The sequence below is a fragment of the Leucopleurus acutus genome (assembly GCF_964270905.1).
Source record: "Leucopleurus acutus genome assembly, chromosome: 5".
Classification (NCBI taxonomy): Eukaryota; Metazoa; Chordata; class Mammalia; order Artiodactyla; family Delphinidae; genus Leucopleurus; species Leucopleurus acutus.
In genome coordinates, this window is record NC_139147.1 from 121,410,380 (window position 1) to 121,621,381 (window position 211,002).

At 35.9% G+C, this 211,002-nt stretch overlaps 2 protein-coding genes across 3 annotated transcripts; both read left to right on the plus strand.

Annotated features, from left to right (window-relative positions):
• The first annotated feature begins 3,642 nt into the window (after positions 1-3,642).
• ATR (ATR checkpoint kinase) lies at positions 3,643-108,118 on the plus strand. Its single transcript, XM_082840232.1, has 47 exons — positions 3,643-3,845; positions 13,823-13,914; positions 15,267-15,416; positions 16,860-17,737; positions 18,555-18,733; positions 19,348-19,539; positions 20,894-21,087; positions 21,792-21,944; positions 22,703-22,895; positions 23,128-23,390; positions 24,914-25,104; positions 25,261-25,361; positions 26,009-26,180; positions 26,805-26,975; positions 28,571-28,765; positions 30,333-30,518; positions 35,292-35,384; positions 36,885-37,015; positions 38,422-38,565; positions 40,637-40,730; positions 41,717-41,842; positions 49,156-49,362; positions 50,447-50,560; positions 54,715-54,830; positions 58,501-58,621; positions 59,972-60,109; positions 60,938-61,148; positions 63,186-63,364; positions 65,221-65,385; positions 66,449-66,540; positions 69,344-69,435; positions 69,672-69,849; positions 71,028-71,207; positions 71,651-71,810; positions 74,207-74,386; positions 78,650-78,792; positions 89,949-90,046; positions 90,639-90,871; positions 91,806-91,940; positions 93,460-93,660; positions 95,018-95,161; positions 97,413-97,563; positions 100,203-100,359; positions 100,474-100,627; positions 101,863-102,014; positions 106,439-106,544; positions 107,776-108,118. The coding sequence occupies exons 1-47, from the start codon at positions 3,787-3,789 to the stop codon at positions 107,947-107,949; spliced, it is 7,938 nt and encodes a 2,645-aa protein (XP_082696358.1). The 5' UTR covers positions 3,643-3,786; the 3' UTR covers positions 107,950-108,118.
• A 1,231-nt stretch (positions 108,119-109,349) lies between these two features.
• Positions 109,350-210,275, plus strand: XRN1 (5'-3' exoribonuclease 1). Of its 2 annotated transcripts, none has more exons than XM_082840277.1 (42): positions 109,350-109,459; positions 117,035-117,267; positions 120,755-120,852; positions 122,029-122,138; positions 122,229-122,339; positions 124,328-124,410; positions 126,629-126,716; positions 126,799-126,967; positions 127,869-127,936; positions 128,254-128,391; positions 130,089-130,155; positions 130,370-130,475; positions 133,794-133,883; positions 135,917-136,073; positions 137,876-137,995; positions 142,705-142,874; positions 144,073-144,193; positions 144,293-144,391; positions 148,537-148,640; positions 151,060-151,191; positions 153,886-154,048; positions 154,747-154,860; positions 157,171-157,269; positions 159,691-159,806; positions 160,320-160,466; positions 166,266-166,355; positions 166,744-166,879; positions 177,649-177,705; positions 177,845-177,977; positions 180,528-180,597; positions 183,157-183,364; positions 184,898-184,993; positions 191,543-191,645; positions 194,607-194,668; positions 196,534-196,656; positions 197,071-197,230; positions 199,587-199,768; positions 201,600-201,713; positions 201,809-201,911; positions 204,195-204,233; positions 204,595-204,755; positions 205,238-210,275. In XM_082840277.1, exons 1-42 carry the CDS (start codon positions 109,385-109,387, stop codon positions 205,535-205,537), a joined length of 5,115 nt encoding a protein of 1,704 aa, XP_082696403.1. In that variant the 5' UTR covers positions 109,350-109,384; the 3' UTR covers positions 205,538-210,275. The 2 variants fall into 2 exon arrangements, with proteins under 2 accessions (XP_082696403.1, XP_082696404.1); XM_082840278.1 differs by having other exon boundaries at positions 197,071-197,218.
• The last annotated feature ends 727 nt before the right edge of the window (positions 210,276-211,002 follow it).

The following is a 211,002-nucleotide window of genomic DNA, read 5'->3' on the forward strand; positions in this document are numbered from 1 at the left end:
CCCAGGTACCGCAACTAAGATCTGATGCAGCCAAATAAATAAAAATTATTAAAAATTAAAGTTATTAAACATTATTTAAAATGAAAATTTGTGTGTGTGCGCGTACCGAGGAGGTGTATATTGAAGTCCATTCAGTTGTAGAAAGGAACATGGAAAATTGTTTATATTTTTAAATCTCATTTCTTTAAGATTTCTATTTTAGTGTACACAGTAAAATCCTGACAAAATGGAGTTAAAAAAAAAAAATCCAGGGACTTCCCTGGTGGCGCAGTGGTTAAGAATCTGCCTGCCAATGCAGGGAACACGGGTACCAGCCCTGGTCTGGGAAGATCCCACATGCCGCGGAGCGAGTAAGCCCGTGCGCCACAACTACTGAAGCCCTTGCGCCTAAAGCCTGTGCTCCGTAACAAGAGAAGCCACCGCAATGAGAAGCCCGCGCACCGCAACGAAGAGTAGTCCTCGCTCGCCACAACTGGAGGAAGCCCCGCGCACAGCAACGAAGACGCAACGCAGCCAAAAAAAAAAAAAAAAAAAAAAAAAAAAAAAAAATCCAATGCATTACAATGGAACTTGCAGAGCTAGGCAGCCAGGGGTTTGGGCATCTGACTGAGAACGAAGTCCATCTTCGTCTCATTTGGGTTGTGGTGCCACCTGGTGGTCATCTTCCACTCTAGTTTAATCATCCTTGGGGACAATTCTATACACACAGGCCGGCTGAAACTTCCAGGACATTGGTTGGTGCCCTGTTGTCAACTTGATCTGAGATGCTGGGCTTAGGAAACCAAGGTCCCAAGGACATAGGAACCCACCCACCTCAGTCTCTCAGCTTCCTGCTTCACTCTCCCGACACACTCAACTTCCCAAATGATAAAACCGGGAGGGGGTGAGAGGAAGACAGGAAGCGATCAACAGCTGCATTATGTCCATGCATATTAGAATATATTATTAAATATATGTGGTTAGTAAATATGCACATATTAGGGTGCATATTTTAAAAATTTCAATAATACTGTTGAAGAGAAAAAAAAGTTGTAATACTTCAGTGTAGAAAATACATTGGAGGGGAAACAAGCCCAAAGGAAGAAAGGCAAGCTAGAATGTCATGTAAGTAATCTGGGCACAAGACAGCGATGGTCTGAAACTAGAATGGTGATAATGGGATTTGGAGGGAAGTGGGTGGGTTTGATATTTAGTAGGTAGAATTTAGTCCTTATCTTTAAGAGATACAAAATAAAGTGTTTACAGATAAATTGATGAGTTGTCTGAGATTTTCCTTAAAATAATCCAATTAGAGACAGGGGAACTGGGAGGGGTAGTTATAGATGAAACAAAGACTGGTCATAGGCTGATAGTTGTTGAAGTTGGATGATGGGCATAAGGAGGGGGTCCTTATTCTACTCTCTCTACTTTTGTATATATTTGAAACTTTCCATAATAAAAATTTAAACAAAAATAAAATGGCTGGGGGGACTTCCCTGGCGGTCCAGTGGTTAAGACTCTGCGCTTACAATGCAGGTGGTGCAAGTTCGATCCCTGATCGGGGAACTAAGACCCCACGTGCCACATGGCAGAAAATAAAATAAAATAAAATAAAATAAAATACCTGGGAAAAATTCAAGGGAAAATAATTCAGTAGAAAGGAAGACATAATGAAATATAAAGCTCAGAGAGAGATCTGAACAGAAGGAAGAATTTGGGAGAGATCAGCACGTCATCCAAATATAATAAATTGTAGATTTGTCATGGTTAATCCAATCCTATTAAAAGAAAGCTTTCACAGATACGTTGAAACCTTCTCATTTCATTCCCTTCTCTCCCTCTGCAGAGGTACAACTCTCCTGGAGTTGATGTATATCCTTCCCAACCATGTTTTTATACTTTTATCATATATGTATGTATACAAAATTCACTCAGTAAAAGTCTTATTTTGTGGTTTTAAAATGGTATGTGATTTAATATTGTTATGTATCCCTTTGCCATTTGCTTTCTTTTTCACTCAACATCGTTTTTAGAATTCATACTTCATTTTAACTAAGAAATGGTATTCCACTGTAGGGCACTACCACCTCTTTTTTAATCTTTTTTTTTTTTTGCGGTACGCGGGCCTCTCACTGTTGTGGCCTCTCCCGTTGCGGAGCACAGCCTCCGGACGCACAGGCTCAGCGGCCATGGCTCACGGGCCCAGCCGCTCCGCGGCATGTGGGATCTTCCCGGACCAGGGCACGAACCTGTGTCCCCTGAATCGGCAGGCGGACTCTCAACCACTGCGCCACCAGGGAAGCCCCTCTTATTTAATCTTTACTGTAATCTTACAAGATAGATATTACTAATCTCATTTTATAGATGAAAAACTGAAGCACAGAGAGGTTAAGTAACTTTACTGAGTAACTTTAGTAACTATAGTTGCTAGCAGGTGAAATGAGAACTTGCACAGGGCTTCAACTTCTAATCCCATGTTCTTCCCACTATAGCATTCCACAATTTTACAAATATTTACTACACACCAACTATGTACCAGGCACTGTTTTAGGTCCCGAGTATCTAAGCAGTGAATAAAACAGACAAAATCCTGCTCTCAGGATTTTAGCTTATATTCTAATTGGAGGAGACAGTCAATAAAATAGTATATAATTTGGTTCTACGTGTTGTGAAGAAAATAAAGCAGGACGGAGGGGAAAAGAATGTGAGTGTAAGTGTGCTAGTCTATGTGCTCTCTGGTGACATTTCAGCAAACATCTGAAGAGGGGTGATGAAAGAGGGGTGTTTAAGGTCAAGGCAAAGGGCACAGCAAATGCAAAATCCCTTAGGCGGAAGCGAATTTGGCTGTCTGTCACTCCATCACTTTGATTTTTTTTAGCATACTGTATAACGATTATTCTCATGTGTAAGGAACCAATGTAAGCACACTGCATGGCCTTGCCTGATTAAATACATAATTTTGACATGTTAACAGCTTCTTATGATGACCATTTTTCGTATAAACAAACTGGGTTGAGGTAGGAAATGTCTACAGCCAAAAGCCACTGATTTTACTTTAAAAATTAAATCATAGGTAATAGATGCCCGTAATGGTGACATAAAAATACATAGTACTGCTGCTGACTAAATGAGACACAAATAAATATAATTCAACCCTCTTTTTAAATATTAAACGTTGGGAGAATCCTCAAGGAAACCTAAGGGAGACTTCAAGTTGGGAAAAACAAAGAGAACCCCTGCTGAAACAAAAAGGACAAGGAGGAGCCCATCTTTTGCCCCGTATCTCTCAGAAAGGATGCCAAGAGAGTGGTAGAAAATGAGGGACCTGGAGGTGTGACTCCGCGGGGAGACCTGCGGTCTAATCCTGGGCCTTTAGTTGCTGAATTGTCTCAGTCTTCACATTTGTGATGCGAGGCGTTCTGCGCTGGTGCCCACCACGCCCCTTTCCTCCCCAGATCCAGGGGTCTGTCTTATCTGAGCCGCTCAGGCTGGGAGTGAGTGACAGAGCAGGACCGCAAAAAACCAAAACTCTCGCGAATCTCGCCTGCCGAGCTTTCCCGGCTCAGAACGCCCCCACGCTGGAAATTTGACCGGAGCGCACCCCGCCCTTGCTCCGCCCCTTGCCCCGCCCCCTCGAGTCCTACGCGGAAAAGAACTCTGGCCTGGAGAGCGGATCGGCCGCGGCTTCCGGGAGGAGTTTTGGGCCCTGCGAGCCCCCGTCGGGCGCCGCGCTTTTTCACCAGAGAGAGCTGAGGAGACGCCAGGAGCCCGCCTCGGCGTGGTTGAAGAGTGCCTCGCGTCCTCACCATGGGCGAGCATGGCCTGGAGCTGGCGTCTATGATCCCGGCCCTGCGGGAGCTGGGCAGGTAGGGCCGGGCCGGCGTCTCACGTGCTCTCCCTTCCCAGCCAGGCACGTCCCGGCTCCGATCCCCTAACCCAGGCCGCGGCCCTTGTGGAGATGCTTCTCCGCTGACTTGAGCGCTTCTCCCTCAGAGAGGCCGTTGAAAGGACGCGGGGCGTCGCCGCAAACCTGCGGGATGCGGATCCGAGGGGAGGGGTAGTCGGCTGGCCCCACTTTACCTCAGCGGCGCCGGGAGCTCGTCCCTCTCCCCCCCACCCCCAAACCCCAGGGGGATTGCCTCCGCAGCGGGAGGGAAAGGTCCCTTCCGAACACTTTCTGGTCACTTTCCTACATTCATTTGCTTCTTGAAAGCCTCTTTCCTTACATGGAGTACTTGACGCATGGACTTTCCCCAGTTTCTGTGCTTTATGATTGCTGGTGGAGGGATTGATTTTTACCTTTACGTTTTGACCCAAAACTACCCTCGGAAGAAAAATCACTAGTTCTGATTTCTGTCAAGGAAGGCCAGTTGCTAGGAAAAGTTCGTTTCTAAGTGAAACCATATGCCGTTCTGGAGATGGGACCCCTTTCATATCGATCATCCAGTCCTCAATCCGTTATTTTAGTCAGAAACCCCAGGGATCGGCCACAAAGTCCACAGAATATAAATGTGCACAGAGTATTGCCAACATTTGAAGATAATGTTCCATTTGCAAAAGCTCTTTTTTTTTTTTTTTTTCCTTTCTGTAAACCCAAGAGTAAAATCGTGTAAACCAGTATTCTGCCCGAAGAGAGTAGGTAGATGTTGATGGCTGCTGCCCCCATTCAGGACACACACAGCCTTTCCTAAACCTGACCTAAAGACGAGAAGGCAGGGTTTTTGTTCGTTTGCTTTTTTAAAAAAAAAAAATATTTGTAACCCACTGTGAACAGAAAATAAGTGAGCTTGTACCACTGCTGCAGTTGAACTATCAATTGGAATAGTTGCTTTCCGATTTCTTGAACTGGTTGGAAACTTAGCACACAGCCACAACTGACGTTAAGCCCATGGGATATTTAATTCCCTTTCTTTTTGCAGTGCAGCTGTGTCCATCTCCACTTGTTGACCGTACAGAGACACTGACATTTAGTCTTCCTCGATTACATACATAAGAGGATATAAATGAAGGGACCATACTTGTCTTAACTGAATCATCATATTGTTGTGTGTATGATTTTTTTTCCACTTTGTATGAATGTTGCAAGCATACTTGTGTTAACATTTTGTAAAGTAACATCTACCTTTCTAAAAGAAGATGAAGGCAAGTGTTCATATAGGAAGTTGATGTACAGATTTCATCTTTCAGGCTCGATGTGAAGCTCAGTGTACTTTTCCCACCTTGCTTTAATATAGAATTTGCTGATTAGTACTTCTCTTCCCTTTTCTTTCTTTCTCTGTGATACTTGTTAGTAAAAATAATAGGATCTTGGATTTATTTTTAGTCGCTTTCATCAACAGAGCTTATAGTTACCTTTCACTCATTTGTAGCCATTCTAAGAGATGGAATAGAAAAACTGACCCATAGTGAATTGTCTGATAATAGGTTTTAATTGTCATGACTTTTTCATTGCAACTGCTTCATTCAAGCTTATTCAGTCTCACAGTATCTCCATGATATAGAATGGAGCAAATATTATCACTATTTATTAAGAATCAGAGTCACAGAAATTGAAGTACCAAAGTCAGAGAGATAGCAGTTAGTATTAGAGCTGGGTTTCAGATTCAAGCCATCAAGACCTTGTCTCCTCAGTTGTTTTTTTTTTCTTCATTGACCATGGCAATTAGATATCTGAAAAAAGTAAGATGTTACTGTTTTAATGTGTGGGCTCTTCTTCCTCTGTCTCTCAGGGATAAATTTTGCTTCAGTGTTATTTTCTGTTAGCACTCTTTTCTCTGCCTAGTCTCTCTGGGTGATCTCATCCACTCTTCCTGCCTTCAACTACCACCTGCTATTTGATAACTCCAAATCTGTGTCTCCAAGCCATGTTTCTTTCATATAGAACCATATATGCAACTGTATACTGGCAGACTATGTTAGTATAACCCATTTGTTCCCTGGGTGTTGTATATGCAGTTAAGACTCAATATATCCAATTTAAATTCTCTGCATATCCCAAGCGGTTTTTCTTTTTGTTTTTTTTTTTTAATTCCTCTTATTCACTGAGGTAGGGATATCTACCGTGTTCACTTATTTTTCCAGACTGGAAATCTAGGAATCATTCTGGACTCCGTATGTGCTTTCGGGCTATATCATTAGTCCTCCTTCAATCTTCACTCTCTTCCTCAGTAACTTTGTCTAGTCCCATAACTTAAAATACCATCTATATGCTGATAACTCCCAAATTTATCACTCTAGCCCAGAGATATATATTAGGTTGCTTACTCAACATCTATACTCAGAAATGAAAATTAACATATCCAAAGCAGAACTGCTGATTTGTTGTCCTTAAACCTGTTCCTTCCCCAGCTTATTGTAAATGTAGGAACCAAAAGCCTAAGAATTATCCTTGATTTTTTTTTTCCCTTACCCCTTAATAATCCATCAGCAAGTCCTGTCAACTGTACCATTAAAAACACTTTTTGGGCTTCCCTGGTGGCGCAGTGGTTGAGAGTTTGCCTGCCCATGCAGGGGACACGGGTTCGTGACCCGGTCCGGGAAGATCCCACATGCCGCGGAGCGGCTGGGCCTGTGAGCCATGGCCGCTGAGCCTGCGCGTCTGGACCCTGTGCTCTGCAACGGGAGAGGCCACAACAGTGGGAGGCCCACGTACCGCAAAAAAAAAACAAAACACTTTTCACCATCTCCACTGCTATCACCAAAATTTCTTATCTGGACTATTACAGTAACCTCTCAGCTGATCTTTCCATTTCCACTTTTACCCACTTACAGTGGATTTCCCACTTAGCAACCAAAGTGATTTTTACAACTATAAATCATATTGTAGATTATATAACATTACTCCCCTGCTCAAAATCTTCCTTTGGTTTTCCAACATACTTAGAATAAAATCCAAATTCCTTCCCAGGGCCTCTAAGGTCTGCCATAATCTGGCCTCTGCCTCCTCTGACCTCATGGCCTTGCTCATCCTGCCTACCTCATCCCTCCCTTGCTCACTCTACTCCAATGACGTTCGCTTTATTTTTTTTTAATACACCAAGATCATTCCTGCCTTCATTCCTTTGCACTCGTTTCTTCTCTCTGAACACTGGCTAGTTCCATTCAGTTGTCATTTCCAAGAACCTTCTCTGACCTTCCTGTTTACAATTACTTTGTAATCACAAGATCTTTTCCAACAGTGATAGTTGCCATTAAAATGTTAAATGGGAAATGAGAGGGAGATGAGGGGCTGGGGAGCAGCAACATTAGCCACTAGAGGAGGTTTGGATGGTGAGAAGAAGCCAGTCATGTGAAACTGGGAGGAGAAGTGTCTGAGATGGAATAGAAAATGCAAAGATCTCTAGGTGGGAATGAGGCTACTTTTTAAAGAGGAGGAAGAAGCCTGGAACATAGGGAGCAAAGATGGGAGTAGTATTAAGGATGGAAGAGTAGGCAGAGGCCAGATCCTTTAGCACTTTATAGGGCAGAATGAGGAATTAGATTTTATTTTAAGTTCAGTGGGAAGCCATTGGGGTGTTTTAAACAGAGAAATAACGTAATTGAATTCATGTTTTAGAAACATGTTTAACCTTCACTCACCTGCTTAGAACCCTTCAGTGTCCCATTGCCTTCAGTACAAAATTCAAACTCGTTAGTCCTTTGCACTTTGACCTTATCTTCCCTCTTTAGCTTCATTTCCAGATACTACCTCCCTGTTCTTTGGCCATGTAGAACCTCTGACAGTTTCTAGAGCAGCTTATGTTCTTGTTCCTGACCCTTTGCACATGTTGTTTCCTCTGCTGGAATACTCACCTTCCTTCCCTTATTTTACCTGCCTAGCCCCCTAGGGACTCAGCTTTGTGTCACCTCCTCCAGGGAGCCTTGACTGATAGGTCCTGCTCAGGGCTGAGTGTCCCTCTTACGTTCTATCTTGGCTCTATTAACACTTAACCATGCTGTGTTAAAACTGCCTGCTTACTTTTTTGTCCTTTAAACTACGAATTCTTTTAGGGCAGATATATGGTACCTTGGTTTTCCTGGCGTTTGATACTTGCCCCGCGGGAGGTTTTCAAGTGTTTATTAAATGTATCCAAACTTTATGTGATAAATTACCACCCAAATGTTACTGTATACTTTTGAAAAAGTATACCCTCTTAGCTCAGTACCAAGGTAGAGGTTGCAAAATAAGAAATCCTTACTCTTCCATGAATTTCTTTATTCTGATAGTACATCTAATAAATGACAATCACTTCACCTTTATAAAAAAACTGATTTTTAAAAATTATGCAAATGAATGCATAACCTTTTTTACAGAGTTACTTTATAGGAAACTGACCACCAGCCACAATCCTGGTTCCTCTCCACCACAAACCTCCTCATTAACATTTTTAAATGACACTCGTCAAATTACACTTGGTTTATGACAAAATCTCCTGACTTTGTCTAAAACAATTCATGTTATCTTGTAATTTCAGACTTAAAATTTTTTTTGTTATATTTAAATCTGTGATGTCCTATAACCTACTATGGACACCAGCCAAATGTTGCCACTGAGCGTTTCACATGTGGCTAATCTAAACTGAGATGTGCTCTAAATGTAAGATACTGGGTTTCAAAAACTTAATTACCACCCCCCTCCAAAAGGAATGTAAACAATGTCATTAATAATTTTTATATTATTACATGTTCAGATAATATTTCAGATATATTATTGGGATTAAAATTGCCTGTTTCTTTTTACATTCTTAATGTGACTACTAGAAAATTTAAAACTACACATGTGGCTTGCATTGTATTTCTGTTGGTCAGTGCTGGTTTAAATAAGATAAGAAACACAAAACTTTTTCTCTTTCACGTATAAATACAACTACTTGTTCTTTGATCCTGTACACCTAAAGTTTATATTACTTGCAAATATTTATTAACTTCAGTAACTTAGTTGTTTTCTATCAAGCAAGACACAGTTCTAGGTGTGGTATAGGGGATGCAAAGGGAAGTGAAACACATTTTCTCTCCTGCAGGAGCTTATGGTCTAGTGGTGCTGCAGGAATTCATAGAGAAATAAAACATAGTCTCCACCTCTAGGAGCCTATGGTCTAGTGGCAGAGAACAGGTAGATAGATATTCCACAGATCCGAAAAAGTTTATACATTAAGGATGAAGGAGACACAAGATGCAGAAAGATTCTTATGAACCGTTCATTCATTCAGCAGAATGTTTTGGAGTGGTTACTATGTACCAGGACCATTTCCATCATGGCAGTTATTAGCTGTAGATGCCTTGGATCCTGTACGTAATCAATTAGGATTGGACTTTGTGATTGAATAATCAAGAAAATAATTAACCTTCTCATTTTTTCTTTTAGCATTGTTTAAGTGGGAAAACATGTACATTTATAGTACTATGTGGATGTTATAAGTTGTTATTTATATGAAATACATAATTTGTGTAAATAACCAGCTTACCTACTATATCCTCAGCTGTTTTGTCAGTGGAAGTGATGGAGTGAGCTAATCATTTATACACAACTTTCCATGAATCCTCTCTGCAGAGCTAGTTATTTCCTGCTTTGGGTGTATATGACACCTGATTAAAATTATTTGTGTGCTTTCTTACCCTCTCCCCAGTGACTTCCTTGAAGCAGGGCATCTGGTTTTATTTGTGTTTTGAATTTATTGTATTATTAAAGTCTGTACTCATCCTTTCCTCCTGTATTAATAAATATATATTAATGATTGTCATTAGGATTAATGATAATCATCCCGTCCAAGGATTATCTCTTTACTTATACATGGTCCCAGGAAGGAAAGCCAAATTTCAAGAATCAATTGTTCAAGTCTTTCCATCTTAAGGGAAACAAAACAAAACCCTCTTGACCTCATATATTCCTTTAGTTACCACTGACTCCCAATTCTTCTCTTCATTCCATGGTCAAGCTTTAGAGAGAGCATGCTATTCTCAATATTCACATTTCATCTGTTTTTCACCCTTTGCAATCTGGCTTCTGCCTTTATCTCTACACTAAAACTTTAAAATCCAAAGGACATAAAAAAATTAACTCAAAATGAATCAAAGACCTAAATGTAAAACTATAAAACTCTTAGAAGAGAACTCTTAGGGGAAAAGCTTCCCGACATTGGATTCGGCAGTAACTTCTTGGCTATGACACCAAAAGCATGACAGCGTATGAAAAAATAGATCAAATTTAAAATTAAAAATTATCAAAATTTAAAACTTTTGTGCAGCAAAGGACAGTATCAACAGAGTGAAAAGACAACCTATGGAATGAAAGTAAATGTTTGCAAGTCATATATCTGATAAGGAGTTAATATCCCCAAAATATTAAGAACTACAGCCCAGTATCAACAACAAAAAGCAACCTGATTTAAAAATGAGGAAAGGGTCAGTAGAGTATGAGACTCTCAAAAATGAGGAAAGGACTTAAATAGACTTTCTCCAAAGAAGAAAGACAAATGGGCAAAAAGCACATGAAAAAATGTTCAACATCCCGAATTATTAGGGGATTGTGAATCAAAAGTACAGTGAGATACCATTGCAGACCCATGAGGATGGCTGCTATTTTAAAACAACAACAACAACAAAACCAACAAGTGTTGGTGAGGATAAGGAAAAATTGGAACTTTGTAAGTTGTTGGTAGCAATGTAAAATGGTGCAGCTACCGTGGAAGCAGTATGGCAGTATCTCAAAAAACTAAACATGGAAGTACCATATGATCTTGCATTTCCACTTCTAGGTATACACCCAAAATAATTGAAAGGGACTGAAACAGATACTTATACACCCATGTTCATAGAGGCATTAGTTACAGTAGCCAAAAGGTGGAAGCAATCCAAGTGTCTATGGAAACATGGATAGATAAATAAAATGTGGTATAAACACAGTAGAATATTATCTAGCCTTAAAGAGGAAGGAAATCCTGACACGTTACAACATGGATGAACTGTGAAGATGTATGCTAAGTGAAATAAGTCAGTCACAAGAGGACAAATGTAGGATTCAACGTGTAGATGTAAGTAGTCAAATTCATAGAGACAGAATTGTCGGGGGGGGGGGAATGGGGAGGTATTGTTTAATGAGTACAGTTTCACTTTGGGAAGATGAAAAAGTTCTGGAGAGAGATGGTGGTGATGGTGTAGGATAATGTGAATGTACTTAATGCCACAGAACTGTACACTTAAAAATGGTTAAAATGGTAAATTTTATGTTAAGTATATTTTACCATAATAAAAAAATATATCCAAAGGACATTTTAACAAACTAGTTTTATTTGATTGTGTGGACAGCTCCCTCCTTAAAATTCTAACCTCCTTGGATTCTAGAACACATCTCTCATTGTTTTTCTTTCTGTTTCTCTGGCCCTTTCCTTTTCTCCTCGTGCCTCTACTAACCTTAACTTTGGGTTCTCTCTGGCTTTCTTATTACTTATTACATTTGCGTTCATATCCAAGGCTTCCACTACTACTAGCTCTAATAGTGGTAGATTATATAATCTCTGTAAGCACCAGTCTCCACATATGCAAATTAGGGTCTAATATCCCTATCTTATTTCTTGTGAAATATGAAATAATACAATGTGTTTAGCCTTGCTTGTTATGTACTATTATATATCGATAAGTTAATCTATATCTCTAGGCTAGGACTTGAGGTCTAGAACTGTAATTCCAAAAATCTTTTGGACATTCCACTTAGTTGTTCCCTTGAGACCTTAAACTCAGTATTTCTAAAACTGAATTTTTTTTCTTCCCGTATGTGTGCTTCCACCTGTGTTAACTGTTTGGGTGAATGGCCTCATAATCCAGCCTGGATAGAGGGCTAGATTGATTTATCAGTCTCCTCCATTAAACTGTCTTTCACCTTCCCAACAGTAGCTTCTGATGTGTTGTGTGGCGCATTATAGGTACTCAGTGAATGTTTGTTGATTACACGAATAACTGTATGATTCCTCATTATGTAGTGGAACACAGGCTTTCTATTATTATGTTCTATTCCTTGGTTATTTACACAAATCATGGAACTCGAGTTCATTCAGGATTCTAGGATACTCTTCCTCTGCTTAATTATTGTATCTCCTTTTAATAATTTTTTTTTTTTTTAACGGTATACCGGTCTCTCACTGCTGTGGCCTCTCCCGTTGCGGAGTACAGGCTCCGGACGCGCAGGCTCAGCGGCCATGGCTCACGGGCCCAGCCGCTCCGCGGCATGTGGGATCCTCCAGGACCGGGGCACAAACCCGCGTCCCCTGCATGGGCAGGCGGACTCTCAACCACTGCACCACCAGGGAGCCCCTATCGCCTTTTAATATTATTTTTTCATGATTGTTCTTGAGACTCAATATGTGTATTTTTCCCTAACATTTATTGAATTTTTATTGTGGAAAGTTTGAAACTTACAATAAAAGAGAAAATGGGGCTTCCCTAGTGGCGCAGTGGTTGAGAGTCCGCCTGCCGATTCAGGGGACACAGGTTCGTGCCCCAGTCCGGGAAGATCCCACGTGCCGTGGAGCGGCTGGGCCCGTGAGCCATGGCCGCTGAGCCTACATGTCCGGAGCCTGTGCTCTGCAACGGGAGAGGCCACAACAGTGAGAGGCCCGCGTACCGCAAAAAAGAAAAAAAAAAAAGAGAAAATGGTATAACTGATTTCCCATTTCACCTAATAATGATCAATTCATGGCTCGCTTCCTCTCCTCAGAGTACTTTGCAGCAAATTCCAGGCATCATTTTATCAATAAATACCAGTATTTATCTCTAAAGGATAAAGACTTTTTTGACATACCACATACCGTTATCACAACTAAAAATATAATTTCTTAATAGCATCAGATATCTAGTCTGTGTTCAGATATTCCCAATTGTCATATATAGTTTGCTATTTTTATTTTTGATTCAGAATCCAATGTAGAGTCATATATTATAATTGGTTGATATGGCCCTTAAGTTCATTATGGGTTTCTCCTCCTCTCTTTTTTCCCTTGGAATTTCTTTGTTGAAGAAACTGTTTCCTCTTGATTTTCTAAAGGTCTAGATCTGTTCAATAGAAATATAAAGGAAGCCATGTATGTAATTGAAATTTTCTAGTGGCTACATTACAAAAAGAAAGTAAGTGAAATTAATTTTAACAATATATATTATTACCATATTATATTACTTATATGTGGAATCTAAAATATGACACAAATGAATTTATTTATGAAACAGAAACAGACTCAGACATAGAGAACAGACTTGCAGTTGCCAAAGGTGGGGGAGGGGAGGATTTGATTGTGAGTTTGAGAATAGCAGGTGCAAGCTATTATATATAGACTAGATAAACAACAAGGTCCTATTGTATAGCACAGGGAACTATATTCAATATCCTGTAATAAACCATAATGGAAAAGAATATGAATCACTTTGCTGTACATGAGAAACTAGCACAACATTGTAAATCAACTATACTTCAGTAAAAAAAGAACAAGAAAAACTTTAAAACCTCACCAAAACCCCAATGTATATTATTTAACTCAGTATATCCAGGTATTATCATTTCAACATGTAATTAATATAAAATTATTAATGCGGTATTACACATTTTTGGTAATGAATATTCAAAATCCAATGAGTATTTTATACTTGTAGCACATCCCAGTTTGGACTAACTACATATCAGGTTCTCACTAGCATGTGATAAGGGCTACCATATTGCGCAGGGCAGGTCTAGACTTTGCAGATTGGATACTTTGCAGAAGAATACTATCAGTGTCAACATTAAAACTAAGCACATTTGATAAGGTCAACTTTAGAGAATTTTTTACAAATGACACTGTGAGTCCCTTTAAGGGTTAATAACATTTTATTTGTATTTTAGTTCCAGTCCAGAGGAATATAATACCGTTGTACAGAAGCCAAGACAAATTCTTTGTCAGTTCATTGACCGAATACTTACAGATGTAAATGTTGGTAAGAAACAATTATTTCTGATATAAATTTTATAACTTAAATTGTTTTCTTTTCCATGTATACACATTATACTAGCATTTTTCTCCATATAATTTTAGATATATAGTTAGTGTTTATGTTAGTTACTATTTTCAAGCAAGTTCTTTACAATATTACTTGTTACATAATGTGATTTAGGCTTAATGTGATTTAGGCTTTTAAAGTAATTCTGTTTTCCTCTTTGTTATCTAGATTTTCTGCTGCTTGCTATGAGTTCTTCTTTGATATATGATATTATTATAGGTAAAAATATTTGGCCAGTTCTGTTTTAGCTAGGTCTTGTGTCAGTGGTTGAGAAACAGCAAATGCCATTTAAAAAAAAACTCTTTAAATAAGGGTTGGCACCTTTGTCTATGGGAGGTAATAAGATTCTGTGAGTTGTCGAATCAACTATTTCCTGTTTGTGGCAATCTAAAAGACAAATATTACCAACTTGGCAAGATGGTGTCATATGTGTCATGTCTGTTAAAATTACGTGGAAGGGATAATACAGAGTGGCATTTGGCTCATGGTTTATAAATTTAATTCCAAATTTGACACAGATTTCATGACTTAACAATAGTCATTTAGCCTTTCTTTTTCAATCAGTAAAATTATACGTTCCTGAAAAATAACAAATGACTACTGAATACTTGCAGGATGTGTTTTCATATGGTACTCCATCTGTTTAGACCACTTGTCCTTACCCTGTCTGTTTGACCAACTCCTCATCATCTAGGAATCAACTCCTTCAGGCATATTCCCAGACACTTGTTTCCTCTTTTGTAGATTAGTACAGTTAAGATATAATGACTGCCTGGAGGGGTGGGATAGGGAGGGTGGGAGGGAGGGAGACGCAAGCGGGAAGAGATATGGGAATATATGTATATATGTAACTGATTCATTTTGTTGTGAAGCTGAAACTAACATACCATTGTAAGCAATTATACTCCAATAAAGATGTTAAAAAAAAAAATTCTCTCACTGCTCTAATAGGTTTTTAAAAAAAAAAAAAAAAAAGATATAATGACTAGTTTATTTGTCTGACTCCCTCACCTGATTTTGAGGGTTTTTTTAATCCTCAGATTTTCACACAGTGCCAGGCGTATTGTAGGCCTATAGCACATGTTTGGTGAATGGATATATAACAGATGAATACATGTGATTATTAAACATTTAAAATTAGAAAGATAGGATTGTAGTGTGTTTTTAGCCCCATCGGTTTATCATGAGCACTGTGTTGGACATAATTCTTGTCACCAAAGTTTAGTTTCTTAAAAGCACTGCCATTTAATTTGTCATGACTCTTTAAAATGAATCTTTTATTGTTTTAGTTGCTCTAGAACTTGTAAAGAAGACTGACTCTCAGCCAACCTCTGTGATGTTGCTTGATTTCATCCAGCATATCATGAAGTCCTCCCCACTTATGTTTGTAAATGTGAATGGAAGCCATGGACAAAATGAGGCCAAAGGCAGTTGTATTGGTAAGTCCTGCTGTTTGTGCATTCATTTTCAATTTCTTCTATGATTTCTACCCTCTTCTGCTCTTCTGAAATATAACATTATAAATATAACAATATACACATTGTTACACATATTTTTGTCAAATTTGGTATAAACTGAGGGAGCAAAATGGTAATGGTTAGTTTTATTTCATGCATCCTTATTGTTTTCTTTTATTATGAACTAGGTACCCAGAATGGAGTGGAAGTAATTGAATATGTTCATATGCCATTGTAAACTTCAGAAGTTTTCTTTTTTCTGATTTTGGTAATCTCTTTCTTCTAGATCAGGCGTTAGCAAACCATGGCCCACAGGCTGGCCGCCTGTTTCTGTGAACAAAGTTTTATTGGAACACAGCCATGATCATTCGTTTACTTATTGTCTGCAACTACTTCAAAGGCAACACTGAGTAGTGGACATGGAGATCATATGGCCCTCAAGCCTAAAATGCTACTTTTGTCTCTTTATTGGCTTCCTCATAAAGAGGTGTAAAGCACATAGCTTTTTCTTTTTCTGTACAATGCATAGAGTATTTAAAAATTTTTTTGCTTGAATTTAAGACTCAACTTTGATAGTATGTCCTCTAAAAAGTCTTTTCTGACCATTACTGACTGCCTACTCTAGGACTGGCTTAGTTGCTCTTTCTTTATGCTGTTAGTACAGGGTGTTCTATATTTCTTCTATCATAGTAGTTTTTAAACTATATTATAAATACCTGTTTGTCTAATATTCTTTGCTACACTGATTTTTAAAAAACAGGTTATAACCCATTTAGTGGGTATTGAAGATGAAATATAATTGACTAGAAAATATCATAGTACATTGCATGTAATAAGTACATACAATGTACATGTAATAAGTACATGAAACTTTTGTTTCACATATTTAAATTTTAAAAAGATGCATATGTATACTGGGTTGTGATATAAAATATATCTCTTAGTTGCAGTTAAGAAGTTCGAGAAACTATATTATAGGATTCAGGAGGACAGGACTATGACTGATTTGTTCTTATGCATCTGAGATAGAGTCACTACTCAATAATATTTGTTGAAGGAGTGATAATTACTATTTATTGAGCCTTTATTTAACTTGAGGCACTATGCTGAGAATTTCAAATATATTATATTACTTGATCAGGGTAGCATATAAAGTAGGTGTCATTATTCCCCTTTCATAGATGAAGTTACAGAAGTTTAGAGAAATGAAAAGTTCACACGACTGATAAGTGGAGAGCTAGGAACTTGTCTGACACCAAAATTGGTATTCTAAATTATTATAATATGTTTCCATTGTGTAGGGAATGTTTTAGACTATTTTGTTAGTGAAGTTTACACTTTAAAAATAAATCATCAAGCATTTAGCAAATTGATTGGCACTCTGATGTATTTATTTAATATCTTTTTTGTTTGTTTATTTCAAAGAATTCAGTAACTGGATCATAACAAGACTTCTACGGATTGCAGCAACTCCATCCTGTCATATGTTACACAAAAAAATCTGTGAAGTCATCTGCTCATTATTATTTCTTTTTAAAAGCAAGAGTCCTGCCATTTTTGGAGTACTGACGAAGGAATTATTATATCTTTTTGAAGATTTGATTTACCTCCACGAAAGAGATGCAACGGGACACTTTGTGGAATGGCCAGTGGTAGTTAGCCGATTTTTAAGTCAATTAGATGAACATGTAGGATATTTACAACCAGCTCCTTTGCAGTTCATGAACATGCAAAATTTAGAGTTTATCGAAGTCACTTTATTAACGGTTCTTATTCGTATTATTGCAATTGTGTTTTTTAGAAGGCAAGAACTCTTACTTTGGCGGATAGTTTGTGTTCTGCTAGAGTATGGTAGTCCAAAAGTTAAATCCTTAGCAATTAGCCTTTTAACTGAACTCTTTGAGCTTGGAGGACTACCAGCACAACCAGCCAGCACTTTTTTCAGCTCATTTTTGGAATTATTAAAACACCTTGTAGAAATGGATGCTGACCAATTGAAACTCTATGAAGAGCCATTGTCAAAGCTGATAAAGACACTATTCCCCTTTGAAGCAGAAGCTTATAGAAATGTTGAGCCTGTCTATTTAAATATGCTGCTAGAAAAACTCTGTGTCATGTTTGAAGATGGTGTGCTTATGCAGCTTAAGTCTGATTTGCTAAAAGCAGCTTTGTGCCATTTACTGCAGTATTTCCTTAGATATGTGCCAGCTGGGTATGAATCTGCTTTACAAGTCAGGAAGGTTCATGTGAGAAATATTTGTAGAGCTCTTGTGGATGTGCTTGGAGTTCAGGTAGATGCAGAGGTAAGTCATTTGTAAGGTTACTTGTTAAGCATGTAATTTGTTCTTAATTTAAGTGTATGCATATATGCAAGATTAATAATGAGAAAATAAAATATCTTTAATAATGTACATTCAGAATGGGATGATTTTCATAATCTATTTTGGCTTCCTATTATGGATTTTTAATTTGATTTTAGAAACATTTGTGCACTACATTGGTAATGAACTGCCAATGGAGTTTTAAAGTAGAGTTTGTGAAGTGTAAACATGTTCGTTGCATTATTAATTAAAAAGGAGCCAGTTATCAACTTCATTGCAAAAACTTTGAGCACTCACATAGATTTTTCTTTGACAGGTTATAATCAGTCACTTCTAGAAAACCTATGGGTATATAGTACTAGTCATGCCAAATTACGCCTTTTTTTTCTATTTGGACTGTGGGAGACACTACAATAAAATAGATATACAATAAATTGATTAAATATTTTAGTTTATTTTATCTGTAAGTCTTGCTAGATTTGTAGTATAAAAGAAGTTAGTAATTCCCTTGTAGAATTTTTCTTTGTGTCATTTTGGTTTAGGGAAAAACAGGTTATAGAGAGAAGAATTTGTCTTAGGCCTTCTAAGACTATAGACCATAGTTCTAGATATAGAACTATACATATGTCGATGTATAGACTGTGAAATAATATAGATTAACTTAGGTTTTTGTTTGTCTGATGAGACTCTGAAAATAATTTACCTTATTTGACATCTTAATACCTAATGCATTTTTGCTATGAATAATATAAACTTATTTTCTAAGGATTAGTTTTTTAAATTATTTTTGCTTTCTCAGTATTTGTTGGGCCCACTTTATGCAGCCTTAAAAATGGAAAGTATGGAAATCATTGAGGAGGTTCAGTGCCAAATTCAACAGGAAAACCTCAGCAGTAATAGCGATGGACTGTCACCCAAAAGGCGTCGACTCAGCTCATCTCTTAACTCTTCCAAAAGAGCACCAAGACAGACAGAGGAGTATGACCTTCATTCAGTTTGTATTTAGCCACTTAATAAAACTTTAGTCACTTAAAAATCATCTTTACGTAAGTGCTTTGACTTAAATACACAAAGAACATTTGTTCTTTCTATAGGTAGTCAAAGGAATGCTTAAAATATCTTAATAGTGCTTGTAGTCTATTCTAGTATAAGAGATTTCATGGCTAAATATGGTTACTTAAAAGACTTTTTAAGTCTTTACTTGCCTAATTTAACTTTTTAATACATGAAAAATCTCTGAGACTTTACATCTATAAGCAATTTAAAAAATGTTAACAAACTATTTTTTTGTAATGTAGCCAAAGAATTCCCATGCTTCAGCCAACTATAAAAGTTGTTTTAAATTTCAATAGTTGTAGGGTCCCTGGCAGTCCAGTGGTTAGGACTCGGCACTTTCACTGCCGTGGCCCAGGTTCAATCCCTGATTGGGGAACTAAGATCCCAGAAGCCGCACAGTGTGACCAAAAAAAAAAAATTTCAGTAGTTGCCATTACATGCTATCTTTTGTTTTAAATATTTTTCATATGTGAGCAAAATTATATAAGTTCATATGAATATGAATATCTTTATACTCTGGTTATAATTAATTACAGAACTAAACATGTGGATATGAACAAAAAGAGCATATTATGGAGTGCACTGATACAGAAGGCTGAGTCCCTTCAGGTTTTCCTTGAATTCAATAACCTGAAGAATCCTGTTATTGAGACTTTAGAAGGAATCGCTGTCATCCTACAACTGACTGCTCTGTGTACTGTTCATTGTTCTCATCAAAACATGGACTGGTAAAACAACTTGTATTTTCTGGGTGGGTTTTGTGTAATAAATTTGAATTTATTGTTTTAGAAGACCTCTTTATTCACTTGATTTTTGTGACCTTAGAACACAAACATTTCAGTGAAATAGAAATTTTTTTTTTGAGCACCTGCTAAATGCCAGATACTGTGTTAGGTACTGTACATATCTTATTTAATCTTTACAACAGTTCTGTGAATGAAGTAAATGCTATTATGTCCACTTTACACACTAGAAATTGAGGCTCAGAGAAATTGAGGCTCGTTTTTGTCTGAAGCCTAAACTAACTTTCCTGGGCAGAAAAGTAGAACACATTTTTATACAACTCAGAAGCCAGTGCTCTTCTAGCCAAACGTTTCGTCAAGAGAACTTTGCCCTTTGATCATAAAAGTAGGAATTTAAAACTCGTTAGAGCTATATTTTCAGTTTAGCATTCTTAATATAGGCTAATTATCAGAAGAAACAAAGTGTGAAACCCCTCTGAATATTTAGTCTTATTTTTACTGCCACATTATAGACCAACACTCCTGGTTAATTTTTTACATAATCATTTATTCTGTATTTTCTGACTCTTAACTAGCTAATACAAAGTTATGAAGGAGATTTTAAAGAAACTATATTAATTCAGATTGCATTAAATTTGGAATTTGAGATAACTCGAAGGAATAGCTAATTAGGTTGAAGTCTGCCTTTCTCATATAATTAAGAAACGGTTTACACAGGCATATCTTCTGTTATTTTAAAGCCTGGTGGTGTCACATTTAGGTATCATAGATTAGCTTTACCAAATCCTGAGTGATTTAGGCATAAAGGGATTAAACCTAAAATAATAATGATATATTCATTGATATGCACATTTACTTTGAATTAGTTTAAAGTTATAGGTTAGTTTCATACTCACAATTTTTTTTAATTAGTTTATTTATTTTTGGCTGTGTTGGGTCTTCTGCTGCGCACAGGCTTTCTCTAGTTGCAGCGAACCGGGGCTACTCTTCCTTGCGGTGCGCAGGCTTCTCATTGCAGTGGCTTCTCTTGTTGCGGAGCACAGGCTCTAGGCGCGTGGCCTTCAGTAGTTGTGGCATGTGGGCTCAATAGTTGTGGCTTGAGAGCTCTAGAGTGCAGGCTCAGTAGTTGTGGCGCACGGGCTTAGTTGCTCTGCACCATGTGGGATCTTCCCGGACCAGGGCTTGAACCCGTATCCCCTGCATTGGCAGGCGGATTCTTAACCACTGCACCACCAGGGAAGTCCCATACTCAAAGTTTCTTTTGGCTTACTACGGTACTAGTTTTGACTATAACAAAATTCATTTTAATTCTATGTCTTAAAAAATGTTTTAACTGCAGCTACTGTGATTTCAAGGACTGTCAACAGAAATGTAAGAAGAAACCTTCAGTAGTGATAACTTGGATGTCTTTGGATTTTTACACAAAAGTGCTTAAGAGCTGCAGGACTTTGTTAGAATCTGTTCAGAAACCTGACCTGGAGGCAATTATTGACAAAGTGGTAAAAATATATGATGCTTTGATGTATATTCAAGGTGAGTACAAAAACCCAATAGATCAAAATAACCTTTAAAGGTAATCAGTATAAAATAGGTTTTCTCTTTTGCCTAAGGCTTAAATATGCAATTGTTGGGACTACCCAAAAGTTTTTTCTTGACTTTAGTTCTATTAAGCTGAGTAATTTGTAAGTTCTAAATTTATTTGTCTAACATTTTGATTTATTCTTTTTCAGTCAATAGAAACTATAACTTTAAAATTTTTGATTTGAGAATCTGAAGAATGCTATGCTTCTTCTCCTAAAAAACATATAAATGCTTTTTTTTTTTTTTTTTGCGGTACGCGGGCCTCTCACTGTTGTGGCCTCTCCCACTGTGGAGCACAGGCTCCGGATGCACAGGCTCAGCAGCCATGGCTCACGGGCCCAGCCGCTCCACGGCACGTGGGATCCTCCTGGAACAGGGCATGAACCCGTGTCCCCTGCATCGGCAGGCAGACTCCCAACCACTGCGCCACCAGGGAAGCCCCCGTAAATGCATATTTTTATAAAGTCACATTTAATTCCTTTGAATTCACAGACCTCAGAACATCATCTCTGTGTTAAGAACCCCTGTTTATTGAATGTTTGCTGTAATTCCACTTGTAAAAGATGTTTAGAATGTCTTTTTTTTATTGAAAGAAGACACAGGTAAATATGATTAAAGAAAAGGTATAATTAATCACCTATTGTGTATTTCTGTAGTAAAAACTTCATTTGAAGATCATATCCTGGAAGACTTATGTGGAATGCTCTCACTTCCGTGGATTTGTTCCCATTCTGATCATGGCTCTTTAAAGTTGACCACATTTGCCACCAGCCTTCTAACAGTAAGCCAGAGGATTTCAGATAGCTACTGTAAGTGGTCACAAAATTCTTTATGTGTGATTTGTTTTCTTTTCATTTATCTCTATATAGGACTTCTAACACTTATCATTTCTATTTTTTCAATAATTAGAAGAGAAGGTACATTTTTTAATAATTTAAAAAGAAGGAGTTAGACATATAGAAAGGAGTAAATTGTAGGATTTGTACATCCTCAACTCTATTCTGCCAACATTGTTCTCCAAAGATGTCATTCCAGTTTATATTTCTGTTAGCAGAATATGTGAGTTCCTGTTGTTTCATATCCTCACCAGCACTTGGCATTGTCAAATTTTAAAATTTTGTTATCTTAAAAAAAAAAAAGAGGGAATTCCTTGGCCGTCCAGTGGTTAGGACTCTGTGCTCTCACTGCAGAAGGCCTAGGTTCGATCCCTGGTCAGGTAACTAAAATCCCACAAGCCACGCAGTGCGGCTAAAAAAAAAAAGAAAGAAAGAATGTCAGAGACGTAACTACCTAAACAAACATATGTTTTTTGCTATCTGATGGGTGTTTCAATTTGGATTTCCATGATTATCTAGTAAGATTGGGCATTGACCTTTTTCAGTGTACATGCTTTATTTTTGGAAAAGGAGCTTTTAATTAAATACTATATGTATTTTAAATGTTATTTGACTTTACAACAGAGAATAAATATGTGTGTGTGTGTGTGTGTGTGTGTGTGTGTGTGTGTGTGTGTATATATATAAAATTAACACTTAGAAATCTTGATTAATAGACTTAATTTTTTCAGCACCACAGGCACAGTCACGATGCATATTTCTTCTAACTCTTTTTCCAAGAAGAATATACCTTGAGTGGAGAACCGCAGTTTACAGCTGGGCCCTGCAGAGCTCCCATGAAGTAATCCGGACAAGTTGTATTAATGGATTTTTTATCTTATTACAGCAGCAGAATTCTTATAACAGAGTTCCCAAGATTCTTATGTATGTATTAATATTTTAACTTGAATATACAACTTGATTGGACAGATATCATATATGCAAATTTATGTTTATTGCTGGGTATATAGAACGAACATTGCTTTTAGTTTTAGAATTAAAAATTTTTTCTTTCTACCTTTTGTTTTACCAGTACTTTTGCCTCAAATTAAACAAGACTATTTAGACCACAAAATTAAGCAAGAAGTTTTAGTACTTTTTGTTTTTTTCCCCATAGAGATAAAGTCAAAGATGATTCTGACATTGTCAAGAAAGAATTTGCATCTATACTTGGTCAGCTTGTCTGTACACTTCATGGCATGTTTTATTTGACAAGTTCTTTATCAGAGCCTTTCTCTGAACATAGACGTATTGACCTCTTATGTAAGAGCCTAAAAGTCACTTCTCAACATGAATGTTCATCTTCTCGACTAAAAGTGTCTGTTTGCAAGCCATTCCTTTTCCTACTGAAAAAAAAATTACCTAGTCCTGTGAAACTTGGTGAGTGGTTTGTTATGATTTATTTAATATTTTAAAACCTATTTAAGGGCTTCCCTAGTGGTGCAGTGGTTGAGAGTCTGCCTGCCGATGCAGGGGACACGGGTTTGTGCCCCGGTCCGGGAAGATCCCACATGCCGTGGAGCGGCTGGGCCCGTGAGCCATGGCCGTTGAGCCTGCGCGTCCGGAGCCTGTGCTCCACAACGGGAGAGGCCACAACAGTGAGAGGCCCACATATCACAAAAAAACCCACAAAAACCTATTTAAGCTCTGTTTTTAAAATCAGTGGTGGAATTAGGCTAAAGCCTTAAAAAATTAGACTTGCTTGATAGAGTCAATGCTTATGTAATGATCATTCATAAAAGGGATGTCTGGTATTAGACTGTATCACAGAACTAACAATGGAAGTAATTTTTAGATTTTCTAAATGCTTTTGTGATTTGACAGTATAATGGGGCATACCTGATGTTTGTTTCAATATTGTGAGTTTCAGTATTCTGTATCCTCTTCAGTGATCCCAGGGACCTTGTTAATGTGTCCCCTGCCACTACTTTGGACCTTAAAACTTCAAATAGTTAGATACTTTGCCCAGCTGAGGAGTATGGATTGTATCTTTGCTGCTTTCCGATGGTAATGGTGTATGGATTTGTTGGGAGCATGAGATGTATACACATACTTAGAAGATTGCTTTGTTTGTGTAATAAATTACAACTTGCCCTCAAGTTTTCAAAACAATGTATGACAGGTGATTTCTAGGACTCCCTAAATCTAGTAATGTAATGTAATGTAATATAAGATTAACAGGGACTGCCCTGGTGATCCAGTGGTAGAAAACCCGCCTTACAGTGTAGGGCACGCAGGTTCAATCCCTGGTCAGGGAACTAAGATCCACCCGCGGGGCAACTAAGCCCCTGCGCCACAGCTACTGAGCTTGTGCTTCCTGGAGCCTGCGCGCAACAACTAGAGAGAGAAAACCCGTATGCCACAACTAGAGAGAAGCCTGTGCACCACAGCGAAGAGCCCGAGCACTGCAATGAAAGATCCCGCATGCCGCAACTAAGACCTGACGCAGCCAAAAATAAATAAAATAAATAAATAATAAATAAATCTGTAAAAACAAAGTAAGATTAACAGTAAGCCTAAGCTTGCCCTTAATTCACAGTTCTTTAGATTAGTGAAATGTGCTTGTAAATCTATCCCAGTAATATAATGATCTACAAAATCTAAGTGACTAGTCATTTTAAAACTTTAAAAAATTCTAGAATTTATTTTAGATTTAAATTATGTATAACTTTTATTAAGTAAAAGTAAATTTAAATTTATAAGTATTCAGTTTTATAAGTATTCAGTATTTATTTATTTTAATCCTCCACAATTCTGTGTGCTTTACAAATTTAAACACTAAATATTGACTTGATTAGACAACTTAGCATTCTTTGTAGTATATTATTTATTGACAGTATTTTTATAGTAAAACTTTTCTGTTTACTGTGTTAAATTAAGTATTTTATGCTTTTGCCCTTTAGCTTTCATAGATAATCTGTATCATCTTTGTAAGCACCTTGATTTTAGAGAAGATGAAACAGATGTAAAAATGGTTCTTGGAACTTTATTAAATTTAATGGAAGATCCAGACAAGGATGTTAGAGTGGCTTTTAGTGGAAATATCAAGCATATATTGGAATCCTTGGATGCTGAAGATGGATTTATAAAAGAGGTTGATGATTTTTATTGTAAATTTAAAATTTTATTTTACTTTATTTTCATTTTATTTATTTTATTTTATTAAATTTTTATTTTATTTAAATTTTATTTTTTTGTGTTTTCATAAACCTGACTTTAAAAATTTAACTAGTTAATTTTATTGGTCTAGCTTTTTGTCTTAAGAATGAAGGAAGCATATACACATGCTCAGATCTCAAGAAATAATGAGTTGAAGGATACCTTGATTCTTACAACAGGGGATATTGGAAGGTATGTTTGGCAGCTTTTGTATACTTCCTTATTTATTTTGGCCATTTCCCTTTATTGTTTGCCTGCTGTTAGAAATGGTGATAGGAACAGGAATAAAGACACAGACCTACTGGAGAACGGACTTGAGGATATGGGGAGGGGGAAGGGTGAGCTGTGACAAAGCGAGAGAGAGGCATGGACATATATACACTGACAAACGTAAGGTAGATAGCTAGTGGGAAGCAGCTGCATAGCACAGGAATATCAGCTCAGTGCTTTGTGACCGCCTGGAGGGGTGGGATAAGGAGGGTGGGAGGGAGGGAGATGCAACAGGGAAGAGATATGGGAACATATGTATATGTATAACTGATTCACTTTGTTATGTAGCAGAAACTAACACACCATTGTAAAGCAATTATACCCCAATAAAGATGTTTAAAAAAAAAAGAATCAAGAACATAAAACAGTTAAAATTCTAATTTGTGTACATTTTTGTTGCAGAGAAGCTTAAGAGGTGACTAATAAAAGATTTTCAAGTATAAAAAAGAAAGAAATGGTGTTAGGAGAGATGTTATAGGAAGAAGTGTGATATCAGTATGCATTTATTTGTGGATTTCCATTTATTTTCAAAACATTGATGGTAACTTTTTTTTTTTTAATAATTTTAGGGCAGCAAAAGGGGATTTGGTACCTTTTGCACTCTTGCACTTATTGCATTGTTTATTATCCAAGTCAGCATCTGTCTCTGGAGCAGCATACACAGAAATTAGAGCTCTGGTTGCAGCTAAAAGTGTTAAACTGCAAAACTTTTTCAGCCAGTATAAGAAACCCATCTGTCAGGTGAGAGTCAGCATTGGCCTTGACTATAGGAAATAGAATTACTTTGCAAAAGTAAAAAAAAGAACACATATATGTTTTACTTTTCTTGCTTTAAAAAAGAGGTATTTTTAAAAATGGTTTATTTAAAAGAATCTAAATCTCATCATTTTTATATTTTCGTATCTTGGTCTGAAGATATTGTTTATAAATGGGAGAGGGGAAAAATCTTATAATAATTATTACTCTCTATTGTTAATCTGTTAAGAGAAGCCTTTCTGTATTAGCCTTTCTTTTAGTGATAATAAACTTTTTTATGCCTTGATATTATGGATAAGGCACTTTGTTTTTAAAAAAAAAGGTTGATTCAAGGCTGAAAAGTAAGGATATGTTAAAATACAGGCTTTGCACTGTGTTAGTGTTGTAATCCTTAGCAAGATATTCAAGTTTCTTAACTAAGCCTGGTTACTTCATCTGTAAAAGGGAGTATATGCACAATCTACCTCATTAAGGTTGTTACAAAAATTAAATGAACTAATTTAGGTAATATGTTTAGAACACTGTCCAATACTGTCCTTTATGTTAACTTAAAACATATTAGTTAAATGTTCTTCCTTGTGTGAAAACTAATAAATCATTTTGCTTTAGTTTTTGGTAGAATCCCTCCACTCCAGTCAGATGACAGTGCTTCCTAGTACTCCATGCCAGAATGCTGAGATGCGGAAACAAGATGTGGCTCACCAGAGAGAAATGGCTTTAAATACCTTGTCTGAAATTGCCAATGTTTTTGACTTTCCTGATCTTAATCGTTTCCTTACTGTAAGTTGCAAAGTATAATTGACTTAATTGAGGTTTTCAATTTAATATTTTGTGTTCATTCCATTCTAGATTTTTTTTAAAGAAAATCTGGCAAGTACAATGTAGACCATAGATTTTCAAATTTGCTGTTTTCCTTTGACTTTGATATGATAATATTACTTATGTTATAAAAGTGAAATACGTGTTGATTTGAGTCATTGCTCTATAGAGTTAGCTATCTTGAAAGGTTCATACTATTTAATTAGTGCCAATTAGTTCAGTTTACTGAGCCCTTATGTCTTTAGTGCTATGATTGGTTCCATTGGTAATGGAAAGTCTAATATGATCTTATCTACCCCTAAGGAGTTGGAGTAATATAGTACAAACTAGTGCTGTAGATGACCTGTGAATTCAGATGATAGAGTTTGTAGTATGGAGTAGTTTGGGAAGCCTTTGAAAAGTCATTAGTGGGGCTGAGGTTTGAAAGATGGATGGTGTAGATTATCTTCTTATGTTTTCCTGAAGGCAAAGTTTATTTTTCTTAGTTAATATTATAATAGTGATCCATGCAGAATTTTTCTCTACAGTATTATCATATTTTAACAAAGTTAAATTGCATGTAAATTGGACAAATCCTAGAAGGAAATATGATACTATACACTAAGGACGACAAAGATATTTTTACTTTTTCCCTCAGTAGTTCCATCTGGGAGCCCCAAAGCACAGATGTTTATTGCAGCATTTTCCAAGTAGCAAATAGACAAAACCCAGAGAAGAAACTAGGTGTCTAATATTTAGGTCCTAGAATATTATGTACCTTAACATAATAATTATAAATACTTTAGAGAAACTACCTTATAATGTCATAACAGTCTTACAGGATTAATATTAAGTTGAAAGACATAACAGAAATAAGGTTTAAGTGTCTCTGAGGGCAGGGCCTGAGTGTTATTTGCTGTTACATCTTCGGTGCCTAGGATAGTGGCTGACATGTAGTAGTTGTTCATTAGATACATAATAAATGAAAGATCAACCATTTTATGCTTGGAATTTTGTGTATTATTTTATGAACGAGATCTTAAAGGAAACAGACCAAAATCAAAGTAGATTTGTTGCCATGTTGGAATGGTGGGTGTGTTAAAAGGTTTTCTTTAATATTGCAGCATCAACTTTTTAATTTAAAAAATTTAAAATATTGTATTTATGGCTATTCTTGCTTATTGTCTAAATACTATAGTTAGCTCAAATAGTAAATCAGGCTTGGAGCCACTGCCTTAAGAGCATGAGTACATTTTAACACATACTCATGAGAAATTATTTTCTTTGCTACTTGTACATTAGTTTATTTATAGTCTGTCTCTCCCCCTCTGTAGTGTAAATTCTGTGCCATCAGGGACCTTGTCTATTTTTTCACTGCTGTATCTGAAGTGCCTGAATCATAATAGATGCTCGTTAAATATGTGTTGAATGAATAAATGGTATATCTGAATTCAGATATGTTGTATGTGGACTCCAAATTTGTGTGGCATTTTAAATTATTTTTGAACATAGCTTATATGAATATTTTATCACCTGGACAAATGTACTTTTTAGTAATTGTAGTGTTTCTTTTTCAGAGGACGTTACAAGTTCTGCTACCTGACCTTGCTGCTAAAGCAAGCCCTGCAGCTTCTGCTCTCATTCGAACTTTAGGAAAACAATTAAATGTCAATCGTAGAGAGATTTTAATAAATAATTTCAAGTATATTTTTTCCCATTTGGTCTGTTCCTGTTCCAAGGATGAATTAGAACGTGCCCTTCATTATCTAAAGGTAATTGAATATTTGTTTATATTTTACTCTTTTGTTTAAATTAGCATTATAGGAAAGCTGTTGTGACATTCTTATAGGAAATTGAGTAGTTTATAGTCTATCTGTAGTTTATAGTCTATCCTAGGGTAATATAAGTTCAAATGGTACGTAAATAAGCTTTGCCCTGGGCCAAGAAGAGTATTAAATAGAATTATTCTTTTGTTATATTCTTTGATTGTTTTACCATAATGGTATATGATAGGTAGTCATCCATTCATGGATCAGATTCTCAGCTAATTTCATTTTTTTTTTTAATTTTATTTATTTATTTATTTTTATTTTGGCTGTGCCGGGTCTTAGTTGGGGCATGCGGGATCTTCACTGTGGCATGCAGACTTCCTAGTTGCAGCATGCAGACTTCTTAGTTGTGGCATGTGGGCTTCTTATTTACAGCACACGGACTCTTAGTTGTGGCATGCATGTCGGATCTAGTTCCCTGACCAGGGATCAAACCTGGGACCCCTGCATTGAGAGCATGGAGTCCTTCCCACTGGACCACCAGGGAAGTCCCAGCTAATTTCATTTTAGAATTTATTAATTGATTGGAGCTGTAAAATGACTAATGATATGCAAGTGATTACATCTATTGGAAGAGGCAGTATCCTTCAACTGTAGTACAGTGTCAGCCCTGAGTTTAGTTACTTAGTGCTCTGATTACAGTTTGGCCCAGTTTCTTGCTAGTTTTCAAATTTAAAATTATAGCTTGTGTTTCTTTTTTTGGTGTTATAGTAGCAACAGTATCTGAGCAATAAGAGGCTGTATGGGAACAAGAGAACCTATCAGATATGCATATGTAACTCTACTCTTTTTCTCTGATGTTACTTTATTTCACATATTTCATGATATGCCAGCTATGGATCTCTTTCCACATGAGACTTTTTGAATATTGAGTGTATTTATTCATTTTGAGAAAGAAAATCTTTATTGTAAAGGTGGAATGATATAACATTTCAGTGCTTCTTACTACATGCCAGAAATTTTACTAAACAATTTTTATGGATCATTTCACTTGGATAACTCCTCACAGTTACCCAGTGAGATAAAAGTACTATTTTTCCATTTGATAGATGAGAAAACTAAGGCAGAGAAAGGTCAGATTAGGTTACTTGTCTAAGTCACAGCACAACTAATAAATGATAAAGCTGGAATTTAGATATCAGCAGTCTGACCAGAAAGACTGTGCTCTGAGCCACTGATTTTCCTGTCAGGGTTACATTTCCATGAATAATGAGTGAATGACATTTTGAACCTTTATAGAAAACTAGACTCCGTTTTTAAAATTTTATTTCAAAATAAAGTCTGATCACTTATTTTCATTACCTGTAGCCCATGGCAGACCTACCAGGAGAAATCAAGGTCAGAATCCTTTTCCAATGACTTTTTTATATCATTAGTAATTCTTGTCACCTGATCTAGAGCTCCTGATTAACTAATAGTGTATTAAAATCAGTATACTTATTTCCAAGATACTAGTATGGAGAAAAAAAAAACTTGTTTCTTAAATTTCTGAAATGTGTCTTTGGGTTAGAATGAAACAGAAATTGAACTCGGGAGCCTGTTGAGACAAGATTTCCAAGGACTGCATAATGAATTATTGCTACGTATTGGAGAACACTATCAACAGGTTTTCAATGGTTTGTCAATACTTGCCTCATTTGCATCTAGTGATGATCCATATCAGGGCCCAAGAGATATCACGTCACCCGAACTAATGGTAAGGAATATGTTGTATGGGTTTTTTGCTTGGTTTTTCTCCTTTTTGTGGCTTAATTATGAAATTGGAGAAACAGGTGTTTTATATATTTTCCAAATGTTAGAGATTTATTTAAATTTTCAATTGGGATTTTTATTTTGAAAAGGCTGATGATTTAAATTACATGGTCACAGCATACATATTAGCATTGAAAAATATGCATTTTCATATGATCTTAGATTTTATTTTTTCATTGGGTAAAAATGTTCATTTTTCTTCACCACTTTTTCACTGTAGATTAGAGTGCGTTTGTAGCTCCCCACGCTACCCCTTCTGTGGCATGACATGCTAACTTTATCACTTCTAACTATATTTAAATCCATTGTTAGATTTAAGATAAGTTAGAAAATATGTTATTCCTTTTTCTTTCCTTGTCTTAAATTCGTATCTGAAATCATCTTACTATTTTATTTCTTCACCTGAAAAAACATAAATCCTGAGGCTTACTATTTTTTCTTTTGATTGCTTTCATTCTTTCAAGAGACTCAAATTTTGCTGATATTTTGCTGATATTTTGACTATCAGCAAAATATCTTGAGAGGTTTCTATCTCTGCTTTCTCATTTCCCATTCATTCTTTAGCTTATGCTAGCCTGACTCTGTTCTAAATATTCTACTGAAATTCTCATCTTAAGGTCAAAAGCAGTCTTCCTGCTATCACATCTAATGGTCACTTCTCTTTTCCTGTCTTATTCGGCTTCTAGTAGCATTCAGTACAACTGACCATCCTTTCTTATGTGGCATCTGTGACACTGCATTTTCTTGATTTTCTTTTTGCTTCACTGTCTACTCATTCTTTTTTTTAAAATTTATTTTATTGAAGTATAGTTGATTTACAATGTGTTAATTTCTGCTGTATAGCAAAGTGATTCAGTTAACATACATATATTCTTTTTCATAGTCCTTTCCATTATGGTTTATTACAGAATACTGAATATAGTTCCCTGTGCTATACAGTAGGACCTTGTTGTTTATCCATTCTATATATAATAGTTTATATCTGCTAATCCCAAACTCTCAATCTATCCCTCTCCCACCCCCTCCCCCTTGGCAACCACAGGTCTGTTCTCTATGTCTGTGAGTCTGTTTCTGTTTGGTCGATAAAGTTCATTTGTGTCGTATTTTAGATTCCACATGTAAGTGATAGCATATGGTATTTGTCTTTCTCTTTCTGACTTATTTCACATAGTATTCACATAGTATGATAATCCCTTGGTTCATCCATGTTGCTACAAATGGTATTATTTCATTCTTTTTTATGGCTGAGTAGGATTCCATTGTATATATGTACCACATCTTTATCCATTCATCTGTTGATTGTCCACTCATTCTTTTTTTGTCTTTTTTTGGTCCACTCTTTTTTTTTTTTTTTTTTTTAACGGTACACGGGCCTCTCACTGTTGTGGCCTCTCCCGTTGCAGAGCACAGGCTCCGGATGCACAGGCTCAGCGGCCATGGCTCACGGGCCCAGCCACTCCGCGGCACATGGGATCCTCCCGGACCGGGGCATGAACCCGTGTCCCCTGCACCGGCAGGCGGACTCTCAATCACTGCGCCACCAGAGAAGCCCTGTCCACTCATTCTTAATCTTTACTTTATCTACTTTATCCTCTAAATGTTAGATTGATTCAGTACTGTGTAATTGGGTCTTTTTCTCTATAAATATTCTCTCTTTAAATGAGAAAGAATCTGAATTCATCTGGTCCTGTAATGTGATTTACGTTTTGATGATTTCATAGTGGAAATTCTAGTCCAGACCTCTCTTGAGCTTTGGACTTTTGGGCTTATGCAAGTTAGGTCCTGGCAGGAAACAGATGGAATACACAAAAATGTTTCACTGAAAAGAATTTAATGAAGGGACTATTTTCATTGATATGGGCAAGGTTAAGAGAACCAGCATGGAATGTTAAGGAGCCCAGGGACTAGAAACGGCAGAAAACATATGCTCCCCTTAGTCCTGGGCAGGAAGAAATGGCATTACCAGAGCCTGGTTGAGAGCTAGAATCATGGTGCGGGCGAAGGGCTCTCATTGTATATAACCACTGCCAGGGCCACCTCACAACGCAGAGAGAACAGGAAGTATAAATAACACATGCTCTCCTCCTGCCCTTTGTTCCCTTGTTGGTGCCTCCTGTTGACTGAATTTAGTGGGAAGACAGAGGGAAAGATATCTTGAGTGATGAAATCTGGTTAGCCTCCTAGGCACATAGCAAGGCAGGAAAGAGCAGAGAATGGATCTGAGGATGAGGGAAGATGACAGATAGAGACTGTCCAGCTTTCTCTTTGTAATCTCTATTTGTCCGTCTTTTAAACATCTCAATTCCAAACATTACATGTCCGTTAAAAAAATCTTTATTTTCCCTTTAACCTGTTTCTCTCACAGTCTTCCCTTCTCAGGAGATGGTACCAGTGTCTACCTAGAAGCTCAGTTGCTTCAAAACCTGGAAGGTATTCATGAGCCCTTCATTTCTTATATCCTTTAAAATTGAGTATCAACAAGGCCTTCCAAGTCTAGCCCCAAAATATATCTTTCCATCTCTGCCGCCACCACCCTTATACAAGTGACCGTCATCTTTCTCCAGGAATACTGTAAAAACCTCCTAACAGTTCTCTCCTATTGCTCTTCCTTTCCTGCATCTTTAATCAGTTATTTACACAGCATTTGAAGTACTCTTCTTACAACTTATACTCACATTATCCCCTGCCTAAATTCCTTCTATTGTTTTCATTGCTCTTATAAGGCTGTACGTGGTCTGTATATCTTTCCACCCTCATATTGTGCAACTTTTTTTTTTTTGCGGTACACGGCCTCTCACTGCTGTGGCCTCTCCCGTTGCGGAGCACAGGCTCTGGATGCGCGGGCTCAGCGGCCATGGCGCACGGGCCCAGCCACTCCGCGGCATGTAGGATCTTCCCGGACCCAGGCACGAACCCGCGTCCCCTGCATCGGCAGGTGGACTCTCAACCACTGCGCCACCAGGGAGGCCCCATATTGTGCAACTTTTATCTTCCTTTCTCCCTGTATTTCAGCATTGTTTTGTTTGTGTTTCTTAAACATGTCAAGTTTTTTCCTGCTTTACAGCCTTTGCAATACATAGTTTCTTTACTTGGAATATTATCCTGGATCTTTTTCATTCTTTAGATCTCAGAGTTTCCTGATCACCCTATCTAAGTTCCTGATCACCTCATCCCAGTTCTCTCTCATGTGATCACGTTTATTTCTTTATAGCACTTATCACAACCTTATGTATGTACTTGTTTAATGTCTTCTTCTCATATCAGTGTCCCATGTAAGCAAGTAGGGAGAGCTTATCTCGTACACCTGGCACAGTATTCTAGGCATACATAATAAATATTTGGTGAGTGGCAGATGAACGAACTATTTGTCTAAATATAAGAGCTTTAAAATTAGAATGTTGACACAGACTATGTGAGTATCATCTATATCTGCTTTTCATTTAAGAATGGGCTAGAACCATGCGATTAGTGAATTATGGCTTATTAAACCTAAGCTGAGTCTTAATCCAAATCAGAAGTTCGTAAATTAAATGTAATTTTAGGCTTTGGTAAAACTGATGATTCTCTGTGCTTTGGAAGAGAAAAAAAGTTTATCCCAACATCTAACCTGGAGAACGTGTTGGATACCTAATTTCCTCTCTACTGTAAGGTAGTGTACACCCTTCTTACTGCCCCCCGACCCCAGCCTGGCAGTGTGTGTAACCTAGAGATACTTAAATTAGGTGCCTCAATGCCAAACAATGCAGCTTTCTCCTGGAGCTGGAAAATATTCTAATTGCTACTTCTCCCCAGCCACCCCCCCCTTTTTTTTTTTTGGTCCCTTTTCTTGCCTATACATAAAGATTTTTAAAGAGGGGAAAATTCTTCTTTGCAGAGTACTCACATTCCCAGTTTTTAATAATACTAACTTAAGTTTATTTAACACTTTACTATATTCTAAGGGCTTAACACGTGATATCTTATTTAATCTCTACAACAAACTCTATGCAGTTGGTGCTTTCATTGTCCCATCTTACAGACCCAGAGGAGCTAAGTAACTTACCCAGCATCAAATACTAGGAAGTGTCAAAACTGGGATTCAAACCCAGGTTTGGCTGAGTTAAAGCCCATACCCACTCCTCTAGGACCCTTTTTCAAGAAAGAATTAACCCTGTCCACTTCAGGAGACCCAAAGTGCCATGGACAGTGATACCTAACCTGTAATTGTTGATGCCCAAGGCTTGTACCCCTTTATTACTATTACATCAGTGGATATTGACCTCTATGTCAGACCTTCATTCTGGCAGGGTACCTGTTCCGTAATCAAGTACTTTTTTTTTTCCACCTTAGCTCTAAATGCTCTAGGTAAGGACATTCACTTGTCTTTCTCTATTCTTCTTCTCCTTAAGATAAATATCCTCTCCACTCTGGATGCTGACATGAGTCAGATCCTGAAAATCCCACCGTAGCTCAACTGTAATTAAAAAGCTTATGATCTTCTCACTGTACAGTACTGTTTAATCATATTTTGATTGTAAATCAGTTTCACTAATTTTTAAAGTATTACATGTGAAAATATATGCTTTGGGAAAAATTTAATTCACCAACTGTTTATTTCCAATATTCTAATGTAGTTAGATAAAATAGAAATAATATAAATAAATTGTTGATTTATGAAATTTGATCTGTATAAAACTTATGTAGTACCTTTTTTATGTGGGGTTTTTTTTTCCCTTAGGCTGATTATTTGCAACCCAAGTTGTTGGGCATCTTGGCCTTTTTTAACATGCAGTTACTGAGCTCCAGTGTTGGCATTGAAGATAAGAAAATGGTAGGTGGTGATAGTTGAGTTGCAAAGTGCCAGAACAGAATTCATATAGATGCAGGAGACATGACTTCTCCTTCTAGCTGCAAACATTCAAAGATGAAAAATAATCAAACACATGATATTCTGTGTTCCTGAATAACTCACATAAGCTTTCGGGGAATCTAAACAGAAAAATTATATCATTTACTGTTCTTTTGTTTATAAGGGACAGAAAACTCACCCAAACTGGCTTAAAGGAATTTGTTGGCTCTGTAACTAAAAGTGTGAGGATAATATAGCTTCGGGCATAGCTTGATTTTGGACACGGTGTTCTCAGAATTAATCAGTTAGCTCAAATTCCTTTGGATTGGCTCTAACTTAAGTGCTAGGTGATGGCCCTAACGGCTTCAGGCTCACGTCGTCACAACATCTAGCTCAGTGGGAAGAAAAGAGACCAGCAGTCCCTGATAGCTCAAACAGAAGTTGCATTATTGAATGCATTGGCCCAAATTGGTCTCATGTGAGTCATGGCCCGTGGTGCTTTTGAATACCGAAAATGTTAAGTTACAGAAAGTAAAGTAACTTCAGTATTTGTCAGTGTATGTTTAAATGCATTTGGCACAGTGAAATTTCCTTATGATTGCTGTCACAATTGGTCACCCCTGGAAATGTTTGTCTGTAGATGGGGATAGAATTTTAGGTATTGATTAAATTTCCCTTTTTATTTGTCTCCACTCTTCAGTCAGTAAAATTATAATGAAAGCCCATGAATGGAAGCTTTTATTTCAGTCTGTACTCCCCTTCTCTTAATTAATTAACCTCTAAAAATTTCAGCAACCAATACTTGTCCTTTTGGTGTCAACTGGTAAACTTAATCCCCCAAATAACTTCTATCTATGTGAAATCTTTCTTACTGTTATCCCAAGTGAGAGAATAACCTCAAATCTAAGAATACTAGAGTTTGTTTTAAACCATAAAGAGTTTGCATATTTTGGCACATAGTTAAGGTTGACTGGAGAGTTTCTTTACCCCTTCATTAGAATCTGGAGCTATTCATACAAGTCTGATTCTGTATTCCACACCAATACAAATGTGTGTATTATTTTCTGAGTATGTCATTAGTTACCTATTTGTTTTATTACTAAATTAGAGCATGTTGAATTTAGTACCATTAGGACAAAAATGCATGTGCTGCATAGCAGTTTGGGATGGATATGAAGACGATTAAACAATAGGTATTAGATTCTTAATAAATTTGAAAATTACTGCTTAAGGGGACCACCAGAACCAAAATAACAAATCACCTTCAAAGAGGGGGAAAAAAAAAAGAACTCAACTCGTGTTTTTCAAATTTATAACTCTTACATAAGCACTTGGACAGAATAAACTGCCAACATTTATTAGACCTTGTGTTGCCAGAGAATAGGTACTCTGAGATTAGTGTGGGAAGCACTTGTCCTTAGGCCTCATCTGCTCCTGCCAACTTCTTTATGGCTTTATTTTGAAGCCCTGCTTATTTTATAGGCCTTGAACAGTTTGATGTCTTTGATGAAATTAATGGGACCCAAACATGTCAGTTCTGTGAGGGTGAAGATGATGACCACACTGAGAACTGGCCTTCGATTCAAGGATGATTTTCCTGAATTGTGTTGCAGGTAAATGACTGCCTGAGTTCATTAGATTTTTTGCATTTCCCAATACTAACTTGATTTCTTAATCTCTTTGAGGGAATTTGGGTTCAAACCAGAAATAAGAAATAGTTAAGATAGAAAGGCTATTTGTTTTGAAAAGGGAATGTGTTTCCTTCTTTAAAAACATTTTTCTGTGAAGTATTTTAATATATTGGGAAATAGAATAATATAATGAACCCCTATAATACCCGTTTCCCAGCCTCAGTAGTTATCAATATTGTTAATCTTATTTAATCTTTCCACCTCTACCTTTTTTATTGTTACTTGGAATGTTTTAAAGAAAACCCAGTATCATATCATTGTACTTCTAAATATACCTCAGATGTATCTAGAGGATAAGGACATTTTAAAAAATATATAACCATCATAAATCATTATACTTAGCAGAACTAATAGGAATTCCTTAATATTATCTAAAATTCAGCTTTCCCCAATTGTCTCAAAGATGTTTTTTCCCAAAGATGTTGGTTTGCTTGAATTAGAATCCACATAAGATGCACATGTCACACATTTGGTTGTTTGACCCCCTAAGTAACTCTTACAAACAGATTCGTCCCGTAAGTCTCCTCTCCACATTTCTTTTAGGCCACTGAGATTTTGGCGTGTAGGATTTAGCTGATTGCTAATTTAATTTAATTTCAGTAATACTGCTAACAATAAAACTACTGAATGCAGTTTAAGCTTCTGAAAGTTTCTTTTTGTTCTTGACTATATTTTATTGGAGATGTACAGTCAGAATAATATATTTTACTATATTCAAAATCCTGTGATAAACCATAATGGAAAAGAATATTAGAATTTTTAAAAATAATATGTTTTAAAGTCATGTGAAAGAATTCTTTCCTATATAGCTGTGCCATCTACTTGGTATTATTAGGTTCAGTTTAAGTTTACTTAAAATTTTTAGAGGTTGCTTTTTCCTTCTATTTTATTTAATTTAAAAATCATATAAAGCATTTACTTTGTCCCAAATTCAAATTTGTGTAACAAGTTACACTCAGAGAATCTAGCCTTCATTCCTGAATTGCTAAAAATAGATGTGTCTATTTTTATTAATTTTTGTGTAATCCCCCCTTTCTAAAAGTATAAGCAAATGCACACTTACTAACAGATACTTTTTTTTTTCATGTTAACCCTGCACCAAAAGGTAGCATATTATAAGCATTGTTTTTCACCTTGCTTTTTTTGACTTAGTGTATTATAGAGATCATTCTATTTGAGTATACAGTACTGATCTTTATTCCATTTTTACAGCTGCCTTGTAATCTTTTTGCTTGTATGTATCATTGTTTGTTCATCTAATAATTAACTGATGGAGCTTTGCAAAGAATAAAAATGATGTGACTTTTAACTTTTGTTTTTTCACATAGGGCTTGGGACTGCTTTGTTCGTTGCCTGGATCACGCTTATCTAGGCTCCCTTCTCAGTCACGTAATAGTAGCTTTGTTACCTCTCATACACATCCAGCCTAAAGAAACTGCAGCTATATTTCACTACCTCATAATTGAAAACAGGTATTGTAAATGAAATTAATAAAGATAACAGCTTTCTATTACTGCATTTTTATGTCTAAATGAAATTAATAAAGATAACAGCTTTCTATTACTGCATTTTTGTGTCTCAGGGTATTAAGGTTACTGTTGGTAGTGTGGAACTGTTCACATTCTTTTTAATTTAGAGTCCGTTAATAAACAGAAGTAATTGACATGCTTTAAGTCAGTACATACCAAACTGATGCTCTTTCAGTTGTGACATGGCTTTTATTATTATTATATTTTAAGCTTAGTAGTTAGTACGTCAATAACTGAAAATTATTTTTCGTCAATTTTGAAAGGGGTGAGACTAATATTACCTTTCTTCTCACAGTTAAAAGGCAGACAATTGAATGCATGAGAAAGATTAGGAGAGCTAATAACTTTTTTTCTACAGCTTACCTTAGTTGAAACCCTTATTACTTCATTGCATTAACCAGCCTCCCTTCCTTTAAGCTTTTATTATGTTTCTTCATATCGTTCATATTTTAAAACATCTCTTTATCTGTATCATTTCAGCGTGCAGAGACACTCTGTGTTTCTCCATTTCCTAGCTGATAAATTCCAAATTGTTTATTTTGATATTCAAGGTTTTCTAAAATCTGGCTACATCTTATTTCTTAAAATCATTTCCCAAGATTTTTCAAAGCAGATATTAGACTGTAGCCAATCCAGACTGCTAATGCAAGAATATACATTACTCCTTCCCATTTTTATTTTTCACTCAGGCTGCTTTTTAGCCTGGAATGTCTTTCTATACACTGAAAGTTTTTTTGTCCATTTTTACACATAATGTTGTATGTCATAGTTACTTCTGAAAAATTAGGATTTAAGTACTATTTATTTACCTACTTATCCTTATTCTGTTGCAGTTCCATTAATCATTTTCTGTAACTGTTCAATCAGGGAGAAAATACAGAAGAAAAGGTTAATGGAGTTTTTTCCAATTAAAATACTCTTATTTTTGGTATTTTGTATATAATGGAACAATATAATCACTGATTTAGATCACTTTTTAAATACCTTTTGGATTATTAAGCAAATAGCATATCTTTGCTGTTTATTTTAGAGGAATTATTTCTCTGCCTTTTCATATAATAAAAAAATTCTCTTTCACTCTGCCAGATAGAAGACCTTAAGGTCTCTGAGTGAAGGAGTTACCGCAGCTTTCTTTATTTTTACATCCCCAGTTTCTAGCAAATAGCAGCACACAGTAGTTACTTAATACCTGTTTGTTGCATGAGTTAATGAAGACTAGAATTTAGAAACACTTTTATTTGGACCCAGAAATATTAGGGCTTTATATTTGAAGCAAGTTAAAAATTGCAGCCTCAGTAAGAATTACTTACATATTTTTCTCTAGTATATCTTTGTGAGAATTTGTGTTTTGGGGTTGGGTTTGTATTGCCGCATTATAAACCACTCCAAAACCTAGTGTCTTAAAACAACAAGCATTTTTATTTACTCATGATTTTGCAGTCTGGGCTGGGTTCAGCTGGTCAGTTCCTTGGCTGTTCTTACCAATGGTCATTGCAGTCAGCCAGCAGGTAGACTTGGCTGGGCTTCTCCCTCTTTCATTTAGTCTCAGAGCTTCTCTCTATCTCCATGTAACCTGTCTCTGATGGTAGGCAGACTTCTTACATGGTGACTCAGGACTCTCATGAGGACAAAACCAGAAGCTTCCAGACCTTTTTAACACTTAGGCCCCAAATAGGCCCAACATCTCTTCTGCCACATTCTGTTTTTTAAAGCAAGTCACACACGTAGCCCAAATTGAAGGTGAAGTGACTACACATAGGAGTATATACCAAGACATAGAGATTATTCAGGGCCACCAATGTAGCAGACTGACACAGGGTGATTTTGTTAGATTTGATTATTTGTCACTATTACCTGAGAATCCTAGACATGGTTAGGAAAAATAATTTGCATGTTAACAGTCAACTAGCACTTTCAAGTGTGAATTAAGTTGGCCTTAGTTTCAACCTCTGCTTTGTGTTTTTTTTTATTTCATATTTGGCAAGTAATTCTTTTTCTTCCAACTAACTATTAGGGATGCTGTGCAAGATTTTCTTCATGAAATATATTTTTTACCTGATCATCCAGAATTAAAAAAGATAAAAGCAGTTCTACAGGAATACAGAAAGGTATTTAATTTTTTATGTATGGTTTAGGAGATCATTGATACAAAATTATTCCTGAGTTCCAGAGCACTGAGTAGAGATTCTTTAGAATCATATCTAAGGATATTATAGTCATATTCTGATGACTAATTTCTGATGACTAGATAATCCTGTCTTGAGTCCATGATTTTTAGAAGGAAGTTTTCATCTAGATCAAAGATGTAATAGGATTAGATAGAACAGAGAGCAAAGGATACAGTTCTTATGCCTTTACTACCCAGATCACTATGTTCTTCCTTACAGTCCCTAAAAGAAGTGACTGTAGCTGCATACTCTGAGTAAAGAAAAAAAGCTGTGGGAGGATTCCAATTTTTTTGTGCTACAAACCATGTTATGGAAGTGTCAGATCTGATTCTGAGCTTTACAAGGGGAATCATATGTAGTTCCAGCATCCTGAAGTTCAGTGAACTCTCTGAAATTATAAAAATATTAGTGATGATTCCATAGAATTTTAGGGCAGGAAGTGGGATACCTGACCTTGGGTCAGAGTAGCAGATGTATTTACTACAGATCGCAAGATTGATTCTGAAGACTTTATATGCTTTTTTACTGGGTAAATCATCAGTCATAAGAAAGTAAGTAGTCAAAATAAGGGTGAATTATCTGCTTAATCTGTAGACCTCGTTCAAGGCTATTGTGTAGCCCTTTGTAAATTGAGGGAAACTTGCCTTTCTTACCAAGAAGGATTTATTTTGGATAAGTAAAGTCTTTAGTTGAAATAAAATTTTTCTCCAGATCTAAAGATTTTAGAATGAAATCCCTTTCCCTGAGAATTACTAGAAGTTCATATGCTATACAAAGGAAGAGATAGAAATTATTTTCTAAAACTGCTTTCAATTGGGGTACAGTTTAACTACTTTAATGGTAACTATGTAGGAAATACAGGCCTTCTGAAATGGTTCCTGAAGTGGTTAATTGATAAGGTGTATCTCTCTGTGCTCTTTATATAGGAGACCTCTGAGAGTACTGATCTTCAGACAACTCTTCAGCTATCAATGAAAGCAATTCAACATGAAAATGTAGATGTTCGTATTCATGCTCTTACAAGCTTGAAGGAAACCTTGTATAAAAATCAGGTATACCAAGATATAATTAAAGAGCTATAGAAAAGAAAGGTTGGAAGTTTAAAGAAAAGATGACCGATTGGTGTATTTGCTTGAGATTCAGTAGGTTCAATGAAAGAAGTGATTTTTATTTTACCAAGATTATCAGATATGACTTAGAATCAGTAATTCATGAGTTACCCTTTGAGGCTGAAGAGCTTTGCATATTTTTTTGTTGTTTTTGAAGTGTCATGATTTGGCGGTTATACTTTAGGTTTACTGCATCTTCCTGAGGAAGGGTTGTTTGTGTTTGTACAGCAGCAGTTTCTGTGAGTTTTCTCATATAACTTCCTGTAGCTATCTTTCATATACAATTTCGGTAATTATGCCATTTTACATTTTGATGGAATTAACTGTTTTAATGAAGGTAAATTTTTAAATTTCCTTTTTTATGGGACCATGAACTTTATTCTTTTCCTTGTCAGCATAATGTAGATTATCCCTAACTTTGGTAAGAGTGAGAATTGGTATTTAAAATACCAGATCACTATAGACTATAAATCATAAAGTGGAAAAATTTTAAATGAGGTATTCATTTTTGCATATCAAGAACCCATATGATGGGTCTTCCCTGGTGGGCCAGTGGTTAAGACTTCGCCTTCCAATGCATGGGGTGCGGGTTCAATCCCTGGTTGGGGAGCTAAAATCCCACATGCCTTGCGGCCAAAAAACCAAAACATAAAACAGAAGCAATATTGTAACAGATTCAATAAAGACTTTAAAAATGGTCTACATCAAAAAAATCTTAGGGCTTCCCTGGTGGCGCAGTGGTTGAGAGTCCGCCTGCTGATGCAGGGGACACGGGTTCGTGCCCCGGTCCCGGAGGATCCCACATGCCGCGGAGGCCGCTGAGCCTGCGCTCCACAATGGGAGAGGCCACAACAGTGAGAGGCCCGCGTACTGCAAAAAAAAAAAAAAAATCTTAAAAAAAAGAAAAAGAACCCATATGATAAGATATGAGAGCCTAAGACCCTCGGGAGTTAGTGAATTGCAAAACTGTGTTATATTTGTTTTCATGATAGAAGGAAGCATTTACTTAGGACAAAAGATATACATGATGGTAACAAGTACATGCTTCAGAGTCAGTGCACTTGTGTAACCAGTGTGGGAAACAGCTAACATGGAGATGATCCTACCACATGTGAGGAGCCTTGAATCTCCTTCACTGTAGGTTTCACACCCTCCTAACTGTAGATCTAGATTATCAGTAGATAATACAGTCAGTATACTGGCCCAGAACACCTAGGAAAAAAGAGAGAAGGAAATGGTTTCTTTTCCAACTATGGCAAGAAGGTAATCAAAGTTGAAAGCAGTTCAGTTAAGTTCTTGAATAGTGCTATCCAAAAGAATTTTCTGTGAGGATGGAAATGTTCTGCACCTACACTATATAAGCACTGCAGCCACTAGCCACATGTGGCTCTCTGGAGCACTTGAAATGTATGATTGAAGAACTGAATATTTTATTTAATTTTGCTTAATTTAAATTTAAACAGCTGCATATGGATAGTGGCTATCTTATTGGACTATCTTAGCGCAGCTCTAGAAGAACCTACAGCAATAACCAGAGTAGGAAAATGATGTAAGATAACAGGGTTAGAGATCAAGAGAGTCTTTGTAGCGATGCTGTGAGAGTCCATGAAAGAACAAACACAAAAGATATTCTTTTAAAAGTTCAAATCTTAGCCACAGAGAAAGGAAAAGATACTTTAGGAGTGCGTTGAAAGACAGTGTTTATCTAAAAATAGATCTAAAGTTGTATAACTGTATAAACAAATAATTTGGTATAATGTAGTAATAAAGCACACTTAAAGATGGTGTGACAGTTAATAAGGTGATGGCTAATGTAGCCTTGGATGCGTAACTACTTTGATGGACTGACCTTGCAAAAGTGCTGTACTCTAGGGTAGTCACCAGAGGATCATTGACATTAAAGAAATGACAGCTTCTACTCCTTACTTTTAAGGAGGAATATACATTTTTGAAGGAATAGAGGACAGCTAAGCTCAGTGGATAGCAGAAAAATTTAACTTCTGTGTCAAAAAAAATCAGGCTATAGATCAAACTAAGCAACCGTATAACCACTTTATGAAAATTGATGCTGTTCAGGTTGAAGTGAATCCCTATGGTAAAATCCCAGAAGGACAAGTTGTGTTGAGACCAAAATAAACTTGGATGACAATGCAGAATAAATAATAAAAAGATATATTTACTAATAATTACAAATCTGAGAATGAGCCCATTGAAAATAAAGCTGCTAGGGACTTCCAAGTTATCCTAGGATAATGGTAGATGTCTAAATGTGAATCTCTGTATACCCTGCAAAACGTCATAAATAGCAAAAAGGAGAGCAAATAAAGCCACACATAAGTCACCTTCAACATAACTGTGAGACTGAGAATACTATGAACTTCAAATTACATGTAATCAGCAGAGCTATCTCGAGCTCATGCCACAAGCTTGTGTTGAGAACAGTTAGATTCTGAGGAGACCCTATGAAAAAAAAGTGGACTGAAGGAAGTATGGATGATGATAAAGCAAAGACAAAAGCACCAACCGAGACGATCCCACTCTAGGTACAACGATACTGAAAGTTGGCCTAAGATGTGGTACATCAGAGAATTGGTTATGGGGAAGGTACTTGAAAGTGTGTAGATCCTAAGGTTGCAGTCTTTGGAAGCTATTATCTCTCGGGAGAAGTAAAAGAATAGGTAGGGGAAGGCACTTTTTGGAGAGAGTAGTAAACAGAAGGAAGAAAGTAAGAGAGAGAATTTTAAGGGTCCTGCAGAAATAAAAAGAAATCCACAAAATCAAAGATATACCTCCCCATACTACTCTCCTGCCAGTAAAAGCTACTTATGAAAAAAACTACACTGAGCTATGCTGACAGAAAAGAGTACTTACAAAATCAGAATCTTGTAAGCTACTACAAAATCCTTACTGTTAACTGCATACAGCTATTATGAAGAGCCCACAATATAAATAGAAAAAATATATATGTTCTATACATATACAAAGTTACTGTAAGACAAAAACAGAAAATGAAATCTTTGGTTGATGACAGTTTCTCCCCCAAAACCAATCATAAAGCATAAGTAAACTAGACTTAGCACTATAACCTGAATTAAATATTTCAAGCAAGCAGTTGCAGATATAAAAGAAGAATTAAGGGAATTTCCTGGCAGTCCAGTGGTTAGGACTCCACACTTTCACTGCTGAGGGCCCAGGTTGAATCCCTGGTCTGGGAACTAAGACCCTGCAAGCTGTGTGGCATGGCCAAAAAAAAAAAAAGAATTAAGTGAGAAATTTAAACAGAGAAATGGATAAAAAAACAAGATATGAAACAAGAGGTGACTGAACTGAAGAAATTGAAGAAATGAAGGTTAAATTATAAGGACTGTGGGGGGAGAAGATATATGACTAAAACTTTAGTAAGGAGCATTGACGAAAGGCAGAAGAATTATCAAGAGAACAAAAATGAGATTAGAGAAAGGAGTACAAAGGATCAAAGAAGTAGGTGAAATAGAAGCTCGGCAAAGATTTCACATACAAATAGAGTTTCTCAAAAAGAAAAATAAAACAATAGAACATAATTGATATTTAAAACTATAACCCAAGAAAATTTTCTGGAAATAAAAGACTTCCATTTCATAAAATGAAAGGATCCATTGTGTACCTGTGAACATTGACCCCAAAATAGTCAACCCTGAGACATATCTTAGACTTTAATAATAAGAAATCTTCAGGACCTACAGGTAAAATATTTTTAAAAAATCACTTAAAAGGGCAAGAAAAGTAAGTTAGTATCAGAATTCTCAACAGCAATATACAGAGTGAGCCTAGAGGATAGCAGCATTTTCAAAAACGTAAGGGACACAAAAATAAGCCAAGCTGTCCTTAGAATATCACAGATAAGAAACACAGTTTTAACATACAAGAATTGAAGAAATGGACTTTCCTGGCGCAGTGGTTGAGAGTCCGCCTGCCAATGCAGGGGACACGGGTTCGTGCCCTGGTCCGGGAAGATCCCACATGCCGTGGAGCGGCTGCGTGCGTGAGCCGTGGCCGCTGAGCCTGCGCTTCCGGAGCCTGTTCTCCGCAACGAAGAAAAATTGAAGAAATATGAGTTTCACAAGCAAGCCCCTCCTAAGAGGTATGCTACAGAATGGCTTCACTCAATCAAGAGATGACTGGGGAGACTTTGGCAAAAGAACTTATGGTTACTAGTTATATATTTAAAACAACGGTGGGGACAAATTTGGGAGAATTCTATGTAAATGCTATATATTTTAATAAAATAGAAATTATGCAAGTTTTTAAATGGGAGAAGAAGAGACTAAGATATAAATTAAATGAGCTTAGTTACTATTGCGTAGGCAACAACTAGGAATCAAAATATACTATTTAAAACTGGTAAACAGTTAAAGAAGCTTAAATAAAGAGACCAGAGACATTACAAAAGATATTTCTGTAAAGGGTACCTCTAGAACAAAAGTATAAATTTTCTATACCAAAAGAAATTAATTTTTAGGAGCTAATTATAATTTTAAAAAACTTACAGAATTGAGGCCCGGCATATCAGTCATATTAATAAATGTGAAAGACCTTAAAAGAAAAAATATTACAAATTGACTTACAAAGCAGGAAACAACTCTGTGCTGTTTGTAATACACACATATAAAATAAATTATTTAGAAAGGCTAAAAATAAAGGAGTGAGCAGATTTTTAAGTTGAAATAAGAAAGCAGGAATTCTGATTCTGCCCCTAGACAAAGGAGAATAGAAACCAAAAAGTATGAAATGTGACAAAAAAGGGTACTTTATAATACTAAAAGCTGTAATCCACAAAAATACAATAGAAGATATGGAACTTACAAGGGCGATACATTATGAATATATATACTCCTGAGCAAGCAAACCCATAGAGACAGAAGATAGATTAGTGGTTGCCTGGGGCTGGGAGGTTGGGAGGGAATGGTGAGTGAACTAATAATAGAATTAATGAAAAAAATCATACTGTTATTTTCATAAATGCTGAAACGGCCTTTGACAAACTGTACCATCCATTTCAGATAAAAACACTAAAGAAAATAGGAATCGATGGATAGTACTAATATATTATAAATGTATAGACATGCATATGTGTATTTATGTATACTGCATACACACGTGCCCACACATACACACATGCACGCATGCACACTTGATGGGAAAATAAGATGCATTCCCACTGAAAGCAAGTTTGCTCATTATCTCCACTACAATTTAACATTCAGTTGGAAATATTGGCCAATGAATTTAGATAAGAGAAAACAATCAGAGGCATAAGAGTTGGAAAAGACATGAAACTATCTCTATTTGCAGATGGCATGCTAATATACTTGGAAAACTCTAGAAAATATCAATAAACTAGCTCAGACAACAAACAAATTCAGTAAGATAGGAGAATATAAAAATCATAATCTTCATATAGCAACAATAAGCAGTTGGAAGACTTGTTGGAAAACCCAATTTACAGTAGTAACAGAAAAAGATAATATACTTAGGAGTAAGTGTAACAAGAAATGTATAAACCAATAAGAGGAAAACTGAAACACTCCTGAAAGACACAAAAATGTAATTGATTTAAACAAACGGAAACACCCCTTATTTATTGGGTAGGTTGACTCAATATTACAAAGATTTTAATTCTCCCTAGGATAGTTCATAAATTTAATGCCATCCCGAAGAAATGTCAAGTTGTTTGTTTTTTTAACTAGAGAAGTTCATACTAATGTTAAGATGGAAAAACAAACATGTAAAAAATAGCTAGGAAAAATCTTAAAAAAAAAGAAACTGTGGGAGTTCAGTAGCCCTCCCAGACATTAATATACTCTACAGCCTCTATAATTATAACAGTGTGATACTGGTACATGAGTAAACAGACCAGTGGGAAAAAAATAGAAAGTCTAGAAATAGACCCAAGTGTATATGGACATTTAGGACATGATAAAAACATGGATTTGTTCTTTTTTTCTTTTCTTTTCTTTCTTTCTTTCTTTCTTTTTTTTTTTTTCTTTCTTTCTTTATTGAACACACACTCATTTTATAAATTCTTTTGGAATTGAATATTTTTTGCTGAAAAATGAAACCCAGTTTATCTAACCTAGAAGTGAAGTAAAAACATTTTTAAGCACTTAAGAGAGAGGTATATTTTAAAATTACCTTTCATTTAGTGTTCATGTATTTATTGTCTTGAGTATGAACTGCATTTATCTTTGCCAACTAAAATGTTCTTTTCCTTATTGTTTTCTAGTTTTAGCAAGGTAATGTATGTCTATAATTATATTAGTTTTGCTGTTTATTGGTTACTAATTCATCTATTTTAAGTATTTATGCCTGAATAAACCTGTAATGTTATTTAAATGAGTTAATGTTGAAGTTTCTGGATGACATAAAATGTCTTTTTATTTTTCTTTTGAAACGTATTACTCTAATTTGAATCACAGTTTTAACATGGAGTTTGAGATGCTCATATATGCTTTACTTCTGCTAGAAGGAAAATTATGTAAACAAAGTAGTTCTAGAGTGGTCACACAGCTACAATATCTAAATCTAACTGGCTTGAGAATAGTCATTTCTTACGCCTAACAGTTTTTCTTACAGCATCCTCAGCAGATAGATGAAAAAAGATTACTTGAACCAACATATTTTTTCATAAAGCCTACCTCTTTCTTCCTACGTCTTTTTTTTTAAATCATCCCCACAGGACTCTTTTCCCATATCTTTTTCTGCTGTACAGCTTTTTATACACTCCTCAGTTTTCTTATTTTAATTAATAGCTCTTCCTTATTGACTTATTTACTAAAATATCTATTATCTCTGAAAAGATACTCTGAGCTCTTTTTCATCTTCTTCATTTCTTCTTTACCTTGTACACATATTTGTTATTGTACATATTGTATGATATTTTATCTGTTTGTTTGCATGTTTATTTTCCCTTTAGATTATAAACTCATTGGGATAAGACTATGTCTTATTTCTGTATACTGATGTAATAATACTCAGTAACTGTTTATTTAATGGATTAATGATTAAAACTTTTAAGTACACTTAATGGTTCTAATCCCACAGAACATATTGTGGACTATATTATGTGAACTCAGCAAAAACTAGGTGAAAAGACTAAAGATATAGTAATTTAATTTTGTCAATATTTGTCAGATATTCCTTAATATTTTTAAGCTTTCTGGTTAGGACAATATACTAGTTTGTAGAAGTTATATATAAACTTTCTACTTTTATTTTAGGAAAAACTGATCAGATATGCAACAGATAGTGAAACAGTGGAACCTGTTATTTCACAGTTGGTGACAGTGCTTTTGAAAGGTTGCCAAGATGCAAACTCTCAAGCTCGGTTGCTCTGTGGGGAATGCTTAGGGGAATTGGGAGCAATAGATCCAGGTCGGCTAGATTTCTCAACCACTGAAACCCAAGGAAAAGATTTTACATTTGTGGTAAGTTCTGGTAATTTGGAATGACCAGAAGAGTTCACTGTCCTAATGGGGTTTCTATATTGCATTTACAAGAAACTGTTCAGGTTATCCTTAGTGGCAGCTTGATCTAAACTAGACGATTTAGGTAATTTCTGAGTTTATTCCTTAATACTATTGCAGAGACCTTTAGCCAAAAACTATAAAGTTGGAGTCCAGTCTAGTGTGCTATGTTCTTTTAAATAAGCTTTCTAGGGACTTCCCTGGTGGCACAGTGGTTAAGCATCTGCCTGCCAATGCAGGGGGCACAGGTTCGATCCCTGGTCCGGGAAGATCCCACATGCTGTGGAGCAACTAAGCCCCTGTGCCACAACTACTGAGGCTGCGTGCCACAACTGAAGCCCCCGCGCCTAGAGCCCATGATCCGCAACAAGAGAAGCCACCGCAATGAGAAGCCCACGCACCACAGTGAAGACCCAACGCAGCCAAAAATAAATAAAAAACAAAACCAAAAAATAAATAAGCTTTCTAACCTAATCATGACAGATACTTAAAATCTAATTATTTAAATTTTACTATTTAAACACAATTGCTAAGTGTCTCCATGGGAAACTGATTCCCAGGGTGTTTTAATAGTGTGTATATAAAAATGTTTCCATAGTCGAATGAGTGTGGGAAATCTTGTAAAACAAAATTAAACAGAACTTTTAATATATTGGGGAATGTTATGAATCTCCTAGAGAAGAGTGTGTGAAAATTATTTTTTGGAGCTTCTTAGCTGACCGAGGTTCTACAGAATGCAAGTTAGGAAATTCTGTATGTACAATTTTCTTTCTAAGAGTTAAAAAACAAAAAATGCAACTTGCTGGATTTATGTAAAAGTTGAATGAGTCTAACACTTTATAAATGGTCTGAAAAGCCTTAGATTTGGCTTCTTAGCTACAGATTATATTTTAGTCTTGGTACCAAACTTTGTTTAAACCTTACTGAGCTTTCCTTTTCTAAGTTAAATTGACTTAGGTGACTAAGTTAAATTCACCATGGAATGAGGTACAGTTTAAGAAAATTTATACAAATTAGCCTGTAATTTTTTCTTGTTCTTATTGAGACTGGAGTAGAAGATGCAAACTTTGCCTATGGATTATTGATGGAACTAACAAGAGCTTACCTCGCATATGCAGATAACAGCCGAGCTCAAGATTCAGCTGCTTATGCCATTCAGGTAAGAGTGTATATAGACATTACTGGCTTTAAGTTATTAAATTCTAGTAAGAAAGTTGTAAATTCTGTGCTTTAGAAACTCTTATTTTTTTTTGACTGTCATTTTTATTATCAAAGTAATACAAGTTCTTAACAAAAATTTCAAAGAGTACAGAAAGGTACCCTCCTAACAGATTATTATATGTACTTTGAAGTTTTTTCTATGTATATACAAATATATATGTTTTCTCCACCAAACAAGCAGATCATAGTACTTTATTTTCTTCTGTGCTTAATAGTCTTATCTTGTGTAATTTTCCATGTCAGTACATATATCTCTAATTCATTCTTTTCAATGACTTAATATTCAGTATGAACGTGCCGTAATTTGTTTAAGAAATTTATTTAACACATTTATGCTGTGTTCAATGTTTTGTTTTTACAAAAAAATGATTTTGAAAACATGCATAATTTCTAAGTACTTGAGTGAATATATATCAATAATATAAATATCCAGAAATTAAAATGTCTCAGAGCAGATACAGAGTTTACATTTGATAGATTTCATCAAAAAAGTTTCACCAGTTTATATTCCCTTGACAAACCTGCCCTTAATTAAAATTTTAAGTCTTTGCCAGTGACAAATAAAAAATGATATTGTTTCATTTTAATTTACATTTAATTATGAGAGAGGTGTAACATCTTTTATATATTTATTGCTTTTTTGTGAATTTTCTCTACATGATCTTTTCCCATTTTTTCCTTGGTATTGGTCTTTTTTTTAACTGATATTTTTTTTTTTTTAAGATACTGGGGGTAGGAGTTTATTTATTTATTTATTATTTTTGCTGTGTTGGGTCTTCGTTTCTGTGCGAGGGCTTTCTCTAGTTGTGGCAAGCGGGAGCCACTCTTCATTGCGGTGCACAGGCCTCTCACTATCGCGGCCTCTCCTGTTGCGGAGCACAGGCTCCAGACGTGCAGGCTCAGTAGTTGTGGCTCACGAACCTAGTTGCTCCACGGCATGTGGAATCCTCCCAGACCAGGGCTTGAACCCGTGTCCCCTGCATTAGCAGGCAGATTCTCAACCACTGCGCCACCAGGGAAGCCCTTAACTGATTTTTTAAGACCTATTTGGATGTAGTGGAAATTAACCCTGTGTCTACCATACGTGTAATAAATATTTTTCCAGTTTGACTTTTTTTGCCCCTTTTCATGATATTTTTTTTAATTAAAAGATTTTTTTATTTTGTTCGATATTCAGGTCTGAAATTCATGGTTAGAGGTATGATTTAAACATATTTGGAAGTTTTCATAGTTCATAGTAGAGATGGCATTTACAACTGTGATTCTGGATGGGATGATCAAGAGAGGGAGTATGTATAGATTAAAAGGTTCTAATAATTGAGACCTGGAAAATGAGAGCTCAGTGAGAAGAGGGAAAAAGTAAGAAAACTGAGAAGGAGCTACCAACAAGGTAGGAGAATATGGTTTTCTGGAAGACAAAGTGTTTCAGGAAGTATGGAGTGATCCAAATGCTGATCATAGGTTTGATAATTTCAGGGTTGAGAATTGACCATTGGCTGTATTAACATAAAGGTCATTGGTGACCTTGACAAGAGCGGTTTCAGTGTAGTTTAGAAAGCCTCATTAGAGTATTTTTAAGAACATGTGGGAAGAGAGGAACTAGAGAAATTACAGAAACTCTTTTGAGGAGTGTTGCTATCAAGGAGAGCGGGAGAATGAGATACTAGCTGGGGAGGAAAGGGCGTAAAGATGGCAAAAAAACAACATGTTTATCTGTTGCTTGGAAACAGTTCAGTGGGAGTAGGATAGCGTTGTTGTATAAGAGAACTGGTATAATACTATTTTAAATAGGTAAAGAGATGTGGAATATAGTGTACCAGTGGAAAGAGTAGGCTTAATTAAAAACAAACACAATTTGGGACTTCCCTGGTGGTCCAGGGGTTAAGACTCCACACTCCCAATGCAGGGTGCCTGGGTTTGATCCCTGGCCAGGGAACTAGAGCCTGCATGCCGCAACTAAGACCTGGCGCAGCCAAAAAAAAAAATTTTAAAAGAAAAAGAAACAAACAAGGGACTTTCCTCATGGCGCGGTGTTTAAGAATCTGCCTGCCAGTGCAGGGGACACAGGTTTGAGCCCTGGTCCGGGAAGATCCCACATGCCACAGAGCAACTAAGCCCATGCGCCACAGCTACTGAGCCTGTGCTCTAGAGCCCGCGAACCACAACTACTGAGCCCATGCGCCACAACTACTGAAGCCCACGTGCCTAGAGCCCGTGCTCTGCAAAAAGAGAAGCCTCCGCAATGAGAAGCCCGTGCACCTTTGGTAGTGTATATATGTCCATGCCACTCTCTCACTTCGTCCCAGCTTACCCTTCCCCCTCCAGCCACATAGCACAGGGAGATCAGCTTGGTGCCTTGTGACCACCTAGAGGGGTGAGATAGGGAGGGTGGGAGGGAGATGCAAGAGAGAGGAGATGTGGGGATATATGTATATGTATAGCTGATTCACTTTGTTATAAAGCAGAAACTAACACACCATTGTAAAGCAATTATACTCCAATAAAGATGTTAAAAAAAGAAGCTCGCGCACTGCAGCGAAGAGTAGCCCCAGCTCGCCACTACTAGAGAAAGCCCACGCACAGCAACGAAGACCCAACGTGGCCATAAATTAACTAATTAATTAAAAAATAAAACATAAAATTGTCACTCATTAAATTAGAGTAAATTAAAAAGAAAAAACCAATTCATCTGTAGTAACAAAAGAGAAAGCAGAGCATATAAGCACTGATACTGATATTGCCAGGCTGGGGAGATATTAGCATGGAAGTTGTGGAGATCTCTTGTGATTGCTTGTTTTCTCAGTGAAATATGAAGCAAGATCTACAACTGTTAAGTGTATGTGTTTTTTGTTTTTTCTTCCAATTTTATTGAGATATAATTGACATACAGAGCTGTCTAAGTTTAAGACGTGTAGCATAATGATTTGACTTACATTGTGAAATGATTATCACAATAAGTTTAGTGAACATCGATTATCTCATATAGATACAAAATTAAATTTTAAAAAAGATATTCTTCCTTGTGATTAGAACTCTTGGGATTTATTCTCTTAACAACTTTCATATATAACATACAGCAGTGTTAATTAATATTTATCATGTTGTACAATACATCCCTAGTATTTATTTATAACTGGAAGTTTGTACCTTTTGACTGCCTTTATCTAATTCCCCTCCCCTAACACTAAAAGTATAAATGGTCCCAAGACCAAAAAGTTAGTCGATTGCTGATTTACTAAGTCTGTTATTGGAGGTTGATTATGAGGACTTCTGTAGCCAGAGTGACTTTGCAAACATCAGAAAAAGCTGGCTTCAAACAAAATTTTAATAACATTTTAAAGTTAAATGAAAATGTTTTGAATATTTCTGTATTTGAACTTTCATAAACTTCCTTTTATTAAAAAATGCTAAATATAAAGTACATATTCTATTAGACAGTATTTATACTTTATAATTATTAGGAATACATCTATTGCATGTGGTCCTTTTCAGTGAAATTAGAAAGAAAGAATAGTAGATGATGGGAGATATAATACCCTAACATATTTGTCTTGTTTTAAAGATTGATATTGGAGACAAAGATTTTTTTTTTCTTTATAAAATCCCACTTGTTTTATTTTCAGGAAAGTAAAATATAACCATTTCATTGATGGACTTGAATAGTAAATTGATCTTTAACATTTGCATCTTATTTTCAGAATTTTAAGCTCAGTACTTTATATATAGAATTTGAGATACCTTGAATTTTTGAACTATTTTGGATTTGTAGTTACATTCATTAAAATTCAGAAAAGGTTAAATTCTAAAAATTCTACAAATATAGAAAATTCCAATTTTTTCCTCCAAATAGCTTAGTCATTTGTTTCAATACATGTTATGTACAGCACAGAAATTGCATGTTCAAATATTACCACAGCTTTGTGACCTTGAGTAAGTCACCTAAATGGTTTTAAGCATTGAGACAACTCCAAAATTTTATCATTTTATGTATTTTTCTATGTATTTTTATGGCTGTAATGTGAAGAATGTTGATGGATGTAAAGGTTTATCTGTTTCATTGACGATTTACAACTGTAAAATATGTATTTGTAGGAGTTACTTTCTATTTATGACTGTAGAGAGATGCAGACCGATGGCCCAGGTCACCAATTGTGGAGGAGATTTCCCGAGCATGTTCGGGAAATACTAGAACCTCATCTAAATACTAGGTCTGTAGACTCATTAAAACTATTTTCATAAAATTGTTTTTAACTTTATAAACTAAATTTTATCTTTGATATAACTTTTTAGCATTAAAAGTATTTTTAGTATGTTGTAATATGTGTTTTGCACTAAGATTTATGCTTATAATATTGTCAAAATGAGAAGTATAGTCTGCTCATTGTTTAAATTCTGTAACTTTATTTAGTATTTAGACAAATTCAGTGAAGCTGAAAGGATTGATTTTTTTTTTAATTCAACTGTCAGTAGTACTTTGAAAAATCTACTTTAAATTGAATGTGAGTTGAAACTTTTGATGGGTCTAATCAACACAGAAATTTAAGAATTTAAAGCTAGTCCCAAAGCCTTTAGTAATCCCAGTTAGAGATTAGAGATTTTTAGCCCTACCAATTTCTCCTCATGAAAATATTTTCCCCTTCTACTTTTAAAAAAAGTATTTTCTACCTTTTTTCCTCCCCATTTTAATAACTTCGTTAGGACTGATTGAAGGCCATAAATAATTTTTAGTTAGAAACTTTAATTTTAGGTAGTCTAAGTCACAAACTTATTGGATATGTGACCTTGCATAAATGTAGTCTTTGAGCCTTAGTAGACATGTAGTAAAATTCTTTATAAAAGCCCTTAAGCATGCATACTTATTTGCTAGATACCCTTTAATATTTAGAAACCTTTTAAACATCATTTTATTTCTTAGGAAGAGCATTGTTTAAAGATGTAAAATAAATGTTTGTGTTTTCTTTTTTGAGGATTCCATACTTCTCCATTTATCTATATTTTATAGCACATATAGATGCTTAAGAGTTTCTGTGATCTCGTGGAAAGTTTATGGTTTTTAGAGTCATGTAGACCGAAATTTGAATCTTTTTTTTTTTTTTTTTTTTTTTGCTGTACGCGGGCCTCTCACTGTTGTGGCCTCTCCCGTTGTGGAGCACAGGCTCCGGATGTGCAGGCTCAGCGGCCATGGCTCACGGGCACAGCCACTCCGCGGCATGTGGGATCTTCCCAGACCAGGGCACGAACCCGTGTCCCCTGCATTGACAGGCAGACTCTCAACCAGTGCACCACCAGGGAAGCCCCGAAATTTGAATCTTGACTCTGCATTTGCTCACTCTAAAAATCTTGGGCAATTTAGTTAATATTTCCAAGTCTCAGTTTTTTTCATCTTGAAAATGTGAATAGCTTTACTTACGTTATATGATTGTTAGAAATAGAGAAGATAATGTTAAAAAGTACCTAGCAGAGTGCCTGACATTTGACTTAGACTCAATAATAAATGCTTATTCAATGTCAGCTTGTTGAATTTTGCTTTTTTCTGGAAGGGGTAGTGTGGCTATTCCCTACTTCATGTGAAGTAGAAGCCACGATTTCTGCCCACTTGTTATTCAATTTAGTATTTCTTAAGAAGCCAACATTTTCTGCCAACTTCTTATTCTTTCATAAGAAGAATATTTAAGTGGTCATTTATAAGAGTGATCTTAGCAAAGCAATGAGAATTCTTATGATCCTTCTACTTTTATATCTGGGAGTTTGAAGGAACCTCTCAGATGGTCCCTCAATGGTAGAAGTTCAATTTATCTAGCTGGAATCTGCTCATTGAAATCACCACCTCATAAATGTAAGAAGTCAATAGAGAGCAATATTAATGGAATTGACTCACTTTTGTATGAAACACCAAGATACCAGGTTAGCCTGTCGGGCAGTTTTATAGCTTGGACTGCTTGATATTTTCTCCACAGGGCCTAGGAGAAATAAAAGACTTCCTAAAACCATATCCTTGTTTTTGCTGCTTTAAAGTTACACTCCTATACTCTCCTTTAATTTATTTATTTTTCACTTGGGCTGTTTATATGCAGTCACTAAACCTAGATCAAAGGGATGGCTATGTTTGGGAGATTTGATTTTTAGAACTAGATAGATCAACTACAGTTCAAAATTGCCACAGAAATAATTTTAGGAGAAAATATCAGGATGTGTCTTGACAGAACCTGACTTGTACCCCAATATCAGTAGTTTTCTAACTAAGTTCACCATAAAACTTGGTGAAATCATCTAGAGAATTCATGAAGATTCAAAATAGTGATGGTTAACTGAGAGATCATTGGGTTTTTTTCAGTTTTTAGCAATTTGTGATACAGTGAAATATATAATGTTTGCCGAGAACCTTGAGTATAGGGCATTAATTATATTTGTCATTTCCTAACCTTGCATTGGTGATTAAAAAGGAACCCACTCACCTCAAAAAATTGCTGTACACATAGGTAAGATGAGACCTGTTTGAACATGTTTAAGTGTTAACACTGAGGAGCAAATAGAAAGGATCATGTTGAAGTTATGGAAGAGAGAAGTGGTAATTGATATAATAGGGACCCCGAGGGGCATCCAAAATGGTAGCCATATATCTAATGGGAGATTAGATTAGAGGAAGTGAAATCTCTTTCTCTGTAATAGGGGAAAATAAAATAATGGATGGAACTCAGCAAATTTTACAGATTTAGTTGTGGGATTGTGTTAATGGTTTCTTCTTTTTTTTTTTTCCATGAAGTAAGAAGTATAGGAGATGAGATTATTGGCTGAAAGTGGCAGTGGAGTTGGTATAGGTGATGTAAGGAGAGCGGTGATGATTTGAAATAGCCACTGTGGAAAGAGAAGAGAGAGCTGATAAGGAAAACTTAAAAGGATTTCTGGGCAGCGTAGAGGTCCATTGAGGTTGAAGACTAAGATATGTAGTAGTACTAATCTCATAAGCAATTTAGTGATTTTTCCTCTATCAATGCAGTGGCCTAGGTATCATTTCAGTGAAGGCAGGCATTTAGACTGATCCAAGGTTGGGAGCTTGGTGGATGGGTACAGGTGGTAAAGAAAATGTGGGAGTGGAGTGCATACAGGATATTACCAAGAGAGTACTTGAAGTGAAGCACCGTGGAGACCAAGCTGGCTAGGGAGAGAGGTAATGAAAGGAGGGTATTATAGATCAGGAGAGTTTAGCAGAGTCAAGGGACAGAAGGTCTCAGTGAGAGAACAGATGTGTCAGAGTAACTGAGCAAAAGAACTGGAACTTTGGGAAACTGGCCATAAAGTGAGGTCTAAATAGTACATTTTGGAAGTGAAGAACTTTCTCTGTATTGGCAAGGGAGTCCCGATAAAGAAGTAGAGGGGAAAGTCATTGAGAAGTTTTCATTTTGACTAGATGGTCCAGCCAGACATTGAAGTCACTCAGGATGATAAAACTTGGTGAAGAAAGAAAATGCAGAGCAATTTACTAAATTTATCAGTGAGTTTGGTAATCAGTGGGTTTGGTAGATGCCCATAATGAGGAGTAGAGAATAGTATATATACCTGGGTGGCTTGAACCTCAAAGGAACAGATCTTTCTTGTACAATGATGGGGTTAGAAGGATCTGAAAACAGCATTGAGGAAGGGAGGAAGCAGACTTAAATCCTTTGAAGTACTTGGGGTGTGCGTGAATGACCTACTGCCCTGCCATTAAGAAGGCTTTAGGGAAAGTAGTGTCTTTAGCCAGATTTCAGTAAAAGCAAGGCAGTAGTGGGGTAGTCAGTGAAAGAGTTGATGTAGTTTCTCATGCTTTCTTTACTAAAGTTCTAAACAGATGGATATAAAATATATATATATTTTTATAAACAATTTTTTAAATTACAGATATAAGAGTTCGCAGAAGTCAACAGATTGGTCTGGAGTAAAGAAGCCAATTTACTTAAGTAAATTAGGTAATAACTTTGCAGAATGGTCAGCATCTTGGGCAGGTTATCTTATAACGAAGGTAAGAACTCTGTTCAGAATTTTTAACTGAACAGAAATTGTAAAGGAAACGAGAACATCTATCTGAATGCGTAGTACACACAGTAGGAATTGTAATATTTGTGCTGATATAGAAGTTTTCATAGGAAATGTTTACTACTAGAGAGTAACAATTTCTCTGTTGTTACTAGTAACAGTTTCTGAGTAAGAAGGTAGTTGTTTTATCAAGCAAATTGCTATGTTCTTCATGTGTTTGTAAAATGTCTATTATGTCTGTTCATTTAAGGTTGTAAAATAATACTGTTTAAAAGGATATAAATGCTTTATCAGACTTTTTTACATAATAAAACGATTTCTTAGGTAATAAAAAGATAATATTATCCCTTAGTGGCTACTTCTAAAAGAGGATACATTATCTGAACTTCCTCCAAAATAAAAGTAGAGGTTTTTTTAAAAATGAAATTTCATGGAAAAATAGAGGTATATTTCTGACGTTTTCCTAATATGAAATTTTTACATACCTGACAAACAAAAAGGTACCCTGTGTTCACCCAAAATGTTTAAGGTGTATTTAAATTTCACAACTTTTGTTTTTAATTCATATTTCTATTAGTGTTTTAAAATATTACTATAATTTGTACCTGGTAATTTCAAGAAAGTGTCTCTTGTTTTTTAATGAACATACTGAAAATATAATATGTGAAATATTAAATTAATACTCTTTAATTACTTTCAGCTATGGAATATTTTATTTAGTTGTAGTTTAGTTTGTTTTTTTTTTAAGTGAAGGATTTGTATTTGAAGAAGAAAAAACCTTTAAATTTTTATAAGAGAACAGTAATGTTGGTAAATTGAAGGTTAGATTATACCAATAAAATTTGACTCTAACACCAAGTAATTTAATTTTTTTATTTCTTCCATTTTGTTTCCTATACTTAATCACTGTTTATTACTTAATAAAAATGTGATCTTGTACTTAATGTGCTGGCCCAGAGAATACCTTCTGGTTACTTTCGTCATCTATGTGCTCAAGGAATAAATATACTAAATTTAAAGTTAGCTAAGTAGAATATACTGTATTTAGGGAAGTTAACCTGTAACAAAACGTGATTCATTTTAAAATGAACTGTAAGGGGAAAAGACCATTTTTGCTGAGATAGTCGGCAGCCCAGGTAGGGGCTGTAGGGGTCTCAGCAGTTCAGGCACTTGACCAGAGGGATGGTGATCTGAAATCCTCCCTGCTTTTAGTGCATTTCTCCATAGAATACCCACTCTGCAATGTTAAATTAGCTCACATGTTGTTTTTTGGCATTAATCAAAAGAATAAAATGAATAAAACTACTTACTCTCTCTAAACCATTGGAGTTTATAGGTGCGGCATGATCTTGCCAGTAAAATCTTCACCTGCTGTAGCATTATGATGAAGCATGATTTCAAGGTGACCATCTATCTTCTTCCACATATTCTAGTGTATGTTTTGTTGGGTTGTAATCAAGAAGATCAGCAGGAGGTAAGAAATATCATTTTATTTGGTTTCTGTTTATCCAAACATTTATGCAATGTAATTAATATTAAAAAGGCTACATATTAGTAGGAAATGTAGATCAAGGTATGCTATAATATGTAAGTACATATGAAAATGCTTACAAAATCCTTTTTTATACTTTTATTTATCAAAGAGTTATATAATGCTTAGTTCATATCCTTTACCTATTTGTGGTGTGTATATGTGTCCTTTTTAAATAATTGGTAGTTTGATATGTATTCTGGATACCAGTTTGTGCCAGTCATATCTCACAGAAATTTTTTCCAGTAAGTGGTTTTCTTTTTAACCTTTGTTTATACCTTTTGCCATGCAGAAATTTTAAATATAAATGCCAAATTTATAAATCTTTTATAGCTTTTTAATTTAAACCTTTTATGTGATAACCTTCTCTTATCCAATGTCATGAACATATTTTCCTACATTTTTTTGGTCCTTTTGTTTTAACATGCCCTTCAGTTACTCTGAAATTGATTTTTACAGATACTGTGAGATATTGTTTAAAATTTTATTTTCTACTAGTTAACAAGTAGTTTCGTGATCATTTATTGAATAATCTAGAAGAATTTTAAAATATTTTTATATTTACTCTCGTGACTCTTTTACAGTATATTTTCTTTTCAGGGAAACATTTTATCGGCTTAATTATAGATGAGAAAAATGATTTATTATTAATGTATGATGGATTTTTTTCTTTTGAAAATTATTGCCTTAAAGTGGTTAGTCTTATATGTCAGGTAATTGTAAAATGATATTATGCAGACATATTATTCACCATAAAATGATTCTTCTTAGGTTTATGCAGAAATTATGGCAGTTCTAAAGCATGACGATCAGCATACCATAAGTACCCAAGACAGTGCATCTGATCTGTGTCAACTCAGTACACAGACTGTGTTCTCCATGCTTGACCATCTCACACAGTGGGCAAGGCACAAATTTCAGGCACTGAATGCTGAAAAATTTCCACAAGGCAAATCAAACAGAAATAAGGTGGACTCCATGAGTAAGTCATAACTTCTGTATACTTCCTTCTCTTAATTATTAACCAGTTAGCTCCTTTCTGTATCAGTTCTGTAATTTAAGCATTAGCTTTTAAAAGACCTATGTTTTCTTGCATGCCTTTTTTTTCCCTTTAAGATGGCCTTTTTACTGAGAAAGAGCAGTGAATTTATAGTTAGAAAACCTCTCTTTAAATTCTTACTGTCACTTCCTTAAGCAAAACACATACCTAATTTTTCTTTGCATAAAATAGGGTTGATTTTATCTCCCTTAGAAGATTGAAGATTAATTGGGATGGTGATGATATAAATTGTTAAGTGCGTATATATATGAATAGTGAAGTGTTCTTTATACTTTTTCACTTATAAGATACTCTTTGCAGTCTTTTTCACATCTAAGTTTTAAATTTCAAAGACTTTACTTTCATTCATTTCATGGCCTATTTTTTTTTCTTTTTTAAATTCATCTCATTCTTTTTATTCTTCTTTTCCCTTTCTCTGGTAGTGTTTGGTATCCAGCAGGCTCTCCAAATATGCTTAATATATGTTACTATACTATGCTCTGCTACACCTACTATCGTGCTATTTCTTTCCCTGTGATATTACAACTCCCACAAAGGTGTCTAAAAGAGGAATCTCATTAGAGTTTAAAATGACACTTGCCCCTATGATACAAGCATTTGGTGAGAAGAATTATATTCATCAGACATTAATAGATACTCTTAATGTCTTTGAACTTTTGTGTTTTTCATTCTTGCAGCAAGTGGGTAAAGTATATGATACTTCTGCTTCTTGTATACTTTAGCCATTTAGTGGGATCACATGATTTTCCCCCAAAGCTTCGAGGCTAATTGGAAAAACTGACTAAGACCCTTAAAGAGGCCTTCACTTACACGAAGTTCTCAGTTTGTGAGCATCTCCCTCTTGTTCCTATATCTGTGGAAGCACATATATTCCTGTTGTTAAGCACAACAGTTTATTTTTCTAAGATTTTTTGGACTTGCAAATAATTATGTTTAGGGGAATGTTTTTCTCTGCAGTAAGACTAATTATTGATATATTTTACATTATTTCAACAATTGAATGTTTGTTTCTGTTTCTGCATGTGAAAATGATAACAAAAAAACCAAACGCGAACTCCGTTATTACCATTTCTAACTAACATAGTAATGAAAATTCTAGCTTTTAAGAGTAACATTTGTAATGTTTCAAAAGTACAATACTTTAACATTTCTCATAATTTGAAATGATTTACAAATTTTGATGGAAGTAAAGAATTTATTTTAAATATAATGTCTTTTAAATTTACTATCTTGATTATGAAATTTATTTGTTTCCTGTTTTCTACATGCTGTTATGAGTCATTATTAAAATTTATAAGTTTTAAATAAGAATTCTTAAACTGGGTAGTCCAGAAGTTTCTCAGTTAGGTCTTTTCTTAGACTCTTTAAAAAAATTACCATTTTAAAGTACTTGTGATTTTACTTGAAAGGTACTTTTACTTTTTATTTCCATTGTATTAGTTAATATTGTATATATAGCAACACAGGAAAAAAATGGATTGTTAACAAATAATTTTAAAATTAAAAAGAAGGCTATTTCTACAATTCTGCTTTTTTCCTACTAATAGCTATACTTTATCAGTGTTTTTATAGTTATTAATAATAAATAACTCATCTTTGTATCTTTTGTATTATCTTTATATCTCCTCAACATTTAATATAAATTTACATTTAATTGTCACAACAAAATTGTAAGTAAGGCAAGACAGATACTAATATTTCCCTTTTATAAATGAGGAAACAGAAGCTCAAATAAGTTAAATGACTGTTCAAGGCAAGATAAGTCATAATGGTGCTGTTGGAGCAGGAATCTTCTGAGCAATCTTCTTGTTGGTAGTTACATTCTAAGTAAGATATCCTAATACATTTAGATTAATTTATTTCATGAAATAAATTAAAAATAAATTGAAATTTAAATGGATACTTTTAAAATTTCATCTTCTCAGTCTTTAATTACTCAATTATGTTTTTATAATCTAGTACCTACTGTGGATTATGAAGACTATCAGAGTGTAACTCGTTTTCTAGACCTCATACCTCAGGATACTCTGGCAGTAGCGTCCTTTCGCTCCAAAGCATACACACGAGCTGTAATGCACTTTGAATCATTTATTACAGAAAAGAAGCAAAATATTCAAGAGCATCTTGGATTTTTACAGGTTTGATATTAATATAGTGAACTTAATAATGACATTTAATATTGCCAGTCTTTTATGTTTAGAGTGTTCATTTTATTGGTTTAGACAATAATACTATGACTGTGTAGGGAAGAAAAGAAAGTAAGGGCCAGTGGGCCTAATACAATGGATGAAATAAGAGGTCAAGATTGTTGGGCTTCTTTTCAGGTCAAAAAGCAGAGTGTGGTGAGAGAACTGGAAAATGAGTAGCTTGTAGTCTTTGGATGATTAGTCCTCTCCTGTCTTTTTCTCCCTTGTCTAGCTCTGAGTCTCTTGTTCATTGTTAAAGTCATTCCTTTACAAGGATGTTCAGCTCCCTCATCTTTCTCCCTCTGTGTTGTATTCACTTTGTAAGACTCCAGTGCTGGATAAACTCACCCATCTGCTTTCCCAGTGTCTGCATGTAAGCAGCTGAACATCACTGGAGAAAAATCACACAATGGATTTTTAACTGGTTTTCCTTTCAACTCATAGTCTCAAACATCAGTGGGACTCTTTAACAGTGCCTTCAGTCATTCTATGTTTCTCTAGTAAAGACTACTTTCGCACTCTTCAAGATGACTATTTCTTACCTTCTCTTCATTTCTCTGCTTCCACCTTACTTACTCTGTTGAGATGATCTTGCTTCATTGTTCATTAGGAAAGTAGAAGCCAGATGTCTACCAAATCCGAAAATACATTGGCTACTGTACCATATTCTCTTTCTTCCCTTCTCTTGTTCCTAAGGAAGGATCCCTTCCTGCCAAAATTCAGTTCTTCTACTTTTGTTCTTGATTTCAATCCTTCAGATATTCCTGCTTTCTCCAACATCATTAATTTTTCTTTCTCAACCAGAGTACATAGAGCATATAGACATGCTCTGGTGTCGCCTGTAAAAAATCTTAATTTTTTATAATTCCCTTGATCTTACAGTATCTTCTTCAGATACTTCCCATCTTTCTGTTTCCTTTCACAGTCAGTTTTTAAAAGAATTGCCCATCTTCTCTGTATTCCTTCTTTACTTCCCATTTACTCTTTGCCCATTCCAACAAGAGTTCTTTCTCCATTGCACTGACTCTACTCTTGCTAAGAAAATTGGTGGCCTCCATGTTACCAAATCCAATAAATGCTTCCCAGTCCTCATTTTCTTAATCTCATGGCAGCATTTGACCACTTCTTTATTAAGGTATTTTCTTTTCTCTCACAGCTTCTGGGATACCACATTCTCCAGGTTTCTTCAAACTACTCTGGCTTCTCCTCTCAGTTTCATTTGTTAGTTCTTCCTTGTCTATAAATATACAGGTACTCTGATGTCCTTCCCCAGTCCTCTTTTCTTCTCTCCCTTTATTCATTTCCTAAATCATTTCATCCTTTCCCCTGCCATCTTTGTGCTAATTGCTCCCAAATTTTTATCTTCAGCCTGAACATCTCCTTTGAACCCAGATTTAGTCTCTTGTGTTTCATGAAAGCATCTCAATATGAATATATTAAAATGCTGTTTAAAATGTTTTTAAGTTTTAAAATGCAATAAAATACTTATAAACTATACTCAACAGAATTTATTATATATTCGATTTTTAAAAGAGTTCAGGACTTTGAGGTTCTTTACAGCTCTCATTATCAATAACAGTTACTAGTATAGATTTGTATTTAAATGGAATATGAGTATATTTAAGTGGAACAGAATGCCTGGAAATAAGTTTGCAGTTTCACTGTGAATCTATCTTGAAACAAATACATATTGTTGCTTTGAGAAAAAAATTCTTATATATTTTTTTTACATAAACTGGTGGCTTTATAGTTTTATTTCCAGTTGTGTTTTTTTCCTCCCTTGATTGTTTTTTAATGATTGAACAAAGAAATTGTATGCTGCTATGCATGAACCAGATGGAGTGGCTGGAGTAAGCGCAATTCGAAAGGCAGAACCATCTCTAAAAGAACAGATCCTTGAACATGAAAGCATCGGCTTACTGAGGGATGCCACTGCTTGTTATGACAGGGCTATTCAGTTAGAACCAGACCAGGTAAGAGATAAATGAAAGGCCTTGTAACAAAAAGAACTCTGAACTGGGAACTTTGGAAACCTTAATTTCAATACTGTCTCTACCAGGGTCACAGTGTGTCTGGAAAATATTTAACCGTCTCTGAACTTGAGTTTCCTGATTGATAAAATTAGAGACATGCTAGAGGATCTCCGAGATCCCTTCCAATACCAAATTTCTGTGACCTTACAAATCTCCCAAATAAATGAGATTTACTGTGAAGTATACTTACATTAAACTCTATGTTCCATTACTCTAAAATTGATATAATTTTAATTTGCTATTAAAAGTATAAGACTTGCATCAATTTTTAATAATAATAGTGATTCTCTACAGCCTAAGAAACTTTTTCAGATTACACATGCCCCCTATCACCATCTGGGAATCTCTGAAATGGTCCCTTAGAATCACTGGGCTACAGTTGCTAACGGGGGGGCGTTGCATATCTCATGTATGTTGGAACAGGAAAGGGGTTTAGAATCATTGATTTATAATCTTGACTTAGATCCTCTCTAATCTCGGGGTATTCCTTTTTGTCATAATTGACGTGTTCATTTTCTCAGAAGTTCAGTGTGTAGGGCCTTTATTTTTCACAGGCTTGTTTTCAATTTTAAAGAATATTCCACAATCCTATTTAACTTTTCAGTTACTGAAGCCCAAAATCGATATTAGTAATATTGTGACGTTTGAGTTTTAATTTTTACGTGAGAAATTATATGACAAATAATCTTTAAACAAAGTATTAAGGAGTACTTGTTACTTTTATATTTGATCTGAACCAAAAATCAGACCATATCTGGAAAAGATGATAAATGCAATCTGAGGTTTTTTATAGGTTATCTCCATTAAAAAAAAAAAATTCAGATGTGTTTAGGACATCGGTAGAGGGCTCTGCCATATAGCCAAGCAAGTCAGTTGTTAAACTAAGAAAGGTAGACTCAGTGAGGTAAATAGCATTTTTTAATGAATATCAGTTAAACACTTTTTGGTTCCTAAGATGTATTTGAAGTAACAGTTGCTATTTTAAATACTTTTAAATTTCCAGATCATTCACTATCATGGCGTGGTGAAGTCCATGTTAGGTCTTGGTCAGCTGTCTACTGTAATCACTCAGGTGAATGGAGTGCATGCTAACAGGTAATGTTTTTTAAAAGAATGATTTTCTTTTGTTGTTGGTTTGGAATGGGAAATTTTTAATTAATTAATTGGGTTGAAGTAATGTTTACTAAAGTAATGAAATCTTTTTTGTTTTCATGGTATTGGAGATAAACACCAAAAAATAATTTTTCCTGCTGTCTCTTAAGTCAATCTAGCACTTAACAGCTTATCTTCTATGCAAAGAGTCATCCTTGAATTAAATTTGCTTTATGACAGGAACCTGCAAGACTTCACCTACTATTGGTGAAGCTCATATTAGTATTCCCAGAAGATATCTAACCTCTGCCTACATTATCAGCACCAGTTATTTTCTGTGCTGGGGAGAGGGAAACTTTGTGACTGAACTAAGGAATACCACTCTAGAATGTGTGGGTTGATTTTCTCCTAAAAGACTAGTAAAAATGAAAGTAGCCTTCCTTTCCTAAAGAAAATGGGTTTCTTATATAGCAAACCAAACGATACCCCCCAAAAAAGTACTTACATGTGGCAGAGATTAAGACATGCATGGTTCTTCTAGTTTAGAGAATTACTAGGAAGGTTGGTTGTGCTCTTGAAAAAGCCTTACTCCTTAATGTATTTACCAGACCCCAGTTGACTTCTCTGGACAGTGAGATCTGGTCAAAAGTGATGGGATCTTAGTTTGCCAAACAGCACAGGCCACTGTTTTTAGTTAGTTCATGCTGAAAACAGCTGTATAATTTCTATAAATTCCAAACTGTGATTTTAAAGACCACTGTTCTACAGTGTCTGGCAGTAGAGAAGCTCAATGTTAGTTGGATGGTTAGTGGATTTGTGAAATGATGAAAGAAGCTTTACAGAAGCAAGGAAAGATTTGTTATATGTTTTAGATATGTTTCTCCAGATTAATTGAGAGACCTTGTGAATAAAGGGATTGCAGAAATTTGGGAAAGTTTGTTTTGGCTCAAGCTGAGGTGTCATGTTTCCTTATGATGCACACTGCACAGTCTTCTCTTTGGATCTGTGATACATAGAGCCTCCTGATCGTTCGATTTGTGGAAAGGCAAGTTTCAATATTCAGTGAAGGATACTGTATCCTTGAAGCAAATGGTCATTGAGGGGATGAGTTTTCTTTGGGGAGAATATTTGCATTTAAACAAATATTTCTCCAAAATTATTGACTGTGCTTAACCTACACAATCATTTTTTTAACACTTTTATGAAAGTAAGTTCTCACAGCCTGATCCTCATTGCCATTTGGTACTTCTTGGTGTGATATATCCCCTCTGGAGAGCAACTCCTGCTGATTCTACTCAGATTTTTTTTTTTAACATCTTTATTGGGGTATAATTGCTTTACAATGGTGTGTTAGTTTCTGCTTTATAACAAAGTGAATCAGTTATACATATACATATGTTCCCATACCTCTTCCCTCTTGTGTCTCCCTCCCTCCCACCCTCCCTATCCCACCCCTCCAGGCGGTCACAAAGCACCGAGCCGATATCCCTGTGCCTCTACTCAGATTTGTATCCTAAAATTTTGATACTTTGGCATCGAGTGATAAGCTAGTGAAGTTATCCAAAGTTGGACTTTTGAAAATTATATTTCTATTGTATTTCTTTTAGCTTTGTTCTAAATTGTTCTTGGTGGTACTTAGACATTAGAGAATATTCGATATTTATGCTACTACTTTAGTTTTTTTTAATAAAAATTAATTGACTCATTTGTTATGTTTTCTTTATGTGTTTTTACTACAGAAAGAACAAGGAGGGCTTTTAAGGGCATTGATCCCAGCCTCCCTGAGTCTGTTACCTTATTTATAGTATGTGTACCTTTGTTATTATTAGGTAATTAAATAGAAAAATGTACCTAGCTGAGGGTCTAGTATATAGCAGGTATTCAAATGATATGATTTAATAAAGAAGAAACATGGGGAACTATAGCTTCTTCTATACAGTCATGATCTAAACATCACTAGCCATCTTAGTGTCACATAAGTAGGATACTTAGAAAAAATAATTACCTATATAATGCTGCTTTTAAAAACCCCAATTTTAAAGTAACTGAAAATAATTTAAGAATAGTTATGTATTTTAGGTAGCTAATTTTGTATCCTTTGTCATACTATTGACACATAATTTGTAACATTGTTATGCCTTTATTATTGAGTGTCCTATGTACCCCAGTACTCAACCTACCCCACCAGCTTCTATGTTTTTTGTCTTAAATTTAATTCAAAATACCAAGTTATTAGAATTGCTTACCTCTGAATGCATGTATGTTCAGTTGGCTCTTTTTTCTCCCTGCTCTTTGTTCAAGTTAAGCATGCAACTCATTTTACAACTGCTCTTTGTAATTATCCAGGCCACCAGCTTCTATGTTTTTTGTCTTAAATTTAATTCAAAATACCAAGTTATTAGAGTTGCTTACCTCTGAATGCATGTATGTTCAGTTGGCTCTTTTTTCTCCCTGCTCTTTGTTCAAGTTAAGCATGCAACTCATTTTACAACTGCTCTTTGTAATTATCCAGGCATTAATTCTGCTCTAATATATGACAAATTTGTCCCAAAAAATGGCATTTTTAAATGGCTGTATCAGAAGCAATTATTGAAAAAAATGTTTTGGGGGACTGGAAACATTAAAATTTGGGGGATTGTTTTGGATAGAGATAATTATTTTGTACCTACATACAAAATACAATACCATACAAATACAATGAATAGAGCAACAAATAACTACAATAAATAGAGTATCTAAACCAATGAAAAAATCTCTAAATGCCACTTTAAATAAATGTTTAAGTGATACGTATTTCTTTTAACAGGTCTGAATGGACAGATGAATTAAACACATACAGAGTGGAAGCAGCTTGGAAATTGTCACAGTGGGATTTGGTAGAAAACTATTTGGCAGCAGGTAAAATTACTTCTTAAAATATAAGCAGTTTTAATATGCCATAAATATTTAGACTTAAGTAGCTAAGCAACATTCGTAATTAATCTCTCAGCTTGTTTTATGATTGCCTTGTTTAAGTTCAAAGTGGAATGAAACTATCTGTTCCGGATTTCTGTTGACCATTTTATCAAATGAAATAAAGCTTGTTCTGGAATCCAGCTATCATGGCATGCCTTGACTCTTCATTTGTTTTTCAGATGGGAAATCTACAACATGGAGTGTCAGACTGGGACAGTTATTATTATCAGCTAAAAAAAAAGATATCACAGCTTTTTATGACACATTGAAACTAGTGAGAGCAGAACAAATTGTGCCTCTTTCAGCTGCAAGCTTTGAAAGAGGCTCTTACCAACGAGGATATGAATATATTGTGAGGTATTTTGAGGTTTCCATTTTTATATTCCTGGTCTGTAGGTGTCATATGACAGGCTTGGAATTTTGTGCTCGCTAAATAAGTAATAGTGTGTTTGGTGTTACGCAGAGCTCACAAAATGGCTCTTTTCATTTTTTTACCTCACAATCACCCTATCTATAGTTTTTTAAAAATGTCCTAACATACATCCTTTTAATTAGAAAGGCAAATATGAGACTTCTAAAAAATAGCAAAAATATCTTACATTTGTCTTGTTGTGATGTCATAGTTTCTATATAACCTAAATAACTAGACGTCTACTCTGCCTGGCACATTGGTGCTCAGTACTTGTTGGTTCCCTTTCCTTTTTCTCTTTGAGAAATGCAGTTGACATTTCCCACTCCCCCCTCAAATGTAGGTACTACATTACTCACAAGTAATATTAATATTACTCACAAGTAATATTAATTTTTAGAGGTAAGGAAGAAAATGATGGAAAACATTTTAGGTCTGTTAATTTACCTGAAGAAAAGAATAAAACATATGCTGTAATTGAACAACAGTAAATTAAAAAGAAAAATACGCTATTTTTTAAATTATATTTTGTATCAGCCCCTTTGGTAACAGCTTAATGAAACCAGGGATTGGACCACTGGGATTAATTCAATTATGTAGCTACTCAACTGCATGCTTGAACACTGGGTTATAGACATGGGAAAAAGTTAATTTGAATGTATCACAAATGTTTCCATCAGCCTTAGGAAAAAAAAAATTAAAATTGCATTCATTTCACAATTTTTTACTGGCATCTACTATGCCAGGTCCTCTTACAATAGCACCAGCAATATATACAAATATTTACATTGATTTATATTTTCTTTTATCTTTATACAGGTGGTAAAGTCTGGCTTTCATACATTTGAATTTAGTTTTATATACCCTTCTCCAATTTAATTAGAGGGGTCTAGGGATCATAGCAAAGCACTAACTATTCAAATCAACATAAATTAGTGTTTATACCCAATTTGAAAAGTTTTAAATGTTACTGTTTATATACCAAGAGTATATATTGGTTAAAGTTCTTCCAAAGAAAACTGCACATTTCATATTCTTTATGGTTAATTTAAAGTACATGCTTTATATGTCAGATTAATATGGCTGACTATTATAACATATTAACATAGGCTCTATGTGTCTTCAGATTGCACATGTTGTGTGAGTTGGAGCATAGCGTCAAACCACTTTTTCACCAGTCTCCAGGTGACAGTACTCAAGAAGATTCACTAAATTGGGTGGCTCGACTAGAAATGACCCAGAATTCCTACAGAGCAAAGGAGCCCATACTGGCTCTCCGGAGAGCTTTATTAAGCCTCAACAAAAGGTTTTACACACTTTTTTTTTGCATGTCAGTTATTGTGAATTCAGTATTATATTTGCATATTACTTGGGAGTATTTATCTTTCCTAATTTTCTCTCTGAATCTGTATTTTTCTATTGTCAGTTGTCAAGTCTACACTATATAGTTAAAATGAGCCTAGAACTTAAAAATTACTTTTATGTGCAATATATCATTTTTTTAATGTTGAAAACGTATCTGGGGGAGGTACAGATATAAGTCAATAGTAAGGTCTTCATAGGCTTGTAATTGATAACAATGGAGAACTCTTAAGAAAATTAAAATTAGTTTTTTAACAAATAAATATTCTTTGATTCCTTTGAAAAGATATATTGAGAAGGTTCCATGTTAGGAAGAGATATTTTAATTAAGCTGTTGAATATACTTAAAAATGCTCTTTCCCCCCCCATTTTGTCACATTCCTTTAGACCAGATTACAAAGACATGGTTGGAGAATGCTGGCTACAGAGTGCCAGAGTAGCTCGAAAGGCTGGTCACCACCAGACAGCCTACAATGCTCTCCTTAATGCTGGAGAATCACGACTTGCTGAACTGTATGTGGAAAGGGCAAAGTGGCTGTGGTCCAAGGTAATGGCCAAGGGGACGTCATTGTACGTACTTCCATCATAGGTACTTCCTACAAAGGCATGACAGAGATTAGATCCCTAATCTAAATTCAGAACCTTCTATTTCTGTCACCTTTCTGCATCATTTATCTACTATCATCTGGAAGAAACTTCCTTCTATCCTGAAGTCCCCAAATATTTTCCCATTTCAAGACTGAAAGTGCAATTCTCTCTGTTTTCATCTGTCTTCCATTTTTTTCTTGAGGGAAATGACCAATTTTTACTTTGTTTTTACCATATATATATGTGTGTGTATATATATGTGTGTGTGTGTGTGTGTGTGTGTGTATATATATATATACACACATATGTATATATGTATATATATGTATATATATGTATATATATATGTGTGTATGTATGTATATATATGTATATATATGTATATATATGCATATGTATATATACATATGTATATACACATACATATATATATGTGTGTGTATATATATATATACACACACACACACACACACATATATATACATGAGTGCACTCAAGAAATGTTTAGGTGAACATAACACTGTCCTTATTACATTCTTGGCAGATAATTAGTTTTGTGTAGACTTGCCACTGTTGCTGTAAAGATCCACTTCTAATCTAGCCTGTCAGAAAGGGCTTAGCTTCAGAACAAACGTCCTCAGCAATCCTCAGATTAAAGCTACAGTTATAGAAGGGGGCTTTAAAATATACAAACTCCTTGAAAAGCTCATGCCGCAGATTTAAAGGACTCTTACTTTCATGTCTCCTCATGCTTGCCACCAGTCTAGAATTAGTAGTAGGCATAGAATGTTCTGAAATTGACGTTTAGCAACTATAGTTGGTGCCATCTGTGATTAAACCAACTTTTATGGTGGCTAAGAAAGGACAGGGGAGGAGATGTTTCCTGGATGGGAGGTGAAAGTAATAATTCAGCCTGCATTAGTCAGGTCATTTTCAGAACTAGTGCTAGAACATGTATGTATTGTAATACCTTAAATTCAATATGCTCAAAATGCAATTCATCATGTAAAATTCACTCCCTGTTTCTCCTCCCATATTCCTTATTTTTCTGAGTAGGACTCTGTCACATCCTCTCATTTATGACAGTAATCTGGGCATCATCTTGAACTTCTTCCTCTCCCTCACTTTCCACATCAAGTTGGAGACTAAACTGACCTTAGAAATATCTTTTGAATCCTCTCCCTCTTATTTATCTTTGCTGCTTTCCTTCATGCCCTTAGCATTTACACCCTCTGGCAATATTAAGTTTTTTTTGAGGTCTCACCATTTCTTGGTGTTCATTACTGCAGTCTGTCATCTTTCTAAAATGTACACTGAATCATGTCACTCCCCCAGTTAAAATCCTTCAAAGTATTCTTCATGGCTTTAGGATTAAGTCAGAACTTTAGAAAGTACACAAGGCCCTTTCTCATCGAGTCTCAGCCTACCTCTTCAGGTTCAGTTGTCACAAACCCTTTAGTATTCACAAACCCTTTAGTCTTCACAAACCCTTTATCTCACAAACCCTTTAATCTTCAGCTAAAACCAGACTACTTGCCTTTTTCTCAATTAAAATTGAGACACTCTTCTACCAAGAGTGTCCTTCACTGAATTCTTTGCCAGGAAAATTTCTACTCATTTTTTAAGACCTAATTTAGATTTTCCTTATGTGATTACTTTGCCTGACCACTGCTCAACTCCATTTTCCTATATCTTCAGGTAGATTTAGCAGACTGTCTTCTCTTTCCTACATAATATGCATGTATATTCTTCTGTTAATAACACTTAGCACATTGTGTTGTTGTTTTATAGTTTATTCCCTCACTTGACTATGAACTTTTTTTTTTTTTTTTTTTCGGTACGCGGGCCTCTCACTGTTGTGGCCTCTCCCATTGCGGAGCACAGGCTCCGGACGCACAGGCTCAGCGGCCATGGCTCACGGGCCCAGCCGCTCTGCGGCATGTGGGATCCTCCCGGACCGGGGCACGAACCTGCGTCCACTGCATCGGCAGATGGACTCTAACCACTGCACCACCAGGGAAGCCCATACTGTGAACTTTTTTAAGCTAGAGATTTTGACATATTTATGTTTGTTTATCCCTAATCATCTACATATATCTTCAGTTCCCTGCACTTTGACTGACTGTAAAAAACAAGTGAATGAATGAATACAGGAGTTCTATATGAAATGAAGCAATGATTCCTGTTTAGGATTTTACTTTCATAGGAGGAAAATGAGAGATGAACATGAAATTACGAATAGATTTATACATAAAATACCTTATGAACTTTAAATTCTAACAGTTTTATTTGCTTTTCAGAAAATGGAAATATGTTCTTAAATTAAAAGGCTTGTTGTTGCCTCTTTTCTTTCAGGGTGATGTTCACCAGGCACTAATTGTTCTTCAGAAGGGTGTTGAGTTATGTTTTCCTGAAAATAAAACCCCAACTGAAAGTAAGAACATGTTAATCCATGGACGAGCTATGCTACTAGTGGGCCGTTTTATGGAAGAAACAGCTAACTTTGAAAGTAATGCAGTTATGAAAAAATATAAGGTAAGTGAATGTATAATGCAATTTCAGTTAGAAACTCACTTTTTTTGTTGTTTTTGAGAATAGATAAAATTACTTTAAGGTCCATATGGGAAGAGCACATGTATAAAAATAGCCAGGAAGCTTTTTTGACTTTTTAGTGAATATATAACATAAGTATAGTTGGAGGAATTATCACAAAATAAATATAGTCATGAAACTGCCATCCATATCAAGAAGTAGAATGTTCTTAATGCTCTAGAACTCACCCTTTCATCCTCCTTCCCAAAGTTAACCACAGTCTGGCCTGAAAATTTTTGAACAAACACAGTATATACCTTCCTTACTACGTATTAAGCCTTACATAGATGGTGTTAGAAAAGAGATACTTCTCAGTAACCCATGGGGTCAAAGAAAAAATTGCAATGGAAATTGAAAAATACTTTGAACTGAATGATAATAAAAATATGACATGGCAAAACTTGGATTCAGCTAAAGCCATTCTTACAGGGAATTTGAAATATTATTTACATATGTTAGAAGAAAATAAAGGCTCAAAATTAATAAGCTAAGAATCCATCTCAAGAAGTTAGAAAAGGAACTGAAAAAAAATTAGAAACATGGAATATAGAAGATACAAAATAATAAAATAAGAGTGGATGGCTAGAATTGTGAAGCAGACTAACCTGGAAAAAGAAGTTAGACAAAAAGTTCTAGATCTGCATTAGAATCACCACTGAGTCTTTGACTGAATACCACAATACACATGCATAACTCAAAACTCTATGAGGCCCAGCTGGAAACAGCTGCTAAGGAAAGAACAATCATGGGGGAACTATAAGAAGAACAATTTCCAGAAGGCAAATAGGCCCACTGATAGAAATCAACAATGTCAATCTTTTGGATTATAGAGCAGAAAAGAGTGGAGTGACAAGTATATTTTAGAGGGGCAAACTGAGGATAACCAGGATGTGTTTCAAGACTTATTATAAAGGTATAGAAATTAAGATGATGTTGTGTTCATGTAAGGCTAGGCAAATAACCAATAGAACAGAAGAGAGAACCCAGAAACAGATTCTAGGTGGTATTGTAGAGTTGAGAGAATGATCTTTTCCGTAAACATTGTTGTGTTATTTGGATAGCTTATGGGAGGAGAAATCAAACTTGATCCCTTCTTTACAACATAAACAAAAATAAACTTCAGGTAGATTGTAGATCTAAATGTGAAAGGCAAAATAATAAAGGTCCCAAAATAGAATATAGGAGAGTACTTCAAACCTAGAGGTAGCTCAGGACATCTTAAACAGATCAAAAACAATAACTATAAAAGAAACGATTAATAAATTTGACTAACTTAAAATTATGAATTTCTGTTCATCAAAAGATACCATTGAGAATGTAAAGGCAAGAAGGACGGGAGGTGGGTAGGGGGGAATAGATGAAGAGGGTTAAGAGGTATAAACTTTCAATTATTTAATAAATAAGTCATGGAGACATACAGCATAAAGAATATGGTCAATAATATTGTAATAACTTAGTATGGGGACAGGTGGTTACTAGACTTATCATGGTGATCATTTTATAGTGTATGCAAATGTCAAATCATTATGTAGTACACCTGAAACTAACATGATATTGTACATCAGCTTTTATTTTTTACTTAAAAAATAAAAATATATATTTATTAATAAATATTTTTTAAAAGAATGTAAAGGTAAGCAATAGATTACAAGATATTTGCAATACATAAATGGTGAGGCTTATATCCAGAATATAATAAGAACTCTTAAAAGTCAATAAGAAAAATACAGACAACTCAATTTTAAAATTGAATAGAAGACTTAACAGAAGGATATATATAAATGACCCCAAAAAAGAAAATATCTTCACTGTAGTAGACAGGAATAGATGCAAATTTAAAAAGTATTATGATGAAACTAATACAATATTATAAATCAACTGCCGTTCAGTTTAAAGAAAAGTATTATGAGCTAACACTATATACCTACAAGAATGGTTAAAATTTAAAAGATTGATATTTTCAAGTGTTAGCAAGGCTATAGAGCATTTAGACGCTCATACGGTGCTGCTGGAAGTATAAGTTATTACAATCATTTTGGAAAACAGTTTGGTGTTTTCTCCTAAAGGTGATAATACTGTGACAGCCACTTTATCAATGCTGAACACGTCTCCATGGAACATGTACAAAAATGTTTATACCAACGTTATTTGTAGATTTTAAACTGGAAGTAGAAATGTCAATCAATTATAGAATGGATAAACGAATTATAACATATCCCTATAATGGAATACTGTATGTATACCAATGAAAACCAACAAACCAAAGTTACATCCAACAACTTGAATGGTTCTCCCAAACTTAATGCTGAAGGAAAAAAGTCATATGAAAAAATCATACATGTAGTATGATTCCATTTATATAAAGTTCAGAAATGAGCAAAACAAAATTCTTGTATCAGAAATGGAGATAGTGGTTGTTTTTAGTCCATATGCACTGCTATAACAAACATACCATATACTGGGTGGCTTAAGCAACATTTATTTCAAACAGTTCTGGAGGCTGAGAAGTCCAGAATTAAGGTGCTAGCAGATTCAGTCTGGTGAGGCCCTGCTTACATAGACAGCCATCTTCTCCTTATGACCTCACATGGCAGAAGAGGCAAGGGAGGGCCCTGGGGCCTCTTTTATAAGGGCACTAATCTTATTCATGAGGATTCCACACTTATGACCTAATCACCTCCCAAAGGCCCCACCTCCACATACCATCACATTGGGGATTAGGCTTCAACATATGAATTGGGTGAGGGGGGAGGGGGGACAACATACAAATATTTAATCTGTAGTAGTGGTTATTTGGGAGGAGAACAAAGGGAGTAGTGTTTGGGAGGGCCAAGGGGGAGGCTCGTGTTTCTGGAGTTCTTATATAAGTGTGATCACTTTGTGATAATTGAGCAAGCTTTGCATATAAGATTTATCTTTCTGTATGTAGATTTTATTTTCTAAAATAAAATTTTAACTTAAACCAGGAAGGAAGGAGAGAGGGAGGGAGGAAGAAAGCAAAGGAAGGGAGATAGAAAGATGATGAAACCAGATTGAAAATATCTTTTTAGAAGCAATCTTAATTAGCATTTTCCTTCATTCCGTTTGCTTCTCCTTTGACTAGATGGGAAAAGCACACTGGGAGCCTCGTCCCTGTGGCCCGTTTTAGGCACATGAATCCAGCATCTGTTCCATATATCTAATCATGTCATTCTGTCCTCTATCCACAAGCAGGTTTGTATCTGTAAGGTTTTAGGATTAGATTTGGAGGAAACTTACGATCTCATTTTAAGGTTCCTGGTCTAAACTGTGTTCTCAAATTTGCTTGAATTAAGAGTCGAGCTTTATTTAAAAATTTTTTTTTTTACTCAGCTGTTCTATGTATTTTCCATCACATTTCAAGTAATATAGTTAAAAATTAATAAACCACACACAATATACAAATATAAGGGAAAGGGAGAGGAAATGACAAAGGCGACTGAGTAGGAGTGGCCAGAAAGGTAGGAGAAAACTTGGAACATTGTGGCCTCACAAAAGCAAAAGGAAGAAAGTGATTCAAAGAAGAAATGGCATGGACAACAGAAACATGCTGAAGAGAGGTTACTCACGTGAGATCAGAATTGGAAAGTATGTCTGTTTAAGTTGCTACTTTAGTGGAGTGGTGTCTACTGAACCAAAAAGAAATAGTTTGAGGAATGACAGTGAGTTGGAGAATTCTTTTCAAAAGCCTGATTATGAAGGAGTTGAGAGAGAGGGCAATAACTTGTAGATCTTAGAGAAAAATGATATGTGATTTCTTTTTTAAACCATATTTGAATGCCTTTAAAGTCCTGTCCTCTTCAGAGATTTGGTATTCTTCTTTCTCTGAGGTTTTTTTTTAAAACAATAAAAATATACCTGTACACACATACATGAAATACCTTAATCCATCTGAAAATTATTTTGATGTATCATATAAAGTGGCAATGTAAGTGGAGTGTTTTTCCCTATATAGCAAATTAGCATGACATGTTGATCAGCGGGCAACCCACCAGAACCCACCAGCTATCCTGAGAAAACCTTTGTAAGAAAGTAGCTATTCCTTATTTACACCAGTCAGTCTGCCTTTGACTTTGCTCTGCCTAGATGTCGGTCTCATACTTTTGATCCCTAATTATCTATTTATACTTTACTTCCCAACATAGTGGGGGGTTTTATTAAGTGGATATTCTCTGTTATCTTTTACAGGATGTGACCTTGTTCCTGCCAGAGTGGGAGGATGGGCATTTCTACCTTGCCAAGTACTATGACAAATTGATGCCCATGGTCACAGACAACAAAATGGAAAAGCAGGGTGATCTCATTCGGTATATAGTCCTTCACTTTGGAAGGTGAGAGTGAGAACTGCATGTTTGCTGATTAAATATATCAAGGTGACTCTGTTGATGTTGAACTATTATCACAGATCTTAGCATATGTAGGATGTTTTCTGCTTTATGATTATCACCTTAGATAAGATATAAATTTTTTCTTTGTACAATTTTTTCCTTCCCTTTAAATAACAACTATTTTAATGGAATAAGTAATATATGCATGTTTTTTAAAATTCAGTAGTACCAAGAATATACAATGAAAATTAAGTGTCCTTCCCATTCTGGACCCTCATCCTCTGAGTCCCCTTCCCTAGAATTCCAGAAGGCCCTAAATCTAGTACATTTAATGGTTTTATTTAATTGCCTGTGGAATGTTTCCTTCCAGCCCATTCTCTAAGAAGTAGTATATATAAAAATGGTTTTGACATTAGACTTGTAGAAAGAGCTTATCGCTTAAACTAGGTAACAGGTGAAATGTAACTTAATTTCGTATATTAGTGTATTATAGTCAAATAGTGTATTGTCTCATGCCTACTGTTTATATTATCACAAATTATTAATTCCTAAGAAGTAATAATAACGTTCCACTCATTTTCTTGTCATACTCGTGGACCATTGCTTTACTGATGAATAACTTACTTCATACTAATAAATTTATTTAAAGTTGCCTATTATCAGGTATTTTGACTTCTCAGTTCAATATTTTCAGGAATCAAAGCAATGTATTTTTGTTCATCAGCAGTGTTAGGATTGCAAGATTTGGCCAAGCCTTTCTTCCCAAAATGGAATTCAATTTTTGTTTGCTTGTTTGTTTTTTTGTTGTTTGTTTGTTTGTTGGCCATGCCATATGGCTTGTGGGATCTCAATTCCCCAACCAGGGATTGAACTTGGGCCACGGCAGTGAAAGTCCGGAATCCTAACCTGTAGGCCACCAGGGAACCCCCTGGAATTCAAGTTTTATAAAATCCAAACCTAATTTAATTTTTTATTGATTATTAATGACTTGTTATTGAGGAAGAATTCCTGGCATATTGGCATTTTGAAATGGAAGCATAAGCAGAGGACAGTTATTAAATTCATTTTTCTTTTCTAAAATGAATAATACCTCTCATTTGCTCTTTAGTCTTGACATATATCATATGCATTGGTATACAGAATTTATTTAATACATTTCTTCTAAAACGAGTTATTTGGAGTCCTTGATATGCATAAAACTATTAGGTATAGTGTGAGATTTTTAAAAGTACAGTTTAAGAAAGTAAGACTATTTTAGAATATATTTTATCCATAGTAGTTAAAATAAAACATATGGATGCTTAAAGGAGTAAATAAGCTCAGCTATCAATGCTTTTCCTCTGAGTCATTGAATTACTGTGTTATTGCTAATTAAGCATTAGTGTTTGCCCTCAAGGAGCTACAGTCCAATTGGGTAGAGAAACCTTAGCACACAAAATATTTAAATAATGGTACATAGTAGAATGTGATCAAATATCAAAATAAGTGGTACAAATATTAGAAATATCTTTTTGATACTAGCAAGATACCAAAAATGAACCAAACAAGTCCAGGAGTCATGGATTTGGGGCAAATCTGAAGTCAAAACTCAAACCACTGGCTTCATGATATCAAAAGTATCTCTTTGCACTGCATTGCCAGAGAAGTTTGGTAGGCCTTGTGAAGAAGGTAGGATTTAAAAGGTAATTAAATTCAAGAAAGAGAGGACATTACAGGCATATCTCATTTTATTGAGCTCCACAGATACTGTGTTTTTTACAAATTGAAGTTTTGTGGCAACCCTGTGTTGAACAAGTCTATCAGTTCCATTTTTCCAACAGCATTTATTCACTTCAGGTCTCTGTATACTCACATTTTGGTAATTCTTGCAATATTTCAAACTTTTTCATTATTATTGTGTTTGTTATGGTGATCTGTGGTCAGTGATCTTTGATGTTAACTATTGTAATTGTTCTGGGGCACCATGAACTGCACCCATACAAGACAGCGAACTTATTCCATAAATGCTGTGTGTGTTCTGACTGCTCCACCAACTGGCCATTCCACCATCTCTTTTCTTCTCCTTGGGCCTCCCTATTCCCTGAGACAACAACATTGAAGTTAAGCCAATCAATAACCCTACAATGGTCTCTAAGTGTTCAAAGGAAGTGTTGAAAGGAAGAGTCACACATCTCTCACTTTAAATCAGAAGCTAGAGATGATTAAGCTTAGTGAGGAAGCCATGTCAAAAGCTGAGACAGGCAAAAAGCTAGGCCTCTTGTGCCAAAGAGTTAGCCAAGTTGTGAATGCAAAGGAAAAGTTCTTGAAGGAAATTAAAAGTGCTACTCCAGGGCTTCCCTGGTGGCGCAGTGGTTGAGAGTCTGCCTGCTGATGCAGGGGACGCGGGTTCGTGCCCCGGTCCAGGAGGATCCCACATGCCGCGGAGCAGCTGGGCCCGTGAGCCATGGCCACTGAGCCTGCGCATCCAGAGCCTGTGCTCCGCAACGGGAGAGACCACAGCAACGGGAGAGACCACAGCAGCGAGAGGCCCGCGTACCACAAAAAAAAAAAAAAAAAAAAAAGTGCTACTCCAGTTAACACATGAATAATAACAAAGTGAAACAGCTTTATTGCTGATATGGAGAAAATTTTAGTAGTTTACAGAGATCAAATTGGACACCATATTTCCAAAGCCTAATCCAGAGCAAGGCCCTAACTTGCCTCAATTCTAAGAAGGCTGAAAGAGGTGAGAAAGCTGCAGAAAAAAAGTCTGAAACTAGCAGACATTGGTTCATGAGGTTTAGGGAAAGAAACCGTCTCCATAACAGAAAAGTGCAAGGTGAAGCAACAAATGCTGATGTAGAAGCTGCAGCACATTATCCAGAAGATCTAGCTAAGATCATTAATGGTGGCTACACTAAACAACAGAATTTCGATGTAGACAAAACAGCCTTATATTGGAAGAAGATGCCATCTTTCATAGCTAGAGGAGAAGTCAATGCCTGGCTTCAAAGCTTCAAAGGACAGGCTGACTCTTATTAGGGCCTAATGCAGCTAGTGACTTACTACTCTGAAAATCCTAGAGCCCTAAGATTTATGCTAAGTCTATTTTGCCCGTGCTCTGTAAATGGAACCACAAAGCCTGGATGACACCACATCTGTTTACAACATGTTTTACTACATATTTTAAGCCCACGGTTGAGACCTACTGCTCAGAAACAAAGATTCCTTTCAAAATGTCAGTGCTCATTGACAATGCACTTGGTCACCCAAGAACTCTGATAGAGATGTATAGTGAGATTAATGTTGTTTTCATGCCTGCTAACACAGCATCCATTCTGCAGCCCATGAATCAAGGAGCAATTTCAACTTTCAAGTTTTATTGTTTAAGAAATACATTTTGTGATTGGAGTGATGTCAGCATTATGGCAGAGTGAAAAGCTACCTTTGTCTCACCCCATCAATCTACAACCAGTAAAACATCCACAGTACAACAAGGGTACTTCCACTCAACACACCAGCACACCGGAGAATCCACACATTGGTACATCTAAAGGTGGGTGTACTGAAACACATAGAGAAGTTGAAAGCAAGGGAACAGCAGGTGGTGCCTGCAAAACCCAGCCGTCCAGCCACAGCAACTGAGTCTGCAGCCCCAGAGAACCCAACAGTGGCAGAGGAGGGAGGTACACATGATTCTAGCCTCCTGGCCCCAGCAGCTCCTGTGGCCACGGGTAACTGGGAAACAGTGGCAGTGGGGCCTGAGACCCTGTCCCTCCAGCCACTGAGGCGCCAACAACTCCAGGTCCACTGTGGCAGAGCCCCACGAACCTTACAATACCAGACACAGCAGAGACGCCCATGCAACCTCAGCTCACCTCCCAACTCTCCTCATTCCCCTCGCCCCATGGCAGTGGAGCCTGCAATTCATGGGATCCCAGATGAGATGGCAGAGCCTACCATCTAGATGCACCAAGCAGCAACACCAGTGACAGTGGGAGAGGGAGCTACCATCGACTCCAGAGGCACAAGGTGCGATAATGAGGACAGGGAGTCACACCTCTAACAGAGGAGGTGGAAGGTGGAAAGGGCCGACTCAAATAGAGCCAGAGGTGCCTCAGGTAAAAGAAACCAAAAACCTATGCTATAGTGCCACCTACTGGAAAACAAAAGAAAGGCCTCTAATCTCAAACCTGCCCCTACTTCAGATGTACTGGCAGAGGAACAACTCATCTAGCACCATGAATAACCACAGTGACAGTACCACAAAAAGCAAATGATGATTTTCCAGAAACCAAACTTAAAGATGCAGAATATTGCAATTTGATAGAGAATTCAATATAGCTGTCATGAAGAAACCCAGTGAGCTGCAAGAAAACTTAGAAAGGCAGTTCAGTGAGCTCAGGAATAAAATTAATGAACAGAAGGAGTACTTAACTAAGAGAGTGAAACTCTAAAAAAGAACCAAACAGAAATTCTCGAGTTGAAGACCTCAATAAATGAGATGAAGAGTACATTTAAAAGCATTGGAAATAGAGCAGACCATATGGAAGAGAGAATTAGCAAACTTGAAATGGTACAAGTAGGACAGGAAAGAGAAGATATTTTAAAAATGAGGAAATTCTAGAGAGCTATTCAACTCTTTTAGGAAGGGCAACATTAGGGTAATGAGTATCCCCGAAGAGAAGAGAGGGAGAAGGGAGCAAAGCATTTATTTAAATAATAGCTGAGAACTTCCCAAACCTGGAGAAGAAACTGGGTATACAAGTTCATGAAGCTAAGAGAACACCTAATTACCTTCTCTAAGACAGATTGTATTAAAATTGTCAAAAGTCAATGATAAAGAAAGAATTTTAAAGGCAGCTAAGGAAAAAGGGATGGTAACCCACAAAGCTACCTCATTGGGCCATCAGATTTCTCAGCAGAAACTCTACAGACCAGGAGGAAGTGGAGTGACATTCTCAAAATACTGAAAGTCATCACTCAGGAATACTCTATCCAGCAAAGTTATCATTCAGATATGAAGGAGAAATAAAGACTTTCCCAGACAACCAAAAGCCAAGAGAGTTAATCAACATGAGACCTGCCTTACAAGAAATGTTGAAATGAGCTTTTCTACCAGAAACAAAATGGCAAAAAGTACACAAAACTTTGACTAAGGCGATAAGTAGACAGAATCAAAAGTTGCAAGTCTTTATCACAACAGGTTTTTAAACACTTTGTTATAGCATAAAGGTTAAAGAGGGAAAATGTTGAAAAAACAAATATAGCTGCTTCAATTCAGTAGCAAACTCACAACATAAAATGGGATAATTTGAGACAACAAAAATATAAAAGGGGAAGAGGAAAAGGATGGAACCTACATAGGTAAATGAAGGTAAGATCCTATCAGCAGAAAAAGGACTATTTTATCTATGAGAGATTTCATACAAACCCCATGGTAACCACAAAACATAAATATAGAGTAGAGACATGAAACATAAAAAAAGAGGAAACTACGAAAAACAGAAAACCTCCAAACCAAAATGGCAGACAGAAACACAAGGAAAAAACAAAACAAAACAATGGATATATAGAGCAACCAGAAAACAAAAGCTAAACTGGCAGTGCTAAGTCCTCATCTGTCACCTAAAATGTAAACGGATTGAATTCACCAACCAAAAGACACAAAGTGGTTGGATGGGTTAAAAAAAACAAGACCCAACTATATGCTGCCTCCAGGAGCTCAGCTCTAAAGACAAACATAGGCTGAAAGTGAAGGAATTACCAAGAAAATGGAAATTAACAGCAACACAGTAATGGTAGGGGACTTTAACATCCCACTTGTGTCAGTGAATAGATCATCTGGAGAGAAATTCAAGGAAACAGCAGAACCAGATGGATTTGATAGATCTGTACAGAACATTACATTCAAATGCAGCAGAATACATATTCTTCTCAAGTGCACGTGGAACTTTCTAAAGAACAAATCTCAGTAAATTTAAAAAGATTGAAATCATATCAAGCATCTTTCCCAATCACAGTGGTATGAAACTAGAAGTCAACTACAAGAAGAAAGGTAGAAAACTGACAAGTATATGGAGACTGAACAGCATGCTACTGAGAGCTATTGGGTCAACAAAGAAATCAAAGAAGAAATTAAAAATTACCTGAAGACAAATGAAAATGAAAATGACATACCAAAAAAATCTATGGGATTTAGCAAAAGCAGTACTAAGAGGGAACTTTATAGCAATACAGGCCTACCTCAAGAAACAAGAAAAATCTCAAACAATCTAACCTTACACCTAAAGGAAATAGAAAAAGAAGAACAAACGATGCCCAAAGTCCATAGAAGGAAGGAAATAATAACAATCAGAGTGGAAATAAATGAAATAGAGACTAGAAAGACAGTAGATAAGATCTGTGAAAATAAGAGCTGGATCTCTAAAAAGATAAACAAAATTTACAAACCTGTATCTAGACTCACCAAGAAAAAAAGAGAGAAGGGTCTGATAAATAAAATCAGAAATAAAAGAGGAGAAATAACAACGGATACCACAGAAAAACAAAGGATTGTAAGAGAATATTATGAACAAATTGGACAACCTAGAAGAAATGGACAAATTCTTAGAACCATACACCCTTCCAAGACTGAATCATGAAGAAATAGAAGGACCAGACAGCTTCACAGTGCATTCTACCAAACATTCAAAGAAGATTTAATGCTCAAAGTCTGCCAAAAAATTGAAGAGGAAGGAACGCTTCCTAACTCATTTTATGAGGCCAACATCACCCTGATACCAAAACCAAACAAAGACAACACACAAAAAAGAAAATTATAGGCCAATATCTCTGATGAACATAGATACCAAAATCCTCAATAAAATATTAGCAAACCAGCTGCTACATGCATTAAAAGGATCATACACCATGATCAGTGGGATTTATTCCAGGGATGTAAGGATGATTCAACATACACAAATCAACCAACATGGTACACCACATTAACAAAATGAAGGATAAAAACCATATGATCATCTCAATAGATGTAGAAAAAGCATTTGAGAAGATTCAATATCCATTTTTGATAAAAAGTGTCAATAAAGTGGGTATAGTAGAAACATACCACAAATTAGTAAAGGCCATGTATGTCAAACCCACAGCTAACATCATAGTCAACCATGAAAAACTGAAAGCTATCCCTTCAAAATCAGGAACAAGACAAAGATGCCCCCTCTCACCACTCTTATTCAACATAGTATTGGAAGCCGTAGTCAGAGCAAATAGGCAAGAAAAAGAAATAAAAGCCATCTAAATTGTAAAGGAAAAAGTAAAATTGTCACTATTTGTGGATGACATGATTTTTTATATAGAAAAGCCTGAAGAATACACGAAAAAACTATTAGAAATAATAAACAAATACAGTAAAGTTCCAGGATACAAAATCAGTATACAAAAATCTGTTGCATTTCTATTATACATGCTAGCAGTGAGCTAGCAGAAAGAGAAATTAATAAAACAATCCCATTTACAATTGCAGTAATAAGAATAAAATACATAGCAGTGAATTTAACCAAGGAGGTGAAAGACCTGTACACTGAAAACTATAAGACATTGCTGAAAGAAATTGAAAAAGACACAAATAAATGGAAAGATATTCCATGCTCATGGACTGAAAGAATTAACATTGTTAAAATGCCCATACCTAAAGCAACCTACAGATTCAGTGCAATTCCTATCAAAATCCCAAGGACATTTTTCACAGAAATCCAACAAAAAATTCTAAAACTTATATGGAACCACAAAGGACCCCAAATAGGCAAAGCAAACCTAAGAAAAAAGAACAGGGGGCTTCCCTGGTGACACAGTGGCTGAGAGTCCGCCTGCCGATGCATGGGACGCGGGTTCATGCCCTGGTCCGGGAAGATCCCACATACTGTGGAGCAGCTGGGCCCGTGAGCCATGGCTGCTGAGCCTGTGCATCTGGAGCCTGTGCTTCACAACGGGAGGGGCCACAACAGTGAGAGGCCCACGTACCGTAAAAAAAAGAAAAAAAAAAGAACAAAGTTGGAGGTATCACATGCCCTGATTTCAAACTATATTACCAAGCTGTGGTAATCAAAATAGCATGGTACTGGCAGAAAATAGATACATAGATCAGTGGAACATAACTGAGAGACCAGCAAAACACCCAGGCTTCTATGGACAACTAACATTCAACAAAGCAGCAAAGAATATACAATGGAGAAAGGGTAGTCTCTTCAATAAATGATGTTAGGAAACTGGACATCCATGTGCAAAAAAAAAAAAAATGAGACTAGACCACTATCTCATACCATACACAAAAATCAACTCAAAATGGATTAAAGACTTTAATGTAAGACCTGAAACCACAAACCTCCTAGAAGAAAACCTAGGCAGTACAGTCTTTGACATCCACCTCAGTAATATCCCTCTGGATATGACTCCTTAGGCAAGGGAAACCAAAGCAAAAATAAACAAATGGGACTACATCACACTAAAACATTTCTGCACAACAAATGAAACCATCAACAAAATGAAAAGACAGCCTACCAAAAAGGAGAAGATACTTGCAAATGGTATATCCAATAAGGGGTTAATATCCAAAATATATGAGAATTTACACAACAACAACAAAAACCAACCCAATTAAAAAGTGGGCAGAGGAGCTGAATAGACATTTTTCCAAAAAAGACATTCAGATGGCCAGCAGACACATGAAAAGATGTTCAACATCATTAATTATTAGGGAAATGTAAAACAAAACCACAATGAGATATCATCTCACTCCTGTTAGAATGACAGTTATCAAAAAGGCAAGAGAAATAACAAGTGTTAGAGGATCTAGAGAAAAGGGAACCCTCCTACAGTGTTGGTGGGAATGTAAATTGGTGCAGCCACTGTGGAAACAGTATGGAGATTCCTCAAAAATTTAAGAATAGAACTAGCATATGATCCAGCTATTCCACTTCTGGGTATTTATCCAAAGAATATGAAAACACTAATTTGAAAAGGTATGTGCACCCCTATGTCTATCGCAGCATTATTAAAATAGCCAGGATATGGAAACAACCAAGTGCCCATCAACAGAAGAGTGGGCAAAGAAGTTGTGTATACACGTATACAATAGAATACTACTCAGCCTTAAAAAAAGATGAAATCTTGCCATTGTGACAACATCGATGGACTTTGAGGGTATTATGCTAAGTGAGATAAATCAAACAGAGAAAGACAAACACCGTATGATTTCATTCATATGTGGAATATAAAAAAACAAAGACACACAAAAACAAAACAAATGAACAAAACAAACCAAATAAAAACAGGTAGATACAGAGTAGTGGTTACAGAGGGGAAGGGGAGAGTGAAATGGGTAAAGGGGATCAACTGTATGGTGATGGATGGGAACTAAATTTTTGGTGGTGAGCATGCTATAAGGTATATAGAAGTAGAAATGTAACGTACACATGAAACTTTTATAACGTTATAAACCAATGTTAACCTAAATATCATAAATAAATAATGAAAGTAAATTTTTTTTAAAAGAAATACATTTCGTATTGTAATAGCTGCCACAAGTAATAGCTGCCATAAATAGTGATTCCTCTGAAGGATCTGAGCAAAGTAAATTGAAAACCTTCTGGAAAGGGTTCACCATTCTAGATGCCATTAAGAACATTTGTGATTCATGGGAAGATGTGAAAATATCAACGTTAACAGGAATTTGCAAGAAGTTGATTACAGTCCTCATGTATGACTTTGAGAGGTTCAAGACCACTGTGGAGGAAGGAACTGCAGATGTGGTGAAAGTAGCCAAGAGAACTAGAATTAGGAGTGGAATCTGAAGATGTGACTAAATTGCTGTAATCTCACGATAAAAACACAATAAAACGAATGAGGAGCTGCTTCTTATGGATGAGCAAAGAAAGTGATTTCTTGAGATGGAATCTACTCTTGGTGAAGATGCTATGAACACTGTTGAAATGACAACAAAGGATTTAGAATCTCACCTAAACTTAGTTGATAAAGCAGTGGCAGGGTTTGAGAGGATTGACTGCAATTTTGAAAGAAGTTTTCCTATGGGTACAATGCTATGAAACAGCATTGCACGCAACAGAGAAATCGTTCATGAAAGGAAGAGTCAGTCAGCACAGCACACTTCATTGTTGTCTTATTTTAAGAAATCGCCACGGCCACCCAGCCTTTCAGCAGCCCCCACCCTGATCAGTCAGCAGCCATCAACATCGAGGCAAGAGCCTCCGCCAGCAACAAGATTACAACTCGCTGAAGGCTCAGGTGATGATAAGCATTTTTTAACAATAAAGTATTTTACAATTAAGGTGTGTATATTGCTTTTTTTAGACATATGCTATTGCACACTTATTAGACTACAGTATAGTGTAAACATGACTTTTATATGCATTGGGAAACCCAAAAATTCGTGTGACTCCCTTTATTGTGATATTCGCTTTATCGCAGTGGTCCAGTACCAAACCTGCAATATGTCCGAGGTATGCCTGTACTAACTTTTCACAGATTTGGCAGAGACACAGGGTTGAGTGGTTTGTTGAGAGGATGGTGAGGAAATTGAACTTGATGGAAGATGTATGTGGTGAATAGTGAGAGACTAAGATTGCAAAGTTATGAAGAAAAAGGGTTGTATATATTTGAATCCCGAGCAGAGTCATTCATATAGTCTTAATCTAAAGGTAAGTGATTGCTGTTTTTAAACGGAGGGAGTATGATAAAGCTAGAATTTCAGAAATGGTAGCCTGGAATTTATTGAAGGGAAGAAATGTGGAATTAGGGAGACCAAGTTACTGTAATTTCCCAGAAATTGAGTGATTGGGCCTGACCTAGGCTTATGACCATGGAATACAAATAAAGGCACAGATCCTAAGGACAATTTAAAAGAAGTACTGACAGGAGTTTGACCAGGTCAAAACTTGAATTATTTTTGGTCAGTGTATTGATACTATAGAGGTTAGTGAGGAGTGAAGAAAGAAAAAAATGGGGAGAGAGGAGTCAAAGATAATGTGTACTAGGAAGAAATACTGATGCTATAAAAATTTTTGTCAGAGGCCATATATTTCTCAAGTGGTAGTTTAAGTCTTTATATTTAATTCATATAATGTAAAAAAGAATACTATGTTAATATATTTTCTATGTAATTGCAGGTCTTTACAGTATGGAAATCAGTTCATATATCAATCAATGCCACGAATGTTATCACTATGGCTTGATTTTGGTGCTAAGGCATATGAATGGGAAAAAGGTATAATTTTTTGGTAAAATTTTTAAGGAACTGAGAAGAATTATGATTTATGTGAGAGCAAGAAACGAAATGTTAAAAAAGAGGAGAAAGACTAAGCATAGACTTTTTAAAGTAGTTGGAGTTGCAGGGCCTGGAAGTGTAAACCTGCTCGTTCCTTGGTAAACCTAACACATTTTGAAAAATATTAGTTTAAGCCAAATAATTTACGTTAAAAATTACAATGGATTGTGGCTTGTTCTGTTTGCTTCTAGTGAAAATATATGTATATGTATAGCCGATTCACTTTGTTATACAGCAGAAACTAACACACCGCTGTAAAGCAATTATACTCCAATAAAGATGTTAAATAAATAAATAAATAAAGTCTGTTTAAAAAATTTTAAAAAGAAACGGGCCTTGAGATTTTCAGTGGACTTAAATATTTTTTCCTACCTGGACAGAGAAAAGTATCTTTTCACAAATTGGCAAGTGATCTAGCTTTGGACATGGGAATAACATATATCTTAAAGCTGTTTTTAAAACAAAATTTTTTTTCTGTGAAATTGATATACTTTTTTACTGGTATTTTTAACTTTGATTTTTTTTTTTCCAGCTGGCCGCTCTGATCGTGTACAAATGAGAAATGATTTAGCTAAGATAAACAAAGTTATCACAGAGCACACAAATCACTTAGCTCCATATCAATTTTTGACTGCCTTTTCACAATTAATCTCCCGAATTTGTCATTCTCATGATGAAGTTTTTGTTGTCTTGATGGAAATTATAGCCAAAGTGTTTCTGGCCTATCCTCAACAAGCAATGTGGATGATGACAGCTGTGTCAAAGGTGATATATTAATCACAATAGTGTCTTTTTCCATCTTAATGCTAATATGTAGATACAAGTTCCAGGGTTTCTCTCTTATGTTAGATTTGTAGCAAGAAGATAAATTTTAAGTATTTTTAAAAAGAAACTATAGTACTATGTCTCATTATAAAATTTAGAAATATTTACTGTATCAAATGAAGTGACTAGTATGTTTAAGATTGAAGGATTTATCATGTGTTTTCTTTATGAAGTATAGTAAAGTGTTAGTGCTTGGTATAAAACGGTAACCTATTTTTTTTCCAAGTTTTTTAATCCAAAGTATCAGAACTATTAATACTAGAAAATTTTATTGCATTATTAATAGGAATGTACAAATTGGTAAATATATTGAATTAATAAATATTTTAGAGAATTTAGAAAATACAGAGAAATATAAAAAATTAAAATTCACTGTTTATATCATTAATATTTTGATGTATTTTTGTATGTTTATTATCTATGCATATTTTAACGCTAAATTTGGATTGCATAGATATGTAATTTCATATTTTTCACCTAAAATTGTTACCATAATCATGTTCCCATGTTAAATATTCATTGAAGAACCAATTTTTTAAATTTTATAAAATTCTATAATGGTTAGCCATCTATAATTTATTTAACTGCTGTTGATCATTAAGGTTGTTTACTTTCTTTGCTGTTGCAAAACATCTAGACACATCTATATTTATTCTCATTTCTGATTATTCCTTCAAGATAGATCCTAAGAAGGGAATTCATCAGGTCGCAGGATAGCAGCATTTTTATGGCTATTGATAGTATTGCCAAATTGATTTCCAGGAAATTTCTATCACTGTAAACTTTCATCATGCATACTGTTTAAGTTGATTTTTGTCAATCAGAAGTTTTGTTATCTTTTAACAATTGCATTTAACTTTTTTTTTTATGACAGTCTTCTTATCCCATGCGTGTAAACAGATGCAAGGAAATCCTAAATAAAGCTATTCATATGAAAAAATCCTTAGAAAAGTTTGTTGGAGATGCAACTCGCCTAACAGATAAGCTTCTAGAATTGTGCAATAAATCGGTACTATCATAAATCTTATTACTTATAGACCAAGTTGGATGAAACTTCTATATGATTTCAGCTGGTTGTATTTCATTTGATTAATTAAATTTAAATTCTCATATATGTTGGTATACACATATATCAAAAGTTATCAAATTGTATACTTTAAATACATGCAGTTTACCTTAATAAAGCTGTTTTTAAAATTTCTAACATATGTCCCTCTCTCAAATATCCTCTAAATTTCTAAAAGTTCTTCTTAATGTAAATGCTTCTGAGAGTAAATTATCCATATTTATTAGAAGTTTTTTTAAATAGAGGATATGAAATATAAGAATATAAAATACTCAGTTAAAGTTCTCTCTGTGATTGCTTTCTGTCATATCTTTGAACTTTCAAAACTCATATACATTAACCTACATACATGATAGGAAAGAAGACTGGAGTTTTGGGTTTCATCCTTTCAGTAACATTTCATTGTCTACCAGGGAACAAGCACTGTGCCTAAGGGAAACAAAGATGAGTAAGACATGTTCTCCTGCCTCGAAGTGCTCACAGTCTCATAGGAAGCCACTCAGATGGTTATCATATACTGTATAACTACTTTTTTCAGTAGGTTTATGACTAGAGTATAGACATGCTTATAGGAATGAACTAGTATTCTACCCAAGGAATTGGAGGGGAAAAAGTCCTGAAGAATGTGTAGGAAGGGTAAAAGTGGGGGTAGCGGTAATTATAAGGAGGGACAGACTCTATAAGGTAAATAACTAGACTTCCCCTTACAAATATTTACTCTATCATCTATTTACAGTTGAGAAGGTAGAGACTACCCTATTTCTCACCTTCCCTTCCAATAAACATCTTGAAAGAGTAATCTGTTTTTGCTCTCTGCATTAATCCTGTTTGTCCCCTGACACTCTTGACATTATGAAAGATAGTGTTATGATAATGGCCTACATTTATTAAACACTGGCACTTTTCTAAGTGCTTTACTTGTACAAACTTCCAGTTCTCTATGTGAAACCTTTGTGGCCAACTACATTTAGAAATTCAGGATTTTTAGATTTTTAAAGGTAATGCACTACATATACTTTTTATTAAGTATCATCACTAGGGGTAATCTGGTAGAGTATCCTGTAATCAGATACATAACTATTTCTTCAGTGAAACATATTAATCTTTGTACTAAGTGAGACGTTCAGATATCTTTTTGCTGCCAAATGAGATTTGGTACAAAAAAAAAAAGTTTGATTTACAGAGCTTTTTGGAATTTGTAATGTGTGATAACAAATTGTAGGCCGCTATTACCTACCTTAGTCATTTAACATCGTATAATGTAGGCACTATTTATTGATAAGTAAAAGAGTACAGAGAGGTTTAAATGAGGTGATGTATTTTTAAAAATTAGAAAAGTACAGACTGCTGAGCCATTGTAATTAAGCTATTATAGAAGTGAAATTTTTGTTTTGAGTAAAAGTAAGCATTCTATAATTCAAGGTAAACAGAGAAATTAAAATGTACTATTTTCCCCCCCCAGGTGGATGGAAGTAGTTCCACGCTGAGCATGAGCACTCATTTTAAAATGCTTAAAAAGCTGGTAGAAGAAGCAACATTTAGTGAAATCCTCATTCCTTTACAATCAGTCATGATACCCACTCTTCCATCAGTTCCGGGTGCCCATGCTAACCATGAGCCATTTCCTGGGCATTGGGCCTATATTGCAGGCTTTGATGATATGGTAAACTGCAATTTTATATAACTGTAACTATGCTTTTAAAATTAAGTTGAAATTTCAAATTAAGTTTAAAAGTGTTTTTCTCAGAGACTAAGTGGATTTTATTTGCAAAGAAAAAATGATTGGAAATACAGAAAAGTAAAACTATATAGTGATGGGACAAAATTAATAAAAATCTCATGTTCAACCTAGTATTTTGATTTTTTCAGATGTTCATATTGTTTTAATATGACTAAAATCTTTATTTTTTCCATAATTTGATTTTTCCATATTCATCTTTGTCCTAAAAATGGGGAACAGAAAGAGAACGAAATACAATTTTTGTCTGTAATTTGTATTTTGGGAGGAAGTGAATTTCAGCTAGGAAGAGCTTGATTCTTTTTTGTTGCTGTTGTTACTATCTTAAAGAAATGGTACCAGAGCACTTCTGAGTAAATACTTTTGAAAACTCTGTATTTATTCCAGTACTTCTGTGGCTCAAAACATTTGTTTAACTGCTTCAGACCAGTTAATAAGCCACATAATAAAATCATTCTCGTTACTTATAGTCATGCTTTGCTTTTAACTTAATATTATTCAACTTATTTACTTACATCTTTAGTTGGACATGATTTTGGAGGCATTTCTTTTGTCAAAAATAAAATTACTTTCCATTGATAAACATTTCTTACCATTAAAGAAATTTAAAAACCATCTTAGGTTCTGCAGAAAAGTCCTAAGAAAATGTTTCAAAAATCTTTTAAACATTATGGCTGCTTTAAGAGGCTGCCTAAATTTGAATGTGTATGTATTTACTTACACTGCTGACAGAGTAATCTGGGTTTTTTTTATAAATTTATTTATTTATTTGTTTGTTTTTATTTTTGGCTGTGTTGGGTCTTCGTTGAGGTGCGCGGGCTTCTCATTGTCGTGGCTTCTCTTGTTGCAGAGCACGGGCTCTTGGCGCGCGGGCTTCAATACTTGTGGCACATGGGCTGTAGAGCGCAGGCTCAGTAGTTGTGGCGCACGGGCTTAGTTGCTCCATGGCATGTGGGATTTTCCCAGGCCAGGGATCGAACCTGTGTCCCTTGCATTGGCAGGCGGATTCTAAACCACTGTGCCACCAGGGAAGCCCCAGATAGAGTAATCCTTTTACTTCAATAGCCATTTCTAATGGGTGAAAATGTGTCTCTATTTATGTCCAACCATTCTTTTCATAGATCATAATTAAGATAAATTATTAAAATAATAAATTTGCTACATAATATAGGTTATTATATTTTCCTTTTTATTGTGTTAGGTAACACAATATTTATAATACACATAGAAGTTTAAACAAAGAATTTTGACCTTTATTTATATATAACTCATCATCTTTTAGGTAGAAATTCTTGCTTCTCTTCAGAAACCAAAGAAGATCTCTTTAAAAGGATCTGATGGGAAGTTCTACATTATGATGTGTAAGCCAAAAGATGACTTGAGAAAGGATTGTAGACTAATGGAATTCAATTCCTTGATTAATAAGGTTTGGATATAGTTTGCTTTTATTTTAGAATTGCCATAATTACTATCAATGAGATATGGGCAAATAGATCTCTCTTAAAAAGAGGAAATGAAGTACACTGCCTTTTTCATTTTCACTTAATTTGTTTTATTGGGATAAAATATACATAACATAAAATTTACCATCTTAACCATTTTTAAGTGTTCAGTTCAATTCAGTGGCATTAAGTACATTCACACTGTTGTGCAACCATCCCTCTCCAGAACTTTTTCATCTTCTCAAACTGAAACTGTATATCTGTTAAACAGTAACTCCCTATTCCCCTTCCCCCCAGGCTCTGGTAACCACCATTCTACTTTCTGTCTCTATGAATTTGACTACTCTAGATACCTTGTATAAGTGGAGTCATACAGTATTTGTATTTTACTGGCTTTCTTCACTTAGCATTATGTCTTCAAGGTTCATCCATGTTATAGCACATCAGAATTTCTTTCCTTTACAAGGTTGGATAATATACAGTTGCATGTGTATACCAATTTTGTTTATCCATTCACCCATCAGTGGATATGTGGGTTGCTTCCACTTTTTGGCTATTGTGAATATTGCTGCTATGAAGATAAGTGTACAGATAACTGTTCAAGTCCCTGCTTTCAATCTTTTGGATATGTGCCCTGAAGTGGAATTGCTGGTTTCACTTAATTTTTTAAAAATAAGATACTTTTTGTTATATTGAGAAAAATGTATAAGACATATTAACAAAGGAAAATATTTTCTATTTAATGTTTAAATTATCTATAATATACTTTTTCTATCAGATTTATTTATGTTTTATATTTTGATGCCAGAAAAAAAAATGTTAGGTTCTGTTTTTACCAACACACTTTTTAGAGGTGATCATTAGTATTTTTTTCAGTTCTGTTGGTAAGTGCTTGATTTCTATCTCAGAGATGATATGAGAAATCTCACCAAAGGGTTATTATAAATGCATAGTCTTAGGGGTTTTGAATTATTCTCTAGCCAGGTATTTATAAGTGCATAGCATCTGTTTTTCCATTGGTAAAAAATTAAACCATACTGTGAAAACTTTATTGTTTTCCTATAAGCTCTTTGTTCTGCCTCTCTATCCCCTTCCTGCATTTTACTGGTACCTCTTTTATTAACAGGAAAAAGTTATGGACCTTTAACATAGAAAATAAATAGCAGCAGATGAGTTCATTTTTTAAAAAGGAGAATTATGGTTTGTGCTTAGTTTAACCAAAAGTAATTTAAAAATTAATACCACAATAAAAACCCATTTCATAGGTATTAAGGGAAAGAATATTTTTATTTAAAATGTTGTTTGGTAAATTGGTAACTTAATTCCCAAAGCTCCCAGAGTGTTTTTCTAGTTGGGAGTATCAGGTGGCCTGGATTTAATTTATAAATTTATCTTAATCAGCCTTGTTACCAATTAAGTTGTTTCATTACCTTTCCCCCACATTAACATGGTCAAATAAAATAGCCTGATTGTGAAAAACTCGTCTCATTACGTTGGTCTAGGAGGCCATATACTGATCTTTACATGTGATTCTCATACCATACTATTTGGCTGACATTTATGTAGCCTATCTATTCCTAAAGTTTAAAATGTATTTTTGGTCAGTGATTGTGCTTTAAAATTTGACAGGTTACAATTATAGATGTGTGCTTAGTTTGTTTATTTCATACAGTTCCAGAATTAAACAAAATACTGTTTATCCTTACCTAGTATATTTCAGGATTAATCAGATGAGATGTGTAAAGCTTTCTTCTGCTAGGAGATCATTTTTCAAATGAAGCTATGATATTAAACTGTAAGAATAAGATATATGTTTTGGGGATATCATAAGACTCATACTTTTCTGTTCATGCATTGTTTTAGATAAAATTAAACAGCATTCCCTGCGCCCAAGGACTTACTATTTCAGTAATATCTTAGAAGCAATTTTTAAAGAGTATTTTGTCATTGTTAAATATATAACTATAACATTTTTGAACCCAGTATTGTTGTCACATTAGTACTGAATAATTAAAAGAAGTACTTACCCAAGGCATTTTTAATGATTTGGAAATAAATTAAGGATATTGTCCCAGTAGTTTCCTGCTCTACCTTTCTGAAGAATTATTCATCTATACTACATAATAAGCTTTTATGGACATTATTTTGCTATGAAATGAGCAATCTTTAGATAGGTTTGATATAACATTTAGAAATTTTTAACTTTTAAGTTTATGTGTGTTTTTTTTTTTATAGTGCTTAAGAAAAGATGCTGAGTCTCGTAGAAGAGAACTTCATATTAGAACATATGCAGTTATTCCACTGAATGATGAATGTGGGATTATTGAATGGGTTAACAACACTGCTGGCTTGAGACCTATTCTGACCAAACTGTATAAGGAAAAGGGTACTAAAATTAATTCTTACTATATAAGTATGTAATATGGGTATAATAGCTGCTAACATATAATATAGGTATAATGGTTATTATCATTGTACATTTTGGGGGTATAAGCCATAGTAAAATTTCTTGGTACTATTGATACATACAGAAGTAGTTAAGTGATTTCTTCTTTCCTTCCTTGCGTTTTAATTCTTTCTCTATCTTTATCCCAAAAGAATTTGAGGTAGCTTACAAAAATGTATATGAAAATGTGTTTTTCTAGGAGTTACTGGTTAGCAATTCTGAAACTACTTTTGTGTAAACTAGACTTCAGCAAATAAATAAATACATTGTGGCTAATGAGAGCTAGTTTTTCATATAAGAGAAAGAAAAAGAAAGGGAAAGCTAGAATGAAACCAAAAGTGTTAGATTAGAGTTAGAGTCTCCCACTGGCCAAACCTGGGATAACTTGAGCACCAAAATAAATAATAATAGTATTAGATTATAACCCATGGAATAAAATAGACAGGAGTCTACACTTATGTAAACAAATACTTGAATTAATAAATAAATAAGTAGGAAGGTAGGAACAAGTTCTTCCTTAGAGTAGAATTACAATGAATTAATGTAGAAGAGATAATGAAAACAGAAAATTGCCAATTAGTAAATATCACAGTAATAATTGTTGCAGACAGTGATTAGCAATGACTGCTGAAATTCGTTGGCAAAAGTATGATGGAAAATAGGTTATTTGCAGAGTCTCAAAGTATCTCTCCACCAGATACTTATTAATTACAAAGGGGAAAAAGTAGTAACTTTACAATGAAGAAACAAAAATATAACAGGTCAGAACTCCTTAAAAATTTCATGGTAATGGAAGACAAAAACAGAAATTTCCCAGATTCGAGGACATTAAGGAGACATGACAACTGAATGCAGTCAGGGATCCTGAATTGGATCCTGACCCAGAAAAAGGATGATAGTGGGACAGTTGAATAAAGTCTGAAAGTTAGTTAATAATACTATGAAAAAATAATTTCTTGGTTTAGGTAATTGTATTCTGTTATGAAAGAGATGAACACTGACAAAATCTGGGTGATGAATATATGGGAAATCTGTATATTTTTTGCAATTTTTTGTAAGACTAAAATTATTTCAAAATAAAAAGTTTTAAAAATGTTTATGATAAAAAAATGTTTATGATGCAATACATTAAAAACAAATATATCAAGTTACTAGAGTAAAGTAAAAAATATTAGTTCCCTAGGACTGCCATAACACATTACCACAAACTGTTCACAAACAACAGAAATTTACTCTCTCACAGTTGTGGAGACAAGGAGTCTAAAATAACTGTGTCAGTAGGGCCACAATATCTCTCAAGGCCAAAGGGGAGAATCCTTTCTATGCCTTTCTGTAAGTTTCTGGTGTTGCCAGCAATCTTTGACATTCCTTGGCTGTAGATGCTTCACTCCATTCTCTGCCTCTGTCATCACACAGCATTCTCCCTAAGTCTGTATGTCCCTGTTTTCTCTTATAAAAATATCAGTCATACTATATTAAGGGCTCACCGTAATGATCTCGTCTTAACCTGATTACATGGGCAAAGACCTTATTTTCAAATAAGGTCACATTCACAGGTACAAGGGTTATTTTTTTGACGGATACAATCAACGCATAGCATTAAGTAATATTGATAAATTACTATATTATGGGTATTATGCTAAGTATTTTGTATATATCATTTTTTTATTATTGTTAACAAGCCTAATTATCACTATTTTTGGACAGTGAAGTAACTTAATGCAAGTTACTAATATGTTGTAGAGCTGAAGTTCAAGCACACTTGAATCTGATTTCAAGGAACTTGCTATTGACTATTTTATTTAAAGATGAAATATTATATAAGTGTTAGTTATTGCTATTGGATTTTTTTAAATATATATATATTTTCCATCCTATCATGAACATAGTTGAACTGTGCAACATTTGAGGCTAAAAATCTCTAATCTCAAAACTTGTCTATGGAAATTTTAGCTGAACCTTGGGTCCCAAAAGCACCAAACGAAGGTGGGCCTAAAAGGCACTTTATAGACTGGAGTCATGTCAACCATATAATATGAACTCACAAATACATCAGAAGGAAAATGTCTTCTGCTTCCATTTATGATTTGAATTGTACAAGATTAGTTTTAAAATCACATATCCTGTGAATCTTATAGGCTAGCCTTCACACAGAGTAAATTATTTCAGAGCACCATTGTAGGTTTCTTAGTAATGATTCAGTGTGGACCCATACTGCCTGCTGATTAACAGAGAGATCACTGTAAATTTAGTGAGGGCTGTAAGCATTTTTACATGCAGGGGCACTATTCACATTGGATTTATTCTGAGTGGTATCTTCTGGTATGTGTGGTCTTACTTGGCACTGATTATCATCAACAAGAGGCCTCACTCTAGATGAGTATTAAGTGAAGATAATGTGTTTATTATTTCCATATAGTATCAGAAGAAAGTTTACCTATGCATAATTGAAATGTTTCCATTTATTCTTGCTTTTGAATAAAAGTAGATATTTCCTGTCCTATTTTCACCAAAAAAAAATACATTGCCCCTTTTCTCATTTGGCTTGTGTGATTAATGGAAATCACTCTACCTTGCAGGAGTTTATATGACAGGGAAGGAACTTCGCCAGTGTATGCTACCAAAATCGGCAGCTTTGTCTGAAAAACTCAAAGTATTCCAAGAATTTCTCCTGCCCAGGCATCCTCCTGTTTTTCATGAGTGGTTTCTGAGAACATTCCCTGATCCTACATCATGGTAAGTTACCAAAAATATAATACATTGTTATGGTTAGATTTTTTAAAAAATATTTTAGATGTATGTGGCCCCATATGATACAAGGATACTTGATAGGCATTGTGTTTCCTTTAGGTACAGCAGCAGATCAGCATACTGCCGTTCCACTGCCGTTATGTCAATGGTTGGTTATATCCTGGGCCTTGGAGACCGTCATGGTGAAAACATTCTCTTTGATTCTTTGACTGGTGAATGTGTACATGTGGATTTCAACTGTCTCTTCAATAAGGTATATGATATGACTTACTGTAGTTAATTGTATGTTTTCTCCTAATTTCCTTTCCACAACAACTGTTTTTCCTAGACATACTTGTTAGTAGCAGCTGTAGTCACAGTTGAGTCACATTGAGAGTTTGTTGACTGGTTTTGATCAGTGGATCCCATAGACCTCAGTAAAGCAACTTAGGTTGGAGAGAACTCAGAAGAGTCATATAGGAAAACTAGCACTGAACTTGAAGTCCAAAAGCATAGATCCAAGTTCTGACTTATTGGTTCTTGGTTATATGAACATGGGGTGTTTATATAATATATGAACAGTTCATTTTACTGAGACTCAGTTTTAGAGAGACAGAGTAGTTTAATGTGATTGCTTCCAAACCTGGCAGCAGCATCTAAGAATTTTTTTTTTTTTTTTAATGCAGGTACCTAGGAAACATCACAGGAAATTCAGATTGTGTAGGTCCAGCTGGGGTCTGGAAGTAAATTGAGGTCATTTAGCTCTCCTTAAGGGCCCCCTCCAGTTTTCCAATGTCATGATCCTGAAAGGCAGACTAATTATTAAACCCATTTTTTCCTTCATCCTTAGTTCTCTATGGGTTGCCGTCTGCTATCACAGGAAACCAAGAAAGGTCACAGACCCAACTGAAAACAAATCAAAGATAAACCACTGGTATAGGGGATTCATACAAGAGAGGAATTTAGGGAAACTGATTGGAGGGATGAAAAAGCCCTAGGAAAGGCAGGTGTTAGAGAATGGAAGAAAATAAATGAACTGGACTTCATTATATTACATGTTACATTTCCTGTCTCAGGGATTGTGAGCATCTAACACTTGGCTATTTCTTTTCCTGTCCTGTTTTAAAGTGAAAGTCTTAAAGAAAAGAAGAAAATTGTGAGAGTATTTTGTTTGTACTTTATACTATTCAAGAAGGATATTAAGGGAGTTAATATAAGGCTAAATATTGAATGCATAAATATTGCTCTATAATTCTCTGTAATTACTTTAGTAATTCAGTGAAAGATGAATCCATCCATCCTCTAGATCTTACCCAAGGAGTTGTGTTTCAGCTCCTCAAAAGCAAAGGTAGAGTCATATGGCTCCTTCAGGATGTAGGCCTCTAACATAAGTTGCACATACGAATATTTTGAGGGTATGTTTGCTCTCTCCTAAAAGCTTTTAATTTTTTGCATAAAGATTTTTAAATTCCAGCATCTTTACTTTTTAATAAAATGCATTGTTTTAAGGGAGAAACCTTTGAGGTCCCAGAAATTGTTCCATTTCGCATGACTCATAATATGGTTAATGGAATGGGTCCTATGGGAACAGAAGGTCTTTTTCGAAGAGCTTGTGAAGTTACAATGAGGCTGATGCGAGATCAGAGAGAACCTTTAATGAGGTAATCATCTATATTTTGTAAACAGTAGTAACTTTGAATGTGATTATTGGTTTCTAAGTTGTTTTCTTTATATAGAGCTACTTTATACTGGTTGAAGTAGATGTTTTTTGGGGGGCTTTTTTGGGTCTTTTTTTTCTTTTTTTCGGTATGTGGGCCTCTCACTGTTGTGGCCTCTCCTGTTGCGGAGCACAGGCTGCGGACGCGCAGGCTCAGCTGCCATGGCTCACGGGCCCAGCCGCTCCGCGGCATGTGGTATCTTCCCGGACCGGGGCACGAACCCTTCCCCTGCATCGGCAGACGGACTCTCAACCACTGCGCCACCAGGGAAGCCCTGAAGTGGATGTTTTTTAATAATAGCTTTTATTAAGATATATTTTACATACCATAAAATTTAGTCTTTTTTTTTTCTTAATTTATTTTTGGCTGCATTGGGTTTTCATTGCTGCTTTCTCTAGTTACGGCAAGCGGGGGCTACTCTTCCTTGCAGTGCGTGGGCTTCTCATTGTAGTGGCTTCTCTTTGTTGTGGAGCACAGGCTCTAGGCACACGGGCTTCAGTAGTTGTAGCATGCAGGCTCAGTAGTTGTGGCTCGCAGGCTCTAGAGCACAGGCTCAGTAGTTGTGGTGCACGGGCTGAGTTGCTCCATGGCATGTGGGATCTTCCCAGACCAGGGCTCAAACCCGTGTTCCCTGCATTGGCAGGCGGATTCTTAACCACTACATTACCAGGGACGTCCAAAATCTGGTCTTTTAATATACATACTACGGTGGTTTTAGTATATTCACAAGATTGTGTGACCATCACTGCTATCTAATTATGAAACATTTTCATCACCTCCAAAAGAAATTAGCAGTCACTCCCTAACTCTACTCCCCACCATCTCCTAGCAACCACGAATCTTTCTGTCTCTATAGATTTGCCTATTCTGGATATTTCATATATAAGTAGAATTATACAACATTTGGCCTTTAGTGTCTGTTTTCTTTCAGTAGCATGATGTTTTTAAGGTTTATCTATGCTCTAGCATGTATCAGTACTTCATTCTTTTTTATTGTCAAATAATATTCTATTATATGGATATACCACCTTTCGTTTATCCATTCATCAATTAATGGACATTTGGGATTGTTTTGGCTGTTGTGAATAGTGTAGCTGTGAACATCTGTGTACAGGTTTTATGTGGATATATGTTTTCAGTTCTCTTGGTTATACCTATGAGTAGGATTCTGGATATGTTAACTCTAAGCTTAACATTTTGAGGAACTTTCAAACTGTTTTCCAAAGCAGATGTAATATGTTATAGTCCCACTAGCAATGTCTAAGTGTTCCAATTTCTTCACATCCTTACCAAAACTTGTTATTGTCTATCTATATTATTTTATCCATCTTGATGGGTATGAAATTGTATCTAATTGTGTTTTAATTTGCATTTCCCTAATGACCAGTTATGTTGAGCATCTTTACATGTTTATTGGTCACTCGCATAACTTCTTTGGACGAATGTCTATTTAAATCCTTTGCCCGTTTTTTTTAATTGGATTATTTGTTTTTTTTAACATCTTTATTGGAGTATAATTGCTTTACAATGGTGTGTTAGTTTCTGCTGTATAACAAAGTGAATCAGCTATACATATACATTTATCCCCATTTCTCCTTCCTCTGGCGTCTCCCTCCGACCCTCCCTATCCCACCCCTCTAGGTGGACACAAAGCACCAAGCTGATCTCCCTGTGCTATGCAGCTGCTTCCCACTAGCTATCTATTTTACATTTGGTAGTGCATATATGTCCATGCCATGCTCTCACTTCATCCCAGATTACCCTCCCCCCTCCCCATATCCTCAAGCCCATTCTCTACATCTGCATCTTTATTCCTGTCCTGTCCCTAGTTTCTTCAGAACATTTTTTTTTTAGATTCCATATATATGTGTTAGCATACGATATTTGTTTTTCCCTTTCTGACTTACTTCACTCTGTATGACAGTCTCTAGGTCCATCCACCTCACTGCAAATAACTCAATTTTGTTTCTTTTTTATGCCTGCATAATATTCCATTGTATATATGTGCCACATCTTCTTTATCCATTCATCTGTTGATGGACACTTAGGTTGCTTCCATGTCCTGGCTATTGTAAATACTGCTGCAATGAACATTATGGTACATGACTCTTTTTGAATTATGGTTTTCTCAGGGTATATGCCCAGTAGTGGTATTGCTGGGTTGTATGGTAGTTCTATTTTTAGTTTTATAAGGAACTTCCATACTGTTCTCCATAGTGGCTGTATCTGTTTACATTCCCACCAACAATGCAAGAGGGTTCCCTTTTCTCCACACCCTCTCCAGCATTTATCGTTTGTAGATTTTTTGATGATGGCCATTCTGACTGGTGTGAGATGATATCTCATTGTACTTTTGATTTGCATTTCTCTAACGATTAATGATGTTGAGCATTCTTTCACGTGTTTGTTGGCAATCTGTATATCTTCTTTGGAGAAATGTATATTTATATCTTCTGCCCATTTTTGGATTGGGTTGTTTGTTTTTTTGATATTGAGCTGCATGAGCTGCTTGTAAATTTTGGAGATTAATCCTTGGCCAGTTGCTTCGTTTGCAAATATTTTCTCCCATTCTGAGGGTTGTCTTTTTGTCTTGTTTATGGTTTCCTTTGCTGTGCAAAAGCTTTTAAGTTTCATTAGATCCCATTTGTTTATTTTTGTTTTTATTTCCATTTCTCTAGGAGGTGGGTCAGAAAGGATCTTGCTGTGATTTATGTCATAGAGTGTTCTGCCTATGTTTTCCTCTAAGAGTTTGATAGTGTCTGGCCTTACATTTAGGTCTTTAACCCATTTTGAGTTTATTTTTGTGTATGGTGTTAGGGACTGTTCTAATTTTGTTCTTTTACATGTAGCTGTCCAGTTTTCCCAGCACCACTTACTGAAGAGGCTGTCTTTTTTCCATTGTATATTCTTGCCTCCTTTATCAAAAATAAGGTGACCATATATGTGTGGGTTTATCTCTGGGCTTTCTACCCTGTTCCATTGATCTGTATTTCTGTTTTTGCCAGCACCATTTTTGAAGAGATTATTTTTCTTTTTTTTTTTCTTCTTTTTTTGGTACGCGGGCCTCTCACTGTCGTGGCCTCTCCCGTTGTGGAGCACAGGCTCCGGACGCGCAGGCTCAGCGGCCATGGCTTACGGGCCCAGCCGCTCTGCGGCATGTGGGATCTTCCTGGACTGGGGCATGAACCCGCATCTCCTGCATCGGCAGGCGGACTCCCAACCACTGTGCCACCAGGGAAGCCCTATTTTTCTCTATTTAATTGTCTTGACATTTCTGTTGAAAATCAATTGACCATACATGTAAGGGTGTATTTCTAGATACTCAGTTTTATTCCATTGATCTGTATGTCTAACCTTATGCCAATAGCACATTCTCCTGATTACTATAGCTTTGTAGTATGTTTTGAAGTCAGGAAGTGTGAATCCTCTGACTTTTTTTTCTTTTTCAAGACTATTTGACTGTTATGAGTCTCTTGCATTTCCATATGCATTTTAAGATCATCTTGCCAATTTCTGCAAAGGCCAGCCTGGATTTTGATAGGAATGGCATTGAATCTGTAAATCAATTTAGGGAGTATTGCCATCTTAAGTCTTTTGATCCATGAACATAGGATATCTTTCCATTTATTTAAGTCTTCTTCAATTTCTTTCAACGTTTTATAATTTTTCGTTTGTAAATCTTGTATTTAACTTTTTAAAAATGTGTTCCTAAGTATTTCTAAATGGAATTTTTTCCTTAATTTCATGTTTGGATTGTTCATTGCTAGTGTATAGAAATATAACTAAATTTTTATATTGATCTTGTATCCTGCAACCTTAATGAACTCATTTGTTAGTTGTCATAGTTATTTTTGCAGATACCTTAAGATTTTCTCTCTACAACAACAGGTCACCTGTAGATAGGGATAGTTTTACTTTTTCTAATCTAATCTCAGTGCCTTTTCTTTTTCTTGCCTAATTGCCCTAGCTAGATCAATGTCAAATAGCCATGGCGAGACATCTACATCCTTGTCTTGTTCCTAATCTTAGGGGTGAAGAAGCCAGTCTTTTACCATTAAATATGATGTTAGCTGTGGGAAGTAGTTTTTCGAAAGGACATTTAAAGCTCACTTATTCACTTTTTTATTTAAAACCTGTCTACCAGGCATTATGGTAGAATACATTGGATAGTTAGATGTAGGCAAAGCAAGTTCTCTGAAGGAGGAAGCATAGCATTTTCTGAAACGGTAGTAATGTGTTTTGTAAGAGTATTACCATTAGCTTCTCATCCTTCAGTAGTTATCCTTCACCTAAGTGTTGACTTTAATGAGAGTTCTTTTTACAAAGATAACATTGTATTATTACCATAATATTTGTTTCCATTTTAGTGTCTTAAAGACTTTTCTACATGATCCTCTTGTGGAATGGAGTAAACCAGTGAAAGGGCATTCCAAAGCACCACTGAATGAAACAGGGGAAGTTGTCAACGAAAAGGTTAGTAGAAGGTGTAGCTTGATATGAACCGATATTGTATATCTCTACAAATGGGAACTAATTCTAAATACTGTCAGTGACTGACCATTGAATACTCTGAAATTTAGTTCTCTATCTAGTATGACAAGGCCATAAGTTTTCTTTATTGTCATTACTAATGTTAACATTCTTATCATTAGTATAGTAAAAACAGAGTTCAACACATGCTTGTTTAACCATAAACAAATCACAGTTATGATATAGAGTGGGAAAAACTTGAACACAAATTGCCTGAATTTATAGAGCAGCAGGTCTCAGCTTCAATATGTAGAACTCTTTACTAACATAGTAGTCCCTTGCCCCTTGATTTCCATGGGGGATAGGTTCCAGGACCCCCCTGTGGATACGAAAATCCTGGAATGCTCAACTCCCGTATATAAGATGCTGTAGGATTTGTATATAACCTGTGTATATCGTCCCATATACTTCAAGTCATCTCTAGATTACTTATAATACCTAGTACAATGTAAATACCATGTAAATAGTTGCAAATACAGTGTAAATGCTATGTAAATAGTTGCTGGTGCATGGCAAGTTGAAGTTTTCCTTTTTGGAACTTTATGGAATTTTTTTCCCCTGAATATTTTCAGTCCGTGGTTGGTTGAATCATTGGCTGCAGAGAGCTGACTATATTAGCCGAATCCTCAAATTTTCCAGATAGTTATTTTAAATAAGTTAGAATAGATTTGAGGATTGTTTTTCTAATTACATCATTCTCACTTTTGCATTCTGATATGCTTTCTTGATTGAGAAAAATATGTAGAATTCCAAGTAGCTCACTTAGAACTCCCATTTGCATATAACATAATCTAAACATTAGGCATTAGAGTATTGTTGCTGTTATTAGAATACTAATATTCAAATGTTTAAGTCCTAAACACTTTTCAGAGTAGATTTTTTTATACTATTATTTTTCTAGACTCCTAACATGGAAGAGATTCCCTTGTATTTCAGAGTCCTGAAAAATGTCCAGTTGATGTTAGATCAACATTGCAAGCCTCGAGATCAGTATCTCAAGTTATTGTATTTGTTTCATTGCTTCTCTCCTTTGTCTGCATTTGCTCTTACAAAAGGGGTAATGATCAGTAAAATGGCATTAATATTTGTTAGATAAAAGAAAGGCAGTAATTCCAAATTATAAACATCTACATGTCATTGGGTCTAGTCCTTATGATTTTCAATTTCTTTTTAGGCCAAAACCCATGTTCTTGACATTGAGCAGAGACTACAAGGTGTAATCAAGACCCGAAATAGAGTGACAGGACTGCCGTTATCTATTGAAGGACATGTGCATTACCTTATACAAGAAGCAACTGATGAAAACTTGCTATGCCAGATGTACCTTGGTTGGACCCCATATATGTGAAATGGAGTTACTTCAAAGAATATGTTAATAATCTAAAATTAATGCACTTGGATCATTAATCTGTGGTTGTATCTATTCAGTTCCAAAGTACAACTTATGTTTATGTTCTCACAGTAACTGATATTTCTCCCTGATTGTTAACAATATTTAAAATAATATATGTTGTTAAATAAACTGCTTTCTTAACATATACTGTGTATAACTGGAGAAATGGAATATCATATGTTCTTATGCTCTTACAAAGATGTATTTGCGAGAAACAAGCCAGCCTAATTTCATTTTACAACTTTCGTTGATTTTAAGTACTAACATAAGGATTCATTTGAACAAAAAATCATATTGAATAAATACTGTAGACAAAGCACGGATCCCCTTCCCTCTGGGAACTTTCTAGTAAGAGAGATGTAAACATAAATAGCACATCATTAAGTTCACTTAGTAATACTCTTTTTGTATTTGTTGAAAATGTGATAGGGAAAAATAATTAGCCAATTAACATGAATATGAAAACTATATAAACATTCTGTAATTTTAAAGATGCTGCCATACTAAGTGTACCAGAATGCAGAATCCAGTGGTTGGGGGAAACAGCATTACTTAAAATTTCATGAGGTTTTATAATCTAAAAAATTTTAACGTTAAATTTGGGGGTACATTTTATTGCAGAAGATTTAAAATAATTCCAAAGCAAAGAGGTTATTACATACAAATAAATGAAAACATAATCTTTTTGTAACAGATAATTTCACTTAAGTTTACCTTACAAAATTCTGCCTTTTTGTACAGTTGAAGTGTGATGGGGGAAAATATAATAACCCAAGAGGTATAAATGTGAAAACTAAACGTATACTTTCCTATCGAAGGCCTAATGTTAAGAGTTAAAGAGGAAGCTGGGTGGAGGGGAGTTAGGAAATCATTTTACGCAAATAATTTGGAAAAGAACGTTTTTAAGAGAAATTTTTGTTGTATCCTGAAAGAAAAAATTTCCGCTCACAAAACAAACTAAACCAAATAAATCATCAGACCTTTCCAAATCTGTGTTGAAAAACAGAGATTAGTAATCCCATAAAACGGAAGCAGCCAGGACTCTTCCAGTCGTCTCGTGAGGTTTTCACCCCCTTCCAAATCCACTTAACAGCGCTCAGGTCTGTCAACTGACATTTTCAGAACTGAATTTCACACACGCGTTCAAAAACGCCTGGCGCTCTTAAATGTAACCAGGCAGCTCCGCGGCAGCGAGTTCGGGCCGGGGCTAGAGCCCCGCCCCGGAGATGCAGTCTCGAAGCCGGCCGCTCTAGGCCCGGCGGCCGCTCTCTATGGTTGGCCGGGCGGTGTGTTGTCATCTGCGGAGCGACGGCCCGAGGCGGCAGCGTAGGCCCCGGCGGGGCGTTTGGTTTCGATTTGGCCCTGACTTGAGTTAGTACTGACGGTCGAAATGGGAGTCCCTAAGTTTTATCGATGGATCTCGGAGCGGTATCCCTGCCTCAGCGAAGTGGTGAAGGAGCATCAGGTGGGTAAGCAAGGGGTCAGAGGCCCAGAAGGCGGAGGACCCGGGGCTCGGCGGCCCTTTCTCCACCCTGGGACCGGGGGTCTCCGCCGCCTCCTTCTTGCTCGTCGTCAGCTGGCTGAGTGGCGAAGGGAGGGGAGCAGAACGTTTGAGGACACCCTGGTGATCTGAGTGGGGGCGAAGACGCAAGTCGCTCTCCTGTGGGCAGAGCGGCGGGGATGCGGCTGTTCTGACAGCTTCTGCCCGGGCCGGGCCTGCCGCGACTTCGCAATCAAGTCCCGGGGGGGAGCGCTTTCGGGAGTGCTTCCCTTTCCTCCCCAGGGAGCTGCAGGTTTCGTTTTTCTTTTTGGAGGTGGGATGGTTGTCCTCCTAGGACCTTCCCCCAATCCCCAGCCAGAGCAACAGGCCTACGTACAAACAATAATATCGGCCAACGCAGTTGAATCCCCTTGTTTACTTTCGCGTATCTAGAGCTGCATCCCGCCCTACCCCCAACGCGTAGACTTTTTGACGTGGCTGATGGTTCATATTTATGATACAGTTCCTTACTCTTTTTCTGTTACCCCAAGGACCGTACCAATCCCCTGTTCCAAAAGAAATAAAAATACATTTGGACGGGGCCGGGGCAGTTATTTGGAAGCTTCATTGTGTGAATGTGTGTGTGTGTGAAAGAGAGAAGGGAGAGAGAGGGAGGAAGGAGATGAGGGAGGAAGGAGACGTGGGGTGAACGGAGAGAGAAACAGATTGTTAGAGCACTAATACTAGGAATAGTAATATTCGGTATATAATGACCCCAGGGCAACGTTTATGTGCAGACTTCAAAAATGTAGTTTAGGTATTAGAACTGCGGAAAAAAATAGTAAGCAGTCGTCTATTAGGTAAACTGGACTTTGGGTCTAGTATTTGTCACATTTAATGGTTTTGGTAGCTCTTTTGCCCATTTTATATTTTACAGGAAAAAGTCATTTTTGTCTCCGAATGGAGGCGTGGGTTCAAATCCCACTTCTGACACACACACACACACACATACACACACACACACACACACACACACAAAGTCATTTTTGAAATTCGTACAGCTAATTGAGTTAGTTGAGATGGATAGCATTGTATTAACATGGAGGGAAATAATACAGTGAACACCATCATGCTGTCTATTAAATTATGGTTTATTATTTTTAAAAAGTACTGTAAGCATGAAGATGGGGTTAAACTTCTGGAAAGGATTCTTTGTTGTTGGATTCCAGTCAGGTTTGGTATTGAGGAAAAAGCTTACCAAAAATTCCAGAATGGTGGTTTGTCTTTAATTTATTTGAAGCATGGGTTGAATTAGATTTAGGGAAACATTTCTTTCCAGAGAAGAGGATAAAAATGGTGACAACTAACTTAGGCGTTTCCTGGATCCTTCACTCAAATATTTGAGTACCTGCCATGCATCAGGCACTTTATCTCTAAATTGAAAAATTCAGACTAACTTGACAATGCACAATCTGTTCAGTAATCTTTTTACTCTCTACTCTTTGGCACAGAATTTGGTTTGGTGTAAGGATCTTGGATTTTCTCCATCTTGAGGAATTTTGTTACTGAACAAAAATAATGGCTTTAAGGCAATTTTATGACACGAACACTAACAATAGGTTTAAAACTTGGTTCATCAAAGTGATGTCTTTCAAAAAGAAATCACCAGCTACTCTCTCAAGCAGTACTTAAAATATGGTAGTTCCTAAGTCACAGCAGTTCAAAAGCTAGTCCTTGGGGAAAGGGACTGGATGGAGGGGTGGGTTCTGGGAAGATGGTGGCAGTGGTGACATAGCATAGTTTTTGGTTTCTCTGAATCCTCATTTGAAAACAGAAAGAGAAACTAGATAGCTAAATTTAAAATCCATAGAACAATTACAACAAAACCATGTGACAGGGTATCCCTATGAACCCCAAGATACAATTTGGTGGGGACAGACTACCGATAGCCTCTAGACCCAGTTGGTATTGGCATGTGTGCAAGAGGAAGAAGGAGAAATGGGGCAACATCTGATGAACCTGAGAGCAGAACTCCAGAATATTCACTAAGACTCTACAAGCCTATTAGATAGCAGTAGCTGTAACTGGGGGGTTTTAAAGGGCAGGAGCAGTCTAACTCCTGTGAACCCACAAAACTGACTTGGCAAGGTACCATTCTAAGGTAGAGCCCACCCTAAGGAGAAAGTGCTGGGAGTGAAATAAAATTTTATCAGGAAGGAGACAAGAGAGATAAGGTCAAGATAAAAGTGAGGGAGGGTTACAGAGTCAAGAAATCTTAGAAAACAAACCAGGCAAGCCACCATATTTTTTAATACTACCCCAAAATAGCAGAAGAGGGAGCTTTGTAAAGTTAAAGCTTTCCTGAACCCCTTCTCATTCCAAAAGTTCAGGAAAATTAAGTTTACATAAAAATGAATGATAGAAAAGTGTCAAGGTCAAATAGTATACAAAGTTATTATGGGGGAAAAGAGGAACAAAATAATATTCATACAGACAGTAAAAGCTTGCAATAAAAACATGCACACATAACAGACCAAAACTATAACCTACTATTTCAGAATGAGCTAAAGGCACTAAGAAAATAAGACATGAAAGAACAACATATATCAATTACAAAAACTCAGGAATAAGGTGACAGAACCTAAAGAAAATGAGACATAAATGGCAAAATCACGCCAGAAGTGAAGCCTAAAGTAGTAGCAAGGCAAAAACAAATGATGCCGCAAGAAGAAAATAGAAGGGGGAAATAAGAGAAAATTTTAGAAGATAAAAAGGTTCAAAGCAATATAACAGAACAAATACTAAAACTGTAATTAAAGAAACCTTTCCTGAAATTGAAAAGAAAAAATTGAAGCCATGTTGAAAGAATATACCATGTACCCAAGAATATTGACTCAGATGACCAGCATCAAGACATGTTCTAGTTAAATTCATGGACTTTAAAGAAAAAGAGAAAAAAGCTTTTGTCACCTACAAGAAAGGAACATATGACTTGTAAGGGAAAGAAAATCAGGTTCCCATCATAGTTTTTCACAGTAGTGCTTTATGCCAGAAAAAAATGGAGTAACATAAAGATACTCAACTGACTTTTTAAAAAAAATTTTATTTTTTTATTTATTTATTATTTTTGCCTGTGTTGGGTCTTCGTTTCTGTATGAGGGCTTTCTCTAGTTGTGGCGAGTGGGGGCCACTCTTCATCACGGTGCGCGGGCCTCTCACCATCGCGGCCTCTCTTGTTGCGGAGCACAGGCTCCAGACGCGCAGGCTCAGTAGTTGTGGCTCACGGTCCCAGTCGCTTCGTGGCATGTGGGATCTTCCCAGACCAGGACCGTGTCCCCTGCATTGGCAGGCAGATTCTCAACCACTGCACCACCAGGGAAGCCCTCGACTGACTCTTAAGTATAAACAATAAGCTGGTCAAATGATCAGTGTAGGAGAAGTCAGGCAATATTGTTCCTTTGAGCACTTTCTTGAGGAATCTGCCAGAGAATGAGCTTCAGACAATCAAAAGGACTGGGGAAATATCAACATAAATGCCAGTGGTGAACATTAAATATAATTTCCTGTAGAACAAAATCAAAATAAGAGTGAAGAGAGAGTTTAGTGTATAATGGCTATGTGTTCTGACAATGTTTAGATAGCACAACTATAAAATAAATGGGAGTAAGAGAGAATTGGGGAAAAGTTAGGCAAAAAAAATTATATTACCATTAATCATATTAGTGGTAATATTAATATTGTTTTTCTGAAACTCGTGTGTGTGATATGATAAATACCTAATTAAAGGGTATTTTATTTTATTTATTTTTTTGCGGTACACGGGCCTCTCACTGTTGTGGCCTCTCCTGTTGCGGAGCACAGGCTCTGGACGCGCAGGCTCAGCGGCCATGGCTCACGGGCCCAGCCGCTCCGTGGCATGTGAGATCTTCCCAGACCGGGTCACGAACCCGTGTCCCCTGCATCGGCAGGCGGACTCTCAACCACTGCGCCACCAGGGAAGCCCCACAGTTCCCAATTTTGAAAACCTTTCCTGTACCACTGGGTAACCGAGAGGCAGAATGATCCCCTTTATAAAAGTATTACAATTAATAAAAAGGAAGTGATAGAATATCACCATTTTGCAACCTCAAATAAGTTAATAGAAATAGGCATTAAGCACCAATGGCTGGTAATATTAGAAAAAAGAAAGAAAGGTGACACAAACAAATAGTAGAGCTTAACTCTATTCCTATTTTAGAGAATTCTTGACATGGATAGTATATACAAGACTTATATTGGTGTTTGAATGTGTACACACCTAGAACTATTTTTGATGCCTAGTTCAAGTGGTCCAGTAGTTTGGTAGAAGTATATTATGACTATAAAAGTATAGTTATTTCATAAATCTGTATTGAATATAAAAATTATGTACCATAGGATCCAAAAATACGGAGATATATAATATTTTGTGCAGTCTTATCTTACTGTTAGCATATTTCTTGTTCAGTGAAGGCTTGGGAGTGTAAGGAGTTAAGTAAATAAGTAAATAGGGAGAAAGAAAGGAAGGAAAGGAGAGGGAGGAGGGATGAAACCAAGCAAAACATTATTTTTTAAAAAAAGCACTTTCCTTAAAGTTGAGGACAATAGACTAGACCAGAATGTGGAAATTACAGAAAGATTATAAAATACCAAACAAACAAAAAACAAAGCCTAATACAGAAAATCCAAGGGGAAGTTGCACGTCTACTATATGCTTACTCAATGTCCTAGGTTACTGGAGGTAGATGGGGGAAAAGAATTAAACCCTCTGACCAATAACATTTACCATTCTAAGAAACCACAAATTGCCTATACACTATGGTCCAGTTTCTATGCAGATACATATGTAGATAAATATTTTCAATAAGTGGGATAATAATTTACCTGCTGTTTTATAAACTACTTTTGTCACTTGACCATATGTATTATGTACATTATCCCATGCCAAATATGAATCTATATTATAATTTGTAATTACTTTGTAGTATTCCCTTGTGTGGATGTACCATTATCAATTTTCTTTATTATTAGGCATTGTTTTCATTTTTTATCTTTTCTTTTTTTTAACTTTTTATTTTATATTGGAGTATAGTTGATTAACAATGTTGTGTTAGTTTCAGGTGTACAGCAAAGTGATTCAGTTACACATATATTGACACGTATCCTTTTTCAAATTCTTTTCCCATTTGTTACATAATATAATTTTTTATCTTTTCCGAACAGTACTGCCATGAATAATCTTGTACTTATGTCTTTGTGCACATTTCTGATTATTTCTCAGGATAAATTTCCAATAGTAGAAGTCCTGGGTCACAGATGTGCACACACACACACACACACACACACACACACACACAAAAGATGTGCACACCTCAAATTTTGATATATATTTTCATATTAGTTACACCAGTTTATATTCCCATCCCAGACTATTGGGTATATGTCTATGCCACCTCTCTCCCTTTTAGCCCTGTGATTTTCCTCTAATATAAAATGGGGAATCGAAATATCTCTCTTTTAAGATTGTTACCATAATTAAGTGAGAGAATGAATGTAAGTGTTTAGCCCAATGTTTGGCACCTAATAAGCTAATAAATGCCAGCTATTGCTTTTAATAACATGAAATATGCATTTCTCCAAATTCTTACCAATATTGGGTAACATCCATCTTTCTAATCTTTGCTAACATGATGGGGAAAATGATGTATCATTTTAATTAGAAATTTGGGAATGTTGAACATTTTTTTCATATCATTTAGACTTTTGTGTTTCTTCTTTTGAATTGCTTTGCATTTTCCATACTTACTTTTAACATATGCTCTTTTTCTTACTTGATATTTGAGGGTTGTTCTATACATTAGGAATGTTGACTTGGTCCTAATTTGCAAGTATTTTCCTGCATTTTGTCATTTTCAGTTGGGCTTGTTTATGGCACTATTTTTTCCCTACAAGATTTTAAAAATACATTTTTAGGTAGCCAACTCCATCATTTGTTTGATTTATGATTTCTAACTTTCCCACATGAAAATTGCCAAAATATTTGTATATAATTGTTTTACTTACATTTCTCACATTAAAATTTCTAATCCTTCTGGAATTTATTTTGTTATAAGGTGAAATACAGTTTTGTTTCCAAATAGTTACATAGGTGTCCCATCCCTTTCTTACACTGATTTGAAATGTCTCTTATATACTAAATTTCTGTGTACATTTGGACTACTTCTAAACTATTTGGTTCAATTAAACTGTCTATTTTATAATTAAAAATATCATATAGGGCAGGTTTTCCTTCATTACGCTCCCTTTAATATGCTCTCTTACATGTTTATTCTCCTAAGGAAACTTTGTAATCATTTTGTAAAGTACCCCCACCCCCTCAAAAAAAAAAATCACATTGAGATTTTGACTGAGTTTTTAGATTTCTTGAAACAAACAGTAAATCTTGAATGTACATTTAAAACCTCATGATCACAGTTGTCATTTCATTCGAGTCTAATACTCACTAAGGGCATTTAAATTTTTTTTACTTAGTCCAATCCTATGTAAATAGGTGTTTTATAAATGTATTTTTATGGTGTTCATTGATTCAAAGACCAAAACTTTTTACTCCTAAAACTCAAAGGCATGTTATTTTCTCAGTAACAGGAAAATGGATTGTTACCTATGCATATGGTAAAATTTGAATAATTGTTTCAGAGATAGTTTTCATTAAGTTTATACAAAAATGCCCATTATGTTTTTATGTTTGAAAATTCAAAATACTTTCCTTCAATTAGTATGTAAGGCAGACTACTCTCAGATCCCTTAATTACACTAGATATTAAGTTGTGCCCATTTTAGTTCCTTGTTAGTTTATATTTGTTTCAGTAGTGTTCCCATTACTTGTTCACAGACATTTAAATAGAGGAAACGTCAATCAGAGTCAGAACCATGAAGGCCTTTCTATAAAAGTAGATGCCTGTTAGCCAAAGTTTAGAAACTATTTAATCCACCTATAAAAAACAAATCAGTTTTCAAAGTTTCCTAAATTTCTTGGCATAATCTAAGCTTTTTAAGTTAATATAACCAAATTAATGATTCTGTTTCAGTGAAACCAGATATACAATAAGGCTTTAAATCACTTGTAAAACCTTTTAATGACCATGTACAAATAGCCTTTTGATATAAATGGGCATTATGTTACTCATTTATAGAGGAAATTGAGGCTTTGAGGAGTTAATGTCAAATTGTAGGAAGAAAGGAAACTAATATTTTGAGTACCAAATCAACCAAGAGCTTTATTTGGTGTTTTCTCAGGTTATCTTATTTTAAATAAGTAGATAATTTCCTGACAGTAAATGTGATCAAGCTTTAGGTGCATAATGTAACCACATAATATGTCTCTGTCTTACTTATTCCTCCTGTTTACTTTCTTTATTCAACTGTGATTTACTCAGTTTTTATATAATAAGAATAAGCCCCTGTATCCTGCTTTTGATCAGATGTCTAGGTATCTGTGTTTGATTATAATAATGATCTTGATCATTTTTCTTTGTTTTTTAGATTCCTGAATTTGATAACTTATACCTGGATATGAATGGTATTATACATCAGTGTTCCCATCCTAATGATGATGATGTTCACTTCAGAATTTCAGATGATAAAATCTTTACTGATATTTTTCACTACTTGGAGGTGTTGTTTCGCATTATTAAACCTAGGAAAGTGTTCTTCATGGCCGTTGACGGTGTGGCTCCTCGAGCAAAGATGAACCAGCAGCGTGGGAGGCGTTTTAGGTAAAACATTTATGGTTTATTTTCGAATACTGTTTAGATTAATAAAATATATTACTTCAAAGGTAATTGACTTAACACAGTGCATCTCCCATTCACGTTTCTTTTCTGCTTAAATTTCCCCCCAGAAGTGGAAGTATCTCAGACTTACAGTGTCATGTTTTATCAATCAAGTAAATGAATTAGGAATTCAAATGAGGTGTCATTTCTCAACATATATGATGGGTTGTATAAAGTTACTCTGTTGTTCTGTGTCACAAATTTTTCAGACTTCCTAAAACTTGGTAATTTGGAAATGGTAGTAGTAGAGAAAATTCCTAGAGTATTTCGTCCTGAGCTGTGGAACTGCAGAGTGAACTGAGAGATTGTTCTAATGAGAATATCACTGACATTTAATTTGACCCTGGGCTAGATGCTCACCCTGCTTGAACATGGGTCCCCACTGGGGAGAAAGGCAAATTAGATTAGAAGGGGATGGATAGAGTATGAGAAGAGAACTGAGTTAGGACACTAGAGATATTATCAGCCCAGTGTACGACCTGGGTAGTAGAAGCAAAAGGTTGAAAAGGAGTTGTATACAGAGAAGATTTTAAAGTCAAAATCCTGGACCTGTGGAATATTTCTAAATAACAATGAAAACATGCAGTGTCCTTGTTATGAGTAACAGGAGTAAAGTTAAGAGGGTTGTTGGAACTGAAGGAAAGACACCCTGAGTCTAGTGAGTTTGATAGGTCATTAGCCTAATAGATCCTTTCCTTTCATCACAATGGCAGGTAAAGAAGTAGAAAGGGCACCTATGAATCAGATGTGGAAATCATCAAGGAAGGTGGGAGAGTACCTTGGAGAAAGCTAGCAGTGAGAATGGGTAGAGGATGGTAAACTCTACTAATTTAAATATCAAAAGAGAAAAGATACTGAAGATATTGGAACTGTGAAATCCTTGAAGACAAGGGCCATCTCTTACTAAAATTTAGATTCTCAAGTACCACCCAAGACTTACTTAATCTGAACCTCTAAAAACTAGGCCCTGGAAACTATGTTTACCAGATTCCCCTGGTATTTGTTAAACTAGTTTTGGGGCGCTGCTGGGCTAGATAATCTAGTGTTGAGAAAGGGTTATATAAGCCCACTGTATCAATCAGTTGCAGGTAATAGAAATTTAACTATTCTGAGCAGAAAGAAATATAATACAGAGAATTGGGTGCTTATAAAAATCATTGTAAAAGCCAAAAGGTTGTGCATTTAGGTTAGCCTTTAAGAATGACTTCCAGAACAACATCATAGAACTCACCCACTGATGGCATCACTACTGCAACATTCAGGAAGGTGAAGGAGTTCAGAGGCCCTGACCAGAACAGGTAGTTCTAGGAATTTATTCCTTTAGCTCTGATCCAGAGATTAAGAAGCTAAGTCATATCCAGAAGCCTAGCTGCAGGGAAGCCTGAGAGTTTAATTTTTTTATAGCTTTCTTCCAACCTCTCCAGTATCAGAAGACAGACTAGGAGAGAGGAATGGGCGTCGAGGGCCAGTTGACCCTAACCACCACAAGCGTTCGCTCGGTACTGTGGCGGCATCGAGTGTGCCATGTTTCCTCCAAATCCCCCAGTCAGCTTTTCCTCATTCTCCATGACGACTGTTTTCTTTGCTCATAATCTTTAATCCTCATCACTTCGCATCTCTGCCATCTTTTAAATCTGCTGCCATCTGTCTTTCATCCCCACCGTGCCACTGAAACTTCCTTACAAGATTATTAATAGACTCCTTAAAGGGGCTAAATCTAGAGAATAATTCTGTCTTTATATTACTTCATTTATCTCTGGTATTTAGCAGTGTTGACCATTATTTCTTTCTTGAACTTCCTTCCCATGACCTTCAGGTAACTATACTCTGTGACCGGGGATGGAACCTGGGCCCCGGCAGTGGAAGTGCCAAGCTCTAACCACTGTACTCCAGGGAATTCTTTCTGACTGTACCTTCTTAATCTCCTTGTTACATTCTCTTCCTCTGCTTTGTCTCAAATATTGATGTTTCTTAAGGTTCCGTCCTGGGTCCTAAGATATCTTATCCAATGACTTTAAGTACTGAATCTGTACTGATGACTCCCAAACTTATCTTTCTGGTGGATATCTCTTTCCAGAGCTTGTATACATCCAAATGCTTGCTAAATGCCTCCTCTAGATACCATAGATACATTTCAGGCTTAATATATTCAGAACTGAACTCATCTTTGCCTCAAACCTGCCTTCCTTCTATGTTTCTGTGAATAACATCATGTAAATAACTGCTCAACTCCAAAGTCCAAGAGTAATTGGACTTCTCTCTCTTCCTTATTCCTCACATCTAAGTCATATCTACTTACTTCTTTTCATCTTTACTGCTACTGTCAGCCTAGGCCACCATAATCTTCTACCTAGATTACTTTAATAGTTTTGCCTTGCCCCTGTCCCAAACATTCTCTATATTGCAGCTACATTAGACATTATGGCTGTTTAATTTCTATCTCCCCACTAGAGTGTAAATTCCAAGAGGAGGAATCATTTCTTTTTTGTTGTATCCCAAGAACTTGTCACATAGTAACATTGAATAATCATTTCTTCAGTCAAAGAAGGAAGGGGAGAAAAGAGGAAAGAATGGCTTCCATTGGAGTGATTACAAATGAGTTGATATCTTCAGAGTCTTTGTTATATTGAAGAGGTTGGTAAGAGAGAGAGGTTAAATACGAAGAAGAGTTTGTTTATCACGGAAATAGAATTCCACAGGGCACAGTAGATAGAGCTAATAACAAGGCTATAGAAAATGTACATAAAGCAGGACTTCCTAACTTGTATGCCATGTGGCATATTTGTGTGCCACACATGGGTTACTGGAGAAGCCAGATTGGAATTGGGATGCCAGTATTCAAACCTGTGTCTATCGGACTCTAAAAATCATGTTCTTCTTAGTAAATCCTGTTGCCTCAAAAATGAGATCATTTTGGCTACTGATGTCATTAATGTTATTAGGCTTTCGCTTTAGATGTTTTCATGAGGAAACCCAAAGATATACATTACAATTTTATAATTATTTTTATATAATATTCTTAGAGATCATTTTAATGATGTACTTATTTGATATTATTAAATGTAGTGTGTATAATGAATGTTTATGCTATACTTTTGAAATTATTTCTAGAACTAATATGCTGTATATTTGTGATTAGAAAAGAATTACTTTATAATAAGTATTTGTAACATTCTTTGTCAGTTTTATACTGTTATAATGTTCTACTTCTATAGTCCCTAGCTGAAAAACTCAGTTCTATAAATGAAAAGAAACAATTCTGAGGCTCATCTTTATTGATTATAGACATTTCAAAACTTATATGTTTTGAACTTAAAATTGATGAATTAGTATTTTAGTTACAAAAACTTCTAAATAACCTTTTACTTTATGTAGAGATCTCTATTTTTTCCAGAAAGTTGAGCACTTCTTTTCCCCCTTAACATTTAAGGTCAGCAAAGGAGGCAGAAGACAAAATTAAAAAGGCAATAGAAAAAGGAGAAACTCTTCCTACAGAGGCCAGATTTGATTCCAACTGCATTACACCAGGTAAATTCACTGAGAGAAAAATTCTGGCAGATTTAAAATGTAAATGTAAATTTATTTCTCTTTTCTAACCTCTATTTATTTTGTCCTTAGGATTCTATTTGCTGTATTTTCCCAGTTATGTCTCTTCATGAGATGGTTTGGTCACCTTGGTCATAAATGCCCCTATGGAGACCCACTGTAGGGATTTACAGATGCTGATAAGGGCACCTATGGACAGGACTCTCCCAGATGCACAAAATTCCTGACCTAGAAGGAACTTACAAGATCAGTCCTACTCCTGCCATTTATTTGTATGAAAGCTGACTCAATGAGGTTGTGGTTCACCCAAGTTCATAGAGCTAGCTTGTATTCAGGAGAAGAAACCCACTTTCCTCGTCTAGAGTGCTTACTCTTCTTCTCAGAGGCTGTTAAGATTTCTGTGACTTTAAGGAAGAATTAATTTATCAGTATTAAAAGTTTAATCTTATATGCAACAGCACAGTCTGCCCTTCCTAGAGTTTTGTCTAACATCATTATAATTCTTTACATTGAAAAAAAATCTTATAATCGTACTATCTCATTAATTTTTGCTATGCTAGTTTTCTCTTTCATTAAGTCCCCTAATGACACATTGCCCAATTTAATAACCAGTTTTATCGTTATACAGTTTAAGACTTATTGCCTTTGACTATTGACTATCTGGGCTTTTCCTGAAACATAATCATTGTAGACTCAGTTTCCATATTAATAGTAATTTTTCAGGTTAAAAATAGTAATGATAATAGTTGTTGTTATTGGCAATCTTATTGAAGCTACATGCCTTAAAAAAAAACAAAAAACTTTAGAATCCAGCAGAGAAATAGAAGATTGAAGTTTGTTGGAGTGTTGAAACCCTGCCCTTGTGTGAAAATATTCGAAGCATAGTCCTGAGGCAGCAGTAACCTTCTTTGAATTTCCCCATCTGACATTAACTTCATTTTGGGGTGCCTGGTAAAGTTGGAAATAGTTGTGATATTTGGTTGGGAAAGATACAACATTACTCGCTTTTCAAGATAAGCAAGAGAGCTTTTGACCTCCTTGGGAGATCTTTAACCTAGCTATTCCCTGGATACCCAGATCCAATTTCATGTTGTCACTGGGAACTCACTGTTTTTTTATCTCTTTCAGATTAAATTTTTAAAAACCTTTTATTTTTAGGGACTGAATTCATGGCCAGGTTACACGAACATCTGAAGTATTTTGTAAATATGAAAATTTCTACAGACAAGTCGTGGCAAGGAGTTACCATCTATTTCTCAGGCCATGAGGTTATTATCTTATTTTATTTAAAGAGTTTTTTAAATTTAATCTTGAGAAATATAGCATATTACCACATTTTTTTTAAACATTATATTTAGACTCCTGGAGAAGGAGAACATAAAATCATGGAATTTATCAGATCCGAGAAGGCAAAGCCAGATCATGATCCAAACACCAGACACTGTCTTTATGGCTTAGATGCTGACTTGGTAGGTATAATGTTTATTGTATTCTAATCTTATGCCATTGTAGTTAAAATAGCTAGGAAACTTGGTCTTAATAAAAGAAGATTTCTGGGCTTCTCTGGTGGCGCAGTGGTTAAGAATCCGCCTGCCAATGCAGGAGACACGGGTTCGAGCCCTGGTCCGGGAAGATCCCACATGCCGCGGAGCAACTAAGCCCGTGCGCCACAACTACTGAGCCTGTGCTCTAGAGCCCACGAGCCACAACTACTGAGCCTGAGCTCTAGAGCTCGTGTGTCACAGCTACTGAAGCCCGCACGCCTAGAGCCTGTGTTCCACAACGAGAAGTCACCACAATGAGAAGCCCGCACACCGCAACGAAGAGTAGTCCCCACTCGCGACAATTAGAGAAAGCCCACGCACAGCAATGAAGACCAAACGCAGCCAAAAAAAAAAATTAAAAATTAAAAAAAACATTTAAGAAGATTTCTGGCTATGGGAACAAATATCAGAGATATAATAATGATTGCTACTTCTGCTATTACCAAAGTTCTAAAACATTTGGAAAAGGAGTTCTTTTGCCATAGTTTATGATCAACAGGTCTCTATAGTTAGTGTTCACACCTGACTGACCCTAGTGCTATGAATACTCTGCTGAGGTCAGGATAGAGGGCCCTTTTTACCCTCATTCTTAATACACGATTTTTAATACCACCTGATCTGATGACTCCATAACCCAAGTTTGCTAGACTCTTTTTGTTTTAACTTTCTATTACAGAAGTTTGCAAATATAAACAGATGTAAAGGAGAGAGCATAATGAACCTCCTTGTGTCCTTCATCTGTCTTCAGTAACCTTCAGCTCCTTTCCCTAATCATCTGTCTCCTTCCTTCTCCTCCCCTGGATTCTTTTTTTTTTTAAGACTTTTTTCTTTTTTTTTAATAAATTTATGTATTTATTTATTTTTTGGCTGCGTTGGTCTTCGTTGCTGCGCGTGGGCTTTCTCTAGTTGCAGCGAGCGGGGGCTACTCTTCGTTGCAGTGTGCGGGGCTTCTCACTGTGGTGGCTTCTCTTGTTGCAGAGCACGGGCTCTAGGCACGTGGGCTTCAGTAATTGTAGCACGTGGGCTCAGTAGTTGTGGCTCACGGGCTGTAGAACACAGGCTCAGTAGTTGTGGCGCACGGGCTTAGTTGCTCCAGGGCATGTGGGATCTTCCCGGACCAGGGCTCGAACCTGTGTCCCCTGCATTGGCAGGCAGATTCTTAACCACTGTGCCATGAGGGAAGCCCATCCCCTGTATTCTTGAAGTATATGACATGTATTATTTAATCTATAAATATTTCATGATGGAGAATATTAAAAATGATAACCCCAATGATATCCCACATAAAACAAAAATTAACAAATCATTAATATATAAATAACCATTTAGTATTCTCATTTCCCTGATTGCTTCATAAATGCTTTATTTTCTTTGAATCAGGATTAAATGAAAATAAACAATATACATTGCAGTTGGTTGATATGGCTCACTAGACTATTTGACTTACTTTGGGGATTAGAATACTATGTGAGAATATTAACTGAAAATATCCTTTTCCAGTTTTTTCTGAGTTTCCACATACTAAAGGTATCTTGGCCTCCAGAAGAGTCCTGTATTCTTCTGTCATGGAAATGCTGTTGCCCTAATTCCTTACCCATTCCTCCGTGGCAAGTGGAAAGGTGTAAAAACCAAGAGAACATTATTGGAATTTTTTTATGGGGGTACAGTGGGGTGGTTATAAAGGTTATTTGAGTCTAAAGTGAACATTTTTTTCTTAGAAAAGTACACAGAATTTACCCAATTTATAACCTGTAGATGTATCATATTTTGATAGTTATACATTTAATTTGTTAATGAATTATTTTCCTTAAATAAGCATGTTCTCTATATAGAAACGTTTTTTGATTGCTTTTGTGAACCCGATGCTATAAAAAATGAGAGAATAGAAACATTTCTTCATCATTTTTCAACAGATTATGCTTGGATTAACAAGTCATGAAGCACATTTCTCTCTTTTAAGAGAAGAGGTTCGGTTTGGTGGCAAAAAGACACAAAGGTAAATCATACTGCCTATATATCAGAAGGTAGAACAGAAATTAAATTAGGAATAGTAATCCCTTAACAGGTATATGACCTGTAAATATTTTCTCCCAGTCCCTGGGTTGCCTTTTCACTCTGTTGATGGAGTCATTTGATGTACAAAATTTTTAATTTTGATGAATTCCAATCTATTTTTTTCTTTTGTTGCCTGTACTTTTTAGTGTAATATGCAAGAAATCATTGCTGAATGCAATGTCATAAAGCCTTTTCCCATTTTATTCTAAGGGTTTTATAAGTATTAACTCTTAACATTTAGGTCTTTGATCTATGTCAAGTTAATTTTTATATGTGGTGTAAGGTAATGGTCTGTCTTCATTCTTTTGCATGTGGATGTCCAGTTTTCTGAACAACATTTGTTGAAAAACTGTCTTTTCCCCATTGAATGATCTTGGCTCCCTGGTCAAAAATCACGTGACCATATATGCAAGGGTTTGTTTCTGGGATCTGTATTCTATTCCGTTGGTCTATATGTCTGTCTTTATGCCAGTACCACAAGTATTTTGATAACTGTAGCTTTGTAGTAAGTTTTGAAATCAGGAAGGGTGAGATCTCCAACTATATTCTTCTTTTTCACGATTATTTTGGCTGTTTGGGGTCTCCTGAGGTTAATAATTTTTAAGATAGGTTTTCTGGGTTTTTTTGTAAAAAAGTTGGGATTTTGATTGGGACAGCATTGAATCTATAGATCCCTTTGGGTAGCATTCACATCTTGATATCAAGTCTTCCAGTCTATTAACATAAAATGTCATTCCATTCATTTGTGTCTTCTTTAATTTCTTTCAGTTTTGTAGTTTTAGTGTACAAGTCTTTTGCCTCCTTTCTTCTTTTTTTTCCTTTAATTGAAAATAATGTTTTTAAATATAGTTACCTGCTGTGCATTACATCCTCAGAGCTTATTTATCTTATAACTGGAAATTTATACCTTTTCACCGCCTTCACCCATTTCACCCACCCCCATCCCCTACCTTTGTGAATCATCAGTCTGTTCTCTGTATCTTTGATTTCAGTTTTTTTGCCTCTGGCTTTTTCTTTTGCTTCCTTGGTCAAGTTTATTTCCGAGTGTTTTATTCTTTTGGATGGTATTGTAAGTGGAATTGTTTCTTAATTTCCTTTTTGGATTGTTTATTGCTGGTATGTAGAAACACAACTGATTTTTGTGTTGACCTTATACCCTGCACTTATGCTGAATTCATTTTTTAGTGGTAGTATTTTTTTTTTTTGTAGATTCTATGGGATTTCTACATATAGAATTACACCATCTGTAAATAGAGTTTTACTTCTTCTTTTGCAGTTTGGATACCTTTTATTTCTTTTCTTGCCTACTTGCCTTGGCTAGACTTCCAGCATAATGTTGAATAACTATAGTGAAAATGGGCATCCTTGTCTTGTTACTGATCTTAGGAACAAGAATTCCTTTCCTTGGGAGGAAAGCTTTCAGTCTTTCACCATTGATTATGCTATAAGGAAATTCCCTTCTGTTCCTACTTTGCTGAATGTTTTTATCATGAAAGAGTGTTGAATTTTGACGTATGCTTTTTCTGTTAAATGATTATGCGGGGTTTTTTCTCCCTTTGTTTATTAATATGGTGTATTACATTGATTTATTTTCTTATGTTGGACTATCTTTGCATTCCTGAAGAAAATCCCATTTGTTCATGGTGTATAAATGCTTTTAATATGCTGTTAACAGCTTATATTCTTACTTGTAATTAATCCTGGAGTATAGGCCACAGCCAGGAATATAGACCCCTATACCAAGCCCGGAAAAGGTAAGAGGAGGAAGTGATGGTGCCTCAACATTGAAGCCTTGGACTGTACTGCAGTAGATATAAAAGTATACGTACTCACTTATCTATATGCTTTCTGCTGGTGGCCAGCCTTAAATGGACCAGATCCCACTGGTTTATTACATCTATTATGTATTATTTAGACTTTCTCAATTCTGAGAGTCCTTCCACAGAAAGCATATTGTAAACCTATTATTATGAACTTTATCTCTGTTGTAATTGTAGTTATATTTTTATCTTAACATTACCCTGCAGCTTGCCTATAAATTACATGCCTTAATGACAAGAATTAACTATTTTCTAATGATGTTTTATTTTAAGCTACGTTTTTAAACTTGAACCTTAAAAATATAATAAGCTCTGTGTTGATCATCTGACTAATTACAGGGTATGCGCACCAGAAGAAACCACATTTCACCTTCTACACTTGTCTTTAATGAGAGAGTATATTGACTATGAGTTTTCAGCATTAAAAGTAAGTATTAATATAACCATGGGCCAAAGATGAATATGCAGAAATTTCCATAGGATTTAACTCTTCTCTTCATATTGCATAGGACAAGATCACATTTAAATATGATATTGAAAGGATAATAGATGATTGGATTTTGATGGGATTTCTTGTTGGCAATGATTTTATCCCTCATCTACCTCATTTACATATTAATCATGATGCACTGCCTCTGCTTTATGGAACATATATTACCATCCTGCCAGAACTTGGGGGTAAGAAAAGTTTAATATTTGTTTGAAGCTACTTTAAGTTAGCACTCAACTAACCCTAAAAATGTCACTCAGTTTATTAGATTATGGTATGTACAACTAAAGTAGGAAAAGAATTTGGAGTTTCTTTTAGTCTAAGGTACCAAGCTCTCTAAAGTTGTAATTTTCAATGGTTCACAAGCAAAGAAGATGACGCCAGTTAAGCAGTCTCATTTATTGATACCTAACTAATCTCCACCTTAAATGGCTTAAGAAAGCCAGCAGAGGTTGCTCGTTTCACTTAGCTCGTTTCGTATTTAAGCATAGAAATTTAGTTTTCTGAATGGATAATCATCAGAGTATTTAATATGAGGGAGAGATTTTCAAGTTAAAATGGGAAACTGACAGTGGTGATGCTGAATAAAACAGACGACAGGGAATTCCCTGGCCATCCAGTGGTTAGGATTCCGCATTTTTACTGCAGAAGGCACGGGTTCAATCCCTGGTCAGGGAACTAAGATCCGGCAAGTCACGCTGCACAGCAAGTCAATCAGCTAATCAATCAGTCAATCAACAGAGTAGCAGGACATTAGTCTTTTCTTTCTTAAGTTAACATATCAAATGAATGACCTAGATAGATTCTAGAACATATTTAATTTAATTAACTGTCTCCCAGTGTTGTTTGGAAATTTGGGAAGATTATTACTATGTAAACGTGGAATTTTTTATATTTTCCTTCAGTTCTTACATACTGTGTATTATAGTAACATCAAGTTCATAGAAACTAGGGCCACTTACATAGTCCAACACTGTTTTTTCTTGATTAGTAGAATGTCAAAACTCAATGTTTTGTAAAAATGTTGTAGAATTGTTTAGAAAAAATAATGTCAGTTTTTAGTACAAGTTTAGATTTTGTTCCTTTTAGGTTATATTAATGAAAGTGGACATCTCAACTTACCTCGATTTGAGAAATACCTTGTGAAACTATCAGATGTAAGTAACTAGAAGTTTTTGTTTTCCTGTCCCAGGTAGCTATAAATGGTTAGTAACCAATTACATAATACCAGAAGAAAAAGTTTTTGTGATTCTACTCAAGTTGGTCATTCTGTATAAGTAATTTCACCTAAGTTATTTTTATTTCTATTTGCTTTTCATTTTTAGTTTTCAGAGTAATAGATGAAGTCCCCATGTAAAAAAGTAATATCCTCTGATTTCCTATGCCCTAGAAGTAGTCACTGTTAAAAGTTTGGTCTGTATTCTTCTAAACATACTTAAGTTATTTTAAAATAAATGTAAATATTTCTGTACAGTTTGATCGAGAGCACTTCAGTGAAGTTTTTGTGGACCTAAAGTGGTTTGAAAGCAAAGTTGGTAACAAGTACCTCAATGAAGCAGCAGGTGTCGCAGCAGAAGAAGCCAAGAACTACAAGGAAAAGAAAAAATCAAAGGTGTCCATTTTTTTAGGTGTCCTTTCATTTTTTTAGCTGTAAAGGTAAAACTGATATTCCTTGTTTCTCATTTTCTTTCTTATGATTTTAGGGTTGCCTCATTTTAGTTTCATTTCTTCTTTTCCTCTATGGACATTTAAAAAATTTTTTTGGTTTCTTTTTCTCTATTAGATCCTATCATTTAAATCTGATCTTTAGAAATCAGTTTATTTTTACCATCGAAGAACATTGTGTTTTCTTTGTTCTTCCACTCTATTAATAAGTGTATAAAACATTTCTAAATATAAGAGCCCAGAAAATTAGTTAAAGTGTGGATATTTATAGCATTTAATGTTATGAGACATTAACTAGATCAGTGATTTTTCTCTAGAAGTAATTTATATATAAAATCGTGTGTAAAATACAGTGATAGGCTAGGCTGAGAGTAGTTAATAGCACAATATGTGGTAACTGTTAGGTCCTCAATAAGTGATTAGAGTCAGTTAGAATATGCTAGTGCACCGTAAAACACCTCTAAGAAGCCCTAAAGAATGTCTTATGTGTGTTAGCTTGGAAAATAAACCTCTTCTGAAATTTTCCTCAGCTAACCCATAGTTATTGGATTCTGGTGAAACTGATGAGTTTCCTGCACTCTCTTTGCTGTACTGGTTTTATTCAGGCTCAAGCCCAATATCTCTTGCTCCAGGAAGGGCAACTGTCCTGATTTTCTTTAGTGCAGTCTTTCTAATTGCTTAACTTTTCCTCAGTGGAGCTTAGCAGTAGTCAGTCTGCATTCTACTCTGTTTCTTGTCTTAATAAAACAGGCTCTGCAACTTTTGGGGGACCCGTACCCACAAACTTAAATATCAATAATCCATGACTCCGCCCACCTCAGCTCAGTCCTTAAGCTTCACCAGTCATCCAGGGGTGTGTAGTTAACATTAGAGACACTGGTAGATTGAAAGGACCTGGAGAAACAGCCCAGACGCAGGAAATTGGCAGAGGCCCTAGCTTGGATGAAGAAAAGGAAATTGGGAATAAGGGAGTAGGAAGAACTAATGAGAGGCACTGGCAGTTGATAGGCAGTTAGAAGTAGAGGAGAGAAAGGATGAAATCACAAGGAGGAAGAATAGATGGGCAGGATATGAAGGATGTGATGAAATGGAAGAACTTTAGAAAAGCAGATGAGTTACATGGAAGAAAATTTAGAAGTGGCTGGTAGAGTCATAGGAATGATGGGATCCAGAGATCCCAAAAAAACAGGTAATGTTTGTAGTTATTGGATTCAATCATAAACAAACAGATTGTGTTAACAATAGCCCAGAATTTGACATATAAAAATGTTAAAGTTGAAAGAATTTGATATTGATTGTGTACTTTTCTCTAAGTAAATGAAATATTCTTGAAGTGTTTTGTTTTTGGAACACATATATAATTAAATATATTTATCTTTTATATTGGTGAACATTACTTGTTATTTATCATTGAGGGGTCTGAATGTTAAGTTCTACATAATAAAGATTTATAGCTTCAGGAAACAGTGATATAAAACCAAAAGCATTTACACAGCATTTGAGGAATATTTTTAAAACAGACTTTTGCAGTGTGTCACTTAAGGATCATTCAGTTATCTTTAGTATTTTTTAAATCTTCCTGTTAAATGTCTCACCTTAAAGTATATCCTGCCTTAATTTTATATTGATTTATAATTTGTATAGGGCCAGGAAAACTCAATATGTTGGGCTGCTTTAGACAAAAATGGAGAAGAAGTGGTAACTTCTAAGGGTGAGTACAAACTATGTATTTTAATATATGCAATTTTTTTTGACAGAATAGTTGTTATATCTTTCCTTTATTAGTACTAATTCAGTAATATTGGATGAAATAGATGTCTATGATAGTTTATAAGCATCTGCTTTGATATGTATTTATCAAAGCATTAGATGTAAAAACGGAATATTCGTAATTGTCAGCCACTGTCTTTCTGTCTTTTTTCCAGACAATTTAGAAGATGAGACTGAAGATGATGACTTGTTTGAAACCGAGTTTAGACAATATAAAAGAACATATTACATGACAAAGATGGGAGTTGACGTAGTTTCTGAGTACGTTTTTGCCAATGCTTTTACTTTAAAGTAGAAAAAAATTAGACTTTGCAGTGAAAACAACATAATTTTGATAGTTATGGTAATGGGTGGAAAGGATTTTTTGTTTTCATAAATTATTGTAAGCCTTTCAACTAGTACCGTTTTGGACAAGGTAACATTAATTGACATGTATTATGTAGTTGACCTTTGAACAACACGGGTTTGAACTGCACAGGTCCACTTATATACGGACTGTTTTTACTAAATACTTAATGCAGTACTACGTGATTCACAATTGGTTGAATCCACGACTGGTTGAATCCACAGATGCGGAATCGCAGATACAGAGAGCCGACTAGTTATAGGTGGATTTTCTACTACACAGAGGGTTGGCGCCCCTAACTCCTGCATTGTTCAAGGGTCCTATGATAAAAATTGCCAAATAGAAAATGGTTAGTGTTTTGCTTCCTATCTTCTAAAGCTCACATCACACTTATCTCAAAGGGCACCTGGCTCAGCCCCAGGTTAATAACTAGTACAAAAGTTCCTTAACAACTTGACCTCTAGAATGGGGGTCCACACTTCTAAACTACAGCCCACAGTATGAATTACATATATTCGTATTTTATTTATTTTAATTAACAAACACTTATAAAGTGCTTACCAAGTGCCAGGCACTATTCTAAACATTTGAAAAATATTAACTCATTTATATTTTAATAATATAAACATATAAATATATATATATATAACATGAAAATGTTAACTTGTAATTCTCACAATAATTCTTTAAGATAAGTAGAATTATTATTACCTTAAAATAGAGGAAATTAAGGAATGAGAGATTTAAGTGATTTGCTCGAAGTGACATGCATAGGTAGTGAGTGGCAGAGCCAGGATTTAAACACAAGCAGTCTGGCTCCAGAGCCCATGCCTAACCACCAGATGAGGCTGCTTTTCTATAAGTGAAATAAGAGTTTCATGAAGTGCTATGTACCCTTATTACATTAGCAAGTAGGACTTCTGAGACTTGAGAAATAACATATTTAAAATAGTTATGCTTTTAATCCTTTTTCCCTTTGTTCTTATATTTCCTTGATTACAGTTAGATAGAACTGTAGTACATGCAGTTGACATTAAATGCTTAATTTGATAGGAAACTAGTCTTCTGTTTTATTTCTTTTTCCTTTTATATAGTAAAATATAGACTTATGAAAATGAGATACTATTTGTTTGCCTAGTAAATAAGCAAATCTATTTAAGTTGTTATATTCAGTGTTGGTCCAGGAGTGGTAGTAGATTTCTTCCCTTAATTACTGGTGGAAATATAAATTGGTAAAATTATTTTGGAAACTACATATCCAGAAGCCTTTAAAATAGTCATCCCTTTGACCCAATAATTCTAATTGTTAAAATATCTTAAAAATATAAAGTTAAACACAGAAGATCTTTATACACAAGGAAGTTTATTACAAAGTTTTTTAAAAGTAAAAAATTAGAAACGATGTACATGTCCAGTAAGAATGTTCATCATAATTGTCTCCACCTCCTCCTCATTACAGTCACTATCTCTGCCATTTCCAGTATTTCCAGAATATGCGGAACTGTTAAACTGGTACTTATGGGAAGTTCATAACAATTCAGAAAGATACTTTCAGTATATCATTAAGTACAAATTTTAAAAGCAGGATACAAAAATCATAATGCACAGTATCCTCTCATTAATACTTAAAACAAAACAAAAAAAACCTGGGCATAGAAAAGAGATTGAAAAAAATACCAAAAGATAATAGTGATTGCTATAAGGTGATAAAAATGCTTTTTGTCATTATCTGTATTTTCAGTAATGAGGAAATATTTCTTTTATAATAAAAAAGTAATGCATTTCATTTTAAAAAGCATAGCTCCCAAGACTTCCCTGGTGGCACAGTGGTTAAGAATCTGCCTGCCAATGCAGGAGACATGGGTTCGAGCCCTGGTCCGGGAATATCCCACATGCCGTGGAGCAACTAAGCCCGTGCGCCACAACTACTGAGCCTGCTCTCTAGAGCCCATGAGCCACAGCTACTGAGCCCACGCACCACATCTACTGAAGCCCGCACGCCTAGAGCCCATGCTCTGCAACGAGAAGCCACTGCAATGAGAAGCCCGTGCACCACAATGAAGAGTAGCCCCCGCTCGCCTCACTTAGGGAAAACCTGCGAGCAGCAATGAAGACCCAACACAGCCAAAAATAAATAAATTAAAAAAAAAAAAAGGCTTCTCTGGTGGCCCAGTGGTTGAGAATCTGCCTGCCAATGCAGGGGACACAGGTTTGATCCCTGGTCTGGGAAGATCCCACATGCCGTGGAGCAACTAAGCCCAGGCGCCACAACTACTGAGCCTGTGCTCTAGAGCCCGTGAGCCACAACTATTGAGCCCACGTGCCACAACTACTGAAGCCCACGTGCCTAGAGCCCATGCTCCACAACGAGAGAAACCACCACCATAAGAAGCCTGCGCACCGCAAAGAAGAGTAGCCCCCGCTCGCCGCGACTAGAGAAAGCCTGTGTGCAGCAGCAAAGACCCAACAGAGCCAAAAATCGATAAATAAAATAAATAAATTTATTTTTTTTAAAAAGAGCGTAGTTCCCAGAACTAATGTAGATCGAGAATATCTAAGTGTATCTCTACCTGAATTTTGGTAACAGACACTAACAAGGTTTATAGCCACTTTGGGGTTTAACCTAGAGTGCTCTTTTTTGCTCTGTGTGTGTGTGTGTGTGTATGCGCATGTGTGTGTGTGTGCGTGTGTATTGTGTGTGTGATTATTTTACCTTAAATGATGGTTTTTGAGAAAAAGGGATTAGAGGGAATATTGTTCAGTGGATATCGCACTTTTCAAAGTGTGTTCTAGCTCTATAACTAGATTTTAAGATCTTCTGATTTCCTCCTGTGATTCTCTCAGGCATTCTCCCAAATAAAGAAGATTCCCATCCCTATCTCTCATCACACCCTGAATATTTAAGGCATTGGTAGTGCCACATTATAGAAAGTTTCATTAACTAAATCCTCAAACTTTAAACCAAAGGCACAGTACATTCACTGAATAAATATGCACAGCATGTTTAAGTATTCTGATGGTTGGTTTAGGAAAACTATAAGGCAAACCTTTAATCCGGCATGATGGAATTTTTAAAAAATAATATTTTGGAGTTTTTCTGATTGCAGTTTTTGGTTTATTCATTGATTAAATAAAACGTGAGGCAGAATGTGATATCAGGAGATATGCTCTAAACACAATGGCCTGTCTTCAAAAAATAATGTTATAATGAAAATATTCTTTTCTATTTTCAGTGACTTTCTGGCTGATCAAGCTGCATGTTATGTTCAGGCAATACAATGGATTTTGCATTATTACTATCATGGAGTTCAGTCCTGGAGCTGGTGAGGGAATAAAAACAAAAAGTTTTGTCTTTTATAATGGTTCATTCTACTGTAAGGTCATTTGAGAATCTCTTTTCTTTTTATTTCTGTTTATGGTAGTATTTTTTAAAAGATACATACAGCCAAGTTTAAAATGAAATACAGGTAATCTTTTTTTATATGAAAATACTTTAAAAAGACCCTTTTATAACAAAGATACTTCCAGCTATAGCAGATGGCCCATAATAAAAGCTCTCTGTTAATCTGAGGATTTAAAATTTTCTGTTATAATGAATGAAGTGTGACAAAGTCTTGATAATTAATGGGTCTGAGCAGTGGTTAAGTGGGATTGTTTATTATATTCTTCTCTACATTTTTATGTGTTTGAAAAAATTTTTCTATCAGGAGTAATTATTGAAGAATGGGTTATATGAATGTTAGACTGGGAAGGGTAAAGAAGAAAGGAGAAAGGAATTACTTGCTTTTCCTGGAAATAATAATAATTTGTCTTGTTTCCTATTTCAGCAAGTTCCATCTACATTTCCAAACCATCCACTTGTTATAGAAAAAATAACAAGCCAAAATATGCTGCAGGGAAAAGCAGAGACTTTTAAGTGATGAGATAGCTAGCTTGTTTTGTTTTGTTTTCAGAACACCTGCTAGGCTCTGTTTTAAAGCACCAACAGCAAAACAAACCAGTGCAAAATAACGTGGCATTAATTTCACATGATTTCACTTACCAGTAGCCTTTAGAAATCTTTGCAATAACTAACATGATTCTCAGGGCGTCTCTGAAGAGTATTCTATGACAAAAATCCTTGATTTGCCATTTTTTAAGAGGGTGAGTATAAGTTATCCCTATTATATTACCAGGCGTTAAGGCTAGGCACTTGAAAAGCATGTTCTCATATAATCCTCACAACTATTTAAAGTAAGCATTGTTCTCTGCCTTTTACAGATGAGGATTAGAGAGGTTAAGTAATCTTTCCAAGATGACATATACCCAAGAATCAAGTCCAAGGCTGTTTGATTCCCAAAGTCTATACGTTTTGCCTTGTTTCACATGCCATTCTGCCTCCTAAACTTTCCCACCCTTTTGAAGTATGACATAATTGTGGAATATAAAAATATTTCTTGGGCTTCCCTGGTGGCGCAGTGGTTGAGAGGCTGCCTGCCGATGCAGGGGACACGGGTTCATGCCCTGGTCTGGGAAGATCCCACATGCCATGGAGCACGTAGGCCCATGAGCCATGGCCACTGAGCCTGCGCGTCCAGAGCCTGTGCTCCGCAACAGGAGAGGCACAACAGTGAGAGGCCCGCGTACAGCAAAAAAAAAAAAAAAATTTCTTCATTGTTTTGTTGGTATCTTTAGTCAAACATTAAGAACATTGAAAGTTTTTTAAAAATTGTATGTTTCAAGTTTTGTAAAAATATTTTTTCTGTAGTTAAATATGGGAAGGTATTAAAAACAAAAATAGTTGGTGTGTATGATTGATAAGTGGTTTAATTCTTACCACAAACACAATATATATATACTAATGCAAAGATAAAAGTTCTTAGAACTGACCAGTAACAGCCATATGAGCTCAGACTCACTGTTCCCTCTGTCCTTACGAGAGAAGCTCAGGCCCACATGAGCTAACTGAACGTCTTCTGACTACCTCATTACTTCATTCTAAGAATCTATTGTTTGGAAGACTCACAGTCAACATTTTCGAAGCTGAACAGCCATTATCTTATTTATATATATAAATAATAAATTATATATTATATATATTTATATATTATTAATATATATATCCTTGCATGCATCCAAATTTTGAGTGTGAAACTGCACTTAAAAAATTAAGGAAATAGAATATTTGTTGCCATCAAATGACCTAAATCTCCAACATTGCTGATTTTTTATATTCAAGTAGCAGAATTATGAATGATTTTTTTGTCTTTAGAATTATTGCCATGTGTTGTTAAAATAGAATATGGAGAAGTATATACTTACTATTGACCTGTTTCATAAAATTGCCAATTGTTTAAAACTCAGTTTTGTTTTATAGGTTTTATCCGTACCATTATGCACCTTTCCTATCTGATATCCGCAACATCAGTACACTCAAAATCCATTTTGAACTAGGAAAACCTTTTAAGCCATTTGAACAGCTTCTTGCTGTACTTCCAGCAGCTAGCAAAAATTTACTTCCTACATGCTACCAGGTGAGTTTTAGAATTAAATGTGTTTACGGTCTTTTTAATATTTAGGAGCTCCTCCTGCAAACTTAGAAACATCATACCCAAATTTCTTTAATAGCTAAATATATTTATATTCAGTTTCAAATATAGGATTCCTTAAACAAGTCCCTTGAAAAGTAGTTGCTTGATTTAAAGTTAGCTTTGTTTTATATTTTATTTTTATTTATTTGGTTGTGCCGGGTCGTAGTTGCAGGCTGTGGGCTCCTTAGTTTCAGCACGTGGGCTCCTTAGTTGTGGCAGGTGGGCTCCTTAGTTGTGGCTCACCGGCCCCTTAGTTGTGGCATGCGAACTCTTAGTTGCAGCATACATGTGGGATCTAGTTCCCTGACCAGGGATCAAACCTGGGCCCCCTGCATTGGGAGCGTGGAGTCTTAACCACTGCGCCACCAGGGAAGTCCCCAAGTTAGCTTTGTTTTAAAAAGGCAAACAAATTTCATAAGCCATTCAGAGCATAGCTTCTTTATTTTCAGTACCTTTAAGCACATCTTCAATTTGTCTCTGCACTGATGAAAGTAAACTGAGATAGGCAAAATCCGAAGCCATCTACTTTGTCCAAACGTTTACAGATTTCATTTCAGTTCTCTTTTACCCTCTACCTATTAGAATACGGATGATTCTAATAAGTTACTTATATCAACAAAAGTATTACCTCCGTTTATATTTGGATTTTAAGCATTTCATTTATCAAATTGTGGAATAAAAGGCTTTTCTCTGGTTAACGTATTTCACGTAACAGGAAAAAGATATTTCAGGGGTGATTGAGTCACCAAAATTAAGCCAAGCCTGCTAAGCTGATTCTGAGAGTAAACTTCATTTAGTTCTTCTAGAGCATCAATCTCGTCTTCTAATTCCATGGTCTGGTACAAGGAACTGGAGTAGACACATATAAACACAAACACACACACCTGCCTTCACTGCTTGAACAGTATCAGGCTTCCTTCTGTATCTTTCTGAAACTTAACCTGTCCTTCATCCTGGCCCCTGGCCTTTCTTTCTTAAGTTTCTTTGATAGTTTTTTCCTACCTTCACATACATTAAGGATTGATACTCAACCACTCTGGACCAGTAACCATGCAGGTTTTTATAGCCACATCTGTTTTGATTGTTCTGTGCTCATGACTTGCTGATTATTAAATACTTTGAATATGACCTTGAGAAATATGCTATTTCTTTAAATTTTTTATATCATAATCTTCCATATTCTATTCCTAGAAGACATCTTTAACTTTCTTTATCTACTTCTGTTATAAAATCTCTAATAAAAACGTCATATTGAACTTCTTATCTTTGCTATTGGTAGTAAAAAGATTTTGGATTTTAGGATTTTTTTTCTTTTTAAATTATCTTAGTTCTTATATAACTTAATAAAATCAGTTGATTAGGACATGAAAATAAATTGCCTAAGGTTAAAAATGGAGTGTGTGAAATGAACTGAAGTCTGAATGGGAAAACAATTTAGATAGGCCTTGTAAAGTGAAAAGACAATAGAAGATAGAAATGATAAAATTCAGAGTAAAGATAATTTTGCTACATAACTAGCTTAGTGGAACAGGAAAGTGGTGAATGGTGGTGAAATTAGAAGCCTCATACTTGAAAATCAAAATATAACAAGTATATCACAACATATCTAAGATGTGAAAATTTACTTTTGCTTTGCTTAGAAATTTTAAACTGTTACAATTGAGGAAATATTATAAATATATTAACAAAAAGCTACATTGATATTAGTTGTTACATTTCTATTACGCTATTTTATATTTTCACAGCATTTGATGACAGATGAAGACTCGCCAATTATAGAATATTATCCACCTGATTTTAAAACTGACCTAAATGGGAAGCAACAGGAATGGGAAGCTGTGGTTCTAATACCTTTTATTGATGAGGTCAGTGCATGAAATAGTTATATATACATGTATATTTTAGTCAGATATTATTTCACATAAATTAATAAGCAGTGGATTTTAATCACCATTTTTGTTTTTTTAATGAGTTTTAACTACTCTCATCTTCATTATGTGCATCAAAACTTGTAGGTATGCTAATTATAAGAAAGCTGGCATTGCTTTACTAATAGTAGACAAAGTAGGCTTCAGAACAAGGAGCATTACCAGAAATCAAAGGCTTGAATAACACTGTAAACCTACTCAACTTCATTAATATATGTAGAACACTGTGCCCAACAACTAAAGAATACACATTTTTAAGTGAAAGAACATTCACCAAGATTATTTGGTGAGACATAAAACATGTCTGGGGCTTCCCTGGTGGCACAGTGGTTGGGAATCCACCTGCCGATGCAGGGTTCGCGGGTTCGTGCCCCGGTCTGGGAAGATCCCACATGCCTCAGAGCGGCTGGGCCCGTGAGCCATGGCCGCTGAGCCTGCGCGTCGAGCCTGTGCTCCGCAACGGGAGAGGCCACAACAGTGAGAGGCCCGCGTACTGCAAAAAAAAAAAAAAATGTCTGAATAAATTTAAAAGGGTTGAAATCATAAAGAAAATGTTCTCTGACCACATGGAATTAAATTTAAAATCAGTAACAACTCTCTGGGAAACTTACAGATATTTTGAAATTAAATAACACACTTGTAAATAATCCATAGATTAAAGAAATTAAAAGGGATATTTGAAAATACTTTATCTGAATGATAATGAGAACACGTATCGTAATCTATGATAAAGCTAAAGCAAGGCTTAAAGGGAGACTTAAGGTTCTAGATGCTTATCCTAAGCAATAAGACATTTTAAAATAAATGAAGCTTCCTACCATAAGAAGCTAGAAAAACAAGAGCAATTTAAATCCAAACTAAGCAGAATGAAGGAAATAAAAATAGCAGAAATCTATGGAAAATGAGCAAACAATAGAGAAAAATCAATGAAACCAAAAGTTGGTCCTCTGAAAAGATTAATAAAATTGATAAATCCTAGCTAGACAGATCAAGAAAGGCTGAGAAAAGCCAGAGCACGAGGGGAGAACACATAAATTGCCAATATTTGGAATGAAAGAAGAGGTGTCCTATAAATTCTACAGCTATTAAAAGAATCCGTAAGGGATATTGTGAACAATTTTATGGCAAAGAATTCAGCAACCTAAGTGAAATGAATACAGTTCTTTAAAGACACAGTTTAGCAAAACTGACCAAAAAACATGTAAAAATCTGAGTAGTCCTATATCTTTTAAAGACATTTAGTTTCATGATTTAAAATCTTCTCACAAAGAAAATTCTAGGTTCAGATGTCTTGACTTGTGAATTCTAGCAAGCATTCAAGGAAGAAATAATACTAATTTTACACAAACTTTGAGAACATAGAATAGGAATAATCACTTCCCAATATATTTTATTAGACCAGCATGATGCAGATACCCATAGTAAATGATGTTACAAGAAAAGAAAATTACTTGCTAATATCCCTCCTAAAAGTAAATGCAAAAACGTTTAACAAAATAAAGCCAGATGGGATCCAATAATATGTTAGAAGGATAATACTCATAACCAAATGTCATTTATTTTAGAAACACAGTGTTGATTTGCGATGTGATTTACCACACTATCAGTATTCAACATCCAATTTTAATAGAAATGCTCAACATACAGTACTAGAAATAAGATGACACTTCCTCAACCAGATAAAGTGCATCTTAAAAAAACTTGCTAACAATATACTTAATAGTAAAATTTTGAATGTTTTCTCTGTAAAATCAAGAGTAAGACAAGGATGTTCATTCTAACCAATTCTATTACTGTACTGGAAGTCCAGTGTATTAAGTCAAGGAAAAGAAATAAAGGCATGCAAATTAGAAAGGAAGAGGAGAAATTGTTTTTATATGCACATAGCACTATTACATATATAAAAAATTCTAAGCAATCTTCAAAAAGATACTGTAACCAATAAGGAAATTTAGCAGGGTCACAGAAAATCTATACAAAATCTATATAAAATCTATACAAAATTCAATTGTTTCTATATACTAGTAGTAAACAGTTGGAAAATACAAATTTTTTTAAATAAAAAGATTTTTATTCTGCTTTCAATAGCATTAAGATATATAAAATACACAGTTACAAATTTAACAGCATGCACACTGAATACTACAATAGTGTTGAGATACAGAAACCTAAATAAATGGAGGGACATACCATGTTCAAGGAATAGAAGATTTAGTATTGTTAAGATGTACCCTCTTCCCAAATTGATCTTTGGACTCAACATAATCCCAATGAAAAGGCCAGCAGAGTTTTGTGTAGAAATCAGGAATCCTAAAGTCTTTATGAAATTGCAGAGGATCTAGAGTAGCCAAAGCAATCTATAGGAAGAAAAACAATACTGGAAGACTTTCATTCTCTGATTTCATGACTTACCATGAAGCTAAAGTAATCAAGGGAGTATGTTACTTACATGGCAATAGACATGGCAATAGATCAGTGGAACAGAATTGAGTCCAAACATAGATCTATACTTGTCCAGTTAATAAATTTTCAATTAAGACATCAAAGCTATTCAATGGGTAAAGAAAAAGCTTTTCAACAATTGGTGCTGAAACAGCTGGCTATATATGTTGAAAAAACCTGTACACTAATGTTCAGAGCAACTTATTTGTGATAACCCCAAACTGGAAAAAATTTGAATATCCTTCAATGGGTGAGTGAGTAAAAAAACTGTAGTACATCCATATAAAGGCATACTACTCAGCACTAAAAAGAATATTGATATAAACAACGGATGGAAAAAAGTTCATTTGAGTGAAAAAGTCAATCTTGGAAGGTTTTATATAGTTCCATTTATATAATATTTTTGAAATGACAAAATTATTGTAATATAAAACACATCAGTGGTTGTTAGGGGTTAGGGTTGGGGATAGGGTGTGACTATAAAGGGATAACATGAAGGGGTTTCTTTATGATGATGTGACAGTTCTGTATTCCAGTTTTAGTGGTGGTTACATGAATCTCTGCATATGATAAAAATTCCATAGTACTGTATACACACACAAAATTTAGATATAAAAACGAGTGAAATCCGAATAAATCTGTAGTAGTGATGTACCAGTGTCAATTTCCTGGTTTTGATGATGTACTGTGGCTGTAAGATGTTATCATTGAAAGGTACATGGGAACACACCATTACTAATTCTGCAAATTCTTATGAATCTTAATGTTTTTTGCCACTGTACACATGCTATGAAAAAAGGACTTGTGTGTTTATGTATTCTTTTTGTTTGTTTGTTTGTTAATGCATTCTTTTTTGTTGTTGTTGTTAATGCATTCTTATATATCAGAGATTTTATTTTTATAAGGTAGAATCCCCAAAGCAGGGATGCTTGGTTAATGGGAATGTGTATTTTTTGTTTTAATGAATATTACCAGTCTTCTTTTTCAAGAAGACTGGTGTAATTTACACCAGCAATATTTAAGTGCCTACTTCTCTGCTTTTCTAGTCCTGAATATTATTGCTTTATTTAATTTTGATGATAAAGTCTACTGATGATAAAGAATGCCATTCATTCAAATTTATTTTTCCCTGATTCCTAATTTAAGTATATTTTGATGTATGTTTGTCTTTTGCATTTTCTCTTTTGTAAATTGTCTGTCTATATCCTTTTCCTCATTTTCTTTCTTTGATTTTGAACAACTCTTTTTATATTAGGAATATTTTTCCCCAGTGTGGCATTTGCCTGTTGATTTTTTTGTGACATCTTTTATCACATACATTTTCTTTTACTTGAAAAATGTCTTTTTCCTTAAAGCTGTTCAGCTTTTTCCTGCCTTATTTAAGAGTTTTTCACTCCAAATTATCAATAATCTCCTAGATTTTTTCCCATTATTTTTGTTGTCTCATTACTCTGACACTTGCTTTTGCATACGGTATGATATTGGAAAGTATATGTGCTTTCTCTCCTAGCTGGATAGCTAGTTATGACAAAAGCGTTATTTAAATATCTGAAATACCATGTTTGACGTAGATTTGGATTTGTTTTTGAACTCTGTTTTGTTCTTCTGGTCTGTGGGTCTCTTGTGGTGTCAATACTTAAATGTTTTGCTTACAGGTAGTTTTATAAAAAAGTGATAGGATCTGGTAAGACAAGTTCTGGTAACTTTGTGCAGCTCACACATTCATCCTTCCAATATGAACACTAACATCATTTTGTCCTTTAAAAAGAAGTATTTTAAACCATTGTGATTTGATTGGAATTATGTTAAATACAAAAGATAATTGGAAAGATGAACATACCTATACCATTGTACAATTTGTAAAGTAAGATCAATGAGCAGTGAATTAAGATAAATTATAATTACGATCAATTCATATTTAAATTTTGATTTTCTGCTGATTTTATCCACACGTTAGTGATTGCTGTTGGAGTGATAGTTTCAGAGGAATTCGTAGTGACAAGCAATATTCTAGGGCCCTTTGAAACAAGAATAGCACATCCGTTTTTCATGTAATGAAATGGAAAAGAATTGTATTAGTTAAGATTTTTGTTTTTCAAGAACACAAATAGTAATTCTGTATTCCTAGGGAAAATATTTATTCTGTATGTTGAGATTACAGAATTTTTGTATTTTTAACCCCTCTCTCCAATCTTTATATTCAGAAGCGATTGTTGGAAGCCATGGAGACATGCAACCACTCCCTGAAAAAAGAAGAGAGGAAAAGAAACCAACATAGTGAGTGCCTAATGTGCTGGTATGATAGCGAGACAGAGTTCACGTACCCCTCTCCATGGCCAGAAAAGTTCCCTGCCATAGGACGATGCTGCGCAAGGTAATGTTGTTTGGTAATTTTTCAACGACAGAGAGCTCAAAAAAAAAAAAAAGCAAGCTTTTGAATATCTACTTGGAGAATTAACAAATAATTTATGACAGTTGTAGTCAATTGATAATGAATTACATGCAACTTGCCAAGAATCATAGCATCTCTCTCTTTCTCTCTCTCTCTCTCACAGTTGTTTCTATAGTTCTCTGCTTTGGTCCAATTCTGCTTCTCTGTTTTCGTCTTCTGTTAAAGTTGTCCTGCCCCTGTATACATCTGTTCTCTCCCTCGAGAAGTTCTATGAATGTTTGTTTCCATTGCCAGTGTCTGCTCTCAGTATTATTTGACATGCTATGACTTTGCCTCTTATACTCCCCAACCACCCAACTGGAAAGAAGGAGAACAAGAAATAAAAGAGCTCCTCTGGGGGCTTCCCTGGTGGTGCAGTGGTTGAGAGTCCGCCTGCCGATGCAGGGGACACGGGTTCGTGCTCCGGTCTGGGAAGATCCCACATGCCGCGGAGCGGCTGGGCCCGTGAGCCATGGCCGCTGAGCCTGTGCGTCCGGAGCCTGTGCTCCACAACGGGAGAGGCCACAACAGTGAGAGGCCCGCGTACCGCAAAAAAAAAAAAAAAAAAAAAAAGCTCCTCTGTTTCTTGCCTCAAACCTATTTCTACTTTCTCTTCTTCATTAAGATGTCTTCCTTGTTTTTTCTCTTCTCTCATCTTCTCTGCAAATAATATCTAGATGGCAGTCGTGTTGCAGATAAAATAAACGTTTCTCAGTTATGATTTTTCCTTTTGTTAAAACAAAGAGAAAGATGAAATAGACATTATAAAATGTTTATTTTCCATTCTGGGTTTTGGAACATGGAGGATATAGAGATTTGTAGTATGTTTTGTATGTTCCTTTAGTATAAAATCCACGTATATATACGTATATAATTTATATATATATATTTTTATATATTATATATATATTTTAAATTAATGGGGAGGACGTCCACTCAGTATCTTACAGGCATGGTTGTGTCTGGATCAATACCAACGAAGAATCTGCTGCTCTATATTTTCTTTCTCTTAAAGGACGAATTGTTAATTCTCCTGTTAAAAGCAAGGAGGACTCTGGCAAAATACTGAAGGGAATGCTGAAAACCTGTGATTGCTTGCAATGTATGAATTTTAAATTAAATGCCTCCATTTATTTTCTAGGTATAGAATAATATCATTAGATGCTTGGCGTGTAGACATAAGCAAAAACAAAATAACCAGGGTTGACCAAAAGGCATTATATTTCTGTGGATTTCCTACTTTGAAACACATCAAACACAAAGTCAGTGGCTATTTATTTTCATAAAATTTTTTCACTTTATTGAATGTGAAGTGATTATGGAGAAAAAATTAAAATTAAATTCTATGACTTCTTTTAAAGTTTTTTTTGAAGAAAAGTGGGGTTCAAGTATTCCAGCAAAGCAGTCGTGGAGAAAACATGATGTTGGAAATATTAGTGAATGCAGAATCAGATGAACTTGTAAGTATTTTCTTCATTATATATTTCTTAGGTGCTTATTATGCATAAAACTGTTTTAGCTGCAACGTGTTTTCCAAAGTGGTATAACATATAGTAACTCCAGAAGTTCACAGGAAATAAGGATAAAGTAAAGAAACATTTACACAAATTAAAGGACATATATAATTGTGACATAATGAGCAAAAACAATGCTGTAGGAATTTGAAGAGGAGATGAGCTGTGTGAGCTAAAGATTAAGTACAGATCTGTAAATGAAAATAGGCTTGAGCTGGGTGCTAAAAGAAAGATTATCACAAAGAGGAAAAAGGAGGGGAAAGGTATTCCAGTTGAAAAGAATAACATGAGCTGGGAGTTATAGTAAAAAATAAATGTGATACATTATCTTATTTTTCCTTTTTGTAGGTCTGAATTTTTTTAATGCTTTTTCTTTTTTTAGAGTAAATGTGATGTATTTGAGGAGAAGGAATAGATAAACCTGACTGAATCAGAGGACTTATATTGGGAAATAGTAGACAATAAGGTTGAAAAAACAGATTGAGGCCAGATTATGGAGGACCTTGAATACCAGGCTAAGGAGTTTGGACTTATTTTTCATGACTGTTATCTTGAAATTGGTATTTTCATAAAGATTAATTTGGTGGCAATATAGTAGACTAAAGTGCATACAAAAAAATGGAAGAAAATGGAAAAGCCTGCAAGTTGAGGTTGTGGTTATAGAAGCCTTAGACAATAAGGACATAAACTGTGGAAGTGGTAATAGATCTAGATGAACAGGACTAAATAAAATTCACAAGTTTCATCATTTGTTCAAAAATAGGGGATGAAAAGAAAAAGAAAATATTAAATATGAATCACTCTTAGATATCAGACTAATTAACTGAAAAACAATTACTGTTTATTGGAATAAAGAAGTTAAAATGGGAGAGGCACTGGCTTGAGGGGATTAATTACCAGTAATAGAATTTTAAGTTGGTGCTAGGACATTTAACTGGAGCCACCCTTTCAGCCTTTCTCAACAGAGTTCCACAAGAGTTTTAAGCCCTCTTGCCCTAAGTCATCCGTTCGTTTATAATAGATTAATTTACCTTTTGTGCATTTAGAATGGTACTAGTTATGTACCATCCTTGAAAGAATTGGGGAAATACATAGTCAAATTGTTTTTTGTGTTCTGTGGTTCAGATGAAAAACTTCAGTCAAGAAAGGCAACTTATGGGCTTCCCTGGTGGCGCAGTGGTTGAGAGTCCGCCTGCCGATGCAGGGGACGCAGGTTTGTGCCCCGGTCCGGGAAGATCCCACATGCCGCGGAGCGGCTGGGCCCGTGAGCCATGGCCGCTGAGCCTGCGCATCCGGAGCCTGTGCTCCGCAACGGGAGAGGCCACAAAAGTGAGAGGCCCGCGTACCGAAAAAAATAAATGAAAAAATAAATAAATAATTTAATTAATTAATTAAAAAAGAAAGGCAACTTATACACAGTTGAATACCTGGAGCTAGAGCTTGTAAAGCAATAGGGATATGTAGGGCGTTAGCAAGGAAGTGATGGCTGGGGCCTCGGGGCTCATTTCCTTGAAGAAAGGGGATTCTCAGGGTTCAAGGCCCCAGCATGAGGAAGTACCCATGGGTGGAAAGGGTGGAAAAGGAACCAGTAAAAATTACATAGTGTTCAGAGAAGAAAGAGAATAATTCCCATGTTTAGTAGTGTCACAGAAGCATGGAGTAGATGGTACATACAGTTCAAGAAGAGTGAAAACTAAAATAAGTTCTGTGAGTTTGTCCTTTGGGCATCATTACTGGACTTTGAGGATTCCATTCCCATAGGTTGTTGGAGGCAGAAGTCCAATTCCTAAGTACTAATCCAGGACTCGTTAGGTGGGAAGTCGAGGTAGCAAGTCTTAAGCCCTTGGTTAAGAAGTTTATCATTGAAAAGAGGGCTAGAAACATAACTGTAGGTAAAGAAGAGGCAGCTCATTTAGCAAATCCGTACAAAAGAAGAGAGGTAGAGCTAAAGAAGAAAGGAGGTCTTAAAGGCACTGTAGAGGGAAAGGATGTGAAGTGGATTGCCTCTAGGGCTTACGGGAAAGGATTAATCTAGGAAAGAAGGGAAAAGGATAATTAAGGGAGCCTAGTTCTAATGTTGAAACTTGTTTTATTTATCAGAATAGTCATTCTTTTATATGTTCACTGTAAGAGATGTCTAAATATAGTAAATAAAATAAAGTCTAAAAATAGTCATCTCTATTTGTTAAAGACGTATTTGCTAATAATGATTAAGCATAATGAAAAGAAAAAATGTGAATCAAAATTTATATTTCAACTTCAGTTTCTACCACAAAGTTGTTGTCTGACCAACAGTAATAATAATAATAATGTTTCCTTTTAAGAATTTTTACTTAAGGTATTATTTCATACAGAATATTTATACAGTTGTCCCTCAGTATCCATGGGACATTGGTTCCAGGACTCCCCACTGATACCAAAATCTGTGGATGCTCAAGTCTCTTATATAAAATGGTGTAATATTTGCATATGACCTACACACATCCTGCCTTATACTTTAGATCATCTCTTTTACTTATAATACTTAATACAATATAAATAATTGTAAATACAATGTAAATGCTATGTAAATAGTTGCCAGCATTTGTTGAAACTTTCTGGAGTTTTTTCTTTTTGTTTTTTTTAAATATTCTCCATCAGTAGTTGGTTTAATCTGCAGATGTGGAACCCATGGATACAGAGGGCCAACTGTGCAGTGTTTTATAGTTTAAAAAAGCTTTTGTGTATATTATTTTATCCTTAAAAAAATATTGTGAGGTAGATGTTATAACTTCTTCTCATAAAAGAAAACTGAGACTCAGTGGGATTAAAGGATTTGCCTAAGAGTCCATAGCTGAAGAGAGGCAGAACCCAATTTTGGACCCATAGTTTCTAACTTGAAATAAGTCTAGTGTTCTTATTTAATTATACCAACCACAAACTGAAATGAATTACATATTTTAGATTCTGTTTTATGCTATCTGATTATTTGATATGAAATAATAATAGCCCTTTTCTAGACATCTGTGCTGTTCTTTTCACTTTTCTCAGTTTCCATGAGAAAAATAAGCTGATAATCATGAGAATAATAGAATCATAGAATTTTACAACTGGATGGAATTTTGTGAGGCAGCTAATCCAGCTCATTAATTTTACAAATTAAAAAACTTAAATGGAGATTGGGAAAGGGACATTCACTCAGCTAGTTAGCAGCAGAACTAAGAACCTAGGTTTCTTGCTGAACATTATTTCTACTAATGTTGGCTATTATTGTGAACAGTAATACTCACATTATAGGTCAGTGTTCTTCTGTTTGATTTTACTGAAACCTGTTTTCTAGCCAAGTAATTTCATTTAGGATTAAAATCAGTGGGCCACCCTTCACTAGTAACTGCCAGTGCTGCTGAAAAAATGAGGAGGCAAGCTTCCTAGTGTTGAGATGTTTATACTGCAGAAAATTACTTTTAAGTTGGTCATAGTTCCCTTCTAATAAGAAGAGATTGGCAGCGGGGAAGATAAAGTTGGTAAACTTACACAGATTCATAATAAATTAAAGAATAAAGAAAGGCAGATAAGTAAAAACAACTGAAAAAAAAATTTTTTTAAGAAGGAAGACTTCTCTGGTGGTCCAGTGGTTAAGACTCCACACTTCCACTGCAGGGGGCTAGGGTTCAATCCCTGGTCAGGGAACTAAGATCCTGCATGCCGCGTGACGTGGCCAAAAAAAATTTTTAAATAAAAATAAATAAACTTAAAGGAAAGGGAAAAAACCAAAAATCTAAAAGAACGGGAATCCTGGAAAATGTACTAGAAAGACAGAGAGTAGTTGGCAATAAAGGCACAACTTAGAGGAGAGAAATTTTAAAAACTGAATTCAAGTGGATGGAATAATTAAGTGGGAATAAAGCTGAGAAGAGCAGTTACTAATAGGGAATAATTGGCCTGAGCCATCAAATAATATTTTATATCTGTTTTAATTATTAAGGCATGGTTTTTATAGATTTTAAATACACTGTTATAAACACAAGCCAGTTTTAATTATTTAATTTTGCCTCTGTAAAATTCTCTCTTGGACCTAAAACATGAATGAACTTTTCTGTTTTTACTTTAAGAGTGTAGAAAATATAGCTTCATCAGTGCTTGGGAAGTCTCTCTTTGTTAATTGGCCTCATCTTGAAGAAGCTAGAGTTGTTGGTGTATCAGATGGAGAAACTAAGTAAGATTTTATTTATAATTTTTAAAGTTTATATGTGCTTTGCTATTTGTTGACTTTTATTCATACATTTTAACTGATATAATATTTGTAAAATATTTACACTGTATAGTGAAAATGAAAGTCCTCTAATCATACCACTCCAGGTTCAACCACTATTGACAGTTTATTGTACATACCTTGAGATGCATATTTTTTATTAGTATTTTATTTTATTTTTTAAATTAAATTTTATTGGAGTATAGTTGCTTTATAATGTTGAGATGCATATTTTAGATGTATATATTATTTTTTCCCTTTTGCCTTCTTTTCCTTTCAATAGCTTGGAAGTTCTATATCCTAATTCTTTTCTACCAGTTATCATTATATAAATTAGCAAATATATTTCTTTCTGACAAGAATAAATAGCATATGTAACCTTACCTTTTCCATGCCTTTCCCAGGTTTCATTTAAATAATATATTAAAAAACACGTATCTTCTATTCTAAAAATAATTTCTTAACATTTTATTCAAGTTCACAATCATTTTATCAGTGATTATTTAGACAAGCTATTCTTTGTCATCTTTTACTTGGTCTGATATCTTGTTCTTTTGTTATTTTTCATGTCTAGAACTTTCTAAAGTAATTTTTTTTTTCAGAGAAAATGTGAGGATGTTAATGTTTTCTGAGTTATTACATATCCAAATGGTTTTTTTGGTTGTTTTTCTCATGCATAGGTTTAGAGTTAGAGGCCTAATCCTTTTTCCTTAGGTCTCTGCAAACGTATCTCAGTTGTGTTTTGTTGCGTAATTTTGTTGATGAGAAGTCAGTACCAGTATGAACTGGTATTGAACATTCTTTTTTAATCATCAAAATTCAGTTCCCCTGCCTTTTTGATGAAGTCCAGTTATCAGTTTTTAGTTTTATGGATCGTGCTTTTGGTCTAAGAACTCTTGACCTAGCCCTAGGTCCCAAAGAAGATTTTCTCCAAAAAGTTTTATAGTTTTACCTTCTCCTTTTACATTTAAATCCATGATCCATTTTGAATTAATTTTTATATAAGGTATGAGGTTTGGGTCAAGTTTCATATGTTTACCTATGAATATTGAATTAACTCGAGTACCATTTGTTGAAAAAACTCTCCTTCCTCCATTAGTTTGCTTTTACACCTATGTCAAAAATAAGTTGCGCATATTCGTATGGGTCTACTTGTGGGTTCTCTGTTTTGTTGCATTTGCCTCTATGTCTATTTTTATGCCTACAGCACATTGTCTTGTTACTGTAGCTATGTAGTAAGTCTTAACCTTAGGTAGAGCGATTCCTTACTTTTTTTTTTTTTCAAAATTGTTTTAACTATTTTTGGTCCTTTGCCTTTCTATATATAGTTTAGAATAAATTTTTTTTATATTTATAAAAATCTTTGAGAAATTTTGATAGGAATTGTACTAAACTTATAATCTGTGGAGATTTGACATCTTTACTATGTTGAGTCTTCTGATCCAAATGGATAAATGAAGATCCATTTATCTCTCCATTTATTTTAATCTTTGATTTCTTTTATCACTATTTTGTTTCCTCAGCATACTGAACCTGTATATGTTTTGTTAGATTTATACCTACCTAAGTATTTAAAACTTTTTGGAGCAACTATAGATAGTATTATGTTTTCAATTTCAGTTTCCCCAGCCAGTATATAGAAATGTAATTGATTTCTGTATGTTGATATTATATCCTAGGACCTGGCTAAACTTACTTCCCTGCCTTTTTTCTTAAAGTCCAAGCCAGTTATTTTTTAGAATTCTGAATTTACCTAGTTGTTTCCTCTTAGTGTCATTTAAGTTGGTCCTCCATCCCACATGTTTCCTGTAAACTGGGAGTTAGGTATAGTGGCTTGATTAGAATCAAGTTAAACTTTTTTAGCAAAACTACTTTATTGGGGCTTCCCTGGTGGCGCAGTGCTTGAGAGTCCACCTGCCGATGCAGGGGACACGGGTTCGTGCCTCGGTCTGGGAAGATCCCACATGCCGCGGAGCGGCTAGGCCTGTGAGCCATGGCCGCTGAGCCTGCGCGTCCGGAGCCTGTGCACCTCAACGGGAGAGGCCACAACAGTGAGAGGCCCGCGTACCGCAAAAAAAAAAAAAAAAAAAAAAAACTACTTTATTGAATTTGAGAGTATTAATTCTTTAAAAATTTATATTTTTATTATGTATTTAGTTTAATTTCTTATAGAGAAAGAATAATAATTTGTTTTAAATTTTGATTAAAATTTTTTACAAGTGTTTGTTCTGAAATTCATATTACAGTTTTAAAAAAGGAGGCTTTTTGTTTTTTGGTTTTTTGCCGTTATACCATGTAGAAATCTTTTCACTTTGAAGACTCACACTACTAGAACTCTATATTAAACCACAAATTTGCGGGTAATATAATTTTAATTTTTAAGGTTTTACTTGGAAGAACCTGCAGGAACACAGAAGCTTTATTTGGGAAGAACTGCACCACCCTCTAAAGTGGTCCATCTTGGAGACAAAGAACAATCTAACTGGACAAAAGAAGTACAAGGAATTTCAGAATAGTGAGTGTCATAAATAGTATTTAATGTCATTGAACTAGGATGTGGTGGTCTAATGTACTTATTTTTTAACTTATTTTCCACTTAGTGTGATTACTCTGAATACTGACTGCATCTTCATTTTATGGTCTAAAAAAGTAATGAGTTCTAATTTAAAATAAAATCTGGTTAGCAGCAGTTAGAGCCTTGCCCAGTTTGTCACTAAAATACTTCATGATGTACAAAAAAAAAAGAAAAGACATAATCACTTACACTAGGAATACACAGTTCATAAGTTGCCTGAATTTGAGAGTTAATTTCACTAACCATAAGGCCATTGAATTTCTTGGCCACATGTAACTAATAAAAATAGGAGGGCATACTCTCCTTTGTTCTTCACCCTTCCCTCCTCCCTACACCCAAGTCCCTTATGCTCTGAATTCAGAAATGCAAGGTCTATACCAGCTAAGTAAAGTAGCTAACCCTCCCTGGAATGCTAATTTTCAGGGTGCTTTGTGTCCCATGATCCCACCCTAACAGTACCTCTCCTTTTTCATCCAAACACTAGAATTCCCTAAACCAAAACAGAATAATAGAAACTGGCAGTGGCACATGAAATGGTGTTATAAATGTATATCAGTCAGCCCTCCTGTTCATACTGTAGTAGCATCCATTGATAAATGGGAACTCAAGGAGACACCTCTTCTACAATTATAGGAGCTAATACCAGGCCATAATATCCTTATTCAAAGATGATTAAACAGGAAATATGTAAAAAGACCATGAAAAGCTGTCCAACATAAAAGGAGATGAACACAGCTGTCAGGGGGAGAAGAGCATTTTTGACCTCCCAATAGTGTAAGTTAGATACCCCTGTCATAGCTCACATCATTCTGAATTTTCTTTTATCGCATATAAATAGAATCATAATAATAAATTCATGAATGTGGTTACTTTAAGACTCTTTTCATAGATAGTAGGCTCCATAAGGGTAGGGAACATATCTGGTTTTTTCACCATAATTTTAATTTAGCTATATAAAATGTATGTATATATAATAATGTTATTTAACTATATATAGTGTATATTATATAATACATATATTTTTGTATAAACACATATACGAAAATAAAATTATGATTTCTATAATGAGCTCAGTAGATGGTCTGAATAGTAATATGGGCATACTGAAAAGTGAATCAGTAGGCTAAAAGATCAAGCTGAGGAATTCCTTCAGCACATAGTACACAAAGAGATGAAAATAGTATAGTCAGAATTTCTGATATGTAGCTGAGAGGAGTTCTAGAAAGAGGAAATGGAAAGGAGACAAGAAAATATCCCTCAGGTGAAGAATGATTGCATCTTCATATCAGGAATCAGCACACTTTTTCTGTAAAGGCCAAATACTAAATACTTTAGGCTTTGTAGACTTCACAGTTTTTGTCACAACTTCTCAACTCTGTTGTTATATCACAAAAGCAGCCATAGATATTAAATAAATGATTGACTGTGTTCCAGTAAATTTTATTTATAAGAATAGGAGGCAGTCTGGATTTAGCCCATTACCATAGTTTGCCAACCCCTATTTTAGACTGAAAAGGCTCACTGAATGCCCCTCCCTGTCAATCTCTATTTTCTGTCTTTCTGGATTTACCTATTCTGGATGTTTCATATAAATAGAGTCACATAATATGTGACCTTTTGTGTCTGGCTTCTTTTACTTAGCATGTTTAGGGGGTTCATACATATTGTAGTATATGTCAATACTTATTTCTTTTTATGGCCAAATATTTCATTGTATGGATATACCACCTTTTGTTCGTGCATTCATCTGTTGGACATATGGCTTCTTTCCACCTTTTTGCTATTGTGAATAGTGCTGTTATGAGCATAGGTCTATAAATATTTGTTTGATTACTTGTTTCCAGTTCTTTGGTTACATACTTAGGAGTGGAATTGCCAGGCTGTTTGGCAGTTCTCTGTTTAACTTTTTGAGGAACTGTGAAACTGTTTTCCGCAGTGGCTGCACTGTTTTACATTCCCATCAGCAGTATACAAGTGTTCCAGTCTCTCCACATCCTTTCCAACACTTTTCTTTTTTTTTTTTTTTTGGCTGCGTTGGGTCTTTGTTGCTATACGTGGGCTTTCTCTAGTTGTGGCGAGTGGAGGCCACTCTTCATTGCAGTGCACGGGCTTCTCATTGTGGTGGCTTCTCTTGGTGCAGAGCACGGGCTCTAGGCGCACAGGCTTCAGTAGTTGTGGCACACGGGCTCAATAGTTGTGGCTCACGGGCTCTAGAGCGCAGGCTCAGTAGTTGTGGCACATGGGCTTAGTTGCTCCACAGCATGTGGGATCTTCCCAGACCAGGGCTTGAACCCGTGTCCGCAGCACTGGCGGGCTGATTCTTAACCACTGCGCCACCAGGGAAGTCCCACAGCGCTTCTTGTTTTCAGTTTTTTGTTATAGCCAGCCTAGTGGGTATGAAACACAGGAGTTTCTTACAAGTCTGTGAGTTCTTATTTAATCTTACAGACTTTGGGAAAGGTAGCCACAGGATAATGCAAAAAGTCTTAAGTTAGGTACTCAGAACTGCTAGCATATTTATTTAAAGTTTATTTAAGCATTTGATTATGAGTTGGTAGTTTGAATGATGATTATCATCTTAGAATATATGCACACTCATACACATCTATATTTATTTTTTATTTTTTCTTTGAGCTACCTGAGAAGAAAAGGAATAATAATAAATGAAACATCTGCAGTTGTATATGGTCAGTTACTCACAGGTCGTAAATACCAAGTAAATCAAAATGGTGAAGTCCGTCTAGAGAAACAGTGGTCAAAACAAGTTCTTCCATTTGTTTATCAAACTATTGTCCAAGTAAGTCTCCTTCAGGTCTCAATTCTATCTTAATGTACACTGTTGCACACTGTATAAAGAAAACACTATATCATATTAATATGCAGCAATATATAATAGATATTATTATTTAATGTAATTTGCAAAATACTGTAGTGTTTAAAAGGCGTATAACATGCTCAGACACTCATTCTGTGTATGGTTAGGAAACTTTTCTTTTGTGCTTATTTATTATTCTCACAAAAAGTTTGCTTTAAATAAATTAGTAAATACAAAAAGCATTTGCTTTTGTGTTTGTGATCTTACATGTTGTAAGGGGGCAAATTTTTTTAAATGCATGTAGTGATCATGTAATTTGGGGGAAGCAGTATAGCATAGTGATTAAGAGTACTGACTGAGTTGACTTCTTAGCCATATGACCTTGGGCAAGATCACCTTTCTGTGCTTTAGTTTCCTCATCTATAAAGTGGGGCTAGTAATGGTCTCTGCCACAGAGGGTTGTCTTCAGGATGAAATGAACTAATAAATATGTAAAGTACCTAGAAGAGTGTCTGGCATATAAGGAGATAATAAATTTTAGATTCTGGTATTGTTATGTAGAAAATCTTTACATTTGACATTTGTAGACAGCATAGTCATAATCCCATAGGAAAAAATCTTGATATGCAGTCTATAGAAATTTTGACTAACGATTCACTTTTATATTTCATTCTACATAGGACATCCGAGCTTTTGACTCCCGTTTCTCCAATATTAAAACATTGGATGACTTGTTTCCTCCTAGAAGTATGGTCTTTATGCTGGGAACACCCTATTATGGATGCACTGGAGAAGTTAGTACCTGTTATTATTACTATTAAATTTCTTTATGGTTTCAAGTTAATACAGTTATTTAACTTCTCTTCATTTAGGCATAAAATAAAATGTAATACTGAAGGGGGAAAAAAGAAAGTTCATTCATCTAATTTATAAACACAGTATTTGGCTATATATCTTTAGTGTTGAGCACACTGAGATCAGGAGGTGGTGGAAGAAGAATTCAGATTCTAATCTCTTTTTTCATAGGTTTATTTATTGTAGTATGGATGAAGCAATTCTGAAATTATTTTCAATGTATTATTGGGTTGATGAATTGATAAATGTGTTGATGTTTTGGGGAACTCCAGCTCTCACATGGGAAAAGGTACTTGTAAGTATAGAACAGGAGAATGCAAGAAAGGACCTGTGGGGACAGATTAGAATTGGAGGTATTAATGTGAACTCATGATTGCTAAAATACTTTATACGTGTGTATGTGTATGTATATAGGCACATGTATATGGGTATATTTATGTAAGTTTGTAGATATATGGTTGCATATGTGCCTATACGTACATATATTTTCTAGCCCTATTTGCTCATAAGGATTGGAAGCAAAGGTACCCTGGTAGCATGTAACACTCTGATCTTGATCTCTAACACCATATCCCACAAAAAGGAACTAGCCTTCTCAGAGAAATGGCTAATTACAGGGCTGAGGCAGAATAAGTACACGATGAGCCTAGAACTACTAGTTATGCGGGAAAGCAAGGAAGTACTCACAAGAATGATGTGAGCATATGTGGTACACAGGTACCAGGTTGAAGAGGCTCCTACCGGCCAAATCTGGGACTGTTTAAGTACCAAAGTAATCGAGTACATATTGAATTATAAACCATCAGGGGCGGGGAATAGGAATGCATGATTCCATAGTGATAATAAATAGGTAAATAAATGGAGAAAGGAAAGACTTTTGCCTGTATTATCATGTCAGGGATAATTGTGGAGGGAATGAGGGAGTTGGAAAACCATCATTTAACAAGCATAATGATTCAGATTGAATCAGGCAACAATCATCATTGGAAGCTAAATCTAAGGGGAATTTTTGATCAGGAGCAAGATATTTTCATGGTCTTAGAAAGTGTCTCCCCACAGATTGTTTATTTAGTTGCAAGGAAAACAAAAAACTATAACTGTACAGTAAAGAAATTGAGCAACATCTTGATTGTGTGATCAAAATTTAAAAATAGTGAGGAACAGATGAACATCATGTACCTCCAGATGGGGTACTCTACAAAGGACACATCCTCTGTGCACTGTTCTGGCTGAGAATATATAACATTAACCTAATCACGGGAAACACTAGACAAATCCCAAACGTAGAAATGTTTTTAAAAAGTCAGGGTAGGGGGCTTCCCTGGTGGCGCAGTGGTTGAGAGTCCGCTTGCCAATGCAGGGGACATGGGTTCGTGCCCCGGTCCGGGAGGATCCCACGTGCCGTGGAGCGGCTGGGCCCGTGAGCTATGGCCGCTGGGCCTGCGCGTCTGGAGCCTGTGCTCCGCAATGGGAGAGGCCACAACAGTGAGAGGCCCGCATATCGCAAAAAAAAAAAGTCAGGGTAGAGAGGGAGGAATGAACTATATTCTTCAAAATGTCAGTGTGTGAAAGACAAAGGCTCTGGATATATTAAAAGAGGCTAAAGAGATATGACAACTAAATGCAATATCTGATCCTAGCCTGATCCTGTAGTAGAGGGAGTAAAGAGTTTTCTATAAATATAGGTCACTTTTAGGTCAACTGACAAAACTGGTGTATGGACAGTGGATTAGATGAAAGTATTGTGTCGTAAATTTATGTATTTAATAACTGTACTGTGGTAATATAATAAAATATCCTTCTTAGGAAATATGTACCAAAATATTTAGGGATAATGGACATGATATATATAATATACCCTCAGAAAGTTTCAAAAAATAATTATGTGTATGTAAATACACACATAGAGCACAAATGTTAAATGGAATTAAATGTCGATAATAGGTGAATCTGGGTAAATGTTCTTTGACTTGTTTCATTTTTGCAACTTTTTGGTAGTTTGAAGTTATTTGCAAATTAAAGTTAATTTATTTTAAAAGACTGGTTAACAACTGGTTAAAGGTACAATGACTCAAATTTATAAGCACATCCACTTACAAATTCGAAGAAAATTTCCACTATCTACTTTTGTTGTGTTACTGTATTTCAGAAATACTAAACACTACTCAAATAAGTAGAAAAACAAGTAAATAAAATGTAGTGAAGGAGACTAAAACATACTGTGATTTTTTTTTTTTTTTCCCTCCAAGGTTCAGGATTCAGGGGATGTGATTACAGAAGGCAGGATTCGTGTGATTTTCAGTATTCCATGTGAACCCAATCTTGATGCTTTAATACAAAACCAGCATGTGAGTACTATAGTCCATGTGATTTAATTTAGAATTGATTACCTTTAAAAATGTTAGAAAGATATTTTTGGTACCTCCTTTGAATTATTGCAAATATTTTATTTAACACTGATTAAATTCTCTCACAGTTGCATCTAGTATTAGTTAAAAATAAGTGGAATCTGTGCTCAAAACTTCATGCAAATCTTTGGGGGAAAAACTGCTGAGATCCCACTATTCATCTATAATGGTTGTTGTTAATGGTTGTTGGTAGTGTGGCTTGTGGGATCTTAGTTCCATGACCAAGGATTGAACCCAGGCCCTCAGGAGTGAGAGCCCGGAGTCCTAACCATTGGACCGCCAGGGAATTCCCAGTGGCACATTGATTAGCACACCCTCTGGGAATAGACTTGGGTTTTTTTAAACCTTTCATGATTAATCAAGGTCTGCATTTTTAGTTACAAGTAACAAGTGACCTTCTTGCAAAGGTTATATGTCTCTACTCAGCTAAAGATGAACAGTCCCTAGAGAAAATTGGGAAACTGCACTTAAGTTCATGGCACCCTTTTATTTTTCTCTGTTAAAGTAAGGGGATAATCCCGATATCTATCATTTGTTTTTATTGATTGATTAGATAATTAACTTGACTGAAATTAATTCACATTCAGCCAGCCGTTGCTACTTATATTTTATTTTTGCTAGTAGTAAAAATCTAAAACTTCATTTCCTGTGAAATGCGTTTAAGGCATTAGGCATCAGCATACCCGTGAGGAACCTTTATGGAAAGCAGAGAAGTCCCTAAAATCTTGCCATCAGGTCTCTTTTGGAGAAATAATTCAGAAGGCATAGTCAGGAAATCAGGAGAGTGGCCCTTTAGATGAAGAAGCTGGAACTCTGTTTGGGAGTCAGTGGAGGCAGAAGAACTTGTTGCTTCATCCCTGGCTTTTTTTAGATCTGACAGAGCCTACCCAATTCTAAGGGTACAGTGTTGCTAGGCATGCCTTCTCCAGTATACTTCCTTTCTCTTTACATATTTTCTTTATCTTTTACTCAAGCCTTCTTTCTCTACTTTTTATTTTATAATTTCTAGGATGTTTGTGGTGATTTAATTAACTTTAACTATATCATAATCCAATATTTTTCAAAAGGAGTACTAATTGTATTTTGAGCAGGACTACTGTGTATTAAATAGGACTGCCCTGTATATGGCAAGACAATTGGCATCTTGGTGCCTGGACACTAAGTGTTCTTAACCTGTGTCAATTATTGTAACTGAATGTGCCTCAACACATTTTCAGATACTTATTAGAAAAGTGGTACTACCTGTGATAGAGAACTATTGCCTTAATTCTTCCTTTATATTCTGAAATTATTTCTATATCTGATAATATTTTTGATTGTGTTGCATTCTTTACTAGCATATTAATGTATTTTAATAGTGACTTTATGTACCAGGCGACTAAAAAAATTTATCCATTTAGGGGTCATTGTAGACATGATCATTAAAAAAATAATCGTGGAAAATAATTCCTTACCATTCTCTGTAAATTTTGCTTTGCTGATGATAAAATATCCTTACATTCCCATGAAATAAGAATATAAAATATTTGTATAATTTATTAAATATAGTATATTTATTATATTCATATATTCATTTACATGAACATAGTATATGAAATCCATGTAAAATAAGTATGTATGTATTATTATTACATACATAATGTTAGGAGTATATGGTAGCTTACCATAGTTGGTACTGGATTTGTGAGTAATTTACTTCCTGGTTAAAAATTGTATGATCTGATAATTTTTTTTGAATTTGACTGTCTTCATAGTTTCTTCCCGTAAGTACACAAATAAAGGTTACATTTCATTGACTGAATTATATTAACAATGTATTAATTATGAGCCTATTCATACTTATTTTCATATGATAAATGATTTGGGGAAACATATTACTTATATCTATATATGAAGGACACTCAGTTTTGCTCAGTAGCAACTATTTTGATGACATACTCATGTTTTAATTCAATGTAATAATTATCAAGACCTCAATTTTTCCCAGGTATTTTACCAGGTCCTTCTTAGAACATGAAAATTAATTTTTTAAAAATCGTTCTTGCCTACAGAGTTTGCCGTTTAATACTTACTGTAGAGTTTATTTCTTGAGGCAGTTTCACAAACTGTATGTTTCCTCCCCCTTTCATTCATCCTTGGGAATTCTGTTCTTTAAGGAGAGAGAGGAGCAAAAATATTCTGCCTATAAATCCTTTAACAAAAAGCAGGGTGGGGGGTAATAGGTCACTTACTTTTGAGAATCCTTACATTGCCACAATCCAAAATGTTAGTGATGTCTTATCTCCAGATTTTAAAGGTAAAGAAATGCTGCTTTAATGCTTTGTGTTTCCATAATTGACCTTTTTGTTTTTATATTTAAAGAAATATTCTATAAAGTACAACCCAGGATATGTGTTGGCCAGTCGCCTTGGAGTGAGTGGATACCTTGTTTCAAGGTTTACAGGAAGTATTTTTATTGGAAGAGGATCTAGGAGAAAGTAAGTTTATGTTAGAGAAATTTACTTAAAGTGGCAGAAAAAAATTAAATAATAAAGATAAAATGGTTAATATTTCAGTATTTATTTTCTCTTATTAATTGCTCTGAATTTTCTTTAAAAATTATGCATAGATTCCTCTGATGGTGATCTTTTATCTAAATGGCACATGCTTTAGGTGGTTGGAAAGACAGTTCTTATTTTTAGCAGCTAACAAATTGAACCTTGAAAAAAGGTATCAGATGGTGTGTGTGAATCTCAATTATATATTTCCCTACATTTCCTTATTTCATTCTCCTCTCAATTACATAATCTATTTGTATGCTTTGTTGACTTGGGTTTTGAAGCCTTTCCTCTAGTTTTTCCACTACTGCTACTTTGGAAATAACCATGATAACTAAAACGTAGAAAACCAGTCAAGACTAAACTTTTCTAAAAATTGAAAGCAAAGCTTTTTATTCTTTGAACAAAATTTTAAAACTTTTGTGTGTATGTGTGTGTGTGGTTTAAATTCAGCCCTCATGGAGACCATAAAGCAAATGTGGGTTTGAATCTCAAATTCAACAAAAAAAATGAGGAGGTACCTGGATATACTAAGAAAGTTGGAAGTGAATGGATGTATTCATCTGCAGCAGAACAACTTCTTGCAGAGTACTTGGAGAGGTAAGTGCCTAGCAAGATCCTGCTAGGCATCCAAAAACGTAGGAATGTGATAACTATTTTGCCTTGATGATAAGAAAAATGTTTCCTTTAGTAAAATGTGACATATGTTAATATAAACTTAATTTAGTGTCATGAAGCATCATAGCCACTAGTTACAATAGAGTAGAAAAATACTGTACTTATATTATTCAAAATTAAAAAGGATGATGAGAATTGGCCTCCTTTTAATTAAAAATTTCCTTAACTTACTATCTTAAGTTATTCACTACTCTGCATGTCTGTGTCAGTAGTAAGAGGATTGGTATGGATAAACAAAACAACTCTTGGCGTAGTGAATTTTCTTAAAACTCCAGCTGGACAATAGATTACTATCCTAGAATCACTGAATTTAATTGCTGAAATAAATAGTCTAAGAAATCAACAAGTCTCAGCTCCTCGTTATAAAAATGAGAAATCTGAGTACCAAGATTTACTGAATTAGTGTCAACGATTCATAGGAAATGCTGTACTTCTGGTTAGCAGTTGAATGTTCTGTCCATTGTTCCACTGGTTTCTAACCTTCTTATATTTGAGGATCCCTGTATTAGTTTCCTAGAGCCGCCTTAACAAAATACCACAAACTGGTTGGCTTAAAACGACAGAAATTTATTGTCTCACAGTTCTGAACACCAGAGTCCAAAATCAAGATGTTGATAGGGCCATGCCTCCCCTGAAGGTGCTAGGGAAGGACCTGTTCCATACCTGTCTCCTAGCTTCCTGTAGTCTCACGAGTTTTGTTCCTTAGCCTATAGATGCATCACCCCAATCTTCCATCTTCACATGGTTCTCTCCTTATGTGTCTTCGTATCATCTTTTTTTAAAATTTTATTGGAGTATAGTTGATTTACAATGTTGTGTTAGTTTCAGGTGTACAGCAAAGTTATTCAGTTATACGTATACATATATTCATTCATTTTTAGATTATTTTCTCTTACGGGTTATCACAGAATATTGAATAGAGTTCCCTGTGCTATACAGTATGTCCTTGTTGGTTATCTATCTTATATAAGTAGTGTGTGTATGTTCGTCCCAAGCTCCTGATTTATCCCTCCCCGCCACATTTCCCCTTTGGTAACCATAAGTTTGTTTTGGATACCTGTAAGTCTGTTTCTGTTTTGTAAATAAGTACATTTGTATCATTTTTTTAAAAATTAGATTCCACATATGAGTGATATCATATATTTGTCTTTGTCTGACTTGCTTCACTTAGTATGATAATCTCTAGGTCCATCCATGTTGCTGCAAATGACATTATTTCATTCTTTTTTATAGCTGAGTAATATTCGATTGCACATACGTACCACATCTTCTTTATCCATTTCTCTGTTGATGACATTTACGTTGCTTCCATGTCTTGGCTATTATAAATAATAGTACTGCAATGAACATTGGGGTGTATGTGTCTTTTCGGATTATGGTTTTCTCCAGATATGTGCCCAGGAGTAGGATTGCTGGATCATACGGTAGTTCTGTTTTTAGTTTTTTAAGGAACCTCTATACTCTTCTCCATAGTTGTTGTTCCAATTTACATTCCCACCAACAGTGTAAGAGGGTTCCCTTTTCTCCACACCTTGTCCAGTGTTTACTGTTTGTGGAATTTTTGCTGATGGCCATTCTGACCCATGTGAGGTAACACCTCATTCTAGTTTTGATTTACATTTCTCTGATAATTAGCGATTTGAGCATCTTTTCATGTGCTTTTTGGCCATCTTTATGTCTTCTTTGGAAAAATATCTATTTAGATCTGCCCATTTTTTGATTGGGTTGCTTATTTTTTTGATATAGAGCTGCATGAACTGTTTGTGTATTTTGGAGATTAATCCCTTGTCAGTCGCTTCATTTGCAAATATTTTCTCCCATTCTAAGGGTTGTCTTTTCGTTTTGTTTATGGTTTCCTTTGCTGCATGTCATCTTTCCTTTGTTTCTGTCTCTGTGTCCAAATTTCCCCTTTTTATAAGGACACCAGTCATATTGGATTAGGGCCTATCCTAATGACATTTTCGTTTGATTACTTCTTTTAAAATCCTATTTCAAAATAAAGTCAGATTCTGAGGTTCTAGGAGTTGGGACTTCAGTTATGTCTTATGTTGGGGTGGGGGTGGGGGAGACACATTTCAACTGCATATTACCATCTAAAAATTTAGATAATTTCTTCTATTTACCTCCATGTTTCCTTAAAAATGTCATATTTAGACTGCTTTTTCTTGATTTTTCAACTTGACATATGCATTGATTTCATGCCATGAATGATGAAGCTTTAGCTTTCTTTTACCAGCCCCACTCCCCATTCCCTTACCTCCCTACACACATGAACACATTTCCCCTCTCATTATAGTTTTATCACAATTTTTTAAATTAAATCTGTTCTTAAGGTTTAGTCAATTAAGGTAAATGTAAATGGTCACCTCTGGATCTTGTAGAATATTGCATTTCCTTTCTTGTACACATTTTTGTTCTTTTCTGTGTTGTTTATTCATTTGTTTCTTATCTGTGTTCACGTAACCAATGTGGCCCCAAACTCTGTGCCATAGCTGGAAAACTTAATACAGTCACACAGGTCATGTGACCTCTCAGTTCCATTTTCTTCTTGTATACTTCCTCTTAAAACTGTCTTTCTTCCTGCTTCAGTGTGAACTAATTGCTCTCCTGGGCTGTTGTACAGCTTTCATTCAAGTTTCTCTTTACTCTCATCCTAGGAATTCCCTTCACCATTCTTCTGCATAGGATTCCTTTATTTCCGGGCTTTCATGCTTTATTCCTTCTGATTTATGTCTCCATTTTGATGGAGCACTTATGCCAGTGGCTTCCTGAGAAAGCTTACATGTCTGGAAATTTCTTTAAACCTCCCTGATACTTGGTTGATAGCTCGCCTGGGTCTAGAATCCTAGATTGCAGATTATTTTCCTTCAGAATTTGAAAAGCGCTGCTCCATTCTCATGTTTCCTTTGCTGTCAAGAAGTCTTGTGTTATTCTGATTCTTAATCTTTGTGCATGATCTGTTTTTCATTTTCTGAAACCTTTTTAGAATCTTCCCTTTACCAATACTATTTTAATAATGTGAAGATGTGTGCCTTGGAATGGGTCTTTTTCTTTCATTTTGCTGTTCAGCCCTTTCAAACTTGAAACTGATGCCCTTCCATTCTGAGAAACTTTCTTGTATTATTTCTTTGATAATTTCCTCCTCACCATTTTGTTGTTGTCATTCTCTCTTTCTAGGACTCTTTTTTTTTTTCTTTTTTTTTTTTTTTGCGGTACGTGGGCCTCTCACTGTTGTGGCCTCTCCCGTTGCGGAGCACAGGCTCTGGACGTGCAGGCTCAGCGGCCATGGCCCACGGGCCCAGCCGCTCTGTGGCATGTGGGATCTTCCTGGACCACGGCACGAACCCGCATCCCCTGCATCAGCAGGCGGACTCTCAACCACTGCGCCACCATGGAAGCCCTAGGACTCCTTTTGATAGATGTTAGACCTTCTGGATTAATTCTCCTAATTTTCTTATCTCTTTTCATCCGTTTTCTGTATTATACTCCTGTTCTACTCTGTGGGAGATTTCTTCAGCTTTAACTTATTTTTTATTTAATCATTTTTAATTTCTAGAAGTGTTTCCTTATTCTCTGGCATTCCTTTTTTTGTAGCATCTTGTTCTTATAATGAATGAAATATCTTCTTTTATTTCTCTGAAGATAGTAATCTAGATTTTCTTCTATTCTTAATACTTTCTGTTTACTACAAATTGCTTTTATTTTTCCTTTTCTGTTTGATTTGATCTCTGTTTTCATGTTAAAGATTTTTTTTTTTTTTTTGGTCTTGTGGTTCATATTTACTATTCAGTGATTAAAGAGCTGACTGGATGGGCTTCCCTGGTGGCGCAGTGGTTGAGAGTCTCCCTGCTGATGCAGGGGGCACGGCTTCATGCCCCGGTCTGGGAAGATCCCACATGCCGTGGAGCGGCTGGGCCCATGAGCCATGGCCGCTGAGCCTGCACGTCCAGAGCCTGTGCTCCGCAACGGGAGAGGCCACAACAGTGAGAGGCCCACGTACCGCAAAAAAAAAAAAAAAAAAAAAAAAATGCTGACTGGAAATTTAATGTGCTTCAGTGAGGCTTCTCTGGTGGGACTTGGCTGTTGCAGCAGAGCATCTCCAAGTATCACTACCTATATGTATATCTTTTCTCTTGAGCTGGGTAGTTTTCCCAGAAAGGTATTCTGCAGCCTTTTTCTTGGAGGACAGATATGGAGAACAAAACTGACTTCCAGTGTTCTGGAAATTAACCAGAGTAAGGGGGTCTCATTACATAGTGGATACTGTGGTACACACCCAGATGTCTCTTCACGACTCAGGACCTACTCCCTGGGCAGCAGGAATGCTGCTGTCTCACAGCCCTCAGCAGTGAGCCCTCTTCAGGAATTGCCTGACAGAAGAGAACTGCCTCACCTAAAGTTATGTCCCTTTCCCACAACAGCCACACATCCAATACCTCATCAACAAGAAGATGTAAAGGCTCAGCCAACCTGATTGCCCCAGTTCAGGATAAGTCTGAGGAGCCATCCTACTTTGAGATCTCTATGCTACTGGCCAAGGAGTTCATTAAGATTGAACCACAGCCCAACTTCTCCCTGAGCCCAATTCCCCTTTCTTCTTTCCCTTCCACAGGTGTTATTTCCACAGAACACACTAATAAACTTTTTCCATGTTTATCTCCATCTCAGAGTCTGCTTCTTAAAGATGTTATACTTCCTAGCCTGCTTCCTAGTGGCGTGTTGTATAGTAATATTTTCACTGATCCCCTGTTTTCAGTAGGGCACCTATCCTCTCTTCCTCATGCCCCACCCAGCCAGTTTCCTGTGCCTGGATTACCCAAGGCTCGAGCAGCCCCCATTTAGCCTCTCTGAAAGTAAACTACATGATTTACGCTGAGGTGGAGGTGACTGCCTAACTACTTATTATACAAAATTTTCAACTAAAAGCCTGTTAAACCCACCCATACTGCAGCATCAAAATGTACGGAGCCCATATCTCCTGAGCTTTTGCAGACTTTCACCGTTCACATCAACTTGCTTCTTGTTGACTTCCCACTCTGGTGACTTAGGGTACAGCTTATTCCTATCTGTCAAGTCAGTTCATACATATCTATTCAGTTTTCAGTTTCTAAAATTTTGTTAACTCAACAGGTACTATCAGATTCTCTGCTTCTCTGTTCATCTGTCTTTATAGGTCCATGCCCTTTTTTCTACTTTACTATTCTTTTAGCAGGCTGGGAAGGGAGCAGAAATAAGCACATGTGTTCAGTCTGCTACGTGTATTTGAAAGTACTACAGTACACTGTTAGAGAACAATGGAATTTTGAGGAATAGCAGAAGAAACTTTTAGTGGATTTTCATTTGCTCTTTTGTGGAGTGCTCTAGCTTTATTGTGAAAACTAGAAAATGAACCTGTATACATTATTTTTGTCCATTTATCACCTGTCATTATAGTCTAAGAGGGATAGAGTCAGTAATTGAATCATCATAGTTTCAATTATAAAAATTTCAATTATAAAAATCATAGTTTAATTATACTTAAGAATTGAATCATTTCTCCCTCATCTTTTTTTGAGGACCTATGAATACTTTCAATCTTTTGGTCTCTATCCCTTATATGTGTACATAATTAGTCCTCAGTATATTTAATATATCCCCTTAGGATCCAGAAATTTGATAGGAAGTTTATATGAAATTAGCCATATTTTTAAAAGCAGTATTTTTGTTTGTTTGTTCGGCTAGAGCTCCAGAACTGTTTAGTTATATAGCCAAAAATAGCCAAGAGGATGTGTTCTATGAAGACGACATTTGGCCTGGAGAAAATGAGAATGGGTAAGCAAAAGTTATGAGATTTATTGCCGCATAGTTCAACTTAGTGGTTCTACTGAAGGGTAGTAGTTAGTTTATCAAGAATTTATATTACTCTTGGGGGGAGGGTTTTGTATTGTTTTGTTCTTGCTTTAAGATCTTAATATAATTTTTTATTTCATTTAATCAGTAAAGTACTTTTAAACTAATTTTTGTGTTTCATTATAATTACTGAGAAATAACATGTCCATGTTTATATTGGATTCATAATTAGCCCCAGTTAAGTGGTGTGATTGATTATATATTTGATACCTTTTATAATTCATAGCCCTCAGAAAGTTCATATCAGGCCTTTTATATAAACCCTCAGAAAGTTTCAATTAATGTGAAAAAATTACTGTTTTTAATATAGTGCTGAGAAAGTTCAAGAAATTATTACTTGGCTGAAGGGACATCCTGTCAGTACTTTGTCTCGTTCTTCTTGTGATTTACAAATTCTGGATGCAGCTATTGTTGAGAAAATTGAAGAAGAAGTTGAAAAGTGCAAGGTACTAATTTTCAATAACGAAGATTACTGATGAGATTTGAAGTTAAATGAACTATATGTTATCCTACAAATAATTTATTTGTATTTCAATCAGATAAAACATATACTTAGTGATTCTAAATTATGTCAGAATATTCTTTAATTTAAAAAAATATTCCAGCCTTTTCCAGTGTCCATTAAGTTTGTCTAAATAAATATAAATGCCCATCTTTTTTCTTTTGGCCGCACCCTGTGGCATGTGGGATCGTAGTTCCCCGACCAGGGATCGAACCCATGCCCCTTGCATTGGGAGCATGGAGTCTTAACCACTGGAACACCAGGGAAGTCTCTAAAGCCATAGCATTTAAATTTTATGTCCTTGTAGTGTTTCTAATTTTAAGAATTAATATTTTCTGAGTCTAGTCAATTAAAAGTTTGTGATTGAGAAATAAGGTTAATTCCCTATTCTTTCCTATTCTAAGTTCTTTAAAAGATACAGTTCATCTTTTTATAGAACATAAAAATTATATTTATTTCACTTTTATTTCCCACTGATAAACTCGTTCAGTTACTAAGTATTTTTGAAATCCCACTTAAACTATCCTTTTTTTATGTCTTGATTTTAAAAAGCAGTAACCTGTGTAGGCTTAACTGTTTTATCTGTTTTGATTCCCAATCTTGATGCAATAGAAAATGGGTTAATTTGATTCCTTTTTTTAACTTACAATTTTATTTTTCATATATTTGCCTTTTTATTAAAATGATGTTGCTTTCCTAACACAGTGCTCTCTTGTTTGAACTAATAGCAGAGAAAGTTAAGAACTGTTCTCTCACGTCATTTTCCCCCATCCCTCTTTCAGTATTTAAAACCTTAGGCAAGATAGTTAACCTTTCCATGCCTCCATTTCCTGATTGGTAAAATAAGAATAAAATAGTCCTCATATAGTCCTCAAAAGAATTAACTGAGTTAATACATATAAACTCCTAATAATGCTTAGCTATTATTAATGCTTAATAATACTTAGCTATTATTATTTGAATTCTCTTATCACATGCTCAAGAGCTATGAATTCGGTCTGGAAAACCATCACTAGATGACTCTTTAAGAAAAAATGTAAGGCTCAGAGCCAAGAGTTTGATATTTTGAAAGGTTAATGACATTCCGCTGAGGATAGAAAGCCTGCATTTCTTTTTAATTGTCTTTCAATGTAAAGTCTATTTGTCCAGTATGGTTTTTGAAATGAGTTTTCCACTTAACAAAAGTTTATAGCTTTAAGCCCTCAATTTTTATTTGAACCCATTTGGCTGCAGAGCTTTCTAAAATGTTTTACACATTCTCCCCTTACTTTGCAAACTGAAGATACACATACAAAGTTGTAGTCCATTATTTTGATTACAACATTTTTAAAATGTATGTACATATAGATAAGACAGGACTTTTTTATTAAACCTGTTAATGAATCAAGGAGGAGCAGTTACGAGTGACTTTTTTTTTCCCCTTTTCAGTGTTATAATGTTATTAGGGTAATAAAGAAAAGAAGGAGAAAAAACTAAAAAATGAACATAACATTCTGAATATAATTTAAACTTTTCTTTTTAATGCTGGGTCATCATTAAAAGTATTCCTAGTTTTCTTATTGACAGTGGTTCCCAAACTCAGCTAATTATCAAAATTACTGGAGGAGCTTTTTAAAAAACGTGCATTCTGGATTCCACCCTCAGAGCAGTACTTCTTCAACTTTGCAAATGAATCACTGGGGAATCTTGATAAAATACAGATTCTGATTCAGTAGCTCTAGGATGAGCAGCTCTTGATATTCTGCATTTCCACCAAGCTCCCAGGTGATCACACTTTCAGTAGTCATTCCCCAGAACTTCTCATTTTAGTAGCTGTGGGTTGGGGCCTATAGTGAAAATGCCCTAGTCTATTAATTTGCCTAATGAGTCAGGTTTGAATGCCATATTTTCTAATCAATGCTGTAATTATAGTAATAATGCCTAGGGATGTGTTAGATCATATGGGTTGTTTTTTCATATGCAATCCTCCAGGCACAGTTCTTGTGTCTGCTTTTTTAAATTACTTTAAATCTTTTCTCATATTCTTTTTTCTTGCTATTGTCAGTAGGCACCAGTTGTACTCTATCAGTACTTCTAGTCTGCTATGCCCTGGAAACATAGACACCTTGTCAGTAAGACCTTCACTTTTCACCCTATTTAAAATTTCAATCTCTCCCCACACTGCTGATCCCCCTTCTCTGCTTTATATTCCTCTATGCTTTTTATCTTCAAACATGCTAATTTTTTTCCCTTAGTTTGTTTCTTGTATGTCTCCCGCAACTAGAATAGAAGAACAGTTCACTGTTCTATCTCCAGTACCTAAATCAATAAATGGCACATAAATAGAACTCAGTAAATATTTATTGATAGATAGAAATGAAATATCTCTATAATAAAAGAAAATAGACTCTGTTTAAAGGCTGGAGCATTTTACTGTATATAAATACAAGAACTCTATAGTACATGGACTCTGTAGCTTAGGGCTGTTTTGTACCCTTTTGTACTTATGTCCATAAGCTATAGTCTAAAAATAGGTGACTATCATTACAAGTAAACTGCTGCCATTTTTCCTATCAGGTAAGAATTCACTTTTTGAAAATATTTAATGTAAATCATAGTAATGGATTGCAATGGTTATAAAGTATTCTCACTTTTTTTTTTACACAGTATATTTTTCCCTGTTAATTTTTTTAATAGATCTTTATTGGAGTATAATTGCTTCACAATACTATGTTTCTGTTGTACACCAAAGTGAATCAGCCATATGCATACATATGTCCCCATATCCCCTCCCTCTTGAGCCTCCCTCCCATCCTCCCTATTCCACCCCTCTAGGTCATCGCAAAGCACCGAGCTGATCTCCCTGTGCTATGCTGCTGCTTCCCACTATCTAACTATTTTACATTCGGTAGTGTATATATTGTCAATGCTACTCTCACTTCACCCCAGCTTCCCCCTCCCACCCTGTGTCCTCAAGTCCATTCTCTATGTCTACATCTGTATTCCTGCCCTGCAACTAGGTTCATCCGTACCATTTTTTTTTTCTAGATTCCATATATATGTGTTAGCATACGGTATTTGTTTTTCTCTTTCTGACTTACTTCATTCTATTGACAGACTCTGGGTCCATCCACCTCACTACAAATAACTCAATTTTGTTTCTTTTCATGGCTGAGTAATATTCCATTGTATACATGTGTCACATCTTCTTTTCTTTTATAAAGTGAAAGGTGTTTTTTTTAAAATTAATTTATTTTATTTTTGGCTGCATTGGGTCTCTGTTGGGACATGGGCTTTTCTCTAGTTGCAGTGAGCGGGGGCTACTCTTCATTGTGGTGTGCATTGTGGTGCGGTGGCTTCTCTTGCTGCGGAGCACGGGCTCTAGGCACGTGGGAGGCACGTGGGCTCAGTAGTTGTGGCTCGCGGGCTCTAGAGCGCAGGCTCAGTAGTTGTGACGCACGGGCTTAGTTGCTCCGCGGCATGTGAGATCCTCCCAGGCCAGGGCTCGAACCCGTGTCCCCTGCATTGGCAGGCGGATTCTTAACCGCTGTGCCACCAGTGAAACCCACCACATCTTCTTTATCCATTCATCTGTCAGTGGATATTTAGGTTGCTTCCATGTCCTGGCTATTGTAAATAGAGCTGCAATGAACATTTTGGTACATGACTCTTTTTGAATTATGATTTTCTCAGGGTATATGCCCAGTAGTGGGATTCCTGGGTCATATGGTAGTTCTATTTTTAGTTTTTTGGTTTTTATTTTTTTGCAGTACGTGGGCCTCTCACTGTTGTGGCCTCTCCCATTGCGGAGCACAGGCTCCAGATGCACAGGCTCAGCGGCCATGGCTCACAGACCCAGCCACTCCGCGGCATGTGGGATCTTCCCGGACCAGGGCACGAACCCGTGTCCCCTGCATCGGCAGGTGGACTCTCAACCACTGTGCCACCAGGGAAGCCCTCTATTTTTAGTTTTTTAAGGAACATCCATATGGTTCTCCATAGTGATTGTATCAATGTACATTCCCACCAACAGTGCAGGAGGGTACCCTTTTCACCACACCCTTTCCAGCATTTATTGTTTCTACATTTTTTGATAACTGCCATTCTGACTGGTGTGACATGATACCTCATTGTAGTTTTGATTTGCATCTCTCTAATAATTAGTGATGTTGAGCATCTTTTCACGTGGCTCTTGGCCATCTGTATGTCTTCCTTGGTGAAATGTCTGTTTAGGTCTTCTGCCCATTTTTTAATTGGATTGTTTTTTTGTTATTGAGCTCCATGAGCTGTTTGTATATTTTGGACATTAATCCTTTGTCTATTGTTTCATTTGCAAGTATTTTCTCCCATTCTGAGGGTTGTCTTTTTGTCTTGTTTATGGTTTGCTTTGCTGTGCAAAAGCTTTTAAGTTTAATTAAGTCCCATTTACTTATTTTTGTTTTTATTTCCATTACTCTAGGAGGTGGATCAAAAGAGATCTTGCTGTGGTTTATATCGAAGCGTATTTTTCCTATGTTTTCCTCTAAGAGTTTTATATTGTCTGGTCTTACATTTAGGTCTTTAATCCATTTGGAGTTTATTTTTGTGTATGGTGTTAGGGAGTGTTCTAGTCTAGTTCTTTCACATGTAGCTGTGCAGTTTTCCCAGCACCACTTATTGAAGAGGCTATTTTTTCTCCATTGAATGTTTTTGCCTCCTTTGTCATAAATTAGGTGACCATATGTGCATGGGTTTATCTCTGGGCTTTCTATCCTGTACCATTGCTCTATATTTCTGTTTTTGTACCAGTACCATATTGTCTTGATTACTGTACCTTTGTGGTATATAGTTTGAGGTCAGGGAGCCTGATTCCTCCAACTCTGTTTTTCTGTCTCAAGATTGCTTTGGCTGTTGTGTTTCTTTTGTGTTTCCATACGAATTGTAAAATTCTCTGTTCTAATTCTGTGAAGAATGCCATTGGTAGTTTGATAGGGATTGCGTTGAACCTGTAGATAGCTTTGGGTAGTATAGTTATTTTCACAATATTGATTCTTGCAATCGAAGAACATGGTATATTTCTCCATCTATTTATGACATCTTTGATTTCTTTCATCAGTGTTTTATAGTTTTCTGAGTACAACTCTTACACCTCCTTAGGCAGGTTTATTCCTAGGTATTTTATTCTTTTTGTTGTGATGGTAAATGGTATTGTTTCCTTAATTTCTCTTTCTGATTTTTTGTTGTTGGTGTATAGGAATGCTAGAGATTTCTGTGCATTAATTTTGTATCCTGCAACCTTACCAAATTCATTGATTAGTTCTAGTAGTTTTCTGGTGGCATCTTTAGGATTTTCTATGTATAGTGTCATGTCATCTGCAAACAATGACAGTTTGACTTCTTCTTTTCCAATTTGTATTCTTTTTATTTCTTTTTCTTCTCTAATTGTCGTGGCTAGGATTTCCAAAACTGTGTTGAATAAGAGTGGCGAGAGTGGACATCCTTCTTTGTCCCTGATCTTAGTGGAAATGCTTTCAGTTTTTCACCATTGAGCATGATGCTTGCTGTGGGTTTGTCATATATGGCCTTTATTATGTTGAGGTAGGTTCCCTCTATGCCAATTTTCTGGAGAGATTTTATCACGGTGTTGAATTTTGTCAAAAGCTTTTTCTGCATCTGTTGAGATGATCATATGGTTTTTATTCCTTAATTTGTTAATGTGGTGTACCACATTGACTGATTTGCGTATATTGAAGAATCCTTGCATCCCTGGGATAAATCCCACTTGACCATGGTGTATGATCCTTTTAATGTGTTGTTGAATTCTGTTTGCTAGTATTTTGTTCAGGATTTTTGCATCTATGTTCATCAGTGTATTCATCTATAATTTTCTTTTTTTGTGATATCTTTTTCTGGTATTGATATCAGGGTGATGGTGGCTTCGTAGAATGAACTTGGGAGTGTTTCTCCCTCTGCAATTTTTTGGAAGAGTTTGAGAAGGATCAATGTTAGCTCTTCTCTAAATGTTTGATGGAATTTGCCTGTGAAGCCATCTGGTCCTGGACTTTTGTTTGTTGGAAGATTTTTAATTAGGGTTTCAATTTCAGTGCTTGTGATTGGTCTGTTTATATTTTCTAATTCTCCCTGGTTTAGTCTTGGAAAATTGTACCTTTCCAAGAATTTGTCCATTTCTTTGTGGTTGTCCATTTTATTGGCATATAGTTGTTTGTAGTAGTCTCTTATAATCCTTTGTATTTCTGCGGTGTCAGTTTTGATTTCTCCCTTTGCATTTCTAATTTTACTGATTTGTATCCTCTCCCTTTTTTCTTGATGAGTCTGGCTAAGGGTTTATCAATTTTGTTTATCTTCTCAAAGAACGAACTTTTAGTTTTATTGATCTTTGCTATTGTTTTCTGCATTTCTATTTCATTTATTTCTGCTCAGATTTTTATGATTTCTTTCCTTCTACTGACTTTGGGTTTTCTTTATTCTTCTTTCTGTAATTGTTTTCAGTGTAAGTTTAGATTGTTTATTTGAGATTTTTCTTGTTTCTTGAGGTGAGATTGAATTGCTATAAACTTCCCTCTTGGAACTGCTTTTGCTGCATCCCATAGGTTTTGGGTCGTCGTGTTTTCATTGTCATTTGTTTCTATGTATTTTTTTATTTTTTCTTTGATTTCTTTAGTGATCTCTTGGTTATTTAGTAATGCACTGTTTAGCCTCCATGTTATTTGTGTTTTTTACAGTTTTTTTCCTGTAATTGATTTCCAGTCTCATAACATTGTGGTCAGAAAAGATGCTTGATACGATTTCAATTTTCTTAAATTTTCTGGGGCTTGATTTGTGACCCAAGATGTGATCTATCCTGGAGAATGTTCCATGTGCACTTGAGAAGAAAGTGTATTCTGCCACTTTTGGGTGGAATGCTCTATAAATATCAATTAAATCTACCTGGTCTATTGTGTTATTGAAAACTTGTGTTTCCTTATTTATTTTCTGTTTGTATGATCTTTCCATTGGTGTAAGCGGGGTGTTAAAGTCCCCTACTATTGTGTTACTGTCGATTTCTCCTTTTGTGGTTGTTAGCATTTGCCTTATGTATTGAGGTGCTCCTATGTTGGGTGCATAAACATTTTTTTTTTTTACTTTATTTTATTTTTGGCTGCGTTGGGTCTTCGTTGCCGTTAGCGGGCTCACTCTAGTTGCGGCGAGCGAGTGCTACTCTTTGTTGTGGTGCATGGGCTTCTCATTACACTGGTTTCTCTTGCTGTGGAGCACAGGCTCTAGAGTGCAGGCTCAATACTTGTGGTGCACGGGCTTAGTTGCTCCACGGCATGTGGAATCTTCTCAGGCCAGGGCTCTAACCTGTGTCCCCTGCATTGGCAGGCAGATTCTTAACCACTGTGCCATCAGGGACGCCCCATAAACATTTATAATTGTTATATCTTCTTCTTGGATTGATCCTTTGATCATTATGTAGTGTCCCTCCTTATCTCTTGTAACAGTCTTTATTTTAAAGTCTGTTTTATCAGACACAAGTATTGGTACTCCAACTGTCTTTTGATTTCCATTTGCATGGATATCTTTTTCCATCCCTTCACTTTCAGTCTGTATGTGTCCCTAGGTCTGAAGTGGGTCTCTTGTAGACAGCATATATCTGGGTCTTGTTCTGGTATCTATTCAGCCGGTCTGTGTCTTTTGGTTGGGGCATTTAATCCATTTACATTCAAGGTTATTATCAATATGTATGTTCCTATTACCATTTTCTTAATTGTTTTGGGTTTGTTTTTGTGGGTCTTTTTCTTCTCTTGTGTTTTCCGCCTAGAGAAGCTTCTTTAGCATTTGTTGTAAAGCTGGTTTGGTGGTGCTGAATTCTCTTAGCTTTTGTTTGTCTGAAAAGCTTTTGATTTCTCCATTGAATCTGAATGAGATTCTTGCTGGGTAGAGTAATCCTGGTTGTAGGTTTTTCTCTTTCATCACTTTAAGTATATCCTGCCACTCCCGTCTGGCCTGCAGAGTTTTTGCTGAAAAATCAGCTGATAACCTTACGGGGATTCCTTTTTATGTTATTTTTTGTTTTTCCCTTGCTGCTTTTAATACTTTTTCTTTGAATTTAATTTTTGTTACTTTGATTAGTATGTATGTGTCTTGGTGTTTTATTCCTAGGGTTTATCCTGTATGAAATTCTCTTTGCTTCCTGGGCTTGGGTGACTGTTTCCTTTCCCACGTTAGGAAAGTTTTCGACTATAATCTCTTCAAATATTTTCTCAGACCCTTTCTTTTTCTCTTCTTCTTCTGGGACCCCTATAATTTGATTGTTGGTGAATTTAGTGTTGTTCCGGAGGTTTCTGAGATTGTCTTCAATTCTTTTCATTCTTTTTTCTTTATTCTGCTCCTCGGCAGTTATTTCCACCGTTTTGTCTTCCAGCTCACCTGTTTGTTCTTCTGTCTCAGTTATTCTGTTACTGATTCCTTCTAGTGTATTTTTCATTTCAGTTATTGTGTTGTTCATCTCTGTTTGTTTGTTCTTTAGTTCTTCTAGATCTTTGTTAAACGTTTCTTGTATTTTCTCAATCTGTGCCTCCATTCTGGTTCTGAGCTTCTGGATCATCTTTACTATCATTACTCTGAATTCTTTTTCAGCTAAATTGCCTGTTTCCTCTTCATTTATTTGGTCTTGTAGGTTTATACCTTGCTCTTACGTCTGTGACATATGTTTTTGCCGTCTCTCTCTCTCTTTTTTTTTTCTTAATGAGCGGGATTGTGTTCCTGTCTTACTGGTTGTTTGGCCTGAGGCTTCCAACACTGGAGTTTGTAGGCTGTTGGGTAGAGCTGGGTCTTGGTGCTGAGATGAGGAACTCGTGAGACCTCACTCCAATGAATATTCGCTGGGGTCTGAGGTTCTCTGTTAGTCCAGTGGTTCCGTTACAGAACTCCCACCACAGAAGCTTCAGCCCGACCCCTGGCTCGTGAACCAAGATCCCGCAAGCCAAATGGGGTGGCAAAAAAAGAGAGAGAGAGAACAATAACAAAGTAAAAGATAAAATTAGACGAGGAAGCTAACAGATATGTTAGAAAGAATATAAAAATAAAAATATAGATGAATCAACAACTGGAAGGCACAACAGTACAATTTTAAAAAGGAGGCAGAGGGAAAAGAGGGAAAAAAAGGCAGGGATGGAGGCCTTGGCTGTGGAGGGCGGGGCCTAAGCAAGGGCAAGGTTTGGGCGGTGGGTGGGGCCTGTGCTCAGGACCCACAGGGCCGGAAAAGGCCCTCATGGCTGTGTGGGGTGGGGGGTGGGGCTTAGGCTCAAAGGAACAGGAGGGACCCAGGCGTACCCCCCACCCCTGGTCTCAGAGGGCAGGGCCTCACCTGGGAGCCCAGCAGGCTCCCTGAGCCTGATTGGGAAGGGCAAACTCCCTCTGCTCCCCTCCCACTCCTCCTGGAGGGCCCCTCCCGCCTGCCTCGCCTGATCTCCCCAGCCTCCCTCCTGTGCCCCCACAGCCTGGAGGGGGCTTTGGAGAGCAGGGTCCAGCCTGGGAGCTCAGCAGGCTCCCTGTGCCCACATGGGTGGGGCAAACAGCCTCTGCTCCTCTCCCACTACTCCCAGAGGGCCCTTCCTGCCTGCCTATCCTGCTCTCCCCAGCCTCCCTCCTATGCCTCTAGGACCCACATGGCCTGAAGGAGGCATTGGTGGTGGGGGCGGCTACCGGCCTGGGAGCTCAGCAGGCTCCCTGGGCCGAGTGGGCCGGGTGATCGCCCTCTGCTCCTTTCCTGCTCCTCTTGGAGGGCCCCTCCTGCCTGCCTTTCCTGATCTCCCTGGCCTCAGGGGCACCCATCCTGTCAGGCCTCCACTTCTCCTCCCCCCTGAGTTCCCCCACCTTGGGCATCAGGGTCCCCCACCAGCGGCCGGCAGGCACCCTAGTTGTGGGGCGATGCTAACTTGGCATCTTCCCACACAGCCATCTTGACTCCTATTCTCACATTTCTATTAGGTAGAACAGGTAATATTATTTCCATCTTACAGATTGAAGGAAGCTGGTGCTTAAGTGTGAGGTCACAGAATTAACAAGTAGCAAATAGAGGAGAAAACTCTTCTTCCAGCATTTTTAGATAGTCAAAAATTTAAACACCAAAGCCAGTTTCCAAAAGCAAAGACTTTGTATGAATGTTACCTTAATTTTTATAAGTAGCCACAAAACCCAAAGTATTGACATAGATCAATACTTTATACCTGTTTTTCCTTTACTATTAATCTTTATTGACCATTATATACAATTCTTCTTAGGATAAAAAGGCATTTGAATAGGATAGCATTTACATAAAGTTCAGAACTGACAAGTATAATCTTTAGTGTTAGAAATAAGGTTACATTGGGGAGGGGTAGTAACTGGAAGACAATACAAGCGTTCCCTATTTTTAATTTCTTTTTTCAAGGTCTTTTATGTTGTGCTTAGTAGTGTTCTGTTTCTTGAACTGAGTGTGGATATACATACATATGCTCATACTACAAAAATTCATCAGATTTTATACTTATAAGTTTGTATTTTTCTATATGTCTTATATATCAACAAAAAAATTTTACTTTAAAAAATGTAAGAATTTATTTATTCATCCTTGCTTGCATCTAAAGAAATTCACAAATCTTAAAATTACTCATTTCTTTTGGCTTTTTAACATTCAGGCATGTCCATACACTGAAAAATAATTTAAAATTTTAATATTTTAAAAATATTTTCAAATTCTTCTTTCCTCAGCAAAGAAAGAATAATAAGAAGGTTCGAGTGACAGTGAAGCCCCATTTGCTATACAGAGTAAGTTTCCTGTCAGAGAATTCAAAGTTGTTGTTTTTGCTTTGAAAGTATAGAAGGAACAAAATGTTTTCAATACATTAATAGAAAAACTTCTTAAAATTAGAGTTAATAATAATAATTAAATCTTTCTTCTCTTCAGCCTTTAGAACAGCAACATGGAGTCATTCCTGATCGGGATGCAGAGTTTCGTCTCTTTGACCGAGTTGTAAATGTGAGAGAGAACTTTTCCGTTCCAGTTGGCCTTCGGGGCACCATCATAGGAATTAAAGGGGGTAATAACTCAATATTTGACGTGTCTCCAACTGTGTTTATATTGTAGAGTGAAACACAAACTTGTGTGTCTTATATGTAAGCAGTAAGCAACTATAAATCAGGAAAAACACTAAATCCTTTTATGTTTTAGTTAAGTTTTTTCCAGCTTTAGGTTTTCAGAGAAAATTCTTCTTCTCTATCTTGTGTAATCGTCTGGGAAGTGATTAAAACGTGGGGAAGTTGAGGAACTGCTGCTGAAAATTTGGTAGCTTATGTGTAGCACATTAAAATTATCTAAAACCTTAGAATACATACTTGTGTTTTCATGAAACTAAGAGAAACATTTCATTGGGCTTCATCTAAACTTGTTCAGGGCTTTACCTTAATTGTCATTGTAATCTCTTGATATCTGTGGAGAAATAAACAAACATGATGCATCAGCTTATTTGTGGTTAAAAGATTTGCATATTTATTTGAATTTTATGAATACAACTAGATATTGTATGTAAAACAGACCTATCAGTCTGTTGTATAACAATGTGCATATAGTTAACACTACAATACTATACATTTAAAAATGGTTACAATGATAAATTTTATATTATATGTTTTTTACAAAAAAAGAAAAGAAAAATGAGAGTATGGAAAGAAAAGGGAAGAATTAGCTAAGGATCTAAAAATGCCTCAAAGGGATGCCTGGAGTGAGTAGCTTTGCAGCATAGATTCCAAAAAAAGTCAACCCAACATGAAGCAGCAAATCAGGTACCTAGAGGTCAGAGCGCTGGCAGCACTGTCCCTCCATATCCCAGGCACTCAGCCTTGGTCTCACTGCCAGAAAGAAGGAAGAGCAGACAGGCCATGAGCCTAAGAGAGCTGCTTATTTATTGCCAACAGTGTGCCCGGCACTTTTACATTTTACATTTAACCCTCCCAACCACCTGAGAGGGAGATATTATTTCCTCGCCTAAGAGTTTAAGTGACTTGCCCGCATTTACACAAATAAGTGGCAGAGCTGGGATTTGAACTCTGTGCCCTGTTTCTTTTCTAACTTTGAGCAGTGGTTCTCCACATTTGCACATCTTCTTGGGGTCTGCCTCTAAAAAGAGAATTTTCTTCCCTGATTTTTCTTTGAATTTTTTTGGTACATTTCTGGTGCTGAAAATGGAGGTGGGAAGGTTAAGTAGGTTAAGCCCAGGCTAAGTATGGTAAGGGTCAGATGGGTGCAATGAAGCAACTGTTCAGCCTCAGGCATTGGCAGTTCAAATGTTGAGCTTATTGGATTGTACTCTAATTAGATTGTCCTGAAAAAGCCTTAGAACTCTGATAACATAGAGGTTTCCTTTCTTCTGACAACCCCTATCAGTAGTAGTGACCACTTGGAATTTTGTCTTGACAAAAATTTTAAAACTACATCTACTCTGAGTGGAAAAAGCTCTGTCATTGATTAACCATGTCTGCCATGGACATGGAATATAAAGGGAAATATTTGTCTTACTGCCTTCAGCTGATACCTCATCTCCATTGTCATCTCCACTAAAGGGGGTGAACAATCCTCTTGTCAATAATCTTTTGAGTAAGTGGCTTCTCCCTCAGACGGGAAACAGGAACTTAGAAAGTGGACCTTAAGCCTTCAGAGGAGAAACTCCTGCCTCCCATTGAGCCCCACTTTCTTGGGTTTAGATTTTAGGTAAAAGTGTCAGGTGAAAGGTACAGCTAGATGGGGGAGAATGAGTAAGCTCTGCAGGCCTGGTTTCATTTGGGCAATGAGGGACCAAGAATGAGGGAAACATCCCCCAACCCCTAACATAGTATCAGGTATAGTATTAGCATTCTCCCGAGAAACAGAACCAATAGCATGGAAAGGGGTGGGGATAGAGATGGGGAGAGAGAGAGAGAGAGAGAGAGAGTCAATTCTGAAGTTATGTGATAGACTCTATTATTAATTTGGGCTTAGAATTCAAATATTATTATAGTTAATTATTTCACTTTATCTTGGCATTTTAGTAAATTTAGACTTTCCAGTTATATCCCATCATCCTCTCTGCCAAAAATTATTCTTTTCTGTTCCTCCTTAAGTTTATTGCACCACAGTCTTTCTCACGTGTCCCATGTCTCAGTCATGCAATCCATTATCTACCAAGTCATCTCAGCCAGAACTTTGGAGTAGTCTTTGACATCTCTGTTCTTTTTGTCTACACAGGTCACAAACTCCTGCCAGTTCTATCTAGTAGTATATCCGTTCTCTCCATTCTGTTCCTTTCATTACTGCCATGTCTTAAAATCTTCATTTCCGTTGTCTGATTGTAAGACCTTCCAAACCACAAATTCCAAAGTTATCTCTTATTAACTCTCTTTTTATGAATAATTTCCAACATACACCAAAACAGAGAGAAAAATATAATTAATTCTCACAGCATCTAATTTAAAATAGTATTATTTTACTCTGTGAGCTTATTTTCTTTTCATTCACTCTCTGTATTGATAGTTGTAGTGCTTCTTATCCCCCAAAAACTTACATGCTGATTTTTCTTTTATCATATGATTTTTCAGTCTCTCTCTTTTTTAAACAGCTAATAGAGAAGCTGATGTACTATTTGAAGTGTTATTTGATGAAGAATTTCCTGGAGGTTTAACAATAAGGTTTGTATTTCCAGATGATAATTATACTTTGTAAATATGCCCATGTGGCCAATAACTACATTACTTGTTTATTTGTCCACAATTTCAGTTCCTGGTATGTACAAGACATCATACTTGCTACCAGGAGTGTAACAGTGAATAAGACAGACATGGTTTCTACCCTCATGGAGCTTTCATTTTAGTAGGGGGGATACATTGAGTTGGCCAAAAAGTTCGCTCGGGTTTTTGGTAAGATGGTACCAAAAACCCGAACGAACTCTTTGGCCAACCCAATAATTAACTTACTACAATATTAATTTTTTAATTAAAATGTGACAAGTGCTGGGAAGAAGTATTTCAGGTGTCTATAAGAGTATGATCTGTCCTGAGAGTTCTAGAAAGGCTTTCTTTAAGCAGTGACATTTAAAATGGGACATGAAGCATAGGTAACTGGAAGAAGAGTGACAAGTGGTCAGGAAGAAAGAATAGCATATGCAACAGAGGACATTTTCACTCATTTAAAAACTAAAAGAATGCAGGTGTGTCAACTTCAGCAACTGTGTAAGATTAGAGTAAGGGAGAAGAGCAAGGACCACACTACGCAGGAACTGGTAAGCCACTCTCAGGACATGCTAAGGATCTTGGTATCATGGTCTTTATCATTAAAGCAATGTGAAGCCATCAAAATCAGAATTGTGACATGATCAGTTTTGCATTTTTTTTATGGTTAAATAACTTGAGGAATAGAAATGTTCTTTGAATTGAGTGACATTTTAAGTCTTTGTCATTTGTTTTAGTGGAGTTGTGGGTGCTCAAGCTAGATTGGGTTGGTTTGAGGAGTGAATGGCAGGTGTAACAAGGGAGGCAAGAAACTGAGCTGACCTTTGAGAAGTTTGACCATGAAGGGGAGAAAAGATAACTGGGGGTGAGGAGGTTTAAAGGAAGAGGATTGGATTGTTTGTTTTTAATTTAACATGGCAGAGACTTGTTCAAATCTATTTTGGGGAGCATTAATAGAAAGAAAGTTTAAAATTATAGGAAAAAGATCATGTTAGAATGAGAGGTGCCATGGAATATTAGAAAGTGTGGGCTGTTTCACTTAACCTTTGTGTTACCTTAGGTAGGTTAGTTAAAAGCATTCTGACCCTCAATTTCCTCATCTATAATGAAGATGTGCACTTCACTAGGTGATTGTGAGGGTTAAATGAAATCCTTTCCAGTTTTCCTTTCTCCCTTCTAAACACCAACTGGAAGACTGAACTGAAGTTAGCTTAGTTTCTTTTTCTCCTCTGTTTTGATTAGTGGTAATTAAAATAAAAAATTAATTACTCTTATTTAGCCTATTTGCATAAAATCACAATCTTCAGTCCTTACAAGTAGTGATCACATTCAGAATACTATTATTGTTTTGCAACTTGAGTGTGCCTATTACCCAAAGACTTTACTGTCTGCACTCTTTTTTTTTTTTTTTTGCGGTACGCGGGCCTCTCACTGCTGCGGCCTCGCCTGTTGCGGAGCACAGGCTCCGGACGCACAGGCTCAGCGGCCATGGCTCACGGGCCCAGCTGCTCCGCAGCATGTGGGATCCTCCCGGACCGGGGCACGAACCCGCGTGACCTGCATCGGCAGATGGACTCTCAACCACTGCACCACCAGGGAAGCCCTACTGTCTGCACTCTTAAATGCAGCAGCAGGGTCTGGATCCCATATCTGATTTTATTTTTCATGAAAATGTTTGATTACCAATAACTTTAGGCAAAATAACTTTGAAATATATTTTTAGGATGGTTAACTTTTTTCTCAGGGTTTTTTTTTCCTCTCCTCGGTAGAGACACCAGATTTCTTGACCGACTGAGAGCTGTGTAAAAGATTACATGCCTGCAATATATTCATTTCTATAATGCAGAATCTTAAACTATAGTTCTCACAAAAATATTTTCTAGAAATCTTACAAAGATGTCTCATGAAGGAATTCTACTTCCTCATGATCTCAGAATATAAGAAAATTACTTTCTAAAGAGGTGATAGAGTTGAAAACTTTTGACCAGAGAAGGCTTATTTTAATATCTAAACACTTTTATCAAGGCCAGGAAGGAAGGAAATCGCAAATACTTGTCTCTTAGCCTTTCCAGTTCTGGAACATTAAGATGGGAAGATGAGGATAAAAAGAACTGGACTCAACAATTGATCAGGAGACAAAAGTGATCAAAGCTAACATTTGCCCTGTTGCATAGGTAGAGCCACACTAGCTCCACACAGGGTAGCTTCATAACCTTTTAAAGAAGTTTGACATTTAATTCATGAATTTTTGGTTAACTCAGCTATTATATTGCAAGCCTTCTGAGGACAAACTAACACACACACACCTCTACGCATACAACTATACCTCTAGAACATTTTCAGAAACTTTTCAGAAATCTTATAAATTGAGATCTTTCTATGATTTCAAGTTCCTCTACTGAATTTCAAAGTAATATTTCTTAATTAGGATTACGGACTGTCCACCCCAAAATTATTTGATTCTTTTAGCTCCCTTTAGTATTAATTTCCTCTGACCCTGATAAAACTTTTTACCTTTAGGTGCTCACCTGGTAGAGGTTATCGACTGCCAACAAGTGCCTTGGTGAACCTTTCTCATGGGAGTCGCTCTGAAACAGGAAATCAGAAGTTGACAGCCATTGTGAAACCACAGCCAGCTGTGAATCACTATAGCTCAAGTTCATCAATTTCATCTGGGCATTTGGGAGGTCTGAACCATTCCCCTCAATCACTTTTTGTTCCTACTCAAGTAAGACTTTTATTTAAATAATGATCTTGAAAATATCTGTTTTCTCTTTGTATATTTACTTGGTAGACTAACACTTATTTTGTCTTATATCACCCAAATGTCCTATATTATCTCCTACAAAATGACATTAATTTGAAAGGTAAGGGAGAGGACTATATCATGTTTATCAAAGGCAATTTTCAAATTCCCACCATATAACTCATGGGTGATTTCCTTTATTTCATCTTCCTGAGGGCAAAACTTGAATTGTTTTGTGTGAGATACTTAACTTTATTGAATTCCATGGCCCCAAATTTTAACCAAACTTTTTGTTTTGCTTGTTTTGTTTTGTTTTTAAACATCTTTATTGGAGTATAATTGATTTACATTGTTGTGTTAGTTGCTGCTGTATAACAAAGTGAATCAGCTATACGTATACATATATCCCCATATCCCCTCCCTCTTGAGCCTCCCTCCCACCCTCCCTATCCCACCCCTCTAGGTGGTCACAGAGCACTGAGCTGATCTCCCTGTGCTATGCAGCTGCTTCCCACCAGCTATCTGTTTTACATTTAACCAAACTTTTTAATCCAAATAGCACATGTTTATTATAGACTAATTAGAAAACAGATAAGTAGATGATAACAAAGGAAACAAGCAAAAATCCTCTCAAATCTCATAGGTAACCACTGTCAAATTTTGTTGCATATTTTTCTAGATTTTTAATTTGCATGAAATCAGTTCTCCATAAGTAATAGCTGATTTTTTTAATCAGATTATTTTTGTGTAAGATAAAAAATTTTTTAATTTTTTTAAAAATTTATTTATCTTTGGCTGCATTGGGTCTTCGTTGCTGCACGCGGGCTTTCTCTAGTTGCAGCGAGCGGGGGCTACTTTGTTGTGGTGCACAGCCTTCTCATTGCAGTGGCTTTTCTTGTTGCGGAGCACAGGCTCTAGGTGCACGGGCTTCAGTAGTTACAGCACGTGGGCCCTAGAACATGCGGGCTTCAGTAGTTGCGGCGCGTGGGCTCAATAGTTGTGGTGCATGGGCTCTACAACACAGGCTCAGTAGTTGTGGTGCACGGGTTTGGTTGCTCCACGGCATGTGGGATCTTCCTGGACCAGTGATCGAACCTGTGTCCCCTGCATTGGAGGTGGATTCTTAACCACTGAGCCGCTAGGGAAGTCCCAAAAATTTTTTAAATAAATATTATTAAATGTTAGCTTGAATAAGATAATATGCCAGTACACTGGAAGACCAAAAAAAAATCTTTTGGTGGGATATTGATTCAGTATAATCTTTTATAGCATTTGTTATGCTTTAAATATTTTTTAATAACCAATTACGTCTGTAGAAGAACATTTTCACTCCAGCAGTATACTTTTATGGTTACTATACAGAGCTCCAGAAAAAAAGAACTAAGATAACAGATAATGAAATTTAAATATCCTGTCTACTGCTAAATAGCTTTAATAAATAAATAATTTGATTTTTAGTCTGAATCTTTATTTTTTCATGTTTCAGTTTTCCTTAAGTTTTTTGTACTTTCCCAGGTACCTGCTAAAGATGATGATGAATTTTGCAACATTTGGCAATCCTTACAGGAATCTGGAAAGGTTCAACACTTTCAGCCACCTCTACAAGAGAAGGTTAGTATACCTTGCTTGATGGACATTTAATTTTTTTTAATTTATTTTATATTTCTATTTTAGGTATGCAGTGATTAATTTTCCTCCTGAAATCTCATAAAATAGAAATAACACTTTGATCTTGAATTTTCATAGTTCTCTTAGGCTACATGTGTTTTTGGACTAATGAGTAAGAATGTAGACAATTTTTCTTTTTAATAAAGGCTTTAATGGCACTCATTAACTTATTCACTTCCACTTGAATATATAGCTTTATGCTGGCAGTTGGTTGTCTTAGATGTGAATGAGCAAATTCACATTCCTTGATAGAGTTTAAGAAAAGGAAAGAAATTCTGCTGAAAGAGTAGACTCAGGCACCAAAAAAAAGGAAAAAGAAAAGGAATGAATTCCTACTACATTTTTTGCTAATTACTAACCTAACTTCTCAGCTTAGGTCAAAAAGGAATGTCCTCTCAGGTTTATAAACCAGTAGCCTGCACCATGAGGGCCTAATTTATTCTAATGTCCGTCCCCCCCCCCGCCCCCCCCCCCCCCGCCCCGTGATGGTGGCGTCATCAGTGCTAGGGAGGGGAAAATAGCAAAGGGAATGTTCGTAAAGTAAACATGAAACGTGAGAGTGACAACAACACTGTAAGTCAACTGTACTTCAGTTTTTAAATAAATAATAATAAAGTGGGAAAAATAATCTAAACAAAGTAAAAAAAAAAGTGAGAGTTACAACGCACAGGTCACTTCTGCCAATATGCTCTTTTAAGTTTTCCTTAGATCATTCATAAATCTTTCTACATAAATGTAATCCATAACCAGATTTTTTAACCCTCTTTTCCTCTCTCATTTATTTAATATAGCTAATTCCTCAAGAGTGCTTTTTTATCATTCATTCAACATGTATTTATTAAGTGCCTACCATGTGCCAGGCATTGTTCTATGCACTGAGAATATAGCTGCAAACAAAACAGAAATCCTGGCTCTCATACAGTTAGTACTGTAGGGAGGAAAGGACAATAAATAAGACCAAAAAAAATGGTATATTAGATGATAATATAAGTTTGAGAAAAATTGCAGGGAAGCAGGATAGGGAATTTTGGGGAGGGGGAAGGCAAGGTTTTTCAGGGTTTTTGTTTTTGTTTTCTTGTTCTTGGTTTTTTAGGGGAGTTTTGGTTTTCTTTGCTTTGTTGATTTGTTTTCTGGTTTGGGTTTTTTTTTTAATTTTGGTTGTGCTGGGTCTTGGTTGCAGCAGGCAGGCTCCTTAGTTGCAGCTCATCAGCTCCTTAGTTGCAGCAGGTGGGCTCCTTAGTTGCAGCTCATCAGCTCCTTAGTTGCGGCACATGGGCTTCTGAGTTGCAGCAGGCAGTTTCCTTAGTTGCAGCTCACAGGCTCCTTAGTTGCGATTTACTGGCTTCCTAGTTGCGGCACATGGACTCCTTAGTTGTGACATGCGAACTCTAAGTTGCAGCATGCATGTGAGATCTAGTTCCCTGACCAGGGATCGAACCCAGGCCCCCTGCCTTGGGAGTGTGGAGTCTTAACCACTGCACCACCAGGGAAATGCCCTGCAGTTTTAAGTGGAATGTTCAGGTAACATTTGAGCAAAGCTTTGAACAAAATGAGGAGTGGATATACAGATATCTGAGGGGAGAGTATTCAAGACAAAGTCAAAGGCCCTGTTGGGGGTGGTGACCCCTGGCATACACAAGAATGAGGAGACCATTTGGCTGAATCAGTAGGGTGAGTTGTAGCAAATGTAATTAGAGAGGTAAGAGATTGGTACTATGTAGGACCTCCTGGACCATTATAAGGACATTGGCTTTTTACTCAGTGAGATAGGGAATCAGCAGAGGGTTTTGCACAGCAGAGTGACATGATTTGACTTATATTTTAATAGGATCACTCTGCCTGCTATCTTGAGAATAGAATGTAGAGGAACCAAGGTGGAAACAGAGACTAGTTCAGAGACTACTGAAATCATCAAGGTAGAGTTGATATTGACTTGGACCAGGGTAGTAGGACCCTGTGAAGAGTGGTCAAATTCTAAACATATTCGGAAGGGATTTCCAGCTGATGATGAATTGGATATGCGGGTAAAAGAGAAAGAATGTATTAAAGGACATGACTCTTAAGGTCTGGATAGAGGGGCTATTAACTGAGGTGGGAAAGACTGCAGATCTGGTAGGTTTGTGGGGGAAGATCAGGAGTTCAATTTTGTTAAGTTTGAGATGTATACTAAACATTTAAGAAGAGTTATTGGAGTTAGATACTTGAGTGGAGATGTAGAGTTGGACATTGAGTCTGAAGGTCATCAATGTTGTCCAGGCTGGGGAGAGAAATTTGGGAATCATTACATACATATATATGTATATACACCCACACATATACATATATGTGTGTATATGTGCATATGTGCATATATGTGTATATATCTATATCTATTTATCTATATCCAAGAAAGTGGATAGATAGAAAAAAAGTTCAACAACTTAGCCTTAGAGCATTCCGTCCTTCAAGAGTCAGTGAGACTAGGTGGAACTAACAAAGAAGACTGAGAAGGAATGGCTGGTGACGGGAAGAAAATCAGGGAAGGGTGGTTTCTAGATGCCACGTGAAGAACAGATGTCAGAGAGAACAGAGTAATCAACTGTGTCAAACGCTGCTGATGGATCAGTTAAGATGAAAACTGAGAATTGACTATGCACAGAATTTAGCACACAAAGGCCATTGGGAACCTTGACAAGAACAGTTTCAGTTAAGTGATAGGAGCGAAATACTGATTTGCGTGGGTTTAAGAGAAAAGAGGAAGAGAGAAATTGGAGGCAGCAAATATGGATAATTCTTTCAAGGAGTTTTCCTCTAAGAGAAAACATTACCCCGAGTCTCTCCTCTTTCCTTTCCCTATTTGTTCAGGTTCTTTGTTAACCTCTGTTCTTCCAGCCTTTCACTGGGGGCTGTTCCCTAAAACGCAACAGTTTTCTTTTCCCTTTTGCCTTATTCCTTGACTGGTGACTTTGGGTCTTTCTTCTCTGCTAATTAACACTTAATCTATGTCTCTAATTCCAACCTCTCAATCAAGATCTAACCCAATATCTCCAACTTTCTAGAAGACAGGTATAGATGGATGCTCCGCCATCACCTCGACTTCAGGATGTCTCACAACTGACCTCATCTAAAGCCTCTTCTCTTATCCTTATTTTCTAACGCAACCATTTACTCAGGCATATAATCTGAAAAGCATGAAGTCAAAAATTTTTGCTTCTTCTCTCTAACATTTTTTGCATTGAATCCCCAAATCTTTTTACCCCTTCTCAGTTTTTACAACTGGACCTTAAATTGTCATCCCAGCCCTAGATTAACCTCCTATCTGTGCTTCCTGTTTCTTATGTCTTTCCTTTCTAGTCCTTCTTACATAGTACTTCCTACCTAATCTTTCCTAAAGAGCCTTTCACCAGTGTTGCTCAATCATGGCATAATTGAGCAACGTATCTAATAATTAATAAGGACTCCTGCTTTTGAACTCAGTTTATGCCCTGTGGCAGTGTAGTGAAGATAAATCTGGTATTAGACTCAGAATCAGGAAATCGGGTTTTGTGCCTCAAGTTGCACAAATCTGATTTCCCTGGGCTTCTGTGGCCTCGTGTATAAAATTAAGGCTTGGACTTAGATGAACTCTGAGGTCTTTTCCAGCCCTCAAATAGTGTTGTTCAAATATTCTAGAATGTATAGGGCTTCCTGTTTAATACTAGTGGAATTCAACCTCAACTCAAACTAATATTTAGGCCTTCTATAATCCAACTCTGCCTAGTTCTTATATAAAGTATGTCAACTATTTGGTAAAATGGTCTGTTCTAATCAGATTGGTCTCCTAACTTTCCCTTTCCCATAAACAGGTAATTTCCACTTCAGATTATGTGTTTGCATTGTTCCTTCCACTTAGGATGCCCTTTCCTCTCTCACTGCCAAAAAGTCTACTAGCTATGACCACCAATTTCCTTGAGATGGAATGCCACACTTGATATTATATTTCCTCAGAATCTTCTGTATGCATCTCTTATTATTAGGTGCTATTTCATTATTTATATCAGCTGAACACTCCCATGTTTTATGTCTTGTATATTCTAAGAAATATGAGCCACCACATATAACACTTATATCCATGAAGCCTTAATAAGCAGCCTGGAATTCATCTGATAAGCAAATTATAGAGAACTCAACATGATTTTTTTTTATAAAAAAAGGTATTCATGCTTCTGGAAAAGGCAAAACTATAGAGTCAGTAAAAATATCAGTGGTTGCCAGAGATTATTGGGAATGGGAGAGATGAATTGGTGGAGCACAGAAGATTTTTAGAGCATTGAATATGCTCTGTATGATACTATAGTGATGGATATATGTCGTTACACACTTGTCCAAACCTATAGAATATACAACACCAAGAGTGAACCCAATGTAAAATAAGGACTTGGGGTAACAATTATATGTCATTGTAGGTTCATCAGTTGTCACAAATGCACCACTCCAGTGGGGATGTTGATAATGGGGAAGGCTTTGCATGTGTGGGGCGGGAGGTATAGGGGAAATCTCTATACCTTCCTCTCAGTATTGGTGTGAACCTAAAACTGCTCTTTCAAAAAGTCTTTAAGGGCTTCTGGTGGGGCAGTGGTTAAGAATCCACCTGCCAACGCAGGGGACACGGGTTCGAGCCCTGGTCTGAGAAGGTCCCACATGCCGCAGAGCAACTAAGCCTGTGCGCCACAACTACTGAGCCTGCGCTCTAGAGCCCGCGAGCCACAACTACTGAGCCCGTGTGTCACAACTACTGAAGCCCACGCGCCTAGAGCCCGTGCTTCGCCACAAGAGAAGCCACCGCAATGAGAAGCCCACTCACTGCAACAAAGAGTAGCCCCCGCTCGCCGCAACTAGAGAAAGCCCATGCCCAGCAACAAAGACCCAACACAGCCAAAAATAAATAAATAAATATATTTATTTTTTTTAAAAAGTGTTTAAAAAAACATTCAAGTCTTTATTGGCAGAATATGGCAATGTGACTGACACAAATAGCTTTATGTAGACATCAAACAGAAGAACTCAAAAAAACATACTTAAAAATAGGATATTTTCTTTCTAATTAAACTTAGGGCACTTTTTCTCTGAAATGGTACTGTGAACATGGGTTTTAGAGTTAGAGCTCAGATATCAGCTCTCCTATTTAGTTCTGTAACCAATTACGTTATCACTTTGAGCCTCAGTTTACTCCTCTATAACATGGAATCAAAATACACCATAGCATTTTTATGATTATAGCATTATTATAATGATGTTAAGATAATGGATGCAAAGTACATCTTAACCATGCCTGGCACATAATAGACACACAGTATTCGTTCACACCAATTTACTGAACCTGCTGTTCTAATTCCCTTCTTTAGAGTCAGAATCCCCCACAAGCCATTGTGCTATGTGGATGGAAACCTCTTGGCCCTTTTTTTTAAAGAGTAAAGAGCCCTTTTTTTAAAAGAGCAAAGAGCCCTGGTAAAGAGCCCACATGTACCCAGTGTTCATTTGTCTGTGCTCAGAAAAAATTAAATAGGGCCCACCAAAAGCAAAATTGTGTAATCATTGTAAAGTGATTAATTTGTATTGAACATCTCCAGCCCCGACTTCTGCTTCCCCTTCCCACTTCAGCTGTGGCAAGTTATCTGTCTCTTTTTGCCTTCAGGTCTCTTCTCCCTATCAGAAAGCAAAAGGATCTGCTGTGATCTTTATATGAAACTTACTCATGTCATTTTGCTAATTTTGTCCATTCATGCACTGTCTCAGTTACAGCAGCTTTATAATCAGTCTTGCTATCTGGTAGCAGTAATAGTCTTCCAGCATTTGAAAACCTTGACATTATAAATATGAATTAATAAAAATCAGATATTAGGGGAAAGGATGTGAAAGGGCCAATAATATCCTCAACTTTTATAACATAGGGACAGGAATGATGAATTTTTTAAAACTCTGATGGAAATTTTTAAAATAACGAAGTCAAGAAAATAGTATAATAAATCTACATGTACCCATCCTTTACCTTGAACATGTCCACTTCTGTTTCTTCCATGATACCTATTCATTTCCTATCCCCACATACCCCAGAGATAGGATTATTTTGAAGCAAATCTAGAGGGATCTTTAGAGGCTGATATTTCTGTTATGAAGAAACATTCACCTAAAGTTTAATCTTTAGTTTCTCTTTAACTTCAAACAAAATTAGATTGAATTCTTTCTGTTGAAAGCATTTTTGTAAAATGATTGTTTTCTGTGTACCTTACTATCTAACTAATGCATAGAGAAACATCTGGAGTGGTGATCGTAATGTTAATGGTTATTTTGGGGGCGGTAGAATTTGAGTGGTTTTCTTAAATTCTCTATACTTTTCTGCATTCCTTAAATCTTTTTCTAGTGAGCTCTATAACTTTTATAAAAATAATAAAGTATTTATTAAGCATTGAGGAAGAGAAGTAGTTTTAATATTAAGAGTTTGTTTAAATCATTTATAAGAATTTTAATTTTCAGGGTGCAGTTCTACCTCAAGAAATAAGTCAAGTAACTCAACATCACAAATCTGGCTTTAATGAGAACAGCGTTAAGCAAAGAAAACATGAGCCTCACAGAAAATGTAAGTTATGAGTTAGAAAGTATACTTGTGGTGCTAACTGCTTCCTTTTATTTTTGTTAATTAACAGCTTTATTGAGTTATAATTCATACATGATAAAATTCATCCTTTTAAAGTATACAGTCAGTGTTTTTTGGTGTTTTCACAAAGCTGTACAACCAGTGCCACTGTCTAAATTTAGAACAATTTCATTTCCCCAAAAAGAAATACCATACTTATTAGTAGTGATTCCCCTAGCCCTGGCAACCACTAATTTACTTCTGCCTCTGTGGATTGACATATTCTGGATATTTCATGTAAACAGAACCATAAAATATGGGACCTTTGAGACTGGCTCCTTTCACTTGGCATAATCTTTTCAAGGTTCATCCATGTTGTAGCATGTATCAGTACTTCATTCCTTGTTACAGCTGAACAATATTCTATAGTATGAATACTACATTTTGTTTATCCATTCATCCATTGACGGACATTTGGATTGTTTCCACCTTTGGGCTGTAATAAATAATGCTGCTGTGGATGTTTATGTACAAGTTTTTGTGTGAACATATGTTTGCAGTTCTCTTGGGTATATATGAATGAATGGAATAATTGAGTCATGTGTTAACTCTATGCTTAACTTTTTGTGGAACTACCAAACTGTTTTCCAAAGTAGCTGTACCATTTTACATTCCCACCATCAATATATGAGGATCCAATTTCTCTACATCCTCTATAACACTTGTTATTATCCATCTTTTTTATTATAGCCATCCTAGTGAATGTAAAGTGGGGTCTCCTTGTGGTTTTCATTTGTAATTCATTAATGACTAATAGTGTTGAACATTTTTTCATGTGCTTATTGGCTGTTTGTATATCTTCTTTGGAGAAATATATATTCATATCCTTTGCTCATTTTAAAATTGGGTTGTCTTTTTATTCTTGAGTTGTAAGACTTCTTTTTATATTCTGTATCCTGTATGCTGAGCAGATATTTGATTTGCAAATATGTGCTCTTATTCTCTGGGTTGTCTTTTAACTTTTTATACAGTGTCCTTGAAGTACAAAAGTTTTTAATTTTCATCAAGTCCGATTTATCTGTTTTTTTCTACTTTTTCTTTGTTTGCTTATGCTTTAGGTATCATCTAAGAAACCATTGCCTAATTCAAGGTCACACAAATTTACACCTATGTTTTCTTCTAAGAGTGTTATAGTTTTAGCTCTAACATTTAGGTCCTTTTTTCATTTTTGAATAAGTATATACATGGTATGAGATAGGGGTCCGTATTCATTCTTTTGCATGTAGATATCTAGTTGTCCCAGAACTATTTGCTAAAAGACAGTTCTTTCCCCATTGAATTCTCTTTGCACTCCATTGAATTGTCTTGGCACCCTTGTCAGAAATCAGTAGATGTATGGATTTATTTCTAGTTTGTCAATGCCATTTCACCTATCTATGCCATCTTTTTGGAACAACACACCGTCTTCATTACCATAGCTTTGTTATCAGTTTTGAAATTGGGAAGTTTGAATCCTCCAACATTGTTTTTCTTTTTCAAGATTATTTTGTCTGTTCTGGTCTCTTGCATTGCCATATGAATTTTAGGATCAGCTTGTCTGTTTCTGCAAATATGGCAGCTGGAATTTTTATAGGGATCATATTGAGTCTGTAGACCACTTTGGGTAGTACTGTCATTTAACGATATTAAGCCTTTCTACTCCTTTCAGTGATGTCTTGTAGTTTTCAGTGTACAAGTCTTGAACTTTTTTTGTTAAATTTATTTCTAAGTATTTTATTCTATGTAATACTATTATCACTGGAACTGTGTTCTTAATTTTGTGGGGGGGGAGATTGTTCATTACTATTTATAGAAATAAAACTGACTTTTATATATTGACCTTGTATCCTCGCACCTTGTTGAACTTATTTATTTGCCCTAATTTTTTGGCTTCTGCAAATAGAGATAGTTTTACTTCTTCCTATACAGTCTGGATGCCTTTTATTTATTTTTCTTGCCTAATTGCTGTGGATAAAACCACCAGTACAATGTTGAATAGCAGTGGTGTCACTTTTTATTTTCCTCCTTTTTGCAAGAATTCTTCCTTACCTTCCTCTCTTCCTTTCTTTTCCCCTCTCTGTTCCCTCTCTTCCCTTTCCTTCCCATCTTTGTCCCTTCCTTCCTCTCTCATTCCATCCCCTCCCTCCCCCTTCCATCCCTTCCCCTTACTTCTTTCCTCATCCTCTCTTTCCTCTTTTGTCTCTTTTGTCTCTCCCTCTCTCCCTTCTTCCACCCTTTCTTCCTTCCTTCTTTTCTTTTTTCCCTTTCCTTCTTCCTCTTCTAATCCATCCTTTTCACTTTATTTCTGTTCCCATCATTTCCCCTTAACAGGAATACTAAAATAGCTTCCTACTTGGTCTTTTACTCCTTCTACCTAGCTAATAAGCCACTGCCATACTATAATTTTCTTAAGGCACAATTCTGATCAGATTCCTACCAGCTCAAAACCTTTCTGTGATTGTGCCTATTGCCTACCAGTGTAATTCCATAGTCTTCAGTCCTTTGCAGATTGTGGCTGCAGCCTGCTTCTCTAGTTAAATTAAGCTGCATTATACTCCTCAACCTCCAGCAGAACTGGTCTGTTTTTAGTTCTACAAATATTCCTTGCTTTCTGCTTCTACTATTATTTATCTTTTCTCCTATTATTTCCTTTGCTGGAGTACTTAGCCTCTTATTCTGCCCTTTGGAAACCTGCCGTCCTGCAAGGCTCAGTTAGATGCCACCTTTCTTTTTCCCTTATTGTTGTCATCTGTGAGTTTCTCTTCTCACCCTCATCTAAATTATAAGTTCCTCAAGATCAGGGCCTTTGTCTCCTTGGAATTCTGTGAATTTTTTAGACAGTGCCTTGCTATGGTAAATACTTGGTAAATTTAATTGATGTGCAGCAAATTTCATTTAACAAAATCTCTGTTTTCTTGTCTCTAGTTAAAGAAGAGTGTAAGAGTCCTAAAACTGAGAGTCGGTCACAAAAAATATCAAATAGGCAGGTAAGCTTCTTAAAATCACATTTCTAGTAGCCCACTTTTTTTTTAAACATCTTTATTGGAGTACAGTTGCTTTACAATGGTGTGTTAGTTTCTGCTTTATAACAAAGTGAATCAGTTATACATATACATATGTCCCCATATCTCTTCCCTCTTGCGTCTCCCTCCCACCCTCCCTATCCCACCTCTCTACGTGGTCACAAAGCACCGAGCTGATCTCCCTGCACTATGCTAGTAGCCCACTTTTTATTGTAGTTGGTGGCTCTGTGGCATCTGACTGAATTTTGTAGCCCTTTCAGCCAGATTCATAAAGTGCATGACAGGAGGGTTGCTGAGCCTGTCAGTCACTTGGATGGGAGGTTGTACAGCTGGAGTCCAGGATTTGGAACTAGAGAGACCTGAAGTTCTGGTTCTGCCATTTAACAGCTGGGTGGCCTTGAGCAATTCACTACACTTCTCACAGCCTCAATTTCTTCATCTTTAAAATGGAGATAAAAATATATCACTTGTGTCTCTCATTATATATAGTCTGTATATACATAAATACATACAAACATACTTACATATATGAATATATGTGGGTACATTATATGTATAAAATATGTAGAAATATGTTTGTATATTCAATGAAAGTATATGGACCAACATGGCAAAGTTAACATTTAATTCTGTGGAGTTAGGTTAATGGGGGAAACTGAGATCATTTATGTTTTATTTTATATAGTTTGTTGTTTGATAAGGAGTATGTATATAATTTATAGTCAAAAAAACATTTTAAGTCTAAAAATATTTATGTACACTTATGTGCATTTTATATGGATATTATATAACACAAAGTTCTTAAAAATTAGATCTCTTATAAGCTATAATATATTACATTTATAAAAGATACCTTAGGGCTTCCCTGGTGTCTCAGTGGTTGAGAGTCCGCCTGCCGATGCAGGGGACACGGGTTCGTGCCCCGGTCCGGGAAGATCCCACATGCCGCGGAGCGGCTGGGCCCGTGAGCCATGGCCGCTGAGCCTGTGCGTCCGGAGCCTGTGCTCCGCAACGGGAGAGGCCACAACAGTGAGAGGCCCGCGTACCGCAAAAAAAAAAGGGATACCTTAGAAGATATCTTGGCACATAACAGGTTCTCAGCCCGTTAATTTTTAGATACCAATAAAGGGTTGAATTGCATGACTTTCAGAGTCATCTCTTATGCTATAATTTCCTTTCTTCTAGAGAAGGGGTTCATAAACTCTTTGTGCCGTGGACCTCTTTGGTGAAGCCTATGGACTCTTTCTCAGAATAATAGTTTTAATGCTACAGTAAAATACATAAGATTTGAAAGAAAACCAGTAATATTGAAATACCATTAGAATCACCACCATTGTGTTTTATTGCCTACATTCATAATTGAAGGGAATACTAAGTCTCATTTAGAAATTAATGAAAATAAAGATGGAATTTTTTCCCTCATCAAGTTTATGGGCCCCCTTTTTTCTCATGGTATAAAAGAGAAAATAACACATTAAAAAGTTTGCAGCAATTTATTTAGAATACTATTAAGTCGGAATTATAATTTTATTTGCACAAAAACTCATTCGTACTCTCTTACAGGTGTTTGAAGGGCCTGCCAAATGTAATGTTAAGCTTTTGAAGAGAAATGAGAGTGCAGAAGTCTCAGAAAACCGAAAGGTTGAAACTAGTTATCCAAATGCCACTGATAAGCTAAAAGACTGGTTTATACAAGTTCTCTTCCCAAACTTTAACACCTGGGAAGAAGATTGAGTGAAAATTAAATGATCATTTTTGTACATAAAACTCTGAGCTATTTTCGTGTCCTTGTACTTTCATCTTCATGCACAAAATATTTATTCTTTTAGCCTAATCCTGGAATTGAGAACTTCTTAGCATCCTTGAATATCTCCAAAGAAAATGAAGTACAGTCATCTCATCATGAAGAGCCTCCAAGCGAAGAACATTTGTCACCACAGTCATTTGCTATGGTTCGTATTTTGTAAGAGCTTGTACTCTATGGTAATTTCATTACTGTTAGCCACACATTCCCTGTGCAACAGTTAAAACACTTTCTCTTATGTAGACTGGTGTGTGGCATTATTATTGTCATCCTGTGAGAAAGATCAGGCTGCCCTGGGCAATTTAGCCACCATAGCTCCCTTGCTTTTCAAACATTGCCACTAGACAGTTTGGTCAAAAGTTAAGCAGAATGATAAGTATTGTTTCTTTGCCAGGAAATGTGAATTTTTTTCAACTCTTATTTTCCTTATTCTCTATCTGAATGTAGTTATCATCATAATTTTTAACAATGGAACTTATTAAAAGAAACATCAATAAGGTCTGTAGCTTTTAACTTTTCTCCCTTATCCCTACTATCTCCATACCAATCATTTTCAAAACAGAAGGGAACTCGGATGCTTAAAGAAATTCTAAAAATTGATGGCTCTGACACTGTGGACCATAAGAATGAGATGAAACAATTTGGTAATGAGGTCACTGTTTCCTCCAGTAGAAGAGATGAATATGGATCTTCCTCACAGCCTAAACAAAGTAAGAAATTAAGTAAGTAAGCTAAGTACTAGTACTAATAACCAATCACTTCAAAAATCCAGTTCATTTATTTTTTAATCATGTGATTTTTAAAGATAATTAAGTATAATTAAGAGTAACGTGGGCTGCCCTGGTGGCACAGAGGTTGAGAGTCTGCCTGCCAATGCAGGGGACACGGGTTTGTGCCCCGGTCCGGGAAGATCCCACATGCCATGGAGCGGCTGGGCCCGTGAGCCATGGCCGCTGAGCCTGCGCGTCCGGAGCCTGTGCTCCGCAACGGGAGAGGCAACAACAGTGAGAGGCCCGCAAAAAAAAAAAAAGAGTAACAAATAAGAGTATAATTTTATACTTCTGTCATTTATATAACAATGTAACTATGTAACCAATAGATCTGTAGTCCCTAAATGTCTTCTTGTGACGTTTTTTTCAATATTTCTTTTTTTAATAAGTTTATTTTTTTAATTTAATTTTATTTATTTTATTTTATTATTTCTTTTGGTTGCACCGGGTCTTAATTGCGGCAGGTGGGCTCCTTAGTTGCAGTTCGCCGGCTCCTTAGTTGTGGCACGTGTGTTCCTTAGTTGCGACCAGCAGGCTCCATGCATGTGGGATCTAGTTCCCTGACCAGGTATCGAACCAGCATCCCCTGCATTGGAAGGCAGATTCCTAAGCACTGCGCCACCAGGGAAGTCCCTCCTTGTGACTACTTAAATTATACTATTACAGATACTCATTCTGGAGATCCCAAACCTGGAAAGGTTTTCACATTTTAGCTTTTTCTCAGTAATTTTAAAATGATTAGGTAACTTAAATACATTACTTAACTTTTCTATAAATTCTTTTATCTACAAAATAACATTGCAAATGACGGTTGTGGTAATTGTATAACATATATAAAGCAGTTAGCACTGTGTCTGACACATCATAGGTGCGAATAATTGATATTAGTATTACGTTAAAATAACTTGAACAACATAAAAATAGGAGACGCTGTAAAATCAATTTAAAATAATTAATGGAGGCACACGCTGGAAAGTGGGCACTTACCTAAAGTCTAAGAAGCCTATAGCATAACATCTGGCACATAGCTGGATTTCAGTAGATGTCCATCATTACCCCTACCTTCTGCATCCCCTGTACTTTAATATTTTGACTGTAATTATCTGCAAAAGCCTACCAGGAAAAATGACTCATGTAAAAGTAGGTTGGGGACAGAAGTTTCTCAGAGAGGTAAAAAACATTTTGAAATAAGGTAATCTGCATTTATTAAGTATCAAAATCAGAGCCTAACTTCATTTATACTCCACTGAGTATTGGGATAAATAATTTAAAATTCCAGTAACTATCAGGAAACAATATTTATCCTAGGGACAGATATGCTCTTGAAATAGAGCAAAATAAAATTTTAAAACAATATTGGATAAATATGGTCCCACTGTCAAAAGCAAGTAACTTTTACTATACTTCAGTATAGTAAAAAATATCATCTACCTTAGAGTCATGAACTCGGAATCCAGCTCATGTAACAGAACTAATGTGTGACTTCAGGCAAGCCACTTAATTGCGGTACGCGGGTCTCTCACTGCTGTAGCCTCTCCCACTGCGGAGCACAGGCTCAGGACGCGCAGGCTCAGCGGCCATGGCTCACGGGCCCAGCCGCTCCGCAGCATATGGGATCTTCCCGGACCGGGGCACGAACCCGTGTCCCCTGCATCGGCAGGCGGACTCCCTACCACTGCGCCACCAGGGAAGCCCACTTTTTTTTTTTTTTTTAATCTGTAACAGTAAGAGGTTTAGATTCATCCTTCACTGAGGTGTGCTTTTTGTTCTGTTGGTGAGTTTGTTGATTATAAAGAATGTGAACTTTCAGAATTTTTATATCATAATAAAGGCACTTAAAAGACTTAATTTCAGAAAAACTTTTAAGAAGCATTATTTTAGAGCAAAAGAAACATTCATCCATGTGTCTCAGAAAATAGGATGGAATTTTGAGAAGACTGAAGCTAAAGCCTCAGAACTTAAGAATTAATTGTAAATCAGCTCAAGAAAGCCATTTGCATGTTTAGATTTTGCCTGTGAATAACTAAGTAGTCATTAATCTCTCACAATGCTAATTTTTGGCAGTCATCTACTTACATTTTTAAATCTTTGTCTTAATTATATATCAGTAATTAATTATAATCATCTAAAATCTTCATTGAATTTAGTCATTTTAGGCAAAACTAAATAGTTCTTATATTTGCTTCATGAGAGATTCCTCTTCTCACTTTTTAACAATGTCCTCCTTGCTATTCTGTAAAGCCCTGCCATAACTGCATAGTTTGAGATATCATTTAATGTGGATATGTCCTTTTCTCTTTTTTGGCAGCATCTTATATGAACAAGCCTCACAGTGCTAGTGAGTACCATAATGTTCAGTCTGTGGACAGTGTGTGCTGGCCTGCTGCCAGCCAGATTCCTCCTGTGTCCACACCAGTAACTGAACTTTCTCGAATTTGTTCCCTTGTTGGAATGCCACAACCAGATTTCTCCTTTCTGAGAACACCACAGGTATTGTATATTACCGTTCTTCCATTTACATAACTTATTGAACACTGAGCTTAAATAAATTGAAAATCTTTGGCTAGAAATAATATAGTGGAGCTGATTTTTTTGACTTTATGAGCAGCATAGATTAATACCTCTCACTCTGGGTCTTCCATTTATGCATAACCAGACCCCTCAGAGAAACTGGTAGAGGAACTGGGCAGCAGGTAGCCTCGCAAGATTCTTCAGACTGATAGAGCTAGGGATCTTGGTCTCTAGCAGCAGTTTTCAAACTTTTTGGTCTCAGAAACTCCCCATCTTTTTTTTGAGGACCCCAAAGAACTTTTGTTTACTTGTGTTATATCCATATTTACCAAATTAAAAATTAAAACTGAAAAAAATTTTTAATGTTGTTAATTAAAAATGACATCGAGGGCTTCCCTGGTGGCTCAGTGGTTGAGAGTCCGCCTGCCGATGCAGGGGACACGGGTTCGTGGCCCGGTCCGGGAAGATCCCACATGCCGCGGAGCGGCTGGGCCCATGAGCCATGGCCGCTGAGCCTGCACGTCCGGAACCTGTGCTCCACAATGGGAGAGGCCACAACGGTGAGAGGCCCGCGTACCACAAAAAAAAAAAAAAAAAAGACTTCAAAAAAAATTTAATGAGAAGAGTCACATTGCTCTACATTTTTGCAAGTCTTATCCATCTTCTAGCTGAATAGAGAAGCTAGATTCTCATATCTGCTTCTTACTATCAATCTCTTGTAATACGTGGTTTTGGTTGAAATATATGAAGAAAATCTGGCCTCACACAAATAGATAGTTGGAAAAAGGAAGAAAATTTTAATAGCCTTTTCATATAACTGTGGATATTCTTTGATACTACATTAAAACATGGTATTTTCTTAAAAGTTAGTGCAACATAGAATCTGAAATTATATCAATGAACTTTTTGTTCTCTGTATACTTATGAAAAAATGAGAGTGAAAAGGGCAAATAGCATTTTCATATTATAATAAAAATAGTTTGAACCTCAAGGATCCCCGGAAAGGGACTCAAGGACCTCCAGGATCCCCATACTGCACCTTGAGAACCACAGCAGGAAGGCTGTTTTCTCCTTTTTACATCCAGATTCTTGACACATTCTCACCTAAAGCAGAAAGCATGATTAAACTAATAATACTACATAAAAATGGCTACCTTTTGAAAAAGTAACATTTTTTTAAATCTTTTTTATAAAAGAAAAGCGCATACTGTAAAGAGTTATCATTTAAATGTAAATATAAAATCAGTCAGAACCTCTGAGTCTTTTAAATTTTAGCAGTTAATTCATATTAGCGAAATATGTGCTTTGTAAAGGATGGTGGAAAGCAGGGGTCAGCAGATTTTTTCTATAAATGGCCAGATAGTAAATATTTTAGGCTTTGTGGGCCATATCGTCTCTGTCACAACTACTCACCTCTACAATTCCAGTATGAAAACAGCCATAGGTGATACATAAGAGTGGGCTTGGCTGTGTTCGAATAAAATCTTACGTACAAAACAAGTAGAAAACCTAGTTTCCTGATCCGAGATATAAAGAAAAAAGTTTTGCTGGCTTTCATTTACATTATGATGGTTGGTCCTTCAGCTAGCTTAGAGATCATTTTAACTTTGTAAACATTGAAAGATAAGGCAACAATTGTAGTTTTTGCATCATAAACCAGAACTTAAGCTGATAGTCCCTTTTTGAATTCTTAAATTTTTTTTTACAAAATGTTAGATGAAATTATTCCATTTGTTTAAACTAAGCTTTGGAGGAGGAGGTCGACTTCCTGGACAGATAACTTCATAACCATTCATGTTCTCTTTTTTAGACAATGACAGTTTGCCAGGTAAAATTATCTAATGGCTTACTGGTACATGGGCCACAGTGCCATTCTGAAAATGAAGCCAAGGAAAAAGCTGCACTTTTTGCTTTACAACAATTGGTGAGAACTGTCCATGAATTCTCTACTAACTCTTTAATTAATCCCTCTGGATGTTTTTGTTGCATTGTTTTATAACTTTTAAATACTTCCTATAGGGCTCCTTAGGAGTGAATTTCCCTTTGCCTCCACCAATATTTCCAAGTTATCCTCCTGCTGTACCACCTGGAACCATTCCTCCAGTTTTTCCCCAACCTACTGGTAAGGTATTTTGCTCTTTTCAATATTAGTTATTGAATTATATTGTTTTTGGAAAGTTCTTTTAAGAAGCATCATTTTGAGGAAACAAAAAAAATTACCTAAATGCTTAGGTAATTTAAGGAGTTGTGAGAAGTAAGCCTGAAACCAGAGTCTGCAGGTTCATCTAAAAATACCATTTGCCCTCCTACAGTCTCTAGTGTGGCTAGATAGAGTAGGACTGTTCTCCGTTTTGGGCAGCCCAGTAGCTGCCAACGCATGAGTTTGGGTTTAAGGTAGACATCAAAAACACAGGGATGGGGGGGGCGGGGGTTGGTTGTAGGGAGTTGGGGGAGGTGTGGGAAGAAAAAACAGAGATGAAGGGAATAAGAAGCTGTGGATTGGAAAGAAACTGCCCTTGGTGATGAGGGAAATGAAGAGCGGAGGGGATTTTGAGCTTACTCTATGTATGTTTCTTAATATTCTCTCACATTAAGGATAGGTACATAGAAGACTAAAGAGCTTTTAAAAGATAATTACTCTTAAAAGAATTTTTTTTTTAAGTTTTACAAAAAAAAAGAAACATAATCAGAGTACCCTACTTGGCTTTGCAGTAATAATATTTATACAGTCACATATCATAAACACTTTATAATTTTAAACAAACATTGTAATATACTTATATTGGAAGGACAGGGTAAGTAGTGAGGGGTGGTATGAAAGAACTGAATTTTGATCTATCATAACAGGAAGTCTAAAAATGCCTAAAATTGAAAACTCAACTAGCAGTATAAGCAAATTATTGAACAGTTTGGAAATAAACAGCTAAAACAGTTAAACCTGGGATGGACCGGATGACTGCTATATTATGTTGAAAACCCTTTTTATTACAATATGTATATGTATAATTATCTTTACTTTGATTTGTTTAAAAATGCAATTTGTCTAAGGTCATAAGTTACTAAGTAGCAGTAGTAGCATTCAAAAGCAAATATATCTAATTACAAAGCCCACAATTTTGTTACTGTACTACACTGGCATTCCTTTGCCTGTATAAACAATGTGTAGGCATAAAATCTTTATGACACAGTGGATCTGAAGTTTTCATATAGCTCAAGGTAGTAAGTCCACTATAACCTGGAAAATCTAATTTAACTACTTTTTCACTTTCAAAAATGAATCCAGCAACTATATATCAATTAATTTTAAGTAATTAGTTCATGCAGGTTACCTAAAGGTCTACCCACAAGCTTCTCTCAAAAAGGATTTGTCTTATGAGAATATATTATCTAAAAGAAATGATTGTTTTCCCATTTATTATTGATATTTTATAGCTTGATATTTTACCTTTTTAATGTTGATTATTATGTTTACGTTCATTATTATATCATGTTTATTAGTGTATTCATACCTACCAAGAATTTTAAAGTTTAATTGGAGTTCTTTTGGTTTTGTGCTCTCCAGTGTTCCAATAATAATATATGATATAAAAGCCATGAGATTTGAATGTTAATCAGGAGAAAACAACTTATGCATCAGATTAAGATTTTAAAGTTATTTTATAGATTTCCACTTTACGGTATGAAAGGGTCCCAAGGGAGAAAAATATATTTTATATTTAGGACAGTGATTTTGGGAAATGGTTGAGTTGACCTATGCATAAGATTACTATAGCATCTTTTAAATAGGTCTTCTTAGTCTTATAACTGCCACCAAACTTGCACATAACTTTCTAAATCTTACTAGTGTGTTTCGTATTAAGACTGTTCTTTATCCTGGAATTTTTACCTGTGTAATTCATAACATTGAAATATATTATGATTCTTCTCTCCTGATCCAAACATTTTTTAAGTAGCTGAGTTTTAGTTAAGCTATACTGTCTTATAATTCTGGCTGCCTTTTTATCTCTTTAAAAAGAAGGTTTGAGCACAGTACATACCTTCTTTGGTGGCAATGTGCTGGTGTCTCAATTGTCATTGTTTAATGCAGTAGTTCCCAAATGTTGCACTGGTGCTGACTGTGGAAGAATCACCTGTGGAGCTTATTAACAATACAGATTACTGGGCCTCTCAGAGTCTGATGTACTAGGTCTGGAGCTTTGCCCAGGAATCTGTATTTCATAAGCTCCCTATGTGATTCAGATACACAAATCAGTCTTGGGAACCACTGATTCAATGTGCTTTTAATAAGAAAATGTAAATTTTTTAAAAATTCTTGAATTACAAATATTAGAATAGGGAGAAAGATTCTACTGTTATATGAAAGTGATCAGATTTCAAGACTTAAGCTTTTTTGGTTTTTTTGTAGGCTGGGATCACTATGGAAGCAACTTAGCATTGGGGGCAGGTGAGATTCTTAAGATTTCTCTCTTTGTGCCCTGGCTTTTCTCCCCCAAGGGACAGTTTCATGACCCTTTTATTATTTTTTAAAATATTATTACAAATATTCCTAAAGCTTATATCAGTATATGGTACTATTGGCCTTCGTAGGCCAGACAGCATAATGATAAGCTGACTTCTGTAGATGATTCACAGTCCTTAAGGGGCTCCTGAGGTTGAACGTTGTAAGCAAGGGTAATCAGAAATTAAGTGTATGTGCCCTTTGCCAAAGCAAAAAAAGCCAAAAAAGGGTAGCAGAAGGAGGTCTTAAATTTCAAGGCTTTTATGATACCATTTTACTAAAACAGCTTTTCCATAATTTTTAACAGCTAATATAATGCCCTCATCATCTCATCTCTTTGGCTCAATGCCATGGGCACCACCAGTGCCAGTTCCTGGGAAGCCCTTCCATCATACTTCATATGCTGGGACCATGCCCATGGCTGGAGGAATGCCAGCTGGTGTGCACAATCAGTTCATACCTCTACAGGTGAGACCTGAAAGAGAATTATTATATTTTTTTAACAAAATTAGTTTCTCACTGCTCAAAGACCATTGATAAAATTTTGTTTATTCAGTAATTATTCAGTGCCAACTAGAGGTCCATTCAGTACTGGTCTGGGTACTGAGAATATATTTTGACCAGTGGTGACCAGTCTGACCTGTTCCCTGCTATCTGAGTTTGTGTTCTAATAGATAATAATAATTGCAACAAGTAATAACATCCTTTTCTAGAACAAAGGGATTTAAAATCAGGAATATCAATTTTCTTTATATTTAAGTTATGGATAATTTTTAAATATTTTATTTGTAACCATATTCCTTGAATTTCTAAAGTCTGGTTTGGAGGTTATAAGTGGAAGTCACAAGTCAGCAGTGATTGACAAGTATTAGCAGCATGGTTTATGGTATTTTCTGACACTAGCTTTTTTGGTCTACATTGTTAATTAATGATGCTTTTATTCCTCAAAGGTAACTAAAAAAAGGGTTGCAAACAAAAAGAATTTTGAGAACAAGGATGCCCAGAGTTGTCAAGCCACCCTACTTCAGACTAGCCAGTCAGCATCTTCTGATGTCACCAAAGTGATTCCACAGGAGAGTTTATCAGCTTCCTTCAAGTCCCCTCAGATTACTCAACTTGCGTCTCCTTTTCAAGTTGAAGCTGCCTCCCCAGGCCATAGTATGTCTCACCATAAATCAACACCAAGCTCCTCAAGAAGAAAATCAAGAAAACTGGCTGTCAATTTTGGAGTTTCTAAACCTTCTGAATAAATTGTACTTGGAATTAAGTTAATTTCATTCCTTTCCTCCCACCTTTTTATAAATCCATATCTGTGTCTCACAAAAAATTACAGTGTACTATTTTAAAACAATATATTTCAATTAAAATTTTTTAAATTTTTAGTTGTCAGGCACTTTTCATGCTATTTAAAAGACTATACATCAAATTGTGCATCTTAAGTATGTGCAATTTGTTTTACATCAATTATACCTCAATAAAGCTGTAAAAAAAGACTAAATTCAACCTTGTTTTCAAATAATATCAACGGACTAAGCATTCAGATGTACCACTCTAATCATTGGCCTCATCATTAGAAGCATCCTAAACTATGAATTAGACATCATATTGCAATAATTATAAACATTTTTTACACTATCATTGAGGGATAATTAAATGGAGCATGAAAATTGGGTCTCAAGTATAATTTACTGAATGTGGATTTTATTTCTCTTTTTAATGATGTAACAGAAGTGTCAGGAGAATGGCTCTTATTTATAGGTATTTTAACTTAGGTTTTATATTATATCTGAGGGTCCTTTGGACCTGTTGTGAAGTGATCACACTTGTGGTGGTGCTGCCAGTTTTGCTTTATTCTCAATTTTGTACCAAAGCAACTTCAGAATACTGATCAGAATATTTCATTTAACTGCTTAGAATTATAAATAGCAATCTAGATTTGAGTAAATAATTACAATTTTTTAGATTATTCAAGAACCAGCATTAGTAATTTCTAATAAAATTAAGTTTCAAAATCTGCAGGGTATAATGATTACAAATTAATCTTCTAATAGAATAAAGTACAAAATATTAATCGTGTTAATTGAAATAAATTGTGTTATCAATTTGTATAGCTTTTTACCTGCTTACTTAAACATACATGAGAGCTCTGTTGTTGGTCCATGTGTAGTGCTTCCTGGAACTGATGAAATTCTAAATTTTTTAAAAATAACAAGGTGTGCACAGGCACCATCAGTGTATACTGTACATTATTTATATGACAAGTGCCCGTCTCATTCTCGTTCCATATTTTTAGCTTTATGCTGAACTGCCCAGGGACTCTGGCGTTTTGTCTTTGCATGTCACGTGTGGGTGTGTATTGTTCAAGCTGTAGCTGTTGAAATTATTTTAGAGTTTATGAAAATGTCTCAGTGGTACCAGGGCCTGAGTTTTTATATATATGTTTGTGCTTTCATTTTTGTGATATGCTTGTATTTTTAAGGAAGTAAGTTATCATACTTTTTTAAAAGTACGAACAACAATCTTTGTATGGAACTGCTTATGATTATATTTAGTTTCATTTGGCTCATTGAAAACTCTGCTATGAGTCTTTGTTTGTTTTTAAAAATGCTAGTACTGAATTAAATGGATTTCTTTCTCTAACTGCTAAATGTTAGAGTTTCTCTAAATGTTAATAGGATATTTGTATATTAGTCGTGCCTTTAGTGTAAGAGATAAATGTTCATTATCTGTCATTTATCACAGTCATGTGAGTTTCTGTGATTTTATTTTTCTATTAATTTTCCTAGATTCAGATGTTCATTGGTTCCCAGAATTTCTTTTTTGGGGAATATTTGTTTCTCTGTAATGGGATCTTGAGTAATGAGGCTCAAGTAATTCTCAGTATTTGTCCTTATTGCCTCACGACCTTTTTTTTTTTTTTAAGGGAACATCTGTTTGGGGCATACAATACAAAAAAGTTAAATTGTGACGGTAAGATTATGTCAACCTCTTACTACTTTAAAGTGTATAATATTTTTCACCTTATGTAACTTTACAAACTCCAGCATTCAAGAATTGCCTCACTCATCATTGCTCTGTGACCACTCTATAAACAATGTACAGCCCACATCTTTTTTAAAGCCCAGAAGAAGGAGCACGTGCCGTCTTCTGAAAACTCCAAGAGAAATTTCGGTAAGCACAGTGCCGCTGAACCCATATACGGATGTTTCCTCAGTATTCAAGCAAAGCAAGCTGACAATTCTAGGTGGATAGGCAGTAAAAGTGTTTTCTTTTCATTCTTTCTTCTCTTTTTAAAAAATGTATTATTCTAAAAGTCAAGACTAAAGAGAGATTAAAATGGGAGAGAGCTCCATAATGACTAGATAGTGTCAGGCATTCATCTATGTTCTCTTCACCTTGTTCACCTATTCTAAATGTGGGCCTGAGAGCAGTAGATGTGCCCTCTCTGGGGAGGGTGTAAGAGGCAGAGACTGTTTTTAATCTCTCATGACAATCTTGAGGAGACTAGATCCACTAATAGACTGGGAAACTTACAGTTTTTCCTTTTTTGGATGGTGCAGACTCAGAATACCCCGAAGTTTAGAAATACGCCCATTCAACTGTTGAATCTGTTGTGGCCTTTCTGTGGAAACCATGGGCTGTACAGGGCACAGAGGATCAGATTCCCCAAAATACTTCATGTTTCCACGTACTAAGAGCAGTTAAATCTATTTAAACCTTCTTCTCCTCGCTGAAACATTATTTCTAAATATCTTTGTTCAATAAAGTTGTTTTTCTTTTTTTTTTTTGAGCAAATTAAGTGAATTTTGAAGATTGGTCCTTCAGTCTCATTGGTCCTTTTCACCATTTCCTACATTACCTGAGCTTTATAATTTTACAGATAGACTGTATTAATTGACTGAAACATCATGTAGACTCACGTCTTAAACGTCTGAGACTCAGTTGCCTGAAAAATTAATTTCACCTCTGTATCTTGGTTTCAGTTTAAGACTTTCCTTGCTGTTCAGAGGGATAAGTAGTTCTTTTAGAACTAAAAAGATAAGGAGATCTTTTTTTCCTGTTGTTGGGAGAGATGAAAAACTCCTGATGCAGGTTTTTTGTTTTTTATTTCCTTTTCTATAATCAGATACTTGCTTTGGTTTTAGACTGATATTTTTCAAACTAATCTAGGTTTTGGGGGGAGGGGTCAGAGAGGGAGGCAGTTGGAAGAAGGAAACAGTTAAATAAGACCCATCCAACACTGCATTTTTAGACTATATCTTTCTAGCTCAAGGAAATAGATAAGTTGCAGGGTCTTTTTTATTCACTCATTTTTTTTATGATTTTTTTTTTAATTGGAGTATAGTTGTTTTACAACGTTGTGTTGGTTTCTACTGTACAGCAAAGTGAAGTAGAGTTCCCTGTGCTATACAGCAGGTTCTTATTAGTTATCTATTTTATACATATTAGTATTCACTCACTTTTAAATCATCTGTTTTATTTGTATTAATAAATCATACATTTTCATAGTGGTTGTCTAATTTTTACCTTTAAGATAGCTAGGACTGTCCAGCTGTCCTTTGAAGTTCATTGTAATATGCTTCATCTCATTGTCCAGAGCCTCTTTTTTAAAGCAACTGTGTACAATCTCCCAGCTTTTTGAGTTTGCTATATTTCTTAGTACCATCTGGCTTCCAAATTGTGTTTTTACTGTGGAGGAGAATTAATTCATTGGAGAGAAATGACCATGACAGACATTCTCAACCTTTAAAAAGAAATGAATCACAGAAATTCCCTTATTTTTTTTAGAGACAGTGATATAGAACTCAAACTGGCAGTGTTCTTATTTCATAAGTTTTGTCAGTGAAACAGTGTTTTTTTGCAGGAGCTTCCTTTCCTAGTTAGGATAATGCTTAAAATTCCAGAAATGAATGTGTTTCAGACAGAGCTGGTTCAGATTTCCATCAGACCACTCCATCTTCTGCCAGGGAGCAGTATGAGACAGCGGCGAGACAGACAGAATGGGGGCAGGTGGAAGTTTCACTGACTTAACTCCAGCACCACTTATCCTTTGTTTAGAAGGAGAGAAAAAAACAGGTATAAAATAGTTTTCATAGTTAAGAATATCACCAATCCATAGCTGCTTTGTGTGTGTGTGTGTGTGTGTGTGTGTGAGAGAGAGAGAGAGAGAGAGAGAGTGAACCAGCAGTAATGCCTTGCTCAATCGCATTCAGCCATCTCAAGTGCAATTCATGATGGAGACTCTGGTTTCCAACAGATAAAGTTTTACGTAGTTAAACCTGTAAAAATTAATTTTTTTTCAACAGTACACCTATTGCTATTATTTCAGCAATTGGTATACTATTAAATTGCCCAGGCCAAATAATTAAATTTCTGTAGATGTTTTAGTAATTTGAGCCAAATCCTCATACTGTTTTCTCATGAAGAACGAGAATTTGGTCCTCAGTTTGCTTTAAGTTCTCTTATTCCTTTCTTTCCCTTACAGTTAAAGGACTTTTTTGTTTGTTTTGGAGCTTGGGGGCTTTTTTTTGCCTGAAGTGTCATACATTTTCTTTTGCCTGCACCCAGTTGCTTCTTTGAGTGTTTTCATCTATTTTGATATATGAGTAATAGATAGTGTACTATATCATCAGAGTGTTCCAACGTTTTGTTCTTTTAAACAATGTAAGTAAGTATAACTCATACATATATATATCTTAATTCCTTTCTTTCCTCACATAAGTATTTTATAAGTAACCGGAATTTTTCATTAGATCTTATACAGAGCAGTATTTTATTAAAAGTTCAAAAGGGAAGACTTTTATGTGCTCATTTTGTAGTTTTTGGTTTATAAATATCTTTACATTGTCTTCAATTAAAGTGTTTTAAACTTGCATTGGAATGGACTCCGAATGTATTTTTGTGTTAAGCTGTACATTTGTAGATTTCTAGCATGAAGTTAGCCTCAAAATGTGCAAAAGGATTTTAAAATATATGAATCACTGAAAGAGTTTAAACATCTGTACATGTTATATGATATATGGATTTTAATTAAACCTTTGAGAATGATTTCATAAGTTGTTTGTTCTTGTATGTTTGCAGTGATATTAAAAGCAGAAACATTACAGTATTCACTTAAACCTCATATCCTTTTTTTAGCAAGTTTTTATAAAAAGTATTTATTTACTTATTTGGCTGTGTCGGGTCTTAGTTGCAGCACGTGGGATCTTCGTTGAGGCATGTGGGATCTTTTGTTGCAGTGCACAGGCTTCTCTAGTTGCAGCGTGCAGGCTTCTCTCTAGTTGTGGCACGCAGGCTCCAGAGCATGCAGTCTCGGTAGTTGTGGCTCACGGGCTTAGTTGCACTGCAGCATGTGGGATCTCAGTTCCCCATCCGGGGATCAAACCTGCATCCCTTGCGTTGGAAGGCGGATTCTTACCCACTGGACCACAAGGGAAGTCCCAAACTCCATATCCTTTTATATTTGTATTTTGAAACTATGTCAGTTAGCATAAACTGAACAGCACGATTGGTGGAGAAAGTCGGACTATAGATTCTGTTGGCCACTGTTCAGATCCTACCTCTACTTCTAATTGTAAATAAATCATTCTCATTTTAGGACTGGCAAGTTATGTAATACCTACGCCTCAGTTTCTTCATCTCCTAAAGGAAGAAAACAACACCCCTTGTATGGTTAATATGTTTAAAGCACTGGGTACATAGCAGGTATATTACA

What these genes read in the sequence shown, in the direction of transcription:
- ATR (XM_082840232.1), top strand. Translation starts at nt 3,787, where the DNA reads ATGGGCGAGCATGGCCTGGAGCTGGCGTCTATGATCCCGGCCCTGCGG. An exon ending in AAACCTTGTATAAAAATCAG is followed by an intron (nt 41,843 to 49,155) that starts GTATACCAAGAT and finishes CTTTTATTTTAG; the next exon opens with GAAAAACTGATCAGATATGC. An exon ending in TGATGACAGCTGTGTCAAAG is followed by an intron (nt 90,872 to 91,805) that starts GTGATATATTAA and finishes TTTTTATGACAG; the next exon opens with TCTTCTTATCCCATGCGTGT.
- XRN1 (XM_082840277.1), top strand. Translation starts at nt 109,385, where the DNA reads ATGGGAGTCCCTAAGTTTTATCGATGGATCTCGGAGCGGTATCCCTGC. An exon ending in ACCTTGTGAAACTATCAGAT is followed by an intron (nt 127,937 to 128,253) that starts GTAAGTAACTAG and finishes ATTTCTGTACAG; the next exon opens with TTTGATCGAGAGCACTTCAG. An exon ending in CAACTTAGCATTGGGGGCAG is followed by an intron (nt 204,234 to 204,594) that starts GTGAGATTCTTA and finishes AATTTTTAACAG; the next exon opens with CTAATATAATGCCCTCATCA.